The 284,865-nt window shown below is 39.9% G+C and overlaps 3 protein-coding genes and 2 pseudogenes across 7 annotated transcripts; 4 read left to right on the top strand and 1 right to left on the bottom strand.

Moving 5' to 3' along the window:
- The first annotated feature begins 2,154 nt into the window (after window positions 1-2,154).
- On the top strand, window positions 2,155-4,787 carry FGFBP3 (fibroblast growth factor binding protein 3). Its single transcript, XM_019019988.4, has 2 exons — window positions 2,155-2,300; window positions 2,647-4,787. Exon 2 carries the CDS (start codon window positions 2,725-2,727, stop codon window positions 3,499-3,501), a length of 777 nt encoding a protein of 258 aa, XP_018875533.3. The 5' UTR covers window positions 2,155-2,300; window positions 2,647-2,724; the 3' UTR covers window positions 3,502-4,787.
- Window positions 4,788-43,432: 38,645 nt separating this feature from the next.
- On the bottom strand, window positions 43,433-108,776 carry TNKS2 (tankyrase 2). Its single transcript, XM_004049789.5, has 27 exons — window positions 108,238-108,776; window positions 95,776-96,000; window positions 91,733-91,828; window positions 89,668-89,704; window positions 89,420-89,495; window positions 88,940-89,034; window positions 86,629-86,695; window positions 81,792-81,978; window positions 80,595-80,716; window positions 77,994-78,085; window positions 77,827-77,905; window positions 74,972-75,143; window positions 71,996-72,075; window positions 68,305-68,450; window positions 67,562-67,727; window positions 66,618-66,837; window positions 63,980-64,089; window positions 62,760-62,948; window positions 60,056-60,308; window positions 59,097-59,179; window positions 57,361-57,481; window positions 53,563-53,660; window positions 53,021-53,095; window positions 51,181-51,286; window positions 49,050-49,236; window positions 46,547-46,703; window positions 43,433-45,771 (listed from the first exon to the last, which is right to left on the bottom strand). Exons 1-27 carry the CDS (start codon window positions 108,434-108,436, stop codon window positions 45,709-45,711), a joined length of 3,501 nt encoding a protein of 1,166 aa, XP_004049837.1. The 5' UTR covers window positions 108,437-108,776; the 3' UTR covers window positions 43,433-45,708.
- Window positions 108,777-108,796: 20 nt separating this feature from the next.
- PPP1R3C (protein phosphatase 1 regulatory subunit 3C) lies at window positions 108,797-281,625 on the top strand. Of its 5 annotated transcripts, none has more exons than XM_055352472.2 (8): window positions 108,797-108,893; window positions 121,605-121,634; window positions 123,973-125,375; window positions 197,849-197,962; window positions 221,928-222,011; window positions 222,307-222,499; window positions 233,777-233,859; window positions 279,201-281,625. In XM_055352472.2, exon 8 carries the CDS (start codon window positions 279,202-279,204, stop codon window positions 280,138-280,140), a length of 939 nt encoding a protein of 312 aa, XP_055208447.2. In that variant the 5' UTR covers window positions 108,797-108,893; window positions 121,605-121,634; window positions 123,973-125,375; window positions 197,849-197,962; window positions 221,928-222,011; window positions 222,307-222,499; window positions 233,777-233,859; window position 279,201; the 3' UTR covers window positions 280,141-281,625. The 5 variants fall into 5 exon arrangements, with proteins under 5 accessions (XP_055208447.2, XP_055208446.2, XP_063566393.1 ...); XM_063710323.1 differs by lacking the exon at window positions 108,797-108,893 and adding an exon at window positions 114,011-114,152; XM_055352471.2 differs by lacking the exons at window positions 108,797-108,893; window positions 121,605-121,634 and adding an exon at window positions 114,009-114,152.
- LOC101142061 (FAS-associated factor 2-like) lies at window positions 139,713-141,812 on the top strand (annotated as a pseudogene).
- LOC101141678 (glyceraldehyde-3-phosphate dehydrogenase-like) lies at window positions 242,276-243,278 on the top strand (annotated as a pseudogene).
- Window positions 281,626-284,865: the final 3,240 nt, after the last annotated feature.

Raw genomic sequence — 284,865 nt, 5'->3', positions numbered from 1 at the left:
TTGAAGAATATCTGTCAAAATTTAAGAAAACACATGTATAAAATTCCATTTTTTCCAGTGTTTAGCATTTCTAGTAAGCAGTGAGGTTTTTTGTTTGACATACAGTGATGATGGCATTATTGACAAGCTATACATGAGACTGCAGATTATATTGAATCATGTTAAATGTACAGAAATAAAATATTAGATTTATATCAAATTTTCGCATTTGAACCAGTGGGGAAAACCCCACAGAAATCAGTAAGTTAACATTTCAATTTCTTTCTTATTTGACTAAGTGGAAAGAGATTCTTTAAAATGTATAACCTGCCATTATGTAATTTGGTTTCATTTTATTCTACCTGTTGTGTGAGTTTAGTATATTTAATTTACTTTTTGTTACTCTTTACATACTGTTTATTTTTGTTACAGTTTTTAATTGAAGATGGACTCTGAAAGTGGTATAGGACCAGTGTCTTATTAATATGATGAATATATTAAAAGGAGCCACACAAAACCCATGACAAAATGAATGGAAATATTCTTTCTAAAAATTTAGAAAATTTTATCCTTTTGCATTTATTATGTAAAATTATTTGTTTTACAATATCAAAATTTTTCATTTAAAGAAAAAAATGCCATGAAACATTTGAACTGATGAGCCACAGAACTTCAGTTGAAATTTTTTTCCCTTTTTAGCATGCTAAATATACATCTGAGTTTAAATATTCTGTTTAATGGCCATTTATAAATTCAAGCACTACCACTGGTCAGTTTTGTGTGATAGCATAAAAATATGTTACCTGCAGTGTAAGTATAGCACACTGTCAAATTCTTTTCCTTAAGGTGCACAGTAAATGTACAGATAGTTATAGGCCACTGTTTTGCAATGTAGTACATTTCTAATCTATTATTCCTAACCTATTATAACTGTTTGCAGAGAGAAAATAATTGAATTTTTCTAATAATCTGTAAAATTATGCTAACTTCTACAAGTAGGCTTCTAAATAAAATTTTTAAAAAGAGCAAAAAAAAAAAAAGAAAAAACAGCTTTGCTTGGTCAGCACTTTGAGAGGCTGAGGCAGGTGGCTCATCTCAGGTCAGGAGTTCGATACCAGACTGGGCAACATGGTGAAACCCCTTCTTCACTAAAAATTAGCTGGGTGTTGTGGCAGGCGCCTGTAATTCCAGCTACTGGGGAGGCTGAGGCAGGTGAATCGCTTGAACCGGGAAGGCAGAGGTTGCAGTGAGCCGAGATAGCACCACTGCGCTCCAGCCTGGGTGACAGAGTGAGCCCCCGTCTCAAAACCAACCAACCAACCAACCAACCAACCCCCGCACACACACAATCCCCCCCTCCAGAAAAAGCAGCTTTGCTTAAATGTAACGTTTTCAAGATTCAAGAACACATTCATTCTCTCTTTTTTTTTTTTTTTTTTTTTTGAGAGGCAGTCTCGCTCTGTCCCGGGTTCAAGTGATTCTCCTGCCTCAGCCTCCTGAGTAGCTGGGATTACAGGCGTCTGACACCACGCCTGGCTAATTTTTGTATTTTTAGTAGAGACGGGATTTCACCAGGCCAGGCTGGTCTCACGTTCTTAACTATTATACCATTTCAATTGGTAATCTTACCGTTCAACTACTATAATACAAATAATTTTTTTAAACTTCTAATTTTTGGAGGACACTTATAACTGATTTCTAATACCTAAAAATAATCAAAAGCCCAAATGTCCACTCCTGGGTGAACTGCTGGGACTATTGTATGTTAACAAACTAGGATATTATATTTTTATTAGTAGTAACAATTATTGAGAGTCTTAAGAAAGGCTATTGGAAATAATAGGTAAAAACGTAGAACTCAGAATATGAGAAATAGAATGTAAATGATATAATTGTGTAAAAAATGCCTAGTTTAGAATACTGAAGTTTGTTTTGTTTCATTTTATTTAACTTTTAAAACTTAGATCTTTTGTTTAATTTTTATTTTTTGGATGGTTAAGTACGTGAAAGAAGAAAAACTTGGTTAATTTTGCCTGATTATTTTAAACATTGGAAGCAAAATACAAGATTTGTATTTCATACTACAGGACCGCTTCCATCATCCATCTGGAGAGACAGAGAGAAAGAGGGAGAGAGAGAGAGAAGCGCGGCGGTGATAAGTCTCTCAGTGTGAGAGAAATCGGGGAGGGGCGAAGAAGGGTAGGCCCCTTCTGTTCCATTGATACCACGTTCATTCACAGGGAGCCGGCTAAAACAGACTACTCCCCCGTGCAGTCGTTCCCTCTACCCTAACAAGGCTTTGGCGCCTCTCCCAGAACTCGGTAAGTTCAAAGTGTGGTAAAGTGCATGTTTCCAAGGAATCATCTGAAATGATTTTGTAGATAGTTTATTGCAGGTTGGAGAAGGGAGAAAATGAAGGAAGGGGTAGAGGGGGCAATTATCATGCATCGTTTTGCTATCGTATTTGCAAGGGGAAGAAAATCTCAATGCATACATGGTTTGAAAGTGATTATTTAGACAGTAAGCAGTTTCCCCAGGAAAGCTCCTCAGAGGGTCTCCTCGCAGGCTGCAGCTTCTAGAAAGTCTGCGGAAGGGTAGTTCGCAGGTGCATGTGTCTGGGCGAAGCGCTGCGCGTCGCTCGGTGGCAGTCTCTGCCTCTGTCCGCAGGTCCTGGGGAATGCTCTTTGCCTGGTCCAGCCCTGACAAACGTGGTCTGAGAACAGCGGAGCGCGGAAACCGCGGAGCATGAGTCCTCCGAGGCTGCGAGCGTCGCTGTCGCCGTCGCTGCTGCTGCTGCTGAGTGGTTGCCTCCTCGCGGCTGCTCGAAGGGAGAAAGGGGCGGCTAGCAACGTGGCGGAGCCGGTCCCCGGGCCCACTGGCGGCTCCTCGGGTCGCTTCCTCAGCCCCGAGCAGCACGCGTGCAGCTGGCAGCTCCTGCTGCCCGCCCCGGGGGCCGCAGCGGGCAGCGAGCTGGCGCTGCGCTGCCAGAGCCCGGACGGGGCGCGCCACCAGTGCGCCTACCGCGGGCATCCGGAGCGCTGCGCAGCCTACGCCGCTCGCCGCGCGCACTTCTGGAAGCAGGTGCTGGGAGGGCTGCGCAAGAAGCGGAGGCCCTGTCACGACCCCGCGCCGCTCCAGGCCCGCTTGTGCGCGGGCAAGAAGGGCCACGGCGCCGAGCTGTGGCTAGTGCCCCGCGCGTCCCCGCCTGCACGCCCCACCGTCGCGGGATTCGCGGGGGAGTCCAAGCCCCGGGCCCGGAACCGGGGGCGGACCCGGGAGCGTGCGCCCGGCCCAGCCGCTGGAACCCCGCCTCCCCAAAGCGCACCGCCCAAAGAAAACCCCTCAGAGAGGAAGACCAACGAGGGCAAGAGGAAGGCGGCCTTGGTCCCCAACGAGGAGCGACCCATGGGGACCAGGCCCTACCCCGACGGGCTGGACGGGAACGCGGAGCTCACAGAGAGCTACTGCGCTGAGAAGTGGCACTCCCTCTGCAACTTCTTTGTCAATTTCTGGAACGGCTGAGACTGCCTGCCGGTTTAGGGAGGGTTGATGGGGGAGGCGTGGGGAAGGGAAAGCTAAGGGCGTCTTAGACCGGGGGGTACTGTGATAGAGATTGGGGAGAAGTCCAGGTTCTCGAATGGGGGTGGGGGCAAGGGTAAGGGTGAGATGCTTGTGATGAGAGTGTAAGGGGTATGGAGAATCTCTGGGATAGCAGAGAAGTTAAAAATTTTGAAAAGTCTCAGTCCTGATTAAGAGCAGGAAAAATAATGGAAACAGAAATAGGCGTACCTTAAATGTGCAAAAACTGGAGACTGGGGAGAGAAATCGATGCAGAGAGAGGCTGAGAATAAGGGGGAGATAAAGTGACTAAAGTGATGTGAGTCCCATGTGGGGAGGGGGATGCAATGTTTATTGTTTAACATTTCTATTAAATGCAGCCATGAGCAATTGCCGACCTGAGCCAGGTTGAATCAATGTCTTCTCACTTAATCAGCTAACAAGACTGCAGACTTTTTTCCCTTTCTGAATTGGTATAAACTTGGATGCGGCGTGGTGGGTGTCATAGATAACCTCTATAGGGACAGAAGCCTCACAGGTCAAAACTGGCTCCACGGAAAGTTTTGCAGAATGATTTCCTTTCCATTCTTTTAGAAGAGCTACTTTTTTTTTTTTTTTCCCCCTGACAGGGTCTGGCTTGCCCAGGCTGGAGCGCGGTGGCTAGTCACAGGTGTAATAATAGGCACTGCAGTCTCCAACTCCTGGCCTCAAGGGATCCTCACATCTTAGCCTCCAGAATAGCTAGGAGTAGGAGTAGCTGGGACTACAAGCATGCACAGCTGCACTTGGCTTAGAAGTGCTACTTTATTTTTATTTTTGAGACAGGGTCTTGTGTCATCCAGACTGGAGCAGTGGTGCAATTATGGCTCACTGCGGCCTCGACATTCCAGTCTCAAGTGATCCTCAGCCTCCGGAGTAGCCCGGACTACAGGGGTGTGCCACTAGAAGTGCTACTTTTTAACGAAATGGTGACTAATGTTCTGGAACTTTCCCATTAACCTTCTGCATTTAGAAGGAATTATAGATGTTGAGTGCTCCAGTAAACAGTGATTCTCTTTATATCTGATTTTTTTTTTAAAACAGCTAAAATGTAAGTATGTATCTCAGAGTCATTTTGACCATTATGGAAGTTGTATCTCTCTGTTTCATGTAACTAATTATTAATGTATTTCATTTTTAGTGTGATGTAATGAGAGACTGTGTGTGTATGTTAGGTGCTCAATAAAAACTGTATGGTTAGATTTAAAGAAGTGGCAAGGCAATGGAAATTCTACCTGCATTTGATCTACTTCCAAGTACACCTTGAATTAAGTTCTTAAACACATCCTGAATTGCTGGGAAAAGACAGAAACTAAGAAGCTGACATAAAGCAAGAGTCACGAACTGGGAGCCACCTGGCCTTATCATTGTTCTATTTGATTTGCACCCTGGTTCTCTTTCTTTTTCCCTTCCTCCCCACCTTCCTCCCATCCATTGTTGAATCTGTGGATGCAGAGCCCACGGATGTGGAGGGGCAACTATATATATATATATGTTTTTCCATTATATATATAAATGTGTGTGTATGTATATATGTGTGTGTGTGTGTGTGTGTGTGTGTGTGTGTGTGTGTGTTGCAACCACTTATTTGGGAACTTGAAGTTAAATCCTCATGGTCATTCCCTTAACAAGGTGAGATCGCTTTATTCTGAATATTTTGGTCCTCCATTTGAAGCATACCATTGCATACTATATTAAAACAACAACTTCATAGTCCTTGCACCCTAAACACCTATGATCTCAACACAAAATTTGTTCATAATAAATCAGTTAAATTCTAATTCTTCAAATAAGAGTAAATCATTATTCTCTTTACAAGTTACATATGGTGGCAGACTGTAAGTATATAATATATTTACTTACATGATCCCTACCTCCTGGTATTCTCACCTCTGTGTATTCCCCTTTCTTTGATTATGCACAGGGCCTGTGAATTGCTTGTAAGCATGGTGGGTACACTATCACCTGAAAGATGTATCTTAGTTTTCCACATTCTGCTGATTGAAAGAAAACTCTGGGTAAGTTCCAATCTTGCTATTCAACAGGACAAGGTTCAAGGCCAAAACAAGAGTCAGAAAAGGTCAAGCTAGAAGCAGCAGGGAGTCAGGCCAACCTGAGTAGAAATGAACAATGGAGGCTCTAGGGAAGAATCAATTTCCTTGCCCTTTCCAGCTTCTAGAGCTGTCCACATTCCTTGGCCCTTGGTTTTCTTCTGTCTTCGAAGCCAACTATCATCTACTTCCAACCTCTGTTTTTTTTTTTTTTTTTTTTTTTGAGACGGAGTTTTGCTCAGTCGCCCAGACTGGAGTACAGTGGCGCGATCTCGGCTCACTGCAAGCTCCACCTCCTGGGTTCACGCCATTCTCCTGCCTCAGCCTCCCGAGTAGCTGGGACTACAGGCGCCTGCCACCACGCCCGGCTAATTTTTTGTATTTTTTTTTTTTTTTTTAGTAGAGACAAGGTTTCACCATGTTAGCCAGGATGGTCTCGATCTCCTGACCTCGTGGTCCGCCCGCCTTGGCCTCCCAAAGTGCTGGGATTACAGGCGTGAGCCACGGTGCCCGGCCCCAACCTCTGCTTTTATCATCACATCTCCTTCTCTGACTCCCTCTTTCTTGCCTCCCTCTTTTTTTACTTAAAAAGACGCTTATAAATACATGGGGCCCATTCAAATAATCCAGGATAGTTTTTCAATCTCAAGCTCAGTTGGTTAGCCGACTTAATTCTATCTGTAACCTTAATTTCCCATTGAAATCTAATGCAATTTATCCCAATATATTCACAGGTTCTGGGGATTAAGATGTCAACACGGGGCAGGGGTGGGAGAAGTGGGAGCATTATTCTGCTTACCACAAGTGGCTACATCCAACAACGTAAACTCCAAAACAAAGGAAAAGGATAAAGAGGGACATTATATAACGAGAGAAGGATCAACTCACAAAAAAGACAACAATCCTAAATGTGAGTGTACCTAACAGTGCAACAAAATACATGAAGCAAAAACTAATAGAATTGAAAGGAGGAATAGATAAATTCGCTATTTTATCTGGAGACTTCAACATTTCTCTTTCAGTAATAAATAGAAAAAGAAGATAGAAAATCGGTAAGAATATAAAAGACCTGAACAATACTATCAACAAACTTGACCTAATTGACCTTTCTGGAATACTGTATCCTATAACAGCAGAACAGCAGACTACACATTTTCAAATATGCATGGGACATTCACCAATATAGGCCATATTCTGGACCATAAAATGAATTGCAACATATTTAAAATAATTTAAATAATACAAAGTATGTTCTCTGACCATAAAGGATTTAAGTTAGGAATCAATGAAAGGAAGAGATTTGGAAGTTTTCCAAATATTTAGAAATCAAACAACATACTTCTAGATAACCCATGGGTCAGAGAGGAAGTCATAAGGGAAATCAGAAAATATTTTGCACTGAAAAATTATTCTTCTGGCTAGAAGTTTTAAGATTCTCTTCTTTAGGTAGGATTTCATTGTTTGCTATGAGATGCCACTTTTCTTTGAAATACTATAGTGTTTTCAAAATGAGATACCCAGCCAACGAGGTCATGAAATCCATTTAGTGCATTAAAAAAAAAAAAAGACAAAAGAAAATAGAATACAGTCCGGGTACACTGGCTCGCGCCTGTACTCTCAGCACTTTGGGAGGCCAAGGCGGGCAGATCATGAGGTCAGGAGTTTGAGACCAGCCTGACCAACATGGTGAAACCCCATCTCTACTAAAAATACAAAAATTAGCCAGGCATGGTGGCGCGTGCCCGTAATCCCAGCTACTCAGGAGGCTGAGCCAGGAGAATAGCTTGAACTGGGGAGGCGGAGGTTGCAGTGAACCAAGATGGCACCACTACACTCCAGCCTAGGCAACAGAGGAGACTTCGTCTCAAAAAAAAAAAAAAAAAAAAGGAAAAGAAAATAGAATATAAAATGTGGGGCCGGGTGCAGTGGCTCACACCTGTAATCCCAGCCTTTGGGAAGCTGAGGCAGGCGGATCTCTTGAGGACAAGAGTTTGAGACCAGCCTGGCCAACAAGGTGAAACCCTGTCTGTAGTTAAAATATAAAAATTCGCCTGTAATCCCAGCACTTTGGGAGGCTGAGGCAGGCGAATCACCTGAGGTCAGAAGTTCTAAACCAGCGTGAGCAACATGGAGAAACCCCAACTCTACCAAAAATACAAAATTAGCTGGGCACGGTGGTGCATGCCTGTAATCCTAGCTACTCGGGAGGCTGAGGCAGGAGAATCGCTTGAACCTGGGAGGCGGAGGTTGTGGTGAGCCGAGATCACGCCATTGCATTCCAGCCTGGGCAACAGAGCGAGATTGCGACAAAAAAAAAAAAAAAAAGGCCGGGCGCGGTGGCTCGTGGCTCACGCCTGTAATCCCACCACTTTGGGAGGCCGAGACGGACAGATCACCTGAGCTCAGGAGTTTGAGACCAGCCTGGCCAAGTGGTGAAATCCCGTCTCTACCAAAAATACAAAAAATTAGCTGGGCGTGGTGATGGGGGCCTGTAGTCCCAGCTACTCAGGAGGCTGAGGCAGGAGAATCGCTTGAACCGGGGAGGTGGAGGTTGCAGTGAGCTGAGATAGTGCCACTGCACTCCAGCCTGGGCGACAAGAGTGAAACTCCGTTTCAAAAAAAAAAAAAGAATATAAAATGTTGGCCTGGCACACGGTGGCTCATGTCTATAATTCCAGCACTTTGGAAGGCCAGGGCGGGCAGATCGCTTGAGCCCAGGAATTCGAGACCAGCCTAGACAACACGGCAAAAACCTGTATCTACAAAAAAATTAAAAAAAAAAAAAAAACTTTTGCTGGGCGCCGTGGCTCACGCCTGTAATCCCAGCACTTTGGGAGGCCGAGGCCGGCGGATCACGAGGTCAGGAGATCGAGACCATCCTGGCTAACACGGTGAAACCCCGTCTCTACTAAAAATACAAAAAATTAGCCGGGCGTGGTGGCGGGCGCCTGTAGTCCCAGTTTCTCGGGAGGCTGAGGCAGGAGAATGGCATGAACCTGGGAGGCGGAGCTTGCAGTGAGCCGAGATCACGCCACTGTGCTCCAGCCTGGGTGAAAGAGCAAGACTCCGTCTCAAAAAGAAAAAAGAAAAAAAAAACTTTTGCACTAAAGGAACATAGGACATATCAAAATGTGTCTATTGTAAAGCATTACTTAGAGATAAATATAGAGCATTAAATGCACATATTAGTGAAGGTAGTGGCAGAGCTAGAACAGAAGCCAGCTCTCCCCAGGCTTTCTACGATACAGCATTGCAGGCGTTTCAGGATGAGAGTTTCTTCACTGCTCTTGGTGGTAAACTGCCAGTTATTCACCCCAAATCTAGTCTCACCTTTTTTTCCCTGAGTGCATGCCACCTAGCCAGATACATTTTCTAGCCTTTCTTGCAGAGAGGTGTGATAAAAATGACCAAATTTTTTCCAAATGCAACTTCAATTTCAATGTGCTTTAAAAGATCTTGCTTGCCTTGAACTTTCTCTCCTTTCTCCTCTCTAAGAGGTGGGACTTAGATGCTCTTGCAATTCAACTTTAACCACGCAGAGGAATACATTACCCTAGAGGATGACAGTGTAACAAGATGGAAGGAATCTGAGTTCCTGAACAACCTGGTGGAAAACTGCCTCACCACTCTGCATAGGCTAGACCTTTATATGAGAGAAAAACAAAATGTACAATAAATACTCATTATTTGTGGATTCTGTATTTGTGATTTTCCCTACTTGCTAAAATTTATTGGGAACTCCAAAAGCAATACTCATTGTGCCTTTGCAATCATTGGTGGTTACACACCTGCAGAGAGTGGTGAAAAATTTGTCATCCAACATGCTTGTTCCCAGCTGAGGTCAAAGAAGGCATCACTCTGCCTTTTTGCTTCAGTTCTAATACTGTAAATAAGTCTCTTTATCATGGTTTATTTAGAGCCACATTTTTTGCACTTTTGTGCTCTTTGTTAGTAATTTCTCAGTTTAAAATGGCCCCCAAACACAGTGCTAAAGTGTTATCTTGTGTTCCTAAGCACAGGAAACTGTGATGTGCTTTAAAGAGAAAATACATGTGTTGCTAAACTTCCTTCAGGCATGAGTCACAGGCATGAGTCACAGTGTTCAACGTTAACGAGTCAACAGTATATATTAAGTGAGGTGTCCTTAAACAGAAAAACCCATAAAACAAATTGTGATTGAAAGGTTGATGAAAAATGTTGTGACCAAAGGCTCATAGGAACCTAATCCTGTATATGCCCCAGGAGCAGTGGTTCTGTATTTGTTAAGTCGGTGTTCACACTGACTTTACAGAACATCACTACTGCAAATAGTGAGATTCAACTGTATTTCTTATTTAAGCCCCTGTATTCTGAGATTATCATTTACCTTAACTAATATAAGATTCTAGTGCAGTTCCTGTTAGTCAAAAATACTGTATTTATTGATTCTAAGGTGTACTTTGTATCATCAGTGTCCCCATACTGCACACTCAGAAGGGGGTAACTGGAGTTTAATGAAGAAACTATTTACAAGAGTATAGAATAAGGGACTGTACTGGGGTGAATAGGCCTCCAAAGATCCACATCCTTCTCAGAACCCCAAAATGTGACCTTATATTGAAATAGGGTCTTTGTAATTAATTAAGATCAGGTCATACTAAAGCAGGGTAAGCCCCAAATCCATTTTTGACTGGAGTCCTTATAAGAAGAGAAGAGACACAGAGGGGGAAGGCCACATGAAGAAGGAGGCAGATACTGCAGTTATGTATCTACAAGCTGATTAATGCCACAAATTGCCGGCAACCACCAGGACCAGAATAGGCTTAGGAAGGAGTCTTCCCTAGTCTTCATGCAGAGAGAGCGTGGCCTTGCTGGCAGCTTGATTCCAGGCTTCTAACCTCCAGAACTGTGAGAGGATAAATTTCCCTTGGTTTAAGCCATGTGGATTGTGGTACTTTGTTAAGGCAGCCCTAGGAAACTAATTCAGGGGCTAATAAGTCACAGTGGGACACCTTGGACTGTAATAGGGAGATGATATTATCAGCCCTGGACCCAAAGCGGGAAGGGCAGTAGTGACTTCCAGAACCCAGAGAAAGAGAGAGAGATCGAACTCAGAACTGTGGGGGAAAGGGTCTCTCAACAGGAACTATAGTCTTAGGTACCTAAAATGTAACCATTGTCAAAACCTTGGTCTATAGGGAGGGACCCAAGAGAATAAATACCTTAAGCTCTCTCTCCAGCTACCCTCCAACCTTCTGTTTCCCCTCTCCATGGACTGAACCTGATTAGAAGCCAGAGACAAGGGCATCTGGGTGCTACAGTGCTTAGTGGTCAGCCTTCTGGGCCCAGAGCAGGGTAGATGGAGAAGGGTGGAGAGTGGATCTGTAGGAACAAAGACTATTCGGCGCATGTTTTCTCCCTCACATTTACATCTGAGGTCATCTTATAATCAATGGCATGTCATCGTCTAATTGGTAGTATCTTTGTTTTTTGTTTTGACACAGAGTCTCGCTCGCTCACCCGGGCTGGAGTGCAATGGCGCAATCTCGACTCACTGCAACCTCGGCCTCCCGGGTTCAAGCGATTCTTGTGCCTTAGCCTCCCAAGTAGCTGGGAATTCAGGAATGCGCCACCATGCTCGGTTAATTTTTGTATTTTTAGGAGAGATGGGATTTTGCCATGCTGGCCAGGCTGGTCTTAAACTCCTGACCTCAAGTGATCTGCCTGCCTTGGCCTCCCAAAGTGCTGGGATTACAGGTGTGAGCCACCATACTCGGCCAATATCTTTTTACTTTCTTAGTGCTACATTAAAAATGACATGTATTATAACTGATAGAGCCTCAGGCTCAATAAAATACATTAATAAAAGTAATGTTGGGTATTCAGGATTGACAGAAATATAGACATATGAGACCCTGTTCTATGTGTCCTGTCCAGGGAAGGGAACAGGAGTAATAAGTGAAGAATATTAACAGTGCAACTCAGATGACAAATGAATATTTTACAACTGAGTATGTACAGGCTTGGCTGATCTGTTGAGGACTGGACCAGAGGGTGTGCCCATGGCCCATAGCATGAATATGACACCGGACCAGTATCACTGCTGCTCATTTCTGGTCAGACTATAGCATTATGTCCCATTCTAGGGCAAAGAGAAATATAGAAACTCTGAAGAGCATTCATAGGAGAGCCACAAAGATGTAATGTCTTTGAGGAAAGGTATATCGCAGTGGGCCCTCTAGGAATCAGCTGGCAGGAGGTAAAGGGGGAAATGACTGTAGGGGGGAAAGGGAAGAGGGAGAGAACCTGAGTCAGGTGCAGGGCAAGTAGGAGGAAGGAGGATAGGGTAGGAAGAAACTTAGCTCTGTGCAGCTCAGAAAATCTCAGCTGTGCTAGTGGGGACACCCAGAACAGAGACTGCTCATTGGAGGAGGCCGCATTGGACAGGCCTCATTGGACAGGAATGACCTGGTTCTAGATCTCCCGTGGGCACAGTCATTGGCTGGGAGTGTCCCAAAGAGACTATGCTCTTGGTGAGAATACTGTGGTGGATTCTGAAGTTGCTGCTGCCAGACATGGTCAGCTAGCTACACTCCTCACAGAGGCACTCGCTCAAAGGGAGATTTGAGCAGTGTACTCCCCATAGCTACCACAAATGATTAAAAACAGACTAAAGCTTTGGTTTGGCTGGGGCATGATTTGGGTGTTTTTTCCTCCCATTATCATAAAAATGATTATAGGCAAATTCTACTAAGAGTATGCGTGATGGAGACCAACATGCATGAGTTCAAATCTTGGTATTACCACTACCCAGCTCTGTGACCTTGGACAATTCATTTCATCTTTTTGAGCCTCAGTTTTCTTATCTGTAACACAGAGTTGTTGAGAGGATTAAATGAGATGCTCATGTAAAGCTCAATGTCTGGCATGTTGTAAGCATGTAATAAATACATCGTTAGGGCTCCAATTTCCTTTAGTATACCAATAAAGACATCTAAAGGTAATTTTCAGTCTTAAAGAGCACATATGCAAAATGGTGATCAGCAACTCTCCACCTCAGCTGGGGGCAGCATAAAAAGAAAGAAGCAGCTGGGTGCGGTGGCTCAAGCCTGTAATCCCAGCACTTTGGGAGACCGAGGCGGGCGGATCATGAGGTCAGGAGATCAAGACCATCCTGGCTAACACGGTGAAAACCCATCTCTACTAAAAATATAAAAAATTAGCCTGGCGTGGTGGCGGGCACCTGTAGTCCCAGCTACGTGGGAGGATGAGGCGGGAGAATGGCGTGAACTCAGGAGGTGGAGCTTGCAGTGAGCCAAGATCACGCCACTGCACTCCAGCCTGGGTGAAAAAAAAAAAAAAAAGAAGCAAGAAATCTGTAGTTATAGAAGAGAGAATTGTCTGATGATGAGAGCTATACACAGTACTCCTATCCCTAATGTGGAAGCATGTGGGCTTGTAAGACCTCCTTCCATGTGGAGGACTTGAAAGGAGATGAGACTGCATCTGTCTAGGAGTTCATATGTGGTCTCGCAGGCGAGGGGACCACAGCTGACCTCCCAGGTCCGTGGCTTTCTTATAACTTCAAAGAACAATTTTCTTTCGTTCCTGACTAAAGAAGCTGTAATGCTTACAGCTGCAGGGCTTTGGTGAACTTACCCTGAGTTTTGTCCCTCTTGTGACCTCTGGTTCACCACATTCAAACTTTTCCCCATTACAAAATTTAAAAGCAGCCATGAAAGCAGGCCACAGTCCTCCTCTCCCTTTTAAAGCAAGATGCCTACTTTGGCCATATTAAAATTACTGAGCGGTTGTCATATACAGACAAGTAGTTTAAAATATAATGAAATATATCATTAATAATAGCCACACAAGGTAAAATATACTGAATCACTCAACAAGAAATATGCATGAGGTATATGAAGAACACAGAAATACTTCTGAGAGCAGAAAAAAAGATTCAAATAAATGAAAACATATGGATTTATTACGATGATTATTAGATAAGAAATCTTAGTGTTTAAATAAGTGTCAATTCCCTCTGGATGAATGTATACAATTAAATATGGTTACAATAAAACAATACCAATAGGATTTTGAGAGTGTGAGAACTAGGCAACCTGACTCTAAAGTTCCAATGGAAAACCTAGGTAAATTGGGAGGCTGGAGGGATGCAAAGTTGTATGTTTCAGAGACAGAGAGGAAAAAAAGAATGCTTTCATTAAGATGTACAACATAAAATGGCTAAGTACAGACTCTCCCAAAGAAACATTGACAGTACAGTGAAAAACAACGTAAATGGCCTTGGGGGGCTGTTTCTAGGTAGCCACGGGGACTCTCTCTAAAAGGCCTGAAGCTTGGAAACAACACTTCAGTTGATAGTTGCTGCCTTTGAGCTGGGTGGTCATGTGATCGTGGTAGGGCTGAAGACCCCAAACCTTTGATCCATATGTTCTTTGTTCCCATGCACAGTGATTACAATGAGAAAGATTATCCTCCGAATCAAGACAGGGATAAGGCCCTTGTGCCTTGATTTTAAGATGTGCAGAGAGGTGAAAGAAACACTGCCAGTGTGGAATCCCCACAAGGGTGAGATGTCAAAGTTGGTGCTTAACGATGGGTAGGTATTCCTTGGCTATTTTACAGGATAAAAATAGTTATCAGCATTTAGAGGCAGCTATTTACTCTCCTTTCTCCTCCTCCTCCTCCTTCTTCTTTTTTTTTTTTCTTTTCTTTTTTGAAATGGAATCTTGCTCTGTCGCCCAGGCTGTAGTGCAGTGGCGCAGTCTCTGCTCACTGCAAGCTTCTGTATTAGTCTGTTTTCATGCTGCTGATAAAGACATACCAGAGACTGGGAAGAAAAAGAGGTTTAATTGGACTTACAGTTCCATATGGCTGAGGAGGCCTCAGAATCATGGCGGGAGGCAAAAGGCACTTCTTACATGGCAGCAGCAAGAGAAAATGAGGAAGATGCAAAAGCGGAAACCCCTGATAAACCCATCAGATCTCGTGAGACTTATTCACTACCACAAGAACAATAGGGGAAACTGCCTCCATGATTCAAATTATCTCTCACCAGGTCCCTCCCACAACAAGTGGGAATTAGAGGAGTACAATTCAAGATGAGATTTGGATGACAGCACAGAGCCAAATCGTATCAGCTTCCCACTGCAGGACTGGCATCAATATCTGGCTCCTTCACCGGTGATGATAGTGGGCACAACTCTCTTCATTGGTCAGAATCTCCTTTGCCTTCTGTGGTTTCTGAACAGTCTCCATTGCTTTGGAATTTTCAGGATGCTTGTTGGGGTGGCATTCCACAGCTCTGAACTTAAATTCTGCCAGGATTTGTTCAACAGTTCTGGTGGCTGGGAAGTCCAAGATCAAGGCACTGGCAGATTCAGCATCTCGTGAGGGCCTGCATCCTTATAGATGGCTCTCTTCTCATTGTAACTTCACAAGGTGGAAGGGGTGCTTTAGCAACATTTAAAAGGCACTAACGTTGTGTGCATGAAAGTGGCTGTAAGGTCAGTTTTGATACATATTTCATCAAGATGTGACATCCCCAGCCAGATCCAGAAAATATTGCATGCAACCTTTGAATTATTCCAAAGAATTGCATGGCTATTGACACAGCTGAGGCCATGTCTCCTGAAATAAATTCAAACTATGCACTGTGCTGTCCAATATGGCAGCCACTAGACACATGAGGTATTGAGCATTGGAAATGTGGATAGTATGAAACGAGATGTGCTGCAAACATAAAATACACACTAGGTTTCAAAAGAGGAATGTAAACTATCTCTTTAATTAAAAAATATTAAAATATAATATATGTATATATATGTATGCTCTTATATATATGTGTGTGTATATATGTGTATATATATATCTCTCTCTTAAGATAGAGTCTCACTCTGTTGCCCAGGCTGTCGTGCAATGGTGCAATCTCAGCTCACTGCAACCTCTGCCTCCCAGCTTCAAGCGATTCTCCTGCCTCAGCCTCCCAAGTAACTGGGATTATAGGCACGCTCCACCATGCCCAGCTAACTTTTGTATTTTTAGCAGAGATGAGGTTTCACCATGATGGTCAGGCTAGTCTCAAACTCCTGACCTCAAGTGATCTGTCCACCTCGGCCTCCCAAAGTGCTGGGATTACAGGCGTGAGCCACCACGCGCTGCCAAAAATTTAAAAATATTGATTGCATGTTGAAGTGGTAATATTTTAGATATATTAGATTTAATAAAATAAATTGTTAATCTCACCTGTTTATGTGTTTTTAGTGTAACTACTTGAAAATTTAAGGTTGGGCACGGTGACCCATGCCTGTAATCCTAGCACTTTAGGAGGCAAGATGGGTAGATTGCTTGAGCCCAGGAGTTTGAGACCAGCCTGGTCAACATGATAAAACCCTATCTCTACAAAAAATACAAAAATTAGCTGGGCATGGCCGTTCATGCCTGTAGCCTCAGCTACTTGAGAGGCCAAGGTGGGAGGACCACCTAATCCAGGTAGGCTGAGGTTGCAGTGAGCCATGATCAAGCCACTGTACTCCAACGAGATCCTGTTTCAAAAAAAAAAAGAAAAGAAAATTTAAAATTACATGTGTGGCTTGCATTATATTTCTGTTGGACAGTGCTAGTGTAGAGCACAAAGAATGCTTCTGGATTTTTGGCCAAAATTCTGGATGTACATTTTTCTCTTTACCAAAGGTGTTAGCACCATTATAAGCCTGCCCTCAGCAATGTTCTTAATCAGTGCCTACAACTAAAAGGTTTGCTTCTTTTTTCAATTCTTTAGGCAGCAGGTTTTGAGTCAAAACCTGTACTTTTTACTATAGGCTTGAAACTAATGAAACACCAATTTTGATTTTCTTGTTTTCTTCTGCCAGTTCAACATACAAAGAATAAGTGTTAGTTGTTCAACATGCCTTCTGTTCTTGTTACAAACTAGTTGAACTGAGTATCACTTTCTAGAATTATATGTATGATTTTCAACCTAAATGCCCATCAATGACAGATTAAACAAAGAAAATGTGGTATATACACCATGGAATACTATACAGCCATAAAAAGAATGAGATCATGTCTTTTTCAGGGACATGGATGGAGCTGGAGGCCATTATTCTAGTGAACTAACGCAGGAACTGTAGGGTCCAGCTCTATGGGGCTCAGCAGGTGTTCTCCCCGTGTGCAGAGACGAGAGATTGTAATAAATAAAGACATAAGACAAAGAGATAAAGAGAAAACAGCTGGGCCCCGGGGACCACTACCACCAAGATGTGGAGACCGGTAGTGGCCCCGAACGGCTGGGCGTGCTGATATTTATTGTATATAAGACAAGGGGGGCAGCGTAAGGAGGATGAATCTTCTAAGTGATTGAGAAGGTGAAGCAAGTCACATGATCATAGGACAGGGGTGCTTTCCCTTTTATGTAGCTGAAGAAGAGAGAGAAGGCAGCTTACGTCAGCATTTTCTTCTATGCACTTATAAGAAAGATCAAAGACTTTAAGACTTTCACTATTTCTTCGACCGCTATCTATTACGAACTTCAAAGAGGAACCGGGAGTACAGGAGGAACATGAAAGTGGACCAGGAGCGTGCGCATTGAAGCACAGCACCACAGGGAGGGGTTTAGGCCTCCGGATGACTGCGGGCAGGCCTGGATAACATTCAGCCTTCCACAAGAAGCGGGTGGAGCAGAATGTTCCCTGACTCCTCAAGGAAACGAGACTCCCTTTCGCGGTCGGCTAAGTAATGGGTGTCTTCCCAGACACTGGCATTACCACTTGACCAAGGAGCCCTAAAGCGGCCCTTATGCGGGCGTGACAGAGGGCTCACCTCTTGCCTTCTAGGTCACTTCTCACGATGTCCCTTCAGCACCTGACCCTACACCCGCCGGTTATTCCTAGGTTATATTAGTAATACAACAAAGAGTAATATTAAAAACTAATGATTAATAATGCTTATAATAATGACTGACAATTATCCATGATCATCTCTATATCTAATTTGTATTATGACTATTTTTATTCTAACTATTTTCTTTATTATACTGAAACAGTTTGTGCCTTCAGTCTTTTGCCTCGGCACCTAGGTAATCTTTCGCCCACAAGGAACAGAAAACCAAAACTGCATGTTCTCACTTATAAATGGGAGCTGAGTGATGAGAACACATGAACACAAATAGGGGAACAACAGAAACTGAGGCCGTTTTGAGGGTGGAGAGTGGGAGGAGGAAGGGGAGCAGAACTATTGGGTACTAGGCTTAGCACCTGGGTGACTAAATAGTCCACACAACAAGCCCTTATGACACAAGTTTACCTATATAACAAACCTGCACATGTACCCGCAAACCTAAAATAAAAGTTAAACAAAAATAAATAAAATTATATGTTTTTTCTCCTACTTTATTGTCCATTAAATTAATAGTTTCATTTTGACTTCTTCATCCACATGGTAATCTTTTATTATTTCTTAACTATCTTCCATGTTTGGCTGTTCTGGTTTTAGCTTTTGAAACCATTTTTACTAAATCTAGAAATTTCCCATTATTTCTGTAAATATTGTGCTGTTAATACCATGAAAAGTGCCATTGTGTTTGGCTAAGTATTGAACATTTATTATTATTTTAGGAATATTATATCAATGTTTTTTATATTGGCTTTTAGTTGTTATTCTGGAATACTGTCAATTGCTGTTTATTCAGCTTTTTTTTTTTTTTTTTTTTTTTTTTGCAGTTCCAGTGGTTCTTGTGCTCCTTTTATGCACAAGTGATAGTCATTTTCCTTTAATAGAGAACCTAAATGTGTCCTTTCACAAGTCTCTTCACTGGCCAAAGCTAATCATGAAGATAGTTGTGAAACATGAGAGTAGCTGCAGAACTTCGGCTTTGTGCTTAGCATATAAAAATGTCTAGTTTCTCCATCTGAAGGAATTTTGATGGAAAATGAAATATTAAACTTTCTGCCAAGCTGGGTGCGGTGGTTCACACCTATAATCCCAGCACTTTGGGAGGCCGAGGCAGGTGGATCACTTGAGGTCTGGAGTTCAAGACCAGCCTGGCCAACACGGTGAAACCTCGTCTCCATTAAAAATAAAAAAATTGGCCGGGTGCAGTGGCTCACACCTGTAATACCAGCACTTTGGGAGGCTGAGGCCAGCGGATCACGAGGTCAGGAGATCGAGACCATCCTGGCTAACATGGTGAAATCCCGTCTCTACTAAAAATACAAAAACAAAATTAGCCGGGCATGGTGGTGGGCGCCTGTAATCCCAGCTACTCGGGAGGCTGAGGCAGGAGAACGGCATGAACCCGGGAGGCAGAGCTTGCAGTGAGCCGAGATCATGCCACTGCACTCCAGCCTGGGCGACAGAGGGAGACTCTGTCTCAAAAAAAAAATATATATATATTTATATAATATGTATATATATAATATATATGCGTAGATACATGTATATATTATATATACATGTATACATGTATATATAATATATATATAATATATATGTATAATATATATACATGTATATATAATATATATATAATATATATGTATAATATATATACATGTATATATAATATATATATAATATATATGTATAATATATATACATGTATATATAATATATATATAATATATATGTATAATATATATACATGTATATATAATATATATACATGTATATATTATATAATGTATACATGTATATATGTATATATTATATATACATATATGTATACATATTACATACATATATATGTATATATGTGTATATATACGTATATATGTGTGTGTATATACACACATGTATATATATATATAAATTAACCAGGCATGGGGGCACGAACCTGTAATCCCAGCTACTTGGGAGGCTGAGGCAGGAGAATCACTTGAATCCTGGAGGCAGAGGTTGCAGTCAGCCAAGATGGCACCACTGCACTCCAGCCTGGGCCACAGAATGAGACTCCATCTCAAAAAATAAAAAAATAATAAAAGTTGTAATGCAAGAATCTACTGCATTCCTAGTATCTGAGAGGAAGGACATGACAAGTTTACCCTTTCTCATTCCCAAGGATTTCTGCCGACCAAGTTCATCATGCTCTGGAGTAATTCAGTTGCCAACATCGGGAGCAGTCACCTGCAGTCCCTTTTGTTTTGAGAACATTGGACAAGAAATATGGAGAAGCATTTCCCTGGGGACTAAACAGTATGGCCAGGTCGTGTTGTACTGGCAGACCCAAGCCCTCCCAAATGACAGACGAACTTTTGTGCTCTTTAATATTTTTTTTGTAAATGTGTTTGTGATATGCAGGACCCTCTCCAGAGCAGGCTCAGGCAGTGGCCCTTCTCATCTGGCCATAAGGGTAGTGTTGCTCCTCTTAAGAGCTTGTGCTACTGTCATTAGCATGAAGGATGCACACACACTGACTCATTACCCTTGTGCAAGGTCACCTCTGACCTTTACTTCAGCCTTTTCCCAGGCACCAACCCCCTAGATAGGGCCAGGAAGCCTGGAACTGGCACTGACTTAAAACAGAGAGGAGCTGTATTCTACCCACATGCCTAAGAATGAAATCTCCAAAGGGCACTGCTTTGTTTTCCAACTTGTATGAAATCTAAATAGTGCTCCAAAATGAAATCCTTATGCCTCCAGAATTGTAACACATATACTTGTTTTAAAGTCTTTATCATAAAAGCAAAACAAAACAAAACAGAACAAAACAAACAAGGAAGAAACAGCCAGGCATGGTGACTCACACCTGTAATCCCTGTACTTTGGGAGGCCAAGGAGTGGAGGATCACTTGAGGCCAGGAGTTCAAGACCAGCTTGGGCAACATAGGGAGATCCTGTCTCTAAAGAAATAAAAAAATTTTAAAAATTAGCCAAGTGTAGTGACATGTGCCTGTAGTCATAGCTACTTGGCAGGATCACTTGAGCCTAAGAGTTAAAGGCTGAAGTGAACTATGATCAAGCCACTGCACATCAGCCTAGGTGACAGAGCCAGATGCTGTCTTGAAAAAACAAAAAACAAAACAACTCAACAATAATAATTCCTATCATTTTTTTTTAATTTACAAAGCATTCTTTGTACATCCTCTTCTTATCTACCTCATGTGATGGCATTTTGTGAGTGAGAAAAGAGGTTCAGAGACATTCAGTGACTTCTCCAAGGACACAAAACAGAGCTGAAACTTGAACCAATGTCTTTCCAATACAGCATAGCTGTCTCATCATCAGGCCATAGACCTTGAACATCCTCCACCAAATACTTCAGTCCTTTAGTCTCTGTTAATCCGTTGTTTCTGCTCAGCCAGAATGCCTTTCTACCAGTCCCAAATTCATAGCCTTCCACATGCATCAGAGCTTCTGCCTTAATGAGGAGGTGCCACTCTCCATGCTTTTGTTAGACAGAGGTGCCTAATCCCTTCCATCTTTGCCTGCAGACTCCATCACGGTAACTCTGGCTAACATAAAGATGTGCCTGATGAATCATCACCTTCTTTGTAAGATGATGGTGCCAGCCTCTATGGGCAGACCCAAAGTCAGTTCATGATGATGCTTAGACCTGTCTACCACAAAATGAGAAAAACGAGGACAATATAGTGAATTTTGGTAGCACTGAATTGATCAGATTAAGGATTATTCTTTATTCTGAGATTACGTCCTTTTTTTTTTTTTGCAGGGGTGGAGGCAGGTGGGTTTAAAATATCTCTTTTTTTAAATAAAATGATGACGCTAGTATTATAGATGGTGGTTTGAAAAGTTTAATGTCTTCACTTGGCAAAGTATCAAAGTGGCAACCTTATGTCTTTCCCCAAAGTGTCTTAGAAGGTTTTATTAGTCTTGGAATTCTAGACATCTGCGAACTACTGGCTCGGGGGATGATTTAATATTTTCTGACTCCCTAGAGTGTCACCAGTGGTGTTCTATGCCTCAGTGAGGTAGTAGCTGATATGGGTTTCCTAAATGTCATTTAGTGAAAATATCGGCCTCGTGCTTAATATAGGCACATGAGTGTCACCACTTTCTACGAAACGACTTATGAAAATAGTGGCACAGCAAAGTAATCTGATGTATGGAAATACCTCCCAATTTTACAGGCTCTTCAAGTATTAAATAAAGGGAGGGCTCTGGAGAAGCTAAAAGTCTCAAAGGTAGTATGTCGTACTGAGCAGGGATCCCCAACCTCCGGGATGAGCTCGGCCTGTTAGGAACTGGGCCGCACAGCAGGAGGTGAGTGGCCAGCGAGTGGGCACTACCGCCTGAGCTCCACCTCCTGTCAGAGCAGTGGAGGCTTAGATTCTCATAGGAATGAGAACTATTGTGAACTGTGCATGCGAGGGATCTAGGCTGAGTGCTCCTTATGAGAAATTAACTAGTGCTTGATGATCTGAGATGGGACAGTTAGTTTCATTGTCTTCCACAAAACCGGTCCCTGGTGCTAATAAGGTTGGGGACCACTGAGAATGTAGATTATGGAGTCAGATAACCAACGTTCAAGTCCCAGTGATGTCTTGCCATGTTACACTTAGGAGACAAATTACTTATCCTAAGTCTCAATTTTCTCATCTTTAAAATGGAAGTAATACTAATGATGCTAACTTCATAAGACTGTTCTGAGGATGACATATGTATAAAGCACTTAATATAGTGTTTGCTGTATAGCTAGCACTTGACAGACATTTGTTATAGATAGGCGTGGAGAAAAAGGCAATGGGGTTAGAGGGAAAGAATTCCGAGGTCCACATATGGGATAAGAAGAGCAACAGGGCTTGTGAAGATTTAAATTTTTTTTATTTTTATTTTTGAGAGGGAGTCCCGCTCTGTTGCCCAGGCTGGAGTGCTGTAGTGCAATCTCAGCTCACCGCAACATTCGCCTCCTGGGTTCAAGTGTCCACTGCCTCAGCCTCCCAAGTAGATGGGATTACAGGCACCCACGACCACGCCCGGCTAATTTTTATATTTTTAGTAGAGATGGAGTTTCACCATGTTGCCAGGCTGGTTTCAAACTCCTGACCTCAAGTGATCCACCCGCCTCGGCCTCCCAAAGTGCTGAGATTACAGCGTGAGCTACCACGCCCAACCTAAAAATGTTTTTAATTGTCATCTAACAAGAGAAAAGAGAATGGTTAGGCCGGGCGTGGTGGCTCACGCCTGTAATCCCAGCACTTTGGGAGGCCGAGACTGGCGGATCACGAGGTCAGGAGATCGAGACCATCCTGGCCAACACGGTGAAACCCCGTCTCTACTAAAAATACAAAAATTAGCCGGGCGTGGTGGCGGGTGCACCTTTAGGCCCAGCTACTTGGGAGGCTGAGGCAGGAGAATGGCTTGAACCTGGGAGGCGGAGGTTGCAGTGAGCTGAGATCGCGCCACTGCACTCCAGCCTGGGCGACAGAGCGAGACTCCATCTCAAAAAAAAAAAAAAAAAAAAAAAAAAGAAGAAGAAGAAGAAAAGAGAATGGTTTAATTTGGGTTTGGGCAGGGCTGTTGTAAAGCAGCAGAAAATCATCAAGATCTAAACGGGAGGTAAGAAAAAATGAAAAGACTAAATGTCTTTATTTATGGGACATTTGACTCTGGAAGAGAAATCCTGGGAAAGGGGGTTTTGTTGCATCAGACCCCCGACCAGGGAAGCAAATTTGGTCTGCGTAGGAAACCTACCTTTTTTTGTGTGTACCAGAAGCTCAGCAACAAATAATTTCCCTCAAAAGCCTGGTTTTTAAATGTGCTAACTAGACACAGATCTAGAATAACTACAGCCCCCAAATTTAAATTCCAGAAATATGCTATACAGGCTGAAAATAATTAAAATTTAAAACAAAATTATCATAAAAAGCAAATAACATAACGAAATGCAATGCATGAATCTTTAACATATTCTGGATTTAAAAAAATTTTTAGTTAAAAGGCATTTTGGGAAAATAAGAAAATTTAAATGAGGACTATATTTTAGGAGATATTAAATTAGCGTTGATTTTCTTAGGTGTGATAAATGGTGTTGGTACATAAGAAAATGTACTTATTCCTAGTTGCTGCATGTGAATTATTTTGGGGCAAATTGTCATGAGGTCTGCAATTTACTTTCAAATAATGCAGGAGAGAGGAATCTCTCTATACAAAGGATAGAGCGAGTAGGGCAAAATGCTAAGAAGTGAATTTAGGTGAAGGATCTACAGGTGTTAGTTGTATTACTGCACTACACGTTCAACTTTTTTGTAGATTTGCATATTTTCTACATTAAAAGTTTGGAGAAAAGCTAACTGGATCGCGCCTCCACTTACAAATATAAAAATGTCTTAGCGAAGGGAAGAAAAGTGAAAGAGACAGGGTTCTGCTTCGGTTTCCCCACGTGCAAAGGTGTGGAGGAGGCTGCAGTTTTAAGTGCTTGCCTGGGCGCTGGCTACCCTCTTCTGGCCTCGGTGCGGTGACTTCCAGCAAGGGAAGCCACCTACGTTGCACTGGCTTCGTGGGCCCCACGATTATCTTAAAATGTTTTCTAAATTATTTGAATTGCGATGAGACTATGTGGTTCTGGGGAAGGTAAACATGGCGATTAAATAGTGAGATTTTTAAAAATAACGCCAAAAGAGTCACGCGTGCACGTGGAGGAATGTGAACGTGGCGAGTGGCAGCACCGCCCGCGGGGAGATAGATGCTCCGGGCACCGGTGGAGCTGTGAGGGCTCCGGGCTCCGGGCTCCGGGCTCCGGGCGCTGCGCGATGCTGCGATGCTCCGGGCGAAGCTCCGGGCGCGCACAGGGTTAACGCCGGGAGAGGGGACCGCGCGTCCTCTGCCCGCCCACATTCCTCCGCTGAATGGAGGCGGTGGTCTGATGCCGGTGGGGTGATTTCGCCCCTCGGCGTCCGACCTTCCCACTGGCCAGGCCCGCGCCCCTCCCGGGCCGGCACTGAGCTCCGCAGTCACGTTACCTTCCCCGCTATTCACGCGGCCCTAGGGGGTTACAAAGAGAGACATTAAGAAGTCTGTGGGCATCGCAGGGGCCCGGAACGTGGGGACAATTACCGTGGCTCTGAAGGCCCCTGTCTCCCAGCCTTGTAATCTGACCCCTTCGATGATGTTACAGGGGGCCCCCTGTTTGCAGATTTGTTTCTTTGTCTGAATTTTGGCAATAAAGTGAGCTACAACTTCAGAAATGTGTGTGTGCCCTTTCATTAAATCCGCATTAACCAAACAAAAAGGAGACACTTTCATTGATTTGCCTTTGTCTAATTTATGAAGCATATTTTACAAAATATAAACCTTTTTAATAATAGGGAGAAAATCAGGTTTTAGGTCTATGGAGACCTAAATGAAAATACATGTTTTCACAAATAATGCTCCAGAACCAAGTCTAATCATTTAACCTTCTCTTGAGATTAACCACATTGTGGGATTTTTTATTTGACAGCTTCAGCTGGCACTGTTTTTAAAAAATCTTATAAAATATATAAAACATAAAAAAGAGGCCAGGTGCGGTGGCTCACCTGTCATCCCAGCACTTTGGGAGGCCGAGGTGGGCGGATCACCGAGGCGGGCGAATTAGGTGGGCGAGACCAGCCTGACCAGTGTGATGAAACCCCATCTCTACTAAAAACACAAAAATTAGCTGGGTGTGGTGGCATGCCCCTGTAACCCCGGCTACTCGGGAGGCTGACGCAGGAGAATCACTTGAACCTGGGAGGCAGAGATTGCACTGAGTAGAGATGGTGCCATTGCACTCCAGCCTGGTAACAAGAGCGAAACTCCGTCTCAAAATAAATAAATAAATAAATAAATAAATAAATAAATAAATAAATAAATAAAATAAAGCATAAAAGAGGCCAGGGGCAGTGGCTGACGCCTGTAATCCCAGCACTTTGGGAGGCCACGTGGATAGATGGTTTGAGGTTAGGAGTTCTAGACCAGCCTGGCCAATGTGGGAAAACCCTGTCTCTACTAAAAATACAAAAATTAGCTCGGTGTGGTGGTGCTCACCTGTAATTCTAGCTACTGAGGAGGATGAGGAATGAGAATCGTTTGTGCCTAGGAGGTGGAGGTTGCAGTAAGCTGAGATTGCCCCACTGCACTCCAGCCTGGGCAACAGAGCAAGACTCTGTTTCAAAAGAATAAATACATTAAATTAAAAGAGTGTAAATGCTTCACTTTTATTACACGACTCAATGACCATGAAAATTAGAGACTGTGATTAAGTGGGCGTCAGTCCATTTTATGTTGCTATAACAGAAAACCCAAGACTGGGTAATTCATAAAGAAAAGAGATTTATTTCCTATAGTTCTGGAGGCTGAAAAGACCAAGATCTGGCAACTGCATCTGGTTGGCTTCCAGTGCGGGTCCCATGCGGCATCATCACATGGCATAAGGCATCATAGGGCAAGGGGGGTGGGGGTGCACTGAGACCCAAACTGGCTTTCATAACAGACTTACTCTCATGATAACTAACCCACTCCTGTGATAACCCACTAATCTATTCATCCATCAATGGATTAATCCATTCATGAGGGCAGAGCGCTTCTGACCCTAATCCACCTCTTAATATGGTTATATTGGGGATTAAGTTTTAACATGAATTTCAGAGGGGACAAACATTCAAACCATAGCAGCATGCAAAACAAAATGACATTTATTATTACTAGAGAAAGTAAATTAGCATGCACAGAAAGAGTGAAAGGAAATGTCCAAGGAGAATGTGAATTTACTCCTTCAACTAGTACTTCAAGGGCTCATGATGAGCCAGGCTCTGAAGAATGAGCGGGCCATTGTCCTGCCTTCAGGGATGTCCCATTCAACCAGAGGAAGAGTGTTGAGTCAAGTGGCCCATATCACCAAGGCCAAGTACCAGGTGCTGCAGGAGCCCCTCAAGGAGTGATACTCCACGGGTTCGGGGTCACAGCTGTGTGAAGACGGGGGAAGAAGGAGAATTCCGGCAGGTTTCCTGAAGGAAGAAATGCCAAATTGAAACCTGAAGAAAGAGCGGAAGTTAGGCCAGTGGGTCTCCAACACTGCTGGACGTTGGAATCACCTGGGGAGCTTTAAAAAACTCCCCACAATTAAATCATAATGTCTAGCGTGAGAGTCTGGGATCAGAATTTTCCAAAAAACATTCCAGGTGATTCCAATGAACAGCAAAGTTTGGGGAATTACTAAGGCAAAGGGAGGGAAGCTAAGGTTTTTAGGTTTTCTCGAGGAAAACACTTGGCCAGCAGGCATGGTGCAGGTGCTAGGGTATAATTGTTCTTTGATTCGTCCTTCTGCTTCTCACTGCCTTGCCTCTAGTAAGCACTCAGGAATGTTTACTGATACTGGAGCAAAAGCTAATAAAAATCTAGATGTATCCAAAAACCAGGCCTTCCTCAAGAATGTCTTTTAGCACTCACTGTTGATGAGTTAGGGTCTAAAATTTATAATGGCAGGCTCTCACAGAAGGACATAAAATCCAGCATTTTGACAGCTAGGGGAAAAAAATCCCTCTTCTCTCAATTCCTGTTCTCCATCTTCAGTCATTGCTATAATTGTAACTTCACAGGCAACCATCCAAGCAATTTTGTTTCTGTCTTCAAATGGCTTCCCCCTCTTTATTAAAAAAAAGCGCAAGGCCTGCCAAAATTCAGAGTATTTTAATTATGAAAGGTCAAGAACAGCCTAAACAAGAGGCCACAAAAGAAAGAATATTCCTGCTGGTGAAGGGAGACAAGCTATGGGGGCTGGAAGCAAGGGCCCTCTCTCTACCCAGGGGCCACATTTTATGCCTGCTGCTCTCAGAGGGCAGGATTTGCCCATCACTGTCTCCTGGCTAAGCACACTTTGACATTCTGCTCTGTAATGTACCTTGGCATGAAATGGCCTCTGGCAATTTATCTCCTGCTTTAAATGGTAATTTCAAGCCTACAGGGTCTTTAAATGGGAAACGGGAAAGAAAACCTCTTTTAATCCAGGCTGAGGCAGCCTGCATTTTCATTAGCTCACAGACCACAGGGTAGGAACTCCTTTTCTAGGAGAAGACGGGTCTCTGACATTCTAAGAGATCCACTGAAGCTCAGACTAAGGACATGATGTCACACCACTCAAGCAGCGCCCCAGGGAGCAACATCCCCACGTTGGCTCTATCTTATTATATTCACCTCTAGGGACCTTTACATCTCTCCGTAGGAAAGCAGGAAGGGAAATGCAAAATGGATTCTGTCTTATTGGTCCTCCCCTGAAGCACTAGGTCCAACTGTGACCCCACGCGATTAGCAGGGGGAGATTTGTGACTTAGATTCAAGCCACAAAAGCTCTCTCAAATGCTGGAGACTCCACGGGGACCAGGCAGGGAACGGGGTGTGGCCGGAGAGGACTTTTTTCATTAGTCCTGGATCACACACAGGCGGTAAGGTGTCTGTGCCTCTGAAGCCAACCCGTAATGCATGATCAGCACAAAGCCCTGAGCAGTGAAAGCTGACCTAACATGACGCAAAGCCTGTTGACAAGGAAGCAGAGCGTGTTTCGTGGAATGTAAGTGTGGGTTTTGAAGCAGGCTGTCCAAGTCTCGCTGGGAGCTGTCGCCGAGCCCTGAAAATCAGTCAGGCTTTTCCAAATATCTTTCCTCTTGGGCACAGTGAGGTCACGCCTCCTCACATTTATATGCAGTTTCTAATCTGCCTAATGTTTTCACAGACATTACCTCATCTGAGCCTCTTAGCCCCTCTTCGAGTCGCCAGGGCATATGTGATTATTCTCCCTCTTTTAGCAGCATGGGAAACTGAGGCTCAGAGGGAGTAAATGACATGGGGGGAAAGAGCTGCCCTCTTGAGCCCAGAGCTGACTCTAAAGCGCTTTCTATCCACTGGAATTCTTCAAGTCTGGGCTGAATGTTACTTGTATCTGAACCACCAAGGAAGTTCAGGAAAAATATAGATTTCTGGGCCCCACTCTGACCTTCTGAAACTGACCCTCTGGGCAACACTCAGGAACCTTTTTTTTTAGAGATAGGGTCTCACTCTGCCACTTGGGCAGGAATGCAGTGGCAGGATCATAGCTCACTGCAGTCTTGAACTCTTGGCCTCAAGCAACACTCCGGCCTTAGCCTCCCGAGTAGCTGGGACTAAAGGAGCAGGCCACTGCCCCCGGCTTATTAAAAATATATATATATTTTTTGTGGTACAGACGGAGTTTCACTAGTTGCCCTGGCTGCAGAAGACTATTTTTAACCTGAAGATTCCCCAGCCGATTCTGGTAAGAATCACTTTTGGTAACTAAAATATATAAGTCAACTTTATATATAAGCCAAAAGCCAGCCTCATGCTTAAGGGAAGAACACTAGAAACATTTCTTTAAAGTCAAGAACCAGATAAGACTGCCCACCATCACTATTTAACATTGTTCTGCAAATAGTAGCTGATGCTATTAGTCAAGAGAAAAAAAAAGTTTAAAAAATTTAAAGGATAAAGTAAAATTATTTTTACTTCCAATTCAGATGTTATCTGAACAACCCAAGAAAATCAACTGAAAAACCATCTCAAACAATAAAAAAATTCAGTAAGATGGGTGCATATAAAATTAATAAATGAAAATTAATAGCTTTCCTATTTATACATAAAAAGCAGTTATAAGATGTAATGGAAGAAAAGATTCCATTTATAGTAATAACAAAAAATATATACCTAAGAATAAATGTAACAATGAGAAGAATTGTTACTTAGAGACACTATTATTATTATTATTATTATTGTTTTGAGACAGGATCTCACTCTGTTGCCCAGGCTGGAGTACAGTGGCGAGATCTCGGCTCATTGCAACCTCCACCTCCTGGGCTCAAGCAATCCTCTCACCTCAGCCTCCTCAGTAGCTGGGACTATAGGTGCGTGCCATTACACTTTGTTAATTTTTGTTTAAAAATTTTTTGTAGAGACCAGGTCTCACTGTGTTCCCCAGGCTGCTTATATACTATTCTTGTACAGAAAGATTCAATAATATAACTTAATTTCTTCCTAAATTAATATACAAAATTTTTATGACCTAATAACATGTCAACCTATTTGAGGGATGAAGTGTGAAATTTTACAAACTGATTCTAAAGCCACTATGGAAAAATACATGTGTAAGGATTCTTTTTTTTTTTTTTTTTTTTTTTTTGAGACAGAGTCTCACTTTGTTGCCCAGGCTGGAGTGCAGTGGCACAATCTCAGCTCACTGCAACCTCTGCCTCCCAGGTTCAAGTGATTCTTCTGCCTCAGCCTCTGGAGTAGCTGGGACTACAGGCGCTCTACCCGTCAATGTGATGGTATTTGGAGATGGGGCCTTCAGGAGGTAATTAGATTTAGATAAAGTCATAAGGGTGGGGCCCTCATGATGGGATTAGTGACCTTGAAAACAAGACTACAAGTTTAAGATCAGGGTGCCAGCATGACTGAGGTCTGGTGAGGACTTTTTCCTGGCTTGCAGACAACTGCTTCTCACTGTGCCCCTTGACATAGACAAGGAATTAATTTTCTTTCTTTCAATCGTGAGGGGTGGACCCCCCTCACAACATGTTAGGACATAGTGAGAAGGCAGCTGTCTACAAGCAGGAAAGAGGATCCAGAGTGATCCTGTTGAAGCTTAAGTCAAACCATGCCACTGCTTTTGCTCACAACCCTGTAGTGGCTCCCCATTTCACTTAGAGTAAAAAGCTAAAGTGCTAAAAATGCCTAGCTTGACCCTGGGTGACCCACCTTTGCATCTGTGACACGATTTCCCACTCTACCCCACTCCAGCCTTCTCCAAGCACACAGGCAGGATCCCCTGAGGGCTTCTGCAGTTGCTGTTCTGTGCATAGAATGCTTTTCCCCCAACACTCCCCATGGCCTACTCCTCCACTTCCTTTACAGTTGTTCAGATGCCACCTTCTCAGTGAGGCCTTCCAAACCACCTCATGTTAAATTCCGCGGCACCAGTCCCTTCTCTCACAGCTCACTCCCAATCCTCCCCACCCTGCTCTATTTTCCCCTATATCACTAATCACATTCTAAATTCAATATAATTTACTTACTTGTTTTTATTGTCAGTCTTCCCCCAACTAAAAGGTAAACTTCACAAGGATGGATTCCACTGATGTAGCCCCAGTGTCTAGAATAATGCCTGGCAAATAGAAGGTGTTCAATAAAACACCCGCCAGGTGAGTGAATGGGCTTATATGGTCTTTACTCAGTTCTTTTAAAGTCTGTTTATCATTATATGGAGACAGCAATAGCTAACAGTGCACTACCAGCAATAATGATAACCACAACATAGTTATTTATCAAATGCACTATCAGCAACAACAATAATATCAATAATCATAGTTATTTTTGAAATTTACCACCACTAATAATAATATCAATAACAGTTATTTTTCAAACTACACTATCTATCAAAAATCGCAATTGGCATGTATCACATCCCTGTACTATGAGCCAGATAATCCCACATAGAAGATATTATTAAATCCATTTTCCAGATGAGGACACTAGAGCTCAAGGGTTAAAGAAACTTGCCCAAGGCCCAAGGCCAGTAAGTGGAGGATCTTTTCTGATTCCTTTTTCCACTGTGTTTGGAAACTCCTAAATGTGCTGGGCTCCTGGCATGCAGTAAGTCCGCCCTGAGGAAATAGGAGTCTTTGCTCACACTCTGTGGGAATGTCATTGGTTGCCTGTACAGAACTGCAGAATGGGTGGGTCTTTCTTCAGTTTTTCTGGTACTTCCAGTCTTGGACCATGTGGAATCACCACTCCCTCCCCACCCCTGCCAGCCTGCAGATTCGGTCAGAGGAGATTTCTGTCCCTAGAGGCAGAAAACTGCTGCAACTTGCCCTCCAAGAGGTATGGACCAAAGAGGAAGCTGATGAAAATCTAACTGCCTGCCTCAATGTCTCTTGAAATGGATGCTCCAAAGGATGTTTTTACTTAGAATCCCTAATCAGCCGATTTTTAAACAGATTGATTTGCGGAACAGATGGACTCTGGATGAAGCTGTAATCCGGAGGTTGCCACTGATTTCTGTTGACAGTTTTAAACCCCACCTATTTGTCAACAGTGGGAACTCTTCTGGGGGAATGCTCTGTTCCTGAAAGAGAAGAATGTTTCCATTCTGACCACCGAATAAAGAGAGAATGGATCTAGGCAGGAGTGATTTGACTGAAGTTAAATAGGTTTTAATATAAAAAGGCTAGCAGATTCCAATGGAAGTGAATACAGTTGATCTGTATTTACACACAGGGATTAAGCAAACTAATCCGATGGGAGTCTGTGCCGGCGATTGTTTGGGAGCAAGATAGATCCATCTGCATGTAAAGAATTGTGAATGAATGAGGATCTATGGCTCAGTGGGCAGGGGGGGGCATGGGGGAGACCACCAGTCTGACTAATCAGACATTCACATTTCCCACTGTTTTGTTCTATTGTATCCAAATGTGAGAAGCTGCTCTCCAGTCCCCCACATACAAAGCTCTTTATTGGACTTTATTGTGGCATGATCCCGGCTGCTTTACTCCAACTGCCAGCCTCAGAAGGAGTTTTGCTTGATGGTGTCTGGCAGCTTGGCTTTGCTTCAGTAGATTTATGAGCTGTGAAAGATGGTCAAATTAACACCCTAAGCGTTCCTGATAGGATTAGAGGCCTGCATTAGCATACCACCCTGAAGTACCACACTATCTCTGTGTCTTCCCAGCCCTTCTGGGTGGGGTTTGGAGAGGGTAAGTGGGAGGTGATGCCACACACCCCTCTCCCAGCTGGCAACACAAAGGGTCACCATGTGATTCCAGATGATGTTATTTGGCATTTAACATCTAATGGCAGTGTTTCCCAATCAAAATAACTGAACTGAAGTGGTGAATGCATCCCTTTTCAGGGCTGGATGCCCATCCTTGCTCTCATGGAGAGAAAGAGCCGTCTCGTCTTTGGGGTGAGATTGACAATCCAACCACCCTAACCAGGACTGGAGTGGACCTTAAAATATCTATTTAAGTCATAATGATTACTGATTGTTCTGATTATAATGGTAACACATATTTATTGTAGAAAATTTGGAAAATGATGAAAAATACAGCAAAGTAAAAATCACCCATCGTCCCATTACTTAGAGATAGCTTGCCATTAACATTTTGGTGTATTAATTTATTGATAATCTGTTTTCTATGCATGTAGACAGGTGATTTGTTATTTTTGCTTTAACAAAGTGGGATCATATTGTTTATCCTAAATCTTTTAATATTATATCCAATACATTTTAATAAATTTCTTCTGCTGGGCGCGGTAATCCCAGCACTTTGGGAGGCCAAGGCAGGTGGATCATCTGAAGTCGGGAGTTTGAGACCAGCCTGGCCAACATGGTGAAACCTTGTCTCTACTAAAAATACAAAAATTAGCTGGGCATGGTGACGCATGTCTGTAATACCAGCTACTCGGGAGGCTGAGGCAAGAGAATCACTTGAACCTGGGAGGCAGAAGTTGCAGTGAGCTGAGATCCAGCCACCGCACTCCAGCCTGGGTGACAGAGCGAGACTCAAAAAAACCAAAAAACTTATTTGGAAAAGGTTATACAATTAATATATATTATATTACTGTATATTATATATTTACTATATATTATATAATGTATATTATATATATATATTTCTTTTTTTCTTCTTGAGACAATGTCTCCCTCTGTCACTCAGGCTGGAGTGCAGTGGCATTATCATGGTTTACTGCAACCTCTGCCCCCCAGGCTCAAGAAATTCTCTCACCTCAGCCTTCTGAGTGCTGGGACCTGAGGCACACACCACCATGCCTGGCTAATTTTTATATTTTTTGGTAGAGATGGGGTCTTGCCATGTTGCCCAGGCTGGTCTCTAACTCTTGGACTCAAGTGATCCACCCTCCTTGGCCTCCCAAAATCTATTTGGAATTTATTTTAGAATATGAGTGAAGTAAGGATTTGACTTAAATCACACCTGGAATTACAGATGTGAGCCACTGCGCCTGGCCTGTATTTCTTTTTATAATAGAGATAAGGTCTTGCCATGTTACCCAGGCTGGTCTTGAACTCCTCCTGGGCTCAAGCCACCCTCCCACCTCAGCCTCCCAAAGTTCTGGGATTACAGATGTGAGCCACCATGCCTAGCGTTTTTTTTTTTTTTTTTTTTTTAAAGGGTCAGGGTCTGGCTCTGTCTCGCAGGCTGGAGTATGGTAGTGCGATCATAGCTCACTATAGCCTCAAACTCCTGGCCTTAAAGTGTCCTCCTGCTTCAGCCTCCTGAGTAGCTGGGACTATAGACAGAGCATCATCAGCATGCCTGACTAATTTTTTGTTTGTTGCTAGAGACAGGGTTTGGTTATGTTGCCTAGGCTTGTCTAGAACTCCTGGACTCAAGCTTTCCTTCTGCCTTGGCCTCCCAAAGTCCTGGGATTACAGGTGTGAGCTACCATGCCTGGCCTAGGGAAGGTTATTTTTAATGGGTGCATAGTGTTCCATCATATAGAATAAAATATCTCAATTTAGGTTGCATTAGCCAAAGTAATGGGTTTTACTTTAGGGGACAACAGGCATAAAAAGTGTGTACCATGTAAACAAGATGCAGAGTTAGGACTCCTTCCCTGAATTTGCATTACAGGTGATGCTCTGTCTGCAGTCCCAGCTACTCAGGAGGCTGAAGCAGGAGGATCCTTTATATATTATTAAGTTATAATAATAATTAAAATATGTGTTATTACAAGAAGAAACAGTGACAATTATTGAAACAATAAAAAATGGTATTTCAAATCAATGGGAGAATAATAAATAATAAGTGGTTCTAATACAAAAGATTTAGGGAAAAATTAAAATTAAGTCAAATCTTTACTTCACTCATATTCTAAAATAAATTCCAAATAGATCTAGGAGTCAAATATTTAAAGAAAAATAGAGCTAGGGTATGATGAAGATGAATATTTATGTGATCTCAAGATGAGGACATATAGAAGAACATGAAAATTAAGAGATATGATTAAATTAAAAAATTTTAATTTGATATGTAAAAAATACATAAATACGGCCAAGTGCAGTGGCTCACGCTTGTAATCCCAGTACTTTGGGAGGCTGAGTCAGTGGATCACAAGGTCAGGAGTTCGAGACCAGCCTGGCCAATATGGTGAAACCCTGTCTCTACTAAAAATATAAAAAATTAGCCAGGCGGGGTGGCGTGCACCTGTAGTCCCAGCTACTCAGGAGGCTGAGGCAGAAGAATCGCTTGAACCCGGGAGGCGGAGGTTGCAGTGAGCCAAGATCGCGCCACTGCACTCCAGCCTGGGCAACAGAGAGAGACTCCATCTAAAAAACAAACAAACAAACAAAAAAACCATAAATACAAAATAGACCAAAATTATGACAATAAAGATATTCGACCTTAGAATTAATGAAATTAATGAAGGTTAAAACAACTTAGTATCAATTTTATCTGTCAAATTAACAATTTTTTTTTTGAGGCGGAGTTTCACTCTTGTCGCCAAGGCTGGAGTGCAATGGCATGATGTTGGCTCACTGCAACCTCTGCCTCCCAAGTTCAAGCGATTCTCCTGCCTCAGCCTTCCGAGTAGCTGGGATTACAGGTGCCCGCCACCACGCCCGGCTAATATTTGTATTTTTAGTAGAGACGGGGTTTTACCACGTTGTCCAGGCTGGTCTCGAACTCCCGACCTCAGGTGATCCACTGGCCTTGGCCTCCCAAAGTGCTGGGATTACAGGCATGAGCCGCCACTCCTGGCCAACAATTTTTTTTTTTTAAAGAATGATACTCTGTTGGAGGTGCTAAAAAATTGTACTCTTACATACTACTGGTGGGAGTGTAAATTGGTGTAATTCCTCTGTAGGGGCAACTTGTAAATCTATAAATCATAAAATCATAAAGCAGCATTTCCCAGCCCTCCTTTTTAGATATTAAAATAAATAAATAATATTAAATATTGTCTATCATGTAGTATTGTAGATCAATTTATCCAAAGATCACCATTAATTTTCATAGCAAACCTATGTTTTATATACATAAATCTATAATGATGCCCATTTTACAGATGAGGAAATGGGGGGCTAAATATTTGTAAGTTTTATGAATTTCATTGTCCTGACGCTGTTTCCTATCTGTTTTTCTCATTCGGTTTGATTTGGCCCAAATGGAGATAATGTTAATAGCATTAACACTGCCCCACTCACAAATAAGGCTTAGAGAAAAATCTCTTGCAGCTGCCTTTTCAAATCTTCAGTGACAACCAGAGAGAGTGTGGAAGGAGTGACACTCTGTACTGGGAGGCCCATTGACTGAGTCACATCATCACGCCACATACTCTTGGGTCCTGTTAAATGAGGTAACACCCCAGTATAGGGGCAAGGGATGACTGGGGTGGTAGAAGGTTGTATATGTAGTTGAAATTTCATAGAACCTCTAAGGGATGGAGTGATGGAGTGAAGCCAAGAAATCCAAAACCCAGTGTGTGAAATAGGTTGGAAAATACCTTCTTATTCTCTAGGAATCTTACCATCAAGGTAGTTCATCCTGTCTCATGGACTATGCCATGTTCTAATATTGGCAGGAATGTATTCCTGCCACTGGATATTTCTTTTTTTTTTTTTTTTTTTTTGAGACGGAGTCTCGCTCTGTCGCCCAGGCTGGAGTGCAGTGGCGCGATCTCGGCTCACTGCAAGCTCCGCCTCCCGGGTTCATGCCATTCTCTTGCCTCAGCCTCCCTGTAGCTGGGACTACAGGCGCCCGCCACCACTCCCGGCTGATTTTTTGTATTGTAATCATTCTTTTAAATTTGTTATCATCCAGCTAGAAAACAATTTAACGTCAGTCTGGGATTCTCGTAAACTCACAGACTGAGAGTTGGAAGAACTTGTAGAGGTCACATCTGTTTCTATGATGTGTATAATTTTGGGGTTTGCAATTTTTATTTGCATTTCCTCTCTTGAACTATGATATGGGGAGAAGAAAGATAAATCAAGAAGGTAGAAATTGAAATGAAGCCTCATGTGCTCTGCACAATCTGACTTGCTAAGTCCTGGTGGATTCCTGGAATCTGTCACTGGGCTCCTCACAGCTCTCCTATCCTTTTCAGCCTTCACCTATTTTACACATTGGTTTTCAGCATAAGATTTTGTTAGGAATAAGGACTTGGGTCAGCTATACTCCCTTGGATTTCAGAAGAGGGTAGTGATGGCCAGAAAAGTTGAGCAACTTGTTCAATTCACCCAACTGCTAGAAGCAAGACCAGAACCTGAGTCTCCCAAGCAATTCCCACATCTTTGTCTTCTCACGCCAGGGTTTTTCTCCATTCAAGTTTGCCTGACAGGCGCTCCACCTTCTTAGGACAGTTAACAGAGGGTTTAATGAGCCCCTCTAGATGACATCTGTGCATGTTATCACCACCTGAACCCAAAGAACTGCTTAAAAAGTGGACATTCTGGGCACTCTGGCAGAACCACTGGGAGAGTGTTAGGGGAAGGAGGCAACAGGTAGACATCTGTCTTTTCCAGCAGCACAAAGGTCCAATTGGTACAAGGCCAAGGAAACACCAGATCAAAGAGCTCACAAGAATGGTGAATCAAAACAAAATGCTCCTTGTCTGGGTGTGTTGCATGATAAAGTTTGTTCCTGACTTAACAATGTTTAGACTTAATGATTTTTCTTCTTTACTGATGGGTTTACTGGGATGTAACCCTATTATAAGTCAAAGAGCTCCTTACCACTTACAATGGGATTACGATTTCTACTAAATCATTAATCCTAACTCATTATAATTTCTATTGAATAATGCTTTTGTGCCATTCTTAAGTCAAAAAATTCTAAGATGAACCATCATATCACTAGCATTAAATGCATGTTTGACATACAATATTTTCGATTCACAATGGATTATTTGGACCTAGCCCCATGGTAAATCAAGGAGCAACTGTATAAATATTACGTCTGGAAGTATCTATTTTGTGTGTGTGTATATATATATATTCTTGTATATACACACACAGACACACACACACACTATATATATATAGAGTACACACACACTATATATATACACACACACACATATATATATATAAGCACACACATATATATATATCAAATTTAGATGCCTTTATCAAATGCCTTTCAGAATTCAGGGGGATTGTTGTCTAATTTTTGCCCTGTCAGCTACTGATAAGGTGAATTATATTATTTTCTTTTTTTTTTTTTTTGAGACAGAGTCTCACTCTGTCACCCAGGTTGAAGTGCAATGGCGCAATCTCGGCTCACTGCAACCTCCGCCACCTGAGTTCAAGTGATTCTTCTGCCTCAGCCTCCCAAGTAGCTGGGATTACAGGCATGCGCCACCATGTCTGGCTAATTTTTTTTTTTTTAATTTTTAGTAGAGATAGGGTTTCACCATGTTGGCCAGGCTGGTCTTGAACTCCTGACCTTGTGGTCCACCCACCTCAGCCTCCCAAAATGCTGGGATTACAGGCGTGAGTTGCTGTGCCCGGCCTATATTATTTTCTAGGGGTGAACCAGCCTTGCATTTTTGGTATAAAGTCCAACTGGTCATTATGTATTAGTTTTAAAAAACAGCTTTAACATTTCCATCACCCGAAAGTTCACTCATATCCATTTGCAGTTTATCTATATTCCTACTGGTATTATTCTGTTAATGTTGTGCTAGATTTTGCTTGCAATTATTTAACATTTTGTGCATTAATGTCGACTCCTTTTTCTCTCACCTTGTTGAAGTTTGATATTAATTCTATATGTATTTATTAAAAAATTGGAAACTGTCTACACTCTTAGAACCGTTTAAATAACATTGGAGTTATCTATTCCTTAATGTTTTGTAAGAATCTACCATGAAACTCCCTGGGTCTGGGAATTGTTTGGGATAGCTCTTTGACAGAATTCTTTCTTTTTTGGCATCTGGTTTGTTTAGACTTGCTCTCTTTTCTTGGGTTAGTTTTAGTCATTTATGTTTTACTAGAATATTACCCTAGGTGTTATCTCAGTTCCCAAATTTATTTGTATGGAGTTGAGCAAAGCGGTCTTTAAAATTTTTAAACATTTTTCTTTGTATTTGTGGCTACTTCTCTATCAAAACTTTTTTATATTGTAGATTTCTGATTTTTCTTGATTACCTTACCTATTTTATTCCCTTAAATCGCTAGTTTTTACTTTTACTGCTTCTACCTCCAAAGTTGTGTAAGAAGGAAGGCCACTCTGTAACGAGGGGTGACCTTTTAGTGAAGGGGACAGCTAACCCAGGGATTCTCACCCAGGGCGATTTTGTCCTCCAGGGGACATTTGGCAATGTCTGGGATACTTTTGGTTGTCACAAGGGGCAGCTGTACTATTTGCATCTAGTGATTAGAGATCAGAGATGCCACTAAACATCCGACAGTGCACAGAATAGCCCCAACAAGTAATTATCTTCCCAAAACGTCAATAGTGCCAAGGTTGTCCTGAGACTGATCAGGATGGGAGCTGGGAAATACATGTTTGAATTTCACTCTCTTCCTAATCACCCTCCAACATCTGGCTGATACTCCCCTTGGGTTAAACCCAAAGAAAAGCCAGAGAACAGGGAATCTGTCCATGTAGCCCATCAAGATTAGATTTCTGGGGCAAAAAGGAGTCTGGAGAACTGTGAAGAGTGGAAGGAGAAGATAGTCATTATATAAACACTGTGATCAGTGTTGTGTTCCTTCGTATGACTCGTGGAGCCGCTGAGCAAGGGTTTCTCTCCACACCTAGATGTCGGGGGAATTTCTCATTTTACCAGTAATGCCAAATGGATTTCAAAAGCACTCACACCAACAGCAATGTATGGGATCCAGATCCCAACACTTGCATTGCTAAGTTTTTTACTTTTGTCAGTTCTGGCAGGTATAAAATGGTACCTTATGGTACCTAGTTTGAATTTCCTTGATTACTAATGAGGCTAAGCATTTTTTGATGTTTATTGAGTTTCCCACTTTGAGAAACGCTTGTTCACACGCGCCCCCCGCCCCGCGTTTTTCATTTTTTTCTTGTAGTTTTTAGTATATCCTGAATATAAATTATTTGCCCTTTATGTGCTGCAAATATTTTCTCACACTTTATGACTTGGCTCTTTACTTTCTTCTTAGTGGCCTTTGGATAAACAGATGCTTTTAAACTTAATACCGTCAAATTTACCAACCTTTTAGGGTCAGTGTTGTTTGAAGGTCACTTAAAAAGTTCCTCCTTGAATGGCGTGAACCTAAGGAGGTGGAGCTTGCAGTGAGCCGAGATCGCGTCACTACACTCCAGCCTGGGCGACAGAGTGAGACTCCGTCTCAAAAAAAGAAAAAAAAGTTCTTCCTTATCTCAAAGTCATAAACAGTTTCTTATATTTTCTTTTAAACTTTTAAAATATTTTGCTATTCACATATGTCCTATATAAAATCTATGTGAAATTTATTTTTGTGTATATATCCAGATATGTATTTTTCCATGTGGATTACCAGCTGTCCCATTACAATTTATTGAATAGTTCCTCCTTTCCTCAGGATCTATAATGCTACTCTAGTATATAAAAAGCCCTTATAAACTCTGTTCAACTGGTCAAAGACTCTACACCTATATCAATATCACACTATCTCAGTTACGACAGCATTAATTCTATTCTTCATCTCTGGTTCTCCTGCTTTATTTTTCTTCTTCAGGTGCGTCCAGGATACTCTTAACCTTTTACAGATATTTCCTGTTCACCTGATTCTTTGACATATTTTTGGGGGAAAAAAGTGCACGAGTCACCTGCTATTCTTATTTTTATTCGACTGGTTCATTTGTATTACCTTTCTTCAATCTTTACACTTCGATTTCTACTTTTAGTGATTATCTTTGAAAATTTAATATGCATACTTGACTTAAAGTCTAAATTTCATCAGCATCTTAAAGCTTCTATTTCCCATACTATTGTCAACTAGTACTTTCATTCCACCTTGTTTTAAAAATCTCAAATCTATTACTGGTGTATTGCAGACAATGCTTATTATAGTGCTTTAAATAGTCCTGTTATAAAATTCAAAAGGAATAAAAGGATATACAGTTTAGTCCCTTTCACATCTGATCCCAGTGGCACTGAGGTTTCCTTCCAATAGTTCACGTGTATCCCGAAGGAATTTTATTCACAAACAAGCAAATATATGTTGTACTTTTTCCTACGTATACAAATAGTAGCAAATCATACACATTGGTCTTGAATATTATTCCTTATATTATTTCAGCCTTTTTACTGACATGTTTGCCGATTTCTTTGTGCACTATGCTTCTTGCATCCTGCTCTTTTGGATTCAACTGCTTTCTTTGCTAAAGAACAATCTACTAGATCCCTCAGCAAAAGAGCAGATGCATTTTTTATCCTCTTTTTTAAGTACTAGTTTATCTGTGTATAGAATTCTAGGCTAACAGTAGTTTCCTCAGCACTTCTAAGTTATTTTGTCTTCTGGCTTCTGTTGCTGCCACTGACCTGCTGTCAGTGTATTAATCCTTTGTCTTTTCTAGTAAGTATTTTTTTTCTTGTCTTTTGATGCTTTGCAGTTTCACTATGTATAGTAGCAGACTTGCTTTTATTCATCCTCCTAGGTGTTTCTTAAGCTGCTGCTTCTTTAAAGATTCATATTCTCTATGAATTCTTGGGTATTTTTCAAGTCTCTTCCCTCCCCTATTCTTTATGTTGTATCTCCTCATTCTATTCTGTCTCCTAGCCCTCTGATATTTCCCATCTCTTCTCTCTGTGCTACAATCTGTGTTTTCCACTATATCTTCTAGTTCCCCAATTCTATCTTCAGATATGCCCAGTCTGTAGTTTAATCTGTTTGAGTTTTTAATTTCTAATTATATATAGTTCTAAAGACTTACTTTTTCGAAGACTTTGCCTTCTTCACAGCGTCATCTTAATGGTTTTAATGATTTCTTTTATTCCCACCCTCAACCCAATCATTTTAAACAATATTTACTTTACTACTTTGTGGCAGGTGCTAATCCCCCAAGATTGTCTCTACTGATTTGTGCTTACAATACACTGTTTTGGATTTTTGATGAGTTCATCTGAGTGAGGCTTTTTTCTAGACAAATATGATGCAGACTGGATTATGGGTATGTCTGTCTGTGTGCTCATATCAGTAATTTTTAAACTGAGATTCCGGTGGGTTAGGGATTTATATACTTTATATTTTGAGCTTCTTAAGATTTCATTAGAATAAAGGAATTAGTGGCTAATACATCTTGCAGTTTTAAAACTCTATGCTCTATGTTTCCGTGACAAGTGGGAAAACTCAAGCCATTAATTCTGGAATATTCAGGGAAATATTAATTTTAATAACCAGTTACTGGCAAGTACAATGCTCAGTAGCACAGATAGAAAATCATTTATTACTTTCAACAACCTTATAAAGTGTTATAAAAATCTTAAAAGGTACATAATTTGTTCAAGATCACAAAGGTGGTGAGGGGTAGAATAAAAATTAAAATCCATATACATCTGACCTTACAGCTCAATCACTTAATCACTATTTATTCACCCAACAAAAAATTTACTGAGGAACCCTATGTGCCAGATATGCTAGGTGCTAAGTCTACTGGTATACAAAGCAGATGTGAAACCTTTCAAATTATCTGTGAAGGATCAGTTTCTTTCTAAGTTTCCAATCCATTGCAGGCGAATATTTCAATTAAAAATAAGAAAAAAAAATTACAGCAATGTCTTGCTATAAAAGTTTTTAAAAGTTTACCCTTACTTTTTATATTCATATCTCCATGGGCTGGTAACAATATCAGTTTGCAGACCAATCCCATCGGCAGATCACACCTTTGTATAGTGCTGCTTTATAGTATGTGGGCATACTGCTTTGAGGGGCTCTGTATATATTTGTGTTATGGAAATGACAGCTGTGGGTGGGTGACAAGGTGGAGACATCACTTCTAATAATAATGGCTTTATGTGAAGAGCAGTAATTAAGTATTTTAGGTCATATCCTGTCTAAACTAGTCAGCACAAAAGGGTAGGAGGTGTGAAGACACAGGAGACAGGGAAAGGCATATTACAATTTAATTTTATAGAAGTCTGACAGTTCTCCTGGTGAAAAATGAGTACCACCACTACTTGCTTCCTTTGTCACTCTAGTCCTGTAATAGGACAGCAGGTAAAGGCACAGTCAGGAGTACTGACTATAAGAGCTCTGGGAAATCTGCATGCTTTCTTGCCTCATCAACCTGCAAACAACTGGATCACAATAAACACCTGAGACTGGCATGCATACTTGAAATGGCAGCAAATACTTCCATATTACCCTAAATGAAGCAGGAACACAGAGCTGCTGAAATGTATTTCAAAGCCAAAAGACTTAAGAATTATTTGCACCATCATTCTCTTATTATGGAAATCAGGGAATTGCTCACACACAAGGAAACTTAACATACTGAAGTCTAATATACATATGCGATTACTCTTTCTTTTAATAGCAATAAATACCACTAACTTTGAGATTTGGAAACTTATTAAGAATGTTTTCATATGACACAGAAATAAAAATATATTCCTTTTTATAAGTTAAGAAGATTAATTTCCCAGGAATGAGCTTTAAGGTTTACCAGTTGTGCTGAATAGACTAAATGTTGAAAGCATCTCACAGCTACTTTCATTTTAATGAGCAAGTACAGCTACAATATTCAATATTTCAAACTTCAAACTGCATTCTTTATCACTATTAGACTCAGAACTACATTGTTTTCCTGCAATTGTGGTTTATTGTAATCTTAATTCATTTTCTCAAAGACCATTCAACACATTTATACTATTCCAGTAATTACCATGCTACCCAGAAAAACAAGTGAACAGTTTTATTAAGAATTAAATGAGGGTATGGAATGTGATACAGTACAAGTAAGACACTGAAGATGGGTATAATAGTACTACTTGCACAAAAAGTTAAATTTCACTTCAAAAAAAAATCACAAGACAAAAGAAAAAGCAATTCCATCATTATAAAGTAAGCTATTTCATGCAACGTACTAATACTCCCCCTCCCCCCAAAACCCCAACTTCCCAACAAACAAAAAGCTATCTGAAAATGCTGCCATGCTAACATATGAACCACGGTATATTCATTCATGGAAAAACACACTCATTAAGCAATGGATTAGATAAAATAACACAGTTTGCAGTATTGTAAACTCATAGACCACAATGATTTCACATGAAAAGCAATTCCAGATTCACTCATAGGGTGAGTAATATGGGCTACATAGTTGAGAGATAATGTAAATATAAACCCCATTAATTCTCTCATTATCTTCTAATTATAAAACCTGGAAGCTTAGATAATCTGAAAAATTCATATAAAATTTGGCATACTCCACTTGTGTTCCAAGAAATGACTTTCGGATATTTGTAATTATTAGAGAGCTGTATAAAAAGCACTTCGAGATCAGGATTTGACTTCTTAAATAATGATCATAATTTACATCACAGAAACAACTCCAGAAATGCATTTACTCTGATTAACTCTTACTCAGGACAAGGAACATGATTTTCTAGCACTTTATGTACAAGTTACTGCAAAGGGCCAGTTAATTTACAGACTGAATAAAACGTAAAATAAAGGTGAACTGGTACAGACAGTGATGGAGAATGTCCTCATTAAGTGAGTAAAGATCTTTCCTCGACTTTGAAGGGAGCTAGAGTCAACAAATAGAAGAGATTGCCAAGCCATAATGGATGTATGTCTCTGTAACAAGATGCTTAAGCACGCTTTCTGGAAAATAGTTTTATATTAGAAAATAGGAATGGCATTTTATGGGACAGCATTTCCTTCTATAGCTGCCAAACTGAACACAGGCCTGGTCACCATATGGTGCACAAACTGACAGCATATTTCCAATTGGGCATAACATCATGGAGAGAAAACCCAGGAGCAAGAAGCACCTGTTTCACTGCACTTGCCCATTCAGGAGGCCTGGAGAGGACTGAGACAACTACATTTTATAGTTCTGGGTTAAGTTTACCTATGATGTATAGATTGGCTATAAACACAGCAATAAAACCAAGTAAAAAGAACAGGAAAAAATATACTTAGGATAAAAAACTACCCAGTCCTGTCTGTGATTTTTTTTTTTCCCCTTTAGATTTAAGGTAATTAGAATAGATTGGGAAATGATTTAGGATTACCCTTCCCACCCTGGAAATGTAACATCCTACTTATGTTCCATGAAAAGAACACGATAATTGTTCAACAGCAAGATTTAGTTTCTCTAAAAAACAGGAGCACTTTGCTCTAATTTTCACAGAAGGACTTCAGAAAATTTCCCAACATGAAAGCTAGAAATGGAGGCCAGTAAAGAAACTTCTTTAGTAATCAGGACCTATCATAGTTAGAGCTCTTTGGAATGTGTCTCATACATACAAAGGTATCACAAATTAAACCTTCAGCATATTCATAAGTTCTTAAATGAGAAAGATTTCTAATGACAGATAAAGGCTCCCATTGGCAAATTAAATCTGATAACTCAATCTTTCCCAACTAACAACTGAACATAGCCTCTGGAATCAAATGTAAAGATCACTCAATCATGACGATGTAAGATGAAGTATAGATGAACAATACATATGAAAAAATTTTGTAAACCGCTGCAGTTCTAAAACAGATTTATATTACAAAGCAATGTAAATAAATATTGGGCTAGTACAAAAGCTCTTATTTACAGTTTTACAAATGAAATTGTATTCAGTGTAAATGCTGTGTTTTAAAGAACACAGTATTGTATTAGTAAAATGAGTTCTGTTGAGGGCATTACAGTTTGTTAGAATCAATGCATAACATATAAAAGGTTCAAGTTAACTCTGTTTATAATTTAGTACAGACAACCCAGTTTAACCTGGAATGGCATCTGTTAAAGTGCTGAAAAAACAGGAAATATTTAGAAAACACTGTACATTATTAAAGCTTTATCAAGTCAGAATGTTAAACTTCGTTCACATTTTTATCCTTTTGCCACAGGCCTGTGGGCAAGATGATTTTTTTTCAGCAAAGGAGTAAAACGTAGAGGCCACTGCTGCTTTGATGATTTTAGGTTCAGTGAAATTAGTTTCTTAAAATAACTATTTATCCATCGACCATACCTTCAGGCCTCATAATCTGGTAAGTAATTAAATACTCAGGATAAGCCTGGAAGAGAAAGATAAATTCAAATAATGGTACAAAAATTTTCTTGAAAGATAAACAGACTTTCCGTAAGTATTCCTAATCTTAGGGAGGAGGTTCTAAATTACTGTTGTAGATCAGAATCATCTAGGGACATTTTCTCAAAACATCTTTACCCTGACTACAGTTCTTCAGATTTTCAATCAGCAAGTCTAGGATGAATACTAAGTTCATAAGTATCAGATAAGACTAAAATCATGTCTGATTTTAGTAACTGAGGTGATTCCGATACCTACTTCCAGTTCACAACACTGCTCTAGAACTACTTTTGGCTCTCACTGAGAGCAAAACACAATTATATACTTCTTTGCTATGGACAGGCTGTTAAATACAAGATTTCAATTATTTATAAGAGCTAAGAAAAATCCGGAACGACTGGCGAAATTTGAATAAAGTCTTCTTGTTTTTAGGAAATTTACAATTGAAATAGTTAATGGTAAAGGGACAAGCCCTGCAACTTAAACAGTTCACAAAAAAATATGTACACACACAAGGAAAGAAGGAGAGAATGGTAAGAGTAAAAAAGAGAACAAAATATTAACATTTAGGAAATCTAGGTAAAGGTTATAAGACAATTCTCTTTACTATTTTTGTAACTTTCCAAATCTGAAATTATCTCCAAATAAAATTTTTAAAAAATCCAGTTAAGGCAATATGTCTTGTCAATTCAAGAGATTAATAAAAAGTTAAAGTATGCCTCCCTAGCATTTTTGAAGATGAACAAATAAAACTACATTACCTGTTCTCCTCTGTAAATAACATATTCAGCTAATGCTAGGCCATTTACACTGGGCCTACCAGTGACCGAGTGATGACCTGGAGGAGAATGTGCCATTTTCATTGCACTGAACTGCAGGAAAGACTTTCCCAAGGTTACCCGGCAAAAGAGCAGCTGCCTATAAAATGAAAAGGAAAAGATCACCCTGAAGTCAAATTTGATACATAAATATGACAATGTGTGGACAAGGCATAAGTTTTAAAAAATTATTTATACATAAATACTTATAATTGTTTTTATCATTTCACCCCTAAAAGAACTTTTTAAGAATGTCTTCTATTACTCTTATTAATGAAATAATTTGTCAATTTAGTTAGTCCTTATTTTAACTATAAAATCTGAAAAATGTAATAACCTTATAGAGATACAGACTCTACCACCTTGCTTGTATCTCAGCAAAAAACAAAAGTCACTGGCCAAGTGGGAAGGAGAAGGTTTAGTGGACTTCCATTAAGTGGCTTGCAAAGTTGGACACATATCTAATTAAGTCCAGTTGATTTTACCTTCAAAATATATTTGAAATCCATTTACTTTTCTTAATTCTACTGTCACTATTAAGTCAAATCACTGAAATATTCACCTGGACTATCACACAATGGCTTTCTAAACCAGTCTTCCTGTTTCTTCTGTAATTCCTGTCCAAACCTTTCCCATCCAAGTAATGAAAACAAAAATTAGATCAAGTCACTTTTCTGCTTAAAACCTTTTAGAGGCTGTCACTGTACTTGGGAGAAAATCCAAATTCTGTACAATGGCTCCAATTTCTTGAATCTCATTTTATGTTCATTATGCCCCATGCACATTAGTTTTCTTTTCTTCACAAAGGCCAAACTTGCTTTATTAATGGTCCCCATCCATAGAATTTTCTCCACCATTGGAATGGTATCTATTTTACCACTCTTCCACTGGCTGATACCCACTCAATTTTCAGACTTCAGCTGAAATGTTACTTCCTTAGATAGGAAGTAAACTGGTGGTCTCCCCTCACCACCAGTTTCAGTAGATTACCCTCTCACTCCTCTCAGGCATATGACTAGCCTTTCTTAGTTTCAAACAACCTTTTAGTATTAACGTCATTGTTTCTTTTTAGAAGATAACAGGAGATTTCAGTAGACCAGTTGATGGTTCTACCTTCCAAAGAAGAGGGAGGTATTAGAATGTTGCTTATTACTAATAATCAGAACTATTTAGCCTTCAGACCATATATGACAAATAAAAACAGCAGTGTTCAATTTACAGGAAATTACATGCCTCCTAACCACTCCAATTTATGATCTAAAATAGAAGTGAGTGGGACGTCATACATAGGAGGGCCTACTGTGTACTACCTATGCAGGCCTAAATTTAGAGGGGTAACAGTAAGAACAAAACAAACACAAAGAAAGAACCTGTTTCCCTCCATGACTGCAATTCTTCAGCTCGGAAGCCCTTTGAAATCAACTGGGAAGCTTTTAAAAATTCTAATATCCAGATCATGCCCCAGACCAATTTAAAGAGATTCTGTGAGGGTGGGACACAGGCATTAATAGTTTTTTAATATTCCCTGGGTGACTCCAATGTGCTGCCAAAGTGCAAAGTACCGCTCTAGGGTTTTTTTTCTAGATCAGTGGTCAGAAATACAGTGTCACATCTGGGAACTTGGTAGAAACTCAAATTCTAGAGTCCCATCCCAGATCTACTAAATCAGCAACTGAGAAGGTGGAGCCTAAGAATCTGTGATTTAAACAAGCCATCTAGGTGACTCTAATGCATGCTAATGCTTGATAAACTACTGCTCTGTATATTCAATAAGCAGTGCCCTAACTGTCGAATAAATTTCAGGAATTAATCTTATTGGATTTTTCAAGTGGCATTACTTTTTGCCTATAAGGATTTTATAAGTTAGGGACAAGTTACTTAAATGATTTTTAACAAGTGAGTTAGAACAGGTAATTAAAAGTGGAAAAAAAAATTGCAAAGTAGTTATTTGATTATTATTTCCTTTCAAAAAGGATCAATGTTTTAATTTCAAGTTCTTATAGTAATATTGCAAATTGAGGATTAGGATCATATCACAGTGGAAGAGAGGCTCAGGCACTGCCATCAAATAATTAGACTTGACAAATAATGCCATTTTAGCATTTGAATACTAGATTTTTAGAGTCCACAGAGTCCTACAATACTCAAGGGCTACAATAAAGCCTCTTTCATGCCTACTGTTACTTTCTACTCAGTATGCTTTAAGGCACCAGATATTCTAATGATTAAATTAGTCAAACAGGTCAAGTGCTTAAATTATAATTGGCCCATACGGATCATTTAATAAATATTAGCTATTATTATAATTGATGAGAGGGCCAAAAGCAATCTAAAACATGCCTAGCTTGCATTCCTAAGACTGTCCAACATAATGCTTTGCCCTCAAAAATGCAACTAGTTCTTATCTGATTACCACCAAAATAAATGAGAACAAGTGATCTCTTACCTGTGGCAAATGTAACAAGATCTGTCTTTGTGAACTGGACACCCAGTACCTCCTCCAATTCCATATACATATTGATTGCTTTTGGAAGAGTTTTCAGCAAAATAAATGCCAGCTCCAAACATACCACCTATGTACGCATGCCTTTCATCAAAGCCTTTGTGGATAATTGCATTCACAAAAGGAGACCCTGAAACACATATAGATGGGTAACAATAATTTAAAATTTATCTTAGAATAAAAAGTAAAAAACTAGTTTCTTAGAAACTGAATTCTTAAATATATAGCCCAACCATAATAAAGCCAAAACAAAAAAGGGTAACAAGTTAACTGTCAGCCAGCTATTTTAGAATAAAGAACTGCTAACATCAACTAACGTTTCTAACAGAGTGCTGGTTTATGTGCTAAAATAAGGACACAGATTGAACTAGAAAAACAGATTACTTGAAATATCAATGTAAGAGTTACCAAATGCCAGACTGCAAATCCATAAAAATCTAAAACCAAGAGGCTCATAATTCACTTTAGATAGCAAAGCTAAATGCAATTAGGTCTTAGAATGATGCCTATGCCTGTGTGCTTTTTTGAAGATATCAAGTGGCCCAAGTAGACTTTCACATTCTTTTTTTTTTTAAATTTTTTTGAGATGTAGTCTCGCTCTGTGGCCCAGGCTGGAGTGCAGTGGCATGATCTTGGCTCACTGCAACCTCTGCCTCCCGGGTTCAAGCAATTCTCCTGTCTCAGCCTCCTGAGTAGCTGGGACTATAGGTGCACACCACCACGCCTGGCTAACTTTTGTATTTTTAGTAGAGACAGGGTTTCAACATATTGGTCAGGCTGGTCTCAAACTCCTGACCTCAGGTGATCCACTCACCTTGGCCTCGCAAAGTGTTGGGATTACAGGCGTGAGCCACCGCACCCGGCCCAACTTTCACATTCTTATCCTCTTTCTTATACCTCTTCTCTTCTATCCTTCCACTTCTGCCTTTCATCAATTACGATACAAGATTCTATCTGCAAATGTGGTGCTTTCCCTCACCCCCTGCACATTGACTTCTCTCTCCTCTTTCCTTGGGAGTGGAGTAGAGTGGGGGATGGAAAAAGTCAAAAAACCACAGCTAATTCATTTATCAAGATCACATTCCCTTTCCACAGACAGACAGGAAAATATACTGAATTCTACTTTACAGAAATACAGATGAATAGAATCATTTTTTGAATTAACTTGGGAAAACCAAAATTATTTATATTACAAATTAGAAAAACCATATTATAACCATCACATTAACAGATAAATAAATATGCTCTGTGCCAAGAGATTATCATGATAATTATTTAGGGTTTTGGAATAAGGAGTGCAACATATTTAGATTCTGCACATGAATCCATTCTGTTACAGCCATTCTCCCAGGGTATTATGAAATTTACTGTGTTTTAGAGAACTTTACAGGTCTCTAAAATTTTTCTGCAATCAAGGACAAATGAAGAAACAGACTGGAACTACTATGGGTAATGTACTTGAAGGCCTCATAAATACTACATTAATATGTTTAACTTTGCTAAAATTTGAAAGACTAATCAACACCTGCCAGCTTATAATACAAAAAAAGTAGAAAATTCCAAGAAGAATAAGTAATTGTGCTTTCAATTCAATTCTGTGGTTTCAATTCTGTGGTTTCAATTCTACAGTCATCAGAAACCTCTACAGGTTCAATAACAATGGTTCTTTTCAAATTGTGTGGGTTTGATACTTAGAATCAAAATCAGAATAGGATGTACACCTTCTTCTGAGGTGATTCCCAGGTCTTATTTTTAATTCAATCAACTAGTTAAAAGGAAAACACAAAATTTCCTAGAGTGACCATAAGCAAAATTTACTATTTAAAGAAAAAAGGAAAAGATAGTCAACACTCTCATTTCTATTTTTTATTGTGGTAATCTTATTTAAAAACAATCCATTATAAAATACACAAATTCAAAAGAAGTTGAAAATATAAATGTGAAAGTTACAGAAATAGGTTTATCTTAAAATACTGACATAAAGAATATACAGGCTTATTATTATTTCATATCTGAACAAAAAAACTATCCTAACGTGGAAGACAGTGGTAGAGTCGGTGGGGAGGAATCTTACCATGAAATAGCATTCGTTCATTGGCATGGTTGTGGTTTTCTTCAGAAACTTCTTTTCTCCGGTGAGTGTATCTTTCCCATAGTTTCTTGTTACAAACCTTCTGAATCTATAAAAAATAAACCAGAAAAATCAAATCTTTAGGAATTACTTACTGACTTCTTCATCTAAACCAAACATGGGACATACATTTAGCTAGAAGGTAGGCAAAACTGTACTCTGAAATATAAAATGTGTTATTTTAATCAACTAAAAATACTTTGTCCCAACCATAAAATTGGAAGTATAGCTACATTTTGGAGATTAAAAAAATTCAAAGAAAAAAAGGCCATATGTGAAGGTCAGGAATACTGTTAATTTATCAAAACACTTCCATTCTCATTAACTTAAAACTATTACAAAAACACCTCCAAATCAGACATGCCGAGTTTTTTCTGTATAAAGTACTAGAAAGAGAAGAGTATCCTTTTTCCCCAGTGCATTTGTCCGAGTTCCATATTAATCTGTTTTAAATTAAGAATATTTGAAATAGTGTCCCCCACCCCTCAACACATACACAATTACTCCCTCGACCTTCTGATTCAGAAAATTTTTGTCCGCAAAAGATTTTAAGGTGGATATCAGTCTCATTAGGAGTATTTCTAGGAACAAAATTCACAATACTAGTGTTGTTTCTTAGCTGTGTTTAAAGGTGCTACAGCCCCCTGCTGGTTCCTAGAGCACACCTGGAAGTGGATGGTTTTAGTCTTGGCTCAAATAATGCAAAATATTGCCACAGATGTAATCAAGGTCCATAACTGTCACAAATAGATCTCATTTATGCATTAAACAACAACAACAACAAAAAAAAAAACCCGTTTCATCACTGAAAAAATTTTTATTACACAACGCATGAAAATACCTTTATTAGAGGAAGAAAACTGTATCTTTCTCAAATCCAACTACTTTAGAAATCAAACACACAATCTCTCTCCTGCTCTCACTCCTAACAACACTCCACATTTTGTTAATGCTTGTAGACAAAGTGGACTTGACTGAAATGTACCTGTAGTAGGCATGTATTTGTCTGATTACATATTATACTCATAGTATGTTATGAAACAGTAATACAATACAGCTGAAAGATTTGATACTGTTCAGAGTTTAGCATTTGTGTATTAGAAAGGCATTTGTCACATTTTAATTCTGTCTTATTTTTACAATTATTAGGAACATACTGCATCAATGTCGTTAATACGAATTCATTATGCATCAAGTATGGTGTGCAGTTTTGATTACTATAGTTCAAGAAAAACATAATGTTGAAAAAGTTCCTAAGAAGAGTAACTGAAATCAGTAAGACAGCAGTCACTAAATGACTCAAAACATTTTTAAAATATATTTTTTTGGAAAAGATGAAGAGAGTACTATTAAAATTTATAAAAAGATAATATATTTGGGGACTTTCAGAAACCTGTAGTCAATCAGGATAAAAAAATAAACGTTGTATGACTATAAAGATGGTATCCGCCACAAAAAAAATTCAGCTTTGTTACAATAGAGTACTTTAACAGTACTTTATATAAAGGATTGAACCTATAGTATTTAGCATTACCCCAAGATAAAGCATAACCCATAAACTTGAATATGTTCAACAAGAATTGAATTATTAACCTTTATTAAAAATAGCACAGGGATTTGGAGAATATTAACCTTCCAAGGGTATCCTCTTTCCCAAAATAGTCGCTGATGCCAAGTCAAGGACTTACCAGGCTAGACAGATTAGATTCTTATGAAAGTTACTTATGGCTTCAGGCTTTGAAAACGATGGTCTCAGAAAACTTTACTTTCACTAATTTATTACCTTGAGAATATTGTATCTGTTGAAGATTCCACCTGCATGACCTCCATCTCTGTGCTCTCGAACTGTACTTTGCATCTGTCAGAAAAATGGTTTGAAATATATGTGCATTAGCATTTGTGTATTTTCTGATTTGGGGAACATGGTTCTTGACTCGTCTGATTCTATTTTTGAGAATACAAAACAGGTTTTAATATTTTTGTTATTCAAAGAATATGAGGGCTGGGCATGGTGCCCCACTTTGGGAGGCCGAGGCAGGTGGACTGCCTGAGCTCAGGAGTTTGAGACCAGCCTGGGCAACATGGCGAAACCCCAACTCTACTAAAAAAAAAACAAAAACAAAAACAAACACAAAAACAAAGAATATGAGTCTTATAAATTCATGAGTAATATTTTCTAGAGACAGTTATTAGATAATCAGCTTGAAAACAGAATTTATAGGTGAAAATTATATAATGCAAACTAAAGGAAGAAAAAGAAGCAAGAGGATACAAAGTGAACTAAATATATACGGCGAACCTACTATTGAAGTTATATGAACATACCTCTTCCTCCACAGACTGAAACTCTTTATCATCAGGAGACAGATCTATAAGAATTGTTCCACTACCAGAGGTGTTCAAAGTTAAATATGGGTTAAGACCTATGAAACAAAATTTGAAGGTAGAAAAATAAATTGCCAATAAACAATGAACATCAAAACCAAAAATAACCACCTAATTTTTCTGATTCTTACTACCAATTTTTTTTTAAACTTTTTTTTTTGTTTTGAGACAGAGTTTCACTCTTGTTGCCCAGGCTAGGCTGGTGTGATCTTGGCTCACCACAACCTCCGCCTCCTGGGTTCAAGCGATTCTCCTGCCTTAGCATCCCGAATAGCTGAGATTACAGGCATTCGCTACCACGACTGGCTAATTTTGTATTTTTAGTAAAGACGGAGTTTCTCCATGTTGGTCAGGCTGGTCTCGAACTCCCGACCTCAGGCGATCCACCGGCCTTAGCCTCCCAAAGTGCTGGGATTACAGGTGTGAGCCACTGCACCCGGCCGCTTACTATCAATTTTAAAAACATTTCATAGTGTGATAATTTAGATATTTAGAAAGGATGAAAGTACAGAGTTCCTATGTACCCTTCACCCACTTTCCCCTAATGTTACCATTTTATATAACCATAGCACATTTGTCAAAACTTATTAACTAAATTATAGATGTCATTTTTTCACTAGTTTTCCCCACTTATGTCCTTTTTTTTGTTCTAGGATCAAAACCAGTACATATACCACATTGCATTTAGACTATTACTTTTTGACCTGACAAGTATAAGGGGTTTTATGGAAATATTTCAGAAAAATCTTTCTCTTATCTCCTATTCTTAATGACTTTGTAACACATTCTCTTCTTCAAATTACTTTCTTTACTAACTACGCAGTCCTTTCAACATTTAATCTCTTTCTTCTTTGTAAATATGAGGAAGAATTATGACATAAACTTGTATAGCCTCAGGTAATTTTAAATCACCCTAGAATGAGAAATCCAGTTTACCACCTATTGAATGTATATTCTGTCCCATAATAGATTGTTTACCTCAGCAATGAATTTGTGTGTTTTCCAAATGTCAATGATCAAGATAATCATATCTATTTTTGTATCTTATTCTTATAAAAGCTTTTTAAATGGAATTTTAAACAGAATTTTCTAATTCCTTTGGTGTATTTGTAGCACAACTCTCTCCTTTAATCTCTACAACAATATCTCCAACACTGCTGTTTTCCCATGTAGGGGCCAAATCCTTTACTGCTGGGTTAGTGCATGGAAGTTTGTCTCTGGAGATGAAGAGCACTATTCTGGTTCAAAGCTATGGTCTGAAGAACAGGACTACTACCAACATGCCAATGCTAATAAACACTTACAGAAGTGGCTGAACTGCAATAATCTTTAAGGATTATGAAGAGCATATGGAGAGTATTTTACAGAATAAAGACTGTGACAAATGCTTGACTGAGGCATCTGCAACATATACAAGATGATATTTATCAATACTGAAAGATCAGTATGGTACTAGTCATCTATTGACTTGATGCACTGAATGATAGGTAAGGCTGTTAAGTCAGCATGATAGATTGTTAGAAGATCATCACAGGCAGCTACCAGTTCCACTTTGCAAATCAGGTGTAAGTACAGAATCCCTGTTGGTTGACTAACATCAGGTTGGGGGAAAAAAAGAATATTGGCTTTGAATGAACATAAAGAAGATGGTAACTTTATGTAGGAAAGTAACCCTGATATGCTAGATCAGACACAGCATTTTGTCTCATGACGTTTCTTCTTCATATAGGAATGAATGTTCCTATCCAAGTGGAGCTGGATGTATCAGAGTGACTACAGGACCAGAGGTGGCATGGAAGTACCTCTGCCATTTGGAGGCAATGTATCCATTTCTGTCATTGAGCCTTTCAGCTTTTCAGTGCAGTCCTAATAGCTATGATATGTTTAATACACAAATACCGCCTGCTTTCCTTTTCTACTCTGCCTCTTTCCTAGAAGACTCTTGTTATCCTGGTACTCCAACATAATTGTTATCATACCAGATCAGTATTATTCCAGTAGAGTTACAACGATGGTCTACAACTGAGGGTTCTAGTTTCTCATTTTTAGTGCTAATTATATTGTATACTAGTATTTCGGGAAATCATGGACTTTCCCTCCTCTTTATCTTACAAAAATTTGTCCTCTATACTAGAAACAGCCAAGAGCATATTGCATTTTAAATATCTTATCCTAGTCCCTATCAGGCAGTAAAATACATCTACCTTTAATTGAGCTTATTCTAAAATACCAGTTTAAAGTATTCCTTAGCTTGAATCATCTACATTTTTAGAGGTGCTCTTATTTCTTCAGAGGTGGACCCCATCCTGGCTAGCATACATTCTTCCCTGAAAATACCTTCATTTTTACTGATGGAGGTTTCTCTTTAACCCTAGGTGTACAGCCAGGACGTTCAATTATTGGATATTTTTGACCCCAAGATAAATCACTCCCTCAGTTGAACAATAAAGTTAAATGTGGTTTTGACACTTAAAACAATTCACCTTTTTATTTTTTTATTTTTATTTTTTGAGACGGAGTCTCGCTCTGTCGACCAGACTGGACTGCAGTGGCGTGATCTCAACTCACTGCAAGTTCCGCCTCCCAGGTTCACGCCATTCTCCTGCCTCAGCCTCCCGAGTAACTGGGACTACAGGTGCCCGCCACCAAGCCTGGCTAATTTTTTTTGCATTTTTAGTACAGATGGGGTTTCACCATGTTAGCCAGGATGGTCTCAATCTCCTGACCTCGTGATCTGCCCGCCTCGGCCTCCCAAAGTGCTGGGATTACAGACATGAGCCACTGAGCCTAGCCAAAACAATTAACCTTTTAATTTTTTTATATTATTTATTTATTTTTTTTTTGAGATGGAGTCTCGCTCTGTCGCCCAGGCTGGAGTGCAGTGGTGTGATCTCCACTCACTGCAAGCTCTGTCTCCCGGGTTCACGCCATTCTCCTGCCTCGGCCTCCTGAATAGCTGGGACTACAGGTGCCCGCCACCACGCCTGGCTAATTTTTTGTATTTTTAGTAGAGATGGGGTTTCACCATGTTAGCCAGGATGGTCTGGATCTCCTGACCTCGTGATCCACCTGCATCGGCCTCCCAAAGTGCTGGAATTACAGGCGTGAGCCACCGCGTTTGGCCACAATTCACCTTTTTATACCCAGACCTGGTATAAAGTGTTAACATCTGCTGAATAAATGCAATTTGCATTTTCCTTAAGCACCAACATTAAGGAGAAATAAAAATATTATTCAACTTTGTTTTGTTCAATTTCCTCAGTTGCAACATTATTGCTTTCCAGTATTTTCATCCCAAGCGCTTAAAATTTTATCTATGTAAGAGATCTACTATAGTACTTTAAGGGTTAGCCTGAACACTTAGTTATTATCTATTATATTACCATAAGAAATGTGATACCTAAGTTTCAGACCTTTAAAATAATACAATTTAAGAGCTAGAATAACTTCAGAAAATAATCTCAAACTAACTTCCTTATTTTCAGGAGCTAAAACAATTCCCAAATTTCTGAATGGTCCAGAAATTTTACTTAGGTTCACATCGTTAACAACAGCAGCTCAGTAAGTTTAAGTCAGTAGCACAGCTAAGACTTAATCCCAGTTTCCTGAATCCTAAATTAGTATTCTTCCTATTAAACAGATTCTCTTATACATATTTTTAAATTATAACTTAGTACACTGAGGGTTGCCTTTATGCAAACTGTTAAACTGACAACAGCAATTATTAAAATAAAATACCTTGTTGTCCGGAGATAAGTCTCTCAACTCCTTTAATTAGTTTGTGCCTATGTCCATAAGCATTGATTCCAATCTCCTTCAGCTCCTTGTGCCCCATCTCAACTAATACATCCAAAGTGATCTTACAAAAGAGGAGGAAACTACTTAGAATGCTTACTTATTTGGTGGACATTCATATATTGGTGTTTTCATAATATGTAAGATTCACACATTTATTCCAGATTATTTTAAACATTTCTAAAAATATTATTTCCATTTAGCATAAGAACCTGAGCAGAACTAAAATGCAAAACAAAAAGGCACTTTCAAATTAACCACATTCAGGTATTCTATTTTATCTTTTCCATAATACTTTTCTACCATCACTCTACATCCAACCCTATTTATATAATGTCTTTCAATGGTTCCTGCTGAGTCTGGACTACGCCAACTGGTACTTCTGCATCACTGTTCAAAGTAACCCTTTTACCTTTAATACAGTAATACACTATGGCTTCATGAAATTGAAACCATTCTTTAAAATCCTGTTTTACTTACACACGTTCCATGAAGCATTCCCTGATGAGCCTAGCTCACAGTAATCTTTTCCTTCTTCAAATTTCTGTTTTTTTATTTTTGAGATGGAGTTTCACTCTCGTTGCCAAGGCTGGAGTGCAAAAGTGCAATCTCAGCTCACTGCAACCTCTGCCTCCCAGGTTCAAGCGATTCTCCTGCCTCAGCCTCCTGAGTAGCTGGGATTACAGGTGCCCGCCACCACGCCCAGCTAATTTTTTGTATTTTTAGTAGGGAAGGGTTTCACTATATTGGCCAGGCTGGTCTTGAACTCCTGACCTCAGGTGATCCACCCACCTCAGCCTCCCAAAGTGCTGGGATTACAGGCATGAGCCACCGTGCCGGCTCCCTTCTACAAATTTCTAAAATCTATGCTAAAACTTGAATTTTCATATGTTCTTTTTTTTTTTTTTGAGACAGTCTTGCTCTGTTGCCGAGGCTGGAGTGCAGTGGTGTGATCTTGGCTCACTGCAACCTCTGCTTCCCGGGTTCAAGCAATTCTTTGCCTCAGCCTCCCGAGTAGGTGGGATTATAGGTGCCTGCCACCATGCCTGGCTAATTTTTTTGTATTTTTAGTAGAGACGGGGGTTTCACCATCTTGGCCAGGATGGTCTTGAACTCCTGACCTCAAGTGATCCACCCACCTCGGCCTCCCAAAGTGCTGGGATTACAGGCGTGAGCCACTGCACCCGGCCATATGTTCTTATTCTAATTCCATAACTACACTGAAAGTCCCTTAGAGTGCAAATCTACAGTAACATTATTTTCTGAACAACAACAAAAATCAGTAAATGTATTCTGACAGGGTACTTTAAACTGAGACTGCTTAGAAAAGCCCAGATATGGCTGGCATATTCATATACCTTCCCATAGCAGCTAGAAAAGTGTCAGGCTTGAGAGAGAACTGAATAGACAGTGCTCAAGGATAACTTACTTCAAGAACTGAATAAGCTAAACTTTCCATTCAAGAAAGCTACTTTACCATTACTACTCGAGTCAACTGTGTGCTAATAAACTAAATGGAAGTTTCAAGGTCAAGCCAAATTAGAAGGCTGACTGATGTCATTTCTTAAAAAACATTCTCCCCCAATAGCTTACATGGTTCAGCTCATTTCAAGTACGTTCCAAATTTTCCTTGAGTTTCCATAAAACACTAATCCAAACAATATGATTTATCTACTCACCTGTTCTCTCTCAAATATATCCATTAGGTGCTCAAGTCCAAGATTCCTTACGAATTGAGTTATGCTAAAATCTACTCCTGGAACTGGGAAATAAAAAAATCCAAAACAAATGGAATTTCACATCAGAATAATGTATTTCATCACTATAACAATAAAGTCTTGTAATGTTACTATATATGAAGAAAATAATATTAATAGCCACTTAGGATATAATACTGAACAAGAGAAAGCTATAAAATTTCAACATTAGAAAAAAGCTAATCAATGGGGCAGTCTCAGTACTCTCATTTTTATTTTAAACTTTGTTTTTAATTGCATCTATATTTTTAAAACCAGTTTTCCTATCTTTCAGGATGTAAGCTACTTCACAAAAAAGTTTATGAAAACAAGCTCCACACTGTTGCATAAGGTGGGATGAATTTTAACAGAAAAGGTTTACATCTAAAGAGCAGATTAAGGGCGGGGGGCGGTGGCTCATGCCTATAATCCCAGCACTTTGGGAGGCCGAGGCGGGTGGATCACCTGAGGTCAGGAGTTCAAGACCAGTCTGGCCAAAATGGTGAAATCCCATCTCTACTAAAACTACAAAAATTAGCCGGGCATGGTGGTGGGTGCCTGCAATTTCAGCTACTTGGGAGGCTGAGGCAGGAGCATTGCTTAAATCCTTGAGGCAGAGGTTGCAGTGAGCCGAGATCGCGCCACTGCACTCCAGTCTGGGCGACAAAAGCAAAACGCCATCTCAAAAATAAATAAATAAATAGAAGGTTAGTAGCACAAGACTCTTCAACTGTCAACTTGGAAGGAAGAAAGCAATACAAGGTTAAACCTTTTTAAGGCTATGTTAACTAATTTGATACTAATACCCTGTATTTAAGGTTAAAAATGACTTTTTAGCATCCCAAATGACAAATACGGGGCTACAATACCAGTTATAAAGTTATTTTTGTAGAACGTCTCACCCTCCTTTTTCTCCAAACTGGAAGCACCCTCTGTTCCACTTGAACTAACTACTGAAGACAGTTCTGAAAAACTCCCAGATAAGTTGTCAAGACTGCTGGCTGCAGAAAGGCTTGATGGGCTAGATGGACCTGAAGAGAGAGCATCTGCAGTGGCTCCTGGGCTTCTCACACCATTGAGCACTTGAGGCTTGTAACAAGAGGGCAGAGCAGATGGGGGCATGGCTGCTGTCAGAAGAGCGCTGACATCATCCGCCTAGGGTACGTGTCAGAGACAACATCTGCCATAAGCAAGTTTTAAAATGCTATTATACCTAATAAAATATATTTAAAAATATGAGAAAATCCAGCAATTTGTGCCAGGACTATCACAATGGAGGATTATTCATTTTAAAAAGTGAAGCAAACAGGTTAATACAGGTCAAACATCCCAAATCTGAAAATTTTAAAATGTTGACGTGAAGCTCAAAGGAAATGTTTATTGGAGCATTTTGGATTTCAGATTTTGGGATCGGGGATGCTCAACAGTAAGTATAATACTTGAGTATAATATTTCAAAATCTGAAAAAAAAATCCAAAAGCCGAAAACACATCTGGTTCTAAGCATTTCCGATAAGGGATATTCAACCTGTATCCAGCTAAACTGTTATTAAAATATAAGACATAACTGAGAACATCTCTTCCAAAACACATATTGTCAAAATATAATTTAAATATGGCAAAGCATGAACAAAACCCTAATTCTGATATTGTGACTGAGAAGCACAACGAATTACAGAAATATCAATTTTAAAAGGTAAGAGATTTTAGTCCTATTGTAGTTACTCTGAAAGAAGTAATTCAACCTACACAGAACTTTAGCAAACTGAATTGTCTGTATTTCCTGGAAAATATTCAGCAACGTATTTGTTCCTTAAAACTGAAAGTTTTTTGGAGAGTAGGTGGGTAGAAAAGATAATCATTTTAATCAAATCTGCTAGAATGGGGCCGGGTGCAGTAGCTTATGCCTGTAATCCCAGCACTTTGGGAGGCCGAGGTGGGTGGATCACTTGAGGTCAGGAGTTTGAGGCCAGCCTGGCCAATATGGTGAAACCCCATTTCTACTGAAAATACAAAAATTATTAGCCGGGTGTGGTGGCGCATGCCTGTAATTCCAGCTACTCGGGAGGCTGAGGCAGCAGAATCATTTGAACCTGGGAGGTGGAGGTTGCAGTGAGCCCAGATTGTGCCACTGCACTACAGTCTGGGTGACAGAGTGAGACTTCTGTCTCAAAAAAATAATAATAAATAAAAATTTAAAAAAATCTGCTAGAATGGAAAAAAGTCCTCACATTTATTGGTACATTAATTTGTTTAATTTGTAATATGTACTCTTCTTTCACAACGTTCAACTAATATTCAGCAAGGAATAAATCAGTACTTGTTTCATAGTCATTTGTTCTGACTATTCCAGTCATCACCTTTCTCTTCCCCCAGTCTATGCATTCCCATTGCACTCACAGTTTGTAAATGACGTTTATAATAATAGTACCATTTATTGAGTGCTTTTTATGTACCTGATACCATGCCAAAGACTTTAAGTAAATTACCCCATTTAATTCTCATACTAACCAGATATATTTTACCTCTATGTATAGATGAGGTAACTAAGGTTTAGAGGTTAGGCAGTTCATAAGATTGTACAACTTAAATCGTGCAGCTGGAATTCTAGGCCCAGTCTGTCTGACTCTAAAGCCCCTGTATGTTCTCTACAGCATTTTGCTTCATTGTAACTTAATTGTATCTGGTCAACTAACATATGGGTGGAATGAATTCCAAATGTTCACTTTTAAGGTAACTTGGAACTAGAAAGATATTTCCCTGAAGAGATAATGTTGTAAATATGGCTGGGTTGTTAGCTGACTGAGAAAAATCTACTTAAGCACCAATGCAGCTGAACTACCTCAGTTTCTTATTGTAATGTGGAACAATGGAATCTTTCTCAGTAGAAAGCAGTCTGCAGAAAAGATTCCCCTTCCTTCTCATCTCAAAAAGAATTCCTTCCTCCTTTCTTCCCACTGCTCTAGTCAATGTCCTCAGTGGTAGAGGCAAGAGAGGCATCTGCTTCAGTGCCCAAAGCAGAGGTGGAAGGTTCAGTGGAAGCTCCTACACCTGCTCCATGCTCCGGAGAGAGGGGAAGGAAAACAGGACCTCCACAGGAAAGTGGATAATAGGCTTGTTTCATGAACAGTTAAGGTAGGGTGAGCAACAAGAACTCTGGGATGAGGCAGTGTGGGAGGAAAAGGAATCTCTACTGGCAGCAGGCTTTGTGGCTGCACCTTGGGGGCAATGTTCCCAGTTGGGGCCGTGTGTAAGACCCATGGTCTGTACCATCTGCGCTGTATGCACTATAAGTAACAGCATTCTCTGAGGGCCTGGGTCTGTTTAGTTTCCTAACTAACGTAAGCAGTTATATCATGTACTTCTTTTTCGTATTTCCAAAATACTCAGTATATAATAACTGATTGATAATTCTATTCTACAGAAGGATAATTATATCACTTTATAATTCTATTATATTTTAATACTAAAGAAATCTTACATTAAAATCAGGCTAAAACCCAGATTTTGCCATTCACATTGACTATAAAGACATTTTGTAATAACATCAAGTGAATTTTAACAAGTCAGAAAAGCACTGAGATTTTTCAAAAAGCCCATCACTTACTGAAACTAAATCTAAAGGTGTTTGTCCTTCCTGATTTTTAAGAGTCGGGTCAGCTCCATGGGCTAGCAACAAAGCACAAAGCTGTGTTCGTCCCTTTTGGGCTGCTTCGTGCAAAGGTGTAAAAGCCCATTTGTCCGTGGCATTGACACATGCATTATACTTTATTAGTAGAGCTGCTACATCTACATGCTGTAAAAGAAAATACCCGTTACAGTCTGAAATATTATTTTGTCACACTTTACTTTCTTAAAAAGAAACTAGTTATGTACCTACTTCCACATTTTCAAACTTACTCTGGAAATGAAAAGAAAAACTCCTTCTCCCCAACATCACAACTTATGGGTAGCTGATTAAAAATTACAGTGGACATTTCAATAACTTGAGAAACTATCTAGAAAAGAGTTAAGAATTCTATTTAGGCAGGGCGCGGTGGCTCACGCCTGTAATCCCAGCACTTTGGGAGGCCAAGGCGGGTGGATCACGAGGTCAGGAGATCGAGACCATCTTGGCTAACACGGTGAAACCCCGTCTCTACTAAAAATACAAAAAATTAGCCGGGCGTGGTGGCGGGCGCCTGTAGTCCCAGCTACTTGGGAGGCTGAGGCAGGAGAATGGCGTGAACCCAGGAGGCGGAGCTTGCAGTGAGCCGAGATCGTGCCACTGCACTCCACCCTGGGCGACAGAGCGAGACTCTGTCTCAAAAAAAAAAAAAAAGAATTCTATTTAGCAGGAAACTAGACTAATATGACTTCAATAATTTCTAATTTATTCAAATGTTATAACTACTAAATGTCAATTTATAAAGCAGCAATCTTCCTCAATTATTCAAACTATACCATTGAAGATGGTCAATTTTGAATGTAACATTGGACTATGAAAAGTCAGGAACAACGCATCTGAATCTGTACAGATTCCATCTACCCTGCTGGTGCCCCAGTGGATTTTCTGGGTACCAACAAATAAACACAATCACCAACATCTCACTGAAAATAAGAGACAGGTGTTAAGGCAGATAATAAAACAAACAACAATACGCCGCATATCACACAGCAAGCTTAGAACAGATTCAGAACCGAAATTTGGAAGTTATTTAACTTCTTTAGCTCTCCCACTTACTTCTCTGTAAAATGAGAACATCAAACTACATTCCATTTGAGCTGCAATACTGACTTTCACTTTAAAATTCCACAAATTTTTAAAGGTAACACGGAAGAACTTACCCCGTAAGATGCTGCATTATGTAAAGGAATAAGTCCTCCTTTGTCTTGGGCATTCACATCAGCTCCGTGTTGTAACAAATACTCTGCAACTTCTAAATTATTATAACCAGCTAATTTAGAAAAGAAGTAAAATTACTTTACTTGTTTTTTCTTTTTTAGTCGTATGTCATAATACTTCCACTTGTTAACATAAAAAAGTCATTACATGTATACATATATATGTATTTATAAGGCATAGACATTACTGAAAACATAAAAAAAGAGATTTTGTATAAATCTGAAATAGCTCATTGGACTCTATTAACAATTTACCTTCTGGAAAACATTTCCCCCTTGCCTCAAGTTGGAAGCTTTTTGTGTTATCAATTAGCTTTGTAGATTCCCAAAATTATATTGACTGATTTGCTTGTATCTTTCCTATGAAAACCTTCCTACCAAAGTCTCTGCCTTCATGGGTGTTACATACCACTTCTTGAATTCAGGTACATGGGTCTCAGAGGCTGCAAGTCAAAGGTCTGCACAATCACATACAAGTCAAACCAGAGTGGGTCTCAGAGTCCTCTTCCCCAGAAGGCCACAAGAGCATGCTTTTTTGCTAGAGAGAACTCAGAGGTACACATCTCTGCAAGTCTAGTAGAGGAACTTAGGTGCTGTTAAAGCCATGAAATAAAACTTATTTCTATTATAGTTTTTACCCTTTTGCTAATGGATTTAAAGCAAAAGAATTTAAAAAGATCAAGTAAAGAAGAATACAATTATAAAACTACCATAAAATATTACATTAATCTAAAAGTCTTTCTAGGTCTCAAGGTATGGTATTTAACACTGCAGAAGTGGACAGAAATATTTTATGCATACAAATTATTTGTGACTTACAAAGACAACTTGGACACAGTAATGTTAAGTGTTCTAGATAGGCTACGAGAAAGATATAAAAGCTAACATAAATATGCACAGCACAACTTCCAATCAGAGGTCAAGTCATATTTTGTCTTGCATGGACTAGAAACTCCCGATAGCCAGTGGAAGTAAAGCTTTTTCTCACCATGTTAGCATTTGTGGCTTATCACTTCCAAAATACTTGAAAGACACATAGAGTAATTGGTTTCTTTGGACAGTGAGGTCTCAACTTACATGGAGTGAGAATTTAAAGGTAAAAATCATGTATAACACCAAGTTATAATACAAGACTGAAATGAACATCATACATTTCCATCTCCCACATTACACGAAATGGCAGAAATTTTGCATTATTTTTTCTTGCTTTTTATACCATGTTTAAATCATGTATATTTAGACAAACTTGTATGAGTCCACTGTGTCTATGACGGAACTCCACTGAGGTATTAGCTATAGCTCAGTGATTTTAATGATTTCCTAACATCTGTAATGCAGCTGAAAAAGCTGTACTGAAACCACAATATATTGTATATTTGCACTGAAAACAAAGGTACACGGTGCCAGTTTTATGAGTGAAACCTTAAAACAAATGTCACAAAATGAATTGTACCCTGCAAAATTCTTATGTTGAAGCCCTAACCCCAGTACCCTAGAATATGACTCTATTTGGAGACAGAGCCTTTAAAGAGCTAAAAAAGTTAAAATGAGCCCATTAGGGTGGGCTCTAATCTAATTTGACTGGTTTCCTTAAAAGTAGAGACTAGGACATATAGAAAGAGACACCATGTTCCATGGGAGGACACACTGAGAAGGTAGACAGCTGCAAGCCAAGAGGGGGTTTCAGAAGAAACCAACTCTGCCAACACCTTGAACTTGGACTCCTAGCCTCCAGAACTGTGAGAAAACAAATTTCTGTTGTTTAAGCCACCTGGTCTTTGGTATTTTGTTATGAGAACTCTCACAAACCAAAACAACAGATAACTTTGGTGAGAGGCTTATGTAACTTCTGAGAGTTTTGAGATTTTTTTTTTTTTCCTGCTTGTGCTTAGCAGCTACCAACAGGAAAAATAGAAAGCTTTAGCTTCCTATAAGGAAGGCTGGCTCAAGTAGGCATATTTTTCAAAACTTGTTTACCAAAGGTGATACCAATAAAATGATGACCTGGAATAATGATTCCCAAAGCACATGGGGACTGGCAGAGCCTACTTCAATTGTTCTTACTGAATGTAACATACTAGTAATAAAGTGAACTCGAACTCAGCTAATAGCTTCAAGTACGGTTGTCCTGTACAAATATACTAAAGAGTATAATGGTGGCATTAGAAGATACTTGATTTGAATTTTTATTTATTTTTTTTATTTTTTGAGACAGGGTCTCACTTTGTTTCTGGAGTACAGTGGCACAATCAAGGCTCATTGCATCTGTGACCTCCTGGGCTCAATCTTCCCACCTCAGCCTCCTGAATAGCTGGGACTACAGGTGCACACCACCACTCCTGGCTAATTTTTGTAATTTTTTATAGAGGTGTGGTTTTGCCATGTTGCCCAGGCTGCTCTCAAACTCCTGGGCTCAAGCAATCCTCCTGCCTTGGCCTCATAAAGTGTTGGGGTTACAAGAGTGAGCCACCGTGCTTGGCCTGATTTGAATTTTTAAAGTTTAGTTACAGAAAATATTTTACCTGGGTAAAATGAATCTCAGATATTACCAGCCTAAATCTGTGAAACTTCATTCACTTACCTGCTAAATGTAAAGGTGTTGAATGTCTGCCTTGGGTATCACGGCAATTTACATTATCAGGAGAAGACAACTTCTTCACTCTGGCTAAACAACCCTTCTTGGCAGCATCTAGCAAAGCTGCATCTCCCCTAAGCAGATCTTGAATATCTGTATCTCCATCTTTAACAAGATCCAAAGGAGTATTTCCATCCCTGTTTTTTTTTGTAGGGTCTGCACCATGCTAGGCATGTGAAAAGCAGAAAAAAAGGGGGAAATGGCTTAAATGTGCCTTTGGTCAATGAGAAAATAGTCAGTGTAACTATACCAAAGAAAAACTAAATTTATATTGAGACTCTACCTTGAAGGTTAACATCACTGTTAACTAATGTTTATACACAGAATTATTACAAAAAGAATACAGAGGCAGTTAAATATTACTGGATTTTTCTAATGCATTAATGTAGTCAAAATTTTAAACTACATTCAAAATAAAGTCATATTTCATTAAAAATTAACTTTCATGTTATACTATTTTTACTTTTCATGAACATTTAAATAAAGTATAAATCTCTGTATTCTTGTTATTGTAAAATATCCACTGGTATCTGTACTGAACCAGTATCATCCATTTTATCAATGCTAAATAAATCTGGCTTGTAAGTAAATAATTCATCAAATATTTTTATATTTGATGAATATAAAAGTACCAAAGAGAAAAACTAAAAATAATAAGAGAACTATCACATGATAGTTGGCTCTAGACAAAAATAACTCTAGGTGCTAGTAAACATACTTGTGGATTAAAATATAAAATGTTTATGATATTTATTCTAAAATCTAGGTACAGAATTAGGTAACATTGCTTCCCATCGCTTACTAGTTTAAGTTTATACTAGAATTATTTAGAAAACCATAAACATATGCTATGTAATTCATACTGTTTACAGTTAAGTATTTAAATATACCTGGAGCAGAAGTTTGCAAATTTCATATTTTCCTTTTGCTGCTGCTTCATGTAAAGGTGTAAATTTCCATAAATCAGCTACATTAACTACTGCTCCATGTTTAACAAGAAGTTCTGCAACTTCATAATGTCCATAAGAACATGCATTGTGCAAAGGTACAAGGCCTCTGAAAAGTAATAAATGAACAATAATGCCACAGAAGAACATGTTTTAATTTAAATAATTACATATAACTGATGAAAGATAATTCTTGAGCTACATAAGGAATTATACTGATTATACTTTGTAGAACCTAAATCTATTTAAGGCAGAAATAAGTTCTTTTTTGGTGAGTCAGGGGAGAACATTTAAAAAATGTTTTAAATGCAGAGACTATAACATTCATCCATATATGCAACATCTAGAATTGTATATTTTTAATAAAAAATAACTTCAAGATAAACTGGAAGAATTAAAAAACCCTCCATGAAAACTGAAAAATTTACTACATTAAAAGTCAATATCACACTAATGTTATAATCTCCTTGACCATTATAAAATTCCCAGGCATTATGCCAATAAAGTCTTTATATGAATGCTAACCATATAACATCTTAATTGAAATTAAGAAGCTCTATTTAATATTTAGGCCAATGTTAGGAAACAGGCTTTCTTGAAAAATAAAACATATCATATTTCCAGGTTTTCCTAAAAAGGTCAAGTAAAAGTAAGGAAGAGAGTCCATAACAATCATTGGCATTTACCCTTTATCTTTAGCATGCACATCAGCTCCATGCTGTAGCAGATATTCCACCACGGACACTCTGTTATACCCAGCTGCAAAATGAAGTGGTGTAGACTGACGCCCTTCAATGTCTCTGCAGTTGACACTCTGAACAGTACACAGTTTCTGAAGGACAAAACACAACATACATGATACTACATCTACATATTGTTATTTCTTGTTTCAAGTCATTTAGTAGGAATTTTCAAAGTGTCTGACTTATTTTCTTGTCTCATTAAATCAGTATTCTCAGAAACTATTTAGTATTCTTATTTCACCTTGTCATTTACTGGGAATCCCTCTGGTCCTCTCATCCATGCCTTTTTTTTTGTCTTATTATTTTTTTGAGACAGAGTCTCGCTCTCTTACCCAGGCTGGGGTGCAGTGGCGCAATCTCAGTTCACTGCAACCTCTGTTTCCTGGGTTCAAGCAATTCTCCTGCCTCAGCATCCCGAGCAGCAGGGACTACAGGCACATGCCAGCACACCTGGCTAATTTTTATATTTTTAGTAGAGGTGGGGTTTCACCATGTTGGCCAGGATGGTCTCGAACTCCTGGCCTCAAGGGATCCTCCCACCTTGGCCTTCCAAATGCTAGGATTACAAGTGTGAGCCACCGTGCCTGGTCTCACGTATGCCTTTATATTCTACTTTTTCTAACGCTCAAGGGTAAATTTTATCATTACCGCTACTATATATATATACAGGTAAACTAAGTGCCAATCATCAGCAAGTGTAACTTGCATTTTGTGGCAAATATACATAGAGGTACATGAGATTACGGAAGTACCAGCATTACCAAGGAGCTTATTAAGAATTCAGAATCTCAGATCTCTATCTACTGAGTCAGAATTTGCCCTTTAACAAGATCCCTAGGTAATACGGAAACACATTAAAGTTTGAAAAGTACTCCTTTAGAGCAGTGGTTCTCAAACTTTAATGTGCATTGGGTCCAACCCTCAAATTTTCAGTGTAACTGGTGTGGAGCCTAAAAATCTCCACTTCTAACAAGTTCTTGGGTGATGCTGATGCTGGTGGTTCAGTAACCATACCACTCCATATGGAATGAAATAACTAATAGAATGCTGATGGTTACGCTGAACGCGGTGGCTCATGCCTGTAATCACAGCACTTTGGGAGGCTGAGGCAGGCAGATCACTTGAGGTCAGGAGTTTGAGACCAGCCTGGCCAACATGGCAAAACCCTGTCTCTACTACTTGGGAGGGTGAAGCAGGAGAATCGCTTGAACCTGGGAGGCAGAGGTTGCAGTGAGTTGAGATCGTGCCATCACACTCCAGCGTGGGTGACCAACCCAGACTCCATCTCCAAAAAAGAAAAAAAGGAAAAATAAATGCTGATGGTTTATACAGTCCTGGGGAGAATTAAGAAAACAAGTCAATTTTCTGTGCTTTTTGGTTCAGAGGAGGAAGTGTAGTTATGAAAAGTATGAAAGTTTGGGGAAGAAAAGCAACATAGATAATAAATCAGAGTGCTTAAAGAGTCAAAAGAATATATCTATCTTAGGCCGGGCACGGTGGCTCACGCCTGTAATCCCAGCACTTTGGGAGGCCAGGCGGGTGGATCACCTGAGGTCAGGAGTTCGAGACCAGCCTGGCCAACATGGTGAAACCGTCTCTACTAAAAATACAAAAAATTATCTGGGCGTGGTGGCGGGCGCCTGTAACGCCAGCTACTCAGGAGGCTGAGGCAAGAGAATTGCTTGAACCCGGGAGGTGGAGGTTGCTGTGAGCCGAGATCGTGCAATTGCGCTCCAGCCTGGGCAACAAGAGTGAAACTCCATCTCAAACAAACAAACAAACAAAAAGAATATATCCATATTAGTAAAAACTCTTTCCCCCTTTTTACTATCCTACTCCCAAAACAGGGATAGCCTAAGCTCAATAAAATAAAGGAGCCTACTATCAGTGGGTTTACCTCAAGGGGTTTAATCATCATCCTGGTAAAAAGCTATTCTGTGCTTCCCAAATAAGATCTGGCTAGATATACAGATTCAGGGCCCCATTCAAGAGATGGTATTTCAGTGGGTCTCAAGTCAGGTTCCTAGAAATGACTATTTTTAACATGTGTACCAGGTGCTGCTTGGTTTGGCAGTTATCACAGGCCATTCTACTCTTTACCTGTCAGTTTAATTTTGTCCACTCTGAGATAGGTTTTCTAATAGCATGTGTCGAATAAAGTATCCAGCCTGGTGGATTATCAGTGAACAAACACAACTGAGCACAATAGTTAAGTGTTCATTAGGTAATACGCAGATGTTCTTGTCCCAGTGATTCGTACAGAGCCATCTGTCTGGAGGTAGATAAGAAGAATGGCTGATGGAGATAAATGTCCATCAAGTGATTTTAAAAGCAGAGGGGAGGGAAGAAAGCCTGATGCCTAGCACAGGTTTTCCTGAATCCAATGGCATTACTGTGTTCCCTAAGTCCATTTCCTGCCCCCCAACTTCATTTCCTCTTTATCTATCCCCTCCTCTAGACTCCCTCTATCTTTATAAAAACAAAGTTTAGTCTTTAACATGTTTACTATAGTTTTATGTTCTTTAATATATGTAAGAGAATGAGCATTTACAATTCTGTATCTCTCCCTGCCCACAAACAGCAAAAAAAAAAAAAAAAAAAAAAAAAATCAGCTAATTGCTTTCAACTTAATTTTCATGTCTCCTGAAAAAAAAAAATCAGTTCACAACCTTTTAACTGAAGTAATTTGTATTTCCACAAGTCAGTAGTAATAGAAACAAAATCCTCCTTTCAATATCCTACTAGCCTCCTACTTAAGGGAATGAGAATAACGAGGATCAAAATAAAAACATGTCAAATAATAAAACTGCATGATAGTTGCATTTTTCTGTGAGAAATGAATTTAGAAAACAAATCTGAAGTTATCTGAGATGTCTATACTGTCTCAGCCTTCCAAGTACCTGGGATTACAGGTGCATGCCACTACGCCCAGCTAATTTTTGTGTCTTTAGTAGAGACGGGGTTTCGCCATGTTGGCCAGGTGGTCTGAAACTCCTAACCTCAGGTGATCCACCCGCCTCAGCCTCACAAAGTGCTGGGATTACCGACAGGCGTGAGCCACTGGGCCCAGTTTTACATACATATTTCTACAGCAAGAGTCAAAACAGTAAGAAGGGTTACTCTGGGGAAGACTCTTGTCGGAGAAACAGGTAAAAGCTGAAGTTGCAAGCCCTGGGAAAGAGAAGTGGCAACATTGTATTTATTATTATACTAAGCCCTGGATCCCTAGAGGTAGATGGGGCAAAGAAATGAAGAAATCAGAAGAAATCTGTCGAAGTAATACACTGTTTTTCCCCTTTCTTGTTTTATGTGTCATACGTAAACAGTAATACAAAATAATTTGATAAACTTTATTCTGTTAAAGGGACAAATGAATAGGTTCTTCAAGCAAAACCCATTTGGTATTACCCGAATTTGTTTATATTTGTGAATGTAATATTCACTGGGATGCAGGTGAAAGTGAAGTCTTTTACTTAAAGCTACTCATTTGTAGAGAACAATTAAGATTGTATTATTGACCTTTTAAGGCAAGGCCCATACAAATAAACCAGGCTCTTCATTATAACAGTACAGATTAAATAACAATGTCAAAATAAAAACCCAAAGTTAACAGAAACGTAACACTGTATCTTACTTTTACAGTTTCGACATCTCCAGCCTTTGCAGCTTCCAGCAATTGTCTGTCTGCCTCTGAATTACCTAATGAGATACCCTCTAAAAAAGAGAGAGAGAGAGAGGAGTGACTAACCTCTATTTGGAAGATGGAACCCAGCTTTATGGAAGGCATCTCATCAGAAAGCAAAGTTCTTTTACAATTTGGTAGATTATGTATGAGATCTCCATGGTAGTAAGGGGGTGAGGGTTGGGGAGTGAAAAATAAGATTCTCTTAAAACTCTTTGAAATACAACACATATAAGCAAAATATGTAAATGTGTATAATGATTATAAAATGTGATGTAAGCAATATAAAGGAACATAAAGGAGATGACTAAAGATGGCCTGCTCTATAAGCAAGCCATTGGAATGGTGCAAAAGTATTAAATTAAGAGAGCAAACAGAAATCTAACTGTGGTTCTGTCATTAATTAGCTATCTGAACTGGAACAAGTCACTGGAACTTCCTGGGCCTCAGATTTTTTCAGTTCTAAAGACATAAGGTAGACTAGTAGAAATGTAACATCATTTCCAGGTCTGAAATTCTAAGTTTACAGCTCATTTAAAGTGTCAGAAAAGGAAAACATCTACCTTGCACCTTAGAACAAAATAAACTCCAGATGGATTAAAGATGTAAGTATGAAAAATTAAACCCTAAAAATACTAGAAGAAAACGGGGGAATATTTTCATAACATGGAATAAAAAAGCTTCTTGGAACAGTACATCAAAAGCAGCATCAAAAAAAGAAAATTGGTATTTGGAAAAATATGTCAGGTAATAACAGCATTAAACAAGAACAAAATGGGAAAAAACCAAACTGTAACATGCATCTTTTAAGAGAATATATTTGAGGCTACAGTGAGCCAAGATAACGCCATTGCACCCTAGCCTGGGCAACAAGAGTGAAACTTTGTCTCAAAAAAAAAAAAAAAAAAAATTACACACACACACACACACACACACACACACACACACACACACACACACGGTGTTCTTATGAAAGGAGTACTTTGAAACACTTCAACAAATGAGCTAAAGACATGAACAAGAAATTCACACATACAAAAAAGAGACATGGTTGGCTGGGCGTGGTGGCTCATGCCTGTAATCCCAGCACTTTGGGAGGCCGAGGCAGACAGATTACTTGAGGTCAGGAGTTGGAGACCAGACTGGGCAACACGGTAAAACCCCGTAACTACTAAAAATACAAAAGTTAGGCGCACTCTTAGCTACTCAGGAGGGTAAGGCACGAGAATCACTTGAACCTGGGAGGCAGAGGTTGCAGTGAGCCAAGATCGCAGCACTGTACTCCAGCCTGGGTGACAAGAGTGAAACTCCATCTCAAAAATAAATAAATAAAATAAAAGAAAAATTAAAAAAAAAAAAGAAAGGCCGGGCATGGTGGCTCATGCCTGTAATCCCAGCACTTTGGGAGGCCGAGGCAGGGGGATCACAAGGTCAGGAGTTTGAGACCAGTCTGGCCAACACAGTGAAACTCTGTCTCTACTAAAAATACAGAAAGTTAGCCGGGTGCGGTGGTGTGCACCTGTAATCCCAGTTACTTGGGAGGCTGAGGCAGGAGAACCATGTGAACCCAGGAGGCAGAGGTTGCAGTGAGCTGAGATCGCACCATTGCACTCCAGCCCGGGCGACAGTGCGAGACCCTGCTTGGAAAAAAAAAGGAAAAAAAAAAAGAAAAAAAAGAGAAATGGGCAATAAACACATTAAAATTATGTTCAAACTTACTCATAATCAGAAATGCAGATTAAATATCATTTTTTTTCCATCTGCTAGTAGGCAGAGAGGAAATGGAGAGCTACACTGATGAGACTTTTATAGTTAGCATTAAAATCTATTACTTCTGTAATTCACACATGCATATTCACTCAAGGAAAATATTAAGAATTGTAATATCTAGTGCTGACAGAAAACAGGTGCTTTCATATATTCTGACTGTAAAATGCTAAATACCAGTTTTCTATTAACAGAAGATAATTTGACAATTATATGCTACCCTTTGACCTGGAAATTCCACTTCAATAATTTATTGTAAGAAACTAGTTGGAAAGGCTAGTAAAAAGCTATATGTAATGGTACTTAGCATAAAACTGACAAGACTTTACAGTCTATCACTAGTCAACTGAATAGGACCAGTGTTATTATCCCAAAAACTGACAATGAAATGAATGTGTGATGTATGGGGGAAGTAATGGGGATCTTGAAAACAGTCTTGTAAGTTCACAGTTTTGGCAGATTCCAGGAGGTTGTATCAATCTGCTTTCATCTGTTCAAGCAGTGTTTCTCAAAACGTGGTTCCCAGAACAAAGGCATAAAGATCATCAAGGATTTACTGTTAAAGACAGAAAAGCTTAATCTATTACATTTTTCTCATCTGAGCTTTCAGATGTCAAAGCTACTGCATTAAATTCTAATAAAAGTAGAGATGTAGACAAAAATACTTTAAAATTTATGGGACCAGATATCTGGGCTGAGATGTTTCATCTATGCCAAGTGTGTAGATATTTGATCTAAATCTTTTAAGACGTAATGAATATGAGCGTATTCAGTTGCTAAATCTTTCAATAAGCCAAATAGTTGGCTACCTTATACAAATTCTACCTGCCTTAAATATGTACGATCTAAAAATTCCTTTCTTTAAAAATAAATAGCAACCATTTTATCTTACTCTTAAAACTTTCTTGATAAGAACTTGAAAGCCATCTATTTAACTTAAGAAACTGGGCAGAAAATGCTACTGGAACAAAAATCATAATTATCACTTAATGACATTTGGGGACTGAGGATATTCAGCTGATTAAAAGTATAATAACCTAAGAAGAAATAACCAAAAATTCTCAATTTTTCTTATTACCAACTCCTACCTATAACACCTGATATGTGAAAAATTTTTAAAGGTTAATTTAAAAAAATCAATTTCTTGGAAACATGTAATACCTTGGAGGAGTTGCTGTACGTTTTCATTTCCCATCTGTAAAGCAGTAAAGCCCTGAAGGGATATAATGTTAGGATCACACCCATAGCTCAGGAGTAGGCGGCAGGTTTGTAGATGACCACAATACGCAGCTCTGTGTAGAGAAGTCTGACCAAGATTATCCAGAGCATTAACCTTAACAAAGCAGAAAAAATTGAAATTAGCCCACAATGCAAAATTTAAAACCATACAATCATGTATTTAACACTTTTTACTACTTTTAAGTCTCAATTCTTTTATGAGGCCTATTATCCAATGCCAAAGCAAGTATTTTTGCTCAAATCTAGAGAATAAATTTACCAAGTCATGAAGGCTACCATCAGAAGGAAGACTCAATTTTGGGTTAAATGTGAGATGCTGAATAGTAGTTGTGTTTATCATTAAAGCATTCACAGATATTTAGAGCTAGACACTGCCTAAGAAAGTTGAACTCATCTATTTTTATGGATCTCTAAAGTGTAGAAATGTAAAGCTTAACCCCGAGATAGACAATAGTAAAGCCAGAGATAAATTAGCATTAAAATGCTTATTTCTGTTGGCTTAATCTTCTCCCTTATTTATTACGTAAAATATATAGATACACATACTATGGAATAGTCACATAGTGGAATACTCAGCAATAAAAAGGAACAAACTACTGATACATGGATGAATCTCTAAAACATTATACAATGTGGGAAAAGCCTTACACAAAAGCGTACATTTTGTATGATTCCATGTATGTCAAGGCCTAGAACGCACTTTTATGTCAAAAAAAATAAAATGGTTATCTGTCAAAGTGGAGACTGCCTGGGACTGTGCATTACTTCTGCCATGAGATAATGTTCTATATCTCTACAGGAGTTTTGGTTACATAGGTGTATATACTAGTCAAAATTCAGCAAATATCCATTTAAGACCTCTGCATTTCACTGCACATTTTACATCTAAAGAAAAACTGTAAACAAAGATTAAACTCTAGTTGATGTGCATGTGGAAGTATTTAGGAGGAATAGTCTGCAGATTACTTTGAAATGTGTGAAAAAATAAGATATATTGGTGGATGGAGGAAAAAATGGAAAGATATGTAATAAAACACTAGAGTAAAATGTTAGTAATAGAATCTAAGTGGTAGGCAGGTATTTTCTGCAAAATCCTTTCTACTTGGTTATATCTTTGAAATTTTTCACAATAAAAAAAAAAATCACCTGTAAGACTCCACCAACGTTATCCCTACCTCCCTGCTATGGAAATAATTCTTCAACACAGCTAAGAAATTAAGTTCTTCAGTAATCAATCCTGTGGACACTAGTGTGTTTTGAGACACTGACCAATTCATATTCATGGAATTAGATAATATGTGAATGTGAATATAATCAAGACCTCAATGAACCTAAAACTAGAGTATGAATAGCTAGTCTCCATGCTTACAGGGCCTGAAAAATGGATTTAAAATGCTTAGGACAATCAAACTATTTATTCACATACCCTAACTCGCTGAAATGTGAAAAATACCCACTTAAAAAAAAAACTATTTGGGTACCACTTTGTGTTAGGATTAGGGTGACCACTTGTTCTGGTTTGCCTAGGACTTCCCTGGTTTTAGCACTGAAAGTCCTGTGTTCCCAAAAAACCTGAAGTCCTGGACAAAACTGAATGGTTGGTCACCCTAGTCAAGATTGTTTCATTGAGTGTCACAACTCTAATTCAATATGTATCCAGATATTCTTCAAGTAATGTACCACAAGTATGAAAACAGCAATCAACAAACAGTTATAGAACAGAGAGACAAGATATGCCAAGCAGTCAAGCAGAAATAAACTTTATTTTATTCAATAATTTACAATAGGAAAGATCAAGATTATACATTATCAAGAATTCCCCCAAATCAAAGAGAAATTAAGACACAGAGAGGCAACACAAAAAGAAATTGGAGAACTCTAAATCGTTCCTTGAATGAATGGAAACTCAAGAAAGGACAGGTAAGAATAAACTATTCTGCAAATTTCATTTATGGAAGCGCTTCAGGGGCCATCCAAGGAGAAGAGCGTCTATTCCTCTCCCTTCATCTACAGCACATCTATTCTTTCTCTGTTATAGAGTATACTGAATTTCAGCTAAAGATTTTGTTTGAAGGAGGCAAGGATCTGTGGCTAAAAACTGTAAAAACTGCTGAATTAGGTGACTACTGTCATCTCTTCCAATCTGAGATGCTATGTATATCTTTTACTGAGTAGTACTTCTAAAAGTTTCTGGTTAAGAGATGATTTCTAGCCTTGATGAAAGCATATTTGGTGAATAAAATGTTTTGTGCACAAATGCCAACTAAAGAACAGTAACTTACCAACATGGGGAGCTATTATGTTTTTAGTCAAATTATTTAAATAATATATTTCCTTCCGTTCAAGTCCTTTGGCTTAGTTACAGAAATAAGAGGGTAAAACAAAAAACAAAAAACAAAAACAAAAACGGTGGTTGGGGTAAATAACAGAAGTTATCATGACAACCAAGAATTAGAAGATATGGGTGAGAAAAGACGATTAGAAAAGATGATAGGTCAGAAAAGTCCTTAAGAATAACTTTAACCTGTGGGCTGTGGTTAAAAGGAATGGAGGAGGGAGGACATACAGGAATAATGTGTATCTGAATAAACCCATAGATGTTCTAGCAAAAATTAGATATAGAAAAGGTTACCTGCAGGACAATTCTTAAGCATAGATTATAAAGAAAAAAAAGTAATACTTATGAGAAAGTAGATAGTTTAGGAAGTCAGGCATTTCACCTGCTAAATAAAAAATAACTCATTGGATTACCAAAGATTACCAAAAAGGAAGTATACCTTTGCTTCATGTTTCACCACTACTTCAACAACATCATTATGAGCTTTCTCAGATGCCACGTGCAGAGGAGTCAAGAATCTTAGAGAGAAAAAATCAGCCAGACAGTGAATATATTTTCCAAAAGAGTAAAATCTCAATAATATATAATCATTAAATGTATACTTACTCTTTAGTCTTTTCATTGATGTTTGCTCCTTTTCTTAGCAACAGTTCACATATTTGCTTTCTTTTGGGATATGGAGATGCAGCAGCACAATGCTAAATAATTTAAATTGCAGCATTAATCAAGGACTATACATAATTGATTTTAAGAACATTCGTGTTTCCAATCAAGAACAATCAAGTAGTTATTTAATCTTTTTGTTTTACTTTTGACGCAACTTTGCTCTTGACTTTTGATTGAATTGCAACAATTACCAAATTCTGACAGGACCTGAAAATCCTACCTATCAGATAATATCTATTATTAAATATTCCAATCAAACTTTACAGTTGTCCCGTATCTTTGAAAAAGCTAGCACTGGTGTGATGAAAACCTTAATGTGACCAATATCCTTTTCAAAACTGTTTCCAAGTAGCATCGTGTTCACGCAATATTTTAAAGGTTAAGAAAACACCCTTACAAAGGTTGAGGTTTCTTTACATGAAGAAATAACAGAATATAGCCGGGCACAGTGGCTCATGCCTGTAATCCCAGCACTTTGGGAGGCCGAGGCAGGCGGGTCACCTGAGGTCAGGAGTTCAAGACCAGCCTGGCCAACATGGTGAAACCCCCTCTCTACTAAAAATACAAAAATTAGCCAGTCGTGGTGGCACGTGCTTGTAATCCCAGCTACTCGGTAGGCTGAGACAGGAGAATCACTTGAACCTGGGAGGTGGAGGTTGCAGTGAGCTGAGATCATGCCACTGCACTCTAGTATGGGCGACAGAGCAAGACTCCATCTCAAAAAACAAAAAAAAGGAAATAACAGAACACTCATCAGCTCTGGATTCTGTTTGGTAATAGCACTGATACAACTGATCAGCTGAGCAGTATTTATATCTCTCTCAACTAGTTGCTTTGGCAGAATAAGGAGCATGCATTACCTCTGCAAAATCAGTGGTGGAAAATGATATAATCTGGAGTTTGAGGCTGCAGCATCTCTATCTATGATGTATCCAGGAGGAAAGGAGACAGGAAGTAGAGATTTGCCAGTTATAAGCCTAAGCCTAATATCTGCACAATAGGTGTTCAATAATGTCTGAATGATACATGACTAAATCAATGTATATATGTTAAATTAAAACGGAAACCTGAAAACCTATAGAATAAAAGTTCTGGGTAATTTTTCAGCTAAGTTGCTCTATACATCTAAAAACATAGTACACATGAAATCTGTTCTTTGATTTTAACCTGTTGTTAATCATAAAGCTTATCAGATCCTCATGACTTTGCTGCAGATCCATTCTTTGATGTTGCTGTCACCAAAATCATTCCTTTACCCTAAATAAAACCAATTCTAATTGGAGAACATAGTTCCTTTGGTAGGTTAAGGGTAATCATCCCAGGACACCTATCATGAGAGCACAGAGACCAGACATGGTTTTTTAAAGACTTTTTTTTTAAATCACATCCACCTCAAATTACACCCTACTCCTCTGCACCATCTTGGAGCAGGGCCTGTAAATCTCTGGGAACCTGTAAGAAACTGCTACTGCACCATAACTACTCACCAACACAACTCCTAGTGTGTTTTAAGGTTAATTACAAAAACGAGTTGCTTAACAGTAGTTATGACCAGAATTTTCCATGTCAGTCTTTCCATGTTTCTTTGTACAGTTTTAATGCTGTTGTGGTTTTAATTTTGTACTAGCATTTCTTATTAGTCTACAGCTTTGCTATTTTTTTTTTAAATTTAGAAGTTTCTTACAAGCAGTAAAAAGGTCCAAAATGCTTTATAGGTAGGTTTCTACATAAATTTCATAGTTTACATTATGGCATAAGGAAGAAAACTTCTCATAAAAGATATTAGGTAAGTAAGGCTACCATCAGTTAAATCTGCTTCCACACACATTAACTTACTTATCTTCTCTCACCTGAAGCACATTCTGCAACTCACGCAACAGGATTTACTTTCTTCCTTTTAAATTTCTACCTTTAAGTTTCTTTTTTTCTACCTTTCAATTTTAAGGTAGCCCCTGATTTTACCATTCCCTCTCTTATCTTTTATCATGTATCCCTATTAGCTTCCATTCTTTTCTGTTTTTCCTTAGACTTCTCTACTCACATCTACTTTGTCATAGCTCCACAGTTATTATTACCTCTATCAGGGAAGTAACCTCTAAAATACTTTATTCACATTCTAGATCTAATTTTGAAGAAGGAAGGGACTACACCAAGTGTTTTCATCTGGATGGTGGTATTTATTTTATTTTTCATTATTTTCATTGGGTTCCAAATTTTCTAACCTAAGCATTCATTTTTATAGCCCCTAAAAAGGCAAACTATATGTATCACTTATGATAATAAAAGCATTACATATAATACATGTCAGAATATGAATAATTTTTTTTTTTCTGAGGATTCTCGAACTGATAATAGCATTGGCTTCTGCAGGGTGAGGTTGTCTTTTTTGGTACTGTTTAAATTTTTAAAAAATATTTGTATAGGCAGTAATTTTTTAAAACTATAGACTCAAAAAAATGCTAGTTCTAAAAGTAGGATATTATGATTAGTTTAGCATGTTCTTGGTTATTGTATTTTAAAAACTTAAATCTGAAACATTACCAATGCTGTTTCATGTGTTTGAGGATGCTTGAAATTCACCATTTCCAGAGAGAGATGTTTTTTGATTCGAGTAACATCAGCTTCTCGTGCAGCTTGCAGCAACGAGTGGCCTTTAAATTCATCTAGATGAAGAAAAAGCATTTACATGTATAACGAGATCAAATTGAAAAGGCTTATCTAAAAGACATCTAGTATTTTCCTTGAAATTATTTTCAAAATAATCTTCCAAAAGAGCCAGATTGAGGCTCTAAAGATATTCTCCAAATTTAACCCCTGAAAACAGACAGTGGTACTCCAGTTCCCCTAAGTTATGGTGCAATTGTATAGACATATGGCCTCAAGAGTATACACAGGTTTAGCCCACGGCAGATTCATGGTCTGTTTTAATTCGTAATTCATTTTGGGATATCTGGAGTACTACAATATCTTCCTAGACTGGAGAGGTTTTAGAATATTTCAAGCACAAAATTTTTCTCTGTAAAGAAATAGTGATCTCTACACTGACATCATGGCTATAGCAGACAGCTTTGCTCAAACCATCAGGGAACTGGGAACTAGACAAGTTGGATATTTGCAAAAGCCACCTATGATGATGAAAAAATGAAAGAGGTTTTCCTTAAGATTCTCTTTCACTCATCAGACTTGTGGAACTACCAATCATTCTTTATTATTCCAGGATAATATAAATCCAATATAAGTTGCTTACTTGTATGCACTAATACCATATCCAAACTAGGTGGTTATTTCTCACTACATCTACTTCAGCTATAGACAGAAAACCGAACTTGGCCCAAGTGCCAACAATATCAGATGTTAAGATCTGGAGACTGTTTACAAGATGGCAATCTTATGAAGCTTTAACTTCACAAATTCATAAGCTTCATAGATTAAACAGAAAAGTCATATCAAAGATGAAAACAAATGCTTTCATTTCAAAGGCATACCATCTAATAAGTCTAATACAGCACATATAAAAAGCATATAACTTGACTTGAAAAAATTAATACAAACATATTTTCTTTTCATAGCATCTTAAGTAGAAACTTCCAAATTATTAAATATGCTAAACAACAGTGGATGCCCAAGGCTAAGAAAAATATTCTATTATTTAAACATTTCTAAAAACAAACAGGAAAGAAAAAACGTTCAGTTTATTGATATAATATCCTACCTGAACATTCATAATTTTATACTCACATGCTAATCTTTCTTTTAACTGTGGTGTGGGAGCCAAGTCTATAGCACTTTTATTGTGACAATTGAGCAGTGTTGGGTCTGCACCATAACTTAAGAGAAGAGAACATACTTCAACCCTGTTCTTAGAAGCTGCCTCATGAAGAGGAGTGAATTGCCACAAGTCCATTGCATTTACACAGGCACCATGCTGGAGAGCAAAAAGCATATATTTAATGTTCAATTTTTAAGAGAATTCAGAATTATTCCTACTGTGTAATTTAACATCATACAGGCTAAAACAGGTTATGTTCCCAAAGTTCACTTTTTGAGCCAATTATTTCAGAATGAGTATACATTTTTCCCAATGGAAAAAATGGAAAAAACAGTAGCTGATTGCTAGCCCTACCAACAAGGGTCTACTTAACTTTTCTACTTTTAAGAACAGTTAAGAACGAAGCTTTAGATTTAACCTGCATCTCTTCCAAGAATGAATGCTCCTCTTGCGGTATAGCTGACATACAGCGAAACACACAACTTTGATGAATTCTGACAAATGTATATATCTGTGATACCATCACCCAAATCAAGATACAAGACACTTTCATTACCCCAGAATGTTTCCTCATGCTCCTTTTATAGACAATTCCTGCCCCCATTCTGGCCACATATTACATATATCTGTTCTTCAATTTCATAAAAATAGAAGAATATAAATTTCTAACGTATGTACTTCGCCTAGATTCTTTCATACATATAATGTTGCTGAGATTCACTCATGTTGTTGCACAAGTAGTTCATTTTCATTGTTGAGGAGTATTTCACAGTATACATGTATCATAATTTGCTTATTTATCATCCTGTTAATGCAGATTTGGACTGTTTCTAGTTGGCTGGCTGAGTATCTCTCATCTGAAAACCTGAAATGCAAAATACTCCAAAATCCAAAACTTTTGAATACCGACATGACGACACAAGTGGAAAATTCCACACCTAACCTTATGCACACAAACTTAATTCGTGCACAAAATTATTAAAAATGTTATATAAAATTATCTTCAGGCTATGTGTATAAGGTGTATATGAAACGTAAGTGAATTTCATGTGCAGACTTGGGTTCCATCCTCAAGATTTCTCATTATGTAGTATATATGCAAATATTCTCAAATCCAAAAAATATCTGAAATCTAAAACACTTCTGGTCCCAAGCATTTCAGATAATGGATACTCAACCTGTGTTACAAATCAGCTATCATAAACATTTCTTTATGAACATATGCTGTCATGGTAGATATATGTTTAACTTTATTAGAAACTGTCAAAGAGTCTTCTAATGTGGCTATCGCACTTTATGCAGCCAGCCACCAGCAACATTTGAGTTCCACTGCTACGTGGCAACGTTTGAGTTCCAGTTGCTACATATCCTTGCTAACACTTTGTATTGTTAGGCTTTTTAATTTTAGCCATTTCCAAGTACTGGAGGTGGCTAAGTATGGACCACTGAAGTCAAACTAGTTTAACCAATCAAACACAAATTTCCTTCTACAGCATTCAACTAAGGTGAACCAGCTTCTTACTCTTTGAGTATTTTTGACAATGGGGAGCTAATTTGCAGCTAACATGGCTTTTTATAATTACTAGAGAACTTCTGTTGTTACAAAGCTTTCTTCTACATTAAGTTAAAATATGCACTTTTAACTTTCATCTATTTGCCTTTGGAGCAAAAGACATCATAAAGGACACTCATCTTTCATATTAGATGGTTTCCACTTATTATCGTGGTGGCCCTCAACTAAATATACTTTAATTTAAAAAATTCATTAAAAAATAATTGAGGCCAGGGGCAGTGGCTTATGCCTATAATTCCAGCACTTTGGGAGGCTGAGGTGGGTGGATCGCTTGAGCTTAGGAGTTCAAGACCAAACTGGGCAACATGGTGAAACCCTATCTCTACAAAAAATAAAAAGATTAACATGTGTGGTGGCACCACACCTGTAATTTTAGCTACTTGGGAGGCTGAGGTGGGAGGATCACCTGAGCCCGGGAAGGTCGTGGCTGCAATGAGCCATGATTGCGCCACTGCACTCCAACCTGGGTGGCAGAGTGAGACCCTCTCCCCCCGACCAAAACAAAACAAAACAAAAAAAAAACCAAACCAAACCGAGAGCCTAAAATCACAGATTCCAGTGTGGTTTGGGTGTGCAGAGTACAGTGCATCCATGATTATATTTGCTTGCAATACTATTCTACTATTGGCCCAAAATTATGACAGCTTAAGTTGTCACATTATAATTTATACTTAAATTGAGTTAATGGGTCATTTAAAAACTCTGTATTATTGTTTAAACAAGAAGTAAACACCAAAGTATTTTCTCCTCTCCCATCTTGTTCTTGTGCGACTTATTTCGTGAACTAAAGTGTCCTTGCTGAGCCCCATTAATCTTACTGGCTTCACCCAAAGCTTAGAGCCTGGTGAGATGGTTTTGAGCCCTGATTCTAACAACTCGAATATTAGTTATCCTTCCCAGCTTCTTGTTAATCTGCAAACTGGATAAGCATTCCTTCTAATTTTTTATCAAGTCAACCATAAAAGTGTGCACCACAATAAAGATAAAGATAGAAACTTCAGGCCCTACTGGAGGTTCCAACATTCCCTTCCAAGCAAAGAAATATCAGTCAACACTCTGCACGGTGGTTCAATTAATTATGAATCTATCTGACATAATTTTTCCCTCCATTCTAGCCAGATCTGTCTACTTGCTTCCTAGTATTCAGAGATTATGAGGAAGAATGTTAAGAGAATTCCCTGTTATTCTTGTGCCTGTTAGAGCCAGACCTTCATTATTTGAATGCTTTGTCCAGGGATCATGTCTTAGTGCCTTCCATGGCTAGCAAATGCCCTGGTCATGGAAAGCAGTCACTGGGTGTTTGCTGTTAAATGCCAGCTTCTGGTAGCCAAACTATTTAGGCAAGTGTTGCCAATTGACTCAGCACTGCTCAGAATCTGCATTCTCAATCCCTATCTACTTGCTTTCTCCTGACTTTGCTTAACTTTACTACCCTGGTAACTACTTACACCCTCACGTTAGCTAACCCCCTCTGTAGGTATGACCTCTAGTCAGCCTTTCATTCTTATTTAGTAAAATACTAGGTCTTAGGAAAATACCACTCAGTTGTCTTTAAGTCCAAGTGCAATCTGTTTGATGTTTCATTCTTATCCATAGCAACTTTCAAATGTTCTGCTGGAGTCAAGATTCAATTTTACAAGAAGCAAAAGCATTACTGTTACAAATGTATAACATTACAGCCACATTATAAGTTTAATATGCTACTCAGAGTATCTAATTATTATTATAAAGTTGTTTCTATGGGAAAACATATTTCATAAGACTCAGGCCCGAAAGGAACCAAAGAGGCACTGGAAACAAGTGTCCTCTTTCTCTTCCCGTAACAGCTGCTGAAAGTGGGGAAAAGTGCTGAAGGAGTAGAATGGGTGCAGGGTAACAGAAGTTAAAAGGTATAGGTAACATCCTGGGATCCACTTCCAAAGATAATATATATCTTCTACTCTCATCTAAAAGGGATCAAAATAGGAAGTTTTGGACTGGGTGTGATGGCTCACGTCTGTAATCTTAGCACTTTGGGAGGCTGAGGCGGGCAGATCACTTGAGGTCTGGAGTTCAAGACCAGCCTGGCCAACATGGTGAAACTCTGTATCTACTAAAAATAGAAAATTAGCTGGGCATGGTGGCACATACCTGTAATCCCAGGTACTTGGGAGGCTGAGGCAGGAGAATCGCTTGAACCCAGGAGGCAGAGGTTGCAGTGTGCTGAGATTGTGCCACTGCACTCCAGGCTGGGAGACAAAGCAAGACTCCATCTCAAAAAAAAAAAAAAAAAAAAACCAAAAAACCAAAAAAACAAAAAAAAAAGTTTCTTGCTAGTCTTGGGAACCTGTTTGTTAAACAGCTGTTGAGCATACTGGAAGAAGTGAACCTTACCAAGTGGGCCGGCTCCAACTCGAAGTACAACTGGCAAATCTTGCTATTATATCTGGTGGTTTTAACAAAATATGGTTCACTAAAAACTGCTTCTTAGAGGTTTGAAACTTCACCTTTAGCTATAAATTATGGAATCACTTTATCTGCTATTCTACATGATTTTTTTTTTTTTTGAGACAAGGTCTCACTCTTGCCCGCGCTGGAGTGCAGTAGTGCAATCTTGGCTCACTGTAACCTCCATCTCCAGGGTTCAAACGATTCTCCTGCCACAGCCTCCTGAGTAGATGGGATTTCAGATGATGCGTCACAAGATGATGTGTAGCAAGATGACAGTGCTACTTTATATTTAAAAACATACGGTATCCAGGCTGGGCATGGTGGCTCATGGCTGTAATCCCAGCACTTTGGGAGGCCGAGGCAGGTGGATCACTTGAGGTCAGGAGTTCAAGACCAGCCTGGCCAACATGGTGAAACTCCATCTCTAACAAAACTTAGCTGGGCGTGATGGCGCCTGTCTGAAATCCCATCTACTCAGGAGGCTGTGGCAGGAGAATCCTTTGAACCCTGGAGGTGGAGGTTGCAGTGAGCCAAGATCGCACCACTGCACTCTGGCCTGGGCAAGAGTGAGACCTTGTCTCAAAAAACAAAACAAAACAAAACAAAACATATGGTATCTCAAAAATATCAAAGCAGTCAAATGCTGAGCTATCAGTCACCTATATTTTATAATGCTTATAAATACTTCTACTTTTTTAAGCACTAAGAACACAGAAAATAAAAAGAAACCCAGATATACTAATGTATTTCAAGTTATTTTATATAACTCTAGAAAGTAATTAGGAGAGTACAAGAGCACTAACCTTGACCAAAAGTTCAGTTACTTCATAATGACCATAAGAACAGGCATTGTGTAATGGTACCAGATCACTACAATGAGAAGGAGGGGAAAAATCCTGTTTTAGTATAGATTTCTTAGGCCTAGGGAAATTTATAAACTAAAATTTATTTAATTACTTAAATAGCAAATGGATTATGTGATGTTCTAATAAAAATGTTCAAAATTTAGTAACATCCATTTGAACCCTAAGTCCTAAGAATTTGAACTCCCAAGTCTCTTTCAAATCCATCTTCCTTTATACTTCACTGCTACTGCCACTGCCTTAGTTTGGGCCTATGTTATTTCTCCCCTGCATTATTGAAATAGCTCCCACCCCACTTTATCCTCCAAGCTGAGGCAGATTTTTCTAAAAGGTAAGTCTAAAAGGCAGATTTTTCTAAAAGGTAAGTTTCACCTTAACTCTGTGCTTTCAAGAGATGGTTCCAACGTGTTAACGTGGCACACGCAATTATCTGGCTCCCTCTCTAGGCTTACCCTTCAATAATGGTATATTAAACTTATAATTCCCTGTATGTCTCTACACATACTGTTCCTTGGGTATAGATTTCCCTCCCTCCTTTGTTCTGGCTCATTTCTACATGTCTTTTCCAGACTTAGCTCAAATACTGGCTCATCTTTAAAACTTTTTTGAGATCCTTAATAAGCTGAAACCCAATTCTTCCATGATGGGAATGGAGGAAGAACTTTCTCTATAGGAAGATACAGTGAAACTTTAAAATCTTGACTTCTATCTTGAAGCTTTTCCTTCTCGTTTGGGATCACTAATATGCTGCCATACCCACCATCATGCCAAACTCTGGTAAGGGATGGTCACCTGTGATTTAGTCTTTAGTTCTATGAGTCCTCTCTTTAAAGGTTCATGGCTTTCCTTACTATTTTTGAATATATGATTCTTCACTTGCCTGAGCACCAATTTTGTTCCTAACTATCTACTAGATGCTACCACTATGTTCCTGTATCACTCCATTAAACTGAGAGTTCTAGGCCAGGCGTGGTGGCTCATGCCTGTAATCTGAGCACTTTGGGAGGCCGAGCCAGGTGGATCACCTGAGGTCAGGAGTTTGAGCCTGGCCAACACGGCAAAACCTTGTCTCTACTAAAAATATGAAAATTAGCCAGGCGTGGTGGTGTGCGCCTGTAATCCCAGCTACTCAGAAGCCTGAGGCAGGAGAATCACTTGAACCCGGGAGGTGGAGGTTGCAGTGAACCACGATCACGCCACTGCACTCCGGCCTGGGCGACAGAGCAAGACTCCGTCTAAAAAAAATGAAATAAAATAAAAAACGCAACAAACAAAGAAATAAAAAAACTAAGAGTTCTAGAAGTCAATTCAACATTTTCCCTCCAAACAATTTTGCCTCCTGTATTTCGTATGTGTATCACTGGATCTAACTCATTCAGAACTTGAAATGTAGTTTTCCTTTTATTCCTCGCTCATTGTATCCATTCAACAAATCTTATCCATTCTTACACTGCAATATCTCTTGCATCTATGCCTTCATTTTCATTTCTTCTGCCACCATTATTATGGATCCTGATTATGCTTAAACCTCTAGAATGCTCACTTTCCTAATTGCTACTTTTGCTTCTAGTCTCCTCTCTCTCCAATTTAGCCAACACACTGCTTTCAAACGCACCTCCTAAAACTTCTTTTAGAATAATCATCCCCTTTGTTTCAGATCACAGGGTGAACTTTGAATTACTTAGGCTAAATACCCAGTCCTCCAAAACCTGGTTCTTACCTATTTCTCTAATCCTAACCTTCATTTGTCTCCTGTGTGAATCATCTGCTCCAGCAAAGCTAGTCTAGTCACTGTTTTTTAAATGTGCTTTAACGTCTGCTTTAGCAGCCCCCACTTATCCCAATTGTCTTACAGACTAATGTCCCGCAAACTCTGCTTTCTTGAATTGAGACTTGACTTTACAGTCCAGGTCAAGTCACACCTCATTCTGAGGGATTTCCCAACCACTCCAGTCAACCATCACTGAGAGTTCCCTCCTGGGAACTCCTGCAGTGCTATCCCTCTCTATGACTCAACACTTCGTAGAGACCTCATTGTATTCTTAGGTATCTTTTCATGCCCTCTGAAGTGTAATGAGCTGTGGGCTTAAGGTTTTATAATTTCCTGCGCCCTCAGAGCAACCTGTACATTGTAAAAGCTCAATATATATTAATGTTATTTAGTAAAAAATATTATTTTTCTAAGGTTACAAAGACTGTTTTAAGAAGAGGGTAACATTTAAAAAGTCCTTGTTTTTGTTCAAATGCTTACCCTTTATCTTTAGCATGGACATCAGCTCCATGTTGCAGTAACAGCTGTACAATCTTTACTCTGTTATATCCTGCCGCCAAATGCAATGGAGTTGACTGAAATATTAATCAAATATATTAATGAAATTCAAATAATGGTTGAATAAAATGTGTGAGAGGGAAAAATCCCAAATATAAAACCAGAAAATCCAATTATAACTTCGCTGTCTAAGTAGTTATCAATTTGGTTTTACAAAACCCAAAATACATATTGAAGGCATAGTATACAAGTTTATAAATTCACTATTGCATATAGGAAGCAAATAACTGTTTATCATCAACAAAGTTTTACTAGGCTTAAGAATTTGAAATACTGAAAATACTGAAACACTTAAAACATCAGCACTCTCTTCAAATATGTTTCAATTTATCATAAGATAAACACATCTTTATCTTCATGCTACCAGGAGATAAGCACAAACTCAGTTGCAAAAGGAAGTACCTTTCTGCCATCACTTGCGTGGCAGTTGACATTTAATGGTGTGAGTAGAGCCATCATTTTTTCTTCATTGCCACTCCTAGAATACAAAAAAAGTATTAGTAATTGGCATTCTTCATCAGACGTTCCTCAAGATAAGTACTGTAACCATTAAAAGAAATTCTTTATAAAGTTTGCTTACTGTAAAAAAAAAAAAAGAAAAAGTTAATGGTGAAGTATTCCTGTCACATATTTATAACATTAGTACGTACCTGGCACTTTCTAAGAGTTCATCTTTCTTATATTCACCTGTGAATTAGAAAAAAAAAAAAAGTATAGAAATTAAAAAGAAAAATTAATGAGTTTTATGCAAAAAGATGCCCAATGAATTATAAAGTAGATAAATTTGGAAATAAATTTCCAATAAATGGAAAATAGTTCATTAACAGAATATTGTGTAGTTTAAAAATATTTGCATGAAGAGCAAACATGAAATACCTTTGCTATGGGATTAAAAAAAATGATTCTATTTTATATAATGAAAGGCAACCTCAACTATATAAAATCAATATGCTCAGGAAAAGGAAAGCCCAAAAGAAAATATACCAAAATATTAACAAAGTTTATCTTGGGTCATAGGTTATTGGTGACCTTTCCCTTTTTCCCTTCAAATTTCCTAAAATGAGTATGTTATTTTTATAACAGAGAAACAAAATGTATCTACAACTTTGTTCCAAACCTAAAAATGTCCGGGTGTATTGGCTCATGTCTGTAATCCCAGCACTTTGGGAGGCTGAGGTGGGCGGATCGCTTGAGCCCAAGAATTAGAGACTAGCCTGGGGAACATGGTGAAACCCTCTCTCTACAAAAAATACAAAAATTGGCTGTGTGGTGAGGCACGCCTGCAATCCCAGCTACTTAGGAGACTGAGGTTGGAGGATCACCTGAGCCTGGATAGGTTGAGGCTGCAGTAAGCTGTGACTGTGCCACTGCACTCCAGCCTGGGCGACAGAGTGAGACCTTGATACACACACATGCACACACATACACACCCCAAAAGCAAACCCCTAAACAAAACAAACAAAACTCAATATACCAACATTATAGAAATGACAAAAGAATCTATAGCATCACTGATTAAACATAATCATTAACATCTTTATGAACCTAGATTTTTTGACACTAATATCATGTTTATTTAATGCTACTTTAAATATATACAAATATAAAAAAGGATTAACTATGAACTCTTTCTTTTCTTTATTAAAGGCTTTACTTTTACAAATGAATACAAACAAAACTATAAAACCAACAAAATTTAAATTAATATGATTTGCTGAATGACATCCAAGCCCACAATGTGAATTGCGTACTGACTGCCAAGGCAATGCTTCTTTTGAGGCCCAAGATTTAAAAAACAAAAATAAAAGCATGGAATAACATGGACTAGTGAAGGAGAAAATGAACACTGATTGATAGTCACAATAACAGTGCACACTTCTAGAAGTCTTCTCATGAAGAAGTCTAAATTTTCTCAGCAATGGTAGAAGAAATATCACAAAATCCAGGCACAAAGCTCACAGCAAAGCCCCTTTGGCTCTTGACTTTAGATTAGGTATGATTCTAGTCATCACAAGGTAGGTAAGAATCTGGTAAACGACATGGCTGAGTTGCTAAGAGGAAAGCACACTGACAAGGGAGATAATATGTGAAGTGGATACAACTCAGGAAAGCTTGTCAATCTAAACTATAGCCTTATGCATAGCAATAGGTTCCAAGGACATAAATATGTTACAGCAGAGTACAACTAGCATTTGCTTCATGGTACTGAAATGAGTGTGCCTAGAATCCTCTTCTGAAAAGTTAATGGAATGGCCAGTGTTTTTTGAAAGGATTCCATCAAAATTAAAATACATTAAAAAAAAATAGTACAGCTTGAATATCCCTTATCTGAAATGCTTAAGACCAGAAGTGTTTTGAAGTTTAGGTTAGAAATACTCAACCTGCATGTAAAGGGCAGGCATAAGTTATCTGAAAAACTCAGGGGTATTTAAAAAATGTCCTGAATATACTAAAGCAACATACAATTATCTATCACCCTCACCCCCAATAAGGCAACAATGACATACTTAAACAGCAATTAGAAAATAAAAAGAAAGCTTTATTTTTCTTAGAGGAGAATCAAATGTGAGCTATCTAGACATAGAAAAGGACAGCTACTGAACTGACACTATTTTAAAAATCTAGCTGAGGTCATTAATCATAGGAGGCAAATTTCCTACCTGGCAAGGTTGTTCTTTACAGGCTTCCTGGAATAACCAGAGTATACAGACTTACCAGTAAGCACTGCTTTGGCAGATGGATCTGCTAAATCCAATGCTGTCCTTCCATCTGTATTTCGGATGGTTGGCTCAGCTCCATGCTGTAACAGCACTGCAAAATAGCAACACTATTTTGAAGTTCAATGGTAATCTTAACAACTTGATTTTAGTAAATCATTTTCTCAAGAAGTCTGGTCCAGCAAAGTCTCAAAGTTGTTTAAAGACCTTTCATATCTTGTCAGAATGGGAATGTTACATTTTAAATATAAAAATAATACATAAAGTATTCTATTACTTAATGCATTAAAGACACATTAAATAAGTTCCCCCTCAGTTCAATGTAGATTTTCCTTTGCTATTTATATAGCTGGTGACAAGTGACTAAGGATAGATAAGAGTGTGTAAGGGAAAAGGCAAGTGTGCTTGAAAGCTTGTTTTCTCATTCCAAAAGAACACTGCTTATGCTAGAAAGACTGTTCATCATGACAGAAATAAAATGTCTAAAGCTATAGATAGCCTGGGAACAGAGATATGTAGGATTTTTAAGAAAAAAAAAAAAAAAAAGAAAATCACACAGGTAAATTCTTTTTTAAAAAACACAAAAAACTGAATAGCTTCCTTATGCTTTCAATAAATTCTGTAAGGTCATCAGTCATTATCTTTCTATTCTTCAGGAAAGCTGAATAATTAACAGGAGCCTGCTTGTATTTGTCCACTATTGATACTATAATACAATGCACTTGTAAGGTGCAAGGTAAAGAGTCTAAGGAGTGGAGTAGGTACATTGAAACCAAGGTGCAAATTACTCCTTACAAGGACAATTTTTCTTTGGAAAAATCTTAACTGAGGGATATATAAATAAGGGTTGCTAGCTGAGTAGTTAGTTTTTTCAGGTTAATTACACTGAATTTTAAGTTAAAATCCAAATACCCTTAGTAGGGCCAACCTACCCCAAATCAAAACTACTACATTATAATTCAAGGCACATAAAAAGGGAAGTCTTGGCTGGGTGTGGTGGCTCACGCCTGTAATCTCAGCACTTTGGGAGGCCGAGGAGGGCAGATCATGAGGTCAGGAGATCGAGACCATCCTGGCTAACATGGTGAAACCCCATCTCTACTAAAAATACAAAAAACTAGCTGGGCATGGTGGCGGGCGCCTGTAGTCCTAGCTACTCGAGAGGCTGAGGCAGGAGAATGGCGTGAACCCGGGAGGCGGAGCTTGCAGTGAGCGGAGATCACGCCACTGCACTCCAGCCTAGGCGACAGTGCAAGACTTCATCTCAAAAAAAAAAAAAAAAAGAGAAAGTCTTGTGTTTTGCTCTGTACCGCATTATTATTTGTATTATTATGAAGCTATTCCAGTATACTCTCTAAATAAGGAGCTGGAGGAAGACAGGCAAATATGTGCAGAAAGGAAGCTCAGCTCCTGTTCTTTGATAGGGTGAATTTCCATTCTGCTCTACTCCTATATATACCAGTGCTGTTCAACAGAAATAAAATGTGAGCCACATACATAATTTAACATTTTCTAGTAACTACATGAAAAAAAGAAACAGTTCAAATTAATTTGAACAGATTTCATCTAACACATCCAAAAATTCAATATTTACCTTTATATTATAATCAATATAAAATTAGGTATTTTACATTTTTTTTTGTACTAAGTCTCTGAAATGTGGCACGCTTTTTTCCCTTAGAGTACCTCTCAATTCAGACATTGCAAGCCCTTAGCTACCATATTGGATAGTGCAGATTATAACTATATTTGGAAAACTCTACATTATTAAAACTAATTAATTATATGTCTAAGATTCTGAGGTACCAGAGTTGGGTTATGTGGTAAAAATGGTGTATTTGAATGTAGGGCAGGAATAATTTAAGACAACATACAGAAAAGGAGAATTGGGCAGAGGTAACTAGGAAATCCATTTCACATCTTTATAAATGACCTAATTTAAACTAAGCTGGTGAAGTTGACATAAATAGTGATTTGGGATGCTGGGGACCATGAGGTCCAACTTAAGTCTAGCATAGAACACCTGGACTTTCTCTAGTGCACTGAACTGGCTTTCTATCTGTTAAGGATTTCAACTGTCCCTGTTTTACATCAGGAAATAATGGAGTTAAGGTGGCAATGAGTCCAAAATCCTTGAATCTGTTTGTCTCACAAAAGTAAATACCAGGTTAATACAAATTCTCAAAAAGCCTTCTCACATACTGTATATTTTTCTTACTTATCCTGCCATTTCTACTCTCCTATAACCCTATAATTCAGTAGCATCATTTCTCAACTGGGTTACTTTACAGTTTCCTAACTGGTATCCTTGATGCCATCCATCCTACCCAGTCCCCTACCAGATTACTCTTCATAAAACACAGTCATGTGTCACTTAATGACAGGGATATATTCTGAGAAATGCATTGGTAGGTGAGTCTGTCATTGTGCCAACACCAGAGTATGCTTACACAAACCTAGCTGGTACAGTCTATCAAACACCTAGGCTACATGGTATAGCCTACTCCTCCTAGGCTACAAACCTGAACAGCATGTTACTGTACCGAATACTGCAGGCAACTGTAATACAATGGTAAGTATATCTGTAACTAAGTATGTCTAAATATAGTATAAAAGATAAGAAATGGTATATCTGTATAGGATATTTACCATGAATGGAGCTTGCAGGACTGGAAGTTTCCCTGAGTGAGTCAGTGAGTGAGTGATGAGTGAATGTGAAGGCCTAATATATTATAATACATTACTGTAGACTCTACATAAACACTGCACACTTAGCTATGTAAGTTTATTTTTTAAATATTTTTCTTTCTTCAATAATTAACTTTAGCTTACTGTAACCTTTTCACATTAGAAATTTTTAAATTTTTAAAAGCTTTTTGACTTTTGTAATAACAGCTTAAAACACAAACACTATGTACAGCTATATAAAAATATTTTATGTCTTTATTCTATAAGCTTTTCTCTATTCAAAAAATTTTTTTTTACAACTTTTCTGTTAAAAACTAAGATATAGACGCACATATTAGCTAGGCCTACATAGGTTCAAGATCATCAACATCACTGTCTTCCACCTCCACATCTTGTCCCACTGGAAGGTCTTTAGGGGCAATAACATACAGGGAGCTGTCATCTCCTATAATAATGTCTTCTTCTGGAACACGTCCTAAAGAACCTGCCTGAGGCTGTTCTACAGTTAACTTTTTTTTTAAATTGCTGAGTATACTCTAAAATCACAACAAAAAGTATAGTAAATATATAAACCAGTAACAAAGTTGGTTATTATCAAGTATTATGTAGTGTACATAATTTTATATGCTATACGTTTATATGACTGGCAGTGCACTAGGTTTGTTAACCCAGCATCACCATAAACACCTGAGTAAGGCCTCGTGCTATGAAGTTAGGACTGCTACGAAGTCAGTAGGTGACAGGAATTTTTCAGCTCCATTATCATCTTATGGGACCACCCTTATGTATGTCATCCATTTTGAAATGGAGTTACGTGGAGCATGACTGCATACCATGTACTCTTATCACAGTGTTCCCTTCCTCAAAAAATATTCAGTATTCTACACTGCCTGCACATACTAATATTAAGCTCCTTAACCTGGTATTTAAAGCTTTTTATAAAGAAATCCCCACCTACCTTTTTAACCCTTTCCCCACTGGAAAGACTTTCCCTTTCTCACAGAAAGACTCCAGGAAGTAGGGCCTTGACTTGATCCTGCCAAGTCACTGTGCTCATTATCCTCTTAACACTCTCTGTTCCCTTCCACCATGCCTTTATCTGGCTCTTTGTGTATTTTCTCTCCCAAGAGAATGCAAGTATAATAGGCACTTTGTAGTCCATTCTCCAAAGAAATTTAGGCTCAGTACTACACACAAAAAGACACTCAGTAAATAGTAGTTAGATTAAATCATGGGATGTTCTTAAATATTTAAATTCAGCTTGACATAATTTGATGATATGAACAGATTAATTCAGTTCAAATTCAGAATAGTTACAACATTAGTAAAAGTCGGAAAAGTAAACAGTCTTACCAATGCAAACATCAATCTTTCCTTTAATTGCAGCTTCATGGAGAGGAGTATAATTCCAATTATCTCGAGCATTGGGGTCTGCACCATGTCGCAAAAGGAGATTGACTACTTCAGCATGACCAAAAGAGCATGCATTATGAAGAGGAATAAGGCCCCCATCATCACGTGCTTGGACATTTGCACCATTCTGAAGCAAATATTCAACTACGTCTTTCCGCCCAAAACCTAGATGAAAACAAATTGTCCACACATAAGTTCAACAAGTAAAACATATCAAATTAGATAAGTACCATCCACACTAAAATGTTTCAGGTTGAAAATTAATAACAGACTCAACAATTCAAGAACTAATTAATTGAAAGGTGATCAGAAATATATCAATAACTAACCTTAATGATAAAGCCAGAGAGACTCTCCACTAAGCAGCAGTGGTACCTAAGCAGCGCCTTGGGTGGCACTACTACTACTAACCTCAAAGAAAGAATACAAAATAAGTGACTGAAAGCTCGAAGTTCAAATGTTTCTCACTCTACAATAGAGTTCTGCATATTTAGTATGTATACATTTTCAGATGTTCAAAGTATAAAACTTAAATATGTAAATCACAACCTTATGATACAGTGACAAAACTCTTGCTAGAATTCCTTTCCCACATCTATCTCACAGAATGTTTCTGCTAAACTGGGGGACTACAAGAAGCAACAAAAAAAGATCCGCTCACAGCTAATATTTGTCTATGTAGTGAGACACAGAGAGATAACCCCAGGCAAAAGTATGAAATCCAGTGTCTTCAAAGGAGTCCCTACTTTGCCACTTGCAAAACGCATATATAACTTCTTTCCATGTAGGAGGCCTCCTTTAGGTACCAACATTCCACAGTTCTGCTCAACTGCCCCCAAATCAAATAAAACAAAAAAAGTCTGGTAATTTATTTATACTGGTTTACAGATCTAGCACCAATGAGTTTCAATCTCTTATCATTCCCATATATTAGTACTTAAAACCTTTTTACACCTAGCTTTGAAATGACAAGGCTTTCAGGCATATGTTAAAACAGATGGAGTGGTCTACAATGTGTTTGGGTAGACAGAAAGGAACTGCTCACTCTTCTGAAATTTTCTCCATTCTATTCTTTTTTTTTTTTTTTTGAGACGGAGTGTCGCTCTGTCGCCCAGGCTGGAGTGCGTGGCACGATCTCGGCTCACTGCAAGCTCCGCCTCCCGGGTTCATGCCATTCTCCTGCCTCAGCCTCCAGAGTAGCTGGGACTACAGGCACTTGCCACCATGCCTGGCTAATTTTTTGTATTTTTTAGTAGAGACGGGATTTCACCATGTTAGCCAGGATGGTCTCGATCTCCTGACCTCATGATCCGCCCGCCTTGGTCTCCCAAAGTGCTGGGATTACAGGCGTGAGCCACTGCGCCCAGCCCTCCATTCTATTCTTAAAGCCACCAAGTCTGACTGTAGTTCTTCCAAGATGACCAGCAATGAGAATAGATAAGAAAGTAATGGTACAGTCTTTCTAAGGTCGATGCCTGGGGTTGGCCTGGTTGCAGCTGATGGAAGAGCTAAAGATAGTTGAAAAGATTAACTATTTTTGTTTTGTTTTAACATTGCTGGGCTCTGTGGTCACAAAGATGAGTATCTTTGTATCTTTGATTCTTCCTCCTCTCAAAGAGCTCATAATTTAAGATATGAAGATTTTAAATTTCAATACAATATAATTGCTATGTATATATAAAGTGCTACTAGAGCTCAAAGAAGGGAACTCCTAAACTAGGGGAAAGCAGAGAACGGAAAAGACTTACCTAAGGCAATTCCAGTGATGACACCTGAGCTGAAAGCATACAGAAAAATAAGGGATGATTAGGAAAATGAGGAGGGAGAGGTGAGGGAAAGGAGATGAGCAAGGAAGGGTCCTGCAGTCCAAGCAGAAGAAACAAAACATACACAGACATGGAGGTATGAAAGAATAAATGCTTGGGCTGGGCGCAGTGGCTCACGCCAGTAATCCCAGCACTTTGGGAGGCCTAGGTGGGCAGATCACAAGGTCAGGAGTTCGAGACCAGCCTGGCCAGCATGGTGAAACCCAGTCTCTACTAAAAATACAAAAAATTAGCTGGGCGTGGTGACGCCTGCCTGTAATCCCAGCTACATGGGAAGCTGAGACAGAATTGCTTGAACCCAGCAGATGTAGGTTGCAGTGAGCCAAGATCACGTCACTGCACTCCAGCCTGGGGGTGACAGAGTGAGACTCCATCTCAAAAAAAAAAAAAAAAAAAAAAAAAAAGAAAAGAGAGAAAGAAAAGAAAAAAGAAAAGAAAAGAATGAACAAATGCTCCATAACAGCCAGGACACAGAATGCCAAAGTGGGCAGATGCTAGATCAGGAGTATGTCAGGCTGGCTGGGCGCAGTGGCTCACGCCTGTAATCCCAGCACTTTGGGAGGCCGAGGTGGGTGGATCACGAGGTCAGGAGATTGAGACCATCCTGGCTAACATGGTGAAACCCTGTCTCTACTAAAAATACAAAAACAAAAAAAAAATTAGCTGGGCGTTGTGGCAGGTGCCTGTAGTCCCAGCTACTTGGGTGGTTGAGGCAGGAGAATGGCATGAACCCGGGAGGCAGAGCTTGCACTGAGCTGAGACCGGGCCACTGCACTCCAGCCTGGGAGACAGAGTAAGACTCCATCTCAAAAAAACAAAACAAAACAAAACAACAATGAAAGGAGTATGTTAGGCTAAGGCAGCACCTGGCCTTTGTCCCATAAATTAGTGTTTTTCAAACTGTTTTCAGATAGCAGGGTTTTTTGTTTTGTTTTGTTTTGTTTTTTGAGACTGAATCTCACTCGTGTCACCCAGGCTGGAGTGCAATGGCGTGATCTTGGCTCACTGCAACCTCTGCCTCCCAGGCTTAAGCGATTCTCCTGCCTTAGCTTCCTGAGTAGCTGGGACTACAGGCGTGCGCCACCATGCCTGGCTAATTTTTTTGTATTTTTAGTAGACATGGGGTATTGCCATGTTGGCCAGGCTGGTCTCGAACTTCTGACCTCAAGTAATCCTCAGATTACTTGATTTCAATTAGATCTTATTTAAGATCATAATAAGTGCAGGTCATGTTTACTGCTAAATACCCAATGCCTAGTACATAGTTGGCATTCATAGAGCTGCAAATTAATTGAACAAAATAAAAACTATTCTGGTTGAATCCTCCTTCTTCCCCTCACAAAGACCCAAAAGAAAATATTCCTGTATCCCCGAACACCTCTTAGAAACAGTTTGAAAAATACTGCTACAACACATCATTAGTTACAGAATGATGTGTTTAGGGCAATGACTATTTGCCTTTTTTTTTTCTTTAAAGAAAGATCACCTTGGCAATTGTTTGAATAAATGAATCAAATGCAGAGACAGGCAGTAGATAGGTCCTTAAGGTTTTAGAATGCTATGTGCCATAGTCTAGGTGACAGATGATAACGGCTAAGATTAAGACTGATTTGGTTAGGATATTATACCCACATGGTTCATGTGAACATCACAGGAAATACTCACATGGCTGGTGAAACCTTCCTCCCACCCCTATTCCCAGCTTCCCAGTTTCCTTCCTTCTGGTTACCACTTTTTTTCACATACGTTGAAGTTATTTTATATACATGCAAGCAAACATCTGCTAATATATATCTTTAAAGATAGTGTTTACATCTTCCTTTCTTAAAAAACATCTATTATTAATAATATCCCAGAAATCAACTCCTATTGGTATTGTATATATTTTCTTGATTGGGAGTATCAAAATGTAACTAGTTCCATTCTCATACATAGTTAGGTTGTTTCCAATCTTACTACTATACACACTACTGCCAAGGTTTTTGGCCTCAGTAATGGAAGAGTGAAGTTGCCATCAACAGAAATGGGGGCAAGGCTGCAGATGAAAATAGATTTGTGGCAGAAGATGAAGAGTCCAAGTTTTGGACATGTCATATCTCACTGAGGGCTTATTGCTTCCTCTACCTAATTTCTAAATATTGGGATTCCTCAAGACTCAGTTCTCTAACCTCTTTTTAGATAATCTTATCTGATCCCATGGCTTTAAATACCACCTAGATACACAACCCTCAGATTTAAATCTCCAGTCTACACTTTTCACCCAAATTCCAGAATGTTTACTTAACATATTTCCTTCTGGATATTTTAAAGGTATCTCAAACTCAACACATTTCCAACTTCTATCTCCACTGACATTACCTTACTCCAACCACTATCACCTCCAGCATAAGCTCCTGCAATGTCTCCCCTAAATAGGTCTCTCATTTCCACTTGTCTCTAGTGACCTTTTAAAAATAATAATATCACAGCCCTGTTTAAAATAATTCCTTGGCTTCCCACTGATGCTCTTAGAATAAAATTCAAACACTCTACTATGGCCTTAAAAGCTCCTTCATGAACTGGCCCTCAACTTCTTCTCTAATTTCATTTCACACGATTCTTCCCTTTCCCAACTATAATATACTTTCTTTCAGTTTGTCAAGTATGTCAGCGACTTGGTACATGCCACCCTTCTGCTTGGAATGCTCTTCCCTTGCACAAAGCATCCTCACTTCTACTCATTACCTGGTTTGTTTAAATGTCACCACCTTAAGAAGGCTATCCCTGACCACCCCATCTGAAATAGTCCCTTCTGCCCATCCACATTTTTTCCTATCTTCACACCATTTAGTTGGTCTATCTCCCACCTCCTTCACTAGAATGCAAGCTCCATACAACAGGGATTTTTGTCTTTGCTGTTCATAGCAGTATTTGTCACTTATTAAAATTTGTAATTACTGCTTTACTTATTTTCTAGACTCTTTTTTTTTTTTTTTTGAGACGGAGTCTTGCTCTGTCCCCCAGGCTGGAGTGCAGTGGCCCAATCTCAGCTCACTGCAAGCTCCGCCTCCCGGGTTCATGCCATTCTCCTGCTTCAGCCTCCAGAGTAGCTGGGGCTACAGGTGCCCGCCACCAGGCCTGGCTAATTTTTTTTGTATTTTTAGTAAAGGGGGGGTTTCACAATGTTAGCCAGGATGGTCTCGATCTCCTGACCTCGTGATCCACTCACCTCGGCCTCCCGAAGTGCTGGGATTACAGGCATGAGCCACTGCGTCCGGCATTTTCTAGACTCTTAGTTCCATGAAGGACAAGAGCCATGTGCATCTTAATTCATCACTACTTCCCCAGCATCCTTCAGAGTACATGGTACAGAGCAATTTGTTGATATTTGCTGAATTAATGTATCACAGTATATGAAAAGGAGTCTGAGAAGTAAAGCTAAGAAAGAATGGCATTGCAGAAGCCAAGTAGGAAAATGTCAGAGGGGAAGGTCAGCTCTTGCTGTCATTAGCCCTGACTTCAGTCTTCCTTCCTGATCACTTCCTGGGCATTGCTGATCACACTGTCCTCCCCAAGTAGGCTATCCACAGTTGCCCTAATCTATGGTTCTGCTATCCCAACCACTTAGCACCCACCTGCAGGAAGTGCTTTTAGAAAAAGGCTTCTTAAATTGGAGAGTAAGAGAAAAAGAATCAAAATAAAGAAAAACCTGTAAAGCTACCTCTATAAAGTTATTTGATGTACCCAAGCATTTTAGAATAAGGATTACTATTCTTCAGCAGTAATAAGCATATCTGAAGTAATCAAAATGGTGACTCACAGGCTAACTCCCCCAGAAAGGAGAGTTAGATGTACACAGAAATAGCTGGAGTAAAATAACTAGCTGTTATGAGCTGTCATATGACACTGTCAACTGGGAAGATATCTGTCCCAAAGGATTGGTGATCTAAAGGAAGGTCAAGTAGTAGCCTTCTGTCAAAATAAGGCTGGAAAGAGAAGAGGGTTGCATGAAATCAGAGTTAAAGAGAAAGACATAACTGAAACTGAAGTTTTAGCTGAGGCGATCGATATGGGTAGAATGGGTAAAGTGATTATATCCACATAGTTACCAACATTCCAAGACACAGACTTCTGTGTCAATGTCTGTATCAACATGATTCCCTAGTCATTAAGATGTCTGAAACCAGTCTGGTGACTGATAGTAGAGGTATGATTTTACAGTCACACTGTAAGGACTACAGTATGTGAGTGAATGTAATCTGCTATGCTGAGACAGTAGATGAATAGTCTGAGATTTTAATGTTTGAAGCCACATCTTGGGCACTTAAATTATTTGGAGGCAGTCAATAGGTAGCTATGTTTAAAAAAAAAAAAAAAAGCTGCTTGGAGTTTGGCAAAATCTTTAAATTGAAGATACTTCCTGGCTGGGCACTGTGGCTCACACCTGTAATCCCAGCACTTTGGGAGACAGAGGTGGGTGGATCACCTGAGGTCAGGAGTTCGAGACCACCATGGCCAACATGGTGAAACCCCGTTTCTACCAAAAATATAAAAATTAGCCAGGTGTGGTGGTACATACCTGTAATCCCAGCTACTCGGGAGGCTGAAGCAGGAAGCAGGAGAATTGCTTGAACCTGTGAGGTGGAGGTTGAAGTGAGCCAAGATCGCACCACTGCACTCCAGCCTGGGCGACAAGAGTGAAATTCTGTGCCTCACCCCCCCCAACCCCCAAAAAACCATACTTCCCAAACTGAGGAGTAATCCTTGATAAAATCTCTATTATTATGGTCTCAAGAATAGTTCAAAGTACTTCTGTTAAGCACGAATTTCTGGAAGAAAAAATGCTCTGCAGGGTATATTCTGATCACGTTCTCACTGGCCAGGTAGAACATGAATAGGCATATCATCAGAGCCAATGTAAATCTCCATATTCTAAGGATCTCTTTATGAGGAACCAGAAGCCTAAATAAAGTTGGTAGTCATGGCTGCTCAGGACACACTGTAGTTTATTTTGTAATTATGGAACAGCACTCAACTTCAAACACTGTTCTACTTGTGAAAATTCTGATGAAACCGTACACAGAGTATGAATCTACTATATAGTACTTACAGTGAAGCAAAGCAGGCCTATCTGTAAAGTATACTTGTTGACCACATTAACCATGTGTCAGTTAATGGCAGGTATTGTGTCCTGTTCATTTCAGTTTACTCAGGGACAAGGTCAGTGTCTGGCATACAGCAGGACTTGACAAACATTTGTTTAATGCATGTCTAATACTCTGCTGGAATAGGAAAGGATCCTCACAAAGAATATGGTGTTAATGATTTGTGAAAACAGAGAAAAGCAGCCTCTTGTCAAATTTATTACTTATCTAGATGCCATCAGTTTCAGCAACTCCAGGTACTGCTTGCTAACTATGACTATTGTTAATAATATCACATTTTGCTGCTACACTGGAAACATGCTTTCATCTGAATGGTTTCCCAAAAGCTGTGAGGCAGTCAAGTCCCTACAGAGAAACCAACTTAGACTCTTAGGAAGTTTAACTAAATGCTATCCCCCTCCTGTCTTTCATAGTCCAAAGGTGGGATTAATCACTGATAACACAATTGGTCCCATATGAGATGGTGATGTCTTGCAATATCTAAAGGTAGGCTATCACACAGGGTTTTGTCCAAAGGCAAAGTTCTGGAAAAATGTCAACAAATGCCACAAAACAAAGCTCCTGTAGTCTGGGAGATTGGAAGGTATAATCAAACAGCCTTCAGCTTTCAAGCAACCTTTAGCCAGGACTCTCAGTGACACATTTTTTCTGAGGAATGTCATTTTAAACTTCTCATTTACTATTTTGTGTTACAAGGTTTCCCTCTGTTTCCCAGCCTAGAGTGCAATGGCACAATCTCGGCTCACTGCAGCCTTGGCTCAAGTAATCCTCTAACCTTAGCCTCCCAAGCAGCTAGGACTACAGGCCTGCGCCACCATGCCTAGCTACTTTTTCTATTTTTTTGTAGAGATGGGGTTTCGCCATGTTGCCCAGGCTGCTCTTGAACTCTTAAGCTCAAGTGATACTCCTGTCTTTGCCTCCCAGAGTGTCAGTTCTGTGCCACCATGCCCGGCTCATTTTTCTATTTTTTTGTAGAGATGAGGTGTCACCATTGTTGCCCAGGCTGGTCTTGAACTCTTGAGCTCAGGTGATACTCCTGCCTTTGCCTCCCAGAGTGCTGGGATTATAGCCTGCGGCACTGTGCCCGGGCCTCATTTACTATTAACTTTAGTTTGCTAAGATCCAGAAAATTATTTCCCATATATACTTCTTAGGAACAAAGAATACAAGGGAGAAGACTTTGCCCATCTCAACTTGGGATAGACATACTGTCTGGCCAGATTAGTAGAAACGTGGAAAAGAACGCCATGGCCTCTACGGTGATGAAATTTTGACCATCTGAATGGGGGTACACTGAAAGGAGTACTCCAAACTCTTGTTATTGAAGTCAACTGTCTACCTCCAAATCCAGCAAGAGCTGAGGGCAAAGGTATAGCTCAAAATCTTGATAATACATTGGGAGATTTGATAAGTCAAGAAAGATGATGAATTCCTAAATAGACTGATCTTTATTTGACACTAGGGTTTCCTGCTGATGTATGATTTATCTCCCATAGCAAAAACCAATCCTGAAAACAACAATCTATAACTGTAGTTCTAGGTGAAGAGTGTTGGATAAATTTTGTGCATCTCTTATAACTATGATGTTGGAAAGAAGAAAATGTTACTGAGAGGTTATTGGAGGTCTCCAATGGTTATCATTTTGGGAAAAGATATGAATGGCAATCACAAAAGCTAGTATATCTTTGGTAGCTGAGCAGCTAAAGCCTTCAATTGGAGGAATCATCCCACTTTCTTGTACCAGTGAGATTATAACCTGTTGGTCGAACTAGGCTGAAATCCTCTCTACAACATCTCTGAAAAATGCCAATCCAGCCACTGCTTGGATACTTCCAGACAGTTCGATCACTGAATATTGTTAAAGGTTGTCTGACCCCTTGTAACCTTCCACCTGCTGGCCTTAGTTTTGACTCCCAAAGCCACACAAGTAATATCCACTCACTCTTTGTGATTCTTCCACATATGTGAAGACGATAACATGGTATAGTCTTCTTTCATCTCTAGAACAAGCAGCACTAATTTTCGTATCTATGCTTGTGCAATAAATTCTGGATGCTCTGATTCCACTTTCCTCCTCTGAATAAAAAAATCCCCTCTTATATTTGATTCACACAATTGAATATAATAATCCAAGTCCGGTCTAACTGGTCCTATGTATGTGGTTCAGTAGCATACTCATACTAACAGTAACATAACATACTATAAATATAAAATAAGTGTTACCTTGTTTAGCTAGGACTCTACAATGCAAGCTCCTACCCCCACTCCAAGAGTTCTAAGATTGTAAGGAATGCCACATATTTCTTTCATTTCTATGATGGGCATCAAGATAACTTTCTCCCCAAGTTTGTGTCACCTCTTCTTTACTTTTTAGAAATAAATTCACAGAAGCAGAGTCTTCTTTACTGAAATTTGCTGTTTTCTAGGGCATTAACTGTCAAGAATTTCAGATACTTTTGCTTTTAGTAAAATTAGAGCAACAGCCACCCTACCACCAACTTGCCTCTATAAATTCTGTTGTGTTGGAAAAAAAATCATTCCTGGCTGGGTGCAATGGCTCACGCCTGTAATCCCAGCACTTTGGGAGGCCGAGGCAGGCGGATCACGAGATCAGGAGTTTGAGACCAGCCTGACCAACATGTTGAAACCCTGTCTCTACTAAAAATACAAAAATTTGCCGGGCGTGGCAGTGTGCACCTGTAATCCCAGCTACTTAGGAGGCTGAGACAGGAGAATCGGTTGAACCCGGAAGGTGGGGGTTGCAGTGAGCTGAGATCGTGCCGCTGCACTCCAGCCTGGGAGACAGAACTAGACTCCATCTCAAAAAAAAAAAAAAAAAAAAAAGAAAAATTCCTGTCTTGTGTATATCTGTGTATGGTCGGGGGCAGTGGCAGGCGGACTGAAAAGGAAACAATTTACAGAGTCATTTTTCTCCTAAGGAATTACTTCTTAAATAATATTTATCTAGAAGAAAAGTATGCAATCTAGTTCAGTAATAAAAAAACACCTAGTAGAAGGAAAATTCCTGTTTATGCTATCTTCTTCATTAACAGAATTTAACTCTCTTGGTGCTAGCAACTGATTATTCTTTTAATTGAACTAACTTTTGGAGATGAAATTAAAGCAAATGTTTTCTAAACTAATTTTTATTTTCTGTGGTCTGCACGAATCTCTCAGTCCTAATATTACTTGGGAATCAAAACAAAAAGACAAAAACATACCTCCCCTAATAAAATCTCCAAACTTTAATCAGCTAAAAAAATTTTAAAATAATGATGTCCCCCATCACCTCCAATAGCTCACTCTATGACTGAAGTACAAACACAAGAAACTGCTTGGTCAGGCAGTTACATAATACCACCACCTGTGTTGAACTTCCAACAGTATGCTTGCAGGCACATTAACATGACTGATAACTCACTACCTACAACAGATTATAAAGTGTATTCTCCATATATTAAGTGAAAAGGTAGCTGGATGCACTTAAAAAGCTTCTCTCTGATGAACCTAAAATTCAGATTAAATTTACAAACCCTATTTTAAAAAAAGTTTCTTATATGATTGAAGTGCAGGACTTCAAAAGCTCTGGTTGAATGAAGAACCCCCACGTCATAATTTTTATTACTCCCTTTTTATACCTTTAACTCTTAATCTGATAACCTATACCTGATAATTTGGGTAAGTTGTGAGGGGTGGGTTGGTTTCCAGAATATTAAGTCTTCCAAACTTGAACAAAATGAAACCTATGTAAAAAATATGCTTTGAAACGTTGGGACAGAACTGAAGGTGGGAAGGCAGAGAAGGAACAAGGTCACTGAGGATCTAATAACATAATCTTACACCTCTAAATATTACTATTTTCAGATATGAACTCACTAATACACCAAATTCTTGAAAGGTAGCAACTAAGATCTTTCTTGGTTATTTTTATCCCACGGATCAAGTGAACAGAATCTAAGTAACCCTACCCTTTGGCTTATGTATCAGTTGATCGTGACAGTTTGCCAAACGAGTTGTTTAAATGTTGACTACATGGTCAAACAGGACAATCTAAATTAGCTGAAGAACGGCAGCACTTACCACCAAAATTTCGGGCAAAAAGGCTAACTAGGTGTGTTTGACTTAAGTATTCTTCCTTCTCTTTCCATTGCCCACAAGCCGTTTCTAGTTCTCCCACCTAGGTTCCCTAAACTTTCTTCTTTTTAAAAGACTCCCCAATGGAAATCCAAGAAAGGTGCAATTGATCAAAAAAGCATACTTCCTGGTAGTATTTACATTTAAAATCTGGAACAGGTTAAAGCGAACAAATCTCCAATTGGTAGAAAGCGTAAAAGTAATATCTGTGAAAGAGGAAATATTTCTCACTGCTCCTTTTCTCTTCATCAATCTAGCCCCAAAAGAACAGGAGTACTTTAAAAGGTATTCCCTGATTTTTCAAAAAATTGTTTTAAACAATCATGAAATACACAAAACAAAAAACCAGGATTGTCAGAGGTAAGAGGAGGTACTCCCATTTTCAATCACGCATGACTCACCTGAAGTTAGAAACAGTCATCATCTTTCCTACAAGTGAAAAGCATCCATGCTTTATGGGAATAAGCTGAATATCCCATCTATGGCTCTTTTAAATTTTTCGACTAAATTTAATATGCTTAAATCATAAAGTGAACCTAATAAATATTAAAATAACGTAATTCAAACGATCTAAATTTCAGAATGAAGCAAGGTTAGTCCCAACTTAAATTCTAGATTCAAGCTAAAGTACTTGCACTATCTTTTCTCTTATACTACCACTTTCCAGCCCAACTTGTATGTGTGTGTGTCTAAGGCTTCCCGCACCCAGCCTAAGTCAGGTTTCAGTTCTCCCAAACTTGCCTATTTCCCGTTCTAGTCACTCCAGAAACTTGGTAATGATTGGCTATTCTGATAAACCAATTAACGCTAATGTGTCAACATCCTATTAAGCTACTCCTCCTAAATTACATCCTTGTGTTTTACAAAGTCCTTCAAGACCTTAGCCCAAATGGAACTTGCAAGAACGAAAAATTTTGGAGGTAACTGACCTTTTAAATCATAAGGTCTATCAACTACGTCCCCTACTCTTTCTTGCGTGTAGAGGCCTTCTAGGGTAACAAGACCGGAAGTTGGTACAGGTATTGTTGATACTGTAAAACAAAACAAAGCCAAAACCCCAAACCACCCCCAACACCTGGCAAAAAAACCAAACCAAGACAAAACAAAAAACTTCCAGCGAGTGTGGCACGCTCACCCTACCCCTAATCTCCTTAGTCCCCACTGGAAGAGAGCGAGATCACCAGGACCAGAGTCCTGGAGAAAGGTCGGGGGGCGGAAGAGCACTGGTTTCAGAACTGTGGGCCCCGGCTGCGCAGGTGGGGTCTGGAGCGAGGCGAGGGGACGCTGGCCCCGGTTACCTGCGGCGAAGTGCAGCGGGGTGGATTTCCTGCCCGCCGTGTCGCGGCTGTTCACCTTCTCAGGCGTCACCAGCCTCTTGACTCGTTCCACGTCCCCGTTGCGGCACGCCTCGAACAGCTCTCGGGCGGCCGGCTCCACGGCCTCGGCCGCCGCGCTCGCGCAGGCCGCTCCCCCGCCGGCGCAGCGGCGACCCGACATGATCCTGGCCGCCGCCACAGCCAGCAACAGCGCCAGCAACGGGAGCAGGAGCCCCGGCCCCGCGAGCAGGAGGGCGAGGCCCCCCGGAGAAGACGCGCTCAGGGCCCGGGCCGCTTGGCTCCCTGCTGTCACCGGATCCGGCGCAGTCCCATGGCCGCGCCCACGCGCTCCCCTCGCTGGGCTCCCTGCCCCCCGGCTGCTCCGCGGCGGCGGAGGCAGCGCAAATCCGCCGTCCGGGTCCTGAAACGACGCGGCAGCGGAAGCTGGCAAGGCCCCCCCTCCTGCCAGCTCCGTCCAGCCCCGGGAGCGCACGTGACGTCGTCCCGCGCGTGCGCAGTGGTCGGGCACCGGCTGGGCAGGTTTCGGCTAGCGAGGCGGCGCGAAGGGTTTGTGGGAAATGTGAGGCGAGAGGCTTCGGCGGCGGGAGAAGGGGCTTCGTCCCACCGCCATCTTTGCGGTGAGTTCTGCTGAAGCCGAACGATCCTGCATATTGTGTTTGTTGTTGTTGTTGTTGTTGTTTTAAGCCCTGGGCTTTCCAGGCTGAACTTTCTCACTACCATTACACTGAAAAAGAGCCCTTGAAAGTTTTGCTCGGATCTTGCACATTCTTTTGGAAGTCTTACTGTGGAAATTGTCCGTGTTTTCAGCTTCCACATCCCTTTCTCCTGGGAGATTTCTTTTCCGTTTTTTTTTACTGTGTCTCTTTTCTTTCTTCCGCAACTGCTTTGTTGTTGTTGTTGTTTCTTGTAAACCACTTCTCAAAAGTGAACTAGTTGCCGTTTAATAGAAGTTTGGATGAACTGCCCCCAAAATAAAGGAAATCAGAACAGTCTTGAAAGTTGACTCCAATTGGAGGGATGGCTCTGATCGATTACTCTTTCCACAGTAAGTTATTAGCTCAGGATTGATTAGAGGAACTTTTTGTAAATCAATATTGTACCCGATATGCCTAAAGTTTGGATACACTGAGCATACGCATCTCCAAGAAAGTTTTCTGAGTTATAATCTTTTTCTTTGACCAACAAACCAAAGAAAAGCATATAATTGATTTTCATGCTTAAGATACTGGTGTAGTTTTACACGGTAATTCCCCACTACACCCCCTTGTCTTAAACTGAAAGAAAGGTATGCCTATACATACATTTTACTTACAGAAGATGATACATGTTGACCTTTGCCATTCTGAAAAGCATCCCCCCCCAACCTCCTACCTTAACCTGTTTTTCAGGAAATCCAGTTTTTGTTGGGGAGTGTTGACTCACTACAGTGCTAAAAGAGGATATACACTTTTTTGAGCATTTTTATACATATGAAATTGAAGTTATGGTGCTTATCAATAACATGAACATGCATGAACGAACCTAGGACTAGAACACTACCAATATGATTGCGTTTATCATTTTTCTTCCCATAAATCTGCTATGGTGATCTATGATCAGTGATAAGTTGAAATCACTGTTGTAATTGTTTTGAGGCACCACAAACCACACCCATAGAAGACAGCAATCAATCAATAAATGTGTATGTTCTGACTGCCCCACTGACAGGCTACTCTGCCATCTCTCTCCCTCTCCTGGGGCCTATCTGTTCCCTTAAACACAATAATATTGAAATTAGGCCAATTAAGAACTCTACAATGGTTTCTAGGTGTTCAAGTGAAAGGAAAAGTTGCATATCTCTCAGTTTAAATCAAAAGCTAGAAATGATTCAGCTTAGTGCAGAAGGCATGTTGAAAGCTGAGATAGGCCCCCTTGCACCAAACAGCCAAGTTGTGAATGCAAATGAGAAGTTTTTGAAGGAAATTAAAAGTGCTACTCCAGTGAACACATGAATGATAAGAAAGTGAAACAGACTTACTGCTGATATGAAGAACGTTTGAGTGGTCTGGATAGAAGATCAAACCAGCCACAACATTTCCTTAAGCCAAAGCTGAATCCAGAGCAAAGCCCTAACTCTCTTCAATTTTGTGAAGGCTGAGAGACCTGAGGAAGTTGCAGAAGACAAGTTAAAAGCTAGCAGAGGTTGGTTCATGAAGTTTAAGGAAAGAAGCTGTCTTCATAATATAGAAGTGTAAGGTGAAGCAGCAAATGCTGATGTAGGAGCTGCAGCAAGTTAACTAGAACAGGTCCCCAACCCCCGGCGCTTGGACTGGTACTGGTCCCTAGCCTGTAAGAACAAGGACGCACAGCGTGAGGTGAGCAGAGAAGGTGCGGGGCGGGGGATGGAGGCAGGGTGGGGATGGGCGGGGAGTGAGCATTACCGCCTGAGCTCCACCTCCTGTCAGATCAGCAGCAGCATTAGATTTTCACAGGAGCGCAAACCCTATTGTGAACTGCACATGTGAGGGATCTAGGAATTTGAGGCTGTGGTGAGCTGTGATCATGTCACTGCACTCCTCTACAGCTTGGGTGACAGAGACCCTGTCTCTGAAAACAAACAGAAAAACCAGCTTGAATGGATGAGGAGTTACTTCTTATGGAGCAAAAAAAAAAAAATTTTTTTTCAGATGGAAACTACTCCTGGTGAAGATGCTGTAAAAATTTTTGAAATGACAGCAAAGAATTTAGAATGTTACGTAAACATAGGTGATAAAGCAGGAGCAGAGCTTGAGAGATAGGCTCTATTTTTTTGTTTTGCCATTAAGTTTCAACACCCAAATAGACTCTAATTTTGAAAGCTCTGTGGGTAAAATGCTATCAAACAGCATTGTATGCTACAGAGAAATCTTTTGTGAAAGGAACAGTCAATCGATGTGGCAAATTTCATTTTAGCTTCTCTTAAGAAATTGCTACAGCCACCCCAACCTTCAGCAACCATTATCAGTTAGCAGCCCTCGATATCATTGCAGCAAGACCCTCCAACTGCAAAAAGATGACAAGTTGCTGAAGGTTCAGATGACTGTTAGCATTTTTTAGCAAAAAAATATCTGTTTTTAATTTTTAAAATTGTTTGAATTTTTAATTTTTTGGGTACATCACAGGTGTATATATTTATTGGGTAAATGAGATATTTTGATACTATCACTCAATGCCTAATAATCATATCAGGGTAAATGGGGTATCAGTCATTTCAAACATCTTTTGCATTACAAACAATCAATTATACTATTTTAGTTATTTTTAAATGTACAATTAGATTATTATTGACTATAGTCACTCTGTTGTGTTATCAAATAATAGGTTTTATTCATTCTTTCTAATTATTTTTTGTACCCATTAAACATCCCCCACCCACTTCACTTCTCAGCCTCTGGTAACCATCATTCTACTATCTCCATGTGTTCAATTGTTTTAATTTTTAGCTCCCACATAAGTGAGAATATGAAAAGTTTGTCTTTTTCTGCCTGGTTTATTTCACTTAACATAATGATCTCCATTTCCATCTATGTTATTGTAAATGATAAGCTCTCATACATTTTTTATGGCTGAATAGTACTCCATTGTGTATATGCACCATGTTTTCTTTATCCATTCATCTGCTGATGTACACTTAGGTTGTTTCCAAATTTTGGCTATTGTGGACAGTGCTGCAATAAGCATGGGAGTGCAGATATCTCCTCAATATACTGATTTGCTTTCATTAGGGTATATACCTAGCAGTGGGATTGCTGGATCATATGACAACTCTATTTTTAGTTCTTTGAGGAACCTTCAAACTGTTCTTCATAGTGGTTGTACTAATTTACATTCCCACTAAAAGTGTACAGGGGTTCCCTTTTCTCCATATCCTTGTTGGCATTTGTTATTGCCTGTCTTTTGGATAAAAGCCAGTTTAGCTGAGATGAGATGATATCTCACTGTAGTTTTGGATGAGCAAAGAAAATGTTTTTTACATTTCTCTGATGATCAATGATGTCAAGAACCTTTTCACATGTCTATTTGCCATTTGGGTTTTTTTTGTTGTTGTTTTTTGTTTTTTTGAGATAGAGTCTCACTCTGTCGCCCAGGATGGAGTGCAATGGCACAATCCCGTCTCCCTGCAACCTCTGCCTCCCGGGTTCAAGCGATTCTCGTGTCTCAGCCTCCCGAGAAGCTGGGATTACAGGCGCCTGCCAGCATGACTGGCTAATTTTTGTATTTTTAGTAGAGATGGGGTTTCACCATGTTGGCCAGTCTGGTCTTGAACTCGTGACCTCAAGTGTTGTGCCCACCTCAGCCTCCCAAAGTGCTGGGATTACAGGCATGACCCACCGCACCCTCTTCTATTTGCCATTTGTATGTCTTCTTTTGAGAAATGTCTATTCAGATCTTTCACCCATTTTTAAATCAGATTATTAGACTTTTTTTTTCCTTTTGAGTTGTTTGAGCTCTTTATATATTCTGGTTATTAATCTTTTGTCAGATGAATAGTTTGTAAATATTTTCTCCCACTCTGTGGATTGTCTTTACACATTGTTGATTGTTTCCTTTGTTGTGCAGAAGCTTTTTAACTTGATGTGATCCCATTTGTCCATTTTTTGCTTGGGCTGTTTGTGCTTCTGGGGTATTACTCAAGAAATCTTTGCCCAGTCCAATGACCTGGAGAGTTTCTCCAGTGTTTTCTTTTAGTAGTTTGATAGTTTCAGGTGTTAGATTTAAATCTTTAATTCATTTTGACTTGACTTTTGTATATGGTGAGAGATAGGGGTCTAGTTTCACTCTTCTGCATATGGATATTCAGTTTTCCCAGCACATTTATTGAAGACGGTGTCCTTTCCTCAATATGTGTTCTTGGCACCTTAGTCAAAAATGAGTTCACTATAGATGTATGGATTTATTTCTGGGTTCTTTATTCTGTTCCATAGGTCTATGTGTCTGTTTTTATACCACTACCATGCTGTTTTGATAAGTCAGGTAATGTGATTTCTCCAGTCTTATTCTTTTTGCTCAGGATAGCTTTGGCTATTATGGGTATTTTGTGGATCTGTATAAATTTGAAAATTGTTTTTTTCATCAATGTTTTTTAGTTTTCATTGTAGAGATCTTTCACTTCTTTGGTTAATTCCTAGGTATTTAATTTTATTTGTAGCTATTATAAATGGGTTAATGGGATTACTTTCTTGAATTCTTTTTCAGATTGTTCACTGCTGGCATATATAAATGCTTCTGATTTTTGTATGTGGATTTTGTATCCTGTAACTTTACTGAGTTTTGTTTTTTTTTTTTGAAACAGGGTCTCCCTGTGTCATCCAGGCTGTAGCGCAGTGGTGTGATCAGGGCTTACTGCAGCCTCAATCTCCTGGGCCAAAGCAATCCTTCCACCTCAGCCTCCTGAGTAGCTGGGACCACAGGCATGCACCATCATGCCCAGCTAATTTTTTTTTTTTTGAGATGGAGTCTCCCTATGCTGATCCTGAACTCCTGGGCTCAAGCAATCCTTCTGTTTTGGCCTCTAAAATGTTCAGATTATAGACATGAGCAACTGCAGCCAGCCAACATTACTGAATTTGTTTATATGTTCTAAAAGCTTTTTGGTAGTCTTTAGAGTTTTCAAAATATAAGATCATATAATCTGTAAACAAGGATTATTTGACTTCTTCTGTTCTAGTTTGGATACTCTTTATTTCTTTCTCTTGTCTTATTGTTCTACCTAGGACTTCCAGTACTATGTTGAATAACAGTGGTGAAAGTGGACATCTTTGCAGTGTTCCAGATCTTAGAGGAAGGTCTCTCAGTTTTTCCCTATTCACTATGATGTCAGCTGTGGGTCTGTTGTATATGGCTTTTATTATGTTGAGGTATGTAACTTCTATGTCCAGTTTTTTGATGGTTTTTATCATAAAAGGATGTTGAATGTTATCAAATGCTTTTTCAGCATCAGTTGAAATGATCATATGCTTTTTGTCCTTCATTCTGTTGATATGATGTATCACATTGATTTGTGTACGTTGAACCATTCTTTCATCCCTGGGATAAATCCCACTTGGTCATGATGAATGAGCTTTTAATGTCTTGTTGAATTCGGTTTACTAGTAATTTTGTTGAGGATTTTTGCATCAATGTTCATCAGGGATATTGGTCTCTAGTTTTCTTTTTTTGATGTGTTTTTCTTTTTGGTATCAGGATAATACTGGCCTTGTAGAATGAGTTCGAAAGTATTCCCTTCTCTGTTTTTTGGAATAGTTTGAGTAGGATTGGGATCAGTTCTTCTTTAAATGTTTGGTAAAATTTAGCAGTGAAGCCACCAGATCCCAGGCTTTTCTTTGCTGAAGGATTTTTTATTATGGCTTTGATTTCATTACTTGTTATTGTTCTGTTCAGGTTTTGGATTTCTTTATGATTCAATATTGATAGGTTTTATGTGTTTAGAAATTTATCCATTTCTTCTAGGTTTTCCAATTTATTGGCATATAGTTGCTCATAGTAGCCTTTAATGTTCCTTTGAATTTCTTTTCTTTTTTTTTTTTTTTTGAGATGGAGTTTCACTCTGTTGCCAGGCTGGAGTGTAGTGGTGCGAACTCGGCTCACTGCAAGCTCCGCCTCCCCGGGTTCGGTTCGCGCCATTCTCCTGTCTCAGCCTACCGAGTAGCTGGGACTACAGGCGCCCACCACCACGCCTGGCTAATTTTTGTATTTTTAGTAGAGACGGGGTTTCACCGTATTAGCCAGGTTCGTCTCGATATCCTGACCACGTGATCCACCCGCCTCGACCTCCCAAAGTGCTGGGATTACAGGTGTGAGCCACCGCACCTGGCCGCGATCCTTTGAATTTCTGTGGTATTAATTGTGATGTCTTATTTTTCACTGCTGATTTTATTTGAATCTTCTCTCTTTTTTTCTTAGTCGGCTAAAGATTTGTCAATTTTGTTTATCTTTTCAAAAAAATCAACATTTCGTTTCATTGATCTTTTGTGTTGCTTTCTTCATTTCAATTTCACTTAGTGCTGCTCTGATCTTTATTGTTTCTTTTCTTCTTCTAACTTCAGGTTTGGTTTGCGCTTGCTTTTGTAGTTCTTTAAGATGCATCATTAAGTTGTTTATTGGAAGTTTTTCTACTTTTTTGATGTAGGTGCTTACAGGTTTATATTTTTCTTAATACTGCTTTTGTTTTATTCCATTATTTTTGGTATGTTGTATTTCCGTTATCATTTGTTGCAAGACATTTTTCAATTTCCTTCCTAATCTTCTCATTGGCCCACTGTTCATTCAGTTGCATAGTGTTCAATTTCCATGTGTTTGTATAGTTTCCAAAATTCCTCTTGTTACTGATTTCTAGTTTTATTCCATTGTGGTTAGAGAAGACAGTTGCTATTATTGCAATTTCTGAATGTTTTAAGACTTGTTTTGTGGCCTAAGATATGGTCTATCCTTTAGAGTGACCCATTTGCTGAGGAAAAGAATGTATATTCTGCAGCCATTAGATAAAATGTTCTGTCAATGCATATTAGTTCCATTTGGTCTATAGTGCACATTATGTCTGATATTTCTTTGTTGATTTTCTGTTTGGATGATCTATGCAATGCTGAAAGTGGGGGTGTTGAAGTCTTCAGCTATTATTGTATTGGTATCTATCTCTCTAATATCTGCTTTGTATATCTGGGTGTTCCAGTGTTGGATGCACATATGTTTACAACTGTTATATCCTCTTGATGAATTGACCCCTTTATTGTTATAAAATGACCTTCTTTATCTCTTTTTATAGTTTTTGTCTTGAAAACTATCTATTTTCAGTCTGTATGTGTCTTTATATGTGAAGTGTGTTTCTTATAGGCAAATTGTTGAATTTTGTTTTTTAAATCCATTCAACCACTGTATGTTTTTTGATTGGAGAGTTTAGTCCATTTGCTATCAATGTCATTGACAAGTAAGGACTTACTCCTGCCATTTTGTTATTTGTTTTCCGGTCTTTTCCTCCTTTTTTTCCCTTCCTCCTATCTTGCTTTTAGTGAAGCTGATTTTCCCTGGTGGTATGATTTAATTTCTTGCTTTTCACTTTTTATGTATTCATTGTATGTTTTTTGATTTAAGGTTACCATGAGGCTTGCAAATAATATCTTATAACCCATTATTTTAAACTGATGATAACTTAACGTGGATTGCATAAGCAAACAAAACTAAGAAAAACGCCACACTTTAACTTTGTTCCTCCTTTTAAAAAAATTTTTTGTTGTTCCTATTTATACCTCATTGTACTGTCTTGTAAAGTTGTTGTAGTTATTATTTTTGATCAGTTCATCTTTTAGTCTTTCTACTTAATGTCTGAGTATTTATACATCACAATGACCCTGTTATAATATTCTGTGTTTTTCTGTGTACTTACTATCACCAGTGAGTTTTGTACTTCGGATGATTTCTTTTTTTGTTTTTTTTTTCAGACGAAGTCTCGCTCTTGTCCCCCAGGCTGGAGTGCAATGGCGCGATCTTGGCTCACTGCAACCTCTGCCTCCCGGGTTCAAGGAATTCTCCTGCCTCAGCCTCCCGAGTAGCTGGGATTACAGGCGCCTGCCACCATGCCCGGCTAATTTTTGTATTTTAAGTAGAGATGGGGTTTCACCATGTTGGCCAGGCTGGTCTCGAACTCCTGACCTCAGGTGATCCACGCACCTCGGTCTCCCAAAGTGCTGGGATTACAGGTGTGAGCCACTGCGTGTGGCCTCAGGTAATTTCTTATTGCTCATTTTGCTCATTAACATCCTTTTTTTTTTTTTTTTTTCAAATTGAGGAACTTTCTTTAGCATTTCTTGTAGGACAAGTCTGTTGTTGATGAAATCCCTCAGCTTTAGTCTGTCTAAGAAAGTCTTTATTTCTCCTTCATGTTTGAAGGATATTTTTGCCAGATATGCTAATCTAGAGTAAATGGTTTTTTTCCTTCACCACCTGAAATATGTTGTACCACTTTCTGCTGGCCTATAAGGTTTCCACTGAACAGTCTGCTGCCAGGAATATTAGAACTCTTTCTTTTCTTTTCTTTTCTTTTCTTTCTTTCTCTTTTTTCTTCTGCTTTTAGGATACTTTCTTTATCCTTGTCCTTTGGGAGTTTGATTATTAAATCCCTTTAGGAGTCTTCTTTGTGTTAAATCTGCTTGTTGTTCTATAATCATCTTATACTTGAATATTGATATCTTTTTCTAGGTTTGGAAAGTCCTCTGCTATCATTCCTTTGAAAAAACTTTCTAGCCTTATTTCTGTCTCTACCTCCTCTTTAAATTCAGTAACTCGTTGATTTGCCCTGTTAAGGCTATGTCCTAGGTCTTGTAGGTGTGCATCATCCTTTTTTATTCTTTTCTTTTTTGTCTCTTTTGGCTGTGCATTTTCAAATAACCTGTCTCCAAGCTCACTAATTCTTCCTTCTGCTTGATCAGTTCTGCTGTTAAGAGACTCTGATTCATTCTACAATATGTCAATTGCATTTTTCAACTCCAGAATTTCTGCTTGATTCTTTTTAATTATTTAAATTTATTTGTTAATTTTATCTGATAGGATTCTGAATTCCTTCTGTTGAATTTATCTTGAATTTCTTTGTTTCTTCAACACACTATTTTGAATTCTCTGTCTGAAGGATCACATATCTCTGTCTTTCCAGGATTGGACCCTGGTGCCTTATTTAGTTTGTTTGGTGAGGCCATGTTTTCCTTGATTCTTGTGAATGTTTGTCGGTTTCTGAGCATTGAAGAGTTAGGTATTTATTGTAGTCTTTGCAGTGTAGGCTTGTTTGTACCCACCCCTGGAAGGGTTTCCAGGTATTCAAAGAGACTCGAGTATTGTGATCTAAGTTTTTGGTCACTGCAGCTATATCTGCATTAGGGGGGACTGCAAGCCCAGTAACACTGTGGTTCTTGCATATTCACAGAGGGACAATGTTGGTGGTCTCGGATAAAATCTGGAAGAATTCTCTGGATTATCATGCAGACAGTCTTGTTTTTTTACTTCCTCCCAAACAAACACAGTTGCTGTATCTGTGCTGAGCTGCCTGGAGCTGGGGGAGGGGTGACACAAGCACCACTGTGATCACCACCGCTGGGACTGCACTAGGTCAGACCTGAAGCCAACATAGCACTGGATCTCACCCAAGGCCTGCTGTATCTACTCCCTGGCTATTGCCTATGTTTGCTCAAGGCCCTAGGGCTCTATAGTCAGCAGGTGGCAAAGCCAGTTAGGCTTGTGTCCCTCCCTTCAGGGCAACGAGTTCCCTTGGACCCTAGGTGGGTCCAGAAATGCTGTCTAAGAGCCAGGGTCTGGGGTTGGAAACCTGAGATATGTACCTGGTGCTCTATTCTACTGCAGCTGAGCTGGCACCCAAACCACAAGACATAGTCTTTCCCACTCTTCCCTCTCCTTTCCCCAGGCACAGGAGTCTCTCCCCTCAGTCACCACCAGCACAGGCCCATGAGGAGTACTCCCACACTACCATTGATGTTCCCTTAAGGCCTAAAGGCTCTTCAGTCAGCTGTAGCGAATGCTGCCAGGCCTGGGACTCACCCTTCAGGGAAGTGGGTTCCCTTCTGTCCCAGGGTAGGTCTAAAAATACCTGCCAAGAACCAAGGCCTGGAATCAGGAATCCCATGGGCCTAGTACTACCTGGTGCTCTACCCCACTGTGGTTGAGCTGGTATCTAAGCTGCAAGACAAAGTCCCTGTTACTCTTCCCTCTGCTTTTCACAGGCAGGAGGAGTCTCTCCTTTTTGTCATCACAGCTGTGAATGTGCTGGGTCACACCGCAGGCCAGCACATCTGAGAGTCTCACCCAAGGCCCATGGTGTGTTCTACCTGGTTACCGCTGCTGATTATTCAGGGCCCAAAGGCTCTTTAGTCAGCAGGTGGTGAATCATGCCAGGCCTGAGTCCTTCTCTTCAAGGCAGTGGGTTCCCTTCTTCCCAGGGTGTGTCTAGAAATGCTGTCTGGGAGCTAGATGCGTTAGGACTCTGCCTGGTACCCTATCTTACTAAGACTGAGCTGGTATCCAAGTCACGAGACAAAGTTGTCTTTACTGTTTCCTCTCCTCTCCTCAAACAGAAGGAAGGGGTCACTTCTGAAACTGCAAACTATGCTGCCTGGGATAGGGGGAGTGGTGGTACAAGCATTCCCTTAGCTACCTTGGCTGAGCCTCACTAGGTGCATGTCCCTCCATGTCCACTGGCTCCAAGCCCAGCACAGCACTATGACTTGCCTAGGAGTTGCAGTCCTTGTCGCCTAGACTGCCTTTCAAGTTTCCTTAGAACCCCAGGGCACTTTAGCCCACGGAGGTGAGGCTTGCAGAAACTCAGGTTCCGACCCCTGGGATGGGTGATTTCCCTCTGGCTAGGGCTCATCTCAGTGCTGCCTCTGTGGGTGTCGGCTGAGTTCTGCACAGTGTTGGCAGCACTAGTTCCAATACAACATCCTACAATTGCTGTGCTCTTCCTGACCCCCAAGCACACAGATTCTCTCTCTGTGCAAGAGATGGGGAAGGGGTGGTGTCAGCAATTTAAGACTGTCTTTCCTACCCTCTTCAGTGCCTCTTTCAGAGATGTGGAGTTAAAAACCAGGCACTGTGATCACTCACCTGATTTTTGGTTCTTAACGGAGGTGCTTTTTTCTGTAAACAGTTGTTGAATTTGGTGTTTTTGTGGGGAGAATGATCAGTGGAAGCATCTATTCAGTTATCTTGTCTTGCCTCCTCCAAAATATTTTTAAATTGAAGTATGCGCATTGGTTTTTTTTAGACATAATGCTATTGCACAGTTAATAGACTGCAGTATAATGTAAACATAACTTTTATGTGCACTGGGAAACCAAAAAATTCATGTGATTTTCCTTTATTGTAATATTTGCTTTATTGTGGTGATCTGGAACCAAACTTACAATATCTCTGAGGCATGCCTGTACTTAAAAATGGTTAATACAGAGCCTGGGCGAGATAGTCTTTACAAAAAATATAAACATCACCCAAGTGGGGTGGTGTGTGCCTATAGTCCTAGCTACTCAGGAGGCTGAGATGGGAGGATCTTCTGAGCCCAGGAGTTTGAGGCTGCAGTGAGCCATGATGTCACCACTACACTCCAGCCTGGGTGACAGAGTGAGATCTCTGTCTCAAAAAAAAGAAAAAAAAAAGAATATGGTTTAAAAAGGAAAGCAAATAAAGTCAAGTATATTAGCCTGTTTGTGCTGCTATAACAAAATCCCTGAGAGACTGGGCAATTTATAAACAATAGAAATTTATTTCCCACAGTTCTTGGACTTGGCTGGGAAGTCCAAGAAGATGTTGGCAAGATTGGTATTTGGTGGAAGGAGGGGAGTCGGGGGAGGAGAAAGGGATGGTTAATGAGTACAGAAAAAAAGAATGAATAAGGTCTAGTATTTGGTAGCACAACAGGGTGACTATAGTTAATAATAATTTAATTGTACATTTAAAAATAACTAAAAGTATAATTGGATTGTTTGTAACACAAAGGATAAATGCTTGAGAGGTTAGATACCCCATTTTCTATGATGTGATTATTACGCATTGCATGCCTGTATCAAAATATCTCATGTATCTCATAAATATATACACCTACTATGTATCCACAAAAACTAAAAATAAGAAAATAAAAAGATTGATGTCTGTTGAGGACTGCTTTATGCTTCCAATATGGTGCCTTGTTGCTGCGTCCTCTGGAGGAGAGGAGCACTGTGTGAAGGTGGAAAGGCAGAACAGTCCCTTCAATCTTGAGCTCTTTAATAAGGTGCTAATACCATTCAAGAGGTTAAGATCATGACTTAATCACCTCCCAAATGCCACACCTGTTAATATTGCAGCATTAGGGATTAAGTTTCAACATGAATTTTGGATGAGATAACATCATTCAAAACGCAGCAATATCTTTTCTTATCTTTATGGTCTATTTGTATTTCCTTGCACTAAAATGCTTATTTTTCTTTTGCCCATTTTTGTGTTATGTTGTTTATCTTTTGCTACTGATTTGTAGGCATTTTGTATCTATTTTGGATATTAATCTTGTATCAGTTGTATGTGTTGAAAAATATCTTCCCCAAGTTTATAGTTTGTTTTTTCACTTCCCCAGTGAAAAGATGTCTGAATTATAATATAGCTAAATTTGTACATCCTTTAATCAAGTTTATTTATGAATTCTCCCTTACCTCAAGGTTGTAAAGATATTATATTTTCTTCTAAAAGTTCAAATTTTTGCTTTTAACATTTAAGTTTTTAATCTTTATGGACTTGATTTTGGGTTATAGTGTGATATTCAATTTCTTTTATTTTTTCCCCAGGAGAATAACAGATAGTCCTCGTAGCATCTAGTAAGTGTTTTCTCATTTAAGAAGAAAGCTGCAGTGCCACATCAAGCTTCCATATAGACTCTATTTGATTCCACTGATTGATCTATGGATTCTTCCTCCTACACCATACTATCTTAATATTGCTTTATAATAAGTTTTCTTACCTGTTAGGGTAAATCTTCCACTATATTCTTCTTTGCTTTTCTTGAGATTTTGATCTCCCATATAAATTTTGGAATCAGAGGCTCAAGTTCTTTGAAAACCCCATTTGAATGCTAAGGAGACTTGCACTGAATTTATAGTTCACTATTGTGATTTTAAAGATATTGAGTCCTCTCATCATTGAACATGGTATATCTCTTCATTTATTTTCTTCTTTAAAGAATTTCAGTAAAGTTTTACAGTTTCCTCCATACAGGTCTCACACATCCTTGTTTTATTGCTATAATAGTAAAAAAAAGTATGGCTTATCAAACCAGTGTAAAAAGATATTTTTGAAGCACTTTGATACATTTTAATTTGTACTGGGTATTAGATGATATTAAGGTGTTAGCATTAATTGGATTAGGTTATATGCTAAAATCATGTTCATTATGATAAAAATAAAAGGCCTTTATTAGAAACTCATATGCATTTACTGGTAAGGTGACATGACATTTGTTTAAAATAGTGCATATGACATAATGTCACTATTTTTAGTTTTAAGTAGTTCATTAAAAAAGTTAAGGGAGATGAAAGAAGAATGGCCAAGTGTTGATAATTGTTGAAGTGAAGCTGGGTAATGGGTATGTGAGAGTTCATTACGCTATTCTCCCAATTTTTGTGTATATTTGAAAAGTTGTATAATAAAGACTTTAACATTATATTTTTGAATTATTTTTGCTGAGGTGTAGAGATTATATATATGGAAGGGAAGGGATTGTTTTATTGATATATACATATATATATATATAGAGAGAGAAAGAACCATTTTGCCAAACTCTCTCATTGTTTCCAACAATTTGTCTATTGTTTTGGGTGTTCTAGACAGTCTTATCATCTGTGAATGTGAATATGTGGAAAAAATTTATCCTTTTCCAACCCTAGGCCTTGCTGGGTTGGCTAAGACCTCAAATATAATATTGAGTAAAAGTATTAATGTTGGGCATGCTTGTCATGTTCTGGTTTTTTAAAAGACAGCTAAGTTTCACTACTAAGAATGATGTTTTTCTTTTTTTTTTTCTGTTTTCTTTTTTCTATACCGAGACCCTCACTCTGTTGCCCAAGCTGGAGTGTAGTGGTGCTATCATAGCTCACTGCAGCTTTGAACTCCTGGGCTTAAGTGATCCTTCTATTTCAGCCTCCCTAGCAGCTGGGACTACAGGCATGTGCCACTATGCCCGGGTATGATGTTTTAAAAAAAATTAGCTTTGGTAATGTTTTAGTAGTTATGAAAAGATGTTGAAACATAATCAGATGTTGAATTTTATTAAATGCTTTTCTTCTTTTTCTTGTTTTTGTTTGTTTGTTTGTTTGTTTGTGTTTTTTTACGATGGATTCTTGCTCTGTCACCCAGGCTGGAGAGAGCAGTGGCGCCATCTTGGCCCACTGCAACCTCCGCCTCCTGGGTTCAAGCAATTCTCCCCTGCCTCAGCCTTCTGAGTAGCTGGGATTACAGGTGTGTGCCACCATATCTGGCTAATTTTTGTATTTTTAGTAGAGATGAGGTTTAACCATGTTGGTCAGGCTGCTCTTGAACTCCTGACCTCACGGTCTGCCCGCCTTGGCCTCCCAAAGTGCTGGGATTACAGGCGTGAGCCATCGTGTCCAGCCTAAATGCTTTTTTCTACACTTATTGAGATGTGTTTTTTTTTTGTTCTGTTCACATAATCAATTATGTTTACGGATTTTCTAATGTCAAACCAATCAATAATTTAAACTTTTTCCACAAAGTAAACAATGCGCCCAAAGAATTGTTCAGAAAAATTATACCAAACTGTCATTGAATAGATTATTCCAATCTTGTTCAAACTTCCAGAGACTAGAAAAAGAGGAAATACTCCTTAAGTCTATGAAGTTAGTATAACCAAAGCAGACAAAGAAAGAAACAAGAAAGAGAAATTACAGGCCAATTTCACTCATGAACATAGGTGTAAAATTCCTGAATAGAATACTAGCTAACAGAATCCAGAAAAGATTGTGTGGAACCAGTGGGTGCTTGCAGCAAACACCCCAAACAAACAAACATACAACAAATAACTCCAGGGGTACTTATACATATAATTAAAGCAACTATAGGACTGACTCTGACAAGTAGTTTTCTTAACTTTAAACAGAATACTTTCCCTTGGCAACATTTATTTTTCTCTTCATTATAAAGGGAATTGAACAGCTTGGACTTGGAGACAGTGAGTTAAAACAGAAATAAGAAGGCGGCAGAAAAAGACTATACCAGATTGAAATGTGTTGGATATTCATATCCACCCAGCACCTCAGAATGTGGCCATGAAGGATGGAGACAGAGATTGGAGTGACGCATCTTCAAGCCTAGGAACACTAAGGATTGCTGGTAATCACCAGAAGCTGGAAGAGGCAAGAAAGTGTCCTTTCCTAGAGCCTTCAGAGAGAGCGCAGCCCTGCCAACACCTTGATTATACACTTCAAGCTTCTAGAATTGTGAGAGAATAAATTTCTGTTGTTATAAGTCACCTAGTTTGTGGTCTTTTGTTATGGCAGCCCTGGGAAACTAATAAACATGATAGTACTGGGAAGTGAGATGCTGCTGTAGCAAATACCTAAAAATGTGGAAGTGGCTTTGGAACTGGGTAGTGGGTAGAGGCTGGGAGAATTTTTAGGTACATGCCAGAAAAAGCCTGGGTTGCCTTGAAGAGACTGTTGGTAGAAATACTGAAGTTTAAGGGGCTTCTAGTTAGGGCTCAGAAAGAAGGAAGGAGAGCTATGGAGAGAGCTTCTGTTGTGTTAAGGCATATATATATATTACCACTAAAAGAATGTTTCTAGAAATATGAGCGATAAAGGTGCTTCTGGTGAAGTCCCAGATATAAATGGGGAACATATTCTTGGCCAGTAGAGAAAAGGCAATCCTTGTCATAAAGTGGCAGAAAACTTGGCTGAATTATGCTCTACTGTTCGGTGAAAAGTAGAACTTGTAAAAGAAGAACTTGGATATTTGGATTAGGAGATTTCCAGGCAAAGTATGAAAGGTGCAGCCAGATTTCTCTTTGCTGCTTACAGTAAAATGAGAGAAGAAAGAGATACATTGAGAAATGCGCTGTTAAGGAAAAAGAAACCAAGAGTTGATCATTTGGAAGATTCTTATGCTGTCCAAATAGCATGCTATGAAAAAAGGGCTAAGGTGTAGCTGGACAGCTGTTTGCGATAGACAGTAGGAGTGTGATTTAGGGATCCAGTCAACCATCTCAGTAACAGCCTGCAATAAAGATGGGGTTATCCAGGAAGGACCCATGGAGCACCTTCATGTCTAACAATGTGAGACTCCTTGACATTCATGAAAGACTTACAAGGTTTTTGAGAATTTTATACCAGCAGAAACAGTGCCAGCCTGGACTGAAAGGGACAGAGACAAGACAAAATGAAGGAGGAATGACTTTTGAGGGCAGAGCCATGAAGCAGAGGTCGGAGAGAAAGGAGTTCCTACCTCAGAGGGCCCAGAGGACATAGCATCAAGCCACAAAGGATTACTCTTAGGCTTTGAAACCTGAGGGAATTTGCACTGCTGCGTTGTGAACTTGCTATAGACAAGTAAGTCCTTCATTTCTTCCAATTTTTTAGTTTAGGAATGGGAATGCCTGGCCTATGCCTGTTCCATCAGTGTATTTTGGAAGCAGGGAACTTGTTTTCTAGTTTCACAAATCTGTGGATGGAGAATAATTTTGCCCTGGGATGGACCATACCCAGAGTTTCACCCATACTTGGTTTAGATTATATAGATAATGATATTTGGAACTTTACTGGTGGATGTTTAGGGAAGATTTTGAATTTAGAGCTAATCCTGGAATGGGTTAAGACTTTTGAGGATATGGGGATGGGGTGAATGTATTTTGTGCATGGGACGGGTGTGAGTTTTGGGGAAGCAGAGGGCAAACTTTACTGGGTTGAGTGGCGTCCCTCCCAAATTCATATCCACCTGGAACCTCAGAATGGGACCTTATTTGCAAATCAGATCTTTGCAAACGTAATTAAGATGTATATTAAGATGAAGTCATATCAGAGTAGGGTGGGCCCTAAATGTAATCACTGCATTTAGTGATTACATTAAAGGAAGAGGAGAGGGCACACAAGGAGAAACTCATGTGAGGATTGCTGGCAACCAGTAGAAGCTAGAATAGGCAAGGAAGAATTCTGCCATAAAGTGTTTCAGACAGAGCATGGCCCTGCTGACACCTTGATTGGAACTTTTCATTGCCATAAATGTGAGAGAATAAATTTCTGTTGTTATAAACCACCAGGTTTATGGCACTTTGTTACAGCAGCCTTGGGAAGCTAATAACACAGTTAGTTGTAGGAAACACTTGTCAAACATAGGAACCCGTAGGATTGAAAGCTCATCAAAGGCTCACAAGAGAACAACAGTCTAGGCAAGTGGATTAAATGAACAAGTATTAAGGGAATTAAAGAGGTTTCTAAGTGACTTCTACTCATGTGTGATGTTGTAGGAGTTTGGAAATAACACAACTGTACAACTGATTTAATGAGGAAGCTTTGGTTTGGCATTTAACTTGCTACCTAATGGGAACTGATTACATGTCTATTTATTTTTTCATCATTTGTATTCCTTTAAGTTTTCTTGATAAACAAGGATGATATCTTTTATTTTCAATGGCTAGGGTACTTTTAGCTATTTTATGTTCATGGCAGAAATTCTAGCATGTTTTGTTATTGTTAAAGCTGATATAGAAATACATTCTGATGATACTTTGTAAAAACTTTCATATTTATTTATTTTCACAAAATGTTGCTATAAACTTGAAAAATAGAGGTGAGCAGAAGGGAAATATAGAGCAACAAAGGTTAAGATACACGAACATACATTAACGTTTGTGTCACAGCATGATGCTTCAGGAAGAAGAGGTGGAGATACAGTTGAAGGAGAGATGGAGACTAGTGTGCAGGCCATTTATTAGGCAGTGGTCTTGGGGTCAGCACTTGTGGAAGGGAGGGAAAGAAAGCAGAATTGGGTAGAGGGAGAAGTTGAAGTGTAATCAATTAATCAACCTGATGACAAGCTCTGGATCTGGGATGGCCCTTCAAAATTGTCCCTAGCTGAAGCAAGAACAGGCACCTCTTAATCATTGTATATGAGCTACTCTTGGAAGGAGGTATCATCTTGGACCTCCAATTTTCTTTTGCCACAGCAATCCCCAAAGAGGACTGAGAGCTGAGGAGTGTCTTCCTGCAGCACTTTAGCAGCTGGGGGAACAAATCTTCCATTCCTGAAGAAGAAATCTGGGTGGCATATTGCAGCATCTATCACATGTAGATACAGAAAATTGAGTCAATCATAGCCCTCAATTGATGGGACTTTATCACTATTGTTTCTGCAATATCCCCTTTCTTTTCTTTTTTTTCCCATTCAATTGACTCCCAGACCCATTCTTCTTCCCTGACATGTTTGGTATATACCCTTGGATATGTGTGTATCTTTGAAAAATATATAATACTGTTTTGTGTATTTATGTGTTTAAATTTACATCAGTGGTATTGTGCTTAGTTTTTTTCCCCATTTTCTTTCAAAATTACATCAATGATATTGTACTACTGCTATCTGTAATTCTGCTTGTTGCTTTTTTCGATCAACACTATGTTCTTGAGGTTTATCCGTCTCATTGTACATTCATCTAGTACATTGCTTCCAGATGCTTCATTTTTATTTACCTATCTTTTTGTTTTGTTTTGTTTTTGTTTTTTTCCTAGGCTCTGGGGTGTTTTTATATTTACCTATCTTTTTAAGTGACGAATACCAAAGTTAACCCCAACTACCATAACCAATGTTTGTACATGTTCCCTCTAGGTGAAAGGCTTTTAAAAACTGGTATTTCTGGTTTAAAGTGTATTCATATATTAAGCTAACTGCTATAACTCCTGAAATATCAGTGGCTTAGCATAATAACAATTTCCCACTCACATAAAGTCCAACTGTCAGCAGGGGCTGGGGCACACTCCATGCAGTCATTCAGGAACCTAGGCTGGTGGAAGCTCTGCCATCTTTTGCTGTGGTTTTAGGTGTCACTATCCAGCCAACTATGAGGAGAGAAAGTGAAAGAATGATTGGTGGATTTTTACAAGCCAAGCCTGAAAGTGGTGTATAATCATCACTCTTTCCACATTCCATAGGCTGAAAGTCATATAATTGCACCTCACCAAAACAGAGGCTGGGAAATATGGTCTAACTGAGCGTCTAGGAGAAAAAAAATAGGTTTGCTGAATCTCTGGCCAATTTCTGCCATAGTTCACTCTTCTGGTAAATAGCATCTGTTTTACTCTTCTTCCCACATATAAGATACACCTTATCTTGAGAGTGACTGCTCAAAGTATCAGTCAGTGCATCCAATTCAAGTTCTAGGATTTCCTAGTGATACACAGTTATTTCAGTCATACAAGTGGCTTCTTGTGGTCAAGCCACCCATGAACTAAAGAGATAAATTATTTGCACCTATTCTCATTCTTACTCCCACATACCTAATACATTCATTAGGGACAGGGCTAGATGGCTACAATTAAGAATTCTTAACTTGAAAAGAAAAATAATGGGAGACACATAGTAATTGCTGGTTCATTACAATGATAAAATCCTCTGAGGCATGCATTGTGAATTCCTCTTAACTGGGCCGTGGGCTAATTTGTAATTAGAGCTGGGTTCTACTCCCTTTGAGGCATTCCCTTATCCACTGTTTTTCATGGTTCTTGGGTTTTTCCTGCCGGATGTTCTTCCTTGTCTATTTTTCACGGCCGTACCTGAAGAGGTTGTTGAGGAATATGTCCTTGGAGACTGCACAGCTTTCTGAGCCTGCTTTCAGCTATGCAAATTTCAGAATCTGACTTTTTTGTTTTGTTTTGTTTTTTGAGACAGAGTTTCCCTCTGTCACCCAGGCTGGAGTGCAGTGGTGTGATCTTGGCTCACTGCAACCTCCGCCTCTGGGGCTCAACCGGATTTTGTGCCTCAGCCTCCCAAGTAGCTGGGATTACAGGCATGTGCCACCATGGCCAGCTAATTTTTGTATTTTTAGTAGAGATGGGGTTTTGCCATGTTGGCCAGGCTGGTCTCAAACTCCTGGCCTCAAGTGATCCGCCCGCCTTGGCCTCCCAAAGTGCTGGGATTACAGACGTAAGCCACCATGCCTGGCCTGTGTTTTTTTTTGTTGTTGTTGTTTGCTTTTTTGTGACAGCGTCTCACTATGTTGACCAGGTTGGTCTTGAACTCTTGGCCTTAAGCAATTCTTCTACCTCTTTCTCCCAAAGTGTTAGGATTACAAGAAGTTCATTTTAAGACTAGACTAGTCAAAAAAAATTTTTTTAGTCCAGATTCTGTTGTTGACTCCATTTGTTAGTTTTTGTTTTTGGCAAAATAATTCCTTCAAAAACTTAATAGAGTTCTGATCAATTTACTTCTAGTCAATTCCATATGTCTGTAACCACACCTAAATTATTTAATAAATGTAATTCTAAAACCTGATTCATTTTTGCTTTCTTGCCACCATGCTTTTCTCAATGGCAGCTTCTGATCGTTGCATTATATTCGATCATATGCTTATATAGTTTCCTTATCCATTACTTTATAAAAGGACATGTAAGTTTTCTCCAACTCTTAGTTACCACAAACAACTGCATGAATATCTTGTGTATGTCTCGTTGTATATCTCTACAACTGTTCTTTGGGGTAAAAACTCATTAGAGGAAGTGCAACATCATAACATTTACACGTATTTAATGCTATTAAATACTGCCTATTTAATGTTATTAAATACTGCCATACTGTTCTCCAAAATGGCAGCACCATTCCATCCAACCATAGACAGTTTTCTAGTATCCCCACCTGCACTTAGTATTATTTAATAACATAGTAAGTGTAAGATGGTCTCTTATTGTCTTAAATCACTGTGTGGATATGTCAGTCCTCCCCTGACTAATCAATAAAAGCAATTCTAATTAAAATTTTAGAATTTTTGAGGAAATCAAACTTTTTCTAATATTTATATAGAATAATTAAGGAGTTAAAATTAGGAAAGTCAATTTTATAAAAAAGGGCAGAGAAAGGAGCCTAATCTATAAAACATGAAAGTATATTATGGAGTTATAATAATTAAAACTTATGTTTTTGTCAGAGGAACAGGAAACTAGACCGTTGGAACAGAATTTACTTATTTATTTTTTTGAGACAGGATCTCACTCTGTTGCTAAGGCTTGAGTGCAGTGATGCGAACTTGGCTCACTGTAGCTTCAACCTCCTAGGCTCAAGTGGTCTCCCACTTCAGCCTCCCAAGTAGCTGGGACTATAGGCACGTGCCACCATGCCTGTCTAATTTTTTTGTGGAGATAAGGTCTCACTATGTTGCCCAGGCTGGTCTCGAACTGCTTAGCTCAAGCTATCCTCCTGCCTAGTTCTCCCAAAGTGGTGGGATTACAGGCGTGAGCCACTGAGCCCAACCCTGGAACAGAATTTAAAACTCAAATAGACCCATGGGTGTATGAAAATTTTGTAAATAATAACAATAATAATGTGGAAGGTAATATTATTTGTTTACAATCTTCCTTCCTGGCCCCTGCCATAGTTTCATTATGGACAAGCTTCCTGGACCTAAATGTTTATCTCTCCCTCCCCACTCACTCTATACAAAAATAAACTCAAATGGATCAAAGACTGTATGGCAGGTATACCTGGCAGCAATAACTTAAGCATACCTTAAGAATAACCCTATGGTTTAAGAATGTATGTTCAGACTTCTGAGCTAAGGAACCTGGGAACAGCCAACCCACAGATTCATTCCTTATCTGTGAGGAACATCTGAACCCTCTAGGATATCCTGTGGAACTCAGGTAGCGTAGGGGATCAAGGTACTTTGTTTTGGGTTAAATGAAGGTTGCCAGGTGGAGATTGCTAGGGGAAGGGTGCTACGTGAAAATGCTATATACACTGCATGCTTTTTATAAGCAGTTGTGGTTCTCCTGCCCAGTCCATGGCCACCGGACTGCCCTGTATATAAGTCTTCTCAATAAGCCTTATGTCTTGTTCACTGGCTCTGGGCCTCTTCTTCAGTCTCTATTGACTGAAGTCAGTAAGGGTCTGGCATGACAAAGACTTAAATATGAGACCAAAACTATAAAACTAGCTAGATAAGAGGAAAAAGTTCTAGTGTTCTATGGTACTGTAGGATGACTATAGTTAACAATAATGTATTACATAGTTTCAAATATCTAGAAGAAGGATCTTGAATGTTCCCAGCACAAAGAAATGATAAATGTTTGAAGTGATGGATATGCTAATTACCCTGATCTGATCACTATACTTTGTATGTATCAAAACATCACTGTAGGCTGAGGTGGACGGATTGCTTCAGCCCAGGAATTTGAGACCAGCCTGGGCAACATGGTGAAACTCCATCTCTATTAAAACTGCAAAAATTAGCCAGGTGTGGTGGCACGTGCATGTAGTCCCAACTACTTAGTCCCAACTACTCCAGAGGCTGAGGTAGGAGGATGGCTTCAGCCTGGGAGGCAGAGGTTGCAGTGGGCCAAGATCATGCCACTGCACTCCAGCCTGGGGGATAGAGCCAGACCTTGTGCTGAAAACAAACAAAAGTGGGGTTTAACATGGATAAATGATGATAGCTTGCTAAGAAATTAATATTATCAACTCAATTCTGTACATCTGAGGTAAAAAAAAGCCTCTGCTAGTAATTCACTGAACTATACCACTTTTGGAAAGAATTCCACTTTTATTTTATAGTTTGATTAAGTTGTCTATACCAACATAAAATAAATTTAACATTTTTGCTTCAATCTTGAATAAAATTTGTTTTCAATGTATTTTATTAATTGTACGTTTTGTTTTTTATTTTGCATATTTATTTTTCTCATTCATTTCTTGATAAAGTAGTCCAATGACATATTCTTTTGTTAATTTAAATTCATGTTTTCCCATAGGGCACACTAATTACTATACAGTTTGGATTTAAAGTCCATGATATACCTGATGAAAAGAACGAGAAACTCTCTTATTTAGCAGTCTAACTTCCTGAACATAATCAATAGCTTCATCGAAAGGGAAGATCTAAACTCTGTGGTTAGGACTTCTACTTTTAGCCAGGCAGAGTAACTTATGGCAGAAAAATGCACCCTTTAAGAAAAAGTATAAAAATTGGATTTAAAAAAACCCAAAAGCTCTTTATGGGTATTGGGAAGCTGCTAAGGCAATGCAGAACTTGAGAGGTCAAGATTCTGCAGAGATGAGAACCATGGAGAGCTGAAAGGACATTCTGCAGCAATGTTTTACCATGGGGAGTTTCACAATTCTGGGCTCAAGGAATGTCGCTGAAAACCCAGTAAAGGGCCTGGGGAAAGGGCTTTTGCTGGAAGGCAGAGTAGCCATCAGAGCATTTGTCAATCCTGTGGGTGTGAAGAAATACATATTGTAGACTGGAGGGACAGAAAGCTGGGCCCAGCAATTGACCATTTTTTTTGTTTGTTTTTTGAGACAGGGTTTCCCTGTTGCCCAGGGTGGAGTGCATTGACACAATCACAGCTCACTGCAGCCTCTATCTCCGGACTCAAGTGATCCTCCCAATTCAGCCTCCTAAGTAGCTGGGACTACAGGCACATGTCACCATGCCTGAATAATTGTTTTGTTATCATTATTATTTTTTGTAGAGACGGGGTCTCTTTATGTTGCCCAGGCTGGTCTCAAACTCCTGAGTTCAAGAAATTGTCACACTTTATGCTGGGATTACAGGATTGAGCCACCATGCCCAGCAAGGTGGTTTTGTTTTGTTTGTTTTTGCTTTTTTTCCATTTTGCTGAATTCTGAAGCTGTAAAATTCAGGAACCTAAGAAGCCAGGCAAAGCAGAATGGAGTTCCTGGCAGTTGCACATGGCTGAGGAGTCAAGGATTAGAGTTCAGAACATGACATGGGGGCTGGAACCTGGAGAAGTCCCAGGCTTTTAGTTGGAACTTAAGCAGCTATGCTCTAGAGTGGTAGTAATACAAAGGTAGAAAGAGGCTGTGTGCAGTGGCTCACACCTGTAATTCCAGCAATTTGGGAGGCTGAGGTGCTTGAGGCCGGGAGTTTGAGACCAGTCTGGGCAAGGAAGTGAGACCCTGTCTCTACAAAATATGCATAAAAAAATTTAGCTGGACATGATGGCATGCACCTGTAGTCCTAGCCACTTGGGAACCTGAAGTGGGAGAATTGCTTGAGCCCAGGAGTCTGAGCCTTCAGTGAGCTAGGATTGTGCCACCGCACTCCAGCTTGGGCAACAGAGTGTCTCTAAAATAAATAAATAAATAAAAAAAGAGGTGGAAAAAGCCTTAGTAAAACTGCAGCCTAACTTTGAGTTAGCTCAGTTCCTGATTGAATTGAAGTGGCCGGTTCTAATTCTACCTACCTATCAGAGGAAAGGGTGAGCCCTCTCTGGAGATTCCTTCATCATCCAAAACTTCTGTAATTTTTCAAGAGAGTATCTGACTGTCAATCAAAAAGTATCAGGCATACCAAGAAACAGGACAAAATGACAGAGAAAGAGAGAGAGGCAGAGAGCAAGAGAGAGGGGGAGAGAAATAAGACAGGTGATCCAGAATTATAGCTGTCAACAAATATTTTAATATTACTATAATAAATGTATTCAAGAAAATAGAGAAAAATATGGAGAAAATAGATTAAGAAAAAAAAAAAGAATTTCACCAGGGACAAATGGGACATAATGAACAGGTCTGACATATATGTAACTGGAGTCCCAGCAGACTAGGAAAAACTGGGAAAGAAAATGTTCTAAGATGGAAAAAGAAAGTGCAAAAAAAAAAATGAAGAGTAATGAAAGAGTTAAATATATGGGTATATATGAATGGATTTTGACTGTATAAAGCAACAATAGTAATGCTGTTTAAAATCTAAAACGTACAGAATTTCACCAGATCTGGTGGCTTATGCTTGTAATCCCAGCACTTTGGGAGGATGAGGTGAGATGATCTCTCAAGGCCAGTTCAAAACCCACCTGGGCAACATAGTGAGACCCATCTCTACAAAAATTAATTGGGCATGGTGCTGTGTGCCTGTAGTTGTAGCTACTCAGGAGGCTGAGATGGAAGGATCACTTGAGCCCAGGAGTTTGAGGCTGCAGTGATTCATGATCATGCCACTGCACTCCAGCAGCCTGGGCAACAGAGCAAGACACTGTCTCAAAAAAAGGAAAACAAAAGGAAAAATTTAAAAAATGTAAAATATAAAAAAGTGAATATACAATAACAACAAAACAAAAGACAAGATATGGTAAATGGAGTTAAAGTGTTCTAAAGTACTAGCATTGTCAGGGAAGTGGTAAAAAGAAATTTTTAGGCTGTGTTATGGTTAAATTGTGTCCTCCCCAAAAGGTATGTTGAAGTCCTAACCCCAGTACTTCAGAATGTGACCTTATTTGGAAACAGGGTCATTTCCAATGTAATTAAACTAGAGATGAGGGCATACTGGAGTAGAATGACACCATAGAGTAGAAAACAGCCATGTGAGGACAAGAGATACAGAGAGAATACCATGGGAAGATGGAGGCAGAGATTAGATTGGAGTGATGCACCTACAAGTCAAGTGTATTAGGGTTCTCTAGTGGGACAGAACTAATAGGATAGATGTATATATAAAAAGGAGTATATTAAGGAGTATTAACTCACATGATCACAAGGTCCCACAATAGGCTGTCTGCAAGCTGAGGAGAAAGGAAGCCAGTCTGAGTTCCAAAGCTCAAGAACCTGGAACCTGATGTTTGAGGGCAGGAAGCATCCAGCACAGGAGAAAGATGTAGGCTGGGAGGCTAAGCCAGTCTAATCTCTCTACATTCTTATGCCTGCTTTTTATTCTGGCCACACTGGCAGCTGATTAGATTGTGCCTGCCCAGATTAAAGGAGGGTCTGCCTTTCCCAGTCCACTGACTCAAATGTTAATCTCCTTTGGCAACACCCACACAGACACACCAGGAGCAGTATTTTGCATCCTTTAATCCAATTGAGTTGACACTCATTATTAACCATCACACCAAGGAATGCCAAAGATTGCTGGCTGTCATCAGAAGCTAGGAGAGAAGCATGGAACAGGCTGTTTCTCAGAGCCCTCAGAAGGAACTAAACCTGCTCACGTCTTGGTTTTGGACTTCTAGTCTCCAGAACTTTAACATTTTTGTTGTTATAAGCCACTTAGTTTGAGGTAATTTGTTATGACAGCCCTAGAAAAATAATATAGACTGTAATAAATTGCAATATTTAGGCTAATCACCAAAAGAACAACTAAAAAAGTAAAAGGAATTAATAGATGAAAAATAGAATAATATTGCATTATTTAATTAAATCCAAAGGAAAGTAAGAAATGAGAGAAAAAAACTCAGTTGGGTGAGATATATAACAAGTAGTAAAATGGTAGACATATTAGTAATGATATTATATATTTCTTATTATATTGTATTAAATGTAAATGGACTGAACATTCCAATTAAAAGATTGTCAGAAATTGGATAGAAAACAAAACTCTGCTATAGCTACTTGTAACAAACATAGCTTGATATAAGAACGTAGACAGTTTAAAGTAAATGGATTAAAAAGTATATCATGCAAATTCCAGTCAAAAGAAAATGAATGTAGCTATATCAATATAAACAAGAACATTTTAAGGCAGGAAATATTACTAGAAATAGAGAAACATTTAATGATTTTGAACAGGTGTGCTATAGATTGGATGTTTCTGTTCCCCCCTCAAATTCCTCTATCGAACCCTTAATCCCCATTGTGATGGTATATGGAAGTGGGGCCTTTGGGAGGTAGTTCATGAGGTTGGAAAGTGGAGTCTCATGATGGGATTAGTGCACTTATAATAAGAGACATGAGAGAGATGATCTCTGTCTCTGCCACGTGAGGATAAAAAAAAAAAGCAGCCATATGCAAATAAGAAAGAAGGCCTTCATAGACAATGAATGTGCTGGTACCTTGATCTTGGATCTCCTAGCATCCAAAGCTGTGAGAAATAAATGTTGAATGTTTAAGTCATTCAGTCTAGGGTATTTTGTTATAGCTGCCCAAACTGAGTAACACAGGGTGAATCCTTTAGAAAGATATAACAATTTTATACCTATATACACCCAGTAAATGGTTTTAAAGTATATGAAGCAAAAATCTTACAGGACCAGGAGAAATAGGAAAATCCACAGTCATTGTGGGATGCTTTCACATAGCTCTCTCAAAAGCTGGTAGAACAAGCAGACAAAACATTAGCAAGTATATAGAAGATCTGAACAATATGATTAACAAAATTTAACCTAACACACTATGTAGAACATTACAGCCAACAACAACAGAATATGCATTCAATTCAAGTGTACGTGGAACATTTATTAAAATTGACCATGTGCTGAGCCATAAAGTATACATAAAGTTTTCAAAGGTTTAAAACCATACAGATTGTGTTCTCTGAAACAGTGAAATCCAGCTAGATATCAATGACAGTTAACTGGAAAACCCTCAACTGTTATTAAATTAAGCAATATAATTCTAAATACGTTAGCGCTCAAATAAGAACTTGGAAACTAGATAGTATTTTGAATTGAATAATAACGAAAATATAACATTAAAATGCATAGCTTCTACTAAAGCTGTGCTTATAGAGAATTTTACAGTTTTAAAATGCATACTATTAGAAAATAAGGAAGGTTGGCCGGGCGCGGTGGCTCACGCCTGTAATCCCAGCTCTTTGGGAGGCCAAGGTGGTTGGATCACGAGGTCAGGAGATTGAGACCATCCTGGCTAACACGGTGAAACCCCGTCTCCACTAAAAAATACAAAAAAATTAGCAGGGCTTGGTGGCGGGTGCCTGTAGTCCCAGCTAGTCGGGAGGCTGAGGCAGGAGAATGGCATGAACCTGGGAGGCAGAGCTTGCAGTGAGCTGACATCACACCACCGCACTCCAGCCTGAGCGACAGAGTGAGACCGTGTCTCAAAAAAAAAAGAAGAGAAAGAAAAGAAAAAAGAAAAAAAAAAGGAAAAAGAAAAAGAAAAAAAGAAAAAAAAATTTATCTAAAAAAAAACCTAGAAAAAACCCAGCAAAATAAATCTACAAAAGTAGAAGGAAGTAAATAATAAATGTAAGAAAAGAAATTAATTCAATAGCAAACAAGTGCACAATAGAGAGAACCAACACAACCAAAAGTGGGATCTTGGAAAATAATAATAAATTTGACAGGCCTCTAGCAAATAAATCAAAGGGAAAGAGAGAAAGAGGGAGATAGCATGAGCAAATGAGAGCAAGCAAGCACACAATTCCAACATCAGAAATGAAAAATGGACATTTCTACAGATTTTGTAGGCATGAGAAATATAAAAAGATGATATTAAACACAACCTGCTAATGTTGTATAGACTCAAAGCTACTAAATAAGTTGCTTCTGTAATTTAAAACCTTCCCATAAAGAAGTATTCAGGCCCAGATAACCTTATGGGTGAATTCTTTCAAATATTTAAGGAAGAGGCAACACTAATCTTACACAACTTCCTTAGAGAATATAAAAAGGTAAAATACTCCTAACTAATTTTAAGAGGCTAGCATTACCTTAGGACCAAAGTTTGAAAATGACATTTAAGAAATGAAAATTATACGCCAATCTCTTTCAAAACCAGAAATGGAAGAATTCTAAACAAAATGTTAGCAAATTGAATTTATCAATGTATAAAAAGACAATAATCATGACCAAATTGGCTTTTGTTGAGGTTGGTTTGACATTTGAAAATTAATCAGTGTAACTCATCACATTAACAGAAAAAATGAGAAAATCATATGACCTACTTATTGGATACAGAAAAAGCATTTGATAAGGCAAAGAATAGTTGTGATAAAAACTCTTAGCAAACTAAGAATGGAAAGAATTTCTTTTATCTGAGAAGGAGTATTTACAGAAAAACCTAAAGAAAATATAATAGTGAAGAGTAAAGTATTTAAAGACGTCCCTTTGAGATGGGCAATGAGACAAAGTTCTCTTCTATCATCATTTCTACTCAACATTTTATTGGAGGTCCTATCCAGTCCAAAAAGGCAAGAAAAGGAAGAAGGAAGCTCACATCAGCTCAGATGACATGAGTGTGTGTGTAGAAAATCAAAAGAGTTCATGAGCTATTAAAATTAATAACTGACTTTAAGCAAGGCTGCAAGATACGTGATCAAAATAAAAAAAGTAATTTGTATTTTATATACCAGAAACAAACATTTGCAAGTGAAAATTAAAAAGATAAAATTGCATCAAAACCATCAAATAACTAGGAATAAATATAATAAAACATGGGCAAGATCACGTCAAAAAATTACAAATTATTATTGAGAGAAATTAAAGATAACCAAATTAGTAGAGGGATATAGCAAGAATTGGAAGACCCAGTATTGTAAAGATGTTTGTATCAGTCAGGTTTCAATCAGAGAGGCAGAACCACTAAGATAAGATAAACAAATAAATACACTTACGCATGTTATAATGGAGCTGAAAACTTTATGCTGCCTAGTGATTCTGTAGCAGTGGTAATAGTGTAGAGCAAGCATACGCTCTTTAAATATGTTTAGATACACAAATATCATTGTGTTACCAATTCCCTGGAGTATTCAGTACAGTAACATACTGTACAGCTTTGTCGCCTAGGAGCAATAGGCTATACCATATAACCTAGCTGTGGAGTAGGCTGTACCATCTAGGTTTGCGTAAGTACACTCTATGATATTTATACAATGATGAAATTGCTTAATGACACATTTCTTAGAATGTATCGTCATCATTAAGCAACTCATGACTGTAAACACATAAATGCAACGTGCACACACACACACTATATATATATATATATATACACATAAATATAAACACATGCATATGTATGTATGATTTGTTATAGGAATTTAACCTTGCACAATATAGGAGCTGGTAAAACAGCCTCTATAAGGCTGTTGTCTCTGTGTCCAATGCTGGACCTTGAAATCTGTATGACAGACAGTTGAGAAGGAAAGAAGGATATTAGGGGGTAGAACAGAGGCAGAACCTGGATCAGCTTAAGTCTCATGGCCTCTAGCCTTGGTGATGTGGGTGTCCAGCAGGAGAAACTAGTGCCACTTGCTAAGGAGTTGGAGTGGTTGAAAGAGGATTCAGAGTAATTTGGAGCAATTACAACCTGACTGTTGTTTCCACACCAACAAAGGTGAGCCAAGAGATTAGCTACAATGTACATGAGCTATAACAACGCCTGCTCTGACATGTGAACATAAAAATTATAGCTGCTACTTTACTTCTGCTCTCCAAATCTCTTGCAAGAAAGGCCTCCTATGGTCCACCCTAACAAAAACCATCAGGGAAAAGAATTCTGGGAGATATAGTATTGCCTAGCTAAATCAATCCATCACAAAACAATTTTTTCCAAATGAATTTATTGGTTAATTCAATTTTAGTTAACAGTCCCAGTAGTTGTTTTTGTTCCTCCTGTGAAAATTTACAAATTTATCCTAAAATTCATCTAGAAATGCAAAGAACCAAGAACAGTCAAGACAATTCTGAAGAAGGCTGGGGACTTAGACTACCAGATATCGTGACTTGTTATATTGCTAAAATAACAAAGCTCATGGGCCTGAGGATAGACAAATAGACCAATGCAACAGAATAGAAAATCCAAAAACAAACCCATAATATATGCAGTTATCTGATTAATGACAAAGATGAAACTGTAGTATAGTAATGAAATGAAAGTCTTCAATAAGTGGTGCTGGGACAATTTGATATCCATATGAAAATGAATTTTTACCCTGCTCTCACTCAAAAGCAATTGCAGACATATTAGATATAGATATAAAAGGTTAAGTAATAAAACTCTGCAGGAGCATAGAGGTGATGTCTGAGAAGCAGGATCTAACACAGGAGCAGACAGAGAAGCTGCTGCAGTTTTAGGATCTAACTGGCATAGAATCTATGGATCAGCATCACCATACCTTGGAACAGCATAACTGGAACATACAGGTTGCTGAACAGGACAGCTTGAATGAGCAAGATGGTGTATGGAGTGTTTTCAACCCGCCTCTGTCCCCACCCCTGCAGGTTAATACAGCTGACCACAGGATCTACAGCTATGTTGTCTCAAGACCACAACTGAGGGGTCTGCTTGGATGGGGTTATTACTTGATAATGCTTCCATTCCAGTCTACCTATTACACAATACTTGATATATTTAGGTTTGCCCTTTGTTTTATATGGCTTGACCTTCGCAGCCAGATCACTGACCCTGTTGGGTACATTGTTTCATTTATGCTAGCGTTTGAATAGAAATATGGGAGGGCACACCTTGTCTTCTAGCCCAGAACACACAGCCAGGCACTTAATGATGCCAAGCTGGTGCTTCACTCTTTGGTTTATCTTCTTGGAGATGATCAACAGGTCTCTGATAAGTTTTGTTGCAACACACTCTGTGAACCCAAAGTTATTTCACTGAAATTCTTTCTCTAGGATGCTCTTCTGGGCATGCTCTACAAACAAATCTGAGGGATACAGGGTCTCGCGGGCGTTATGAGAGAACACCTATCCATTCCTGGCCATGGTGATGCTGAAGGATCAGCGGATGACTGTGGTGGGATGGCTAGAAGGCCTCCTTCAACTGGATGACCTCATTAACCAACTGACATCTATCATGGATACAAACCAGACTTACCTGGTGTCAGAACGCCTGGAAAGGGAAGAAAGAAACCAGACCCAGGTGTTGAGACAAAAGCAGGATGAGGCCTACCTGGCTTCTCCCAGGGCTGACCAGGAGAAAGAAATGAAGAAATGGGAGGAGTGGGAGCTTAAGCAGCAGAAGGAGGAGGAGGTGCAAGAGCAAAAGCTGGCAGAGAAGAGATGGTAGCAGAATTTACAGGAGGAAAAGGAAAGGAAGTTGGAATGCCTGCCCCTGAAATTTCCCCGATGACCCTGAAAATGTCAAGATTATCTTCAAATTACACAGTGATTCTCAAGTAGAGAGATGATTCCACTTTTCACAGTCTCTAACAATAATCCATGACTTCTTATTCTCCTTGAAAAAAAGCCCTGAAAAGCTTCCGATTGAAGCCAGTTTTTTCAGGCAAGTGCTGCCCAATTGCCCTATGCTGCAGGAGGTTGGACTCAGCCATACAGGAGTTCTGTTTGTTTAGGATCTAATAGACAAATGACATTTTTTCTTCCTCTCCCCTCCTACTCCCATCCCTAAACGAAACAGAAAACACACAAACAAACAAAACAGAAAAAAAAAACCAAGAGAGAAATTCATATTATTATTATACAATATATTTTTTAAAAGACTGCTGCATCCAAAGGAAGGATCAGAAGCCATGTTGCCTGCAAGACATCACAACCTGTTTGTGCGTACACAAGGTTAGCAATGAATGTACCCACTCAGCAAGCTCAGCTTTTCTCGATGGCCTCTGCACATGCACCGTCCAGTAAACAGAGACTCTTCCCCTTCAACTCATCCATTGTCCCAACTGGGGAAGGGGACATTCCCACTAGTTCTCATTGATTCTTGGTTTTATGGAAAATAAAGTGAAAAACTTCCACCAACCAGCTACTTGCAGCATCTTCTGAGGACTTGCTTCTCCTACCTCTGGAGAGGAGAGGGAAGAGAAAGTACACAGCAGAGATGTTCCTTGAACTGCCACAATTTATGAATAATTTTGTTTCTGTTTTGCAATGACCAAGGGGGCTGAAAAAAAAGTTCCAAGAAGAAGGCATAGATGAATATATTCATGAAATTGGAATAGGCAATGATTTTCTAAAATTATTTCCATAGATTTAGGGGGTATAAGTGCAGTTTTGTAACATGGATATATTGTGTAGTGGTGAACTTTAGGCTTTTAGTGTACCCATGACCTGAATAGTGAACATTGTACCCAGTAGGTAATTTTTCAACCTTTACCCCCTCTGCCACTCTCTCACCTTTAAAAAATTTTATTTATTTATTTATTTTGAGACAAGAGTCTTACTCTGTCGCCCAGGCTGGAGTGCAATGGCGTGATCTTGGCTCATTACAACCTCTGCCTCCTGGGGTCAAATGATTCTCTGCCTCAGCCTCCCAAGAAGCTGGGATTATAGGCATCTGCCACCATGCCCAGCTAATTTTTGTATTTTTAGTAGAGGTGGGGTTTCACCATGTTGGCCAGGCTGGTCTCAAACTCCTGGCCTCAAGCAATCTGACCGTCTTGGCCTCCCAAAGTGCTGGGATTATAGGCGTGAGCCACCGCACCTGGCCCCTCTCACCCTTTGGAGTCTCCAATGTCTATTATTGCCCTCTGATGTCCATGTATACCTTCTGTTTAACTCCCACTTAGACGTGAGAACATGCTATATTTGACTTTCTGTTTCTGAGTTATTTTATTTAGAATAATGGCCTCCAGCTCCATCCATGTTGATGCAAAATACATGATTTCATTATTTTTATGGTTGTATAGTATTCCCTGGTATATATATGTCACATTTTCTTTATCCAATCATCTGTTGGTGAACACTTAGACTTATTTCATGACTTTGTTATTGTGAATGGTGCTGCAGTAAACATACGAGTGCAGGTGTCTTTTTGATATAATGATTTCTTTTCATTTGGGTAGACATCTAGTGGTATTGCTGGTTTGAATGGTAGTTCTATTTTCAGTTATTTGAGAAATCTCCATACTGTTTTCCATAGAGATTGTACCAATTTACATTCTCACCAACAATGTATATGCATTCCCTTTTCGTCACATTCTCACGGATATCTGTTTTTTGACTCTTTAATAATAACTATTCTGACTGATGTAAGATGGTATCTCATTGTAGTTTTAATTTGCATTTCAATGATGACTAGTGATGTTGAGCCTTTTTACCTGTTTGTGGGCTGCTTGTAAATCTTCTTTTGAAAAATATCTGTTCATATCTTTTGCCCATTTTTAATGGGGTTATCTATTTTTTTCTTGTTGAGTTTGAATTCCTTGTAGATTCTAGATGTTAGCCCTTCGTCAGATGCATAGTTTACAAACATTTTTTTTCCCATTCTGTAGGTTGCCTGTTTACTCTGTTAATTATTTCTTTTGCTATATGGAAGCTTTTAGTTCAATTAAGTCCCATGTGTTTATATCTGTTTTTGTTGTATTTGTTTTTGATGACAGTCAGAAATTCTTTGCGTAGGCCAACATTTAGAAGAGTTTTTCTGAGGTGTTCTTCTAGGATTTTTATAGTTTCAGGTCTTATATTTAAGTCTTTAATCTATCTTGAGTTAATTTTTACATATGGTGAGAGATATGAGTCCAGTTTCCTTCTTCTGCATATGGTTATTCAATGTTCCCCAGAATCATTTACTGAAAAGTGTGTATTTTTCGCAGTGCATGTTTTTGTTGACTTTGTCTGTTGTAGATGTAGTTTATTCCTGGTCTCTGTTCTGTTCCATTGATCTATGTGTCTATTTTATACCAGTGTCATGGTGTTTTGGTTAATATAGCGTCGTAGTATAATTTCAAGTTAGGTAAGGTGATGCTTTATTCTAGCTTTGTTCTTTTTGCTTAGGATTTCTTTGGCTATTCAGGCTCTTTTTGCATTCCATTGGAATTTTAGGATTTTTTTTCCCCTAATTCCATGACAAATGACATTGGTAATTTGATAGGAATTGCATTTAATATGTAGATTGTTTTGGATAGTATGATCATTTTAACAATATTGATTTTTCCAGTTCACAAGCATGGGATGTTTTTCCATTTGTTTGTGTCACCTGCAATTTCTTTCATCAGTGTTTTGTAGTTCTTCTCATAAAGATCTTTTACCCCCTTGGTTAAATGTATTTCTAGGTATTTTATTTTATTTTTCTAGCTACTGTAAAAGGGATTGAGTTCTTAATTTGGTTCTCAGCTTGATTTTATTGGTGGATAGACATGCTGCTGATTTTTGTATCTTGATTTTGTATCCTGAAATTTGACTGAAGTCATTAATCAAATTTAAAACTCTTTGGAGGAGTGTTAGGATTTTTCTAGAGATAAGATCATATCATCAGTGAACAGAGATACTTTGACTTCCTCTTTCTAATTTGGATGCCTTTTATTTCTTTCCGTAGGTAGGATTCCACTACCATGTTGAATAGGAGTGGTAAAAGTGGGCATCCTTGTCTTGTTCCAGTTCTTAGGGAGAATGCTTTTAGCTTTTCTATATTCAGTGTGATGTTGGCTGTGGGTTTGTCATATACGGCTTTTATTATTTTGACATATGTTCCTTTGATGCCTAGTTTGTTGAGGGTTTTTATCATGAAGAAATAATGAATTTTATGAAATGCTTTTTCTGCATCTGTTGAGATGATCATGTGATTTTTGTTTTTAATTCTGTTAGTGTGGTGTATCCCATTTATTGATTTGTGTATGTTGAACCATCCTTGCATCCTTGGAATAAAACCCATCATGATGTTCTTTTTGATGTGCTGTTGGTTTGCTAGTATTTTGTTGAGGATTTTGCGTCTATGTTTATCAGGGATATTGGCCTATAGTTTTCTTTTTTTGTTGTGTCCTTGCCTGGCTTTGTTATCAGGGTGATACTGCCTTTGTAGAATGAGTAAGGGAGGATTCCCTCCTCAGCATTTGGAACAGTTTCAGTAGGATTGGTACTAGTTCTTTGTACATCTGGCAAAATTTGGCTGTGAATCCCTCTTGTCCTGGATTTTTGTTATTGTTGTCAGGAGATTTTTAAAAAATTACTGATTCAATTTAACTACTTGCCATTTGTCTGCTCAAGATTTCTATGTCTTACTGGTTCAATCTTGAGAAGTTGTATGTTTACAGGAATTTGTCTGTTTTCTCTAGGTTTTCTAGTTTGTGCACATAGGGGTGCTAATAGTAGTCTCTGATGATCTTCTGTATTTCTGTAGTGTCCATTGTAATGTCTCCTTTATAATTTCTGATTGTGCTTATTTGAATCTTCTCTATTTTTTTCTTGATTAACCTAGCAAGGAGTATATCAGCCTGTTTACCTTTTCAAATAACCAACTTTTTGTTGATCCTTTGTTTCTTTTTTTGGTCTCAATTTCTCTGATCTTTGTTATTTCTTTTCTTAGGCTAGATTTCGGTGTGGTTTGTTCTTGTTTTTCTAGTTCCTTGAGGTGCAACATTTGGTTGTTAATTTGAGATCTTCCTGTCTTTTTGATGTAGGCAAGCTACAAACTTCCTTGTCAGTGCTGTCAGTGGGGTGTTGAAATTCCCCACTATTATTGTATTGCTGTCTATCTCTTTTCTTATGTCTAGTAGTATTTGTTTTATGAATCTGGGTACTTTGGTGTTGGGTGCATATATATTTAGAATTGTTACATTTTCTTGTTGAATTCTTTTATCATTTTATAATGACCTTCTTTGTCTTTTTTTCCTGTTGTTGGTTTAAAGTCTGTTTTATCTGATGTGAGTATAGCCACTACTGCTTTCTTTGTTTTCTGTTTGTGTGGAATGTCTTTTTCCACTCTTTTACTTTGAGTTTGTAAATGTCTTTACCCATTAGATGGGTTTCTTGTAAGCAGTATTTGGTTGGATTTTATTTTTTATCCACTCTTCCAGTGTATGTCTTTTAAGTGGAGCATTTAGTCCATTTACATTCAAGGTTAATATTGATATATGAATTTTTTTCCCATTATGATGTTAATTGTTACCTAGTTGCTTTGTAGTCTCAATTGTGAAATCGCTTTATAAGACCTGTGAGCTTTATACATTTGTGTGCTTTTATGATGATGAGTATTGCCTTTTCATTTCCATGTTTAGAACTCCTTTGAGCATTTTTTGTACAACTGGTCTAGTGTTGATGGATTTCCTTAGCATTGACTTGTCTGGGAAATACTTTAGTTATTCTTTATTTATAAAGCTTAGTTTAGCAGGATAAAAAATTCTTGGCCAGCAGTTCCTTTTTTTGGAGATGGAGTCTTGCTCTGTAGCCCAGACTGCAGTGGTGTGATCTCGGCTCACTGCAACCTCCACCTCCTGAGTTCAAGTAATTCTCCTGCCTCAGCCTCCCTAGTAGCTAGGATTACAGGCCGCATCACCATGCCTGGCTAATTTTTGTATTTTTAGTAGAGATGGAGTTTCACCATGTTGGCCAGGCTGCTCTCGAACTCCTGACCTCAGGTGATCCACCTGCCTCCGCCTGCGTCTGCCTCCCAAAGTGTTGGGATTACAGGTGTGAGCCACCTCACCCAGCCAGGATTTTCTTTATAGGTGATTAGTTGCCTCTCTCTTGCTGCTTTTAGAATTTGTTCCTTCACACTGACTTTGGATAGTCTGATGACTATCTGGGCAAAGATTTTAAAAAGAGGACCTGAAGAATGTGCTAACCATAAAAGATAAAATTAATAAACTGAACTTTACTCATCAAAGATAATGTTAAGACCATAACTGGTCAAGCCCCAGAATAGAAGATAATTATAATATATTTATATCTTACCACTGACTCACACAAATTAATAAAGAAAAGATAGAAAATATGTGTTTTTTTTTTTTGGAAACAGGGTCTTGCCCTATGGCCCAGGCTGGAGGGAAGTGGTGCAATCATAGCTCACTTCAGCCTCAAACTCCTGAGCTCAAGCAATCCTCTCAGCTTGGTCTCCCAAAGTGTTGGGATTACAGGCATGAGCCATTGTACCTAGCCTGAAAATATTATACAAAATGAAGATAAGATTGGAACATTCTTAACCAATAAGCATATAAACAATTTCATTAGTTTTCAGAGAAAAGCAATTTAAAACTATAATGAGATATCACTATATACCCACCAGAATGGCTACTGTTTAAAGGACTGACAATACCAAGTGCTGAGGAGGAAATGGAATAGTGGAGTTCGTATCCTGCTTGTGGGAGTGTGGATTGGTACAACTACTTCAGAAAATTGGCAGTATTTACTAAAGCTGAACATATGCAAATGTCATGACCCAGCAATTCCACTTCTAAGTATATGCTCACTCAAAGAAATGCATACACATATTGATTCAGTGTATATATAGAAACTTCATAACAGCACTTCATAATAGCTCCAAACTGGACACCACACAAATGATCATGAATAAGTAAGTTGTGATACATAGCAGTGAAAACAAAGTAGATGATTCTCATCAACACAATGAAAAGCCAAACAAGTGGGATGAGTCTTATAAACTTCAAAACAGGCGAAAGCCATCTCTGTGGTATTAGATGTCAGAATAATGGTCACCACTTCGGGGAGGTGATTAGGAACGTCTGGGTGGCTGGTAGTGTTCTAGTTCTTGATCTAGGTGCTGGTTACTTGGATGTAACTAAACAAATAGCAAATAAAATTTAAAAAGGTAAAATATACAATTGCACAAAAACGTTTATGTTAATTTCACTTTGCGAACATCAGTCAAGCTATATGCTTACAATTTGTGCACTTTTCTTTAGTTTTGTTATACCTCAATAAAAAGTTTACTGAAAAACAACCAACTACCCAACCAATCCTCTCCGAACTTGGTGCTGAATTTTCGTACTAATCAAATAACAAGGAATCAAATACTAAGGAAATAACAAAACATGTGAGTGGAAGAAACAATTTCCTTGATACAGTAGAAATTGTAGCTTATAACAAATTCTATTCAATGTATCATATTTTAACTTTAAAATACCTTTATGACCTAGAGAAAGGTGTGAAACAAATTCCAAATATAAGTAGTGATAGCCAATCTCTTTTCTTAAATATTAAAGAACACAATTTTTATAACCAACAAGTAACTTTTGATCTGACAATATAAACAATTACACTGAGATAATTTTTATATATGTCTTTCAGTCTCCAGGGCAAAATTCCTTACATCTTTTAGAAAATTTTCAGCCTGAAACAAATAAAATTTCTCTCTTATTATTTTCTAGAACACATTACATTTTTATCATATTGACTTTTTGCAATGTGGGGGTGAACAAATAAAGTAATACATGGACATTTTGTAGGAGTGAGCCTATTAAATGGCTGCATATATGCTTGCCTCTGTAAAAGGTAAGCTTTAAAACTTACAAACTGCTGCAAGTTGGCATAGCTCTTACAGTTCTTGGTAAAGACAGCCATCTAGTGGAAATAGTTCTATTGACTTTTGAAGGCTGGCAAATAGAATGAATATGAACCCTCAGTTCAACTTAAACTTCAATGTTGGTTTAAGGCTTAAGAAGAGGTAATACATCTTAACAGGACATTTATAAAGTTTGGGGCACACATCATAATTTGCATTTGGAAAGTATTTTAATAATGTTCACAAGGTAAAATTCATTCATTTTCGTGAACTAATTATGCACAACATGTTAATAAAATTTCAACTAATTCTAAAAAAAAAAAAAAAAAGGAGAGGTATTAAAAAAAAGATCCAGTATTTGGATGCTCCTTATCTTGTGTCCAGGTCTGGAACTGGGGAGGGAGTGTAGGTTGTGGGGTAGGGAAAGAAATTGGTACTTTGGTCTAGGGAGGAATAGAGTGCCATTAGAATAGAGAGAGCGCTGGACTCAAATATGCCTTGCTTTGGACTGTATTGAATGCTCTCTCTAGGTGGCAGAAAGAAGACAATTTGGTAGGATAGCAGGAAGTTGGTTTTGTTTTTTTTTTTAATGTAAAGTGAACAACCATGCCTAGTTGTGGTGTAGGAAGTTTAGTTAGTTGGTAGCCATCAGCTCAGTAAGAGTTCTAGAATAAGTATTCCTTTAAGTTGATGGTTTAAATAACTAGAGCCTTGCAATATATCAAAAGCACACTACAGGCTCTGATTATGAGAAGGAATGGTATAAAGCGAAGAGTCTGAATTAGAACTGTGAAGACGTGAGTTAGATATGCTTCTGGTGTGTATAATCTTATGACTTTGCTTATTTTACTTACCCGAATTACACTTTTCTTATTTATAAAAACTGTAGAGTAACAAAATCCACTCCAATGACTTGTGCCCAGGGAGAGAGCAACTCTTTTTTTTTGGTTTGTTGGATGTTACTTGTGAATTAGTGATACCCAGAGACACCTAGTAAAATTCTCTCATTATGGCTTATCGTTAATGTGTTTCTCTAACTTTTAACAGGTTTGATGATGGATGCCCTGAGCTGTAGGTCAGGTTTTAAACGCAGACTTTTTCTTACCTTTTATGTTCTTCTAAATTAGAAAATGCTAATTCACGTCCCTCTCCCTCTCCCTCTCCCTCCCCCTCCCCCTCCCCCTCCCCCTCCCCCTCCCCCTCCCCCTCCCCCTCCCCCTCCCCCTCCCCCTCCCCCTCTCCCTCTCCCTCTCCCCTCTTTCCACGGTCTCCCTCTGATGCCGAGCCGAAGCTGGACGGTACTGCTGCCATCTCAGCTCACTGCAACCTCCCTGCCTGATTCTCCTGCCTCAGCCTGCCGAGTGCCTGCGATTGCAGGCGCGCGCCGCCCCGCCTGACTGGTTTTCGTATTTTTTTGGTGGAGACGGGGTTTCGCTGCGTTGGCCGGGCTGGTCTCCAGCTCCTAACCGCGAGTGATCTGCCAGCCTCGGCCTCCCGAGGTGCCGGGATTGCAGACAGAGTCTGGTTAACTCAGTGCTCAATGGTGCCCAGGCTGGAGTGCAGTGGCGTGATCCCGGCCCGCTACAACCACCTCCCAGCCGCCTGCCTTGGCCTCCCAAAGTGCCGAGATTGCAGCCTCTGCCCGGCTGCCGCCCCGTCTGGGAAGTGAGGAGCGTCTCCGCCTGGCCGCCCATCGTCCGGGATGTGAGGAGCCCCTCTGCCTGGCTGCCCAGTCTGGAAAGTGAGGAGCCCCTCTGCCTGGCTGCCCAGTCTGGAAAGTGAGGAGCCTCTCTGCCCAGCCGCCATCCCATCTAGGAAACAAGGAGCGCCTCTTCCTGGCCGCCATCACATCTGGGAAGTGAGGAGCGGCTCTGCCCGGCCGCCCATCATCTGAGATGTGGGGAGCACCTCTGCCCTGCCGCCCTGTCCAGGATGTGAGGAGCGTCTCTGCCCGGCCGCCCCGTCTGAGAAGTGAGGAGACCCTCTGCCTGGCAACCGCCCTGTCTGAGAAGTGAGGAGCCCCTCCGCCCGGCAGCCGCCCCGCCCGAGAAGTGAGGAGCCCCTCCGCCCGGCAGCCACCCCGTCTGGGAAGTGAGGAGCATCTCCGCCCGGCAGCCACCTCGTCCGGGAGGGAGGTGGGGGGGCCAGCCGCCCCGTCCGGGAGGGAGGTGGGGGGGCCAGCCCCCCGCCCGGCAAGCCGCCCCGTCCGGCCAGCCGCCCCGTCCGGGAGGGAGGTGGGGGGGTTAGCCCACCGCCCAGCCTGCCGCCCTGTCCAGGAGGGAGGTGGGGGTTCGGACCCCCGCCTGGCCGGCCACCCGGTCCGAGAGGTGAGGGGCGCCTCTGCCCGGCCGCCCCTACTGGGAAGTGAGGAGCCCCTCTGATCGGCCAGCCGCTCCGTCCGGGAGGGAGGTGGGGGGGTCAGCCCCCCGCCCGGCCAGCCACCCCGTCCGGAAGGGAGGTGGGGGGGTCAACCCCCCACCCCGCCAGCCGCCCTGTCCGGGAGGGAGGTGGGGGGGTTAGCCCCCCACCTGGCCAGCCGCCCCGTCCGGGAGGTGAGGGGCACCTCTGCCCGGCCGCCCCTACTGGGAAGTGAGGAGCCCCCCGCCCGGCCAGCCGCCCCGTCCGGGAGGGAGGTGGGGGGGTCAGCCCCCCGCCCGGCCAGCCGCCCCGTCCGGGAGGGAGGTGGGGGGTTAGCCCCCCGCCTGGCCAGCCGCCCCGTCCGGGAGGTGAGGGGCGCCTCTGCCCGGCCGCCCCTACTGGGAAGTGAGGAGCCCCTCTGCCCGGCCAGCCGCCCTGTCCGGGAGGGAGGTGGGGGGGGTCAGCCCCCCGCCCGGCCAGCCGCCCCGTCCGGGAGGGAGGTGGGGGGGTCAGCCCCCCGCCCGGCCAGCCGCCCCGTCCGGGAGATGAGGGGCGCCTCTGCCCGGCCGCCCCTACTGGGAAGTGAGGAGCCCCTCAGCCCGGCCAGCCGCCCCGTCCGGGAGGGAGGTGGGGGGGTCAGCCCACCGCCCAGCTTGCCGCCCTGTCCGGGAGGGAGGTGGGGGGTCAGCCCCCCGCCTGGCCAGCCACCCCGTCCGGGAGGGAGGTGGGGGGGTCAGCCCACCGCCCAGCCTGCCGCCCTGTCCGGGAGGGAGGTGGGGGTTCGGCCCCCCGCCTGGCCAGCCGCCCCATCCGGGAGGTGAGGGGCGCCTCTGCCCGGCCGCCCCTACTGGGAAGTGAGGAGCCCCTCTGCCCGGCCAGCCACCCCGTCCAGGAGGGAGGTGGGGGTGGTCAGCCCCCTGCCCGGCCAGCCGCCCCGTCCGGGAGGTGAGGGGCACCTCTGCCCGGCCGCCCCTACTGGGAAGTGAGGAGCCCCTCTGCCCGGCCACCACCCCGTCTTGGAGGTGTACCCAACAGCTCATTGAGAACGGGTCATGATGACAATGGCGGTTTTGTGGAATGGAAAGGGGGGAAAGGTGGGGAAAAGATTGAGAAATTGGATGGTTGCCGTGTCTGTGTGGAAAGAGGTAGACGGGAGACTTTTCATTTTGTTCTGTACTAAGAAAAAATTCTTCTGCCTTGGGATCCTGTTGATCTGTGACCCTACCCCCAACCCTGTGCTCTCTGAAACATGTGCTGTATCCACTCAGGGTTGAATGGATTAAGGGCGGTGCAAGATGTGCTTTGTTAAACAGATGCTTGAAGGCAGCATGCTCGTTAAGAGCCATCACCACTCCCTAATCTCAAGTACCCAGGGACACAAACACTGCGGAAGGCCGCAGGGTCCTCTGCCTAGGAAAACCAGAGAACTTTGTTCACTTGCTTATCTGCCGACCTTCCCTCCACTATTGTCCTGTAACCCTGCCAAATCCCCCTCTGCGAGAAACACCCAAGAATGATCAATAAAAAAAAAAAAATAAATAAATAAATAAATAAATAAATAAAAAAAAAAGAAAATGCTAATTCACAATTGTTAGTCATTAAAAGAGCCAATATTTGAAGGCTTTGTCAGATAGTTTTGGACTTTTGAGTTGCATATTAATCCAGAAATTTTGGAGAGATTTTTCTCTGAGCAGCACATTTGGTTCTCTTCTTGTTCAGATGCTGATATTTCAAATGTTTCAAATATTTGAATGTCTAATAACACTCTGCTTGTGTGTGCATCTAAGAAATATTTCTTGATATTCTGTTGCAGTGTTTGGTTGTAGTTTTAAAATATGCTTTTGCTCTATCCATAGTTAGTATTCTATCACTACCAAATTATTGATACAGTTTCCATTTCACATCACAGATGGACACAAAATAGATGTTAAACATGTTCTCTTCCTCTGTAGCATGCATTTTCAGTGGTAAACACATAAAGTCATGAGGTCCTTCCTATATCGGGGTCCCCAACCTCTATGCTGTGGAATGGTACAAGTCAGTGGTCTGTTAGGAACTGGGTCGCACAGCAGGAGGTGAGCAGCTGGCAAGTGAGCATTACCACTTGAGATTTGCTTCCTTTCAGATCATTGGCAGCATCGGATTCTCATAGGAGCGCGAACCCTATTGTGAACTGTGCATGCAAGGGATCTAGGTTGCATGCTCCTTATGAGAATCTAATGCCTGATGATCTGAGGTGGAAGAGTTTCATCCCAAAACCATCCCGCTATCCCCATCCGTGGAAAAATCGTCTTCCATGAAACTGACCCCTGGTGCCAAAAAGGTTGGGGACCATTAAGCTATATAATATACATAATGTTAAGAGGTTGCCATGGCTTGAATATTTGTCACCTCCAAAACTCATGTTGAAATTTAATCCCCAATGTGGCAGTATTGAGAGGTAGGATATTTAAGGGGCGATTGAACCTTGAGGGCTCTGCTCTTATGAATGGATTAATCCATTTATGGATTAATGGATTCGAGGGTTAATGGATTAATAGGTTATCATGGGAATGGAACTGGTGGCTTTATAAAAAGAGGAAGAGAGACCTGAGTATAGCGCATTAACATGTTCAGTCTCCTTACCATGTGATCTCCTGTACCACCACTGGGCTCTGTACAGGATTTCCACCAGCAAGAAAGCTCTCACCAGATGTGGCCCCTTGACCTTGGACTTCTCAGCCTCCAGAACTTAAGAAATAAATTCCTTTTCTCTATAAATTACCCCGTTTCAAGTATTTTGTTATAAGCACAGAAAATGAACTAAGACAGAGGTGACTCATCATTTCAGTGGTTTTGAGCAACTATGTAGAATGAAGTACCTTCTAGCACAGATATGTGATAGTAATTACCTTCCACATAGCTATATTTCAGATACTCAGAGTTCAATAGTGTTATTTGACAAATTTTGCTAATAGCTCATTATGCTTTCTAGGAGAAAAACATCAATTTCATTGATTATGGCTATTACTACAAACTTCTTACCAATACTATAACTTATACCTGTTTTTACTGTAAAGAATGAAACTTTGAATGATGTTTCTGTAATTCAGTCTCTTTTGTGCCTTTTGTAATCAAGATTCCTCAGTTTAAGACTGGAAAGCATTATCTTGTGCATATTTGGTTACTGGAGAGATCATGGTGCTTTAACTGAAAATGACCCTAATATTTCAAAGTCATAAACCATTTGATGAATTTTCATAAGAGATAATGTTCTGGAGACTAAGAGCAAATGGCTCATCAGTTCTCAAAAATTCTATCTTCAGATGTCAATCATTATACTTAGTGGAACTTGTCTTTTAAAGCTTCTGTATGGAAAAATTACACTCAGATGTACCTGAACCAATTCTAGTTCTGTATTCACACTATAGACTTGTGATTCAATTCATAATGGTAATATTTTTGTTATAATTTTAATCACTATTTTTATACCTTGATGAACCACTGTTGAGCTTCAATGTATGTTTTCAAATCAGGGATATTACTCAATATAATAGAAAAAATTGCACATTTTACAAACATAAAAATTAATGCCATATCATGTTTAAAAAGTTAGTTTTTTAAAAAAATTTATTATTATTATACTTTAAGTTTTAGGGTACATGTGCACAATGTGCAGGTTAGTTACATATGTATACATGTGCCATGCTGGTGTGCTGCACCCACTAACTCGTCATCTAGCATTAGGTATATCTCCCAATGCTATCCCTCCCCCCTCCCCCCACCCCACAACAGTCCCCAGAGTGTGATGTTCCCCTTCCTATGTCCATGTGTTGTTCTCATTGTTCAATTCCCACCTATGAGTGAGAATATGCGGTGTTTGGTTTTTTGTTCTTGCGATAGTTTACTGAGAATGATGATTTCCAATTTCATCCATGTCCCTACAAAGGACATGAACTCATCATTTTTTATGGCTGCATAGTATTCCATGGTGTATATGTGCCACATTTTCTTAATCCAGTCTACGATTGTTGGACATTTGGGTTGGTTCCAAGTCTTTGCTATTGTGAATAATGCCGCAATAAACATACATGTGCATGTGTCTTTATAGCAGCATGATTTATAGTCAATTGGGTATATACCCAGTAATGGGATGGCTGGGTCAAATGGTATTTCTAGTTCTAGATCCCTGAGGAATCTCCACACTGACTTCCACAATGGTTGAACTAGTTTACAGTCCCACCAACAGTGTAAAAGTGTTCCTATTTCTCCACATCCTCTCCAGCACCTGTTGTTTCCTAACTTTTTAATGATTGCCATTCTAACTGGTGTGAGATGGTATCTCATTGTGGTTTTGATTTGCATTTCTCTGATGGCCAGTGATGGTGAGCATTTTTTCATGTGTTTTTTGGCTGCATAAATGTCTTCTTTTGAGAAGTGTCTGTTCATGTCCTTCGCCCACTTTTTGATGGGGTTGTTTGTTTTTTTCTTGTAAATTTGTTTGAGTTCTTTGTAGATTCTGGATATTAGCCCTTTGTCAGATGAGTAGGTTGTGAAAATTTTCTCCCATTTTGTAGGTTGCCTGTTCACTCTGATGGTAGTTTCTTTTGCTGTGCAGAAGCTCTTTAGTTTAATTAGATCCCATTTGTCAATTTTGGCTTTTGTTACCATTGCTTTTGGTGTTTTAGACATGAAGTCCTTGCCCATACCTATGTCCTGAATGGTATTGCCTAGGTTTTCTTCTAGGGTTTTTATGGTTTTAGGTCTAACGTTTAAGTCCTTAATCCATCTTGAATTGATTTTTGTATAAGGTGTGAGGAAGGGATCAAGTTTCAACTTTCTACATATGGCTAGCCAGTTTTCCCAGCACCATTTATTAAATAGGGAATCCTTTCCCCATTGCTTGTTTTTCTCAAGTTTGTCAAAGATCAGATAGTTGTAGATATGCGGTGTTATTTCTGAGGGCTCTGTTCTGTTCCATTGATCTATATCTCTGCTTTGGTACCAGTACCATGCTGTGTTGGTTACTGTAGCCTTGTAGTATAGTTTGAAGTCAGGTAGTGTGATGCCTCCAGCTTTGTTCTTTTGGCTTAGGATTGACTTAGCGATGCGGGCTCTTTTTTGGTTCCATATGAACTTTAAAGTAGTTTTTTCCAATTCTGTGAAGAAAGTCATTGGTAGCTTGATGGGGATGGCATTGAATCTGTAAATTACCTTGGGCAGTATGGCCATTTTCACGATATTGATTCTTCCTACCCATGAGCATGGAATGTTCTTCCATTTGTTTGTATCCTCTTTTATTTCCTTGAGCAGTGGTTTGTAGTTCTCCTTGAAGAGGTCCTTCACGTCCCTTGTAAGTTGGATTCCTAGGTATTTTATTCTCTTTGAAGCAATTGTGAATGGGAGTTTACTCATGATTTGGCTCTCTGTTTGTCTGTTGTTGGTGTATAAGAATGCTTGTGATTTTTGTTCATTGATTTTGTATCCTGAGACTTTGCTGAAGTTGCTTATCAGCTTAAGGAGATTTTGGGCTGAGACAATGGGGTTTTCTAGATATACAATCATGTCATCTGCAAACAGGGACCATTTGACTTCCTCTTTTCCTAATTGAATACCCTTTATTTCCTTCTCCTGCCTAATTGCCCTGGGCAGAACTTCCAACACTATGTTGAATAGGAGTGGTGAGAGAGGGCATCCCTGTCTTGTGCCAGTTTTCAAAGGGAATGCTTCCAGTTTTTGCCCATTCAGTATGATATTGGCTGTGGGTTTGTCATAGATAGCTCTTATTATTTTGAAATACGTCCCATGAGTACCTAATTTATTGAGAGTTTTTAGCATGAAGGGTTGTTGAATTTTGTCAAAGGCCTTTTCTGCATCTATTGAGATAATCATGTGGTCTTTGTCTTTGGTTCTGTTTATATGCTGGATTACATTTATTGATTTGCGTATATTGAACCAGCCTTGCATCCCAGGGATGAAGCCCACTTGATCATGGTGGAGAAGCTTTTTGATGTGCTGCTGGATTCGGTTTGCCAGTATTTTATTGAGGATTTTTGCATCGATGTTCATCAAGGATATTGGTCTAAAATTCTCTTTTTTTGTTGTGTCTCTGCCCGGCTTTGGTATCAGGATGATGCTGGCCTCATCAAATGAGTTAGGGAGGATTCCCTCTTTTTCTATTCATTGGAATAGTTTCAGAAGGAATGGTACCAATTCCTCCTCGTACCTCTGGTAGAATTCGGCTGTGAATCCATCTGGTCCTGGACTCTTTTTGGTTGGTAAGCTATTGATTATTGCCACAATTTCAGATCCTGTTATTGGTCTATTCAGAGATTCCACTTCTTCCTGGTTTAGTCTTGGGAGAGTGTATGTGTCGAGGAATTTACCCATTTCTTCTAGATTTTGTAATTTATTTGTGTAGAGGTGTTTGTAGTATTCTCTGATGGTAGTTTGTATTTCTGTGGGATCAGTGGTGATATCCCCTTTATCATTTTTTATTGCATCTATTTGATTCTTCTCTCTTTTTTTCTTTATTAGTCTTGCTAGCGGTCTATCAATTTTGTTGATCCTTTCAAAAAACCAGCTCCTGGATTCATTAATTTTTTGAAGGGTTTTTTGTGTCTCTATTTCCTTCAGTTCTGCTCTGATTTTAGTTATTTCTTGCCTTCTGCTAGCTTTTGAATGTATTTGCTCTTGCTTTTCTAGTTCTTTTAATTGTGATGTTAGGGTGTCAATTTTAGACCTTTCCTGCTTTCTCTTGTGGGCATTTAGTGCTATAAATTTCCCTCTACACACTGCTTTGAATGCGTTCCAGAGATTCTGGTATGTTGTGTCTTTGTTCTTGTTGGTTTCAAAGAACATCTTTATTTCTGCCTTCATTTCGTTATGTACCCAGTAGTCATTCAGGAGCAGGTTGTTCAGTTTCCATGTAGTTGAGTGGTTTTGAGTGAGATTCTTAATCCTGAGTTCTAGTTTGATTGCACTGTTGTCTGAGAGACAGTTTGTTATAATTTCTGTTCCTTTACATTTACTGAGGAGAGCTTTACTTCCAAGTATGTGGTCAATTTTGGAATAGGTGTGGCATGGTGCTGAAAAAAATGTATATTCTGTTGATTTGGCATGGAGAGTTCTGTAGATGTCTATTAGGTCCGCTTGGTGCAGAGCTGAGTTCAATTCCTGGGTATCCTTGTTGACTTTCTGCCTTGTTGATCTGGCATGGAGAATTCTGTAGATGTCTATTAGGTCCGCTTGGTGCAGAGCTGAGTTCAATTCCTGGGTATCCTTGTTGACTTTCTGTCTTGTTGATCTGTCTAATGTTGACAGTGGGGTGTTAAAGTCTCCCATTATTATTGTGTGGGAGTCTAAGTCTCTTTGTAGGTCACTCAGGACTTGCTTTGTGAATCTGGATGCTCCTGTATTGGGTGCATATATATTTAGGATAGTTAGCTCTTCTTGTTGAATTGATCCCTTTACCATTATGTAATGGCCTTCTTTGTCTCTTTTGATCTTTGTTGGTTTAAAGTCTGTTTTATCAGAGACTAGGATTGCAACCCCTGCCTTTTTTTGTTTTCCATTTTCTTGGTAGATCTTCCTCCATCCTTTTATTTTGAGCCTATGTGTGTCTCTGCATGTGAGATGGGTTTCCTGAATACAGCACACTGATGGGTCTTGACTCTTTATCCAATTTGCCAGTCTGTGTCTTTTAATTGGAGCATTTAGTCCATTTACATTTAAAGTTAATAGTGTTATGTGTGAATTTGATCCTGTCATTATGATGTTAGCTGGTTATTTTGCTCGTTAGTTGATGCAGTTTCTTCCTAGTCTCGATGGTCTTTACATTTTGGCATGATTTTGCAGCGGCTGGTACCGGTTGTTCCTTTCCATGTTTAGTGCTTCCTTCAGGAGCTCTTTTAGGGCAGGCCTGGTGGTGACAAAATCTCTCAGCATTTGCTTGTCTGTGAAGTATTTTATTTCTCCTTCACTTATGAAGCTTAGTTTGGCTGGATATGAAATTCTGGGTTGAAAATTCTTTTCTTTAAGAAAGTTGAATATTGGCCCCCACTCTCTTCTGGCTTGTAGAGTTTCTGCCGAGAGATCTGCTGTTAGTCTGATGGGCTTCCCTTTGAGGGTAACCCGACCTTTCTCTCTGGCTGCCCTTAACATTTTTTCCTTCATTTCAACTTTGGTGAATCTGACAATTATGTGTCTTGGAGTTGCTCTTCTCGAGGAGTATCTTTGTGGCGTTCTCTGTATTTCCTGAATCTGAATGTTGGCCTGCCTTGCTAGATTGGGGAAGTTCTCCTGGATAATATCCTGCAGAGTGTTTTCCAACTTGGCTCCATTCTCCCCGTCGCTTTCAGGTACACCAGTCAGACATAGATTTGGTCTTTTCACATAGTCCCATATTTCTTGGAGGCTTTGCTTGTTTCTTTTTATTCTTTTTTCTCTAAACTTCCCTTCTTGCTTCATTTCATTCATTTCATCTTCCATCGCTGATACCCTTTCTTCCAGTTGATAGCATCAGCTCCTGAGGCTTCTGCATTCTTCACGTAGTTCTCGAGCCTTGGTTTTCAGCTCCATCAGCTCCTTTAAGCACTTCTCTGTATTGGTTGTTCTAGTTATACATTCTTCTAAATTTTTTTCAAAGTTTTCAACTTCTTTGCCTTTAATTTGAATGTCCTCCTGTAGCTTGGAGTAATTTGATCGTCTGAAGCCTTCTTCTCTCAGCTCGTCAAAGTCATTCTCCATTCAGCTTTGTTCCGTTGCTGGTGAGGAACTGCGTTCCTTTGGAGGAGGAGAGGCGCCCTGCTTTTTAGAGTTTCCAGTTTTTCTGCTCTGTTTTTTCCCCATCTTTGTGGTTTTATCTACTTTTGGTCTTTGATGATGGTGATGTACAGATGGGTTTTTGGTGTGGATGTCCTTTCTGTTTGTTAGTTTTCCTTCTAACAGACAGGACCCTCAACTGCAGGTCTGTTGGAGTACCCAGCCGTGTGAGGTGTCAGTCTGCCCCTGCTGGGGGATGCCTCCCAGTTAGGCTGCTCAGGGGTCAGGGGTCAGGGACCCACTTGAGGAGGCAGTCTGTCTGCCCGTTCTCAGATCTCCAGCTGCGTGCTGGGAGAACCCCTGCTCTCTTCAAAGCTGTCAGACAGGGACATTTAAGTCTGCAGAGGTTACTGCTGTCTTTTTGTTTGTCTGTGCCCTGCCCCCAGAGGTGGAGCCTACAGAGGCAGGCAGGCCTCCTTGAGCTGTGGTGGGCTCCACCCAGTTCGAGCTTCCCGGCTGCTTTGTTTACCTAGCAAGCCTGGGCAATGGCGGGCGCCCCTCCCCTAGCCTCGCTGCCACCTTGCAGTTTGATCTCAGACTGCTGTGCTAGCCATCAGCGAGACTCCGTGGGGTAGGACCCTCCGAGCCAGGTGCAGGATATAATCTCGTGGTGCGCCGTTTTTGAAGCCCGTCAGAAAAGCACAGTATTCGGGTGGGAGTGACCCGATTCTCCAGGTGTCATCCGTCACCCCTTTCTTTGACTAGGAAAGGGAACTCCCTGGCCCCTTGCACTTCCCGAGTGAGGCAATGCCTCGCCCTGCTTCGGCTCGCACACGGTGCGCTCACACACTGACCTGCGCCCACTGTCTGGCACTCCCTAGTGAGATGAACCCGGTACCTCAGATGGAAATGCAAAAATCACCCGTCTTCTGCGTCGCTCATGCTGGGAGCTGTAGACCGGAGCTGTTCCTATTCGGCCATCTTGGCTCCTCCCTCCAAAAAGTTAGTTTCGATGAACTTTACTTACTTAATTTTTATCTAAGATTAATATAGTCCTGGTAGCATATATGAAAACTTAAAAAAAAAAACAGATTGGCCTTTAAAACTGTAGTGGGATTTCTGTGAAAAGAATAAACCAAACTTCAAATTTGTCAAATGTACATAAACAAAATACTTTTAGCATTTTTTCCCTCTGAAATTGCCAAACTGCCTCTAGACTACTTGAATGCTAGTTTGAAAATTTTTTTCATAGATTCTGGGAATTTTAACCCCATTGATTTTGGATAGAAGAATATAAAGAGCATTGGCTTTTGAAGACAACAGGAATACATTGTGAATGGGAATCTTTGACACTGAGATGTTGAATTCTTGGTGATAATTCCCTTGAAGCAATTCAATTGCTTTTCTTTGAGAAAGATTAGACATCAGTTATATTGGAAGCCCAAGTATCTACTTTTACTTTTATATAAAGAAAATAGTTTTAAAAAATCGTACCACTTCTTCAAAAGGAAATCCTCGGGATGGATATGTGTGTGTGTGTATGTGTGCATGTGTGCATGTGTTCAGGCACAAATGTATGTTTAAATTTTTTTCAGTTCTTTATTGAGGCTTAGTTTATATAAAAGTAAAACGCACCAATCTTAAGTGTACAGTTTGATGAGTCTACCTCTATATATCCCTGTGTGAACACCACCCAAATTAAGATAAAAACATTTCTATTATCCTAGAAAATTCTCTCATACCTCTTCTCAGTTAATCTCCTTGCTGTCCCCAACCCAAGGTAACCACCATAGATTTCTTTTGCCTATTCCTGAATTTCAAATAAATATATAACATGTACTTTTCTGTGCCTGGCTTCTTTTTTTTCACTGTTGTTGTTTTTGAGACAGGGCCTCACTTTGTCACACAGGCTGAGTGCAGTGGCACAAAAATGGCTCACTGCAGCCTTGACCTTCTGGGCTCAAGTGATCCTCCCTCCTTAGCCTCCCAAGTATCTGGGACTACAGGTGTCCAGCTAATTTTATATTTTTTGTAGTGATGAGGTCCAGCTAATTTTATATATATGTTTTTTTGTAGAGATGAGGTCTTGTTATGTTGCCCAGGCTGGTCTCGAACTCCTGAACTCAAGTAATCTGCCCACCTTGGCCTCCCAAAGTGCTAGGATTTCAGGTGTGAACCACTGTGCCAAGCAATTGTGTCTGGCTTCTTTTGACATTCACAGCAAAATGTCTGTGAGCTTCATCCATGTTGTGAGCATCGGTAGTTCATTCTTTTTCTTGCTAAGTGGTAGTCCACTGTATTTACATGGAATAGCAATCATTATCTCCACAAAAAAAATAAAATTAGCTGGACACCTGTAGTCTCAGCTACTTGAGGGGCCAAGGAGGAAGGATCACTTGAGCCGTTGTATTTACATGGAATACTACCATGGAATACCACTCAGCAAGAAAAAGGAATGAACTACTGATACTCACAACATAGATGAATCTCACAGACATTATGCTGGGCAAAATTTGTTTATTCATCCTCCTGTGGATCAAAATGTGGGTTGTGTCCAGTTTTTGCTATTATAAATAAAACTCCTATGAAGATTTGTGCGCAAGTCTTCATATAGACCTATATTTTCGTTTTTCTTGGATAGATGTCTAAAAGTAGAATTGCTGTGTTGTAGGGTTAATACTATCAGAAACTGCCAGTTTTTCAAAGTGGTTGTACCATTATATGTTTCTTTTCTTTTTTTTTTTTTTTTGAGACGGAGTCTCCCTCTTCCACCGGGGCTGGAGTGCAGTGGCGCCATCTTGGCTCACTGCAAGCTCCGCCTCCCGGGTTCAGCCATTCTCCTGCCTCAGCCTCCCCAGTAGCTGGGACTACAGGCGCCGGCTACCACGCCCAGCTAATTTTTTTTTTGTATTTTTAGTAGAGACGGGGTTTCACCGTGTTAGCCAGGATGGTCTCGATTTCCTGACCTCGTGATCTGCCCGCCTCGGCCTCCCAAAGTGCTGGGATTACAGGCGTGAGCCACCGAGCCCGGCCTACCATTATATGTTTCTAATCAGCAGTGTATGATCTGCATTATCTTCAACACTCGATATGGTCAGTCTTTTAAATTTTATCCATTCTGTGTATATAATGGCATATATTTAAATACGTAAAAATTTGTTACTTTAAGAAATACTGCATTTGTGTTTTTGTTTATGCATTAGTTTTTCATTTTCAAAATATATTGGTTATAGAAATGCAATATTTTTGATTTGTTATTGCCTTATTCCTAGAAATAGCCTGATTGTTGTTTGAATGCATAGTAATTTTGGGATATATCCATATATCCACATATTATATATAATGTATATATAAATGTGTTAACTAATATGTTCACCATAACTATAATGGAGTCAATACATGTAACTGTGAGGTTTTCTAAGAAATAATTACTTTTATTATTTATTTTCTTTTAAAAATTATTACTTTTGTCTTTTGAAACAATTATTATTATTTTTTTTGAGATGGAGTCTTGCTCTGTTGTGCCCAGGCTGGAGTGCAGTGGTGCGATCTCAGCTCACTGCAACCTCTGCCTCCTGGGTTCAAGTGATTCTCCTGCCTCAGCCTCCCCAGTGGCTGGGATTACAGGCGCCTGACACCACGCCCGGCTAATTTTTTGTATTTTTAGTAGAGATGGGGTTTCACCATGTTGGTCAGGCTGGTCTCGAACTCCTGAGCTCAGGTGATCTGCCGGCCTCGGCCTCCCAAAGTGCTGGATTACAGGTGTGAGCCACTGCACCTGGCCCTGAAAGAATTTTTTTTTATTGATGCTTAATAGATATACAGAGTCTTGGGGCACATATGATAATATATTCATAAATTTGTAAAGATCAAATCAATGTACTTGGGACAACCATTACCTTAAATATTCATCCTTTCTCCTTCATATTTGAAGTATACCTTTGGGGATACAGTATTACTGAATGGCAGTTTTGTTCTTTCAGGACTTTGAAAATGTCATTGCATTCTCTCCTGGCCTGCATTGTTTTTGTTGAGAAGTCTGTCGCCTGATGAATTGGAGCTCATTTATATGTTATTTGCTTCTTCTCTTTTGCTGCTTTTAGGATCCCCTCTTTTATCCTTGACCTTTGAGAGTTTGGTTATTATATACCTTGGGGTAGTATTATTTGGGATAAATGTGTTTGGTTTTCTCTGACCTTCCTGTATCCGGACATTTTTTTTCTTTTTAAGTTTTGGGAAGTTTTCTATTTCTTGAATAAGCTTTTTACCTTGCTCTTGCTCAACTCCCTCTTGAACACCAATACTTCTTAGATTTGGTCTTTTGAGGTAATTTTCTCTATCTTGTAGGTGGCCTTCGTTCCCTTTTATTCTTTTTTTCTCGTTTGACTATGTATTTTCAAATAGCTGGTCTCTGAGCTTACTGATTCTTTTCTCTGCTTGATCCATTCTGGGGTTGAGAATCTCTAATGGATTTTTTCAGTTCAGCAAATGTATGTCTCAGTTCCAAGATTTCTGTTTGATTTTTAAAATTATTTCAATCTCTTTGTTAAATTTCTCTGATAAATTTCTGAATTGATTTCTGTGTTATTTTAGAGCTGGCCAAGTCTCCTTAAAACTGTCATTTTGAATTCCTGGTCAGAGAGTTCACAGATTGCTGTCTTGCTAGGGGCAGTCACTAGTTCCTTTCTTTGTTCATTTGCAGAGATCATGGTTCCCTATTTCTTGTGGGTGTACATCCATGTTTTTGCATCAAAGGATTAATTATTTATTCCAATCTTCTCTGTTTGACTTGTTTTGGTTTTTATTGGATACACCTGCTTAGAGATTCTTTTTCTTTTTCTTTTCTTCTTCTTTCTTCTTCCTTCTCCTTCTCTTTCTTTTTCTCTTCGAGGCAGGGCCTTACTCTATCACCCAGGCTAGGGTGCAATGGTGATCATAGTTCACTGCAGACTTGAACTTCTAGGCTCAAGCAATGCTCCTGTCTCATTCCCCCGAGTAACTGAGACTTACAGGCATACACCACCATGCCTGAGTAATTTTTAGACATTTTTCCTAGAGTTGGGGTTCTGCTCAGGCTCGTCTCACACTCAGTTCAAGCGATAATCCTGCCTCAGCCTCTCAAAGCGCTAGGATTACAGGCATGAGTCGCTGCATCTGGCAGAGTAGAGATTCTTTACCACTAGGTCACTGCCGCCTTTGCAGCTCTAGGTGGCACCTTAAGCCCAGGTTCACCTCAGCTCTAGTAAATGATGGGAACAATGACGGTCCAGAATCGGGGAGGTATCAGAGAGGGATATCCCGGCAGTGTAGGAATGCCGGCCAGGGGTTTGTGCCCTGGGGACCTGTGGAACGTACCTCCTATGGCATGGTGCTGTTGAATGGCCACTCTAATTTGGCGCCTCCTTCGGCTAAATTACAGAGCATAGTTTTCAGGGCCAGGCATAGCATTCCCATCTCCACCTTTTACTGTCTGTCCTCAGGGATATTTCTTCCTTCAGGCAATTGCAATGCTTCCTGTGCGTTAAGGCACGGACGGGCCTCCTGCCAGGGAAACCGAGTTGATGAGGAAGCTGGTTGTCCACTTGAGCTCACTTTTTGCAGTGTAGAAACCATGAGTTGGCAGGAAATTTTCCTTTCTTTCTTTTCTTTTCCTTTTTTTTTTTTTTTTTGACAGTGTCTGGCCCTGTTGCGCAGGCTTCAGTGCAGTGGCGCGATCTCGGCTCCCTGTAGCCTCTGCCTCCCGGGTTCTAGCAATTCTCCTCCTTCAGCCTCCTGCGTAGCTGGGATTACAGGCGTGCACCACCACACACAGCTTAATTTTTGTATTTTTAGTAGAGATGAGGTTTCACCATGTTGGCCAGGCTGGTCTGGAACTCCTGGCCTCAAGCGATCCGCCTGCCTAGGCCTCCCAACATGTTGGGATTACAGACTTGAGCCCGCGCACCCTGGAGAAAATTTTTATTTACTTATTTATTAATTATTATTTTTTATTATTATACTTTAAGTTCTAGGGTACATGTGCACAACATGCAGGTTTGTTACATATGTATACATGTGCCATGTTGGTGTGCTGCACCCATTAACTCGTCATTTGCATTGGATGTTCCTCCTAATGCTATCCCTATTCTGAAACAGGAAAAATTTTCTATGCGCTGGATGTCAGACAAAATGGAGGGATGGGTTTCGTGGCTGTGGAAGTCTGATTTCCTCACCATCTGCTCAGAGTTGTTTCACTTCTCTGTGGCCTTGGGAACTGTCTCGTCTTTCCATCTGAGTTCTGGGATATTGCTGATGATAATCTCGGTGCTGTACATTTGTTTTTTGTTTTCTGCCGTGCGGAGTGAAGCCACTTTGCTTCTACATCACCATTTTTGAACCGAAAGCCTCTTTCCTCTCCAGGATAGTTATTTTTAATAGCACGTAATTTTTCTTATGTTCCGTTATCTTTATAAGATCATGAATTGTTCTAGAATTTTAGGAATGGGTTGAAAAGATCTTTAACTAAAGAATGGATTTTCTTTTCACTATCAGCAAACTTTATACAGCAAAAATAAAAATCATGTTAGTATTTTTTAGGGGATAACTTTGGCTTTCCAAAAGTTGACTCTTAAAACTTTTATTCTAAGCTAAAAAATTTTGGTTTGTTAATTTTTTGCACTAGAGATGGCTTTTGATGTAGTAGTTTTATCTTTAAAAAAAAAAAACCAACAAACAAATCCAAAAAACAGCTTTATTAAAACAGGTAGGTGGAACTTTTTCTAAACACTATTTAACTATGATGCAGCCAAGCTTTTTAAAAGTAATATTTAAAATCTTCGTGCTTCTGTTATTAAAGCAAAACAAAACAAAAATGAAGATTGTGATCTCTAAGCTCATTGCTGTAACTGGTTTGATTCTCTATCTACAATCTCTGTTCATGGCTGAGTCAGCAATCTCATAACAAGGCCCTTTGTGTATACACCTTTCCTCATAGCTTTGGCTGCCTGTGTGGGAACTCACATAAGAATGTTCATTTCAGCATTCTTCATGGTGGTAGATGGTTGAATGCCCTCCTGAGTGCCCATCACTAGAAAAGTGGCTAGGTATAATTTGGAGATTGTATACTATGAGAATAAGGGAAAAAATGAGAAGCAGCTAAATAGATACACATCTGACAATATAGATGAACTTCAAAGCATAGTGCAGAGGGGAGAAAAGATAAATAGAATGATATATAGCACAATACTATTTAAGTAAATTAAAACTATCTTTACCTTTATGCAAAACCATGTGTTTTGCAAGAATACTTACAAGCAAAAAGATATGAATTTAACTCATTGGCATTTGATTTTGGACATATCTGACCTATAAAATCTCACTTTTGAATTTGCCTTTGAAAAAGAGCTGTGAGGGACTAATTTATAACAGATTTTCTATTTTTTTCCCAAACCACAATAAGAAACAAAGAACACCAAGCTCCAAACCAAATAAGAAATAGAATAAGAAGTTAAATGAGATACATTACACAATACTATTTATATCAATTAAAATTATATGCATACAAAACAGTGTATTTTTCAAGAACATCTATCAACACAAATCAATGTTCAACTCATTGCTGTTGAGGAATGGAAGGAATACTCACATCCCTGTTGGCACATAATATTAAGCATGGAAGTTTAGCGATGGGGAGTGTGGGAAAGGGGTTTGAAGGAAATTCACTGGAATCTAGGCACTCAATTAGATATTCCATATATATTCTCTCATTTAATCCTCACAACAGCCCTGTAAGAAGAATTATTATCTCTGCTTTACAAATAAGAAAACTGAGACCCAGAAAAGCTAATTGTGTTCCTAATGTCACATAGCTCTTTAGTGGCAGAATTGGGACTTAAAATCTTGAGGCATTCTTAGGGAACAGATTAAAAAAGTCTTGGTTATGCTTGAATCTGTGTGACCTAGTTCTCACACAAGACAACCAAGGCTTAAGTAATACTGATGGTGGAAATTATTTATTGTTTTTGTAGCTTGGTATTTTGTATTATATTCTGAGATCGTATGGAAAAATGAAACCTAGAATATAAAAATAACTTGTACTTAGAAACATTACTTTTTTTTCAGTTCTTCCAGCTTTGTGGTACTTTTCCAGGGTCTTTTAAGACATAGTTGTTACTCTTTAACTGTGGTAAAAATAGAAAAACTAGTGGTCTGATTTGTACATAACATGCTGCAATCAAACTGAGGTCTTACTCTCCAGTTAGTTACTCATTAAGTAGAGCATATGATAATCAGAAATTTGACTTTGGAATTGATTAAAGTTGAAGCTGGAGCTCTGGATTGCCTATTAAATTCATACCATTGATTCCAGGAGAAGAGAGTTTATAGTAGTTCATTTTTATTGTTTATTATAATGTGATATTGGCATAATGACAGCATGCAAACTTCCAAAATGAGTTTCCTAAGAAAAATGTTTACATTTCTTCTTAAAAGCACTTTATTTTTTCCAGTACTGTCACTTGCCTTTTTAAAAGCCATTTATAATGAACATTAAACACATCTATATTTAGATTTATAAAGAAATAACCTGTTGAGTCAAATCCTATTCATATTCAGTTTTTATATGCTAAACTTAAAATCTCAATTATAAATTACTAACAATTCAGTTTAATGTTTTTTTAAAAATTCTATTGTTCAGGTAGAGGGCAGGAAAAATGAGGCCAGCCTACAGAAAAGGGAAAATAAGAAATTGCAGTGTTTACGGGTGACAAAAAACATCTTCTTTTAATTAAGAAGAAGGGAAAGAATAGACAAAAAAGAAAAAGAAAAATAAATATTGGAATGACTTGCCATTGGGAAGGAGAAGAAGGGAGTGTAAATTTGGCTCTTGCTTTGTTAAAAACTTTTTCAAAAAATGAGGTGTCTTGGTAAATGTGTGGGTGCAAACTGAGAAACAATCAGAAGTTTGTTATATTTAGATGTTATATTTCCAATGTTACAAACCCATCCTGGAAAAACTTACTCAATATGTTCTCTGCCAAAGACATCAGCTAATAACGGCAGTAAAGGAAACAGGCAGTGTCCACATTTGGAGAAGAATATAGTCTTCCTTTTACATCATGGGCTGGCATTATTTTAAAATTAGGGTGCCAAAGTTCCTACTCCCTTCCCTTTGGCATGTTAGAGGCAGCTCACAGAAAGGGTCTTAGGCCTTAGTGATTTCCAAATAGGGAGGGAGAAGGATAGCCCACTAACACCAAAGTGGGGGAAGGAGCATGCTGGCTGCCAGTTTTTGTCACTGAGGTGGGTAGCAGACTGTCATAGTCAGCAGGAAGGTAGGGATGTGTTGGCAATGAATTTTGATATGGCATGAGTGCTGTTGGTTGCCAAACTACATTCTGATTTAAAACACATATTTTTGATTCTCAGCAAGATGGTTGACTAGACACAGCCAGACAGAACATGTGCCACTGAGGGACTGAAACATCAGGAAGACCAGTACACTCCAAGCAGATGTTTGGGGGGAAGGCATTGAGACAGACACAGACACTAGGCTGAAGGGGGAGTGAGGAGTGGCTCGCTGTTGTCCTGAACCTCTGGAATCCTGGCAGCAAGAGACCCCACGACCCCCATGGACACTTGAGCTGGCAGGGAGAGCTGTTTAGAGAGGTGGTAGGGGCAGGACTCCAGACTGTGCAGAGCCCAGAGGGTTTGGTGAGGAAACGTCTGCAGTGGGGCATGGCCAGGGATGCCCATCCCCCAGGGCTTGCTATGCTCCCCTAGGGGACTTAAGTCTTAGGGGAACTGTCAGACCTGAATAGAGTGGGGCGGCCTTGCTCATGAGACAAGGTCAGTTCAATCTGAGAACCCTCCTGTCTGCTGCCCACTCCTGGGACTCCAGTCTGGCTATATTTGCTCGCAGTGCAGCCTCGGATGCACAACTAGGGTGACTCCTGGGAGCCCACATCATAGCACCTGCACTGGCAGATCACATCTGACCATCAGAGAGCTCCAGCAGAGCAGCCCCCACTGATGCACATCAACCCACCCATGCCCTCCCCCAACCGCAGCCTCCCCTGTGCCACTTTGCTGTCATGAACTTGCCTATGGCCGCACCCCCAACTGCTTTGCCGGTGTGTGTGTGTGAGTGGACCTTGCCTCCCCTCCCCTGCCAGCACACGTGTGCTTGCATCCCACTGCACCACTGCTGCTGTTGTGAGTGGACCTCACATATCCACTGCTGCACTGCTATTGCCAGTGTGAACATGCACTCAGAAGCCAGTGTGGCCCTATCCTCCAACCAATGCTGCCATTGCTGCTGGCATGAATGAGTGCATAGAGGCTGGCAGTTCTGTGCAGGCCAGCACCCTGCCTTGGCACCAACACCACCACCAATGTGAACACACACATGGATGCCAGTGGTCCTGTTCCTGACTCACACTGCCATTGCTGTTGCTGTGAATGCATGTAAAGAGGCTGGCAGCCCCATGCCTACCAGAGCTCCACCCCAGCTGACAAGTGTGCACCCTGCCATTCTGCTGGTGCTGCTGGCACATGTGAATGAGCACAGATCCTGCTGTCACCAACCTTATGAAGTGCTTTGGCTGGTACCACTCATTGGGGTATTGTTGCCAGCAGTCCAGGAACACATTGGTCCCTCTAGTGCAGCAGATTTCTAACCTTGAGGGGCCAGAGAACAAAGCCAGGGCCCAACAGCAGCCCTCCAGAGTTATAGCACAGAGCCCTAGAATGCTGACCTGAGACTTGGCCCCCTAAAATCTTCCAAAAATGAAGCCAGTTGACTGAACCCACCTTATACCACAATTAACCCCCAAGGGGTTAACTGTTTCAAAGGTAAAAACAAAACAAAACAAAACAAAAACTCATCCAAAAGGCAGCAACTTAAAAGACTGAAGGAACGTCAGCCCATGTAGATGAGAAAAAACCAGGGCAAGAACTCTTACAACTCAAAAACCAGTGTCTTCTTACTTCCTAATGACTGTACTAGTTCCCCAGCAATGCTTCTTAACCAGGCTGAAATGGCAGAAATGACAGAAGTAGAAATCAGACTATGGATAGGAATGAACATTATTGAGATTCAGGAGAAAGTCAAAACCCCATCCAAGGATTCTGAAGAATACAATAAATGACACAGGAGATAAAGGATGAAATGACCATTTTAAGAGAGAACCAAACTGATCTGATAGAGCTAAAAAACTCACTGCAAGAATTTCAGAATACAATTACAAGTATTAACAGCAGAATTGACCAAGCTGATGAAAGAATCTCAGAGCTCAGAGACTAGTTCTCTGAAACAATTCATTGAGATAAAAATAAAGAAAAAAGATTAAAGAAAAATGAACAAAACCTCTTAGAAATATGGGATTGTGTAAAGAGACCAAATCTAGAACTCATTGTCATACCTGAAAGGGAGGCAGAAAGCCAGCAACTTGGAAAACATATTTGAGGATATCATCTATGAAAAGATGAGGCCAACATTCACTAGAGAGGCCAACATTCAATTTCAGAAAATGCAGAGAACTCCTGTAAGAAGACACAAGATAACCATCCACAAGACACACAGTAGTCAGATTCTCCAAGGTCAAAATGAATGAAAAAATGTTAAAGGCAGCTAGAGAGAAGGGGCAGGTCACCTACAAAGAGTACCCAACCGGGTTAACTGTTGTTCTTTCAGCAGAAACCCTACAAGCCAGTTGAGATCATGGCCTTATTCAGTATTCTTAAAGAAAATAAATTCCAACCAAGAAATTCATATCTAGCCAAGCTAAGCTTCATAAGTGAAGGAGAAATAAGATTCTTTTCAGACAAGTGAATCCTAAAGGAATTCACTAACATGAGACCTGCCTTGTAAGAGGTCCCGAAGGGAGTGCTAAATATGGAAAGGAAAGACAGTTACCAGCCACTAAAAAACACACTTAAGTACATAGACCACTGACATTGTAAAGCAACCACCTAAACAAGTCTGAATAATGACCAGCTAACAACATGATGACAGAATCAACTCCGCATATGTCGATATTAACCTTGAATGCAAATAGGCTAAGTGGCCCAATTAAAAGGCACAGAATGGCAAGTTGGATAAGAAAGCAAGACTCAACAGGATGCTGTTTTTGAGAGCCCCACCTCACATGCAATGACACCCATAGGTTTAAAGTAGAAGAATGGAGGAAAATCTACCAAGCAAACAGAAAACAGAAAAAAGCAGAGGTGGCTATTCTAATTTCAGACAAAACAGACTTTAAACCAACAAAGATAAAAAAGACAAAGAAGGGCATTACATAATGTTAAGGTGTTCAATTCACCAAGAAGACCTAACTATCCTAAGTATAAATGCACCCAAAAGAGGAGCACCTAGGTTCATAAGGCAAGTTCTTAGAGACCCATGAAGAAACTTAGATAACTACACAACAATAGTGGGAGACTTCAACACTCCACTGACAGTATTAGACAGATCAGTGAGGAGAAATTAACAAAGATATTCAGGACCTAAACTCTACACTTGACCAAGTGTACCTAATAGACATCTATAGAACTCTAACACAAAACAACAGAATATATATCTTTCTCATATGCACATGGCACATACTCTAAAACTGACCACACAATAGGACGTGAAACAATCCTCAGCAAATTAAAAATCCTGAAGTCATACTAACCACACTCTTGGACAACAGTGCAATAAAAATAGAAATAAACACTAAGAAAAGTGCTCAAAACCATACAATTACATGGAAATTAAACAACCTGCTCCTTTGCGGTAAACAATGAAATTAAGGCAGAAATCAAGAATTTTTTTGAAACTAATGAGAATAAAGACACAACAAACCAGCATCTCTGGAACACAGCTAAAGCAGTGTTAAGACAGAAGATTTTAGTGCTGAATGCCCACATCAAAAAATTTGAGACATGACTGGGCATGGTTGCTTACACCTGTGATCCTAGCACTTTGGGAGGCAGAGGTGGGTGGATTGCTTAAGCAAAGGAGTTAGAAACTAGCCTGGGCAACTTGATGAAAACCCATCTCTACACTCCCCACTAAATGTTAGAAAAATCTCAAATTAACAACCTAACATTACATCTAGAGGAACTAGAGAAAAAAGACCAAACCAACCCCAAAGCTAGCAGAAGACAAGAAATAACCAAAATCTGAGTTGAACTGAAGGAAATTGAGAAACCAAAAACCATACAAAAGATCAATTAATCCAGGAGTTGGTTTTTGAAAGAATAAATAAGATTGATAGACTGCTAGCTAGACTAATAAAGAAAAAAGAGAGAAGCACCAAATAAACACAATCAGAAATGACAAAGGTGACATTACCATCAACCCCGCGGAAATACAAAAAACCCTCAGAGACTATTACAAACACCTCTATGCACACAAACTAGAAATCTTAGAAGAAATAGATAAATTCCTGGAAACATACAGCCTCCTAAGATTGAACCAGGAAGAAATGGAATTCCTGAACAGACCAATAATAAGTTCCAAAATTGAATCAGTAATAAGCCTACCAACCAGAAAAAAACCAGGACCAGACGGACTCACAGCCAGATTCTACCACGTGTATAAAGAAGAGCTGGTACCATTCCTACTGAAACTACTCCAAGAAATTGAGAAGGAGGAACTCCTCCCTAACTAATTCCATGAAGTCAGCATCATCCTGATACCAAAACCTGGGAGAGATACAGCAAAAACAGAAAACTTCAGGCCAATATCCTTGATGAAGTGAGATGCAAAAATCCTCAACAAAATACTAGCAAACTAAATCCAGTAGCACATCAAAAAGCTAATTCACCACAATCAAGTATGCTTTATCCCTGGGATGCAAGGTTGTTTCAACATATGCAAATCAATAAATGTGATTCATCATGTAAACAGAACTAAAAACAAAAACCACATTATCATCTCAATAGCTGCGGAAAAGGCTTTCAATACAATTCAACATCCTTTATGTTAAAAATCCTCAACAAACTAGGCATTGAAGGAACATACTTCAAAATAATAAGAGCCATCTATGACAGACTCACAACCAACATCATATTGAATTGGCAAAAGCTGGAAGCATTCTCCTTGAAAACTGACACAAGACAAGGATGCCCTCTTTCACCACTCCTATTCAACGTGATATTGGAAGTCCTAACCAGAGTGTTCAGGCAAGAGAAAGAAATAAAGGGCATCCGAATAAGAAGAGAGAAAAGCAAACTATCTCTGTTTGCAGATGATAAGATTCTATACTTAGAAAACACCATAGTCTCTGTCCAGAAGCTTCTTGATCTGATAAACAACTTCAGCAAAGTTACAGGATAAAAAATCAGTGTACAAAAATCAGTAGCATTCCTGTACACCAACAACATCCAAGCTGAAAGCCAAATCAAGAATGCAATCCCATTCACAATAGCTGCAAAAAGAGTAAAATACCTAGGAATTCAGCTAATGAGGGAGGTGAAAGATGTGTACAATGAGACTTACAAAACACTGCTCAAGGAAATCAGAGATGACACAAACAAATGGAAAAACATTCCATCTCATGAATTGAAAGAATCAATATTGTTAAATTCATCATACTGTCCAAGGCAATTTACAGATTCAATGCTATTCCTATCAAACTACTAATGATGCATTATAGAATTAGAAAAAACTATTTTAAAATTTGTATGGAACCAAAAAAGAGCCTGAATAGATAAGGTGATCCTAAGCAAGAAGAACAAAGCTGGAGACATAATTTTATCCACTTGAAAATATACTACAAGCCTATAGTAACCAAAAGAGCATGGTACTGGTATAAAAACTGACATATAGACCAATGGAACAGAATAGAGACCCCAGAAGTAATGCTGCACATCTGCCACCATCTGATCTCTGACAAAGTCAACAAAAATAAGCAATGAGGAAAGGACTTCCTCTATTCAAGAAATGGTGCTGGGATAACTGGCTAGCATATGCAGAATATTGAAATTCGACCACTTCCTTACACCATATACAAAAATCAGCTCAAGTTGGATTAAAGACTTAAATGTAAAATCCAAAACTCTAAAACCCTGGAAGGCAACCTAGGCAATCTGAACATAGGACCTGGCAAAGATTTCATGACACAGATGACAAAAGCAATCATAACAAAAGCAAAAATTGACAAATGAGACTTAATTAAACTAAAGAGCTTCTGCACAGCAAAGGAAGCTACCAAAAGAGTAAACAGACAACCTTCAGAATGGGAGAATATGTTTTCAAACTATGTGTCTGACAAAGCTCTTATATCCAGAATCCATAGGGAACTTAAACATGTTAACAATTAAAAAACAAACAATCCCATAAAAAAGTGAGCAAAGGACACAAACAGACACTTTTGAAAAGAAGACATACATGTGACTAACAAGTATATGAAAGAATGCTCCACATCAGACTTCAACACCCCACTGTCAACATTAGACAGATCACCGAGACAGAAAGTTAACAAGGATATCCAGGAATTGAACTCAGCTCTGCACCAAGCGGACCTAATAGACATCTACAGAACTCTCCACCCCAAATCAACAGAATATACATTCTTCTCAGCACCACATTGCACTTATTCCAAAATTGACCACATAGTTGGAAGTAAAGCACTCCTCAGCAAATGTAAAAGAACAGAAATTATAACAAACTGTCTCTCAGACCACAGTGCAATCAAACTAGAACTCAGGATCAAGAAACTCACTCAAAACAGCTCAACTACATGGAAACTGAACAACCTGCTCCTGAATGACTACTGGGTACATAACGAAATGAAGGCAGAAATAAAGATGTTCTTTGAAACCAATGAGAACAAAGACACAACATACCAGAATCTCTGGGACACATTTAAAGCAGTGTGTAGAGGGAAATTTATAGCACTAAATGCCCACAAGAGAAAGCAGGAAAGATCTAAAATTGACACCCTAAAATCACAATTAAAAGAACTAGAGAAGCAAGAGCAAACACATTCAAAAGCTAGCAGAAGGCAAGAAATAACTAAAATCAGAGCAGAACTGAAGGAAATAGAGACACAAAAAACCCTTCAAAAAATTAATGAATCCAGGAGCTGGTTTTTTGAAAAGATCAACAAAATTGATAGACTGCTAGCAAGACTAATAAAGAAGTAAAGAGAGAAGAATCAAATAGACGCAATAAAAAATGATAAAGGGGATATATCACCACCGATCCCACAGAAATACAAACTACCATCAGAGAATACTATAAACACCTCTATGCAAATAAACTAGAAAATCTAGAAGAAATGGATAAATTCCTGGACACATACACCCTCCCAAGACTAAACCAGGAAGAATTTGAATCTCTGAATACACCAATAATGGGCTCTGAAATTGAGGCAATAATTAATAGCTTACCAACCAAAAAAAGTCCAGGACCAGATGGATTCACAGCTGAATTCTACCAGAGGTACAAGTAGGAGCTGGTACCATTCGTTCTGAAACTATTCCAATGAATAGAAAAAGAGGGAATCCTCCCTAACTCATTTGATGAGGCCAGCATCATCCTGATACCAAAGCCGGGCAGAGACATAACAGAAAAAGAGAATTTTAGACCAATATCCCTGATGAACATCAATGCAAAAATCCTCAATAAAATACTGCCAAACCAAATCCGGCAGCACATCAAAAAGCTTATCCACCATGATCAAGTGGGCTTCATCCCTGGGATGCAAGGCTGGTTCAACATACACTAATCAATAAACATAATCCAGCATTTAAACAGAACCAAAGACAAAAACCATATGATTATCTCAATAGATGCAGAAAAGGCCTCTGACAAAATTCAACAGCCCTTCATGCTAAAAACTCTCAATAAATTAGGTATTGATGGGATGTATCTCAAAACAATAGAGCTATTTATGACAAACCCACAGCCAATATCATACTGAATGGGCAAAAACTGGAAGCATTCCCTTTGAAAACTGGCACAAGACAGGGATGCCCTCTCTCACCACTCCTATTCAACATAGTGTTGGAAGTTTTGGCCAGGGCAATCCGGCAGAAGAAAGAAATAAAGGGTATTCGATTAGGAAAAGAGGAAGTCAAATTGTCCCTGTTTGCAGATGACATGACTGTATATTTAGAAAACACCATGGTCTTAGCCCAAAATCTCCTTAAGCTGATAAGCAACTTCAGCAAAGTCTCAGGATACAAAATTAATATGCGAAAATCACAAACATTCTTATACACCAATAACAGAGAACCAAATCGTGAGTGAACTCCCAGTCACAATTGCTTCAAAGAGAATAAAATACCTAGGAATCCAACTTACAAGGGATGTGAAGGACCTCTTCAAGAACTACAAACCACTGCTCAACGAAATAAAAGAGGACACGAACAAATGGAAGAACATTCCATGCTCATTGATAGGAAGAATCAATATCATGAAAATGGCCATACTGCCCAAAATAATTTATAGATTCAATGCCATCCCCATCAAGCTACCAACGAATTGGAAAAAACTACTTTAAAGTTCATGTGGAACCAAAAAAGTGCCCACATTGCCAAGTCAATCCTAAGCCAAAAGAACAAAGCTGGAGGCATCACACTACCTGACTTCAAACTATACTACAAGGTGACAGTAACCAAAACAGCATGGTACTGGTACCAAAACAGAGATATAGATCAATGGAACAGAACAGAGCCCTCAGAAATAATACCACACATCTACAACCATCTGATCTTTGATAAACCTGACAAAAACAAGAAATGGAGAAAGGATTCCCTATTTAATAAATGATGCTGGGAAAACTGGCTAGCCATATGTAGAAAGCTGAAACTGGATCCCTTCCTTACACCTTATACAAAAATTAATTCAAGATGGATTAAAGACTTACATGTTAGACTTAAAACCATAAAAACCCTGGAAGAAAACCTAGGCAATACCATTCAGGACATAGGCATGGGCAAGGACTTCATGTCTAAAACACCAAAAGCAATGGTAACAAAAGCCAAAATTGACAAATGGGATCTAATTAAACTAAAGAGCTTCTGCACAGCAAAAGAAACTACCATCAGAGTGAACAGGCAACCTACAGAATGGGAGAACATTTTTGCAATCTACTCATCTGACAAAGGGCTCGTATCCAGAATCTACAAAGAACTCAAACAAATTTACAAGAAAAAAAAAGCCCATCAACAAGTGGGCAAAGGATATGAACAGACACTTCTCAAAAGAAGACATTTATGCAGCCAACACACACATGAAAAAATGCTCATCATCACTGGCCATCAGAGTAATGCAAATCAAAACCACAATGAGATACCATCTCACACCAGTTAGAATGGCAATCATTAAAAAGTCAGGAAGCAACAGGTGCTGGAGAGGCTGTGGAGAAATAGGAACACTTTTACATTGTTGATGGGACTGTAAACTAGTTCGAGCATTGTGGAAGACAGTGTGGCGATTCCTCAAGGTTCTAGAGCTAGAAATATCATTTGACCCAGCAATCCCATTACTGGGTATATACCCGAAGGATTATAAATCATGCTGCTATAAAGGTATATGCACACGTATGTTTATTGCAGCACTATTCACAATAGCAAAGACTTGGAACCAACCCAAATGTCCATCAATGATAGACTGGATTAAGAAAATGTGGCACATATACACCATGGAATACTATGCAGCCATAAAAAATGATGAGTTCATGTCCTTTGTAGGAACATGGATGAAGCTGGAAACCATCATTCTCAGCAAACTATTGCAAGGACAAAAAACCAAACACCGCATGTTCTCACTCATAGGTGGGAATTGAACAATGAGAACACTTGGACACAGGAAGGGCAACATCACACACTGGGGCCTGTTGTGGGGTAGGGGGAGGGGGGAGGGATAGCATTAGAAAATGTAGTACATATATACCATGAAATATTATGCAGCCATAAGAAAGAATGGGATCATGTCCCTTGCAGCAACTTGGATGGAGCTAAGTGAACTTACACAGGAACAGAAAACGAACTGCTGATTGTTTTCACTTCTAAGTGGGAGCTAAACATTGAGTACATACTGTCCCAAGGGAACAACAGATACTGGGGTCTACTTGAAGTTGGAAGGTGGCAGGAGGGTGAGGATTAAAAAACTACCTATCAAGTGCTATACTTATTATCTGGTTGATGAAATAATCTGTACACCAACCCCCATGACATGCAATTTACCTATGTAACAAACCGGTACTTGTACCCCTGAACCTAAAATAAAAGTTAAAAAAAATAAAACACATATTTTTGAGTTGGTGATGAGGTGGTAGTGGTGCTGGGTATAGGGGGAGGTAAGAGACTAGGTGGGGATGGTTGATGTCTGACCAAATGAATTCTTGCATCTTCCCTTGCCTGTTAGGTAAAGACTTTGCAAGGTGTAATTGGTCAAAATTGGTGAACTCCTGCAGAACTTTAAAAAAGAGGATTTGTTTATTTATTGATGCTGACTATAGGGTCTTACTGTATAGCTTAAGCCGAAAAGTATCTTTGGCCCAATAGATTGCTGATCATTCTTGAAACATAAAACATTTATATTCAAACATTCATCTGCACATTGGTCATGTAAACTGGCAGGTCAGGGTTCTGTACTCTTTCCATTCAACAAATATTCATTGTAGTCTTGCTTGTGAATAGCAAACTTTTAGTCCTATTAGAGAGATAAGCTATAACCCATATAAAATATTAAAATACAAATAAATAATTCAAATAAAAAAAGACCCTACTGTGGTCTGAAAATGTTTCTTGGAGAAGATTGGATTTTGGCTTGGGCTCTCTGAAGATTAGGAGGAGAGAAGACATGCATTCTGAATGGTTAGGGCCTGACTTAACCTTTGGAATAAAATTTATGAGGTACATATATCTTATGTAATTCAAAATAAAATAATTGTAATATTGTAAAACATAAAAATTGCATGCATGATGAAATTAAAACAGTTTATTGCAGATTTTCTGGTTATAAAATTTTGGATGAGTCTATTATAGTTGAATTCCACCACCCACTCCCCCTTGGCTTATTGTCTTAAGCATTTATTTCCTCTATTGAGGCATCCAACACTGGAAATAGGGAGATTCATGGCTTAGAGGAAATAAGAAATAAGAGGGCAATAAGGAGAACTTTTTCCTTATTTGTTTGTTTTTGTTTGAACTGGAGGGTTTAGATTAAAAAATAGTGGGAGATAAATTCAGTGGATTGGTGTAATTGGATTTTAGCCTTTGAATGTTAACTAGATGAATATTCTGTGATGGTAATGAGAATCCATTAAAGGTTTTACAGTGTGTGGTAGATTTATTTATTTATTCATTTTTTTAATTAAAAAAATTTTTGACTCTGTGCATATGGTTACCCAGAGTGTGGTATATTTATAAGAGCAGTGGTTTAGTTTATGATACTTCTACATTAGTGAAAAGATCAGATAAAGGAAGATTGGAGGGGGATGAGACTAGATGATGAGCAAGGAAAATACTGATTAATTTTTTTTTTGTTTCCTTATCCTTCCTGTAATTCACTCTGCCTCCAGGGTTATTTCATCCACAAATTAGTTGGGTTTGTTTCTTCCTTTCTCTTCTCCTTTTTCTCCTTCTTCTTCCCTCCCTTTTTATACCCAGAATGTTCTATATAAGGAAAAACACATTTGTCCTCACAAATACATTTATAAATAAAATAATTGAATTAGTTACATATCATTTGGCTTCAAATAAAGGGAAATCTAAACTAACAATAGCTTAAACCATAAGAACATTTATTATTACTTAATAGGAAGTCTGGAAATGGGCAGTTCCAGATTTATTTAATTGCTCAATGATGTAATCAAGGACCAGGGTCTTTCTATCTTTCTACTCTGCTATCCTCTCTGGGTTGATTTTTAGTCTTCATGCTGTTCCCAGTGGAGGGTCTCAATGACGAATTGTCCAGGTCCTTGGCATTTTGAATAAATAATTTAACAAAACACACAAACAAAGCAGCAGAGGAATGAAACGCAGGAAAGAAGCAGTGAAAGCAGGAATTTATTAAAGTGAGAAAGCATTCCGCAGGGTGGGAGTGGGCCTGGGCAAGCAGCTCAAAGGCCCAGTGATATGGTTTGGCTGTGTCCCCACCCAGATCTCATCTTGAATTGTAGCTTGCATAATTCCTGCGTGTTGTAGGAGGGACCCGGTGGGAGATAATTGACTCATGGGGACAGTTTCCTCCATACTGTTCTTGTGGTAGTGAATAAGTCTCATGGGATCTGGTGGTTTTATAAGGGGAAACCCCCTCACTTGGCTCTCACCTCTCTCTTGTCTGCCACCATGTAAGACGTGCCTTTAGCCTTTCACCTTTCACCATGATTGTGAGGCCTCCTCAGCCATGTGGAACTGTGAGTTCATTAAACCTCTTTTGCTTTATGAATTATCCAGTCTTGGGTATGTCTTTATCAGCAGCATGCAAACAGACTAATACATCCAGTTACAAAGTTTTCTGGGTTTTAAGTACCCCATTTGAGGTTCTTCTCAGCTACCCCTGATCTGTATGAAGGATTTGGTCTATGGCTAATTGAAGGGTGAGGTGAATTGGCACCCTATGCAGTAGAGGGATGGTCCCTGCTTGGCCCATGGCCAGTCCAAGGCACTCTCCCTTTCCATCTGAGGTATGGTGGAAGAGGGAAGGTTGCAGGGAGAGTAGCCTTGATCCTTTGCTACTCAGCTAGGGGAGATGGGGTTTTTCCCTTTTGGTTTAGCTTTAGGAAGTTTGTGTTAATTGGCCTTAGGTTTTCTGCTGCCAGACCCAGGGGTTTTCTTTTTGATCCAGCTTTGTGAAGTCAGCGTGAATTGGCCTTAGATTTCCTGCCGCCACACCTTGGTGCTTTCTCTTTTAAGAAGTTAGGACAAATTAGCCTTAAGTTCCGTGTCACCAGACCCTATTTGCCTGCCTCAATACATGTCACTTCATTGTTGCAAGATAGCAGCCACAGGCCTGGACATTATATCATCACATCTACATTCCAAGAAGAAAAGAAGAGACAGGTACAAAACAGTAGTTACTTCCAAGACTCTCTTTTTATTTCAGAAAGGAAATCCTTTAGTAAACTTCCCCTTACACCGCATTTGATGAAATCAGATCACATGTCTATTGTACAACAATTGATGGCAAAATGGAGTGAGATTACCCTGATTGGTTTAAACCAGTCATGATTCATTGCCTGGGACTGAGTTAGATCAATGGCTCTATGCTTACTTGAACAAATCAGAATTTTATTGTCATTTAAGTGGGGCTTAAGTGTTGAACAAAATTTGCCATAACCATTAACTTGGAAAACGTAGAGGAAATGGCAAAGAATGGTAACATAGTATAACTCAAGTTTGGGCAGAGGTCTACAAGAAGTTTATTAATTCAACAAATACAATTATTGAGCTCCTCTTGTGTGTCAGGCACTTTTAAAAAATGCTAGGGATGTACTGGTAAATAATAATTTATGTTTGTTGTATTTGTGTTGGGGACATTAAACATATTTATACTATATATTTAATATAAATGTTGAATATAAAGTCAAGCAGTAATGTATTCAGTAATGTAAGGGAAGGTGAGAGTCAGCATATGATGAGCGACATGTTTTTTTAGATAAAGCACTCAGGAAAGGCTCCTCTGATAGGGTGATCATTGAGTAGAGACCTGAACAAATGAGGGGAAATGTGTCTGGAGGGCGACTGCTCCAGGCAGAAGGAACAATAAGAGAGACGTGATTGGCATGCTTGAGTAACAACAAGGCCGGCAATGCTTAAAGTAGGGTGAGCAAGTTGGACGGTGATACAAGTGCTGACGGTGATGAGATAACCAGAGGCCAGATCATGCCAGGCCTTGTAGATTATGTTAGGAAGTTTGTATTTTATTCTACTAAAAGAGATTGGAAAGTTTTGAGTAAAGGAGTGATATCATGAGGTTTATATTTTTAAAAAGATCACTTTAGTTGTTCTCTGGAAAATAGATTGTAGGGAGGCAGGGATGGAAGCAGAGAAACCAAATAGGAAACTATTACAGTGGCCCAAGCAATAGATAATGCTGGCTGAGATCAAGGCAGTAGTGGTGGAGGGGGTGAGAAATATTTGATATTTGGAGTATGTTATGAAAGTGAAACAAATAGAATTTGCTAATGGATTAGATGTAGGGTGTGGGAAGGAGAGAGGAGTCATGGAAAACTCCAAGTTTTTCACTTAAGCAATTGGGAGAATTAAGATACCATCAATTGAAATTAAACAGTAGGGGAGGAGTAGACTGGGAGAGAAAAATAAACAGTTTGGTTTTCTATTTTAAAAATTTGAGTTCATATTAGGTATGTGGCAATGTCCACATAATATTTTAAGCACTCTATTCTTACCAGCAAGTCATCATGCACACCTATTATAATATTTCCCTTTTCTGGCCCAGTGGTTTGGACAATCAAAATATGGGCAGAAAGGAAGAAGGTCAGAAAAGAAATATTTAAGAAATGACATCATGAAAATTGGAAGAGAAAGGCAAGGTTGGAAGGCAGGAAATAAAACGTGGCCAACAGTAGGGATGGAGGTAGGGAATTGAAAAGGTGAGAATTTGCCTTTCTAACAGCTCGCAGGTGTGTCGATGTTGATATTACTAGCTTGCAGACCATAGTTTGAGTAGCACTGTTGTGGACATAATACCACGTTTACATATTTTTAGCTGCAAGAATAGTGGCTTATACAGAGAAGCATTTATTTTCCTTATACAATAAAAAATCTGAATGTAGGAAGTTCAGGGTAGGTGTAAAAACTCCATGATACCATCAAATTGCCAGGCTCCTTCTATCAATTCATCCTCTGCATATTGGTTTGGTGCCTCATGGTTGCAAGATGGCTGCTGCTGTTGCAGACTTTTTATCTATGATCTAGGGAAGGGGTAGTGCTAGTTACATCTGCCTTATTTATCAGGAAATACTTTCCCAGTGTCTTATTCAGACAAAACTATTTATTTAGCTATCATTAGTTGCAAGAGAGATGGGTGAGTGATTATTTAGCATTTCTAGCTTCTAGAAGCCTAGGAAGAAAAGGTAGAGATGGATGCCAAGTGAGCCAATCTCCTATAATGACTGCAACATAGTTATTAAAAAATAGCATATGCCGTACCATTGATGACTGAGTTTGTCTCAGCACATGTTTAGTCATTCCCACCTCATGCACTCTGTTCTTAGGGTACTTCTTTACTGGTTTTCACTTGGTGATTTAAGCCTTCTATGGACTTTGCAGTTGCTGAATGTGCATTATCTAATCAATCGATTTCTGGATAGTTTCAAGGTTGCTCTTCTGAAAAAGGTAATTGATTTTATGGAAAACTGGGCACTCTTATCTTACATAACTACTTCTTTTTGCCTGAAATGTTGTTAACATAGACAGCTTTGGCACTATCCTTGAAGCCAAGTTAGAGGATCTGTTTTTTTTTCATTTCCATTCCATAGTGGGAGATGGAGTTAATTTGGTAATATTTTCAGCAGCAAAGTGTGATTCCAGGGCCAGTAGAGGGTTATTGTAGAATTTTCTATTCGTGGGCTGGGCACGGTGGCTTATGCCTGTAATCCCAACACTTTGGGAGGCCGAGGCTGGTGGATTACCTGAGGTCAGGAGTTTGAGACCAGCCTGACTAACATGGTGAAACACCATCTCAACTAAAAATACAAAAATTAGCTGTGTGTGGTGGTGTGCACCTGTATTCCCAGATACTCAGGAGGCTGAGGCAGGAGAATTGCTTGAACTCAGGAGGTGGAGGTTGCAGTGAGCCAATATTGCACCACTGCACTCCGACCTGGATGACAGAGAGAGACTCCATCTCAAACAAACAAAAAATAATGTTCTATTTCTAATTCTTTTCCACATTGTAAAGTGTTGGTTTGAGAAGGTAGAAGCAGATCTACCCTCACCTTCCTAGAGAGAGAACTATTCAAGTGGGTTCTTAATTAATTCTCTAATTTTAATTGACCCTGGCCATGTGAGTTGGAACATTTGGCTAAATGAGGAAAGCATTTAGGACTGGAATGCTACATAGTCTAGTAAGTTTCCTGTTTCAACAACATACAACTGTTAAGCATGTATCAATTCACTGAGTCAACAGCTATTTTTTGACCACCTACTATGTGACAAATTCTATGCTAGGTTCTGAAGATACAGTGGTAGTCAAGAAATACACAGGTCCTGAGGTCACAGTCTGGAGGGGAATGTAGTTAACCAAATGGACAATTACTATGCAGATGTAACCTGGAATGGAGGGAGATATTGAGGAGATTTCCTGGAGGAAGTGATGTCTAAATTGAGACACAAAAGACGAGTAGGGAGTAGTTAGGTAAAGGGAGGGAGTGGGAATATAAGAAAGGAAGGGTGTTCAGGTAGAAGGAACAGCATGTATGAAGGTCCAGAAGGGACACAGAGTATTGGCTTGTCTAAGAACCCCAAAGAAGTTCAATGGCACTGTTTGTCAGGTATGAGATAGAGGTACAGTATACAGCGGGGAATAAAGAAGCAAGTACTGAGATCTACCAGGGTGGAGAGGCAGCAAGGGTGGTGGAGAAAAGAGTTATAGAAGTGAAGCTTGAGCTGAATCTTGTTCATTAATGCAGTCATTGAAAACACACAACTCCACACAAGATCATGTGCCAGCTGCTGGCAGAGTGCTGGGTCTAAAAGTGATGAGCCAAACAAATATTCCCTGGCACCTGCCCTCATGCATTGTATGACATAACCCTAGTGGGAAAATACACTAGAAATAATCACATAAATAGGTACATAGTAGTGGTCCCCAACCTTTTTGCACCAGGGACTGGTTTCATGGAAGACAATTTTTCCGTGGGTAGGGGAAATGATTTCAGGATGAAATTGTCCCGCCTCAGATAATCAAGCCTTAGTTAGACTCTCATAAGGAGTGCACAACCTGGATACCTCGCATGCGCAGTTTACAATAGGACTGGTGCTCCTACGAGAATCTAATGCTGCTGCTGATCTGACAGGAGGCGGAGCTCAGGTGTTAATGCTGGCTCACCTGCCACTCACCTCCTGCTGTGCTGCTCCATTGCTAACAGGGGGTTAGGGACCCCTGGTATATAGTATGAACCAAGGCAAATTGTATGAGGGCAAAGTACAAGATGATATTATAGTGAGATCTAACTTAGATTGGGGGTGGTGGTGGCCAGGGAAATTCTCTTTGAGGGAGTGCCATTTAAATTAAGAACAGAAGGATAAATAGACAGGGTAAGACTCACGGAAAGTGGTTCAGTAAAGAGAAAAACATGAACTTCCTGAAATGGAAAGAATTTGTATGTTTGAGGACTTGAAAGAAAAGTAGTTTGACTGGAGGAAAATAGGAGGTCTGGGAGGTGTGAGATGAGCTAAAAAATGTACAAGGAGCTAGATCATATAGTGTAATGGTGAGGATTCCGGATTTTTATGCTAATTTTAATAGGAAGACACTGAAGAGTGTTGGTCAGATTTACATTTCAAAAATATTTTTCTGGCACCTGTGTGATGATGAATGGATTGGGGAGGGGAAGAGTGGAAGTGAGAAGATCAGTCACAAGGCTGACGGTAGTTGATAAGGGAAGCAAAGATGGCTTGGAGTGAGTTTGGGTTTAAGGTATATTTTGGAGGTAGAATCAGCAAGAACTGTGATGGGTTAGTTATGTGGAGTAAGGAAGAGGGAAATCTCAATCATGACTTCCAGTTTTCTGGTTTGACAACTAATTTGATGGAGGTGTCATTTATTGAGATGTGGAAGACAGCAACACCAGGCTTGGATGGGGCAGGTGTAGAAATAATGAGCTCTGTTTTGTACATATTAGATGTGAGAAGCTTATAAGCCATCCAAGTGGAGATGTCAAGAAGGCAGTTGGTGACATGTATCTTGAGGCTGGGAGAGAAACCTGATTTGGAGGTAAAAATCTGGGAGTTAGTAAGATACAATTGATGAATTAGTGAGAATGAATGAGATCATCTAGTATAGAGCAAGAAGAGTCTTGAATGAGGACCTGGGATTGTTCCATTCCTCAGAGGTTGGAAAGAGAAGGGAAACAGGAGGATGAGATAAAGCAAGCAGGAAGGCAAGGAAGAAACTAAGGAGACTGAAGTTTCATGGAAATCAGAAGAGTGTTTTGATATGAGGATGCAGTTGATTGAGAGGCTTAGTAAGACAAGGATTGAAAGTGTCTATGGGATTTGACAACCTTAGTAGGAAAAGTTTTTCTAGCATGGGTGAGTAAAAGGGACAGACGGGAGATGTGGGTATAGATTAATAGATTAAAAAGTGAATGAGAGTTGAGGAAGTGGATCGAGTTTGTAGACATGCTTGCAAATGAAATTATCGTTTTTAAGAGTAGAAAAGCAAGTTTATTAGGGGAATGTAGTGGGATTTGTGGGGCAGTGTAGAGTACCCTATTGAAATTTCTGGTCAATAATTTAAAGGGACACCAGACTGCACAGCTGTGTGGTTTCCTTCAGCAACATCAATTGTTTAGGGGCACACACATTGATGGTGGAGTTCAGGCTGGGATTCTGCCATGTGGAATATTTGCCTGTGAAGTTGAGTAGAAAAAGTGAGAGTTGGTGAGATTGTGGAGATTTGGAATAATGTTGGAGTGGGAAGGAATATGCGTTCTGAGTAGAAGAAATAGGTGCAGGTTTGAGGAGGAACTGGGAGAGATGAGGCTTCAAAGTTTTGAAAAGAGGAAAAAATTGTCACCTCTTTTATGAACTTTCCATTCATATTCTTTTCTTTCTTTTCTTTTTTTTTTTTTGAGATGGAATCTTGTTGTGTCACCCAGGCTGGAGTGCAGTGGCGTGATCTCTGCTCACTACAACCTCTGCCTCCCGGGTTCAAGCAATTCTCCTGCCTCAGCCTCCTGAGTAGCTGGGATTACAGGGGCGCGCCACCACACCCAGCTAATTTTTGTATTTTTAGTAGAGATGGGGTTTCACCATGTTGGCCAGGATGGTCTCTATCTCCTGACCTTGTGATCCGCCCGCCCAAAGTGCTGGGATTACAGGGCCGCGCCACCACGCCCAGCTAATTTTTGTATTTTTAGTAGAGATGGGGTTTCACCATGTTGGCCAGGATGGTCCATATCTCCTGACCTCGTGATCTGCCCACCCAAAGTGCTGGGATTACAGGCGTGAGCCACTGTGCCTGGCCTCATGTCCTTTTCTTATTGGCCATTGTCCTTTATATATTAATAATCTGAACTTTTTGTTGGTCTCATTGTAATTATTTCCTTTGTTTTTTTGTATACATGTTTATTCAGTCTTGTTTGTGGCCAGTAGAAATTAAACTTTTAAAATGTCAAATTGATCCATCTTTTTCAAACCTTCCCCTCTCCATTTTCCTCTGGAGCTTATAAATTCCTTTTTAGAGATTGGGTAAATGTTAATGTATATTTTATTCCTCTAAGGTTTAATTTTTTCATATGCAATTTAAAAAAACGTTTTGACTGGGCACAGTGGCTCATTCCTGTAATCCCAGCACTTTGGGACGCCGAGGTGGGCTGATCACTTGAGGTCAGGAGTTTGAGACCAGCCTGGCCAATGTGGTGAAACCCCATCGCTACTCAAAATACAAAAATTAGCCGGGTATGATGGCACATGCCTGTAATCCCAGCTACTTGGAGGCTAAGGCAAGAGAATCACTTGAACCCTGGAGGCAGAGGTTGCAGTGAGCTGAGATTGTGCCACTGCACTCCAGCCTGAACCACAGAGCGAGACTCTGTCTCAAAAATAAACAAACATTTTATTTGGGCCAGACGCAGTAGCTCACGCCTGTAATCCTAGCACTTTGGGAGGCCGAGGTGGGTGGATCACTTGAGGCTAGGAGTTCGAGACCAGCTTGGCCAACATGGCGAAACCCCGTCTCTATTAAAAATACAAAAATAAGACAGGCGAGGTGGCGGATGCCTGTAATCCCAGCTACTTGGAAAGCTGAGGTAGGAGAATCGCTTGAACCTGGGAGGTGGAGGTTGCAGTGAACCAAGATTGTGTCACTGCACTCCAGCCTGGGCAACAGAGTAAGACTCTGTCAAAAAATAAATACATAAATAAGTAACTTTTTATTTGGAGATAATTGTAGATTTACATGCAGTTGTAAGTCCAGAAACATGGACTATCTGTCCAGTTTTCCTAAGTCTCAATTATGCCCCTCAGTAAAGACTTGTAGTTTTCTTCATATTAGATCTGCATATTTATTTTAAATGTATTGTTAAGTATTTTATGTTTCTGTGATTACTGGTATATATGAAAACCATTATTTTAGCATACATTTTGCAGCAAACCACCTACCTCCTCACATGCAGAGAGATCATGTGAACCCTTCACCCAGTTTTTCCCAATGGTTAATACCTTACAACACTATTAGTACAATATTACAACCAGGAAATTAATATTGATAAAATCCAGTGACCTAACTCAGATTTTACCAGTTTTGCCAGTATTCATGTGTGTGTGTGTGTGTGTGTTTAGTTCTGTGTGATTTTATCACTTATATGCAATTTTTAAGCAGTTTGTGTATAATGATGGTCTAAATTGCCTTTTTGTACAAGAAGCTGAGAAATAGCATTATTTTTGACTAATTCCTTTTTATATCCTTTATCATTTCTTGAATTGATATATATATGTATATGTATGTGTGTGTGTGAGTGTGTATTTAAAAGTTATCTATTCTCACACATTTTGGTCTATATACATTCTGATTTTTTCTGTGTGTCTGTATCTGTGTCTAAGTCTACATTTATATTTATACACACACACAGAGTGAGAGAGAGAGAGAAGAGAGAGAGACAGAGAGAGATTTAAAGAGATTTGAACAATACATTCATATGGTTGGCTGTGTATCAGTCAGGGTCCTGTCAGGAAATCACACTGCAAGGATCATTAAAGGGAGTTTAATGGAGGGGCCATTTACAGAGGTGTGGAACGGGGGTTAGGGGAACCAGCAGGTGTGAAAACATCCAGGGTCTAGATATTGCAGGAAGCTTTTAGCATCCTAGTCCCCTGGGCTTAAATAAGCAGGGCAAGGGAGTTTTCACTGGAACCTGGTGAGAGTTGTTACTGTGAGGAAGGGGCCATTTAACAGGAACTGTGACTTTAGGTAGAGGACCACAGGTATGGCAAACTATATCTCAAGTGGGAAATAAAAAATTTCAATATCTCCCACTTCCTGTCTTGTTGGTGCCACCCATTGGCTAAATGCAACAAAAAGCCACTTTTGCAAATACTTAGTATTATTATACTTTTATAGGTTTGCCTATTTGACAGATAAAAGTCTCTTGGTCTCAACAAAATCTTAGTCCCATTATTTTAATATACACTGCTTAGATTAATAGTAATGCTATGTTTATTCTTTGTCTAGTCATCATTTGTATTTAATGCACAGTTAAATATTTTGCATGTTTTCCTAATGAGGCACATTATTTTGTTAAAGACCTTTTTATATATAAGTAGCCAGCCCTTTTCCTGTCATATACGTTATATTTTCCTCCCCCCCCAGGTTTGCCTTTTCTTTTTTGTTTGTGATATTTCTGTTATAAAGAAGTTTAAAGGTTTTTATATTGTTAAAATTTTTATATTTTACATTTTGATTTATTTTGGTTTGTGCTTAGAACACCAGTTGATTTGAAATGCTACTATTATAATACCCGAGGATTTTCCTGGATATTAAATTCTGTTCCTTGAATCTGCCTATGATTACCCAAATTCCAGCCTAATATTTACATTATGGTGGCTTCTTAGTACATTTTATTAGTTTGTTGGATACCTTTCCCCACATTGATTTTTTTCTCAATACTGCTGCTTTTTTATGTATGTTTATTCATGTAGATGAAATTTTGAATCAACTCAAATTGAAGAGAAATCCTGTTGGCATTTTAGTTGTCATTGTGCTATTTGGATTAATTTCTAGAGAATTGAAATTCAGCACTGAGCCTTCCCTTTCCAGAAACATGGACTATCTTTCCAGTTTTCCTAAGTCTCAATTATGCCCCTCAGTAAAGACTTGTAGTTTTCTTCATATTAGATCTGCATATTTATTTTAAATGTATTGTTAAGTATTTTATGTTTCTGTGATTACTGGTATATATGAAAACCATTATTTTAGCATACATTTTGCAGCAAACCACCTACCTCCTGGAGTTTCTTTCACTAGTCTTTCACTGGACTTATTTTAATCTATTCTAGTAGAAAATCGGTTCATCTATAAATAATGACATTTCTATCGGCTCCTTTTAAATATTTATTTGTTACTCAATTTACTTATTTAATTCAACTAGCTAGAAATGTCCGATTAATTTTTGAAAAACCCAAGCCTGTGGTAATAGTGAACATTCTTGGCTTTAATGGGAAACCATCTAGTGTCTTAAAACCATCTAGTGTCTTACCATTAATACCATTCTGAATATCAGTTTGAGATACCTTTTTAAAATCATTTTATGAAATATTCTTCTTTTAGAATTAAAAATGTTAAGTGAAATATTTTTATTTCAATTAACATAATTGATCATATTAATATATTTTCCACATTATATAATCTTTTACAAATATTAAAAAATTCTTTTTGCATAGAGACGAGATCTCTGTTGCCCGGGCTGGTCTTGACCTCCCGGGCTCAAGCAGTCCTCTTGCTGTGGCCTCCCAAAGTGCTGGGATTACAAGCATGAGATGCCATGCCCAGCAAAATTTCTAATGTTTTATTTAGGATTTACAAAACAGCTTTACTGAGGTACAATAGACAGAAACTAAACTGCATCTATTTAAACTGTAAAATCTGATGGGTTTTGACATATGTATATAATTGTGAAATCAATAACATTATCAGGTCCAAATATTTCTTTATCCTTTAAATTTTTTTATTTTGAATTTCTTTTCTTAAATTTTGAATTTCTATGAATACACAGATGATAGATGTACATATTTATGGGGCAGGTGAGATGTTTTGATACAGGCATGCAATGTGAGATAAGCACATCATGGAGACTGGGGTATCCCTTCAAGCATTTATCCATTGCATTACAAATAATCCAATTACACTTTTTAAGTTATTGTAAAATATAGAATTAAATTATTATTGACGATAGTTGTAATCTTTCTCTCCTCACATTCTTCCCCATGTCTCACCCCCGGGCAACCACTGTTTTGCTTTCTGTCATCGTAGTTTTCAATTTTTTAGAATTTTCTGTAAATGTAATCATACAGCATAAGGTTTTTTGGGGGTCTGCCTCTGATGTGGTTTGTATCTGTCTCTACCCAAATCTCATGTGGAATTGTAATCTCCAGTGTTGGAGGTGGGGCCTGGTGGGAGGTGATTGGATCATGGGGGTGGGTTTTCCCTTTGGGGCTGTTCTTGAGTTAGTGAGTGAGTTCTTGTGTGAGCTGGTCATTTAAAAGTGTGTGGCATCTCCCCTCCTTTCTCTCTCCTCCTTCTGGTCAGTCATGTAAGGCATGGCTGCTTCCGTCATGATTGGAAGCTTCCTGAGGCCTCCCTAGAAGCTGAAGCCGCTATGCTTTGTGTGCAGCCTGTAGAACTGTGAGCCAATTAAACCTCTTTTCTTTATGAATTACCCAGTCTCAGGTATTTCTTTATAGCAGTGTGAGAATGAACAAATACGGCATTCTTTCATGTAACATAATTATTTTGAGATTTTTCCATGCTGTTGTATGTATTGATAGTTTATTCCTTTTTTGCTAATATTACATTGTATGGATATATCGCTTTTGTTTATCCATTCACCTGTTGATGGACATTTGAGTTTTTTCCAGTTTTTAGCTATTACCAGTAAAGTTGCTATGAACATTCATATACAAGTCTTGGTATGGACATATGTAGCACAACCTTCACATTTTATGAAGAGAAAACCAAAGTACAGAAAGTAAGTGCCTGCTTGAAGCAACTACTAAGTGGCAGAGCCAGAACTCGGAAGGTGCTGGACTGACCTCTTGTCTGGTGATCCTCTCACAAACCCCAGTGTGGAAAGACCAGTGAGTGGCACAACATCAGTTGGAATAGGGGTTTATTTTAGTATCCTCACTAGGCCAAAACTTTCTTTCTTTCTTTTTTTTTTAGACAGGGTCTGGCTCTGTTGCCCAGGCTGGAGTGCAATGGCATGATCTCGGGTCGCTGCAACCTCCGTCTCCTGGGCTCAGGTGATTCTCCCACCTCAGCCTCTCAGGTAGCTGGCACTAAAGGCATGGGCCACCATGCCCAGCTAATGTGTGTAATTTTTTTTTTTTTAGTAGAGATGGGGTTTTGCCATGGTGCCCAGGCTGGTCTTGAACTCCTAGGCTCAAGCAACCCACCCACCTCAACCTCCCAAAGTGTTGGGATTACAGGTGTGAACCACTGGGCCTGGCCCATAGTTCTTTAATAAGTCTTGAAATCAGTGTTAGTCCTCTAACTTTGTTATTTTTCAAAGTTGTTTTGGCTGTTCTAGGTTCTTTGCATTTCCATGTGAATTTTAGAATTAGCTTGTCGATTTCTAAAAAAACTTCTGGAAAATTGATTGGGATTGCATTGAATCTAGAGACCAATTTGGGGATAATTGGCATCTTAATAATATTAACTCTTCCAATCTAGGAACATGGTATATCTCCCATGTATTTTGTTCTTTAATTTTTTTTCAATGTTTCATAGTTTTCACTACACAGGCCCTTGACATTATTTGTCCTCTACATCCACAGATTTGTTCTTAAAATATTTCATTTTTTGGTGCTATTATAAATAATATTGTTTCTAAAATTTCAATTCTGATTTTTCATTGCTAGTATATCCAGAAATAAAATTGATTTTTATATATTGATCTTGTATCTTGTAACATTTTAGACTCACTTATTCATTCTAGTAGCTTTTTGGTAGATTCCATCAGATTTTTACAGACAAACATACCATTTGTGGATAAAGACAGTTTTACTTCTTCTTTTCCAATCAGAATGCTTTTTATTTCTTTTTCTTGCCTATTGCACTGGCTAGAATTTCCAGTACAAGGGTAAATAAAAGTGGTAAGAGTGAACATTCTTGTCTTGTTCCTGATCTTAGGTGGCAAACATTTAGGCTTTTACCATTAAGTTTGATATTAGTTGCAGGTTTCATAGATATTTTTTATTGTGTTGAAGAAGTTCCCTTCTATTCTTAGTTTGCTGAGTATTTTAGCAGGAATGAATGTTGGGTTATATCAAATGCTTTTTATATGTTTACTGAGATGACTTTTAGGTTTTTAGTTTGTTTACATGGTGATTTGTGTTAATTGAATTATGAAAGAAAATTTTCCAAAAATATACTTCTGTGTTACAATTTTCAAATTTTATGTAAGATCTAAAATCTCTATTTATATCTTAAATAATTATATATTTTCACTTTTATTTAGGTTTTAACATCAAGTTTATACCATCTGGTAAAATGAATTGGTAAACATTTCTTCTTTCTCTGTACTCTTTAGCATATAAATTATGTATTCCTCTTTAAGATTTGAAAGAAAAAAAAAATCTGTGAAACCACATGGGACTGTAACCTGGTATCATTGGGGGAATATATTTTGACACATTTAAAAATTTCTCTCTTTGGTTATTATTCTACAAAGTTTATCACCTTTTCATAGAAGATTTTGTAGTATACATATTTCCAGAATTGTTTTGTTAATAGAGACTTTAAAAATTTATCTACGTTTGTGTCTCCTTTCTCATTTCTTATATTGTATGTTTGTATGGATTCTCCTTACCTTGATTAGACTTACCAGAGGTAAGTTTTATTGGTCTTCTTTAAAAATAAACCATCTTGGACGGGCATGGTGGCTCATGTCTGTAATCTCAGCACTTTGGGAGGCTGAGGCGGGCAGATCACTTGAGGTCAGGAGTTCGAGACCAGCCTGGCCAACATGGTGAAACCCTGTCTCTACTAAAAATACAAAAATTAGCCAGGCCTGATGGCAGGCGCCTGTAATCCCAGCTACTTCGGAGGCTGAGGCACAAGAATAGCTTGAACCTGGGATGCAGAGGTTACAGTGAGCCAGGATTGTGCCACTGCACTCCAGCCTGGACGATAGAGCGAGACAGTCTCAAAAAAAAAAAAAAAGAAAAAGAAAAAGAAAAAGAAAAAAGAACCATCTCTTAAACTATTTAATACTTTAAATTGTTTTATTTCTGCTGTCAGCTGCTGTATTTTTTCTTTCCTCATATTTCCCTTAAGCTTATCTTGTGGCTCTTTTTATGGCTCCTTGAAATGATATGTATTTAACTTATTTTTATTTTTTTGTTTGTTTAATTATAAATACTTGAGACTTCACATTTTCTTCTGAGTACTTTTCTGAGGAAAAGTTTAGATAACTAATGTTTTACTTATTTCCTAAAGAATCTTTAACTGCAGTTTTATACTCTTTTTCTGTTCCAATCTACTTAAGATGGTGTTTTATAACCCCAAATTGTTTATTTTTTGTTCATTTTAAAAAATTAATTGCTAGTTTATTAATTGTATTGTGGTTAGGAAATGTAAACTGTACAATTTTTAGTTTTTAGAACTTATGATTTTCTTGTTCACTAGGATGTGATATAGTTTAAAGTTCATGAGATACAAAGTGTGATATATATATTTATTAACACAAAGTTTTAATTATACTTTTATAAACTATGTTTGCTTTTGTTAATTAGATCTATTCTGAAAAGAGGGGTATGTTAAAGCCTATTATAGTTCTAATTTTTCACTTTTCTCTTTATTGCTAGCAACTTTGGCTTTATCTATTTTGATGCTGTTATTTGGTGCATGATAATTCATACTGTATTTTTGGTATGGCTCCTTTTTATCTATCTAACATGACCCCCTTTCTCATTTAAAAATTCTTTTTGGCATAAATCCTGTTTTGTCTAATATTAACATAGTGAGGGTCCCAGAAGACCTTAAAATTTGTTTCAGACATTTTTACATGAATCTGACTAGCCAGTAAGATCAGGCATGTCTTTTGCTACAATGCCTTTTGCTATGTGAATGGTTGCCTTCCATTGTTTCCAGCAGTAATATAACATGTTTTCTTTTGTATTTTTAAATTATTCCAATGGGAATAGATAAGTGAGTAGTAATCTGATTCCCATATCAGACTAGAAACCCCTGCCTCCAGGCTTGATTTTTTGTGTAGCCCATCCCCTGCATGGATCCCCAAGCATCTTTCTAAAATGCAAATCTAATCCTGTGTCTCCCTGTGTTAGTCCATTCTTACACTGCTGTAAAGAAATACTCGAGACTGGGGAATTTATAAAAGAAAGAGGTTTAATTGACTCATAGTTCCACATGCCTGGGGAGGCCTCAGGAAACTTACAATCATGGTGGAAGGTGAAGGGAAAGCAAAGACCTTCTTCACGTGGTGGCATGAGAGAGAAGTGCAAGCAGGGAAAATGCCAGATGCTTATAAAACCATCAGGTCTTGGAAGAACTCACTCACTATCAGGAGAACAGCATGGGGGAAACTGCCCCCATGATCCAATCATCTCTCACCGGGTCCCTCCTTTGACCTGTGAGGATTATGGGGATTACAATTCAAGATGAGATTTGAGTGGGGACACAAAGCCTAACCATATCACCCCCAAAAGGCTTTAGTAACTTGAGGTTCTTCTTTGTGTCCAGTATAATACTCCTGACTACTCCAGACTCATGGCACTCCAGTTGCCCTGAATACATGGCCCTTTCCTGATGCCTCGCCTTTGCACAGGCACTTCTCTCCTTCTGGAGTGCCTTTTGGCGTATTTTTCACCTTTAAAAACAAAGTCCTCCTAAGTTCCATTCATCCTTGATCCAAGTCAACTGTATTTCTGGATAGAACCCTCCCACTTCCCCCAGGCACAGTAACTTTCTTCCTTTTCTGTGTTATCATGTTAAATGGTTTATGCCTCTGCAGCAGTGGTTAAAAGTGAGGACCCAGGAATTAGGCTGTTCTTAAACTAGCTGTATTACCTTGGGCAACCTAACCTTACCAAAACCCCACTTCACAGGGTGGTTGTGAAGATTAAATGAGAAAATGCATGTAAAGGGTTATATAGTGCGTGGCACATAATAGATACTTGGTAAATGTTAGCTTCACTATTATCATTCTGAATTTTCATCTATCTGCTTTTATATTTCTATGTCCTTCACTGTCCCGTGAGTGCCTTCAAGGTAAAGGCTCTATCTTAGTCACCTTTGCATCCTCCAATGCCCAGCACAATGACTAAATAATCATTTGTTAAATGAATGATTGACCTCCTACATACTACAACTTCTGTGTTTGGGGAGGCAATCTTCCATCACATAAAACTCCCACTCTCCCCTAATTGCACCTCAGCTGAATGTTCAACTCCTGAATAAGCAAGAGTTGACATTGCTTTAAGAAATAATTGTAGCATACTTAAAAGATCTGTGGTTTTCCAGAATTCAGCAGTTCAAATTTAGATGTGTTGTCCACAAAACAGCTGGAAATGTTTATTTTCCATTTTAAACATGTAATTTATGGTGAAACATACAATTAAATACTTGGAAAAATGCAACATGGCTTATTTAATTATTGGCATGAATAGATGGAGCATTTCATAATAATATGGCAACAGAATAGAAGTCAGTTTTTTGATGAAAGGCACTATTTTGATACAAACTATAAATAAATATGCAGTTCTCCCTAGTTGAAGATTATACCACTTGGTGTTTGGTTTGACTGATTTTTAAAGGAGCAGTACTGGGTTTAGGATAAGCTGCCCATACTCTTTTATCCATATTAAAAATAGTGAAGATAATACTAATAAAAATAATAGCTGCTGCTATGTACTATATGCCTACTATGTGCCAGACATTGAGCTAATATTTTGCATTTGTTAATTTTTGTTATGACAACAACCTAGCAAGGCATATATTATTATCTCAGTTTAACAGATGAGGAAACGGAGGCTTAGCAGGTGTATTAGTTTCCTGTGGGTGCTGTAACAAATTACCACAAACTTGATGGTTTAAAACAATAGACATTTATTCTCTTACAGTTTTGGAGGTCAGAAGTCAGACCTCAGGGTGTCAGCAGGGCTGTTCCTTTTGGAGGTTCCAGGGGAGCATCCATTCCTTGCCTCTTCCGGCTTCTGGGGGCTGTTGCCTTCTTTGGCTTATGGCCGCATCACTGCAGTCTCTGCCTCCATCTTCATATTGCCTTCTCCTGTGTGTGTGTGGTGCCTATTCTCCTTCTGTCTCTTTCTTATAAGGTCACTTGTAATGGCATTTAGGTCCCATCTGGGTAATCAGGATAATCCACTCAGACCAAGATCCTTAAGAACTCACACGTGCAAAAATTTACTACATATGGTAACATTCACAGCTTCCAGGGATTAGGATGTGGACTTATTGTTGGAGTCATTATCAGCCTACTTCAGTAGGATTAAGAAACATGACTCAAATTCATAACCAGTAAGTGGCAGCTGTGAGAGCTGAACCCTAATCTATTTGACTTTAGAGTTTGTAGTCTTTGCACCATTTCTCAAAGTAGGCATTTGTAAGATAGCTTTCTTATCAGGAAGCAGTGATAGGCAGTGGTGATGGGACAGAGACAAAAGAGTTCAGAAGCAGGGATTCACCCGGCAGCGGGGGAGGCAGTGTGGTGATCTGTTTTCTCTTTGTTTCAGTTTCTTTATTTAAAATGGTAACTCTCCAGAAGGACTGCATAGGAAGAGGGCCAGATCCTCTGGGGAGATTCACTGGGTCTTACCCAGAGTGTTTCTAATAAAAAAGCCAAGTGTCAGGAAGCCTCTGTGGGGACCCTAGGTTTTGGCAGGCAGGCAGCGTTCAACATCCAGGAGGACTGAGAATCACACCAGAAGAACTTGTGATTGTGGTGGCTGAAATGATCTTATAATAATCCTTAATGATATACTGTTTTTCTCCCTGATTCTATTTTTTGTTTTCTATAAGGTGTGGTTTGGCCATAAGGCCAGAAAGATTTCACAGGCCTGAACAAAAATTCTGCGAGGAACAAAGACACAACGATTGTCTCCTAATGTTTGGTTTGGATCATTAACTAAGCCAGTGAGTATGAAACTAGAATGTTTTTCTGCTTCAATTCACAAACTCTACACAGATCCCAAAGGGTGTCTTATGGCCTGGTTGTCATCTTGCTGTGTCTAGCAGAGCTGATATTAGGAACACGTGCAAATTTAGATTCTGTTTGATTTTTAAAGTAATCATGTCACAGTTTCCAGAAAAAAAGTTGTTTAAAAAGCCCATATTGTGAAGAAAGTGAAAATATGTCAAATTAGGTACCATGTAGATGGAAATAGTCAAAAGGAAATAACTTAATTTGAAAAGTCACTGCTCTCAACTTTAGGTAGTGTCAGTTTTAAATAACAGAATGTTAAAAAGAAAGCCTGGAAAAAGGTACATATGCTATTTATAAAATAATAGTACAACAAACATCCATCTCCCCTTTCCTGACAGAAATGGAAAGGTCACAATTAAGTAGAAAACCATTGTGTAACTCCGGTGGAGAAAAGCAGAGAGGAATATTTTTATCTTACTATTGCCAAGGACTAGCTATTTTTGGATCAGTCATTCCTGATCAAACCAAAGACTTCAGAAAATTAGATATTTAACTTTTACCAGCTATAACAAAGAGCATATACAAAAACAAAAACTTGGGGACAATTTATAAGCTTTTAATATTTAAACCTTTGCATAATAGTTAAAAACCTTTGGATAACTCATAGACATATGGTTTTCAACATTTTATTCTGAAAGCTTTAAAACATATAGAAACGTTGAAATAATTTACAGTGGGCATCTGTATACCCACCATTTAGATTAGGGGTTGGCAAACCCTAACTTGGCCTGTGGACCAAATCTAGTTGCTTGCCTGTTTGTTTGTTTATTTGTTTGTTTGTTTTTGAGACAGAGTCTTGCTCTGTCGCCCAGGCTGGAGTGCAGTGGCGCAATCTCGGCTCACCGCAAGCTCCACCTCCCGGGTTCACGCCATTCTCCTGCCTCAGCCTCCTGAGCAGCTGGGACTACAGGCGCCTGCCACCACGCCCGGCTAATTTTTTGTGTTTTTAGTAGAGATGGGTTTCACCATGTTAGCCAGGGTGGTCTCGATCTCCTGACCTCGTGATCTGCCCACCTCAGCCTCCCAAAGTGCTGGGATTATAGGCGTGAGCCACCGTGCCTGGCCCACTTGCCTGTTTTTGTAAATAAAGTTTTACTAGAACACGGCCTTTCTCATTAATTCAGATATTGTCTCTGGGTGCTTTTGCACTACAATAGCAGGCTTGAGTAGTTTCCACAGACACCGCAAAGATTAAAGTACTTACAATCTGACCCTTTACAGAAAAAGTTTGCCAACCCCGATTTAAATGATATAGTTAACATATTGCTGTATTTGCTTTATCGCCTATCCATCCATCAGGCCATGATAAACTTATTGTTAACAGTGAAAAAAATATAAGATAGTCATTTGGTGGTCAGACTCATTCCTGAAACAGTTAAGGATTATTACTATAAGTAAAAATTCCAAGAGAAAAAACTAAATTCAAAAACGGGAAAAATCACTTGACTTTGCTATTTGTTATTATCATTAGGTTTATTCTCAGCCATCATGTATAATAACATTAGTTACAATGTTAGAAGCAAAAACCAGATTAACTGAATTTCTGAATTTTACTTTATTTCTGCTTGAATTATATTGATTTATTTAGGTTTTCATCTCTCAAATTGGAGTATTTAGTGGCTTTTTATCAAGGTAATATTTACATTCCAAGAGACACACTTCCTCAAAAAATTGGGTAAAATTAGGTAAATTATTATTTATGAAAATTATTGTATATAATATGTATTATATTATAAAAATTAAGTGAAAATGAGTAAAAACTAAATTTTAATTAAAAAAATTTTTTTAGAGACAGTTAGAGGGTTTTGCTATGTTGGCCAGATTGGCCTTGAACTCTTGGCCTCAAGCAATCCTCCCACCTTGGCCTCCCAAAGTGCTAGGATAATAGGCATGAGCCACTGCGCCCAGCCATTTTTTACACTTGAATAGTATAAATATATATTGTTGGTTAGTTGTTAATGAAATTGATTTGTGTAGTTAGGAGTGTTACCATTTGTGCATTAAAGTCTAAAAGAACTAAAAGAGTCCTTTCTATGCTGAAGACAGAGTTAGAGTTCTAGGTGTTTTGGGGAATGTGAAGAAGGATCAGACCAAGAGTCTGTCCTCAAAGCATGTAGTTGAGTGTCAGCATGACTACTGTAAGACAGAGCAGAGAGTGTTTCTATTCAACATCGTAAGAGTACTGTAAGTGCTGGGGGAACAGAGGAGAGGTGAGACTTATGTTTTATTCTCCTGGTTAGGTGAGTTCCTGAAAGAAACAGCATTTGATATGGGTCTTTGAAGACATTCAGAAATGAGGGGAGGAAAATGAAGAGCAGTCTTTGAGAAGTAAGATTGGGAGAACATTTGCAAGCATTTGGCTTTTTGGTGGAATATACAAAGCTTGTGAAATTTAAACACACTTATGAAACCCGTATAGGGTTTTCATTATCATTGGCTCCTAATGACCTATAATCATGTGACAACTTTTAGTAAAACAAACAATAATCTTATGACATTGTGGTTTACTGGAGGGTAATTGCTAATCATTCTCTTCCTGCTAGCACATTAGCTGGTTAGGTTCTTGGCAGTGATACAATTTAAACAATCATTTGCCATGTAGTACATTCAATGGCTTAAATGAGTTAATGCAATCTCCAGTAAAGACATTGCTATGAATATGTCTTAAGAAAACAATTAAAAAGTGTAGATAAATATTTAAGTGTGAAGATAATCATATTAGTTTGGTGCAAAAGTAATTGCGGTTTTGCACCAGCCAAATAGTATTATTTATATGAAACACTGAAAAATATACCCATGTTTAATGTAGAGGGACTGCTAAATAAATGATGATACTGCAGTGTAATAAAATGCAGGTCATAAGTATTAGTTTTTTGATACATTATTAATGATACAGGAAATGGTAATGGTCTAATATTTCAGGATAAAAGCCATATACAAAGAGATAGCTTATAAAATTGTATAGCATGTGCCCAGTTTGGGATCTAGTACTTACTCTTAACAAAGGAATTTCACCTGAGGAAATAAACCACAATAATTTGGGAAATGAAAAAATAAGAATAAGAATTTTGCCAAGATAATGTATGTTTTCCATATAGGAAAATTTATTAAAAAAATTTATCCTGGGTTCTGGTGACATGGCTGACTGAAATACCACCATATTATCTCCTTTCGTCACTTCCAACACATATAAATACAAGACAAAGTATTACAACAAAAAATTTAAATTTTAAACTTACAACAAAGTGAGAGAACTCTCTTGGTGCAAAAAGCAATGAGGAAATGTGAAGCCAGCTGTGTAACTTCATGAGCCGATGCCACAGTGGCTCAGGAAGATATAAATCTGGAAGTAGACCCATGAGACTAGTAGCTAGGGATTGAATGTCTGTTTTCATTTGAGGACAGGAGGTGTGAGCTTGGACACTTGTAAGACAGGAAACTAGTTCTGAGAGCTAGAACATTTAAATGGCTGCACTGTAGGTAAAATAGAACTGGAAGCAGTTTGTTTGCTTACTCAGGGAAGTGATCCAAAACATCTCTCCACCTTAGAGAAATCAGAGACCCAGCCTGTGTCTTGTGTGAGCGGAATTCACATTTATATTTACCCAAGTAGTCCTAGAATTCTCAAGCTAAGAAATAACATAAACATAGGTAACAACCCAGTGCAACTTGTGGAAGCAAATACCAAACCTCTCTGTAGCAACTCTTCTGTAACACAGGTCCCCCCTACCTACCTCCCACTTGCCCCCTGACCAAATCCCTCCTGGAAATATGCTCACAGTAAAAAATACAAACCCATAAGGAAGAAATACTTCCAGAGGGAGAGTTAACAGACCAAATGGAATGAGTAACCCACGTATTTGAGATCAGTGAGCTAAAGGATACTATAAAAATATGTTTCAAATGATAAAATACATAAAAGGCAGCACCCCATGGCCAGTCAAGCTGACACGTAAAATTAACTATCACAGTCTTGAACCCAGACTGGTGTGTCAACTCTGCACTCCAGGCTCCTCTACTCAACTTAATCACGGTAGTGAGAGGACTCACCAGGAAAGTAGAAGGTGAAGTCTTCTGAAGGGACAGAAGAGAGGGGCTGTTTTTGATGCTGCTACTATCTGGATTCTGATATGAGGAATTACTTGTATTTTCAAAAGAAATGGGCTAAGAGCACATTGACTACAATGGACTTAATAAGGTCTTTGAAAGGTGCAGTTTTTAGACTTCCTTATCTAAAAGACCCATACGTCAACAAGGCTGTCTAACCTTTAATTGTTTAGTTTCTAAGACTTAAATAATTGAAATGTTTAAGGAAACAAACAAATAAGACCCAACACTCATTATGCTCTTTTGACTATGTCATTACTCTGGAGCTTGACCTCATTCCTTTCTCGGATTATACCCTTTTGGGAAAAGTGTATCCTCACGGGTAAGAAAGTGTGCCACCAGGAAACTTCTTTTCCTTTTCCCCACTCACATCAGTTCCTTGCACTTGACCAGCCTGATGCTTCATCAGGATGAACTGAAAGGAATCTCTGAATGACAAAAAGGGACACAAGAGTAATCCACTTAGAAAACTTCAGGCACAGTTAATCCTCCAACAATGACCTCAAAGTAAAACAACAAGCAAAAACAAGTAAAAAAAAACCAAAAGGAACAAGCAAAAAGAAGTGAGAGTTTTTTGAAAACATTTGTTGGTCATTACAATCTTTTGCGCCTAGTAATTTACACGTGCCATTTGTTCACACAGTCAGTTAATAGTGCCAGTCATTGCTCAGCCACTGGGCATTTACCAGTGAAGAAAACAGACAAAACCCCTGACCTCGTGAAGATTACTCTGTAATTGGGCTGGACAGAAAAGAACTAAAATCAATAAGGAAATTATATAGATGTTAAAAGGTGGTAAGTGATATCTAGAGAAATAAAGCAGAGGGAGAATTTGCTATTTTAAATAGACTGCTCAAGAAAGGCCCCACTGAGTAGGTGATATTTGGGCAAAGACCCAAAGGACGAACTGAGAGAATGAATCATGCAGATATCTGAGCAGAGTATTCCAGGTAGAGGGATCTGTGAGTGTAAAAACTGAGCACAGAATCTATGATGATTAAAAAAAAAGAATATGGAGGACTTATAATAAAATGCAACAGACCCTTGTTCCATCCTTTCTTCTGGCAGCATCAATGCCCAAAGGTGATTGTCTTATTTCTTTTTAATTGTTTCTGGTTTTAGTTCTGTCACTTACTTCCAGATCCTAATTAATATACACATATATCTCCATCTTGATTTATCAGTTTTAAATGTTATCTGTCAACCTCCTGCATCAGATGAGGATTTTGCTCATATCATTCTGCCTCCTCTCCTTATTCCATCCTATATTTGATAGATATACATGAGTTTTAGTCATGACATTAGCTACTATTATAACTTTAATGCACTCAGACTTCTATTTCTGGTTCCATTGATTTTGTGAGGAAAGAACTGCTGCAATAGGGGAGTGCAGACAGATCCCTGGGGTTAGGCAAAGGTCAGAGGTCTGGACATGGGCACAGAGTCCAGAGCCTTTGAAGAGACACACAGAGTTCAAAGCTGCTCAGCATCTGGATTGGCCTCCAAGGACAAAGATGATGAAATGTCAGTACCGTTGATGAAATGTGAGTACCATTGGTCAAAGTGCAAACTGAGATTAAGAGTGGGAAGTTCAAGTGGGCTTGGGTCTGGTGTGGGGGACCCATTCATGGGAAGACTAGAGTTTAAGGATAAGAAATTTGAATATCTGGAGAGACCAAGGTACTGGGCTCTCTTCCGTGAGCTGAGAAGGAGTGCTCTCCTCATGGCAAATTCTAGCTCTTGGCTGAGCAGCTTTGAACTCTTGCGTTTTTTGCCATTAAAAGCAATGGCAAAAACCTCAATTACTTTTGCACCAACCTAATACTTCCTCTGTTCTGCTTTAAATTCCAAGAGGGCTGCCATGTACACCGCATTTCCTAAGCTTCTTTGCCAACTGGCTTCTGTCTATGTTTTATCCATGGGGAACCCAGTGGGGAAGTTGGAGAAAAATGGAAAAAGAGAAATCAGGGTATTCCATTTCCTATTTCTCTGATTCAGAGGGTGTCTTGAGTTTCTAGCTTCTGTCCTGTTGCCCTGGCTTCTGGATTTTGATAATATGGTTGTAGCAACCTCCTGCTGTGGTGAATACCTGAGTTATCTCATTTTCCTTTGTTTGGCCTCTCAACTTTTCCAAAACATTTTTAACTGGTTCTCTAAATTAACTTACCTCCATGGAACCACCTGGCATGGGCTCCATTTTCCTGAGTGGACCCTGATTAATATATGTTCCAAACACTGAAGACATTTTCTTATTACTGAAATAAACCTACTGCTTCCTAATTAGTTAATAAAGATAGTACTACATTTTAGGCTGATTCCTTATGATTATTAATATTTTTTAAAGCCTTAACCTTTATTTTGCTTCCTTTCAGTGTTGTGTTTTCACACATGATTATTGTCTAGTGCCTCTGACACACTCTAGCAATGGCACCTCAGAAAAGAGGCTGGACACTTTGCCTTTGGTAACTGTCAACCCAGATGGAGTAGGGCTAATGGTGGTATGCACAAAAAGTGTTCTTGAACATAAGGACGATTTAGATGTAAATAAATCATTTGAGCATATGGCATCTACCTAGCTGTTCCTGGAGATAAAATTGGGGAACTGTTGACTAAAATATGAACCCTATAATTACAAAAGACTACCAGATAACTAGTGAATTAGCAACATAATTCATATCTATTAGGAAGTTCCAGAGAAATCATGGCAATTATGGGCTGGTAAATTATTTTCACAGTAATTCTGGAAGGTACAACATTTCTGGAAGATAATTAGGCAATATATATCCTAAGTCTTCAATGTGTTTAACTGCATTTTCACTGCTAGAAATTTATCCTATAAAAAAATGGGTTTATGCTTTCTCATTCCATTTCATTACAGTCTAATTTCTGACTGAAAGAAAAAAATTCACCTATATCTACATCAAAAGAGACTTCATTAAATATATTAAGATGTATCTATACAATAGAATAATACACAGTAATAACAATGATGTGTAAGAATAATAATGATATGGGGAAATGTCTATGATTTATTCATAGGTAAAGTAGCAAGTTAGGTGATTTTCTTTTTTTCTATGTGCTTGTCTCTTTTTTTAATAGTCTAGAATAAGTTTATTTTATAGATAGATAAACAAAAATGAATATTATAAAACTTGCCTTGAATTCTAGTTTTAAAAGTCAGCAACTGGTGGTTTTTTTTTTAACTTGATAATTATGGAATAGAGGACATGTTTTGTCGTGGTAGCAAATCTCATTAGAGTTAAAATACCCAGGGTTTCACTGTACTAGGAAACAAAGGGTAGGGCAAAAAAGTGACTCTGTTGCAGATAGAGGTTTGCAAATTTTGTTAAGCATATTTTTTTCCAAATCATTTTATTAAAATTTGAAAAACTAGTAACCAAATCAGCATGGTACTGGTACCAAAACAGACATATAGACCAATGGAACAGAACAGAAGCCTCAGAAATAACGCCACACATATACAACCTTTGACAAACCTGACAAAACAAACCTTTTTGACAAATCTTTGACAAACAAATCTTTGACAAACCTGATAAAAACAAACAATGGGGAAAGGATTCCCTATTTAATAAATGGTGCTGGGAAAACTGGCTAGCCACATGCAGAAAACTGAAACTGGACCCCTTCCTTACACCTTATACAAAAATTAACTCAAGATGGATCGAAGACTTAAAAGTAAGACCTAAAACCATGAAAAGCCTAGAAGAAAACCTAGTTCAGGACATAGGCATGGGCAAAGAGTTCATGACTAAAACACCAAAAGCAATGACAACAAAAGTCAAAATTGACAAATGGGATCTAATTAAACTAAAGAGCTTCTGCACAGCAAAAGAAACTATCATCAGAGTGAACAGGCAACCTACAGAATGGGAGAAAATTTTTACAATCTATCCATCTGACAAAGGCCTAATATCTAGAATCTACAAGGAACTTACACAAATTTGCAAGAAAAAAAACCCCATCAAAAAATAAGTGAAGGATATGAACAGACACTTTTCAAAAGAAGACATTTACGCAGCCAACAAACATATGAAAAATGACTTATCATCACTGGTCATTAGAGAAATATAAATCAAAACCACAATGAAATACCATCTCACGCCAGTTAGAATGGCGATCGTTTAAAAGTCAGGAAACAACAGATGCTGAAGAGAATGTGGAGAAATAGGAATGCTTTTACACTATTGGTGGGAGTGTATATTAGTTCAAACACCGTGGAAGACAGTGTGGTGATTCCTCAAGGATCTAGAACCAGAAATACTGTTTGACCCAGCCATCCCATTACTGGGCGTATACCCAAAGGATTATAAATCATTCTACTATAAAGACACATGCACACGATTGTTTATTGCAGCACTATTCACAATAGCAAAGACTTGGAACCAACTCAAATGTCCATCAATGATAGACTGGATAAAGAAAATGTGGCACATATACACCATGGAATATATGCAGCCATAAAAAAGGATGAGTTCATGTCCTTTGCAGGGACATGGATGAAGCTAGAAACCATCATTCTCAGCATACTAACACAGGAACAGAAAACCAAACACCACATGTTCTCACTCATAAGTGGGAGTTGAACAATGAGAACACATGGACATAGGGATGGGGAACATCATACACTGAGGCCTGTTGGGGGATGGGGGCCTAGGGGAGGGATAGCATTAGGAGAAATACCTAATGTAGATGATGGGTTGATGAGTGCAGCAAACAACCATGGCACGTGTATACCTATGTAACAAACCTGCACGTTCTACACATGTATCCCAGAACTTAAAGTGTAATAAAAAAATTTGGAAAACTACATATTACTCTCATAAACCATTGTTATTGACATCTTCTTGAAATGTTTCCCAGTCCTTTCTTTGACAGCATGAAAGTTATAATGTACCTTTGAATTGTGTCTCTTCATTTAACACTGTATTGTGAGCATTTCTGTGATCTTTGGGATTATCACAGCATAATGACTGCAGAGTATTCCAGCAAGGGGGACAGTCACAGAGTGCTAATTTAGTGGTGGGACTCTCTCATGGCTCAGCGCTATGATGAGACAGCACATTCCTTAGTGACCTGGAAGAGGCCTCACTTCTGGTTTCCCCTGGCTGTGTGGTAAATAATAAGCTAAAGGTGACCCGTTGAGGAGGTGTCTTGCAAACTGTGTTATGTGACAGGGCAGGAGCACAGTGGGTTGATATCAGCTTGGATGTGAGGTTCTGCCCTCGATGTGTGTTCACCCAAGGAAGTTTGTCATATGATCAGTGTTCCAGGAGGGACGCTGCTCATTTCTTCCCTCTGCCTGGATTACTGTTGCTTCCTCTTTCTGCTTGAGAATTCATCCTTTAACTCCCAAATGGCTAGAGTCATGTTCCTCTGCCCTGTGCATCTGTGAATACACTTTCCTGTTATTCAGGGTCTGAACTCTGTTCCCCGTCTCCTGATTAATATGTTGAAGCTCTAACCCTCAGTACCTCAGAATATGACTGTACTTGGAGATAAGGCCTTTAAAGAGTTAGAATCATTAGAAGAATTAGAAGAGTTGAGTTAGAACCAGGTTTTTAGGATGGGCCCTAATGCAATATGACTGGTGCTCTTATAAGAAGAGGGGATTAGAAAACAGACCCACACAGCCAAAGGATGACCATGTGAGCACACAACTGGAAGGCAGCCAATTCTCAGGCCGAGGAGAGAGGGTTCAGAAGAAGCTAAACCTGCCAAAACCTTGATCTTGGACTTCTAGCCTCCAGAATTATGAGAAAATAAATTTCTGTTGGTTAAGTCACTCAGTCTGTGGTATTTTGTTGTGGCAGCCCTAGCAAGCAAATCCACAGATGGGAGAGAGGACTAATAAATGGGCCAGGTAGGGGCATTTATGGCAGCAGAGTAGCACTTAATTCTTGGTCTCCCTCTCTGACCACCTTACTTCATTTCTAAAATGGAGCATTTGGATAAGATGACCCATCTACAAGGCCCCTTTCAGCATTGACATTCTAAGCTTCTGTACATCATTTGATTTTCTGTTAGTTATTTCTTATGCAGGTTAAAGCAGAACCCTCTCAATAGATTTGGCTCTCTTGTGATCTGTTCTTATGCAGCCAGAGTGTTTGCACAAATCTGATTCTATCACATTAACATTCTGCAAGGGTTGCCCATCTCCTTCAGTGTGAAGTCTGATCACCTCAGCATGGCCCGCATGGCCCTTCCTTACCTGGTCCATGCCCTTCTCCAGACCTCGCTTCTCCATCCTATCCCAGCCTGCCCTCCAGCCATGCTCAACTATGAGGAACTCGTAGTTCCTCAACACACCATCATCTCTAACACTCTGTGTCTTTTCATGTGCCACATTTCCTGCCTAGAATGTTCTCCCCTCTCCTCCATCTTGGTTAGTTCTACTCACTTTTAAGAACTGGCTCAGGCACTTTCTTCTTGGAAGCCTACCTGCCCCATCTTTCTTCTCTTCCACCCTCTATCCATTTGGATTAAGCAACTTTGGATCCCTTTAGCTCCATCATAGCCTTGATCACACTATTGGATAAAGCGGGGGTTCCAGTATTTGGTGCACACATAAGTACCCTTTGAAAAGAATGCTGATTATTATAGCAAGAAATAGGTCATATTGGAGTCTCTAAATTGGAAGAGTTGGTATTGCTTGTCAGAAATTTGGCCTAAAATCAAGTCTTAAAGAATACACGAGTCAGAGGGCAATGTGAGGCAGTGAGTCAGAAAATACGCAGACAGCAGATTTTCTATCAATTTGCCAAACATTTATTGAGCATTGTTAGAAGCATGGCTTAGTGCTGGGCAGAAATTGGGACTTAACACTGAGATGCCACTATTCAGAGGAACAGTAGCGAGTTAGAAATGGCCTGATCACCCTTGCCCCCTTGGGAAGCGAGGGGCCAGGTAGAGAAGAGTGTGGGGGAAGGTCAGCCTCCCAGGTGTGGGTCCCAGGGAACTGAGACTCTGGAGGAAGTGCTATTTACCTGGAGCTTCCAGTGTTTTGAATCCAAGGTTTGCACCAAGACAAGGAAGAGATCTGCGGCAGATATTAAGAGATAGAGCATGCAGCCTTGGGGTTAAAGAAAGGGGGTGGTTGGGCAGGTACAACTCAGGAGACCCAAGTTGAATTCCTGCATCTGACACTAGTAGTTTTATGACATTGGGCAACTTATTTAATAAATTAATTAATTTTGAACTTCTGTTTTTTAAATCATGAGAAAACTCATGTCTACCTTGCCTGCTTCTCAAGATTTTTGTATCAAATGAGAAAATGTCTATGAAAGAACTCTGCAAGCTACAAAACCTGGGCACAAGTAAGACGCTATGAATGAGAGGGGTCCATTCTGCAAAGGGGCAGGCACTGGGGCCATGGCCTTCCTTGGCCTGCAGGGGCAGGCAGAGAAGGGGTTGCTCTTGGCCAGAGGGAATACGTGGGCAGATCCTGGCAATGGGCACTGGCAACAAAACTAGGGTTGCTGGCATTTATGAGCATCCATCTCAGGAATGACACAATTGGGCTGGGAAAAGTCCAGTGGAGAACTAAGTGCTGAAGGGAAAGGAGCACGTTCTGGGAGAGAATACATTGATGGGATAAGAACTCCCCCTCATAGAAAGAAAAAGCTTGAGACTCCATGAATGAATTCAAGAGAAGTGTTAAGTCAGCAATGGTAAAATAGAATGAAACAGTAAAGAGATAAAGTTCAGGAGGGATTTAGATGTTCATGGATGATAAAATCGAAATGGATTATTGAGCAGCTTGGAGGACATCTAGGGTAAATTACCACCATGCAGTCTCCGTTATGAAGGATTCCCAAGCTTTTTCAAAATAGCCTTTTGTTACCTCTTGTGAGCCTAGAGTTGGATAGCTGCTAAGTCTGATGTCTATTTTTCAAATTCTATTCACTAACAAGTTTTCTGCAATGCTTAGTGCATCTGTAATTTCTACTGTAATATCTATAATTCCTGCTATGTGGGAAGCTCTGTGAGGACAGAGATTAGGCTGGTCTTATTCACAGCTGTACCCCAGTGCCTGGCATGGCTCCTGGCATATATTGATACCTAGTCAGTATTGCAAATTGAATGCTGTTTACCCAAGAATGGCTGTTGGGATCCTTCTTGTCCAGAGGAGCTGCCCCTTGAGGACTCTGGCAGCCAGGGCTGGCAGAAGAATTCTAGCATTTCCAATGGAGATGTTGGGGCTGGAGTCTGGCTCCATGAGGTTTGCCTTGAACCATCCACGCTGCACACTCAGCGGGTCTGCCTTGTCGCCCCATGTCTGACTCTCATTGTTTTCAGGTCCTGCTTTCTTTTGCCCTGTTTGTGGTGTTGGAACCTCTGTTTTCTGTTTATGAGCACCAGTGTCTTTTCCTGCTCAGGCTGCCATAACAAAATACCATAGACTGGGCAACTCAAAGAGCAGACATTTTTCTCACAATTCTAGAGGCTAGAAGCCTGAGGATTAATTAGGGTGCCACGGTGTCAGGTTCTGATGAGGACCCTCTTCCTGGCTTCTCACTGTGCCCTCACATGATGGGGCAGGGGAGAGAGGGAGGCAGAGAGTAACCTCCTGGTGTCTGTTCTTATAAAGGCACTCATCCCATCATGAGGGCCCCATTCTCAATACTTCATCTAAACCTGTCTCACGACTTCATCTAAACCTAAGTAACTTCCAAAGGTCCCATCTCCAAATACCATCATACAGGAGTTAGGGCACCAACATATGAATTTTAGGGGGACACAATTCAGTTCATTTCAACATAGTCCATAAATCTCTAAGTTGATGGCCTGTCTTCTTGGATTCCTTTCTTAGTCATCTGACTTCTCGGATCTAGGCATTTGCAAATGTCTTCCTTGGGAAGCCCTAGTGGCTCGAGCCCTAAGCCCAGGTTTGGGGGCAGGTGCTGCTTTCTCCCTGGCCTTGGGGACCAGGGGTTTGGGCATTATTCCAAGGGTCCATGGTCCCAGGGGCACCAGGGCAGCAAGGAGAGGAGAATGAGCAGAACCTAAATCAGTCCCTTCTCTTTGCCTGAAGAAGGAGCTGCCCCGAGGACAGATGCTCACTTGATGAGAGTGGGGGGCTTCTAGAGGACCGTTATCTGTCCTGGATCAAGCGCTATCTTTCCAGCAGCATAGCCACAGCCATGTGTACAGCCTTCCCCTCCCATACAGCCAGATGCCCAATTTGTCTGGGTCTCTACAAGAGCTAGAAATCATTGTGGGCCTGTGGGCCACCATTGTTTTGGGGAGGCTGTGAACAGAGATTCTTAGTGCCCTCATCAATAGGGCCAAGAGGTTGGTAATTGTTTTGTTCCTACAAGGAACCTCACATATGAAAGCTATCATGGGCTCCTGGACAACATGCCCCCACACAAGCCTGCCCCTGGCAGAATGCAGCAAGACCCAGTCTTAGGCAGAGCCTCTTGGGGTCCAATTGCCCCAGGAGAGCTGGGCCTGGCCCGTGGCCTATGACTTGGCCTGGAGCTAAGCCATCCTCTGTTGGTTCCACAAGGGCCTGGCTGGGATGAGCTGTCATGGACCCCCAGGTTTCTGGTGGGAAAGGAGGTTGGCCGCTGTCTGCATTTACTCATTGGTTCTCAAATCAATGCTGTCCTCACTAGGGCCTTACACAGCCTCAGCAGAGGCCTGGGACTCTGGCTCCTTGCCTGAGTTCCTGCAGCAGTAGGAAAACTTCATGGCCCTGGGCTTCAAGAAGTTTTGTCTCTAAGGTATCTGAGTAGGAGAAGAAGGCTACCAGACAAGGTTGATGGCAGCCCAGCAGTGCTTGTGGCCTCTGCCTGGCAGGCGCATATTTGATTGTTCGATGAGGAAAGGTCTCCCCAACTCCAGAACCGGAAAGCGAGCAATGATACTAATAAAATAATAAAAGATGAACATTTATCAAGTATTTCCCATCTGTGCCAGAAAAGGGCATCTTGTACTTGATACTCTGACTAAAGTCACCAGTATTGGCCTCTGTTTTATAGGCAAGAAAACTGAAGCACAGCTGTGGATTAGTAACTTGCCAGGGGTCACGCAGCTGAGTGAGAGGCAGGGCTAGAATTTGAACAGAGGCAGCCCATGCTCTTCCCCACCATGCTACCCATCCTGGTCAGAACACTACCCTGGCCCTGCTCCTCGAATCCTCATACTCTTTCCTCCTTATTGGAATGAATTGTCCTGGGCAATCTTGGACATAACCAGCTTCATAGAAACTCAGAATGGTGTGTATTTGAGCAGGCCGAGGCTGAGTTCTTGGCATACATCTTTTCCCTGTGGATGCTCCAGAGTGTCCCAAGGTTCTGGAATGTCAGGCTGTGGGCTATGCGGTAGCTTCTGCAGCATCTCACACTTCCCCACTGTGCAGCTAGACTGGCTCAGGGATGGTAAGTGCACCTTGCCCCAGCCAGGCCCGAGCATCTGGGATGTCAAAGGCACCTGTTCCCAGTCTGGATGCAAACATTTTAAAATGCTACTTGTCTTCAGATTTCTGACCAGAAAGGTTCTATATTCTTGCCTGTGGAACATGAGAGCATCTCTTCCTAAATACTTTGCTAGTACAGAATGTTATTTGAAAAACATAACTATTAAAACATATTTCATTATTATTTTGATTTGCATTTCATTATTATTAGTGAGGTTAAGCATTTCTCCTGTTTATTAACTGTAACATTTCTACTTTTTGTGCATTAGCTATTTTATGTCCTTTAATATTTACATTGTTAGTGTTTTTCTTACTGACTTACAGAAGTTCTTTATGTATCAAGAATATTGTTTCAGGGCTGGGCACAGTGGCTCATGCCTGTAATCCCAGCACATTGGGAGGCCAAGGCAGGAGGATCGTTTAAGCCCAGGAGTTGGAGACCAGCTTGGGCAACATAGCCACGGCCTTGTCTTCTGAAAGAAAAAAAAAAAAGAATATTGTTTCAGACCAGAATGAAGAGTTAGCAAAATTCTAAAAAGTTTTAAAAAGAATATTGTTGTTTCAAATACTTTTCCAGCTTGTGATTTAGTTTTATTAATGACATTATTTTGAAGTATAGTAATTAAAAAATTGAATGGAAACAAATATATTCATTATAATTTTTAAAATTTAATTTTTAAATTTATAATGACATAATTTTACATATTTATGGGATACAATATGATGTTTCAATGCATGTATACATAATATAATGATTAAATCAGGGTAGGTAGTTACCATATCTATCACCTTAGACATTTATCATTTTTTTGTGGCGACAATGCTCAAAATATTTTCTTCTAGCTATCTTGAAATATATACTGCATTGTTATTTGCTATTGTCTTCCTGATGTATAATAGAACACAAAAATGTATTCTATCTAACTATAACCTTGTACCCATCGACCAGCCTCCCCCATCATCCCTCTCTCTTCCCTTCCCCAGCCTCTGGTAACTACTATCCTACCTTTTACTTTTAAGGAATCAACTTTTTAAGATTTCAGTTATGAGTGAAATCATGCAGTTTTTGTTTTTCTGTGCCTGGCTTATTTTACTTAACACAATGGCCTCTAGGTTCATCCATGTTGCCACAAATGACAGGATTTCATCCTTTTTTATGGCTAAATAATATTCCATTATATATATACATACACCACATTTTCTGTATCCATTCATCTGTAGATGGGCATTTAGGTTTATTTCATATCTTCACTTTTGGGAATAACATTGGAATAAACATGGGTGTGCAGGAGTTATTGCGATATACTGATTTCATTTCCCTTGGAAATACACTGAGTAATAGAATTGCTGGATGTATGGTAGTTCTATTTTTAATTTTTTGGGTAATCTCCATATTTGTTTCCATAATGGCTGCACTAATTTTCATTTCTACCAACAGTGTGTAAGAGTTTTCTTTTCTCTGCATCCTTGTTAGTTTTTTTTTTTTTTTGTCTTTGATAATAGCCATTCTAATTGGGGTGAGGTAATGTCTCACGGAAGTTTTAATTTGCATTTCTCTGATGGATTTGTGGTTTTGAGCATATTTTCACAGATCTGTTGGCTATTTGTATGTTTTCTTTTGAGAAATATATTTTCAGGTCTTTTGCTCATTTTAAAATGAGATTATTTGGGTTTTTTTTTTTTTTTTTGCTATGGAGTTGCTCAAGTTCCTTATATATTCTGGATATTAATCCCTTGTCAGATGCATAGTTTGCAAATACTTTCTCCCATTCTGTAGGTTGTCTCTTCACTTTATTGTTTCATTTGCTGTGCAGAAACTCTTTAGTTTGATGTGATCTTATTTGTCTATTTTTGCTTTCCTTGCCTGTGCTTTTCAGGTCTTATTAAAAAAATTCTTGCCCAGTCTAATTTCATGAAATGTTTCCCCTATGTTTTTTTCTAGTAGTTTCATAATTTTGGATCTTACATCTAAGTCTTTATGTTTTTTCCCATTGTTATGTTTAGAAAATCATTTCCCACCCAGCAATATGGCATAATCACCTATGTTTTAAAAGTTTGAATTCTACATCTTTTTGTGATCCATATAGAATTTATCTGTGCATGAGCTGAGGCTCAAAGCTGACTTTTCCCCAAATAGTTAATTTCTAAACTGCCATGTATTTGATAATTCATGTTTCCCACTTGTTTGTGATGCTTTCTTTATTATATACTAAATGTTTTAGAGCTTGGTGTACATTGCTGGATTATTTACTCTGTTTAATTGATCTGTGATAATTTCTGTGCTTAGACCACATTAACTTATGCCGGCTTTATAGTATGATTTCATGGCTAACAGAGTAGAACCTTCTCGCAACAGTTCTATTTAAAAAATTTTGCAGCTGATTTTCCTTGTTGATTCTTTTATATATGTTTAAACTTTATTTGGCCAAAATAAAAAAAATCCAATTGAATTTTGCTTGCATATAGGGAAAGAATTGACTTTTAAAAAAACGAAATAGCGTGCATCTTTTTAAAATAAAATATTCGATATATCTCTCAATAATATTTTTTATTTAGATATTTTTGAATGAGTAAATGAAGCAGTAATTTGGCTTCCTGAAGTGATGAATGGAGTGTGGAAACAAAGTTTCATTGAGTATAACAAAAGACTTGGTGAATGAGTTCTTGGAGGTATTGGGTTGTATCTTACTTTCTTCTCTAAGCACTTTTCCAAAATTACCTGACTGATCCATACCTTACTTGTTTCTCTGCTTGTGACTCCCAAGATTACCAACTTTGCTGCTCATATCACCAATATAGCTTTTCCTCAGACCTTTAGTTCTTTGAATGTTGTCATCTTTTCCAATCCCAATGCAGAATACTCCCTTGGCTGTGCTTTCAGCTCTTAGGTCTCGTTATACATTCATGGACTATCTTGGGTAATGTTTTTCCAGGCTTAACCAGGCACCTGGAAACATCCCACCTCTATTCTGTTCTATATATGCTCACTCGCTGTGTCCCAAACTCATGAGTTATACCTGAACAAACAAGTACAAGTCAACCAAACAAGGATGAAAATGACCTTGTATCCTTTACCTTTTCCAATAAAACTTCTCTATCAGTACCTGCATGTCCTACCTTCTTCCAGTAGGAGGTGCTGGTGCCCTCTATTTGTAGACAGTTTATCACTTGGCTCAGTGTGGAATGAATATTCCTGCCATAAACCTGTAATATACCTGGACACCTGAATGTACACAGAGACAAACAACTCTCCCTATGTTCTTCTCTAGTTCATTGACTAGCTTTCCAGCTCCCTGCTGACATTGGAGTTAGAAAAGGATAATAAAGGTGTCTATTATTAATAACATGTATTGAGTTTCGAATGTATAACGGATGTCTCATATCACAAGCTAGAGACATTTTATTTATCTGATATGGTTTGGCTGTGTCCCCATCCAAATTTCATCTTGCATTGTAGCTCTCATAATTCCCATGTGTCATGGGAGGGACCCAGTGGGAGGCAATTAAGTTATGGGGGTGGGTCTTTCCTGTGCTGTTCTTGTGACGGTGAATAAGTCTCTCGAGATCTGAAATGTGTGTGTGTGTGTGTGTGTGTGTGTGTGTGTGTGTGTGTGTGTGTGTTTTCCAACAGAGTCTCGCTCTGTTGCCCAGGCTGGAGTGCAATGGTGCGATCTCTGCTCACTGCCTGCAACCTCCGCCTCCTGGGCTCAAGCAATTCTCCTGCCCCAGCCTCCCGAGTAGCTGGGGTTGCAGGCGCCCACCACCACACCCAGCTAATTTTTGTATTTTTAGTAGAGAGGGGGTTTCACCATGTTGGCCAGGCTGGTTTTGAACTCCTGATCTCGAATGGTCCACCCACCTGGACCTCCCAGAGTTCTGGGATTACAGGTGTGAGCCATCTTGCCCGGCCCTGATGGTTTTATAAAGGGGCGTTCCCCTGCATGCACTCTCTTGCCTGCTGTAGTGTTAAGATGTGACTTTGCTCCTCCTTCGCCTTCCATCATGATTGTGAGGCCTCCCTAGCCCTGTGGAACTGTGAGTCAATTACACCTCTTTCCTTTATAAATTACCCAGTCTCTGGTATATCTTTATTAGCAGTGTAAGAACTAACTAATACATCATCCAACCAAACAATAATACTGATCACTTTGTGAGAGATAAAGATGAAGAAGAGATAGTTCCTATGTACAAGTAATTTATTGTTCATGTAGGAGACAAACAATTTTATAAAAAACTATAAGGCAAGGTAGAGAAAGACAAGTCCTATAAGAGAAGTAAGAGTGCTATGGGGGTTCAGATTACTTCCATTTAGGGTGATCTAAGACAGTTTTATGGAGGAGGCAACAGGTGTATTGAACCTTCAGGGCTGACTATTCAGGAGGCAAGGATTCAGGAAAGCACCAAGCTTGTAGGAGGAACAAGGCATGGTTTGATCTGAGTAGGATGAAGGAAGAATGAAGGAAAATGGGAAAGAAGCTTAGGCATGGCAGTTTGACCACATAGGGCAAAACTCTAAACAAAAGCATCGGTTGTTTGGTTTAACTTTTGCCATAAACATCTGAAATCACATAAATGTTTTTGCCCTAGCCAAAAGTTCTCAGAAGGCCAGAACAGAGGATCAAATCTATATCTTTCTGGAAAAGACATTTCAAGGAAACGCAGCTCTTCACTTCTCTGTCAGGAGCAACTATGAACAGCAAATACCAGATACATCATCTTAGCTGCTTGGACACAAATAAGCAAAGAGAGGATGAAAATTCTGGCCAAACCCACCAAATAAAAGAGTGTGTGTATGTGGGAGAAATAAGCTGCAATGATCTGCGATTGGTCCACTAGCTTGGGATGGCCTGATTGGATGGAAGTTCAATGGCTGTGGAGAGGCACGAGGATGGAGACTAGGGTCATTGACCAACCATCAGCATAGTCTTAATTAAATATTAATATTATATTGAGAAACAGTGGCTAATGGCATTCATTATAGTGACTTTGCCCAGATGGTTTCTGCTAACACAAAAATTGGACTGGTCTGAAGGACTCTATTGAACATTTTTGTACTTTTAAGTTTCAATTTGATCTTAAATTCTCTGGGGTTAATGGCAAGATTGGGTAGAAGTAATGCAAAAATTCCAAGGAACAAATGCATAATGGAAATGGAGAAACTAGCCTAGACTTGGTGAGTAGGCTAGACCATGTACGTAAGTGTTGATTAAAACGATTTATCAAATCAGGAAAGAAATGCTAGGAAGGACGAGAAAATGCCAGAAAGATAAGAAAGACTTTCCAATTTCTGTGCTCACAATTACTCAGGTTATGTTAGACATACAAAAATAATAAATTGTTCCCTACGATCCTAATGAAGTGTTATAAGAAGGAGGCTGATGAACAGGAAATGTTCACTTAGTCATCCATTGCCCCATTTCGTCCCTGGGAACTACCGAAGCAAGCTAATTTTTCTTTCATATATGTTCACTTGTTTTTGCTTTAATAGATGAAAAGTTATAGAATATTAAAACTAGATCATTTGATATCAATTTATTCATTCATTAATTTAAATGGATATTTACTGACTGATGACAACGTACCAAGTGCTGGGTATTCAATGGGTTAATCAGATCACCCAAAGGGGCTTACACTCTAGTGGAGAGCACAGACTAAGAGCAAGTAAAAAGAAAAATCCATAAATCAAATGATTACAAACCCTATTAAGTTATGAAGGAGTCAAACAATGGGCTGAAACAGAGAAAAAGGAGCTCAGAAAGGGAACAGAGGTGCGGAAAGGTGAAGGGGCCTACCCCAGGTCACCACAGTTAGTGGCAGGGCCAGAACCCCCATCTCCTAACTGCTAGGATCTTTTGACTATGTCACGTGTGTTGTCTGCTTTGACATAGAATCTGCCATCTGTTCTTTGGAAATCTGTGTGGATACTAGATGATGTCTTGGCTGGTTTCTAAAAGCAGATGGGAAGGCTGAGTAGGGGGAGACGAGAGGTTTACAAGCTGGAGGTGTGCTACGTGCTGCTACCTGTCTCTAAACAACTCACAGAGACAAGTCACAGCAAACTTTTAGAGGGCATTGCCCTGTCCTGGAAAAGACCTATAGTGTGATGTAATCCTTAGCAATAGAACATGTATGTAGGGGGTGGGGAGGGGCTTGCTGCTTTCTCTCCCACCTCCATGGAAATCATCTGAGATCCCTACTGGTCACCCTCTACTTACTGGTTTAGGGAGAGTGGCTTGTCAGCATTTAGATTAGGCAAAGCTAAAATCATAGTGAATAGGCCTCTAGTGCAAGGAAGGTGTGGTTATGAATAGAGAGGTTGGGTGGGTAAAGAGAAATTTCACAGCCTGTAGCATTTTGTGAAATAACAGAAATTGTGTTTTCACCATAACAGAGTGGAGTGGTATTTCTCTAACAATGAGAGTTTCCACTAATGAATATAGTGACTTTGCAAATGATGTTTTTAAAAATACAATGGCTGATCCCAATAGAGTGGGAGCAGAAATAAAAATTAAAAAAAAATACAATGGCTAGGTCTATTCCTTCTGGGTTTCCAGCTTTAGGCATATGGTAGACGAAACTTCAAGGATGAAGGAGTAAGACAAGAATGAGTTTACTGGCTTCAGGTTGTGCCCTGGGGAGTCAGCAGGTTCTATGATGTCATCTGAGCAGAATGAACAAAGATGAGTGATGACCCCAAAATGGGAAAAGGTACATTTTGTAGGTTAGATTATTATTTCCAATGATTCCTTCCCAATTCTTGATTGGCTCCCTGTTATAATATTATACCTCTATATGCCTTGCCACGGCTTTGTTGACACGTGGAGGACAGGGTATATTACCTGCTCCACTGATATTGATCTTGGCCATGTGACTTGCTTTGGCTAGTGGAATGTTAGCAGATCTAATGTGTGCAGTGTGCACACATGTAGCTCCCGGCTCCAGAATGAGGAAATGTGTGTAGAGCAAACCTGAACCCAACTTGCAATTTGGAACTAAGGCCCAGCCAAATTGCTGCCTGAAGCAGAGCTGCCCTAGCTGAGTGAGAAAAATAAATGTTCATTGTTGGAGATTGGATGTGTGTGTGTGTTTTGCTGTGCACCATTATTATAGCAATAGTTGATTAATACAGTAAACATGTGTGGAGCAGACGACAGATATCAACTGGGGCAACCACAGTCTGGAATTCACTTATTTATCATAGGTGTGCTAAATTGCCCCTTTTGGCAAGCCTTGTGCTGGGCTTGGAGCATCAAATGAAAATAAATAGCATGGTCATGGCTGGAGGGGCAAAGACAATCTAGTAACATAATAGACATGTAACAGACAATGCCAACGCACAAGGGTGATAGCAAGGCTGTGTACGGTATATTCTGGCCACACAGCATGCCTGGAGGGACTTGGAGAAAGTGACACGAGGAGGACATTTGGATCAGGTCTTCAAGGATGACTAGGACTTGATCAGGAGGGAAGGAGAAAAGGGCACTGCAGGCCTGGGGAACAGTGCAGAGGCAGGGCCGCTGGAGAGTCCCTAAAAGGGAAAGCAGCCCAGTGTGGTTAGAGAGAATGGAGGGGAGTGGCAGGAAATGAGGCTAGAAAGTTGGACTGGGCTGTGTTGGAAGGGCCTGAGACTAAGGAGTGAGGACTTTATTTAGTAGCTTTAGTTCATGGACTTTTAAAAGGAACTCTGAGATGTTTAAGCAGTGGATGATGCAATCAAAGCCATGCTTTAGAACAGTGCTTTGTTTTTAACTTTTATTTGAGAGTTAGGGGGTACATGTGCAGGTTTGTTACAAAGATGTATATATATACATGTATATATACACGTATATATATACACCTTTGTAACAAGGTGTATACATATATATGTATACATATATATGTGTGTATATATATATATAAAATTTTTTATTTTTTTTGAGACAAGAGTGTTGCTCTGTTGCCCAGGCTAGAGTGCAGTGGCACGATCTCAGCTCACTACAACCTCCACCTCCCAGGTTCAAGCGATTCTCCTGCCTCAGCCTCCCAAGTACCTGGGATTACAGGTGCATGCCACTATGCCCAGCTAATTTTTGTGTCTTGGGGGTTTCACAATGTTGGCCAGGCTGGTCTCGAACTCCTGACCTCAGGTGATCCACCCGCCTTGGCCTCCCAAAGTGCTGGGATTACAGGCATGAGCCACCGTGCCTGGCCTACAAAGGTATATTGCATGATGCTGAGGTTTCGGATATGACTGAACCCATCACGCAGGTAGTGGACATAGTACTACTATGGTTTTTTTTCAGGTAGTTTTTCAGCCCTTGCTCCCCTCCCTCTTTACCCCCTCTTCACTAGTAGTCTCCAGTGTCCACTGTTACCACTTTATTAGTACCCAATGTTTAGCTGTCACCTATAAGTGAAACATGCAGTATTTGCTTTTCCATTTCTGCCTCAGTTCACTTAGGTTGATGGCCTCTAGCTGCATCCATGTTGCTGCAAAGGACGTGATTTCATTGTTTTTTTATGGCTGTAGTACATGGTGTACATGTATCACATTTTTGTTATCCAGTCACTCTTGATGGACACCTGGGTTGATTCCAAATTTTTGCTATTGTAAATAGTGCTGTGATGAACATATGAATGCACGTGTCCTTTTGGTAGAACAATATATTTTCCTTTGGGTATACATCCAGGAACGGTGTTGCTGGGTCAAATGGTAGTTCAACTCTTAGTTCTTTGAGAAATCTCTGAATTGCTCTCCACAGTGGCTGGACTAATTTACGTTCCTACCAAGAGTGTATCAATGTCCCCCTTTCTCTCCACAGCCTCATGGATTTTGTTCAACAGTCAAAAAATAACAGGACAGTGTTTCTTAGGGTGTGTTCCCAGGACCAGTAAATTGTTAGAAATGCAAATTCTTGGTCCAAACCTACTAAACCAGAGACTCCAGAGTGGGCCCAGAAATCTATGTTTTAAAAAGCACTCCAGGGCCGGGTGCAGTGGCTCATGCCTGTAATCCCCACACTTTCGGAGGCCGAGGTGGGTGGATCACCTAAGGTCAGGAGTTCAAGACCAACTGGCCAACATGGTGAAACCCAGTCTCTATTAAAAATACAAAAATTAGCTGGATGAGGTGGTGGATGCCTGTAATCCCAGCTACTAGGGAGGTTGAGGCAGGAGAATTGCTTGAACCCAGGAGGCGGAGGTTTTGGTGAGCCGAGATGGTACCACTGCACTCCAGCCTGGGCAACAACAGCAAAACTCCATCTCAAAAAAAAAAGTACTCCAAGTCTATGTTTTAAAAAGCACTCCAGGTGATTCGGATACATGCTAAAGTTTGAGATTCACTGCTTAGGACAATTCTCTTTCAGCTGTCAAGAGTCTGGAGTGAGGGCCTCACGCTGGGAAGAGTTTCTGAAGAGCCACAGTAGAATCAGGAGGCACCTCCCTTGAGGGTAAGGAAATATGAGAGATTCTAACCACTCATCTGGCCCCAGAGCAACAAGATCAAGGTGGTCAGGGTGTAGGCAGTATAGGCATTCATCCATTCACTTCTTTATTCATTTGCTCAAGAATCCTTTCTTGGCAATGACTATGAGCAGGTGTTAAACTGGGTCTGGGAGATAGAATTCTGGAAAAGAGGATGTTGTTGCCCTGTGAGGGACTCATATCTAGTGGCATCAGCTCTGTTCTGGGTGGAGCAAGATTCCAAATGCTTACTCATCTCTTTCTCTTTTCCTTTTTCTTTAGAGGTTAATGAGCATTAAATTTTTGATGAACATCAGGGTCTTCAATGAAGAGGATGATGATAATTGCTATCATTGATTGGGCACTTACCATGAGCTAGACCCTGATCTAAGATCTTTGTGGCTGTTAAATCTTCACAATAGCTCCATGAGGTAGATCCTACGATTATCCACATGTTACAGATAAGTGAATCAAGGTATGTGGAGGATAGCATTCTGTCTACTTTCCTACAAACTGTTAAGTGCAAAAATGGGATTTGATCTCAGCCGGCCACAGTGCTGATGACATCTTTCAACCTGCTGGGCTAGCAGGATATTGAGAATTCCAGGAGAAACGAGGTAAGTAGTATATTGTAAGAGGAGAACCTTGGAGGGCACAAGGAGAAAACAGCTTCATTCTTTTCCCCACCATGTGCTTGAACCTGCTCCTTGGAACTAGTTCCCCTCTGCCCTCTGGGTGTGTCTAGGGCAGGTCCCCTGAAGTTTCTAGTCACCTGTAGATAATAAAAAGTTTTCCAGTTACTTATTGTCACAAAGATAATCTCATTTCAGTAAAAAAAAATCCATTCATAGGTGTTAATCAACACTTTAGATTTCACTTAAGATTCTTCTTGCTGGGCCTGGAGTAGGGCAGGGCTGGCTTCCTCTAGACTTCCTCACCTTGGTCCTCTACCCTCACCTCCTGCTACTTTCTCCGTAGCTCCAGCTACTCACTAGGAGAGGGAATAGGGAGGACATGTCAGGGACAGGAAAGGTCAAGTTTGACTGGCACCAATGTCATATGGCGATGGATTCTGCTGACTGTGGCGGATGATTCAAGCTGACTCTGGGCTTGGGGGAATTTCAAAGCCGATCTTTTTGGGGCTGTACTTGTGGGTTCTCTGGAGGCCTACACTGGGAACATTAGACTGTACTGCCTGTGTCATGCCTCAGATGCATGTTCTCTGTGACTGTTTATGTTTTTTCCCTCAGCTCCCCAGAATCCTGGGTCCTTTCCCAGCTTAGGTTTGAAGCCCCCTCCAGGCCAGTTCTCTCTCCTGAGCAGTCCTCTGGTTCACAGAGAATATTCATGTATCTTTTGTCCAAAAAACAATGGGAATACTGGTGTGTCTGCGCTCAGCCACTCTTCCATTCAGTTGCTCTGGCTACTGGCTGCTGCCTTTCTGCTTGAGATGGTTTGGCTATGTCCCCACCCAGCCAAATGATTTTATAAGGGGTTTCCCCTTTCGCTTGGTTCTCATTCTGGTTGCCTGCCGCCACGTAAGACTTGCCTTTCTCCTTCTGCCATGATTGTGAGGCCTCCCCAGCCACGTAGAACTGTGAGTCCATTGAACTTTTTCTTTATAAATTACCCAGTCTCAAGTATATCTTTATTAGCAGTGTGAAAACAGACTAATACACTGCTTTTCCAGTATGCATCAGATTAGTCCACTGTGTTCACTGCCTTCTGCAGACTCGATGAACACATGTCAAACCCTCTACGTACGATGGGAGGAAAGTACCTAACTCTCTAACAACTTTTTGTAAAGAAATGCTTCAATTTCCAATCATACTTCAACCCCAATTCTTTTAGATCTCAGAGGTATGTGAGGGATAAGGGTAATAAAACCGGGCTAGCCATGTCCTTTGCAAGTTTTGCTTGGTTGGCTTCAGCCACTACCAAGACGGAAAGAGTCCCATGAAAGATCCTTATTATTATTATTATTATGAATTATGCATTTCTTATGATTCCCTTAAGAGCTCCCTTTCCATACCCTTTACTCCCAAGGACTTGAGAGCTCTTTTATTTGCGTTTAAAGAGAACACTTCAAGAACTTGAGAAGTGTGTAGGCTGAGCTGTTTATTTATTGTTTAAAATTGTAGCTAACAATTCATTAAAGGTGTATCAATCTTTAAAATTGAGATAGGAAATAAAATAAGAAAAAAAGGGGCATAACCTCATCAAGGTTATCCTAAATGTGGTGGGGCAGAGATCTACTAACACACTCTATTGATTCACTGATACCATAAATCAATTTTGTATGCCCCTCCCCTAACCCTGACTTCTCTGACAAACTTCAACAGACAGCCACAATAGCAAGATTCATATACCTTTTCCTGAATGAGGGAGAAAAGGAAAGTGAGCCATATGATATAAATTTTTGAAGGGAGAACTAAGGAAGGGAATAGGGACAGAGCTCTACCATATGTTGTTGGAAATCTGATTTAAAGTTTCCCTAGCAGTCGGAAATGGGACTAGGAATTACAGCACTTTTTCATTTAAACTCCTACATTGTGCAAGTTCTAAATTTGGGATTTCTACGAAGCCCTTCAGAAGGACTGAGATACCTATATTTTTCTACCCTTAGGCTCGCTAAAGAAATATGAACAATCTAAAGAGCAGAATGTACTTCATTTTGAAGTAACAAAATTACTTATTGTTGATGTGTAGTCATTTAAAGCATTAGTATTGATTAAACAATAAATTAATTTAGCAAATAATTACTGACTGCCTAATATGTTGCTTACACTGTATTAGGGGATTGAGAATACAATGATGAACAAGGAGATTTACCATCACAGAATTTTATAATTTGCCATCAGGAGTCAGATAAGTAAAACAGCAGTTAAAATGTGTTGTGATAAAGGCAGAAGTCCAGAGAAGGATAGGACCACATAAGCAGCCCTTAATTCTGTCTGGGGCATGGTGGTAGTGCCAAGGAGGCTTCCGGGAGGAAGTGACATTTGCATTGAGGTCTGGAGGGTGACGAGGAGTTAGTCAGATGCAAAGGAGAGATGAGTATTCAAAGAATACACACACTAAAAAATGTAAATAAAGGAGGCCCATTTGAGATGTAGAATTCTTTGATCACCAAAATATAAACTAGATCTTCCAACGCAAGCATATTTTTTTTCTAAAGTATTTGTGGGCAATGAAGAGATAAAGAACAAAGAGCCAGATTGGCATCCAACGTCCCTAGAGATGACGTGGCAACCTCACTGTGCTTGCACATGATGGCATCTGTCTCTGATCAATAGCTGCTCTAATGGGAACAGGCATGCCCCAAGGCCCACTGGGAGTGGGATCTTTTGCTGACAGTCCTAAAAAGGATGCCAACCCAACAGACATAATCTAAGGAGTCAGAGCAGGAGTCAAACTTGAAGATGGAGATGCTCTAAAACCCTGTTGCCGTCCCCATCTTCAAGGAGGGGTAGGTAGAGTGCGAGTGTGCCTAACTCTGCATTTTTCCTATGGCCCCTGCTGACTTCAGTTTTGGAAGATAAATATGCATTACAAGAGTTAGTTGAGAAATACCTAGCTCTATCTTTCTAGAACATTTGTTAAGAATTCCAGGTAGCCACCCCCCCCCCCCCAAAGTTTCAAGTATGATGAGTCAAATAGAAGGTACTCAGTAAATGTTCATTAAGTCAGTTAATTAACAGGCAAGTTTGCTCAAAGGCAGAAGGCTTATTGCAGATTGGATGGTGTTTGGGGCCTTGCTTTCACTCATCTTCCTGCAGCCTCCCTTTGTCTTTCTTCCAGCTCTCTCTGCTGAGCTGAGTCAACACCTGCTCATCCTTAAAGGCTGACTGCAAATTCTTCAAGGATTGCAAATCTTTAAAGGCTTTCTACAAATTCTCTATGCAAAATGGGAAACCCCCTCCTCCAGGCTCGTGCAGCGCTTGTCCATGCCATGACCTACTTTCCTAACAACACTGTACTGGAGTGATTTGTCATTGTGTTTGTTACCTCCGTTCCGAGCGCTTGTGTGCCTCATTCAGTTCCGTTTCTACAGTGCCTTGTGTACCTTCCTGGGGAGGGTTAACAGTTGTGTTGTGAGTGATTAAATCCCACTGTCCATATATCAAATACTAATTGTACACAGTGTTTTCCTCCAGCATACTTGGGATCATAATTCAACACCTCTCAGCACCTTGGCCGAGGTGCCCTGCACTTCCCTCCCGCACCAATGCTGCCTTGCTTTTGGAGGGGCTAGGATAGGGCTTGAGCCCTCAGAGAGCCTTGGCATCATGTTATCAGGAACAGAGAAGCTCTCACTCATTCCTTAATTGGAGAGATTTGAGTTGAGGACCTGACATGGCCAAATAAAGAGTGCCTCTGCAGCATAGAGGAGGCTCACACACGGGGCTCTATGATTGTTTTCCAGAAGTGTGTTACTTTTTTTTTTTTTTTTTTTTTGACACAGAGTCTCACTCCGTGGCCCAGGCTGGAGTGCAGTAACATGATCATAATTCACTGCAGCCCCAAACTCTTGGGCTCTAGCTATCCTCCTGCCTCAGTCTCCCGAGTAGCTGGGACTACAAGTGCGTGCCACTACGCCATGCTAATTACATTTTTTTTTTTTTTTTTTGGTAGAGATGGTTTCTTGCTATGTTGCCCAGGCTGGTCTCAAACTCCTTAACTCAAGTGATTCTTCTGTCTTGACCTCCCAAAGTGCTGGAATTACAGGCATGAGCCACCGTGCCCGGCCTGTGTGTTACTTTTCTCTAGAGTAAGAGCAATCCTTGGAAGAAGAAAGGCTGTTTCTAGCCTGACCTAAAGCCTTTTAGAGACTCCTGAGATACTAAAAAATGATGAAATGTCAAGTGTTTCCATGCTAAGAGGTAGATGCTTTTAATGAGTAACATTGCAGTGTGATTGTGCTATTAGCAAGGATTTATTTTTAAAAACCCTTACTTCAGAGGATAGTGATTCAGCATGGGGACACTGGAGGCTGGACAGCCTGAGTTCAAATTCTGGCCTAGCATTTATTAGCCATGTGATCTTGGGCACATGATGTGGTCTTTCTGTACCTCAGTTTCCAATCTATAAAATAGGCATAGTAGTATCTCCTCATAGGGTTTTTGTGAGGGTTAAAGGTAAGTCTTAGAGAAGTACCTAGATTCTTACAACAGTTTGCACTATGCAAGTGTTAGTTGTTATTATTGTTGTTATTGTTTTAATGTACTCCCAGCAGTGTCATCTAGTTGACACTTGAGTTTTGTCTTGAATGCCAGTTTTTTTCACTCTTGTCCGGGTATCTCTATGGCTGTAAGTTCTTTTTGCTGATAATTTCAAAATTCTAAGTTTAAGGCCCTTTGTGAGCTGAGTCCTGGGTCAGATGGTATCTTGGCACCCCCTTGTGAAATGGGATGCCTGCCTTTGCTTCTGAGAGTGGTAGGGATTCCACTTCAAATCTTCCACTCAAGGGAGTGCTCCCTCCCTGCCCCCCAGTGGCATACAACCTCAGGAGTAGGGCTGTGGCTGGGCTTTCGGGATGAAAATTCAGTGACTAAGGTCAGGGTGGTGAGGGTGAGCCTCCAACAAAAGCTGCAGACACACTAGTTGTTGGATTCAATCATTCAGCTGATCACCAGGTTGTGACTCTTTCTTTCTCTTTAAATGTCAGATTCTGTTCTCCCTCCTGCTAATATTAAAAGTGATCGTGTGTCCAGTTGGCACAGAACAAATTTTACATTGCTAACAGGTTCCATGGCACAATGCAAAGGGCCCATGTATCAGTACTTGCAGTACCCACAGAGGGCTGTGGTAATCCCTTTCCCTATATATAGCTGTGACTGTCACCATCCAACCTGTGGGTGGTATGCTGTCGCCACCTGCATACCTTACAGGATTCATGTGTCACCTAACAGCTTCCCGCTGCTGCCCTAGCTAGAGCCTGGTATGTAGGAAGAGTGGCACAAAACTGGCATGGAAGCTGAGTGAGTGGGACTTAGGGCACAGACAGGGAGGGGTGTCCTCTCCTCCAAGGTCACACTGAGCTTCGTGGTGACCTTGGCTTCTACCCCATGGTCAGAGCTTTGATGCTGGCACCAACACCCCAATTTAGATGCCTGCTCTGCATCCTGCCAAATCTTGGCCACATTCCAGCACCACCAATTATCTTGCCTAGCAGCAGTGAGGCGGCAGTCACAACGCAGAAGTGTGTGGGCGGCTGCTCTGTGTTTCTAGGCCTGTGCTACTGGGGAGCATTCCTGCAAAATCCCTGCCACTCTTCACCCAGTGGCAGGGGCAGTGGCACCTTGGGAGCTTAAAGGCATGAAGTGCAAATGAGAGGAAGGCATTTAGTTTTGGCAAAACATTCCAAATCATTACAATGGCTGTGAGGAGACATTTTACTGAAGCCTTCTGGGGGGCTGGTGTGCATCATTAGCTGCTGGCAAGCATGCCATTACTTTATGCCTCGCAAGCGTGGGCCCCTGGAGAGGTTTGGGCGTAGGATGCCCATTGATTGAGTTATTTCTAGGGCAATTATATTCCTGGTTTCTCTTCCTGCAGGAAAAAAATTACCCACGTCAAGGTAGCACGTTTGAGCGCCCTACATTTCTAATGTGTTTTGCCTGGAGCAGACAATGAGCCTACCCACCACCTGGTGAGGAGAGATGGGTGGACGGGGCAGATGAATGCGTTCAGCTCCCTCAGCCTCCAAGCTGGAGCAGGCAGGGCATTTGGCCTTGAAGTTTTCAAATTTCTAACTGGGAAGGGCAACATTTAAAATTTTTACTTTGACTATTGAGAAAGACCTGAGTAAAAAAATAATTCTCCTCTAGCATTTATACTCTGCATATAATCAGGAGAAATTCTCTAAAGAAGTGGCTTCCAAACTGTGTTTTTAAATTGGAGGGATTTTTTAGAAAATGTGAAATCTTATGCTGCATAATGTACTACAACAACAACAACAACAACAACAACAGGAAGCCCTCCCTGATGGTCATAGAGGCCGCACCAACTCTTTCTTCAGGTACTTGGAGGTGGCGCCACAGATTTCCAACATCCATGGTGGTGCCAAACCCTCTCTTTGGTTTGATTTCACAGTTATCCCCCTTATTCCCAAAGTTTTCCTGATTTAATCTCCCAGATTTGCAAGGAGGCCTTGTCTTTGGGGCAATCAGGTGTCATCAGTGAGTTTTGACACAGAAGCTCCAGAAGCCTGGGCATTTTATTCTGCATGATTCCAGCAGTGAGACCTGGGGTGCATAGAGATCTGAGACTCCTCTCCTCATCTGACTTGGTGATGGCCAGTGCTTGGCAAAGCTTAGTAATTTGTTGAATCATCTGTTATTCAATACATATGCACTGCACACCTTCTTTATGCTGCCAGCATCCCAGATTGAGCTCACAGATCTTAAATTCTCAAGTGGGAAGAGAAAAGAAATAAGGAGACAAACAAGCCGACAAAAATGATTATTTCAGTTAGTGATAAATACTATGAAGAAAATAAAGTAGGTTAATGGGGTAGAGAGAGATTGACAGGTCAGATGGAGTTGGAGTTGGGAGCTGGGGAGTCGCTCTTTAGATTAGGGCTCAGGGAAGGCTTTACTGAGGAGTAACATTTAAGCTGAGACCTGAATAGTGAGAAGATATCCAGCTAACAGAAAGCCCATGGTATTCCTGGCAGATGAAACAGCAGGTATAGCCCATGAAGGGGAACATGCCTGGCTTGTTTGAAGAGCGGAAAGCTGGCTAGTGTGACAGAGACCTTAGGGACTTGGGGGAACAGTGGCACAAGATGAGGACAGAGGCAACATAGAAGGCCTCATCACACAGGCCAGGTCTAGGCATTTGAGTTTTATTCTAAGAGTAATGAGACTGCATTGGAGGATTTTAAGGTTTTCTCTCAGCTGAGCCTCATTCCCTTTTTTCAGTGTGTGCAACGCAATCATATCCAAAAGATGTGCAAATTTAGTATTGCCACCCTGTTAACACTAAAACCTACAGCTTCAGCACCATAAGATGGTAAGGAAAGAAAGGGAAAAAAAACACCCAAAACCAAACATAAAAACAAACAAAAAAACCCACAGCTACCTCAATTGGACAAAATAATGGGATCCTAAAGAAACCACGAATGCTAGAATTTATTCATTTGACAAATTTTGTTGTTGATACCCAGTCTAGGCTTTAAGCGGTGTGACCTTAGGCAAGTCACTCACTTATCTTTGCCTAACTTTTCTCATCTGTAAAAGGGGGAGAATAATAGTACTTCTCATATAATGTTGTTTTGAGGATAAAATGTTTGTAAAATGTGTAGATCACATGGTAAACATGATATGTGTTTGCTATTATTCTATATGCAAAGGCACAATTGACTGATACATTTGTTCATCTATTTTACAAATATTTCTTGAGTGCCTGTCATGTGCTTGGTACTGTACCAAGTGCTGAGACGCAATGATGAGCAGGCCAGACTTTGTCCCTGCCTGGCACCTGGCTTCTTGCACCTTACTCTATGTAAAAAGAGGCATGTGGTTGCTGAGGAGGGACCCACCAGCTTTGGCCAATGTATGTGGAAAGGGGCAAGGAACGGTACAAGGGTTGCTTTATTACACCAGGAGCCACTGGGAGTCCAACCCAGGTCCTATCCCTTAGAAGGCCCCCTGGACTCTGCAGATAATATTCAAATATAAAGAGAATTTCCTTGGAAGAACCATCTGGTGGCAGTGAGCATGGGCACCCATTGGGTCCTCAGCCTCTGCTGCCATCTAGTTAGTTGACATCATGTTATCACTGAGTGCTCTTAAATCCTAAGTCTTGATTTAGACTGGGTATTCAGGGAAGGCTTTACTGTTTCTCAGCTCTAGTCTTTGCTCCTGGCTTCTGCTTCAATTGGTATCCGAAACAAATAGTACTATTGCAGTTCATTTGGGCTGCTATAACAGAATGCCATAGACTGGAGGCTTATAAGCCGCAGAAATTTATTTCTCACAGTTCTGGAGGCTGGGAAGTCCAATGTCAAAGTGCCTGCAGATTTGGTGTCTGATGAGGTTCATTTCCTGGTTCACAGATGGTGCCTTCTAGCTGTGTCCTGACATGGCATAAAGAATAGAGGCTCTCTGGTGTCCCTTTTATAAGGGCACCAATCCCATTCATGAGGGTACTGCCTTCATGACTTAATCTTACTTCCCAAAGGTTCCACCTCCAAATACCATCACACTGGGGATTAGGTTTTAACATTGAATTTTGAGGGCACACAAACATTTAGACATAGCAAGTAGTATCTCTCTTCCCAACTTAGGCATGGCCACCAGGCATGTTCCAATAGAACAGTATCAGGCATGGATATGTGGTGAGCCAAATTAGCTTCCCAAATGACAGCAGGAGTTACTTGCAGGTTCCTAACAGTCTAGACTCAGACAAGTTATTGTTATTTTAAAATTGCACCAGTTCCTTGATTCATAGTGTTAGAGCAGGAAGGGTCAGAGAGCTCACTTGAAGAAAATCACCTTACGGATCTTTCTAACTCACATTACTCCCCCTTGAAAAGTGTTCTGCAGCTCTTCATAGCTTTTGAGGTGGTCTGGACACCTTAGTGCCTGGTCTTCATGATGTGGTTTCTCTATACTGCAGTGACCTGGCCCCTTCATATCTTCTCCCCCCTAAATTTCCTACCATACCTCACTACTTTGTTCTCCCAGCATGCCCTGCTTCTCTCTCTGCTCCCCCTGCCACCCCCTACCCAGATTTATTTTCCCAAGGACACCTAATCAACTTGGTATCGTCTCTTCCAGAAAGTCTTCCTTCCTCCCTCAACATTAGATTGTGCTCTCTGGACCACAGCACTCTGCACACTGTGTAAGCTGTCTCCTTGGGTGCCTCTTTTAGTAGGCCTGGCCTCCTACAGGGAAGGTCTCACCTCTTCATCTCTGTATTTCCCCTGGGCTTAATAAATGACTGTTAAGTGAATAAGTAGTGAAATATGATAACTATTTTCTAAAATTCTTATTGCAAATAAGTACATTCCTGTTTATCACTTCCTATGTGTCAGTTTTAGGGTTAGAGGAAAAAATAGTCATTATTCCTATAAAAGGCCTTGGAACTCTTGTGTGGCTTATTTTTTGCTGTGGTATACCTTTCCGTATATCAGATGGTAATTGATTCTCCTTTCTCTGATGCACACTCAGTATCTTATGATTACAACTATTTTGAATGTCCAGTAGGGTTGATTTTTCTAGTTTTTTTTTTTTTTTTTTTTTTTTTTTTTTGAGACAAGATCTTTCTCTGTCTCCTAGGCTGGAGTGCAGTGGCACGATCTCAGCTCACTGCAACCTCTGCTTCCTGGATTCAAGCAATTCTTGTGCTCAGCCTCCTCGGGAGCAGCTGGGACCATAGGCACACACCACCACGCCAGTTAATTTTTTTTTTTATTTTTATTTTTTAGTAGAGATGGGGGTTTCACCATGTTGGCCAGGCTGGTCTTGAACTCCTGACCTCAAGTGATCTGCCTGGCTCGGCTTCCCAAAGTGCTGAGATTACAGGTGTGAGCCACTGTGCCTGGCCTATTTCCCCAGTTTTTTGATTGGGCTTGAACCAAAAGGAGTATTAGAAATGTCTTGTAATTCGGTAAGCATAACATCTTTCACTACATATAACAGAAACTACATATAACAACAATACAACACTGGCTTAAACAGAGAAATTTATTCTTCTTCCATATAAAAGAAGTCTGAAGGTTGAATGCCATCTTCCATTTCCTTGCAGTGAGGCCTTGGGTAAGTTAGTAACTTCAAAATCCTTCAGATAGCTGTAAATTAAACTAATAATATTATTACAGGGCTTTTGTGAAGACACAATGTGAATGTGAACTAATAGTATTATCACAGGGCTTTTGTGAAGACACAGTGAAACCCTGGCCTGGCACAGAGTAAATACTCAATAAATGTTAGAAAAAAAATGACAACTATTATTTTATTATTACTGCTAGTTGTTTGCTTTATCAGCCCCTTTACATTTGCTGCGTTTTAGTAAATTAATAAATGTCCAGATTTGTGTAATTTTCAGACATTAGCTGCAGGCATCTCTCTGACACCATGTACTGTAAACAGTTGTTTTAAGTGTTCTGTTATGAACCCTGACACAGCAATATCACATCGTCCTGCCCTCAAAGAATCCTTTAGAGGCAGTGCTTCTTGTGCAGAAATAAGACTTTTGCAGGAATCAGAATGGGGCCAGCTGCCTTTGGGCCATACTCCTAGGGCCTATAGAAATAACTACCATTGGCATCCATGGTCATGGGTTACGTGTTTCTGGAAGATGGCATCCATCATTTCTTTTGATTTGAATTTGACAATTAAAGTAAGATGGCCCAGTGGTTAATGATTCATCTGTATACTTTAGACAAAGTATACAAAGGTAAATTCACTTTCTTTGTCTTGTCTAAGCTCTCCAGATTGAAAAACCTGAGATAAAGCATGTATGTGCTATTTCTATTAGAGCAGGATGAAGGGACAAAGGAAGAGTGGCAGGCAGGGAGGGAGGGAGTCAATAGGAGGGTGTGTTACCAAGTTGGTCACTGCTAATTGTTTGATCCCAAGGGACCATCACAACTGTCTTCCGAGAAGCCAAATAAATTGTGTATCAGAATAGTCCATTGGAGAGAAGAAAGAGCAATCTGTTCATTGATTGCTGTCTCCCAGTGGTCAAAGGTTTTTCCCATGAGATGTTAACTCCTCCATACTTTCATTTTGCACATGCACAGGTGCCGGGGAGGTGTCATGGTGCCCCAGACCTCTGTGTCAAAAGGGAACCCCCAGAGCAAGAAACAGGAAACATCGAGTGCAGGTAAGGCATGCCCTTTTTACCTATGTGAAGTTGCTCAGAGCCTAATGTAGTATTGGTCTCTGCAGCAGCTGGAACAAGGGACAGGTGAGGCTGAGAGAATGTGAAGTGGCCTAAGGAGTATCTGACAATTCATTCAACAAGGTGTTATCACAGACCTGCTATTTGCCAGGTAAGGTGATAAGAAATGGTGATGCAGAAGTGACCAATACAACACAAGCTCCACACTCAGGGAGCCCACTGTTTTTGGTTGTAAGCTTAAAAGTACACAAGTATTTAAAATAAGGTCTGTTAAAGTAAGTGCTCAATAGTTATTTGCTGTTATTAGTTTTATTTGTGGCACTGTTGGAAATGAGTAACAGAGCTCCAAGATATCTCTGTTGGTAACCTGCTCATAAGCCAGGGCACAAAATGATTCCATGATTCTTAAAATAATGTATATTTAATATATGCTTATCAGAAATTCAATAATAAGCACCATGTTTTACCCTAAATATGTCAATTTTTAATCCTTAGAGTGCTAAAATGGCAAAAAGAATAGAACACCTGAACAGATGCCAAAGGTCTCAAAAGGGAGTTGAGTTTTAGGAAACTGGCTGTAAGTCATGTGACCTTATTCCCCTAAAATACCTTAGAGAACGCAGCTGATTCTCACATTTGTACTGATTGGTTGAATTTTGCCAGGAGAAGGATGTGAATTCAAGTTTAAATTCAGAGATTCTGTTGACTTAAAAAAAATAGGGTATGTGCCCCCTTCTATCTTCCTGTTGTATGGTGCAGAGTCTACCGATGGGAATATGCCTAGCAAAGAACTTCGTTTATGGAGTCATCTAGACCTGGATTCAAATTCTGGCTTCACATTTTCTAGCTATGTGATCTTGGACAGGTCACTTAATCTGTTTTAAATTTTCTTATTTATACACAAAGGTTTTTGCGAGGATTAAAGGAGATATGTACAGTACTTAACATAAGGCTACTTACTGATAGAGTTTGAGCTCCATAATAATTAGCTCTTATTAGTTTTATTTTGCGCTAACAATGCACAATACATCTGTTAGCTCCTTTCTTGGGGATTTCTGCTATATGTTCACAAGCCAGGATGAATGGTTGGGAATGTGAAATGGTTAAAGTTCAGCTGTAACAATTGGACAAACAATATTGACTTAAACATGGTAGAAATGTATTTCTCTTTTACTTTAAAGTCAGGAAGTAGGCTCTTCTTCATGAAATCCCCAGAAATTGGCACCTAGTCTACTGTGTGGCCTCCATTTCCCAGTCATCTCATGGTCCAATATGGTGGCTCTAATTCTAGCCATCAGATTTTCATTCCAGCCAATGGGAAGGAGGAAGGAGATTAAATAGGACAAAGAGTGATGCCAGCTATTTCTTTAAGAAGGTGCTGCATGAACTTCTGTTTACATCTCATTGACCAACATGTAGTTCCATGGTTTCACCTAGCTGCCAGAGAAAATGTATTATTCTGGGTAGCTGTCCAGCTAAAATTTTTATTACTATGGAAAGGAGGGAGAATGGACAGTAGGGGCCAATTATCAGACGGTCACAGAGAGCCATTTTCTGGGGCAGGGAGGCTTTTGGGAGTCTGATGGAGCTTAATGACACAGGGAAAAGTAATGATTAAAAGTAGTTGGTGTTTGATAAATTTGATCTTATCAAGAAAATATCATCCAGAATTACTCTAATACTATAAGGAGTTCATCCCTGCTTGCTGACCAGCAACCCCTCAATGTATCGTCCACTGCAATGGCACTGGCAACATGTGACAATAGAGCATTTGAAATGTGGCTGGTCCACATTGAGATGTGCTGTAAGTGTAACATACACACTAGATTTTGAAGACTTAGTATAAAAAGTGTAAAATAGCTCATTTAGCTTTATCATGCCTACATGTTGAAGTGATATATTGTCTGTATTGGATTAAATAAATTATATTATTAAAATTAATTTCACTTGCTTATTTTTACTTTTTATTTATTTTATTTTATTTTTGAGACAGGGTCTCGCTCTGTCACCCAGGCTGGAGTGCAGTGGTGCGACCTCAGCTCACTGCAACCTCCACCTCTTGGGCTCAAGCCATCCTACCACCTCAGCCTCCCAAGTAACTAGAACCACAGGTGTGCAACACCACGTCTGGCTAAATTTTTGTATTTTTTTGTGGAGATGGGGTTTCGTCATGTTGCCCAGGCTGGTCTCGAACTCCTGGACTCAAGCGATCTGCCCACCTCAGCCTCCCAAAGTGCTGGAATTACAGACATGTGCCATTGCCCTGGCCTATTTTTACTTTTTAATTTAAAATTATATATGTTGTTTGTGTTATATTTTTACTGGAAAGCACTGACTGTCCTAAGTCTAATAGAGCCTGTGTCCTCAGAAAGCAGGTTCTATATAGTCCTGAGAGGGATCACTCTCTAAATGACTGATTAAATGGATGACAAATTCTCTAACATGGGATTCAAAGACCAAGATTTTGGTAACATACTTGGAAGTGCTGTCTGAGGGAGATGGTTCTGTGTTCCTTGCTCTTGATAGGCTTGTCCCCATCGGGGACAGATCTCAATGTCACCACACCCAAGAGCATCTGAGTGGACTCCACCTCATGCTGTGGCTCTGGTTCAATGAACCATTCTAGGATTCCATTTTAGGATTACCTTCTGCATTTCGATGAATATTTTCCACATAGTGAGAAACTGGCTAATATTGCAAGTGATCTCCTGGGGAGGGGTGACATGTCTGAACTTCAACTTAGAAAACTGGAATGTTAAGGAAACATATTTGCCAATCTAGTCTGTGTATTTTTATTTCTCTTCCTGTCAAGGATCCCTAATTATCCAGGACAGTGGTTCTAGCGGCAGCATCAGTATCACTAGGGAGCTTGTTAGAAATGCAAGTTCTCAGGCCCTATCCCAGACCTAATGGATCAGAAACTGTGGTGGGGCCCTGTGGCTCATGCCTGTAATCCTAGCACTTTGGAAGGCTGAGGAGGGAGGGGATCCCTTGAAGCTGGGAGTTTGAGATCAGCCTGGGTGACAAAGTGAGATGCCATCTCTACAAAAACTTAAGAAAAATCTCCAAAAAATTAAAAAAGAAAGTTGGCTGGATGTGGTGGCACATGCCTGTAGTCCCAGCTAATCAGGAGGCTAAGGTAGGAGGATCACTTGAGCACAGGAGGTCAAGGCTGCAGTGAGTTATGATCGAGCCAGCCCTGGATGTTTTAACAAGCCCTCCAAATGATTTGATTTAAGTTAGTTTGACATTAATTTAAAGGTATAGTTTTCTTGCCACATGTATCTTCACCCCAATAAGGCATATTCAGTATATTTTTAAGTTAAAGGGTCATCCTGTTTAATGCTGTATATTATGAGGAGATATACCATGAGAGGACAGCGTATGCAGGAATTGTTACTTCTAGGCTGTAAATAAATGTGATATTACATTTCTTGCTGGTTTCTAAGTCAGTAAAATTTGGTAAGAAAAATAGTTTTGAAAAAAATCTAAAAAAATAGAAGCAATGGAGGCTGTTTTCTGGGTTTTGAGTCTCCTTAGCCCACCTCACCCAAACCTCACTGCTGAGTCCCACTCCTGGGTTTCCTGGAATTCCACCCTGGAAGCGGCCATGGCTGTGAGCAGCCAATCTGTCCATGCTCTACTTGCTAGCTCTGGTGGCCACTCCCTCTTCCCATCTGCTTACAGCCTCTGCTCCTCATCTCTCCACTTCCTGTCCTGATTCCTATCTCTGAGTGGTATTCTCTAAACTGTACTCAATTTCACTTTTAGTCATCGTGGGCAGTTTCCCGCTGCAGGGCCTTACCCATTCCTAATCTCTTAAGTCTGTCCTCAACTCCACAGATATTCAAACTTTGTTCTTCTTCCAAGGCACAGATTCTGTAACTCCGCTCTTGAAATTTGATATGTCATGACAGGTTCAGCCAGTAGCAGCAGCAGCAGCAGCAGCAGGGGAAATGTCTGGCACCATCCATCACTAAACACTTGGGAACATAGATGGCAGGTGCAAACAATGGCCGATATCCCTGCTTGCTGACCAGCCACCCCTCAAGCCCACCCTGGGGGACTGACCTTTGCCCCAGAAACTCTTAGTGTTCTTGAGTTTCTTGAGCTGCTGACGGAAAGTGCTGCCTCCCCAGCCCTCCTGCCAGCAAGCCTTCTTGCCCTTTGGGACAGGGATTAGGTAGGATGGGTGGGGTAGGGATGGGATATTAGTGGACTGAAAACTGATGCCATGGCTTTTCCAGCTCTTTCGTGACAGGCATCAACAATGTGTGCGGCATTTTAGAGTTTACAAACCACCTTCAGGTAGCATCATTTACAAAGCCTGTCAGCCACTCTAAGCGGGGAGCCAGGAGTTATCATCATCACTGTTTTACAGATGAGACAGTGGAGAACCGGAAGGTTGCCGTCTTTCCCCGAGGGGGCTCAAACAATAAAAGCAAAGTTGGGCTTGTATCCAGGTTTATGTCAACTTGACCTTTAGTTTACCAACTCCACCTTGCTAAGTGGATAAAATCTCACACTAATGAATTCCAAAGGGCCTCTCAACGGCTTTGTTCAGTGAAGATTTGACATAGTAAATGCATTTATGGCAATCACATTTGTATTCAGTTTACGAATAGCAGTCAAATCCATGACTTTAGGTAATCTCTATAATGACCTTATGTAGAAGCGTTTTTATTCTTGTTTTACACATGAGAAAACTCACATTCAGGAAGGATGAATAACTTGCTCAAGATTACACAGCTACTGAGTATCACAGATGAGTGTCAGTTTTCCTCACAATAGAACCTCTATCCACTATGTACAGCTCCCCTCTGCTATGAATTCTAAACTGAAAAAAAAGGGAGATGAACATAGTGAGGCAGGTTTCCCAAACCTTTCTGTTTAGAAACATAGATGCTTGGGTTTCTCCCGTATCCTTCCACAAAGTCTCCCACGCTCTAGGGGTGGTAGCGGGTAACCCAAGTGATGCTTCTGATTGGCTGAGGCTGGGAGCTTCTGATTGGCTGAGGCTGGGAAACGCTGCTATAGGGGAAAGCTGCACGCAGAACACTGCAATTTAGTTTCCTCCAAACAACTCAAGTTTTTCATATGGAGTGTTTCCTTTGGATGGGTGTTTTGGGTAGGTCTTTGGGGAGGAAATCATCGGGAGGACTGTGACCATTAGATCTTTTCAGGCCTGTAATCCCAGCACTTTGGGAGGTGGAGGTAGGAGGATTGCTTGAGCCCAGGAATTGGAGACCAGCCTGGGAAACAGGGCAAGACCCTGTCTCTACAAATAATAATCATAAAAATAGCCGGATGTGGTGGTGCCCGTCTGTGATCCCAGCTACTCAGGAGGTTGAGGTGGGGGGATAATTTGAGCCCAGGAGTTTGAGGCTGCAGTGAGCCGGGTTCATTCTACTGCACTCTAGCCTGGATGACGAAGAAAGACGCTGTCTCAAAAATTTATTTTTATCTTTATTTTTAGAGATGAGGTCTCGCTCTCTCACCCAGGCTAGACTGGAACTCCTGGGCTCAAGCGATGCTCCTACCTCGGTCTTCCAGGTAGCTGGGGCTACAGGTGTGCTACCGCTCCTGAATCCTTTTCTTTATTTTTTATGCACAATTTCTTATTCATCAGATGTTTGGCTTCCCTGTATAGCAACATGACTCTACTGAAATTTCATCTGGTGAAACACTGACCTTGTTAAGATAATGTTAGATTCAAATTGCATCCTCTAAGGGCTAGCCACATCTTTCATCTTGCAAATTCCGTGTAGTACCATGAGTTACAACTGTTCTGAAAACAGACATCAGTTGTTAAATTGGTTATTAAATATTTTTTGTCAAGGATTCTCATTGTCAGAAGACTCTAGAATCTTCAACCAGCATCAGCATCATCTGAGAGCTTGTTAGAAAGGAAGCAGCTCAGGCGCTGCTTCAGGTGTCCTGAATGACAAACTGCATTTAACAAGATCCCCAGGTGATTCACGTGCACCTTTAACATTTGGGAAGCAGTGTTTTAGAACACCTTTTCATTTGGTTACATACAGTTACAACTTGCTATCTCTCAAGGGAGGTTCTTAAAATTTGTTTTAATTTGAAATTCAGGGGGTTACATGTGCAGGTTAGTTATAAGGGTATATTGCATGATGCGAGGTTTGGGCTTTTGATCCCATCACCCATAACGTGAACATAATGCCGAATAGGAAGTTTTTCAGTCCTTCTTCGACTTCTTCCCTCCCTCTCCCACTTTTGGAGTTCCTAGTGTCTATTGTTCCCATCTTTATGTCCCTGTGTACCCAATCTTTAGCTCCCACTTATCGGTGAGAACATGCATATTTGGTTTTCTGTTCTTGTGTTAATTCACTTAGGATAGGCCGAGTGCAGTGGCTCACGCCTATAATTCCAGCACTTTGGGAGGCAGAGGCAGGCAGATCTCTTGAGATCAGGAGTTCAAGACCAGGCTGCCCAACATGGTGAAAACCTGTCTCTACTAAAAATACAAAAATTAGCCAGGTGTGTTGGCGGGTGCCTGTAATCCCAGCTACTTGGGAGGCTGAGGCAGGAGAATCGTTTGAACCTGGGAGGCAGAGGTTGCAGTGAGCTGAGATCGTGCCATTGCACTCCAGCCTGGGCAATAAGAGTGAAACTCTGTCTCAAAAAACAAACAAAAAAATTCACATAGGATAATGGCCTCCAGTTATTATGGTTGTGTAGTATTCACAGCCACCATCGACAACCACTCTTCCGCCTTCAATGCTGGGGCTGTGAATGGTTTATGGTTTGTAGTATTCCATGGTGTATATGTAACACATTTTCTTTATCCAATTCACTGTTGATGGTCACCTAGATTAAGTCCATATCTTCCTATTGTGACTAGTGCTGCGAAAAACAAATGAGTACAGGTGTCTTTTTGGTAGAGCAATTTATTTTCTTTTGGGCATATACCCAGCAATGGGATTGCTGAGTAAAATGGTAATTCTACTTTTAGTTCTTTGAGAAATCTCCAAACTGCTTTCTACAGGGGCTGAGCTAATTTACATTCCCACCTACAGTGCATAAGCATTCCCAGGGAGGTACTTTACATTTGTTTTATGTGGTCCTCACAACAACACTTCAGGGAAAGTATTATTATCCCCAATCCCCAAAGAGGAAACCGGTTTTGAGAGATTTAATCACTCGACCAATTAGTAGTTAATGGCTGAAATGGAATTAAAACTAGATCTGTCTACTCCTTAAAACATTTGCCTTAATACGTTTTCTTTCTTTTGTTTCTCAAGCCTCTTTATTAAGTCAGTTTCCAACCCCTGGCAATGTCTCCAGGTCTCTTTGAAGGTGGCATGGTAAAAAAGCAAACAATAAATAAGAAACAAATTTTTATACCAAAGTATTGTGAATAAAAATTGTAATTTGTTTGTGGGAATGTAAATTGGTACAACTATTATGGAAAACAGTATGGAGGTTCCTAAAGTAGTTAAAAATAGAACTACCGTATGATTCAGCAACCCCTCTACTGGGTATGTATCCAAGGGATATGAAATCAGTGTGGCGAAGAGATATCTGCACTCCCGTGTTCATTGCAGTACTATTCACAATAGCCAAGATATGGAATCAACTTAAGTGCTCATCAATGGATTAATGGATAAAGAAAATGTAACATATATAAACAATGGAATACCATTAGCCTTAAAAAAAAAAGGAAATCCTGTTTTTTTTTTTTTCTGTGACAACTGGATGAACCTGGAGGACATTATGTTAAGTGAAATAAACCAGACATAGAAAGACAAATATTACATTTTCTCACTTACAGTGGAGTGTAAAAAAGGTGACTTAATAGGAGCAGAGAGTAAAATGGTAGAGGCAAAGGAAGGTGGATTGAGGAGATGTTGGTCATATGACACAAAATTTTAGTTAGGAAGAATGAATTCAAGAGATCTAAGTGCATCATGATGAAAAAAGTCTATTAAAATTAAAAATCTGAAACAAATATATTTTTTTGTGTATGCATTTGTAACACATATGACAAAAATGCTAACAACCCTAATATATAAAGAGTGTTTATACACCAATAAAAGCACTTTCATAGAAAAGATAAAAGACCAATTAACATGAAGAGCCTCACTAGCAATCAAAAATATAAAGGAGAGATATCTTTTTTGTTCCCTAAATTGGCAAAGATTTAAAAGAAAAGATAAAACCCAATGTAGGTGAGAATGAAGGCAATAGATCCCCAAATTTTCTATTATTAAAAATGGTGTTTTAGAAGAATACTTAATGAAAAGGAAAGATGCTTGCCATATATTAGTAAGAAAGGCATGTAGAAAATGTATACAATTACTCTCTGCTCCTCCTGTAAGACAGACAGCTGCATCTTGTCATGCAGCACCAGCTGTATCCCTGAGACACCATGGTGAAGGTGAAGACCAAAGTAAATGGATTTGGCCATGTTGGGTGTCTGGTCACCAGGGCTGCTTTTAACTTTGGCAAAGTGGATACTGTCACCATCAATGACCCCTTCGTTGACTTCAACTACATGATCCACATGGTCCAGTATGATTCCACCCATGGCAAGTTCCATGGCACCATTAAAGCTGAGAATAGGAAGCTTGTCATCAATGGAAATCCCATTACCATCTTCTAAGAGCGAGATCCCACCAAAATCAAATGGTGTGATGCTGGTGCTGATTATGTTGTGTAGTCCACTGGCATCTTCAATACCATGAGAAGGCTGGAGATGTTTTAGAAGAGGGAGCCAAAAGGGTCATCATCTCTGCCCTTTCTGCTGACACCCCCTTGTTCATGATAGGCATGAATCATGAGAAGTACAAAAACAGCCTCAAGATCATCAGCAAAGCCTCCTGTACCACCAACTTCTTAGCCCCCCTGGCCAAGGTCATCCGTGACAACTTTGGCATCATAGAAGAACTTATAACCACAGTCCATGCCATCACTGCCACAGAAGACCCTGGATGGCTCCTCTGGGAAACTGTGGCATGATGGCCATGTGGCTCTCCAGGACATCATCCCTGCATCTACTAGTGGTGCCAAGGCCGTGGGCCAGGTTACTTCTGAGCTGAATGGGAAGCTCATTGGCATGGCCTTCCATGTCTCCACTGCCAACGTGTTGGTCATGGACCTGACTTGCCATCTGGAGAAACCTGCCAAATATGATGACATCAAGAAGGTGGTAAAGCAGGAATTGGAGGCCCACTCATGGGCATCCTGGGCCACACGAGCACCAGGTTGTCTCCTCTGACTTTAACAGCAACACCCACTCTTCTGCCTTCAATGCTGGGGCTGGCATTGCCCTCAATAATCACTTTGTCAATCTCATTTCCTGGTATGACAATGAATTTGGCTACAGCAACAGGGCGGTGGACCTCATGGCCCACAAAGCCTCCAACGAGTAAGACCCCAGACCACCAGCTGCAGTGAGAGCATGAGAGGAAGAGAGAGGCCCTTAGCTGCTAGGGAGTCCCTGCCACACTCAGTTCCCCACCACACTGAGAATCTCCCCTCCCCACAATTTCCACACAGACCCCCCTGAAGAAGGAGGGGCCTGGGAAGCCCACTTTGTCATGTAGTATCAATAAAGTTCCCTGTACTCAAAAAATTAATTAACTAATTAATCAAAATGTATTGAATACTAACATTATGCTAAGGAGAGTCAATTCCTGCTTGTTTTTAAAAATATAATTCTTCATCATTCAACTTGAAATTACTGCCCTTGAAGAGCTAAACTCAAATAGGAGAAACTGACATTTTCCTCCTCAATATTTTAATATGAAAAATTTCAAACATACAGAAGAGTTAAAAGAATTTATACACCACCTAAATTCTACAATTAACATGTTGCCACATTTACTTTATCACATATCCACCCCCCATCTCTCCATCAATCCACTTTTTTTTTTTTACTTTGCAGAATTTCCAAGTAAGTTGCAACTATCTGTATACCTCACCCCTAAATGCTTCAGTATGAATATCATTAACATGAGTTCAATCTTTGTTTATGATTCTTTTAAATTTTTGGGTTAGTTGTCATATAGTGAAATGCACAAATATTAAATGTGCCATTGGAGGGATTTTTGTTGTTGTTAGAGATGTGATCTCACTATGTTGGCCAGGCTGGACTCTGACTCCTAAGCTCAAGGAGATCCTCCTGCCTCATCCTCCCAAGTAGCTGCGACTATTTGGCACCATGCCAGGCTTTGGAGGAATTTTAACAAATGTAGACATCAGTGTAATCTAAATTTCTATCAAGACATAGAACATTATGAAACATTATAAGAACTTCTCTCTTCTTCCTTCCCAGTTAATCCCTGTCCATCTGCCCCTCTACCCAGAGGTAGCTTACCACTGTTGACTTTTTAAAGAGATACATAAATTATTTTTGGCTGTTCTAGAACTTAAAACAAGTGGAATGATACAATTACAATATGTGCTTCTAAATGCAAGGCTTTGTTAATTTAACATAATGTTTTTGAGATTCATCTATGTTATTTTGTGTATCATTATTGAATTCTTTTTTATTGCTGGGTAGTCTTCTGTTGTGCAGGTACACTACAGGTTGTTCATCCATTTTCTTGTTGACAATACTTAGTCTGTTTCCAGTTTTGGAACATTTTGAATAAGGCTATATGTATATTATTTTATTTTTGTGGGCACAGGCTTTCATTTTTCTTGGGTAAACATTTAGGAGTGAAATTGCTGAATCATAAGGTAGGGGCTACATTTAATTTTAAATGAAACTGCCAGACTATTTCCCAAAGTTATTGTGCCATTTTATACTCCCAACAAGATAAGAGACTTCCAGTAGCTCCCTATCTTCATCAACATTTGGTATTTTTGGTCTTTTTACTTTTAGCCATTCTAATGGGTGTCTTTTAGTATCCCACTGTGATTTTATTTTGCATTTCTCTGTTGACTTAATGTTGGATGCTTTTTTATGTGCTTATCAGTCATTTGTATATCCTTGTGAAATGTCCATTCAAAACCTTTTGCCTAATTAAAAAATTAGATTATTTTTATTATTGAGATGTAAGTTGTATTACTGAGATGTAAATGTAAGTAAGTGCTTTTGTCTGATATGTCTTGTCAATATGACAAATTGATTTTAAGGTAGTGAAAAAGATTTCAGGTAATGTGGGAGAGGAGAATATTGCTTAGAAAATCAGCTTTTCCCTGAAGCTTAGGGAAAAGTGATTTCTACAGAAATCACTGCTGAACTTTGCTTTTACCTAATCAGTTAGTCTTTGTTTCCCAAATTGGTTTGTTACCTCTAATTTGGAGATAAATAGTAGTTTTTCTTTGACATCGATCATGCCATTAAACCTGGACTGTTGGTTGTCCACCTGACTGGTTCATTCAGTTTGCGGTCTCTCTTCTGGCCACTATAGTAGTGTCTGCCTGATCTCTTCATTTGCCTCTAAATATCCCTCACAGTCTACTTTCCATATAGCAACTATCATGCCACATTTTAAAAAATGCTCAAAATTCCCCAGTGGACTTCCATAGCTCTGAGTTTATTTCCCATCCTCTTTGGCTAACTCACTGACTTACTCAGCTTGCCGTCTTTGGAAATTCCAAGCATGCCCCTGTCCCAGGGTCTTTGCTGTTAGTCCAAACTGCATCATTTTGTAAGCTTCCCACTATTTTGCAGACCTTGGTCAAAGTGAAACATTTCACAGGGGTTTGGGCCTTGAGAAACATCATGCCTAACCACCTGACCACAAGGCAGACAAAGGCCCAAATCCCAGGCCAGGTGCGGTGGCTCACGCCTATAATCCCAGTACTTTTAGAGGCCAAGATGGGCGGATCACGTGAGGTCAGGAGTTCAAGACCAGCCTGGCCAACATGGCGAAACCCCATCTCTACTAAAAATACAAAAATTAGCCAGATGTGGTGGTGGGCGCCTATAATCCCAGCTACATGGGAGGCTGAGGCAGGAGAATCACTTGAACCCGGGAGGTGGAGGTTGCAGTGAGCTGAAATCATGCCATTGTACTCCAGCCTGGGTGACAAGAGCGAAACTCTGTCAAAAAAAAAAAAAGAAAGAAAGAAAGAAAGAAAGAAACAAACATCCCCAATCATATCTTGCTGGACAAAGGTCCAAGGAATATCACGATGACATCCCACCTGAACAAGGGCCAGAACCACCTCATCAAGAGAACATCTTATTAGTATCCTGCTGGGAAGCAAGCCCTACTGCCCAGACCCCTCCTACTCATACCTATAAATTGTCCCAGCCTGTAAGCAGCAATGGGCTCTGGCATTAGGCTGGTCCCCCACTTCTGTAGGTTTTATGCTGGACGTAAAGTCTGAATTTGCTGTTGAGCTGCCCTCTTACTGTGTGCGTGTCTTTCTTTAACCCTCGACTTCCCTTCAAAACCTAACATTTGCACTAGCTTTTCCTCCATAGCATGCCTCTAATCCCATATACAAATGTATTTCCATGGCACACCCCTCACTTCATTCAGCTATCTTCAAATATTACTTCTTTGGAGAGATCTTCACTAACTACTCATAAACTAGCAAAGAGAAACATTCTTCCAAAGTCTTTTTATCTCCTTACTCTACTTTACTTTTTTCATAGAACTCATTTCCATCTTTACCTGAATATTATCATTGAAAAATTATATTTGTTTATCCCCCCACCCTACTAGAATATAAGCTCCTTGAGGACAGGGACTTTGTTCACTTTATTCTTCACTCTGTCTTCAGAATCTAGAATTGTGACTGACACATAGTAGATACTCTATATAAATAGTTGTTGAATGAATAAGAAAAAACTAGATCTGAATATCATTCAAACCAAGAATTCCATAACTTAGGGTATGGTGGGTGGCTTTGGAAATCAAGCATTGAAGACAATGAGGTGCTATTAGACAACGCACTTCTACCTGAAGGAAGCCCCAAACTTAGTTGCCAAGCAACCACTATTAGCATATAAACAAATATTAAAGCACACATCATAAATAAAATAGCTAACAAGGCAGTTTTTCTATACCCAACCAGGCATTTTCTTGTTATTGTTCAATATACTTGAGTCAAAAAGAGAGATGCAACTAGTTATTTCTTGCTATAAAAGAAAAAAAGGCCACAAGTTGTTTACTGCCAAGAAGAATAACTCAATTGCAATTTAGTATTTGGAAAGTGTCCATCTAAGCAAGCCAGAATTTTCATTGATTTTTCTTTTCTTTTTTAGTTTTTCTTTTAATTAAAGACTATTTTTCAGAACTGGTTTAGGTTTACAGAAAGTACAGAGAGTTCCCATATACCCCATTCCACTTTCAGTTCCCCCTATTATCAACATCTTGCATTGGTGTGGTACATTTGTTACAAATGAAAATCAATAGACATATGTTATTATTAACTAAAATCCGTAGTTTACATTAGGATTTGCTCTGTGTGATGTACAGTTCTATGGGTTTTACTAAGTGACAATGTAATTCACTGCCCTAAAAATCTGCTGTGCTTTAACTCCCTTTCCTTTTGTACACCCCGGGCAACCACTGATCTTTTTATCACCTTTATACTGTAGTTTAGTTTTCATTTTACTAATTAAAAAAGTGGTCCTCGTAAATGGGAGAGGAGTTGAAGAGAAGTAAATGACAAAAAACTGAAGGCGTTCTGTCCATGTAATTCTCCATTGTATCTTCTGTACCTAGAATAGTGACTCAGGGATAATTCAATATAACCTGTTTACATTTTAACATATATCCTTACATATGTGATTACATATGTGTGTATATATATACACACACACATATATGATCATATATATTCTTATATAAGGGGTCTTCAAAAAATCATGGAAAATATATATTATGAAAAAACCATGGATGCATTTCAAAATGTTTTTGCACTAAAATAAAATCACAGTAAATTGTTACAGTATGTCTGAACAGGATCTAGCTTGAGGCATTAAGAAGGATAAGACATTAATTCTAAATGATTCCCTATCAGAACAGATGATTTCTACAAAAATTGAAGCAAGAACAAGTGCCAAATTTATAGTGAAGCTTGGGTGGAAAAATGGTGAAATTACTGATGCTTTATGAGAAATTAATGGGAACAATGCCCAAAATAAATTATTAGTTTACAAATGGATAACTCATTTTAAGAAGGAATGAGACTGTTGAAGTCACGTGAAGCCCACGTGACTGACCATCCATATCAATTTGTGAGGAAAAGATTAATATTGTTCATGCAGTAATTGAAGAGGACTGATGATTAACACCAGAAAACAATAGCCAATACCATAGGCATTTCAACTGGTTCAGCTTAAACACTTCTGACTCAAGAATTAAAGTTGGGCAAACTTCCACTCAATGGTGCCAAAACCACTGTCTGCAGATCAGCTGCAGTCAAGAACAGACCTTTCAATGGAAATTTTAAACAAGTGGGATCAAGATCCCGATGCATTTCTTCAAAGAATTGTAACAGGAGATGAAATATGGCTTTACCAGTATGATCCTGAAGACAAAGCACAATTGAAACAATGGCTACCAAGAGGTGGAAGTTGTCCAGTCAAAGCACAAGTGGATCAGTCAAGAGCATAGGTCATGGCAGAAGTTTTTTGGGATACTCAAGGCATTTTTCTTGTTGACTTTCTGGAGGGCCAAAGAATGATAACATTTGCTTATTATGAGATTGTTCTGAGAAAGCCAAAGACTTGGCAGAAAAACACCTGGAAAGGTTTCACCGGAGAGTCTTTCTCCACCATGGCAATGCTCCTGCTCATTTCTCTCATCAAACAAGGGCAATTTTTTGGGAGTTTTTGTGGGAAATCATTAGGCATCCACCTTACAGTACTGATTTGACTCCTTCTGACTTAATTATGTTTTCTAATCTCAGAAAGATCTTTAAAGGGCACCCACTTTTCTTAATTATTTAAAAAAAAACACATTGACATTGTTAAATTCCCAGTTCTTTAAGGATGGACTATATGGCTGGTATCATTGCTTATAGAGTATCTTAACCTTGATGGAGCTTATGTTGAGAAATACAGTTTATATTTTCTATTTTTACCTTTTAATTTCATTTTCCACTAACATTTTCTTTTCTTTTCTTTTCTTTTTTAAGAGACAGGGTCTCACTATGTTGCCCAGGCTGGTCTCAAATGATCCACCCACCTCTGCCTCTCCAGTAGCTGGGATTACAGGCACACACCACTGCACCCAGATTCCGTGAACTTTTTGGAGTCCCCTCATGCATACAGTCTCATATGTATGAAAGGATAATCCATTTATACCAAGATTTTTAAAATGTTAAATATATTTTGGACATCCTGCTAGGCACTTCATACATACCGTTTTCAAATCTTCACCCTGTCCCCTAAACCCTGTCAAAACTGAGAAATTACAGTTAAGCTCAAGGTACTTTTTAACTTCCTGTTGGAATTTATAATCTAATAAGAACAACAATAATAATGGACATTTGTAGTTTGCAAAAAAATTCTCACATAAATGATCTTATGCTCACACCAATCTTTTGAATTATTATTTGCCAGGCATGGTGGCTCATGCCTGTAATTCCAGCACTTTGGGAGGCTGAGGCAGGTGGATCATTTGAGCCCAGGAGTTTGAGACCAGCCTGGCTAACATGGCAAAATTCCATCTCTACAAAAAATACAAAAATTAGCCAGGCATGGTGGAATGCACCTGTGGTCCCAGCTACATGAGAGGCTGAGGTGGGAAGATTGCTTGAGCCTGGAGGCAGAAGTTGTTGTGAGCTGAGATCATGCCACTGTACTCCAGGTTGGGTGACAGAGTGAGACTCTGTCTCAAATAAAACAAAATAAAATAAAAAATGGAATAATTTTTAACTTTATTTCGCTGTGAGCTTAAGTGGCTTGTCCTGGAAACAGATCCAGTTTTAAGTTTCCTGTCGCCAAATCCTGCACCCTTGCATTATTGATTAACACAGCTTGTGGCAAACCAAAACTTTTTTTCCCCCTTGTCTCAATGTTTAACCATGTCATCTGCATTTTAAACTTGTGCAGTTGTTTAAGTTCAGTAATGTGCATACTTTTCTTTCAATGAACATTCAAAAATATTTACTTAGCAGCTATGATTCTCCTGGGAGCTTTGTTTACATTGATAAATAAGACATATTTTGTCTTTGCTCTTGTGGGGCCTAAAGTCTGTTCAGTTTACATTCGTTTGGTTGTCTAAGTTACAGTGGTGAAGGCTTTTTTGAGTTCCTTTTCACCATTAAGCTATTAGATTCACTTGTGTACCATTTGCACATTTGGAAACCATATTTTATGTTTTCATGGAAGTCTTGGATCTTTATGTCAAGACCTTTATTTTCTTTCTTGATGGATTTAAAGAAGAAAGCTAAAGATGCAGTTCTCTTTGGGCAAGGTTGTTCAAAAAGTTTTGTAGCTGCCTAACATTTCTTTGTCTTGTTCATAAGGATATCATGAAAGACTTTATCAAATGATATTCCAAACATGTAGGTCACTGTAGACATCGTAGACATCAGGAAAAACTGTCACATGTCAGTTTTTCCTGATGTCTAGTGGTTAAATGCAGGGATTCTGGAGCCCAGATCCAAATCATGGCCCTACCAGCTATTAGCTGTATGATCTCTGGCATGTTACTTGATTTCTCTGTGCCTCAGTTTTCTATGTTTATAAATATATTTATACATTTGAAGTTTATTAATTAATTATAAATTGATAAATCTCAGTAAATCTGAAAGTCTAAACAAAATAGATGATTTTCTAGGAAAATATAAATGAGTAAAATTGGTACAGGAAGATATATAAAAAACTCAGATACACCAAAAATGATAGAAGAAATGCAAAAGATTGTTAAAATTTTCTTTTTAAGGAAACAAAAACCTACTTAAATTGTTTACAATGGAATTCCATCTAATCTTCAAGGAAGAGTTAATTTCTATGTTAGTCAAATTATTTCAGACTCTCAAAAAGTATGGAAAGTTCCTCAATTAATAATATGAAACAAGCATAACTTTAATATTAAAACCTAATATATATATATCACAAAATGCTTCTGTAGTTTAACTTATGACTAAACATGAAAAAGTTCTATGTAAAACTTTAGCAAGTCCATTTGAAAAATAAAAACAAAGTTGGAAGACTTTCATACTACATGATTTCAGACTTACTGTGAAGTCATGGTAATCAAGAATGTGTTATAATGAGGCCTGGCGCGGTGGCTCATGCCCGTAATCCCAGCACTTTGGGAGGCCGGGCGGATCACCTGAGGTTAGGAGTTCAAGAGCAGCCTGGCCAACATGGTGAAACCCAGTCTCTACTAAAATACAAAAATTAGCTGGACGTGGTGGTGCATGCCTGTAGTCCCAACTACTCGGGAGGCTGAGGCAGGGAGAATCGCTTGAACCCAGGAGGTGGAGGTTGCAGTGAGCCAAGATCGTGCTACTGCGCTCTAGTCTGGGCAACAGGGCAAGACTCCATCTCAAAAGAAAAAAAAAAGAAGAACACGTTATAATGGCAAAAGGATAGTTTTGTAGAACATAGAATAGAATAGAGACTCCAGAAATAGACCCACACATACTTAGGTACAATTGAATATTGACAAATATGCAAAGGAAATTCAATGGAGAAAGGGTCATCTTTAAAAAAATGGTGCTGGAATAATTGAAACTCCATGTGTAAAAACAAGGACAAAAGAGTAACAAGAACAACAATAACATCTTAACCCTTACTTCACATCTACGAAGATACTAAATCAAAATAGATTATAGACAGAAATGTGAGAGCTAAAGCTATAAAACTTCTAGGAGAAAATATAGGAGAAATTGTGGTCTTGGGTTAAGCATTTGAAAGACATTAATTAAATAAAAAAAAGGAAGCACAGACTAAGAGAAAATATTGGTAAAAAATCTGTTTAACAAAGGACCTATATCCTGAATATATAAACAACTTTTGCAGCTCAATAATAAGTCAAACAACCCATTGACAACATAAAATGCTGGCGACGAGTTGGAGCAACTGGAACTCTTATACCTTGCTTGTGAGAATGCAAAATAGTATAGATACTTTGGAAAAGTCTGTCAGTTTCTATAGTGCTGAACTTATCAGATGCCCCAGCAATCTAACACTTAGGTATTTACCTAAGGAAATGAAAGCATTTGTCCACAAAAAGACTTATACCTAAATTTGTACAGCAGATGGATTTCTAATTGTTTTCAAAAACTGGAAACAAAAAGTCCAAAAGTTTACCCACTAGTGAATGGATGAACAAATGGATGAACTCATACAATACAATACTATTCAACAGTAAAAAAGGAAAAAAACTCTTGATATATGCAACAACATGGATGAATTGCAAAAGCATTATGTAGAGTGATAAAAGCCATTTGTAAAAGCCTACATATTGTATGACTTTATTTAGAGTATGACATTCTGGAAAAGGTGAACCTATAAGAACAGAACTCAGACAAATAATTTCCAAGGATTTGAGGTAGGACAGAAAATTGACTGTGAAAGGGTATGAGGAAACATTTTGGTGTGATGGAAATGTTTATATCTTTATTGTGGTGGTGGTTATATGACTGAATATACTTGTCAAAACTCATCAAACTATATACTTTAGAAGTATGATTTTTACTACCTGTAAATTATTCCTTAATAAACTGGACTCACAGAATTTAGTAGTTCTAGTAGTCGTGTTGAAAGAATAATAGACCCCAACTAAGTGTATTTTAGGAGTGCCAGAAAGGTTTGCCATTAGGAAGTCCAACAATATAATTCCCTACAGCAACAAATTAAGGGGAAAAATGATGTAATCAATAAATGTCAGAAAAGGGCTTGATACAATCAGCAAAAACGTTAATTAAAATATTAAATATACAAAAGAAACTCTTACAAAAATATACCAGGAAACATATACAAAAATAATCACAACAAAAAACTGGAAACAACCCAAATGCCCATCAACAGGAGAATGGGTAAGTAGCTTGTGGTTTCACACAACGTACTATTACATGGCAGTCAAAAGAATAGCTCACAGCTACATATGAAGATATGGATGAATCCTGGCAATAGAATATAGAGTGAAAAACAGAAGTCCTCAAAGGTTACCTCTAGCACAATACTGTTTTTATAAAATTAGGAACAACTAGAGGACTTCTGTTTCTGGCCATCAAGATGTTACTTACCTACCTTAAACTGGACAAAATATCAATTGTCTTTAGACATTGGCAACAGGCATCACAGGACTGTGATCCCTTAGAGAAGGGAAACAAATGAGGCTAACCCTATAATTGTCCTGGTTTTCTGCCTGGAGGCACGTTCTGGATCACAAAGCAAAAAGAGGAATCCCAGGCAGAACATGGTAGACTCACTGAGTTGAGACAGAGACTGAAGTTCAAGTAGTCTAAAGCGACTGGAAATTGTAGGGCAGAGTTCTGGAGAGGAGGAAGCTATGTAGAAAAAGCCCTCCAGAAATCTGCATGGCGCTTCCTGAGTCTTTGCTGAACACTAAGCCTTAAATGTGTACAGTGAAACTCTATGAGGTATAGGCAAAGAGCTGAAAAGGTTCTAGAGCTCATATAGGACTGGGATCACTGAGTTCCCATAGGCCAGGGTTGAGAGTTCTTGTTGATCATTTGGAGCATTCACTAGAGACCCTAAAATGGCCATAGCTTTTTTTTTTTTGAGACAGAGTCTCACTCTGTTAACCAGGCTGGAGTGCAGTGGCCCCGTGGTCACAGCTCACTTCATCCTTGACCTCCCAGGCTCAAGTGATTCTCCTACTTCAGCCTCTTAAATAGTTGGGACTACAGTCATACACCACCATGCCCGGATAATTTTTAAATTTTTTGTAGAGATGGAGTCTTATGTTAACCAGGCTGGTCTTGAACTTCTCAGCTCACGCAATTCTCCTGCCTGCCTCAGGCTCCTAAAGTGCTGGGATTACAGGCATGAGCTACCTTGCCTGGCCACCATAGCTTATTAATGGGCTAAATTATCCATAGAGTGAAGGCTACTATAGACATGCTCTAACAAATCTGGCAAACAATTGCATTGAACCTCAAATAAATTTTCTTTCTTTCTTTTTTTGTTTTTTTGAGACGGAGTTTCGCTCTGTCTCCCAGGCTGGAGTGCAGTGGCGCGATCTCGGCTCACTGCAAGCTCTGCCTCCCAGGTTCATGCCATTCTCCTGCCTCAGCCTCCTGAGTAGCTGGGACTACAGGCGCCCGCCACCACGCCCAGCTAATTTTTTTTTGTATTTTTAGTAGAGACGGGGTTTCACCATGTTAGCCAGGATGGTCTTGATCTCCTGAGCTTGTGACCCACCCGCCTCAGCCTCCCAATGTGCTAGGATTACAGGCATGAGTCACCGCCCCCGGCCAACCCCAAGTAAATTTTCTACTTACCAGAACAATGCCAAACACTCTTTAAGGGAAGACAGTATAATTTAGTAACTCAACAACTTAAAATTATAATGTCCAACATCCAATAAAAAATTGTTGGCCGGGCATGGTGGCTCACGCCTGTAATCCCAACACTTTGGGAGGCTGAGGCAGGCGGATCATGAGGTCAGGAGATCGAGACCATACTGGCTAATATGGTGAAACCCCGTCTCTACTAAAAATACAAAAAATTAGCTGGGTGTGGTGGCAGGCACCTGTAGTCCCAGCTACTCGGGAGGCTGAGGCAGGAGAATCTTGGCGTGAACCTGGGAGGCGGATCTTGCAGTGAGCCGAGATCGCGCCACTGCACTCCAGCCTGGGCGACAGAGCAAGACTCTGTCTCAAAAAAAAAAAAAAAAAAAAAAAAAAAAAAAAAAAAAAAAGTTAGACACGCCAAGAAGGAAAATAAGACTCATAACCAGGAAAAAAATCAGTCAATAGAAACAGACTCAGAAATGATAGGGATGATGCAATTAGGAGACAAGAATGCTAAAACAACTAATATAACTATGTTCAAGTATTAAAGAAAAACGTGAATGCAGCAAGGAGAGAAATGGAAGATACAAAAAAGAGCCAAATGGAATTTCTTGATATTTGAAATTTAAAAATTACTAGATGGGATTAATAGCAAGTTTGACACTGCAGAAGAAAAGATAACAATGCATTATAGGCTTTATAATATTTCTAGAAGTAAAATGTGCAACAACAATAGCATAAAGGATGCGAGAGTTAAATATACATATACTGTTAAAACGTTATATTTTTTACACTATAAATTGGCATAATACTATTTGAAAGTGTACTGCAATAAGGGAAAGAAGCACAATGTAAACCCTAGAGCAATTCCTAAAAACAAAACAAAAAAAAAAAAACACCAAAAAGCGTGGGAAATAAGCATTTAGTTGAGATAAAATTCTTTAAAAATACTCAATTGACTTTAAGGTAGGCAAGGAAAGATGCGAAAAGGAATAAATATGCTAGACGCAGTGGCTCATGTCTGTAATCCTAGCGATTTAGGAGGCTCAGGCAGGAGGATCACTGGAGCCCAGGAGTTCAAGGTTGCAGCAGTGAGCTATGATCATGCCACTCTAGCCTAGGCGACAGAGTGAAACTCCATCTCAAACAAACAAACAAAAAAAGGAATAAATAACAGATGCAACAAATAAAAAACAAATCTCAAATGGCAGATTTAATTCCTACCACACTAGTAATTATATTAATAAAAATGATCTAAACACTCCAATTAAAAGGAAGATTTTTATCATACATGATTTAAAATAAAACCAAGCCATACCCAAATGTATACTTCTGCAAATAGCCCACTTTAAATATAAAGACACAGGTTAAAAGCAAAAAGATGAAAAAAGATATACCATGAAAAGATGAATCTTGAAAAAGCTTGTCTGATACATCAATATCAGTCAAAGTAGACTTTAGACGAGAGACATGGTATCTACGAAAACATAGCCAACTGCATACCTAATGTAATATAGGTAAAAATAGTCCCTGCTTTTGTGTCTGTAGGTACAAGTAAAGGCACCTATTTTTGCTTCTCAACTGCTTTGGTGATTCCCTCTCCTTTTTCTAGAAGCATGGGGAGTGCTATGCTTTGAATGTGTCCCCTCCAAAATTTGGGTGTTGAAATGTAATGGCCAAAGTGTGAGGATTAAGAGGTGGGGCCTTTAAGAGGTCATTAGGCCATGAGGTCTCCTTCTTCACCAGTGAAATTAAGGCCCTCATAAAAGAGGCTTTATTCAGGGTTTGATTGACTTGCCTTCTGCCTTCCATCATGTGAGGCCACAGGGTTCCGCTCCTCTGAAGGACGCAGTAACAAGGCGCCATCCTGGAAGCAGAGAATAGCCCTCGCTAGACAGCAGTCCTGGTGCCTAAAGTTTGGATGTTCACAGTAATCACTTTATGTGTTTATCTCCACTGTGTAGGGATTGTTTTTCTCTGTGCGCTGCTAACCAGCTAAGGAGTGTGAGATTATTCTTCTATTCAAAGACATTTGATCAGAAGTTGGTTTAAAAAAACTCACAGGTTCTGTCCAACTTTAGGAAACTATGAGTCTATTGTCTGGAGAGATGCCAAGATGACAGCTCTGAATCATCTTTGTAAGTATTCAGGAATAGGAGTCTACCTGGATGTGGGTGGAAATAAATCATTGCAGCTGATAGATTAATTTGTGCCACTCCAGAATTAATAATTGAGTGCATGAAACCTTTGGATCTTTCATTATTCAGCTTTCCCATGTGCATTTGCATTTTTGGACAACAGAATAACAGAATCTTGGCATTAGCATGAAACTTCCTTGCCATTGAGGCTGACCTCCCACATAAAGCATTTCTGCCTTTAGTATCTCTGACGTATCTTCCAGGCTTTGCCTGAGCAAGTCCAATGAGCAAACTCCTGCTAGTTTTCCAGTCCAACTGGACAGCCTAGTCATTTGAAAGGCTTCCCTTATAGTGAATCAAAATTTGGGCTTTACCACTTTATCCACTGGTTCTAGTTCAGCCTAGGAGCCACACAGAATTCATCTTTCTCTTCCACATGTGAATTCTACAGATCTATTAAGATACGTCTTGTACATTCTCCTAGACGTCATAGGCCAAACTCCTCCAGTTCCTTTGACAGCGTATGGAACAATCCTCTTGTCCTCTTTCAGATTTCCTGTTTGCCAGTGATACCCCTTAAATGCAGTATGCAGAACATACTACTTTCATATTTAATTATCACTACCATTTACTGCCAGGCACCTTAGTTATAGATGCTTTTCATGTATTGTCTCACTTAATCCTCCTAACAATCCCAAGCAGGTGGTTCTTATTGTTTTTTATTTTATAGATGAGGAGTCTGCAGTTCAAGTAAGTTAAGTCACTAATGGGATCAAGCTTATGGAGCAGTGAAGAGCAGGACTGGGTGTAACGGCTTCCAAAACCTACAACTCTCCACCACTATGGTTATTTTACTACCTAATGAGCTACTTATAATAAATAGAAATTTAATTTCTTTTTTCTGCTCTTCAGGCAGTGTACATAGTGCCTCGGTTAATGTTGAATGTGATCCAGAAGTCTAGTGGCTGTGAGATAACTGGCTCTGCCCTGGCTGGAGGGCCCAGTGGTGTGGTCTAAGCAAATACTGAGGGGAACTCTGTGACTCATCACTAGTTGAGTCCCTTGATGGCACATTGCAGGCATTCCAGTGTTCATTCATTAATATACTGCAAGTGCTTACTTGAAGCAAGTAATTGTCAGGGAATGGCCGTTGGGAAACTACGGACAGGCGCTTGGGGTAATTGACGGTGAGTCAGACTTAGATTGCCCTTTTAATAAAAAGATGATACAGGCTAAGCAGCAAGGATATGAAGCAGAGGGTGGTGATGCTATTGGAGATGAATTGCAGTGCCTCAGATTTCAGAGGAGGGAGGAATCGTGTTCAAGAGTGTGGGGAATCTGGCAAAACTTTGTTGAGGAGGTGGCATTTGAGCTAGTTTCTAACTTTCTCTGCTTTAGTTTCATACTCTGAAGATGATATTTAAATTGTTTCGTATCTCATTGGGTTGTTACCAGCATCAAATAAAACAGTTTGAGGGAGTGCTTAATACCTGTCACTTAGTAAGTCATCAACAAAGTTAACTATTGCTATTTCAGGGGCAGTGTTAGGTCAGGATCAAACACAGGGTTTTGAAGGTATCCAGGCCTGGGTTCAAGCCCAGTGTGGTGTGATTATGAGCACTTAACAGCTCTGAGCCCAATTCCTCATCAGTAAAATGGAGTGAGTGACAGTACCTCCTTCATAGGTAGGCCAATTATATGAGCTAATGCTAACATAATATCTGGAAAATAGTAAGTTGTCAGAAATTGTTAGCTATGGTTACTTATTATCTTTTGAGCTAGTCTTGGAGGATGGGTAGGATTTGGGTGAGAGGAAGAACATTCCAGATAGATAGTGTACCCCAGGCACAAGGTGTACTGCAATTGGTGAGGCAGTCACTGCGATTGGTGAGGAGGTCACTGCAGCTGGGCAATATAAACTCCATGAGGCAAAGAAGACAGTGGAGAGAGCCCGGTGGTCTTATGTGCATGACGTTGAAGATCTTGCTGGGCTTCTGTTGCTCCCTTGTCCCTCCTAGTTCTGTGTCACACCTCTGTAGCCAGCCTCAGATTTTTCCACTGTGGCTCATCATTTGCCAACTTTGTGACTCTAATTGCCTCATAACCAGACTCCCTTTCTCCTCTTGCACCTCTTCCATCTCTTCTCTACACAGAAGCTCTTAGAGTGATTTTTTTTTGCATTTTAAAATTTTTTATAGATTTAGGGGATACAATGCAGTTGTGTTACATGGATATATTGTGTAATGTCTGGACTTTTAGTGTAGACATGACCCAAAGAGTGTACATTTAAAAAAATGCAAACTTGATCACCTACCTCATCTGCTTAACCCCTTCAGTGGTTTCCCATGGCATTCAGGGCAAAAATCTAAAGCCGTTATAATAGTTTAAAACTTTCTGAATGATCTAGCTTCTTATTTGCCCTTGTATCAGTCAGCGTTCTAGCAGGAAGATAGCATAATCAAAATGGGTAATTACAAGGGTGTGGACAGGATCTGAGAAAACTGACAAGAGGTGGTGCAGTCCCCTGTGGGTAAGAGCTCAGGGAGCTGTTATTACCTCTTAGTCTGTAGGAAAAGTGGAGAGAGCCATTGCAGGGCCCATGGAGCAGCTCCACAGAGAGGACCGCCAGATAGAAGCCATGGCCATAGGTAGAGGAGTGAAGCCAACCATAGCCACCTGTCAGGGTGGAAGCTGGGAGAATAAATACTTTGATTTCATTCTCCTCCTACCCTCTGCTCTCTTGCCAGGGCCTCTTGTTGACAGAATCTAACCAGAAGCTAGAAGGCAGGGAAGGCCATCAATATAGTTCATACAGGCACAAAATAGGTTGTAAGTGTGTGGCAAATGCATCTGGAGGGGCAACTGGAAGTCTCTAGTAGGCCCTTGTATAGTTTCTCTAAGGTGTCATGTACTTCAAATATGCGGCTTCTTTTTGTCTCCCCATACTTCCCCCTTCACCTAGGGATGCTTGCTTTCTTCTACTTTTAGTCTGCGTATCACTCACTCACTGAGGAAGCCTTCCTTAACGTCCCTCAGTTTAGGTCATCACATGTTCTCATGGCATCCTCTAGTTATCTTTTGATATGCTTATGAAAGTTGCATCATAATTAATTGTATAATTATTGGATTAATCATAGTTTCTCTGTTAGCCTGAGAACATAAGACCCAGTGGTCTTTTTTTCCCACAGTATCCTCAGCCTTGAGAACAGTGGGCTTTGTAGTAGAAGACCAATAAATATTTGTTAAGTAATTAAATACCTAATACTCATATAGTCCAATCTTTAAATTTCTCCTTATATGCTACCAAACGTTGATTAGAGTCAGTCTTCCTAACTTTAGGAGTGAACTTGACACCTTAGTGAGCAAATAAAGCAAGAGAGTTCAATAATTTTTTTAAAAATTATATTTAAGTTCTGGGATACATGTGCAGAATGTGCAGGTTTGTTACATAGGTATACACGTGCCATGGTGGTTTGCTGCACCCATCAACCCGTCATCTACATTAGGTATTTCTCCTAATGCTATCCCTCCCCTTGCCCCCCACCCCCTGGAAGGCCCCAGTATGTGATGGTCACCTCCCTGTGCCCATATGTTCTCATTGTTCAGCTCCCACTTATGAGTGAGAACACACAGTGTTTGGTTTTCTGTTCCTGCGTTAGTTTGCTGAGAATGATGGTTTCCAGCTTTATCCATGTCCCTGCAAAGGACATGAACTCATTCTTTTTTATGGCTGCATAGTATTCCATGGTATATATGTGCCACATTTGCTTTATCCAGTCTATCGTTGATGGACATTTGAGTTGGTTCCAAGTCTTTGCTGTTGTGAATAGTGCTGCAATAAACATAAGCGTGCATGTGTCTTTATAGTAGAATGATTTATAATCCTTTGGGTATATACCCAGTAATGGGATTGCTGGGTCAAATGGTATTTCTAGTTCTAGATCCTTGAGGAATCGCAACACTGTCTTCCACAATGTTTGAACTAATTCACACTCCCACCAACAGTGTAAAAGCATTCCTATTTCTCCACATCCTCTCCAGCATCTATTGTTTCCTGACTTTTTAATGATTGCCATTCTAACTGGCATGAGATGGTATCTCATTGTGGTTTTGATTTGCATTTCTCTAATGACCAGTGATAATGAGCTTTTTTTCATATGTTTGTCAGCTGCATAAATGTCTTCTAAGTGTCTGTTCATATCTTTCACCCACTTTTTGATGGGTTTGTTTGTTTTTTTCTTGTACATTTGTTTAAGTTCCCTGTAGGTTCTGGATATTAGCCCTTTGTCAGATGGATAGATTGCAAAATTTCTCTCCCATTCTGTGGGTTGCCTGTTCACTCTGATGGTAGTTTCTTTTGCTCTGCAGAAGCTCTTTAGTTTAATTAGATCCCATTTGTCAATTTTGGCTTTTGTTGCCATTGCTTTTGGTGTTTTAGTCATGAAGTCTTTGCCCATGCCTGTGTCCTGAATGGTATTGCCTAGATTTTCTTCTAAGGTTTTAGGTCTTATGTTTAAATATTTAATCCATCTTTAGTTGATTTTTGTATAAGGTGTAAGGAAGGGGTCCAGTTTTAGTTTTTTGCACATGGCCAGCCAGTTTTCCTGACACCATTTATTAAATAGGGAATCCTTTCCCCATTGCTTGCTTTTGTCAGGTTTGTCAAGGCTCAGATGGCTGTAGATGTGTGGAGTTATTTCTGAGGCCTCTGTTCTGTTCCATTGGTCTATATATCTGTTTTGGTACCAGTACCAAGCTGTTTTGGTTACTGTAGCCTTGTAGTATAGTTTGAAGTCAGGTAGCGTGATGCCTCCAGCTTTGTTCTTTTTGCTTAGATTGTCTTGGCTATACAGGCTCTTTTTGGTTCCACATGAAATGTAAAGTAGTTTTTTCTAATTCTTTGAAGAAAGTCAATGGTAGCTTGATGGGGATAGCATTGAATCTATAAATTACTTTGGGCAGTATGGCCATTTTCACAATATTGATTCTTCCTATCCATGAGGATGGAATGTTTTTCCCTTTGCGTCCTCTCTTCTTTCCTTGAGAAGTGATTTGTAGTTCTCCTTGAAGAGGTCCTTCACATCCTTTGTAAGCTGTATTGCTAGGTGTTTTATTCTCTTTGTAGCAGTTGTGAATGGGAGTTCACTCATGATTTTGCTGTTTGTCTATTTTTGGTGTATAGGAATGCTTGTGATTTTTGCACATTGATTTTGTATCCTGAGACTTTGCTGAAGTTGCATATCAGCTTAAGGAGATTCTGGGCTGAGATGATGGGGTTTTCCAAATGTATAATCATGTCATCTGCAAAGAGAGACAATTTGACTTCCTCTCTTCCTATTTAAATGCCCTTTCTTTCTCTTGCCTGACTGCCCTGGCCAAAATTTCCAATAATATGTTGAATAGGAGTAGTGAGAGAGGGCATCCTTGTCTTGTGTCAGTTTCAAAAGGGAATGCTTCCAGCTTTTGCCCATTCAGTATGATATTAGCTGTGGCTTTGCCATAAATAGCTCTTATTAAGAGAAACATTCCATCAATACCTAGTTTATTGAGAGTTTTTAGCATGAGTGGGGTGTTGAATTTTATCGAAGGCCTTTTCGATATGTATTGAGAAAATTGTGTGGTTTTTGTCATCAGTTCTTTTTAAGTGATGGCTTACGTTTATTGACTTGTGTATGTTGAACTAGCCCTGCATTCCAGGGATGAAGCCAACTTGATTGTGGTGGATAAGCTTTTTGATGTGCTGCTGGATTCTGTTTGCCAGTATTTTATTGAGGATTTTCACATCGATGTTCCTCAGGGATTAGTGGACTGAAATTTTCTTTTTTTTGTTGTGTCTCTGCTAGATTTTGGTATCAGGATGATGTTGGCCTCATAAAAAGAGTAAGGGAGGAGTCCCTCTTTTTCTATTGCTTGGAAGAGTTTCAGAAGGCATGGTACTAGCACCTCTTTGTACCTTTGGTAGAATTTGGCTGTGAATCTATCTGGTCCTGGGATTTTTTGGATTGGTTGACTATTAAGTACTGCCTCAATTTCAGAACTTGTTATTGGTCTATTCAGAGGTACGACTTCTTCCTGGTTTAGTCTTGGGAGGGTGTATGTGTCCAGAAATTTGTCCATTTCTTCTAGATTTTCTAGTTTATTTGCATAGAGGTGTTTATAGTAGTCTCTGATGGTAGTTTGTATTTCTGGGGGATCGGTGGTGATATCCCCTTTATCATTTTTTATCATGTCCATTTGATTATTCTCTCTTTTCTTCTTTATTAGTCTGGCTAGCAGTCTATTTTGTTAATCTTTTCAAAAAAAGCATTTCCAGGATTCATTGATTTTTTGAAGGGTTTTTCATGTCTTTATCTCCTTCAGTTCTGCTCTGATCTTAGTTATTTCTTGTCTTCTGCTAGCTTTTGAATTTGCTTGCTCTTGCTTCTCTAGTTCATTTAATTGTGATGTTAGGGCATTGATTTTAGAACTTTCCTGCTTTCTCTTGTGCGCATTTAGTGCTATAAATTTCCCTCTAAACACCACTGCTTTAGCTGTGCCTGAGATTCTGGTACGTTGTGTCTTTGTTCTCACTGGTTTCAAAGAACTTATTTATTTCTGCCTTAATTTCATTATTTACCCAGTAGTCATTCAGGAGCAGGTTGTTCAATTTCCATGTAGTTTTGTGGTTTTGAGTGAGTTTCTTAATCCTGAGTTCTAATTTGATTGCACCGTGGTCTGTGAGACTGTTATGATTTCCATTCTTTTGCATTTGCTGAGGAGTGTTTTACTTCCAATTATGTGGTCCATTTTAGAATAAGTGCAGTGTAGTGCTGAGAAAAATGTATATTCTGTTGATTTGGGGTGGAGAGTTCTGTAGATGTCTATTAGGTCCACTTGGTCCAGAGAAGAGTTCAAGTCCTGAATATCCTTATTAATTTTCTGTCTCATTGATCTGTCTAATATTGACAGTGGGGTGTTAAAGTCTCCCACTATTATTGTGCAGGAGTCTAAGTCTCTTTGTAGGTCTCTAAGAACTTGCTTTATGAATCTGGGTGCTCCTGTATTGGGTGCATATATATTTAAATAGTTAGCTCTTCTTGTTGCACTGATCCCTTTAGCATTATGTAATGCTCTTCTTTGTCTTTTATGATCTTTGTTGGTTGGTTTAAAGTCTGTTTTATTAGAGACTAGGATTGCAATCCCTGGTATTTTTTTGCTTTCCATTTGCTGGGTAAATCTTCCTGCATCCCTTTCTTTTGAGCCTATGCATGTCTTTGCATGAGAGATGGGTCTCCTGAATACAGCACACTGATGGTGTGCTTTATTCAATTTGCCAGTGTCTGTCTTTTAATTGTGGCATTTAGCCCATTCACATTTAAGATTAATACTGTTATGTGTGACTTTGATCCTGTCATGATGATGCTAGCTGGTTATTTTGCCAATTAGTTGATGCAGTTTCTTTATAGTATCAATCGTCTTTACATTTTGGTATGTTTTTGCAGTGGCTGGTACTGGTTTTTCCTTTCCATATTTAGTTTTTCCTTCAGGAGCTCTTGTAAGGCAGGCCTGGTGGTGATAAAATCCCTCAGCATTTGCTTGTCTGTAAAGGGTTTTATTTCTCCTTTGCTTGTGAAGCTTAGTTTGGCTGGATATGAAATTCTGGGTTGAAAATTCTTTTTTTTTTTTTTTTAAATATTGAATGTTGGCCCACACTCTTTTCTGACTTATAGGTTTCTGCAGAGATATCCACTGTTAGTCTGATGGGCTTCCCTTTGTGGGTAACCCGACCTTTCTCTCTAGCTGCCCTTAATATTTTTTCCTTCATTTCAACCTTGGTGAATCTGATGATTATGTGTCTTGGGGTTGCTCTTCTCAAGGATCATCTTTGTGGTGTTCTCTGTATTTCCTGAATTTGAATGTTGGCCTGTCTTGCTAGGTTGGGGAAGTTTTCCTGGATAATAACCTGAAGAGTGTTTTCCAACTTGGTTCCATTCTCCTTGTCACTTTCAGGTATACCAATAAAATGTAGGCTCGGTCTTTTCACATAGTCCCATATTTCTTGGAGGCTTTGTTCATTCCTTTTCATTCTTTTTTCTCTAATCTTGTCTTCACGCTTTATTTCATTAAGTTGATCTTTAATCTCTGATATCCTTTCTTCCACTTGGCCAATTCGGCTATTGATAATTGTGTATGCTTCATGAAGTTCTCATGCTGTGTTTTTCAGCTCCATCATTTATGTTCTTCTCTAAACTGGCTATTCTAGTTAGTAGTTCCTGTAACCTTTTATCAAGGTTCTTAGCTTCTTTGCATTGGGTTAGAACATGCTCCTTTAGCTCGGAGGAGTTTGTTATTACCCACTTTCTGAAGTCTACTTCTGTCAATTCATCAAACTCATTCTCCATCCAGTTTTGTTCTCTTGCTGGTGAGGAGGTGTGATCCATTGGAGGAGAAGAGGTGTCCTGATTTTTGGAATTTTCAGCCCTTTTGCACTGGTTTTTCCTTATTTTCGTGAATTTGTCTACCTTTGTCTTTGATTTTGGTGACTATCAGATGGGGTTTTTGTGTGGACATTCTTTTTGTTGATGTTGATGCTATTCCTTTCTGTTTGTTAGTTTTCCTTCTAACGGTCAAGCCCTTCTGCTGCAGGTCTGCTCGAGTTTGCTGGAGGTCCACTCCAGACCCTATTTGACTGGGTGTCAGCAGTGGAGGCTGCAGAACAGCAAAGATTGCTGCCTGTTCCTTCTTCTGGAAGCTTCGTCCTAGAGAGGCATCTGCCAGATGCCAGCCAGAGCTCTCCTCTATGAGGTGTCTGTCGACTCCTGCTGGGAGGTGTCTCCCAGTCAGGAGGCATGGGGGTCAGGGACCCACTTGAGGAGGCAGTCTGTCCCTTAGCAGAGCTCAAGCACTGTGCTGGGAGATCTGATGCTCTCTTCAGAGCCAGCATGGAGGAACATTTAAGTCTGCTGAAGCTGCACCCACAGCCGCCCCTTCCCCCAGGTGCTCTGTCCCAGGGAGATGGGGGTTTTATCTGTAAGCCCCTGACTGGGGCTGCTGGCTTTCTTTCAGAGATGCCCTGACCAGAGAGAAGGAATCTAGAGGGGCAGTCTGGCTACAGTGGCTTTGCAGCACTGTGGTGGGCTCCACCCAGTTTGAACTTCCCAGTAGCTTTGTTTACACTGTGAGGGGAAAACCTCCTACTCAAGCCTTAGTAATGACAGACACCCCTCCCCGCACCAAGCTTGTGCATCCCAGGTCGACTTCAGACTGCTGTGCTGGCAGCAAGAATCTCAAGCCAGTGGATCTTAGCTTGCTGGGCTCCATGGGGTGGGGAGAGGGGTGGGGAGGGGATCCGCTGAGCTAGACCACTTGGCTCCCTGGCTTCAGCCCCCTTTCCAGGGGAGTGAATGGTTCTGTCTCGCTGGAATTCCAGGTGCCACTGGGGTATGAAAAAAAAACTCGTGCAGCTAAGTTGGTGTCTGCCCAAACGGTCACCCGGCTTTGTGCTTCAAACCCAGGGTCCTGGTGGTGTAGGCACCCGAGGGAATCTCCTGGTCTGTGGGTTGTGAAGACAGTGGGAAAAGTGTAGTATCTGGGCCAGATAGCTTTGTCCCTCACAGCACAGTCCCTCAAGGCTTCCCTTGGCTATGGGAGGGAGTTCCCTGACCCCTTGCACTTCCCGGGTGAGGCAACGCCCCATCCTGCTTCTGCTTGCCCTCCATGGGCTGCACCCACTGTCTAACCAGTCCCAGTGAGATGAGCCAGGCACCTCAGCTGGAAATGCAGAAATCACCCGCCTCCTTGTGGTGGCTGCAGGTCTTGCTGGTAGCTGCAGACTGGAGCTGTTCCTATTCGGCCAGTTTGCTTGGGAATCAAGAAATATTTTTGAGTGTCTACAATTTTCTAGGCGTTGATAAGGATAAGGGATACAGAGATGGATGATATTTGGTGCCTGTCCTCAGTGGGGCATAGTCTCATAGGGGAGATTGTTGCATAAACAAGTAAAAACATGGAGTGCTACAAAAGCTATCCTAGCTGTCTAAGCAAATTCATCTCTGGAGTACAGATAAAGAGCAGGGCATTCTGTCTCTGTCTTAGGGTTGGGGGATGTTTAACATTGGACATTTGAGCCAGACCTTGAAGGATGGATATGGTTTGGCCAGGTGAAGGACTTCCAGGGAGATGGAACAGTGGAAACAAACAGGAGAACATAGCACATTAAGGGAGGGACTTAGGTGACCCATGTACTTTCCACAATTAGAAGTGTACATTAGCCAGTGGAATTTTCCAGGAAATTTTAATGTCAGTGGTGATCTTCCACAAGCAATAACATGAGAGGCAGAAAGCAAGGAGACATTGGAAAACAGGGGAGGAAGAGGTATTTGAAGGCCCACAAGGAAAAGGGGAAGTTGGAAAATAGCCAGAAGTAGCAAAGAAGACTCAAAGGATGACAAATGGGTTTATATATTAAAATAATTCCTGATGAGTTATCCCTTAAAAAAACCCAAGTCTCCATCATTCCTGGTCCTGGTGTTTGACTTATGATCTGAAAACAAATCTGTCATGTCCTAGGACAACTTGTGCTTTTGCTGAGGTTCCTGAGTCTGGGGCATTGGGTGGTTTGGTTGGCACTGCTCTGTGGTACTTTTGAAATAACATTTCCCCCGACTGCCAACTTAATAGTACACTCTCCTTATTTAGAGTTTTTGTCAATACTCCTCTTTAGACTGTTTCTGAAAGCATCTTTTGACAGTTCATGGTCTTGTCACCTGCTGATTCACCACATTCATTTCACATCACATCATTTCACATCGTTTCAACATCATCTTCTCAATTTCTGTGCAGGATTCTGAAACCAGCAAGTATTTTTCATAACTAATATATACAATTTACCCAACAGGCATGTGTTGTTTGTGCTGGGTATTGTGCCCAGTGTTGGAGAAACACAGATGAATAAGACATTGCCCTTACCCTCAGGGAGCTTACAGTCGAATGGAGGAGATAAATACAAACCAGATTTTTATAAAAGTAGATGGTAAATGAAATGATAAAAATAGTCACAAGGTCTTATGGAAAAGACAGAGGAAAGTCCCTGAGTTGGTGGAGGGAGGGCATGAAAGGCATCCTGGGCAGGTGACATCTGAGCTGAGCCTCAGAGAAGGACTGGGCATTAGTCAAGCAAAGGCGAATGGAGAGAGGATGCTCCAGGTGGGATGGGCACTTTGTGAGTACAAGTAGAGATAGGGAATGACAAATGAAAATGAAGTCGGTGAGACAGGCAGAGATTCTGGAGGACTATGAATGTCAGCAGTTTGTTTCAGTTGTTTATTTTTAGTAGATTGAGATTATGGGCAGCCATAGTAAGATTCTGTGGTCAGAACTACATTTTAGACACTTTGTTGGTTGTGAGAAACATGCACCTGAATGACACAAGATAGACTGGGAAAAGCTGGTTCGAAGGCTATTACAATTCAAGTGAGGGATGATGAGTGACAAGGGAGTGGAGAAGGGGACATCGATTTTCGGAAGTAGTAAGAAGGTCAAAGCAGGTAGGACTTGGTGATTGAGTAAATATGGAGGTGAAGAAGACAGAAGTGTCCAACAAGATGTTCATGCTTAGATCCTACCTTAATATCTGTGAATGAAGCAGGTAACTAACTACTCAGATAAGGTATACACATGAGGTTAGGTCCTGGCTTGGAAGCCTGACCCAATTACTGAATAATTGTGAACCTTCTGTAGTCATTCAGCCTTATCAGGTCTCAGTTTCCCCTTTTGTAAGATGAAATCAGAGGAGTGGCTTCACAGAGTTTTAATGAAGATTAAATAAAGGCTATGAAGGCAATTGTAAAGTTGAAAGAGGTAATCACGTGTAAAATGTTATTGCTCACGTGTTGCCACTGTGATTTTGACCAATTGGATCTTGCATTTCTGTTTGTAGTTTGCAAAATAATAACTTCTTCCAGTATCAACTATGAAGAAGACTAAATTTTGTAAATAGCATTAAAACTTTGAATTTGGGGGTGGGACAGAGTAGAAGCAAGATAAGATAAAGTGATACCTAATTATCTTTTGCCCTGTTTTAAGCAATAGTCCTCTGTTCTTCTTCATCTTCTTCTTTTTTTTTTTTTTTGATATGAAGTCCCGCTCTTGTCCCCCAGGCTGGAGTGCAATGGAATGATCACGGCTCACTGCAACCTCCGCCTTCTGGGTTCAAGCAATTCTGCTGTCTTAGCCTCCTGAGTAGCTGGGATTACAGGCACCTGCCACCATGCCTGGCTAATTTTTGTATTTTTAGTAGAGACGGGGTTTCACCATGTTGGCCATGCTGGTCTCGAACTCCTGACCTCAGGTGATCCACCTGCCTCCGACTTCCAAAGTGCTGGGATTACAGGCATGAGCCACCGCACCTGGCCCGTCTTCTTTTTAATTTAATAGCATTTAACTTAAAAAAAAACCATTAGATTGTAGTCATATTGTAGCGGTGATTATATCATAAAATATGTAAAAGGATTGAGCAGTGGTAGATTCATAGTTTGTTCTTAACATTAATTTTCTTTCTTCTTTCTTCAGAAAGAAAAATTTATTTTAATCACCAGTGGTTTGAGCTCCAAATTTCTGTAACAAAGAAAACTCAACAATGTGTATAGGAAAGCAAGACCTAATGCTTTTTTGCTCAACATCATCACTTTTGATTATTGGAAGTTTTTTTTTTTTTTTTTTTTGACAGGGGAAGTAACAGCATTTTGAAGTTTCTTGTCTTCTTATCAGTGGCTCTCAAATAATTGCCAGTTTTACTAAGCAACTTAAGAGTTTAATAGTTGTTCATTTAAAAAATTAATACCTTGCTAATAGACAGCAATAAGACTTGGAGAAAGTTGGCTTTAAAATGTGTTTTTCATGGACACATAGAGGGGAACAACAGACACTGGGGCCTACCAGAGGGTGGAGGGTGGGAGGAGGGAGAGGATCAGGAAAAATAACTAATGGGTACTAGGCTTAATACCTGGGTGATGGAATAATCTGTCTAACAACTCCCTGTGACATGAGTTTACCTACATAATAAACCTGCACATGCACCCCTGACCTCAAAAAATGTGTTTTTAAAACTGTGGCTAACATTCTAGAGAATTTACTACACTTCAGACAAAATATTAAAGCCCTAGTAAAAATAGTTGACTCAGTAGGATCTGGAAAATTGTTAGTCCTCTCCAACTTTCCCCAGTTGGAACTTTCAACCACTTACCAGCCATTTAGCAGCTAAACAGAAACAGCTCTCTGATAGACACAAAGCTCTGACTTCGACCAGATCTGCTTTTTCTCTTCATGGTTAAAGGAGAAAATACAGCATTCTGGTTTAAAAGAAAGGAACAAAGAGTTCTGAACATCTTGTGGAGCGAGTAGTTATTAACAGTTATGTCCAGAGTTAGGAAAAAGTTGATGTGATATGTTTGTGTGTGTGTGTGAGGGGAGTGGACTCGTAGACGAGGAGAGGTTTAATTTTGTCATATGAGAAAGAAAGTGTTATGGTACCTTACAAATGGGGGACTTGTTTTCAGTCTGGACTCCTCTGCCAAAGGGTCTTCAAAACCCCTCCAATAGCTAAGTTCACAGCTGAGTCCAGAAACCAGATACAGAGCTAAAAAATAGACTACTCAGGACAATATCAATCTGGTGAGTAAATAGTGGCCTAGGTAGGCAGAGAGCCTCTGCATCTCATAGGCTATTGGATTTTCAAGTAAAAATACAGATTGCAAAGTCAGGATATAAAGATTTAGTTAAAAAAAACTAGAGGTGCACATCCCTGCCCAAATAGAGCAATGAGAACACACACAAAGCATCCAGGCCCACCCAGTGCTGACACATCCCATCAGCTGTACCCATGAAGAGTTTTCTCCTGCTTCTTAGAAAGGAGGAACTTGAGATAGGAAAGAATGTGTACTTAAGAGTATACATTAGGCTGGGCGTGGTGGCTCACACCTGTAATCCCAGCACTTTGGGAGGACAAGGCAGGCAGATCACTTAAGGTCAGGAGTTTGAGATCAGCCTGGCTAACGTGGTGAAACCCCATCTCCTCTAAAAATAGAAAAATTAGCTGGGTGTGGTTGCACACACCTGTAATCCTAGCTACTCTGGAAGCTGAGGGACGAGAATCGCTTGAACCCAGGAGGCGGAGGTTCTAGTGAGCCGAGATCACATCACTGCACTCCAGCCTGGGAGACAGAGTGAGACTCCGTCTCCAAAACAAAAAAAAAAAAAAAAAAAAAGAAAAGAGTATATTTAATACATTGTCTCAGTGAGTTTTTTCTCACTGAGTGATTGCCCCAGTACTTTTCTCTATCCCGTAAGTCCTAAATTAAAAAGAAAACTCTCGGCTAGGCATGGTGGCTCACGCCTGTAATCCCAGCACTTTGGCAGGCCAAGGCGGGCAGATCACGAGATCAGGAGATGGAGACCATCCTGGCTAACATGGTGAAACCCTGCCTCTACTAAAAATACAAAAAAATTAGCCAGGCGTGGTGGCGGGCACCTGTAGTCCCAGCTACTCGGGAGGCTGAGGCAGGAGAATGGCATGAACCCAGGAGGCGGATCTTGCAGTGAGTCGAGATCGCGTCACTGCACTCCAGCCTGGGCGACAGAGCGAGACTGTCTAAAAAAAAAAAAAGAAAAGAAAACTCTCTAAGTCACCCAAATTACAGCGTGCAGGGCAGTTGAACCAGGCCAGCCATCCTTTTGCAGAATTCCCTCTTGAGATGCTTTATTCATACATGTTGCTGTGCCATCAAAGCACAGTAGTCCCCCTCCACAGAGGTGTGAATAAAATAATTTCTTCCATACATCCTCTCAATCCTCCCACCCCACCCTATATGTCTAGCCAGCTGCCCTTTTATTGAATAAGCTGTTCTTCAGCGCCTCTTATGAGAATTACCCACTGTATCATATATATAAAATTCTGATATGTAAGTAGTCTATTTTATGAACTCTTTCATCTCACTGATCTGTTTCTTTACATGCACGTTTATTTTTTAAACTTTAACTTTATAACAAATTTAAGCTGACAGGGCTAGTATCTCCTCGTTTTTCTTTTCAAAAATACTTTTTCTTCTTATTTTGATTTTTCTGATGTTGAAGTCTCCTATGAATTTTCGTACATTTTGGCTAGTTTCTAATTCTCCCCCTGAACAAGTCATCCCTTTCCCATCTTCCATACACTCACATTAAAGCCTTTTAAAATGCCCTTCAGTAGGTGTTTTAATAATTTCTGCATGGATTATTTCTAACTTACATGTTTATTCACCCTAATCTTTCGATGAATACAGAGAAACTGTGGCAACTTGATGGAACTATCGACACAAAAGGATGGTACCTCCCCCACAGTCAGATTGTTATTTTATTCTCTGCTTATTTCATTTTGTAGTACTTAGATCTCTAATTTTGTTCATGATAATCCAGCAGATTTTAAAAAATTTTTACACTTAAGATTCTCTCTCTTGGCCTGGCACAGTGGCTCAAGCCTATATTAATCCTAGCACTTTGGGAGGCCAATGTGGACAGATCACTTGAGGCCAGGAGTTGGAGACCAGTCTGGCCAACACGGTGAAACCCCGTCTCTACTAAAAATACAAAAATTAGCCGGGCGTCATGGCGCATGCCTGTCATCCCAGCTACTTGGGAAGCTGAGGCAGGAGAATCACTTGAATCTGGGAGGTGGAGGTTCGAGATAGTGCCGCTGTACTCCAGACTAGGCAACAGGTGACAGTCTGTCTAGAAAAAAAACCTCTCTCCTTTGACCTCTCCTCCTCTTGCTCCCCAGCCAGAATCCTCACCTTTAGCCAAATTCTTCTCCTTGTAGTTACTCAATAAGTCCTGGTCCTCTTTGGCCATCCTGACCCCCAGAGGCCTCTCCTTTCTCTAAAGTCATGAAGCATGTGTAGCAAATGTGTGTAATATTCACATGATCCATTTGCCACTAAGTCAACCTGATACAGTTATATCATTCTTTTTTTTCATCTGCCCTCCCCTCTCCTTTTCCTCACCTCACCTGAGATACCTACATGTTTCAGGCGGCATCCTGCACTTTCTTTTCTTTTTTTTTTTGAGAGGGAGTCTCACTCTGTCACCCAGGCTGGAGTGCAGTAGCGCGATCTCGGTTCACTGCAACCTCCGCCTCCTGGTTTCAAGTGATTCTCATGCCTCAGCCTCCCGAGTAGCTGGGATTACAGGCGCCCACAACCACTCCCAGCTAATTTTTTAAATTTTTTAGTAGAGAAGGGGTTTGACTATGTTGGCCAGGCTGGTCTTGAACTCCTGACCTCAAATGATCTGCCCACGTTGGCCTCCCAAGTGCTGGGATTACAGGTGTGAGCCACCTCACCCAGGCCTGCACTTTCTTTAACCCCTTATTTTGCTAACAATTACGCTTTTCCACCACACCTAGACCATTGTCTGCTCTTACTGGACTATTTTACAAATGGGGTTTGAGGTAAAAACTAAAAAATTTCCAGTAGTGAAAATTATACTTGAAAATCCCTTTAGTGCAAACGGAATGGCTAGTAGCATAGTCTACTTGGCAACAAGCAGATTTGTTAGTCCTTACTTGCCTCTGGGAATATGCCCTTTGAGTGGAACGATGGGTGGCTGGCACCGTTTCAATGGTGATCTTATTTGCTCTCTCATTTGCTGAGCCACAAAGTTGTATTCTAGTCATCTAAATGCCCTAAAGATGATAGCACATCATATTTAAGTTCTTCCCATTTTCCTGGCCTTCCCAATTCCCGCTACCTCCTTGAAGCTTCCACAGATATTCCACAGCGAGCCTTCTCCTTTCAGGATCTCTCTGGCCTTCAGAGCTGCTTTTTGGTCTTGGTAGCTACCAGTGTGGTGCTTGTCTTTTTCAGAGCAACTCACACACTAGGAGCGTGGATTCTAGAGGGGCTTGAAACCTGATCCTGTCACCTACTAGCTGTGTGATCTTGGACAATTGGCCCTTCGATGTCTTCATGTTCCTCATCTGTGAAATGGGTTTCTACCTCACCGGATTCTTATAAAGATTACATGAGTTAATATTTCTAAGTGCTTAAAACAGTGCCGAGCCCAAAGTAAGCACTATATGTTTTTCAGGTTGTATCCTTTTACTTAATATTGGAGTTCCTGTTGAATGTAGCTAAAGAAGGAAGAAGAAAATAGTGTACGAAGAGCGCTTACTATTAACTGAGACAAATGAATTGGCACCTTTTTTGTTCTCCAAAATGCAAAATCTGCTCCTTTTAATAATAATTTAAAAAAAAAAAAAAAACAGTTCTCAACTTCCCTGACTGTTTCACTGAAACTTCGTAAGTGATCTTCAAGATCACTTATGAGGTTTCTCTCAGTTACCACTAACTGTGGTTAAAGTACTGACATTTTTATATTAATAACTATGAGGCTGAATTCTCAAGTACTTTCTTGATTAGGCACTGAAAAAAGACAAGCTTGAAGAAAATGAGTTGGCAACTTGGCAACCCCCCAGGGTGTTTTTCCAAAGGCAGCTCTCAGGCAACGTGTTGAATGAATGCTGTAAGAGACCCACTTGTGTAAGCCCCACAATTATCAGCTCCTTGCTTAGTAGCTTCTTAAAATGTCCGCTGGGTAGTCTATGAATTTGTTTTTCTGTAATAATGATTGTAAACTCCTCAAGGTCAAAGGATTATGACTGCTGAGACTTTGTAACCCCTGGCATGGAGCTGGAAATACTGCATAGCTCAATAATTTCCTGCTGATAGATTGATTGTTAAGATGGGTAGGACCAAGCAATGTTTAGATGCTGCCAAACCACAGTGGGAGAAATCCTACGAATAATAGTACAACTCCCCACGATTCCTTTCTACTCTGTCTTCATTGGTGCAACCTACAACTAAGAACACTGATTCCATCCTAGTTTCTCTCATCCAATAATGAAGGGGAGTAAAAGCTGGGAAGGAGACAGAAGTGAAAAGCCTGGATCATCCAGTTTAGAGGTTTATTGAGTGAGTGTTGAGTCCTTTTAGGAGAAAGCATGGTCTCCCTGAATCTTCCATTCGAAGGAGCTGAAAGGGAGAGTGACTTCTATGGCATTAGTCAACACCAGGGGGCAGGAGAGAAAGCTGTATGAATGGAACAGGCTGAAAGGGTGGTGTGAGTAAATGGCACAAGCATGTGAAAATTTCCACCACAGTTCTTGGCACCTAGCAGTACGCTATATGTGTTAGTTGAATCCCAGAGTTTTAACGCCCTTGAAAAATTATTCCTTAATTAAGTCGTGTATGTTCATTGTAGAAAAATTAAGAAAAACGACAGAGCAGCAAAACAACGAAGCCATTTTTAATCACTCATAATCTCACCATTCCAAAATGAACTGTTCACGTTTCTGTAGAGCACATTCTGTTTTCTATGCATGGATATCTTTCCCTCAAAATGCGATCATCATAAATTGTTATTCATGTTTCTTCATAGTTTTAACTGGTAATATTTACTATTTAGCTCAACATATAATCATGGGTAGAGGAAAAGAATACCCAGGGTTCTAGTTTTGGCTCAGACCTAGCCAGCCCCTGGCAAGCAGCTTGACCTGTCTAAGCTTTCAGTTCCTCATCTGTGAAATAAAGAGTTTGATGCCTATCACTTCCTTCTACCTCCATAATTCTAACCATTGATGGGTCATTAAAATAACACAATATGGTGCAGCGGTTATTGCTCTGGTATCAGCCAGGCTCTAATCCCTGCTCTACCTGTGAGATCCTGGGCAGGTTTTTGTGTGTGTGTGTGTGTTTTTTTTTTCCGAGATAGAGTCTCACTCTGTTGCCCAGGCTGGAGTGCAGTGGTGCAATCTCAGCTCACTGCAACCTCCGCCTCCCGGGTTCAAGTGATTCTCCTGCCTCAGCCTCCAGAGTAGCTGAGAGTACAGGTGTGCACCACCATGCCCGGCTAATTTTTGTATTTTTAGTAGAGATAGGGTTTCACCATATTGGCCAGGCTGGTCTTGAACTCCTGGCCTCAAGTGATCCACTGGGCAGGTTTCCTGACCACTCAGTGTCTCCGTTTTCTTTTCTCTAAAATGGGATTAATAATTGGACATATCACATAGGGTTGTTGTGAGGATTGAATTGATAGCACATAGTGTTTGGCACAGAGTAAAGGCTCAACAAGCAGCAGCTATTCTCAATATTTTAGCTCAGGCACCAGGCGCCTTGAGGTGATAGAGTAAAAACTCTAGCTGAGAGATCAAGTAGAAACTTGGGAACTAGCCCGGGTGGAACACAGGCACTGGGCATCGTGCTGAGTCTGTTCATTGGCACCATCTTACTTCATCCTCAGAACGTTACTATCTCCGTTTTACACATGAGGAAACTGAGGTTAGAACTTGCCTAGATTCGTGTAGCTAGTAAGTGTCAATCCAAAGACCTTCCAGCTAGTTTTGGTTGAGCTAAAGGGGCTAGAAGACCTGCCATTAGTTAGATATTTCATTTCAAAAATAAAACCCAGGCATGAAGTCCCTTTCCCAGTGATATTCAGTGTGATTTTTTTCTTCACTCTAATAATTTTAACAATTCCACTGTTTGACAGTTGTTTAAAAGACATAGGAATTTTTGTATATTTTAATTGACTAATGGTTAGCTCAATTAGGGGAGCAAAACTAGGACGTGGGTTTTATAAAAATAATTTAGACTTGACTTAGACATTTAATTTTACAGTTGTAAATGATGGTCTAAAAATTCCTCAAACTAATCAAAATAATGAAACCTCAGCGAAAGTGAGTGGCTCAGAAGGCCCATGAAACATACGGTGTGATTTTTTAAATTTTATTTTAACATTTTGATTTCCACACCACTGCCAAAGGACGTCAGAATTGAGTAAGGGGTTTGGGTTGACTGCTGCCTCTTGACCGGCTGTATGTGTGAAAAGGGTCATTTCACTTCCGGCTTTAGTGTTCCCCGCAGGGGAGAAAATTGAAGAATAGACAGAAATACAGTATCTTTTAATTAAATACCACCTTGGTGTTTTATGGGGCTCGTATGCTTTCCTAACAACATTTGTTAGATAAGTTGGTAATTCCCGGCAGCTGTCTACTGTGTGGTGCATCTGTGAACTCATACTAATCGAAAAGCATGCAGCCAGTTTGGGATCGCGCAGGCTAAGGTGAGGGAGAAATGCGGATACACCGGGTAATGAACGATATAAACATTTCAAATGCGATACATATTCGGTTTGAGCCACATCTTCTGTGTGCAGATTCACCCGCAGTGACCCACAAAGCTATTCCCAAGTAACAGCCGCCCCAAGCCTGAGGCACTGGCGCCCCGCCTGGGCGAGGCTGGCTGCGCTCTCTCTTGGCCGGCGTCCGCTGCATGCGGTACGTGCCTGCCCGGCCCCTAGCCCAGGGTTCCCGTTACGCAGCTGGTTCCAGCTGGCCGCGGAGTCCCAGAACCTCCCCGGGATGCCCAGCTAGCTCTCTGCACGTCCGGCCGCGGGGCGATCACGTTCCCGGGGCGAGGGCTCGCGCCCCAGCTGGGCGCTGGTTGGTCGCGCCATGGGGCTCGAGGCCCGGCGATTGGTCCCAGGGATCGGGTCACGTGCTTGGGAGCAGATAAGCGGCCTCTAGGCGCCGGGCCCTCAGTCTCTCCCAGCGACCGCCGCGGGGGAAAGGCCTGGAGCTGCGGTTCGAATTTGTGCAGGCAGCGGGTGCTGGCTTTTACGGTCCGCCGCCTCTCTGCCTAATGAGCTGCACCAGGTAGGTTCGTTGCAACTCTGCGCGCTGGGAACACAGGGGAACTCGCAGCTGTGGGGAAGTTGGGGGGCGTTTCAGTTCTATCATCTCTGGAAAGGGACACCCCAGGGGGAGGACAAGTGGACTGACTGCGTAGTTGAATCTGGCAACCGAGAGGCCTTGGAGGTGTAGAAATTTGGCTCTGTTTCTTAAGCAGAGCCTATTTTAGTAATCAGCATCTTAAAGCAGAAATTATCTTAACGTGAATCAGCTTGAGTTAGGATTTTCTCATGGATGCAGCTGTTCTTTTGGTCCTGCACAAATGTCCCCAAGACTCGGGCAGCTGAAGTGGTGAGAACAGCACTCTGACATTGCTGGTTAGGTGGTTTAGCTTGGAGGAAAAAAATTACAGGACGACGTTTGCATTCATTCGTCCTTCTTATCACAGTTTGCCATAGCAAAATCTCAAGAGTTTGAGCAAACGATTACTTTTAACTCTTGTCCAGGACTTAAAGTTCCAAGGAAATCACCCAAACTAAAACTGTCTTTCTATAAATGCAAAAAAGTAAAAAAAAAAAAAACAAAAAAAAAACCTCCCATAAAACTACTTTAAATAGCTTCTCCAGACATAGCTTAGCAGACTTCTCTAAAAATCCTGCCTATTAACTATTATTAGACCCACAAATATAGCTTTAGCTTTCATTTGTTTGTTCTAAGTTTGCAGATCTCCCAGAAAAGCCCCAGAGCTAATACAGTAAATTCTGCGAGTGTTATTACACACTTTTGTGATAATGACCACTTGCATACATGTTTAGAGCTGCTGTGAGGAGAGTTACTAAAGCCAGACTGAGAAATGTCGTGTACAGTATACACACACCTCTTACTTGTAAGGCTAAGATAGGGAAAAAAATCTTAATACCATAAGCTTGGAAATATATGATGAGGGCTAAAGGTCAGATAAAAGTCTTCTTTATAGATGCTTCTTGGTTTAATATTGCTGAGCATAGTCGTGTTTAAAACTTTAAATGGCTTTATTGTCTTTCTACTTATGTCTATTAGAAAATGCCAAAAAAGAACAAAAATGAAAATAGATAATCTATAATCCTATCACCCAGAAATAATAATTATAAATTATTAGGAAAGGTGTATTTCCTATAGAGTTTTTCAATATTTATAAGTTTATATATATAAAATGTATATTTTAAAACACTCCAACTTTCAGGTAATCAGTTTTTCCACTTAAATGTGGACTTGTCATGGGCATCTCTTTAGGTGAATTATCAATTATATAGTTTTTAAGTGCATATGAATTGTTGGCTTGTATTTCAGTGGTTATTTGTGAAAAATAAGAGCATGATAATCAAAGTGCAAAGATGATTCTTTGACTTCTTCTCTAGCCTTCTCACTCTCAAAACTGTTGCATGTTATTTTTGTTTTTTTTCAAGTGAATTACCTTACCAGAGAAGTGTCAATCAATTTAGCAGCATAATAAGCCAACGTAGCCAGAGGGAGCAGAGGGTCTGGAACTGTGGCTCCTGAACCTGTCTGGTCATTAGAATCACCTGGGAAGCTTTAAGAACATACCCATCCCTTGGCCCTAGCCCCAGAAGTTCTGCCTCAGTAGTTCTGAGTCCCAGGAATTGGAAAGAAAGAAGAAAGAGAGAGAGAAAGAAAGAAAGAAAGGAAGAAAGGAAGGAAGGAGGGAAGGAGGGAAGGAGGAAAGACAAGAAAGAAAGAAAATGAATTCCCTACACATAGTGACCAGACAGGTTTGAGGACCACTGGTCCAGAACAGAGCACACAGTTCTCAAGGCTGCCTTGGAGATAATCAAATCGAACCCTTTTATTTCTCAGATGGGGAAACTGAGACCCCCATCACCCTCTAAGTGTTTTAAGCAATTAACAGCCTTTAGCCGGCCAAGGGTAGAGGTAGACATAGAAGATCTGATCACTTAATACTGTTCTCTTTTACTACATATGATAGCACCTGCCTGATATCTAGTGCGCTGGCTATAATTCAGTCAGCACAAAAATAGTACATATGTATTTGGCACTGGGGAAGAGCATTTCCGATCCAGGTGATAATCCCTCTTCCTTTTGCATTCCAGAATGATCCAGGTTTTAGATCCACGTCCTTTGACAAGTTCGGTCATGCCCGTGGATGTGGCCATGAGGCTTTGCTTGGCACATTCACCACCTGTGAAGAGTTTCCTGGGCCCTTACGATGAATTTCAACGAAGACATTTTGTGAATAAATTAAAGCCCCTGAAATCATGTCTCAACATAAAACACGAAGCCAAATCACAGAATGACTGGAAGTGCTCACACAACCAAGCCAAGAAGCGCGTTGTGTTTGCTGACTCCAAGGGCCTCTCTCTCACTGCGATCCATGTCTTCTCCGACCTCCCAGAAGAACCAGCATGGGATCTCCAGTTTGATCTCTTGGACCTTAATGATATCTCCTCTGCCTTAAAACACCACGAGGAGAAAAACTTGATTTTAGATTTCCCTCAGCCTTCAACCGATTACTTAAGTTTCCGGAGCCACTTTCAGAAGAACTTTGTCTGTCTGGAGAACTGCTCATTGCAAGAGCGAACAGTGACAGGGACTGTTAAAGTCAAAAATGTGAGTTTTGAGAAGAAAGTTCAGATCCGTATCACTTTCGATTCTTGGAAAAACTACACTGACGTAGACTGTGTCTATATGAAAAATGTGTATGGTGGCACAGATAGTGATACCTTCTCATTTGCCGTTGACTTACCCCCTGTCATTCCAACTGAGCAGAAAATTGAGTTCTGCATTTCTTACCATGCTAATGGGCAAGTCTTTTGGGACAACAATGATGGTCAGAATTATAGAATTGTTCATGTTCAATGGAAGCCTGATGGGGTGCAGACACAGATGGCACCCCAGGACTGTGCATTCCACCAGACATCTCCTAAGACAGAGTTAGAGTCAACAATCTTTGGCAGTCCGAGGCTGGCTAGTGGGCTCTTCCCAGAGTGGCAGAGCTGGGAGAGAATGGAGAACTTGGCCTCTTATCGATGAATTAAGCAACAATGTAACTGGTCTTGACTTGTCATATTCCCCCATGCAATCCTAGGTCTGTATTGCTCAATTTTAGGAAGCCTTTGCTACTCCATCAGTAGGTTTAGATTTGAGCTTTTGAGACCTGGCTATGGAAAAGAAAGACACTTGAGAATTTAGTGTTGGGGTCTGTACAGATGATGCTACCCAATTTGGCTTTGGAGGATCAAGTAACAGGTTGAAAACTATTTTTATAAAGGTAATACTTTTTCAGTTCCCTTCCTCCTTCCCTCTCAATCCACTAGCTTTCATGTTGGGCAAGGAAAAGTTGAGGAAGGATGGCTGATGGTGATGGAAAGCTGTGTTAATGGTATGAGGAATGTGTGAAAAGTATACACAAAGGGCTCTGAAGCTCAAGTCAGAGGAGTGGGAGGTCTGATCATTGTTGGTGGAAAAACGTAAGGTTATTTTGTGTTTTTAAGTTTGTTTTACAATTCTTTCCTGGGGAAATTATTTCTGGAGGGGAAAAAGATCCATTCTACGTATCCTTGTGGAGAAAAGCTAAATAACCTTTAAGAATGTGGGTGGTATTGGAGAAAGAAGATGAATTATAGCTCTGGAGAATCAAGATCTTAAGTGAAGCCTTTCTGTTCAGATGTGATCTATAAAAAAATCATAATTTGGGGAAAGTTTAAGCAAATCTGGCTTTGTAGTCCTGATGTTATAAGTGACTTTGTGATCAAACTGTCAGGCTTGGGTTCTTGTTATAGAATGCTTGGTATAGAAAAACCATGCCATCATTAATGGCTAACAACACGTAGGGACTTCATGTCGTGTCAAAGATAGCTCTTTGCAAGTGCCTTGATTAAACCAGAAAACTGTCATCGTTTAACCCAAATATCTGAATGGTCATCTGGTAACTCATGAGTTTTGGCCTCATAAGATGGTCCACTCTGTACACAGGCATTCCTCCTGCAATAATGCTGTATCTTTGAGACCGTTGTCAGTGTACACAACTCACATCCTTCATATTGAAGGTGACTCATTTTTCTGCACACTTTTTTGATGTGATGTTTGACGTGAGGCCCAACACTAGGATTCTCAATGCAAGAATCCAGTACCTTGCACATAGAAGTAGCAACCCATCCCTTGCCTATTTTCATCTTGCTGTTTTCTTTTTTTTAAAAAAATGGATGTGACTTGTTTTGAATGTTTTGTATTATACTTGTTTTTGTGTGTGCATAAATTCATTCTGTAGGATCTTAAGAAAAAGAGTCCCAGAATGTTGCTTCTATTATTGTGCACAACCATTGAGAGGTGTTACAAGAATGCAGTTAATTTTAACATGTGTGATGTGCCATGGTGGAAAAGTACTATCGGAATAACTCTGCAGTGACAGAATTTGAAGTTTGGCTAGCATCCATACTTTTCTACTGTAAATATTTCACTCTCCTCTAGCTATCCTTGATGAGCTTCTCGCTTTAAGAATAAATGTGTTTGATATAAGGCCTGAGTATATTTTCTTTCTCGAAGCCACAGTCAAATAAGAAACTCAACTGACATTCTCATTTTTCGTTTAGGAACAACTGAGCAGAGTTAGTATGGACCAAGACATGGATCCATCTGAGGATATTCACAAGGCCCCAGTCTCATTAGTGAGCACACTTCCTACCACCTGACCACTGGGGCTGGAGAGCAGGGGCAATAACTTGAGCTGTTGCTACTACTTCTTCCCCTACCCTGACTGTCCTCATCTATGGTTTCTGCTCACACACACACAATCTGCTGGGTCAGGGTTATGTTGGAGGCCATGTCTCAGCTTTAAAATGGGGAAGGAGTTGGTGTGGGAAAGGTTGGAGTGGCTGCTACGTCTTGAGCTACAGCATGTTCCTGAACAGGCAGAACTTCCGGCTGCACAGAGGGGCATAGGGAAGGGGCAGTAGGTGCCAGTCCTGGACTGAAGGGAGCAGCATAGCTCCTTGGGGTGAGAAGCAGCAGGTCCATGAACCTAAGTTGTTGCTCCAGTTCTGCCTAAAATCTGCACAGTGTATCTAAAGAAAGATCTGCACAGTGTTGACAAATCTACTAAAAAGGCCCAATTATGAAGAATAAACTTGTATCATATCATAGAATCCTCTGTCAGAGCTGTAAACCACAGGCCTGCAGGCTGTATCTGGGTACAGATGTATTTTATTTGACACGGGATTTTTAAAGAATTTATTGTCATGATATAACCATCAGCAGACTACATTAAAAAATCTGGGTTTACTGTTTTTCCTAAAAAAATTGTAAGGTCTCCCCACATGGCAACAAATACATGAAGTTGAATAGTAGCTGTGCCCCTTAGATGGGGCATGCATCTTAGATGGGTCAAACTGCCTTGTTTTGGCCACAGTCTCTACCCATGCCTTCACTCTCTCACACTATCTGCCGAGCTCTGTAAGAGCTGGAATTTATAGCCCCTATTTTGTTTCCTCTCTATGCTGATGGTTTGGTGGACTGCCCTGTTCCCAAGGGATGGAGAAAAATCAAACTTGGGTCTGACAGGGACCTGGAAGACCATGGGGCTCAAGTGCCTAACTTTATAAAAGAAGAAACTAAGATCCAGATAGGTGAAATGACTTGTTCAAGGTAGTGTGGCCAGGGTGAGCCAGCTGAACAGTGACTTGTCACTTAGTGTCCCTCCCTCTGCTTCACACAGCCTCCTTGAAATCTCCCATGGAGTTGCCCCTTCTCCCGCAGCCCCCTTCTTACAGGAGAGCTATTTTCAGGCAGGCATGACCAGCTTGACCCAATTTTGGGGTGACCCTGGGCAGCTGATGAGGGAGGAGCTGGTCAAAGAGCAGGGTGTTCCTGGAGCTTTACTATCAAATAGAATTAACTGCATTTCACATCCTGATATCTCGCCTAATAGTAGAAGCAACTTTGCTTTTAAAAATTTAACATGAGAGAGTAACTTAAATTTGGAATGCATGATATTCTGTTCCAAAAAATATTAAGTTTAATTTAGTTATTTAAGGAAGGACTATTTTTTTTCTCTCTACATTGATGGCTCTCCTTTTAGTTCATCCCCAGACTGAAAGACTGGAAAACTCTAGGGTGGCAGTGAACTGTGCATCTTTATCAATGTGAATCCAAAAGTTCTGCACAAGTTTGAGTGACCCTTCAAGCTGCAAAGGGAGAATCTCTTCCTCAGCCTTCATCTCTAGGTTCCTCATAGAGTTTTTTGGCAGCTACTGGGAGCTGTAATCTGAACAAACCCTCTCATTAGTGGGCAAGGATCCCAAACTCAGAGCAGTCCATGTGCACTGTTGCTGACTCCTGGCCTTGACTTTTCCCTCTTTTTGACAATGAGTGGACACCCATTCCTGGATTTGGATGGTCCCTCTAAGTCAGTGGTCCTTAACTTTGCCTGCATATCAGATTTAACTGGTAAGCTTTACAAAATACTGATGCCTCCCCCTGAACCTCATAAGATTTGGATTTAATTGGTCCAAGTCGTGGCCTGTGCATTGGACAGTTCTGAAAACTTTCCAGATGTTTCCAATATGCATCGAGTTTGAGGACCTCTGATTTAAGCTGTGTGAAGTGTTTTCAACTGTCCCGATTCGGAGAACAGAGTCATGTAATGGCTCAGAGGATTCCTCCACCCACTTACACACACACACACACACACACACACACACACATACACGCACACAAAATAAAAATAAAAAACAAAATTAAAAATAAAAAACCAAAAACCAACCAGATGGTGAAATAGAGCTCCATAGTGATTAAAATTTGCTGAAGATTACAGAAATAGTAGAGCTTGGCCTACTGCCCCTTCTCCAACACCCCCAGCCCTGCCCATACCATCTCCTGCTAAACAACCTGGACATGGACTTCTTAATTTTACTAATCAATTATCTCTTTTTCTCTTTTCTGATCTTTTGTGTATAGGAGTAGGTTAATGAGGAGGCTTTTTGGCACAAGTGACATGATCCCTTGACTCACGTATCTTCAACTACAAAGGAAATAGATTATCCTGCAGTACAAGATGCAAGGTAGAGTGTTTTCAAAGTTGGTTAAGTCAGTGGCTTAAACTCAGGTTATTTCTGTTTTTTTCATTTTACCATTCTCATTACTCTTTCTTTCTTTTTTCTTTCTTTTTTTGTTTTTTTGAGACAGTCTTGCTCCATCACCCAGGGTGGAGTGCAGTGGTGCAATCTCAGCTCACTGCAACATCTGCCTCCTGGGTTCAAGTGATTCTTGTGCCTCAGCCTCCCAAGTAGCTGGGACTACAGGCACGCACCACCACACCCAGCCAATTTTTGTATTTTTAGTAGAGATGGGGTTTCCCCATGTTGCCCAGGCTGGTCTCGAACTTCTGACCTTAAGTGATCTGCCCACCTCAGCCTCCCAAAGTGGCAGTATTATAGGCGTGAGCTACTGTGCCCAGCCTATCCTCATTACTCTTGATTGTCCCTGTGCTAACTTCCTAATGATAAGATGGCTGCCATAGTTTCTAGGCATGTTAAGCAGACATAATAGCCCCACCAGGAGAAGGAGCCTATCTCTTCCTTGTGTCACTTTTTTTATGGGTGAATAAACCTTGTCCAGAAGCTTCTCTTATCCTCCACTGCAGACTTGCAGACTCTCCCCTATGTTTCACTGATCAGAATTAAATCATGGTTCTGTACGTGAACTAGTCTCTGCACAGGGAAATGGGACTTCATGATTGGCTCAGAAAAGTCAGGATTCCCA

This window comes from Gorilla gorilla, chromosome 8, assembly GCF_029281585.2.
Source record: "Gorilla gorilla gorilla isolate KB3781 chromosome 8, NHGRI_mGorGor1-v2.1_pri, whole genome shotgun sequence".
Classification (NCBI taxonomy): Eukaryota; Metazoa; Chordata; class Mammalia; order Primates; family Hominidae; genus Gorilla; species Gorilla gorilla.
The sequence above is the reverse complement of the archived record's forward strand: the minus strand, read 5'-3'. Positions and strand labels throughout refer to the sequence as shown.

Coding starts and splice junctions, on each gene's coding strand:
- TNKS2 (XM_004049789.5), bottom strand. CDS start 108,436: ATGTCGGGTCGCCGCTGCGCCGGCGGGGGAGCGGCCTGCGCGAGCGCG. Junction 96,001..108,237: donor CCCGCTGCACTTCGCCGCAG/GTAACCGGGGCC, acceptor GTTTTCATCTAG/GTTTTGGGCGGAAAGACGTA. Junction 60,309..62,759: donor CACCTTTAGATTTAGTTTCA/GTAAGTGATGGG, acceptor CACGTACCCTAG/GCGGATGATGTCAGCGCTCT.
- FGFBP3 (XM_019019988.4), top strand. CDS start 2,725: ATGAGTCCTCCGAGGCTGCGAGCGTCGCTGTCGCCGTCGCTGCTGCTG.